A 232,444-nucleotide genomic window follows, 5' to 3' on the forward strand; every position below is an offset into this window, starting at 1 on the left:
GCCGATTCACGCACTACTACATCCCTCCAGTTCTTCCTGAACTGCTAATGTAAAAGTCCTGGTCTTTTACATAATGTTGGATTGCTGGTCTTGGCCCGGCAGTCCAACAACCCCTGAGTGATCCTGGATTGTGAGAGGGTGCAGGCTAAGGGACCCCACCAGTGCACGAATGCGTGCACTGGGCCTCTAGTAGTTCATACAATAGAATTACATCTTATCGGTCACGTCACATGATGAGGTTACACCTAATTGATTAATTAATTCTTGGTACCAGAAATCCTCATATATGATTTTAAAAAAAAGTCCTTTGGAGCAAAAAGGGTAGGTAATTACTATTACTAATTTTTATGTGAATCAATAAAAATTATACCTATTTTTTTCAGATTGGCAAAAATACATTTTTTGGTGTGCCACGGAATTTTAGTTTGTGTGTGCCATGAAGTGAAAAAGGTTGAAAATCACTGGTCTTGTTTACTAATGTCAAATGGGCAATCTCATAGAGTTAAAAAAAAAAACTGTACTGGGAGTCAGGACATCAGCATTCTACACTAATCAGTTGTATGATCTTAATCCTAATAAAACAAAAAAGTTAGAGTAGTTGATCTCCAATTAGGTCTACAGCTCTAATTAAAAAACAAAATAAAATACTTATTGTGGGTTTACTGAATTTTAGGTGTTATGGTTGGTCTAAGAGGTGTCGGTAGCTTGTAACTCCTTCCCTAAGTCTGGTAGGAAAGACAGCCTATATTCAAAGGGAATAAACAAATGTTCTGTTGGAATGAGGATGGAAGATAACTGTTCTTCTCATGGTTGTGAAGAGATACTCAGGCAACATCAGAATGTGTTGCTTTAAAATTCTGACCCAACAATCCTCCTGAATCTGGAGGTAAGTAAGAGAGCAACATCTATGGACCTCCTCGTACTCAACTGCTCTCTAATTGCTCCTCATTCAGTGTTACTAAACTGTCCTTGTTATCAGTAAGCTTCAGTTACACTGTCTTTCCATTCCTGGAAAGAGCCAGGCCTTTTCCTAGTTCAGGACTTTTACATTAGCAGTTCAGGAAGAACTGGACTTCTTCCTTCAGTTCTTCTAATAGGTGACTCATCCTTTCAGATTTGTTTAAATGTCACTTTCCTACCACCTACCTAAAAATAGCTCTTTCAACCCATCATGTCCCCAGGTCTATTTCTTTTTAGTGCTTCCCCCCAACTGAATACATTTATTTAATTACCTGTCTCTTGACCATTTCCTAGACTAAAATTTAAGTTCCTTGGGGGCAAGAACATTATTATTATTATTTTTATCATCATCACCACTAAATGGCTCTATCAGCACAGCCTACAACACCCGACATTTAATGTGCACTCAATAAATGTATGTTTAATGAATGAATGTCAGGATCCCTGAATGCAAATACAGTGGGGCCTTGACTTATGAGTTTAATTCGTTCAGAGACCGAGCTCGTTAAGGAGCTCGTTAACTCAAATTACTCTATCAACTCAATGCAAAAAATCGGCCGAGACACAGCTGGTATCTCAAAAAACTCGTTAGTCGGGACACTCATAAGTCAAGGCCCCACTGTATCTGGCTCCAGCAAATACCCTCAGTTACTTGACAGAGACTGCTATAACAAACACAATCTAAGAAGGGGAAAACACGAAACATTCTTTCTCCTTTGATTTATCCTTGTTTCCTTTACAGTCTTAGATGAAAGGGCTCTGTGCTTGTTTCATTTCACATTTTATCTACTTATTATATACTAGAGGCCTGGTGCATGAAATTTGTGCACGGGTAGGGTCCCTAGGCCTGGCCAGCAATCAGGGCTGATCTGTGGGGGACCAGTGAGGTGATCTAGGAGCCCCTGCTAGCACCCATCTTGACCGGCCTGGCACCGCCTGCTCGCTTGCCCCACTCTCTGCCGCCACCACCAGTCTCCTCCATCTGCAGGGCAACCAGCGGGGTAATTGGGGGGTGGGTGGGTGGGTGCTGGCAACCGCCTTGGCTGGCCTGGGGCCTGTGGGCAGCTCCTGCATTGAGCGTCTGCCCCCTGGTGGTCAGTGTGCATCATAGTGACCAGTCATTCCAATGGTTGTTCTGCCGTTCGGTTGATTTGCATATTAGGCTTTTATTATATAGGATATAACACTTTTTAAAAATATATATTTTTTATTAATTTTTTACAGAAAGGAAGGGAAAGGGATAGAGAGTTAGAAACATTGATGAGAGAGGAACATCGACCAGCTGCCTCCTGCACACCTCCTACTGGGGGTATACCTGCAGCCAAGGTACATGCCCTTGACCCGAATCGAACCCAGGACCCTTCAGTCCGCAGGCCGACGTTCTATCCACTGAGCCAAACTGGTCAGGGCGGATATAACACTTTTTAAAAAATAGTAATCAATCTAATTGGTGTGAGGTGATATCTTGTGGGTTTTATTTGCATTTCTCTGATGATTAGTGATGTTGAAAATCTTTCCAGGTGTTTGTTGGACATTTGTGTATAATCTTTGGCAAAATGCCTATCCAAGTTCTTTGTTTTGTCAGATTATTTGATGTGTTGTTATTGAATTGTAGGAGTTCTTTATATATTCTGAATACCTCATCAGATATATGATTTACAAATATTTTCTCCCACTCCATAGGTTACCTTTTCACTCTGTTTACCCTTTGATGCACACATTATATGATGTAGTTCCATTTGTCTATCTTTGGCTTTGTTGCCTGGGTTTTTAGTTTCATATTCAAGAGATCACTGCCAAGTCCAATGTGGTGAAGATTTCCCTCATGTTTTCTTCTAGGTGGTTTATAGTTTTAGGGCTTATGTTTAGGTCTTTACTCTATTTTGGGGTACTTTTGTATATGGTGTAAGAGAAGGGTCCACATTCATTCTTCTGCATGTGGATATCCAGTTTTCCCAGCACTATTTGTTTTGAAATATGTTTTTATTGATTTGAGAGAGAGAGGAAGGGAGAGATAGAAACATCGATGAGAGACATCGATGGGCTGCCTCCTGCACGCCCCCCTACTGGGGACTGAGCCTGCGAACCAGGCATTTGCCCTCACTGGTGACTGAACTGATGAACTCTTGGTCCACGCTGACCCACTGAGCCATACCCGCCCCGCCCCAACACTATTTGTAGAAGAGACCGCCCTTTCTCATTGAGTCACCTTGGCACCTTTATCGAAGATCATTTGATCATATTTGTGAGGGCTTTTTATTTAATAGACTTTATTTTTTACAGCAGTTTTAAGTTCACAGCAAAATTAAGCAGAAAGTGCAGTTCCCATATACCCCTTGCTCCCTCCACACGCTAATATGCTTTTTAAAAGCTTCCTCATGTGAACTTACATTGCTGACTTTAAATCTTTCTTCTTTACAACTATGCTCATTTAAAGCTATGGATCTCCCTCTAATACTACTTCAACTGCATCCCATAAATTATGTTGTACTTGCATTTAGTTGAAACTATTTTTAAACTTATGTCTTCTTGACACAGGGGTTTAGAATTAATTACTTGCTGAGTTTCCAAGTATTTGTGGATTTTCTGGCTATATCTTTTATTTCTAGTTTAATTCTATCGTGGCTAGTGGTCATACTCTAATTTCAAGCCTCTTAAATTTAGACTTGCTTTATGGACCTGCTTCACAAACTTGATTTTGTTTTGTTATGATGGATTCCTGCGGTGCATGCAGACTCTTCCTGCTTTGGTAACGTATAGAGCGCATTGCGGTGGCTAAAGGCGAAGTTTTGAAATCCTACAACAGGACTCCATCGTCTGCAGGTCCATCATCGGACTTTTAAAGTACATATATCTTTTTAGTGATTCCAGGGAGGAAGGAAGAGAGAAAGAAACATCAATGATGAGAGCCATTGATTGGCTGACTCCTGCACGCCCCGGGACCGGACCGAACCTGGGACCCTTGGGTCCGCAGGGCTGCGCTCTAGCCGCTGAGCAGCCAGCGGGGCACCGTCGGGCTTCCCGGGAAGCCTTCCCACCCACGGGATGGCCGGGGCGGCGCCCCTGGCGAGAGCCCCCTACAGTTCACGGTCCGTGTCCGTCAGGAAGCAACCTATATGGTACTCTTTTTTCCACTGGTCGTCTTTTCAGAGGCAACAAAGTTAACAAGTTCGCAAAACCAAGAAGTTTCCGGAGGGAGAGCGAGCTGGAGAAAGTTGGAAGAATGCCTCATCTCTGGATTAGCGAGCACGGCTCTTGCGAGGCCCGAGGAAGCAGGACCTCGAGTAACAGCTTCCCTTCCCCTCGGGGGCCCGTGACCCCCCGGCGGACAGCGCCTCCCGAACAAACCCTCCCACCCTCCCTCCTTCCCAGCTACTCAAACAGGGAGGAGGAACCGGCTGGGGCAAAGCAGCGGGTCAGCAACTGACCGTCACGTGACGGAAAGGAGCGCGAGGGGGAACCCGGGGAGCCTCGGGCCGCCCAGGCCCCGCCCAGTTTACGACAACTCAGGCCCCGCCCCCTCCGCCGTAGGGTGGAGCGCGAAGCCCCGCCCCCAGCGGCCTTTCTCGCACCACACACGCCGGCCGGTAGGGCGGGGCGAGAGACCAGTAGGAAGTCGGTGCCGAGGGAGGGGAGGAAGGAAGGGGTCACGTGCAGTCGGCGGCCCGGGGTCACGTGACGGAGTGCGGGTCTGGGAGTTCTCCCGAGGGAGGAAGAGTGGAGCGCGGGGGACGCGGCGGGCGGCGCTGACAATGGTGAGTGCGCGGCGCCCCGCGCGCTTGCCTCCAGCCCTCGCTCGGGAGTGCGCGGTGGGACGGCCAACCGCGGGCCCGGCGTCGCGGGAGGAGCCGCGGGGGACGGCAGGCTAGCGGGGCGGGAAGCCGGGTTAGGCCCGTCGGGCCACGGCGGGGTCTGGGAAGGGCGGGCGACGCGGTCTCTTCCCACCCTCGGCGTGGCCCGAGCACCTGCGGGCGGCGGCGCGCTCTCCCGGCCATGGCTGAGCCTCAGCCCTCGTTCCTCGGTCGGCTGTGGGGGCCCTGGCTGGGTCCTCGGACCCCGCCTCTGCGGGGACTCGCCGCCGCCTCCCCTTCCAAGGTAGCCGGTCCCTCCGCTCTTCCCTGGCAGCTTCGGTCTCTTTCACGTGGGGGGACCCTTGAGTCCCCCGGTTCTGGACTCGGGGGGGGAGGACGTGGTCCACCTTCCCCAGAGGGTCACTGGTTCGATGACTCTGACTCCGTGGTCTTTCGAAACCTGGGTCTGGTGACATTCCGCGATTCCTTGCCCCTCGTTGTGGTTGATGCTGACACTTGTAGAATGAGAGAGGCAGAGAGAAGGGCGTGGGAAGGGGGCGTCCCTAACGCGGAGGACGTTGGAGCGCTGGTTGAGCGCCGGCTTTCGTTTTCTTCCCGGAGCCGTTCCTGGACGCTTAGCGCTGGGATGCTGAACCGGCCTCGGGAGCAGAGGGAGGAAGACCGAGGACTCCGGACACAGGGGGAAGCGGCGTTAGCGTGGGCACGATGGCGGCTAACTCCGTGTGTGCCGGCAGTCTCCGGATTTGACCTCGTTTGGCTCATGGGATGGTCGTATTTATTCGTTTCACGTCGCAAGCATATTGTTGAGCGCCTACTGTGTGTTCTCCTAAATACTACCTGCTTTCCCGAAGCTCAGCGGTTCACTACACTGCATGACACTTGGGCAAAAGACCAACCTCGGTTTATTTTTATGTTTTATTTTTTAAATGGTTAGGGCTCTTTTTAAAAATATACTTCTTTATTGATTTCAGAGAGGACAGAGAGGAAGAGAGAAGCACAGAGAGAGAGAAATATCAATGATGAGAGAGAATCATTGATTGACTGCCTCCTGCACTCTCCACACTGGGAATCGAGCCTGCAACCCAGGCATGTGCCCTTGGTCGGAATTGAACCTGGAACCTTTCAGTCCCCAGGCTGACGGTCTATCCACTGAGCCAAGCCGGCCAGGGCTCGGTTTATTTTTAAAAGTTACTTTGAATAAATACAAGTGAAGACGGACATGTTCATTCTTAAGCTTGGAACCTTTCCCCCTTTCATTCAGCAAATAATTAGGTGAGCCCAGGAGCCGTGAGCAAGACTGAGCCAGCCCGTGCTCTCGTGAGGCTTACGGTCCAGAGGGGAACACACGTTTGTGTAATGACTTGTTTAACGTGGGCATTACAGTTGTGATAAATACTAAGAAGGAGGTGTTGGGGGACCTTGCCTCGTCAGGTGTTAGGGGAGTCTTCTTTAGTTGAACATTATTTGCAAAGAAAACTTAAAAGGCCCTCCTACTTTTTGCTTACATTTAAAATGGTTACTTCTAATAAGCTTTTGAGTTATGTTCATGAGCAGTTTATTTTTATTTTCAACTTAGTCGTCAAACTAAATTCTAAGGTTTTATAACCGTGAATGGGCACATATGTGTGAAAATTTGCTGTTTCATTGCTGTGTATGGGCTAATGAATAAATTTTGAGAGCCTCCTTTCCACTCACCTTGAGTTGCATTTCTTTACATCCACTGGACCTAGTGAAATTCCTTCAGTGAGAGCTAGAAAGTTTGGTTTTTAATGTAGCTACATGTAATTTTGCTAGATGGTAAAAATATTGGATTTACAAATTATATGAACAATCTTAAAGTCAGTGATATGAGGTTTAGGCCTAGAAACAAAACAATTTAGAAATGTTTTAATTGTCATATATTGCAGTCTAGTTATTTAAAGGCTATCTATGAGTTTTCACTTGTATATTAAGTGCCTAGTATTGCTCCTGAAATTCTCATATTCTAAATGTTTACTTGAAGATAACTTTTCCAGAAGAATTGAGTAGTCTTTCACTTTAAAGATCTCAAAACTGCCTTCTATAATTTCAGCAGAAGTCTGTATTAATGTATCCTAACCTTTTATTTTTTTTAAATTTTTATTCCCGTTTCTTCTTCAAGTCTTCACCATTCTGACAATTCTGTAGTTTGTTTCCTTTTTATATATTGGGAGAAGTATTTTTTAATTTGATTTTGCGTGAATAAAATATTTATTTTTTAGATATTTTTAAATCTTAACCTGAGGATATGTTTTTATTGATTTGAGAGAGAGAGAGAGAGAGAGAGAGAGATGATGGGAGAGAGAAAGAGAAAGAGAAACATCAATAGGTTGTCCCTGTACTCACCCTGACCAGGGATCGAACACAGAACCTTTTGGTGTATGGGATGGTGACCCTCCAACCAACCAAGCCACCATCCAAGGCTGAAATATTTTAATTTTGTGACTTTTTGTTTGAAATAACAGAAGATGCACACCTTGAAATAAAAACTTCAAAAGCAAAACTTTGGGTAGAGAATCCTTTCTTTCAACTCCTTTTAGAAAAAAAGACGATTTTTTCTCAGATATTTTTTCTCCCTGTTGTCTACTTGTTAAATGTAAGACATCCACAATTTTCTGGAGGCTTTTAGTAAGACTAATTAATTTTTGATATATCCTAGTGTAAAAAAACTGGGTGTTAACCCAGTGCTAAATTCTCATGGCATCATTAATTAAACATTGTTAAAAGTGTTGTAGTTTTATTTTTCAACCTGTTATTTTGCAAATGCAATACTGGGTTTTTAAAATATCTTCTGCTCTCTCCCAATCTTAGTTTTTTGATTGTGTTGAAAATTAAGTCTACATTTTAATTTTTAATTATGAAATACTTAATGCATTACAGGAAATAAAGGATGACATAGTTTATACATATTTTTAATTTTTATGTATTGTGTAAAAATAATAGTTATTGTTTAATTATAATGTTGTTAGTTAATTGGGAAGTTTTATAAGACTCAAGTTTATTTTGCATTTTAATTAGTGGCAATTTTGATATTTTATTTTTGATTACTTGATCTTTTAATATCAGCCTTCAAATTCAGTGTTCAGGTCTATGTGCTAAATATATGTATGTGGAAAAAATGTTACCATTGTATTTCCTTTTTATCTATAAGATAATTTTTATAGTTTTCAAATTCATTTTTTCTGGAAGCAGCTCTGGGGAAATATTAAGGGGGAATAAGAAAATTAAATGTTATGTCCTGCTTCTATTTTATAACTCAAATGAAGCCATTGTCTTCTACCCTTTCATAATTGCTACACATACATACACACACACACACACACACACACACTCTTGGCTCAGTGCTTTACACATTGTTGATAATTAGTAAATATCAGTCATCTGAGCTGTTGAACATTCTCATATCTGTAGCGCTTTGGAGAAAATACACTATTTTGAGCACGTTTTGAAAACTTCGGGTATAAAAGCTAACTAGGAGCCCTAGCTGGTTTGGCTCAGTAGATAGAGCATTGGCCTGTGGACTGAAGGGTCCCAGGTTTGATTCCGGCCAAGGGCACATGCCTGGGTTGCGGGCTCAATCCCCAGTAGGGGGCGTGCAGGAGGCAGCTGATCAATGGTTCTCTCTCCTCATTGATGTTTCTATCTCTCTCTCCCTCTCTGAAATCAATAAAAGAAATATATATAAAAGCTAACGAGGAGCCCTGGCCAGTGTGGTTCAGTTGGTTGGGTGTCGTCGCCTCAGTTCCCTGTCAGGGCACATGCCTGGGTTTCATGCTGGATCCCCAGTAGGGGGCCTGCGGGGAGCAGCCGATCCATGTTTATCTCTCACACCCATGTTTCTCTTCCTCTCCCTTCTCTCTCTAAAAATCAATAAAACATATATATTTTCTCTAAAAGAAAGCAGATAAGAATCTCAGTTCACATTAGCTAACAATATGGCATTGGGGGATACAGCGTGAAGAAAGTAGATAAAAACCCCCTCTCACATGAGCTAACAACACAGTAAGAAAAAGTACAGAATAATCAAAAGTAGGTGTTGTGAGATCTAAATTTGGAGAATCCAATTTTGATTAGGAAGTTAGGGAAAGTCTCTTTATGGACATGAGTCAAACAGACTCAAAAGATGAATTAGTTAGGTGAAGGATACTTGGTCTAGATCAAGAAGGAGAGTGGCAAATTTGATGAACTTGGATTGTTTGAGGCATGTGTGGCTGGAGAGATGGATAGAGCCAAATAATATGTAGGCCATGTTAGGAAATAGTGTGTGTGTTTAAAATAACATTTTAGTCCAGCCAGTGTGTCTCAGTGGTTGAGCATGGACCTATGAACCAGGAGGTCATGATTCGATTCCCTGGTCACGGCACATGCCCAGATTCCGGGCTTGATCCCCGGGGGGGGGGGGGGGGGGGTGCGTGCAGGAGGCAGTCAATGAATGATTCTCATCATTGATGTTTCAACGAAACTCTCCTTCTCCCTTCCTATCAAATCAATAAAAATATATTAAAAAGATAAAATAACATTTCACTGAAGTAAACATTAGCTATATAAAAGTGCACAAATATGTGTATAGCTGGATGAATTTTCACAAAGTGGACATACCTGTGTATAAAGCACTCAGCTAAAAACAAACAGAACACGACTAGCAGCACCCAGAAGTTCTCTTTATGCTTTCTCCAACCAGTTCCTGACTTGTAGAACTATAATGTATGTTGCATGTTTTTTACTTAATAAATGGAATCATACAGTGTGTATTTTTGTGTCTGGCCTCTTTCACTTGACGTTATATGTGTGAGATTCATGCTTGTTTGTGGCTGTATCTCATTCCATTGCTCATTGTATGAATATAGACTAAAATTTATCCATTCTCTTGATGTATATTTGGATTGTTAACTATTTGGCGCTATTGTGAACAGTGATGATTGTGAACATTCTTACACAGTCTCCTGGTTCATGTGTTTAAGAGTTTCTGTTTGGGTAGATACCTTAGGGGTGTAATTGGTGGGTCATGGGATATGTTTAGCTTTTCCACACAATGTCATCTATTTTTTTAAATAGGTGTTCCCATTTATACTATCACCAGCACACTAAAGGATTTTAAACAGAATGATGATCAGATTTATGTTTTTAAGAGATGATTCTGGTTGTTAGGGCAGAGTTAAAAGGGATATAGGACAACAGGATAGGAGATTGTTCTCTGTAAATTTTTTAAAAGAACAGAAAACTGGCTTTTGTAAATGACAAAAATAATCCACAACTAAATCTGATATTGGAGTTACTAATGGATTTTGTATTACTAGTATGCTTTGACAGTCAAAAGCAATTGATCTTTGTCTCTTACAGTCTGTCATATTCAGGATTTACAGAACAAGGCTTATACATTTTCTTTGGAAAAATTCACAGAAATTTAATTTCTCTCTTCCATTAGACCCAGTTTTATTCCAAGGGCTTACACAGTGTAACACTTCTTGTTCAGTCTTATATAGCAGTAGATTTTACTGAAAGTAGTTAGTACACCATAATAACTCATCTGGATTTGTACAAGTAATTTGGATTTATGGGTTCTGCTATAATGAAAGAACCTTATAGAAGTATAACTACGAAAAGGTAACTTTTCAATCCAGATTTTTAGATTTCTGGTATATGTATTTGATTATTTATAGTGGTTCTGTATGTAAATGATTGAAATTATAGCATGTTTAAATTTGTAGTTTTTGTCTTTTTATTGTAAAAAATTTAACATGAATTTATCCTCAAATTATTTAGTGTACAGTATTAACTATTTACATTGTTGTATTAAATTTAAATTATTTCCTAGAAATTCACAGATTTACAGTCTCTTTAACTGTAGGTCATAGGTAATTAAATTTGAATTATAAAACATAGCAACTGACAAAACATGATCATTATGAGCATTTTTCTTTTATTTCAGAGTTTTCTTGGCGGCTTTTTTGGTCCCATTTGTGAGATTGATGTTATCCTTAATGATGGGGAAACCAGGAAAATGGCGGAAATGAAAACTGAAGATGGCAAAGTAGAAAAACACTATCTTTTCTATGATGGGGAATCTGTTTCAGGAAAGGTAAATCATTTGTTTGTAGGATGCTAGAATTAGTCATCAAAGTGGTATCTGCTGTTTCTAAATGTGAATGATCTTTTTTTCGGAAGGATCAGCTTAAAACCTTGCTTATTAGAACATTTACAGGAAAGATTCTTAAACTAAAAGAGTTACAGGGTCAGAGTTTAAATTAAATTGTGTGCAAAATTTTGTGTTTGTGACTATCTGCTTTTGACAGTTTCTCTAATGGGGCTGCAATCCATGCAAAATTTGTTGAGTTATAGAGATTAAGGATAATTCCCTAGTATACCTTTCTAAACGTTACTTTCTCATTCTTTGTAGTTTATCTCTCTGTACTACTACTATTGTATCTCTCATTTCTTGGTACCCTGTGAAGGAGTATGTTTGGAATGTGTCTCTGCATGGTCAGAAACGTTTATGATACCTTTTGTAAGGTTTCACTTTCTCTCCTTTTCCTTATCAAGTGATATATAAGATTCTTTTTTTTTTATGTATAGGATTCTTATACCTTAGGGAATCAATAATAGTCATTAGTCTGTGATACTTAGGAATGGTGGTAATACTATAGACAAAGTCAAGCCATAAAACATTTGAAATAGTTTTTTTTAGTATAAAATGAGAGTTTTTCTTCCCTGCTTATTAAAGTAATATAGACACATATTAAACAATTTGGAAAATAAAATAACTATAATGCCATCATCTGGAAAGAATTCACTGTTAAAATTTGAGTGTGCTTCTTCCTAGTCTCTGCATTAATTAATGTTTATGTATACATAGTATATTAAGCATACTTTTTTTTTTAATATGTTTCTATTGATTTCAGAGAGGAAAGGAGAGGGAGAAAGAGATGGAAACATAAATGATGAGAGATAATCATTGATTGGCTGCCTCTGCATGCCCCACACTGGGGATCCAGCCCACAACCTGGGGATGTGCCCTGACCAGGAATTGATCCATGACCTCCTGGTTCATAGGTTGATACTCAACCACTGAGCCATGCCAGCCGGGCACTTTTTTCCTATTTTTGAATATTTAAGTAGTTTTTCTTTTTTTTTCTTATTTTATTTTTTCATATGGCTTGTAATGTGTTACCATATCTTTGCTAATACAGACGTCTATATACATAAATTTTTCTCCAAAATTTTGTAGGATAAGATTATTTCCTTTTTTAAAAAAAAATATTTTTAAAATTGATTTTAGAGAGAGAGAAACATCAATCTGAGGAAGAAACATTGGTTGTCTCCTGCACCCCGACCGGGGACTTAACCATCAACCTGGGCATATGCCCTGACTGGGAATCCAACCAGCAGGGGACGAGGCACAACCAACTGAGCCACAATGGCCAGGGCAAGATTGTTTCTTTAGAATGAATTCCTGGAAGTGAATTGTTGGACCAGAATACATGAATATTTGAAGGGTGTTGATACATATTAATCTGAAATATTTGCATCAAATCACATGTCTCCTTATAATGCCTTGTTTCACCCAGAGTAGCATTGAATATGATCACTTTAATCTTCGCTATTTTATAATTAGCATTTCTTTGATTACTAGATAGGTTGAACTTAGGCTTATTAGCCATTTTACTGCATTGTCTATTCTGATCTTTGACAAATTACTTTTATTGCTGTCTTAGGGTTATATCTGAAATAAATGTTTTGGCTTTCAACTTTACTTTTCTGGTCTTCTTCCTTTAAAAATATGGAGAAGGCCCTAGCCAGTTTGGCTCAGTGGATAGAGCATTGGTCCGCAGACTGAAGGGTCTTGGGTTTGATTCCGGTGAAGGGCACATGTCACCGTTGTAGGCTTGATTCCTGGCCCTGGTTGGGGTCTGTGGGGGAAGAAACCAATTGATGTGTCTCTCACATCAATTTTCTCTCTCTCTTTTTCTCTCTCTTTCTCTCCTTCTCTCTCTCTCTTTCTCTCTCTCCTTCCCTCTCTCTCTCTCTCTTCCCCTCTCTCCCTCTCCTAAACACTTTCTCTAAAAATCAATGGAAAAATATCCTCTGGTGAGGATTAACAACAACAAAAATATTGTTGGAGAAGAAGAGAAAAGGCCCTAAAAAAGAGCAGACAAAATTGAAAAGGATGGGACATATCAAATGAAAGAAAAGTAAAGGAGATAGTGTTCAGCCTATAGGAAAGGAGATAATATGGTGGTGTTGGAGAGGTAGGGATACCAATCTAGTCTTTCTAAGGGGAGATTGAACCCACTAATATCTCAGATATTTAATTTATAGGTATGACAAGTAAATAAATATCTCTCTTGCTAGGTTAAAAGCTTTTTCAGATCCAGGGAATCAGTGTGTGCTTCTGTATTTTCTATAAGGTACATTATAGTTTACTTATATAATAGGCCCTCACTAAATATTTATTTGGTTTGTTTATTTACTGTTTTTAAATCTAGTAGGGAACATTCCCTGTCAGGTTTAAAGTAACCTTATGTTATCTGGGCCAATTAGACTAATGTTTATAGGATAAATAAAGGAAAAAGGGAATAAATATTTAAGGAAATAAAGCTACCACAGTGTGATTAAAAAAAAAAAATAGCTGGCATTCGGATTACATTTTTGGAATTGCTATGGATCATATGTAGGCCTAATCAATAGCTATAGAGTACATTTTTAAAAATGCTAAACCCCAGTGAGGGCATGTGCTTGCGGGGGAGGGGGTAAGGGAGACTGGGGGAAGGTTAATGGGGGAAAAAAGAAGACATATGTACTATTTGTAATACTTTAAATGATAAAATAACATTTAAAAAATGCTAAACCTCTTACAGGTAAATATTTTGGTCAAAGAATATTATATCTGGAATCTGATTATTAATTTACCTGAGCTTTTAAATTTTTAACCTTTTTATTATGAAATACAACATGTTTACAAACCACATAAAACAAAAATAAATTATTATAAGGCATATTTTCTTGTAATCACCATTCAAGTCAAGAAGAACTTTGCCAACAACCCTATATGTTCCATCCCAAACACAATCTTTTTCCCTCAAAAGTAACCCTATGCCAGCGGTTCTCAACCTGTGGGTCTCGACCCCTTTGGCGGTCGAACGACCCTTTCACAGGGGTTGCCTAAGACCATCCTGCATATCAGATATTTACATTGAGATTCATAACAGTAGCAACATTACAGTTATGAAGTAGCAACGAAAATAATTTTATGGTTGGGTCACAACATGAGGAACTGTATTTAAAGGACCAGAAGGTTGAGAACCACTGCCCTATGCTGACTTTTAAAATGATAAACTGTGCTCGGCTGGCATGGCTCAGTGAACCAAGAGGTCACTGGTTCGATTCCCGGTCAGGGCATGTACCCGAGTTGTGGGCTCCATCCTCAGTAGGGGGCGTGCAGAAAGCAGCCAGTCAATGATTCTTTCTTATCATTGATGTTTCTCTCCTTTCCTCCTGAAATTAATAAAAATATATTTAATAAATTAAAATAAAAAACTGTGTTTCTTAATTGTTTAGTCTTGCTCTTTAAAAAAAATTGATAGGATGTTTAAATCTCTTAATCTCAGATTCTGTTAATGCCTTTCTTTCCCTTATAATTTATCTGTTGAAGAATCTGGGCCATTTGAACTGTAAAGTTCTCTCTGCATACTCATGATAACAGTTATTGTCTGTTAATTGCCAGCTGGATCAAAAGGTTTGATCAAATTCAAGTTTGATTCTTTTGGCAAGAATACAGGTGATTGGTGTGTTTTTTCATCAGGGAGGACATATGCCTGGTTTTCTCTTTCTTTTTTACAACTCTTGTAATAATTGTTAATACTTATTCCTGGCATACTCTAGAACAGGTTACTAAATATGATTTATGAGCACTTTGAAAAGAAAGTTTAATGGAAAAAGAAGAAAATAAGCATTGGTCACTAAGAACATGTCTTACCACACCAATCTAGGCTTTCTTAAATGTCAATATAATAAAAAGATCATTGGGGTAGAGTTGGGAGATCTAACCTTGACTTTACCACTGTCTTAGTAGATAACTCTTAAGTCATTTAACTTTCTGGATCTCCCTTGTAAATTGAGAATGTTGGACTGATCATTGGTTTCCAAACTTGACTTTGCATTGCAGGATTCTCTGCATAAAAATCCTTCATATCTCTACATATAAAAGCCTAAGTGACTGTTTGACCTTCCAACCAGTAGCTATGATGCGCAATGACCACCAGGGGGCAGACTGTTTGACTGGTAGCTATGATGCACACTGACCACCATGGGGCAGATGCTCAATGCCTGAGCTGCTGAGCTGCGGTGACTTGGCAGCTGCAGTTCTTGGGTGATGTACCTGGAATCAGAGAGGAGAGAGCCCCATTCCGGGGAGCATCACCTGAGAACTGCCCTCTCGCAATCCAGGGCCCCTTGGGGGATGTTGGAGAGCTGGTTTCTGCCCAATCCCCACAGGCTAGGCCGAGGGACCCCGCTGGTGCACGGGCCTCTAGTATTAGATATAATGTTGGAGACCTGGGAGGTCTGACATCCCACCCAAAGCACGAATAAATTCCTGTTATGATATTTCTGGGATATGAGCTTCTGTAAGCCCAATTTTTCCCCAGGTTTTTAAAAAGACTTATTTATTTATTTTTTTAGAACAGTTTTAGGTTTACATCAAAACTGAGAGGGAGGTACAGAGATTTCCCATTTACCCCCTACTTCCACACATGCAAGGTCTCCCCACACGTCAATTCCCAGAATAGTATATATTTTTTTATCAAGGATGAACCTACACTGACACATCATAATCATTTGTTCTTGGTGTTGTATCTGTGGGTTTGGACATGTATAACATACTTCCATCATTATAATATCATACAGGGTACTTTCATTCTAAAAATCCTTTCTTCTGCCTATTTGTCTCTCTCCTGGCCACAAATCCGCTGATCTTTTTTATTATCATCATAGTTTTGCCTTTTCCAGAATGTCATATAGTTGGAATCATATAGCATATGCCCTTTACAGATTGTCTTCTTTCAAAAACATAATTTAAGGTTCCTTTATGTCCGTTCGTGGCTTATTAGCTCATATCTTTACAGTGCTGAATAGTATTCCATTGTCTGGATGTACCACATTTTATTCATTCACCTACTGAAGGACATCTTGGTTGCTTCCAAGTTTTGGCAGTTGTGAATAAAGCTACTGTGAACATCTCTGTGCCGGTTTTTGTATGGATAAAACTTTTCAACTCATTTGGATAAATAACCACCCTCAAATGCACTATAACACATTTGCTGTCATATGTTAAAGCCTGTTTAGCTGTGTAAAAAACTGTCAAACTGTCTTCCAAAGTAGTGTTACCATTTTGCCTTTCTACCAGTAATTTATGAGAGTTCCTGTTGTTCCATGTTCTTGTTAGCATTTAGTGTTGTCATTGTTTTAGAATTTGTCTAATAGGTGTATAGTGGCATCTTATTGTTCAATTTGCAATTCCCTAATAATGTTGATCATCTTTTTAAAAAAATTATTATTATTTTTATTGATTTCAGAGAGGAAGGGAGAGGAAGAGAGAGAGAGAAATATACATGATGAGAGAGTAATTAATTGGCTGCCTCCTGCACACCCCACACTGGGGATTGAGCCTGTAACTCAGGCATGTGTCCCCATCCAGGAATCCAACCATGATCTCCTGGTTCATAGGTCGATCCTCAACCACTGAGCCACGCTGGCTGGTTGTTGGCCATCTTTTTATATATATTTGCCAAACATATCTTTGGTAAGATGCCTGTTCAAATCTTCTGCCTAATATTTAATTGGGTTGTTTGTTTTTTTCTTGTTGAGTCTTAAGAGTTCTGAGACTATTTTGGATAAAAATCCTTTATCAGATGTGTTGTATGCAAATATTTTTTCCCCCATCTGTGGCTTGTCTTATCATCATCTCCCCCGCCCCCTTTTTTTAAATCCTCACTCGAGGATATTTTTTTCATCGATTTTAGAGAGAGTGGAAGGGAGGAAGGAAGGGGGAGAGAAGGAAAGAGAATCATCAGTGTAAGAGAGATACATCAATTGGTTGCCTCCTGCACAGGCCCCAAGTGGGGCCTGGGATTGAACCCATGACCCTTTGGTGCTCGGGCCAACACTCCAACCATGGAGCCACACTAGTCGGGCATCTTTTTACTTTCTTGATGGTGTCTTTTGAAGCACTACAGTTTTAAATTTTGAAGAAATCCAGTTATTTTTTTCTTTTGCTGTCATCTAAGATATGCTTTTGGTGTCATCTAAAAAAGCATTGCCTATATAAGGTTAATGAAAATTTACACCTAAATTTTCTTCTAAGACTTTCGTAATTGTAGCTTGTACATGCAGGTCTTTGATCCATTTTGAGTTAACATTTGTATATGGTGTGAGGTAGGGATCCAACTGCATTCTTTTGCATGTTGATATTTAGTTGTTTCAGCACTATTTCCTGAAAAGAATATTCTTTCCACATTGAATTGTCTTGGGACTGTTGTAACATATCCTTTTTAGAGTTAAAATTAATTGCTGTCTGTCAAATGTTTTGGGGAGTTTTTGAGGTATTCCTTAAGACAACTGGAAATAATTATTACAATATAGGTAGGGAGATTCTTTTTTTTTTAAATATATTTTTATTGATTTCAGAGAGGAAGGGAGAGGGAGAGAGATAGGAAACATCAGTGATGAGAGAGAATCATTGATCGGCTTCCTCCTGCACGCCTCCCACTGGAGATCGAGCCTGTAACCCGGGCATGTGCCCTTGACTGGAATCAAACCTGGGACCCTTCAGTCCGCAGGCTGATGCTCCATCCACTGAGCCAAACCAGCCAGGGCCAAATAGGGAAATTATTAAAAGCTACTCACTCAGGTTCTTTTTATCCTTAGTTAGAATATATACTGCTTTGGCTCAGGTGACAACTCTTAAATCTAGAATAGTTGGACTGTATTACTGTACCTACTAATTTGAGAGTTTTGCTGTGTATTTAAATTATTGAAGTTCTCTCTCTCTTTTTTTAATTGTGAAAAGTTTGACTAGTAATTTATCTGGTGATTTTTGGGAAGGGAGAGAACATAAGTTATAATTTCTTTTTTTTTTTAAAAATATATTTTATTGATTTTTTACAGAGAAGAAGGGAGAGGGATAGAGAGTGAGAAACATCGATGAGAGAGATCGATCAGCTGCCTCCTGCATGCCTCCCAGTGGGGATGTGCCTGCAACCAAGGTACATGCCCTTGACCGGAATCGAACCTGGGACCCCTGAGTCCGCAGGCCGATGCTCTATCCACTGAGCCAAACCGGTTCGGCAAGTTATAATTTCTTAACTGGGATGTTCTTCTAGATTTTTTAAAAAAAATTGCTCCTTATAGTTTCTGTCTGTTGGGTCCTGCCATGCCCTTTGAGGCAAGAGAATAAGAAAGATTTTTTTCCCCTCTTTGACAAACTGTTCATTGAATTTTGTGTCAGTATGGGATGTCTCTTATTGTATCCTAGAATCCCAGGATTCAGGGGGGTGGTAAAGTGGAGTGGTGATGAGTAAATTGTCTTTTTTTTTTTTTTTAATATATTTTATTGATTTTTTTTTACAGAGAGGAAGGGAGAGAGATAGAGAGTTAGAAACATCGATGAGAGAGAAACATCGATCAGCTGCCTCCTGCACATCTCCTACCGGGGATGTGCCCGCAACCCAGGTACATGCCCTTGACCAGAATCGAACCTGGGACCCTTGAGTCCGCAGGCCGACGCTCTCCACTGGGCCAAACCGGTTTTGGCAGTAAATTGTCTTGAAGAAGTGATACCAGGGCTAAGACACATGCAGTGAACTCTGTATCTAAAAATGAACAGTGTCTGAGATTATAGAAGTTTATATTTTAGATCTCCCAGCAAGGAATATTATTGTAGTATCTCATGTCAACATGACATGGACCATGTTCTTCTAGCAGCAGTTGGAAACTAATCTTAGATAACCACAATCTCCAGCATTTACTATAAATGACCCTATAAATGGAATATAGTAAGTACACTGATATATATTTGTCTTAAATACAATATAGATGAATTTCACTCCTGAAATAGATCCTGAAGACAGCATTATTTGAGACATCTGTAGAATATTATATGCTGAAGAATGAGTTTTGAGATTGGCTTGTTAGAGTAATGAATGTGTTGTATGTATAGTTTCCCTACATCTTGTTTTCATGACCTTTTAAACATATATACACTAGAGGCCCAGATTTGTGCACCAGTGGGGTCCCTTGGCCTGGCCTGCGGGGATTGGGCCGAAACTGGCTCTCCGACATCCCCTGAGGGGTCCCGGATTGTGAGAGGGCTCAGGTCAGGCCGAGGGACCCCACGATGGGGGCCGGGGAGGGATCACGGGAGGGCTCCAGGGCATGTCCGGCCTGTCTCGCACTGTCCCGATCAGCCAGATCCCAGCAGCAAGCTAACCTATCGATTGGAGTGTCTGCCCCCTGGTGGTCAGTGCATGTCATAGCTACTGGTCGAACAGTCGCTTAGGCTTTTATATATATATACTAGAGGCCCGGTGCACAAAAATTTGTGCACTGGGGGGGGGGGGCAGGGGGGTCCCCCAGCCCGGCCTGTGCCCTCTCGCAGTCTGGGACCCCTCGGGAGATAACGACCTGCTGGCTTAGGCCTGCTCCCGGGTGGCAGAGGGCAGGCCCAATCCCTAAGTGCAGCCCCTGGTCAGGCTCAGAGCAGGGCCAATTGGGGAGTTGGGGCGCCGCCCCGTCATGCACAGAGCAGGGCGGATCGGGAGGTTGCGATGCCACCCTCAGTCATGCTCAAGGTAGGGCCGATTGGGGGGTTGGGGCACCGCCCCCTGTCACACTCAAGGCAGGGTCGATGGGGAGGTTGCGGCGCCACCCCCTGTCATGCACAGAGCAGGGCTGATCAGGGGGTTGAGGAGCTCCCCCCTGTCACTCACAGAGCAGGGCCCATCAGGGGGGTTGGGGCTCCGTACCCTGTCACACACAGAGCAGGGCCGATCAGGGGGTTGAGGAGCTCCCCCCTGTCACTCACAGAGTAGGGCCGATAGGGGAGTTGGGGCACCGCCCCCTGTCACACACAGAGCAGGATGGATCAGGGGGTTGGGGCGCTGCACCCTGTCACACTCAGGGCAGGGCCAATGGGGAGGTTATGGCTCTACCCTGTCACACACAGAGGAGGGCCCGTGGGAGGGGGAGGGTTGGGGCGCCGCACCCTGTCACACACAGAGCAGGGCCGATCAGGGGGTTGGTGCGCTGCACCCTGTCAGACACAGAGCCGCAGGGCAATCTGGGGATTGGGGAGCTCCCCCCATCAGGCACAGAGCAGGGCTGATCAGGGGGTTGGGGCGCCTTCCCCTGTCACGAACAGAGCAGGGTGGATAGGGAGGTTGTGGCCCCGCCCCCTGTCACACACACAGCCGCAGGGCGATCAGGGGGTTTGGGCGCTGCCCCCTGTCACGCTGATCCCGGTGCCGGGAGCCTCGCTGCTCCGCTGATCCTGGTGCCGGGAGGCATATTACCCTTTTACTATATAGAATAGAGGCCTGGTGCACGGGGGGGGGCTGGCTGGTTTGCCCTGAAGGGTATCCTGGATCAGGGTGGGGGTCCCCACTGGGGTGCCTGGCCAGTCTGGGTGAGGGGCTGAGGGCTGTTTTCCGGGTGGCGAGTGACTGAAGCTCCCAACCGCTCCTTGTTTTCTTTTTTTTTTTTTTTATTCTGGGCCAGCTTTAGCTCTGAGGCCTTGCCGCTGAAAACATCGATACAAAGTTTTGGTCCGCCTGGCTTTCAGTCCCACTGATTTCTGGGGTTTTGTTTAGCTTCTTATTTGCAACATAGTACATAATTGCTTACAGTTGCAGCTGAGAGGCCGGCCGGCAAGTGAGGCGGGGAACGTTGGAGTCCGCAGCAAGCAAGCCTCATGCTTGCTTCAGTGCCTGGCTGCCGGCCGCCATCTTGGCTGACAGTTAATTTGCATATAGTCACTGATTAGCCAATGAAAAGGGTAGCGGTCGTACGCTAATTACCATGTTTCTCTTTTATTAGTGTAGATAGATATATATATAGATAGTCTTAAGTTTCTCTACTGTGATTACTTACTCATAGCAAAAGGAAAAATAGTAACTTTAAATTGGAGAAACTCGCTAAAACCGGTTTGGCTCAGTGGATAGAGCGTCGGCCTGCGGACTGAAAGGTCCCGGGTTCGATTCCGGTCAAGGGCATGTACCTGGGTTGCGGGCACATCCCCCGTGGGAGATGTGCAGGAGGCAGCTGGTCGATGTTTCTCTCCCATCGATGTTTCTAACTATCTATCTCTCTCCCTTCCTCTCTGTAAAAAATCAATAAAAAAATATATTAAAAAATAAATAAATAAATAAATTGGAGAAACTTAGAGGGTTACCTTGACCAAGTGATCATAGTTAGCATCACCAGTATTAGAACAAACTGGCATTATGTGCTTCCTAATAAGATACACTGAGAAGGACACAACTTCACTTCTGTGGTGTTCTTGCCAAAAATGCAAAAGCTGTGTCTGTGATAAAACATCAAACAAGCCTAAATTGAGGGACATTCTATACGGTAACTGACCTGTATTCTTAAAAAACATGAAGGTCAGGAAAGGCAATGACTGAGGAATGTTTTAGATTAAGGGAGACTGAAGAGACATAGCTATATGTAATGTGTGAAACTGGATTGGAGCCTGGGCAGCAGGAAAAAAGGATATAAAGTACATTATTGGGATAGTTGATGGAATTTGAATATAGAATATGGAATGTTAAACTTTCCTGGTTTTGATAATTGCACTGTAATTATGTAAGAGAAAGTTCATTTTCTTAGCAGGTGCACATGAAGCTTTTTGGGATAGAGGGGCATGATGTCTCCAATTCTTGGTTATAAAGAAAAGTATGTATGTATGCATGCATATGTGTACACATAGGGAAGATGATAAAGCATATGGGACCAAACATAACCACATCTGATGGGTCTGAGTAAAGGTTGTGTGAGATTTCCTGGTGCTGTTCTTGCAACTTTTCTGTCAGTTTGAAATTATAATAAACGTTACAAAAGTATCACTGAGTTGGTGTTAAAATTCTTTAGGCAAGTTCACCATCATAATTTCACTTATTTTTCTATGCTCCATTGCAGAATAGCTTTTAAACCAGTATACATAATTATGCCTTCCTATTCTGGGATTCTTCAGATTCCCCGGTAGCTTGAATTAGGCTTAAAATCCTATATAATAAAAGCGTAATATGCAAATTGACTGAACGGCGGAATGACCTACAGAATGACGGGTTTCTATGATGTGCACTGACCACCAGGAGGCAGATGCTCCATGCTGGAGCTGCCCCCTGGTGGTCAGTGGGCTCCCACAGGGGGAGCGCTGCTAAGCCAGAAGCCAGGCTCATGGCTGGCGAGCACAGTGGCAGTGGTGGGAGCCTCACCTGCCTCCACTGCCTGCACTGCAGGTGGGCGGTAAGGAGCGAGGGGTCCTGGACTGGGAGAGCCCCGGACTGCGAGAGGGATGTCTTTGACTGCCAGGACATCCAGCAGGTGGACATCCCCCCCAGGAGTCCCGGACTGGGAGAGGGCACAGACTGGGCTGAGGCCCGCCGCCCCCCCCCCCCCCCCCCCCCCCGTGCACAGATTTCATGCACTGGACCTCTAGTCAACTATATTTTAACATCAGTGGGAATCAAGGACAATTTCAGAGGTTAGGCAGTTTGGTGGGAAAATGAAACATTTGCATTTCTACCTTAATGTGGTTTCAAAGTGTTTTTTGAAGAACTGTAAATTTTAAAATATCAGATACAGCCATGTTCAAACAAAGACATTATTATGGATTGTTGCCAAGTAGACATTGTTTAAAATATACTGTTTTCTATGTGCTTTATTAGTGCAAATTAGAGAATAGCTCTAATGACTGCTTGGCATATGAAACAGCTTGTTTTATTTGTAATTCAAACATAAAATTTAACTTGTTAGTAGTGTATGTGAAGCATCTTTAAGTACTACCATTCTGTGATTTCTTAATAAGTATTTTTCTGATTTTGAAAATATTTGCCTATTATGTATATATGTATCTATGTATACACTAGTATACATAGATATATATATATATATATGTATATATATATATATATATATACACACACACACATATACATGGGAAAAGACTCTTGAGAACTAACAAGAAGAAAACAAAATTACTCATAATCCAAAAGTAGCTGCTGTTAAGAGAATTTATTTTCTGTAGTTTTAAAAAATATAATTGGCATTATAATTGTATACAGTTTGACCATGCTTCCTTCATGTAACATATCATGCACATCTTCCCACATCATTAAAAATTCTTTGACCATATTATTTTTAAACTTTAATAATATTCCATTATATGATGTACCACAATTTAATTATTCTTTTTCTAAGATATTAATTTGGAAGGCAAGTAACTAACTCATCCTGGTTACAAATATGAAAGATACAGAAGAGTGATTAATTTATATAGTTTATAATAAGTAATTGGACCTCTTTTTTTTTTATTGGTCCTCGATTTCAATTATTTTTTGAGAAGCATTGTTGAGAGAAAAGCATTTAAGAGTCACATTACCAATATTTTCTATAGTAAAGAATATGTTGTTTTTATTAGCTAATCCTTAAACATTTGGAATTTTATTTTAATATGCGTGTACTTTACAGATATTTTTATCAAATTAAAATTTTATAAAATTAAGATTTTTAATAGAATGAAAGGTATAACTAACCTGTGTCAGAATTGGGCATGTGTTGGTATGAACTTAGGCTAGTGATATATAGCAAATAATAAAACTATTAAAAATGTGTTTCAATTGTGAAAAAAAATTAAGATTTTCATTGGCAGATATGAATTCAGGGATTTTGAGATTATATATTTTACCTCATAAGTATGTAAGATAAATCATATTCAAAATTTAAATCTTTAGACATTATGTTTTTAGGATGAGTAGCACACACAGAACAGTAAGCATTGCTTTTAAGGTTAGGGATTATAACAAGATAATCTTGGTTACAAAAAGCTGAAAGTGATATGTTCTGTAGTCATCATGATTTAGGTATTTGGTGGTGTCTCAAAATTCAGAAATAAATACCTGAAATTCTTACACATTGCTTTCATCTGGAAGGAATCAACTGGTAGGCCCACTCAAAGGATTAACATCTCTTACAATTTCATGTTTTGGCAGGTAAACCTAGCCTTTAAGCAACCTGGAAAGAGGCTAGAACATCAAGGAATTAGAATTGAATTTGTAGGTCAAATTGGTGAGTTGTAAAATAGTATTACTTTTTTTCTTTGATAACTGAGTTTGAAGAGGATTGGATTTAGCACTTAAATAATTGAATTAGAATTTAGCTTTGTAGAAGGAATTGATTTTGTATAATAAAAGGAATTATTGTATAAACATTAAATCATGTTTCTTTGAATTGTTTGACTCATCCTGCTTTTATTGTTAAAATTAATTACTAAACATGAAAGGAGTTATGTAAGCTACCAGCCTTGAAAAATAATTCAGGTAAATTATTTGACTCATTGAAATTTCCATCTGCCTCAATTTTTTTCACCAGCTTTACTCACAATTATATGTCACCTTCATCCATCACTTTCTAATTACCCATGCCATTTGTCTTCCTAATCTAATGTGTGCCTGTAGCCACTCATCTGTCAACAGAAAATTCGGTGTGAAAAGGAAAGATGTAGTTTCTTACTGACCTAGATCAACTTGTGTACATTTCCATACATGTATTTTAGAGACATTCTTGATTTAGCAGTATAACTGTATAAATTTTTGGTGCTGCAGATTCAGAAAAGAGGAAATAGGTCTTTATAATACTGTATACATAGCTAGATTTTAAATCTAAGTTTTGTATATTTTTAAAGTATCAAAATTGGAATGGATGGGTGCTTATTCACATTATCTATTCTAGATGAGATTATATTGAGCAAATTATAATAATTAACTGATAGTTGATTTTAGTTTTATCAATTTGCCTAACAAAGCAAAGGAATAAAACACTTTTTGCCTCGAAGGGAGGAAGTTCAAATAATTGCTGGAAATGTGTCTTAAATTAGCTTCATATTGGGCAAACCCTCACTACATTAAAGGAATGAATTTATTTTTACTTGCTTTGGAGGTAGAAGTGTGGGTTTTAATGAAATGATATTAAATATAATTGGTCTTTTTGCTTTTTAAAATTTCTTAGAACTTTTCAATGACAAGAGTAATACTCACGAATTTGTAAACCTAGTGAAAGAACTAGCCTTACCTGGAGAATTGACCCAAAGCAGAAGTTATGATTTTGAATTTATGCAAGTTGAAAAGCCATATGAATCTTACATCGGTGCCAATGTCCGCTTGAGGTATGAATTAGGTGTATTAGAAACTGGAGATAGAGTCAAAACTACAGAATAATGGTTGCTGCTGAATGTCTTAATAGAACTTCTGTTATAATTCTGGACTGGAAGACTTAAGGTTTTTAGGAATTTTGTCAAATACTTTGTTTTGTGTGGCTAATGCTGATCTGAGATAATAAGAGCCTTCTATCATAGATTTAGAGAACCCCATTATGAGAAGTTTTAGTCATATGATTCCTTTGTATGAATTGTTCCTTAGGTACTTTATTTGCTGTGTAAGTGGATTACCCTCTAAATACATTAGTTTCCCAACAGATCTCATTTACTATATGATTAAGGAGTGGTCTAGAGAGATTTCCTTCAGTGGGCCTGATGCTAGCTCTCAAATTTATCTAGAAGTATGTACACTGGTCTTAAAATTGAACTGTTGTGGTTTTTTTTTTCATGGTGGGGGAATTTATTTAAAAATTAGAACTCCTTCATGAAATAAATGAAGTTCATCCCAAAAGAGTTCTAGCAAGGAGAAAGCTGAGTAAACAGTTAGTTTGTTTTTTTAAAACACTGGAACTTATCATAAGAGATTTAACTTGATTCTTCTATTAACTTTATAGGTATTTTCTTAAAGTGACAATAGTAAGAAGACTGACAGACTTGGTAAAAGAATATGATCTTATTGTTCACCAGCTTGCTACCTACCCTGATGTTAACAACTCTATTAAGATGGAAGTGGGCATTGAAGATTGTTTACACATAGAATTTGAATATAATAAATCAAAGTAAGTACCTTTCACAAACAGATAGCTTAAATGTTCAGGGAAGATTAAGAAGTAAGCTTTTCAGGTTTTTGTAAATTGGTCAAAATGAGGGTAGAATTGACATTAACCTGCTGTTAACAGACCAACAGAAACTCTGAGCTGAAATAAACTTTAGTAGGAGTTTGTTCTGGCTTCTGACTCAGTGCAAGTGTCTTTCATATTCTATTCCTAATAAATTTCCACTTGGTCATTTTTTATTGAGCATTTTACGATCTCAGAAGGCAGCTAAACCTTATGTCTAAAAATTTATTTTACCGGCCCAACATCACTTTAGCCTGGTCATCTTTTTAAAACTAAACAAAAATACATTTTTTTGACAACATAAACAATAAATATTTTCATTATTGAAAATTTTGATAATGTGGGAAAGTCAAAGGAAATAAAAATATCACAAATTTTCACTTTTACCATTTAACCACAATATATTCTCATATTTTTCCATGTAGAAGAGGTGCATATGTTTATATATGTTGTATTTTTATTGAAATGGGCTCTTTAAAAAAAAAACTTTTTATTGATTTCAGAGAGGGAGGGAGAGGGAGAAATAGAAATATCAATGATGAGAATCATTGATTGGCTGCCTACTAGGGATGGAGCCCTCAAGCTAGACATGTGCCCTTGATCAGAATCGAACCCAGGACCCTTGAGTCTGCAGGCTGACGCTCTATCCACTGAGCCAAACCGGCTAGGGCTGGGCACTTATAGATTAATGCTGTTTTAAGCTTTATTTTTTTTAAGTCAACTTTTAAATTTTGGAAATTTTCAAACACATACTAAAGTATCTGAGCAGTATAATGAATCCTCATGTACCCATTGCCCAGCTCCAACTATTCAGATTTGTTTTGTCTGTATTCAGTCCCACACTCCCATTAGATTATATAGGGGGGGTATCCAGACGTAAAATTTCATCCATAAAAATTATGTATCGCCCTGGCTGGTTTTGCTTAATGGATAGAGCGTTGGCCTGTGGATTGAAGGGTCCCAGGTTCGATTTTGGTCAAGGGCACATGCCCAGGGTTGCTGGCTAGATCCCCAGTAGGGGGCGTGCAGGAGGCAGCTTATCAATGATTCTCTCTCATCATTGATGTTTCTATCTCTCTCCCTCTGCCTCTCTGAAATCAATAAAAAAATAAAGTAAGAAAAGGTTTTCCATGCTTAAGTTCTTTGGAAACTAAGTTAACCTCTGGGTAAGGAACAATAATCAGGTTAATTCTTCCTTTTGAGATGTATTGAAGTCAAGTAAAAGTTTGATTTCTTATTTTTATAGTACAGTTATGTGCTGCATAACATTTCGGTCAGCAACACACCTCATATACAACAGTGGTATACCATAAACCTCAGTGTGTAGTAGGCTATACCATCGAGGTTTGTGTAGCGCACACTATGATGTTTGCACAACAGAATTCCCTAACGATGCATTTCTTAGAACATTTGCCCATCATTAAGCAGCGCACACTGTAAAATGATTAATGCTTTTTTGAAAAAGAGGAACATTAAACAATATGAATAGTCAAAATGGTATTCTTACATAGCTATTAATCTAAAGATGTCTAATAAAGCCTTCAAGACTTATTTTACTCTTTTTCTTTGTTTTTTAAATATTTGGTATAAGTGAGATATATTCTTTCTCCAAAGGTATCATTTAAAGGATGTGATTGTTGGAAAAATTTACTTCTTATTAGTAAGAATAAAAATCCAACACATGGAGTTACAACTGATCAAAAAAGAGATCACAGGAATTGGTAAGTTGAAAAAGTATTTGAATGAAAATTCCTGTTTAGTTGAAATTTTAAAATCTTAAAATCTTATTTGAACATAAAATTTATATTAGATATTAACTTTGATACTTAATATTGCTGGCAGTAAGTCGTTTGTTTTTTTAAAATTTGATTTTTGAATACAGTACCCCCTTATCCATGGGTGATACATTTTAACTAATTAATTAACTAGTTAATTATTGTTAATCCTTGCCTGAGGATATTTTCCATTGATTTTTAGAGAGAGTGGAAAGGAGGAAGGGGGGAAAGAGAGGGAGAGAGAAAGAGACATCAGTGGGAGAGAAACAAATTGATTGGTTGCCTCCTGAACATACCCTCGCTGGGGCTGGGGATTGAACCAGCAACCCAGGCATGTACCCTTGACCGGGAATTGAACCCACCACACTCCTTTGGTGCAGGAGTTGACGCTCTAACCAGTGACCAACACTGGCCAGTGGCTAGGGCAGTGATGGCGAACCTATGACATGCGTGTCAGAGGTGACACACGAACTCATTTTTTTGGTTGATTTTTCTTTGTTAAATGGCATTTAAATATATAAAATAAATATCAAAAATATAAGTCTTTGTTTTCCTGTGGTTGCAAATATCAAAAGATTTCTCTATGTGACACGGCACCAGAGTTAAATTAGGGTTTTTCAAAATGCTGACACTCCAAGCTCAAAAGGTTCTCCATCACTGGGCTAGGGGATACATTTGAAGACCGAAGTGGATGCCTGAAACTACAGATAGTACTGAATCCTATATATACTTTGTTTTTTTTTCTATGTGTACAGATTTATGGTAAAGTTTAATTTGTAAGTTAGGCATAGTAAGAGATGAACGATAAAAAAGAACAATTATAACATTATACTAGTACTATATAATAAAGTTATGTGAATGTGTCTCTCTTAGAATGTCTTACTGGACTGTATTTACCTTTCTTGTGATCTTGTGAGATGCTGCAGTGCCTGTGTGATGGGATGAAGTGAGCTGAATGTTGTAGGCATGGTGACATAGTGTTAGGTACTGTAAGGGTTACTTGAATACAAGCACTGCAACACCAGGCACTACCTGTGTGTGTGTGTATGTGTACTAAGTGCCGAACAGGCAGCTTACATAGCGTGGATACAGTGGACAAAAGAATGATTCATGTCCCAGGCAGAATGGAGCGGGACTGCACGAGATTTCATCACGTTACTCAGAACAGCGAGCAATTGAAAACATGAATTGTTTATTTCTGGAATTGTCCATTTAATATTTTTGGACCATGGTTGGCTGCAGGTAACTAAAAACAAATTCACATGGTTCAAAAATAAAGTATAAGACACTATACAGTAAAAAATGTCCTATTTTTGTACTTTAGCTGCTCATAGGTAATACATTTATAAGTTTTTAAATCCTTCTAGACTTCCTTTTTGCCCAGCATTTTATCGTAGCAGCAGTGGTAGCAGCTGCTCTTCTGGTTTTGCTATGCAGCCCAAGGACAAGAAAAAGAAGAAAGATGCTAGAGAGTAGGCCAAGAAAGACAAATCTGGGGGCAAGGCCAAAAGAAATGGTCCAAAGGCAAAGTTCGGGCCAAGCTCAATAACCTAGTCTTGTTGACAAAGCGACATATGACAAATTCTGTAAGGAAGTTATAAGCCCACTGTTATCTCTTAAAAGACTGAAGATCCAGGGTTCCTTGGCCAGGGCAGCCCTTAAGGAGCTCCTTAGTAAAGGACTTATTAAACTAGTTTCCCGCCCTGGCCAGGCACTCAGAGCATCATCATCCCAATAAGCAAAGGTTGCAGGTTTGATGTCCCGTCAGGGCACATACAAAGAGCAATCAATGAATGCATAAATAAGTAGAACAGCAAATCGATGTCTCAGTCTCCTCCCTCCCTCCCACCCCCCTCCCTCCCTTCCTCCTCTCCCTCCCCCATCTCCTCTTTATAAAAATCAATAGCACAAACAATGAACTAGTTTCAGATCACAGCTCAAGTAGTTTACACCAGAAACACCAAAGTTGGGGATGTCCCAGCTGCTGGAAAAGATGCATGAACAACAGGTCCGTCTCACCAGGTGCGAGTTTTGAAAAATAAAACTTAATAAATAATTCCTTCTATTTATGCATATATATGTAAGTTCCTCTGTATTATAGCCCCCCTTTTCAGTTAAATGGTTACATACAGTATAGACTTGCTTTTTCACTTAGTAATGTATCTTTGAGATCTTTCATATCAATACATAAGAAAGAACACTTCATCTTTTTTTATAGTATTCCATTTGATGTATGTACTAGTATTTAACCACTCTGCTATTGGTATGCATACAGGTGGTTTCCAGTCTTATGTTATTACAAAAAGTGCTTCAGTTAATAATGTCATTTTGCCTGTATGTGTATATGTGTGTGTAAGATAAAATCCTAGAAGTGGGATTGCTATTTCAAAGATTATATTCATTTTTAATTTTGATACACAATACCAGTTTGTCCTCTTTAGGGTTTGTAACAATTTGCATCTACCAGCAATGAATGTAGGGAGTGGCTCTTTTTCCTCTATTCTTACCAGCACAAGGTTATAACATTTTTAGCTGATCTGATGGCTAGGGGGAAGAAGTTTTCCACTGTTATTTGAATTTAACTTTCTCATTCTGGGTGAGGGTGAGCATCTTTTCATGTGTATAAAAGCCTTTTGTATTTGTTCTATAAACTGCCTATCCATATCCTTTGCCCCATCTCCATTGGATTACTAGTCTTTTTGTATTTATAGAAACTATATATTAGGGAAATCAATATCTTTTTCTGTTAAGAGCAGAAAAAAAAAATTTCTCCAGATTGTCTTGCTATGGTGCTTTATGCCATGTAGAAGTTCTTGATATTTATTTAGTTTATTAGTTTTTCTTCTTATGGACTCTGGGTTTTGTGACAGTTTGTCCTTTTTCACACTGAGGTTCTAAGAATAATTTTCTTAGCTTGATTTTACTAAAATAATACATTATAGTTTAGGGATTTTGTTTAAATTTTTAAATCATTTGGAATTTGTCTTGATGTAAGATATGAAGTATGGATCCAACTTTACTTTTTCTAGATGGCTGACCAGTTGTCCCCATATCATTTATTGGTTCATAAATTGCCTTTTAATTTTGTTTAGTATATAGATTTAGTTTGTCCCCTATAGCTCTGTTGGTTTTTTAGCTGAAAATAATTTTAGGTAACACTTTTTAAGAATGTATAATTGGTAATCATAATGATAAACATTTATGATTTCTTAATCTCTATGTTTCACTTGCTCATAAAAGTTACAGTGATTTAAAGACATTAAAACTAAACTTCAGGTTCCCATTTGTTGTTTCAAAAATTGTTTATTGAAACATTTTTTCTGAGTATAAAAATTGTTTGATTCATAGTCATAATCCAGAACAGACTTTAGTCTTTGCATGTGTGGCTCAGTGGTTGAGGGTCGACCTATGAGCCAGGAGGTCAAGGTTCGATCCTGGGTTTGATTCCTGTCAGGCTACATGCCCGGGTTGCAGGTTGTGGGCTCGATCCCCTGGTGGGAAACGTGCTGGGGGTCACGTAAGAGGCAGCCGATGGATGATTCTCACCATTGATGTTTCTATCCCTCTCCCTTCCTCTCTTTCTAAACAATAAAAAAAACCATATAATTTCAAAACATAAAAGAACTATATGTCAATCAGGTATTCAGTATATTTTGTTTATGTTAAAGTTAACTTTAACTGCAAGGGAAAGACAGTTTGGGTGTTGCAGAGAAAACTAGCAAGTCAATGGTTAGTTCTGATGTGGGTTGCTAGTTTCCAATTTATCAGGTTTTGGAACCTATAGAAGGAACTCTGTGAAGAAGATTCTTGCACTGTATATTAGGGAAGAAGGGAGTGAAACATTCAGTTGAGTGTTAAGTATGTTACATGTAGAGCAGAAAATAGAAAAGAATGGTCAAGCCTGGCTGGCATGGCTCAGTGGTTGAGCATCAACTTATGAACCAGGAAGTCACGGTTTGATTCCTGGTCAGGGCACATGTCCCGGGTTGTGGGCTCAATCCCTAGTGTAGTGTGTGCAGGAGGCTGCCGATCAATGACTCTCTCTTATCGTTTTTTTTTTTTTTTTTAAATTTTTATTTTTCGCTAAAAGTATTACAAAGGGTATTACGTAAGTGTCCTTTTTCCCCCCCGCCCTTGACAAGCCCCTGCCCTCCCTTACCCCCCAGTGTCTTATGTCCATTAGTTATGGTTATTCTCTCTTATCATTGATGTTTCTGTCTCTCTCTTCCTCCTTTCCTCTCCTCTGAAATCAATTTTTAAAAAAAAAGAATGGTCAACATTTTCACAAAATAGAAAGATAAATTAGTACTAAAATAATGTAGTAGGAAAATGAGAAGAACTGGAAATTATATTATGAAAATATTTAATACCATTTACATTATTGCACTAGGACCCAGTACCACAACAGAAACAGAAACAATTGCTAAATATGAAATAATGGATGGTGCACCAGTCAAAGGTAACACTTTACATTTGTTTCTTTTGTGTTATAGGTAGTGCAAACAGCAGTGTTCATGACAGTTTTGTTTGAAAGTATTTATGTAGTATAAGAATCTTTGTGAATTCTTAAAATGATTTTCTTTAATGATGGTTTTTAAGATCATCTTTGTATATATACTGAGAAGACTATAATAGTACTTTGTAGTCTGAAATAAGGTTTAATTTTTTTACTGTTTAAATTTAGAATTTAGAAGGCATGTATATCTTCTCTATTTCTGAATTTGTAAATTTTTATTGTATTCTGTTATAATAGTTCATCTCTGTAAATCTTTTTTATTCTTGCTGAACATAAGGTGAAATATAGGTGAGCATTAATTCCTGTGGGATTCTAGAGTCCTTATAGCCCCCAAGAAAATAAGCAGTTCCATTACTAGATAATCTTCAGTGTGTAAAATAATAAAGCCAATGTTTATCATTTTAAATGTATGCCTTTGGCTTTTTCTAACTCTGTTAGTAATTACTTAAAAAAGTAGCTATTGTGCCAACCACTCCCAGGTGCTCTAAAGTTCCATGCCACCTTTGAGTTGGGTGGTGGTATTCCTTATGTCACAGATGAAACCAAGATGCAGAGAGGTTAAAAAAACCTGTTACAGGTGATATAGTGTAGGGGAGGCAGAACTTTACTTCTACCCATCTTAGATTTTTAGCTGGGACTGTTGAACAAAAAGATTACTAAGAGAAGAACAGAGAGTTTGTTTAATGTATGCAGTGCACATTGTGCAGGAGAAACCTCAGCAAAAGGTAACTCAAAGCGGTGGCTTAGAATTTCAGTGTATATAGCATCTTCAGAAGGACAGTAAATTTGGACAGCAATGACTAGACAAAGAAAAGTAAGTTTCAGGCTTCTAAGGGTGGCAAACTGTGGGAGTGTAAATACATGGGAGGAAACTGATGATTCCTTTGGTGCCACCCCTGGGCTGATGAATCTGTCTCCAGTAAAAGGAAAATTTGTATCCTGCCTTTAGGCAGAAAAAGGGGGAGGCATTTCTGCTTTTGCTGCTTCTTAGCCTTTGGCTCAAAATAACGTCAGAGGCATATTTTGTGGTGACATATTCTGGTTTCCTTCAGTAGCTAATCATTGTAGAGTTGGAGTTTGAGCCCAGTCCTTTCTGACTCCAAGCCCCATGTGTGTGTGCTGTTATATTATGCAATATTCCTTTGTAAAATTTCAGAAGCCACACATTTTTATGTAAAATGATGGGTTTTATATCTCAGGAAATAGATGTGTACAAGAAATGTATTATATAAAAAGATTCCAAACAATATGCAAACAGTTACCCTAGGAAGAGAGAAGCCATGAGAATCTGAATAGCAACCTTTTTTTTTGTTTGTTTTTGGTAGTGAAGGAATGTCATCATTCTGAACATATATGTTGCTTTGGATAAATTAGTAATAAGTATGCAAGAATTTACACACATGACTAGAAATTACGGTAAACTTCGTGAAAGCAGAAGATAACAAAACCACTAAAGCAGCACTTACCTGCTGGCACTGTTCTAAGCCTTTTACATCTAGTGTTAACCCATACAGTCCTAACAAATTCTCTATAAGATGGGTGTTATTTGGTTCCCCATTTCACATATGAGGAACTCAAAACAGAATTGTTAAGTAATTTGATGAAGGTCATGCAGCCAGTAGACTGTAGAGTTGGGATTAGAATTCAGGCATTCTGGCTTCAGAACAGTGGTTCTCACCTAGGGGCAGTTTTACCACTATCACCCCTCCCTACTCATTACCCCCACCCCTAGGAGATTTGCCAATACTTGGAGACAGTTTTGGTTGTCACACTTGGGAAATGCTGCTGGAATCTTGTGGGTAGAGGCCAGGGATGCTGCTAAACCTCTTACAGTGCATAGGACCTTACCCACACCAAAGACTTAACAAGCTCAAAATGTTAATAGTGCCAAGGCTGAGAAACCCTGGTTTAAAGTTTTACTTAGGCTGCCCATTCAGGAATGGAAGCATTGGTATCTTCTCTATAAAGATTAGTTTTAGTTATGTGACTATATTTAATAATCTTTTAGAATTTAATGGAAATTGCTTTTCTTTCAGGTGAATCAATTCCAATAAGACTATTTTTAGCGGGATATGACCCAACTCCAACAATGAGAGATGTGAACAAAAAATTTTCAGTAAGGTACTTTTTGAATCTGGTCCTTGTTGATGAGGAAGACAGAAGGTACTTCAAGCAGCAGGTATGGTGCTACCAAGGCTGGTATTTTGTTCACTGGCAGTTATAAAAACACCTGGACTAACTCATTTTTCTAAGTTATTTTATACTGAGCAAGTGGGTTAATAATAAGTAAGTGAAAACCTGAGAGTATAAGGAAGTAGCGTGAATGGAATTGTATTGTGGAGAATAGATCTCGTCCCAGTCGTTCTGCAAGCCTCTGGAATGGGCTACAGTTTAGCAGGACTTTTATTTTTCTCAGGAGTTTTGTTTTTTATAAAAGCAATACCTGCTATTTGTAAAAATAAAATAAAACAGGCAATAAAGAACAAATTGAAGTAAAGGTCATCAAAAATTCCACATTTGTTGTGATTAATATTCCAGACAAAATTGTGCATGTGTTTAGATCACATAAAGCATGTTCTTTACTTTTTCACTCAGCAGTGTCTTGAATATTTTTTATTAACATTTTTAATGACTGAATTAACTTGATGGATTTTTGGGGTTTCCCTTACTTTCTTATTAATTCTATTATAAATGTCCATGAGATGACCCAAATGTAATACTTTTTTATATAAAATGTTTATCACAAAACTTGTTCTCATTTCAAAATCAAAGCCTTTGGTGGATTTTGAATGAAGATTATGATTAGAATTTTTAAAAAATATATTTTTATTGATTTCAGAGAGGAAGGGAAAGGGAGAGAGAGATAGAAACATCAATGATGAGAGAGAATCATTGATTGGCTGCCTCCTTCACATCCCCCTTACTGGGGATTGAGCCCACAACCCGGGCACGTACCTTGACCAGAATCGAACCTGGGACCCTTCATTCTGAAGGCCGATGATCTATCCACTGAGCCAAACCAGCTAGGACTGTAATTAGAATTTTAAAAAATATATATTTTTATTGATTTCAGAGAGGAAGAGAGAGGAAGACAGATAGAGAAACATCAATGATGAGAATCACTGATCAGCTGCCTCCTGCATGCCCCCACTGGGGATCAAGCCTGCAATCCCGGCTTGTTCTCTGACTGGGAGTTGAAGAATGACCTCCTGGTTCATAGGTTCAACCACTGAACCACACAGGCCAGGCTTGAATTTTTTTTTTTGTATTCTGAACCAGATTAATAAGTATTTGCATGTCAGTTGAGTGTTCAAAACTAATTAGAAATTATTTTGTGCTGAGTACTATGAAGAATACAAAAACTACCTTTTATATAAACATGCATTAGCCTCAAGGTTCTTACATTGCACATATGTGGGAAAACAAATTATGTAAGTTAAATAACAGAAAACTTAATAGTTTGACAGTAATTTAGAAGACAAAATTTATTCCATTCCACATACTGTGTAATTAAACATAGGTAATTTAAATTTTAAAATAGATTACATGAAATTTACAATTTCCAAATCAGTTGTGGCTCTGCTGAGTAAGTATATTGCTTCCCATGGACCTTCATTTGGATGTTTAAATTCTGATGTTGGTTAAAAAAACCCCAAAACAGCCTGTCATGGCTTTATGCAGAAAACAATTTTAGGAATTCAGAAGAGAAGAGCTCTCAGGATAGATTGGTTAGGGTATGATTTAGATAGGCTGAGGCATAGAGTGTTAAAGAATATATAGGGGAAGATAAAGGCAAGCTTATTTGGAGTGTGTTGGAGGCAGAGAGTAACTCAGTTTGGCTGGTGGGGGATGGGGATCTAGAGAGGAAGGGAGTGATGTTGGTACATTGGATAAAGGTTTTGGAGGACCTTGAAAGCCTGCTTGGAGGTTGTCCTGTAGGCACTGAGAACTATTGAAGAGCAATCCAAGCACTGTTTTAGATTAATCTGATAGTGATAGGAAGGATGAGTTAGAAAGGAGCCTCAGGCAAGTGAGGCATTGATCTACCAAAAGGTATTTTAGTATCTAAGATTGAAATGACAGGGCTTGAACTTGGATAAGGACTGTGGAACAGCAAACCAAAGAACAGATTTATTCTTTAAATCAGTAGTAGCTAGAATTTTGTGCCAGATTGGATTGGTGGTGGTGGTGTGCATGCGTGCTGGTGGGGGCAGAGTTGGCAGAAAGGACATTCCAAGATTAGAACTATAAGAAAGTAGGTCAATCAGGGCTTTAGTAGGGACAGATTTCATTTTGTTTTGGTTAAAATAGAAATGGCAGCATTTTCATGATGAAAATTTAAGGCATAATATGAGAACATTGATTTGTTGGCATCTTGTATTTCTTTTACTAGGAGATCATTTTGTGGAGAAAAGCTCCTGAAAAACTGAGGAAACAGAGAACAAACTTTCACCAGCGATTTGAATCACCAGAATCACAGGCATCTCCTGAACAGCCTGAAATGTGAACTGAATAGGAGAAAAAAATAAAAATAAAAACTCTTAGAACCGTTGAGATTAAGTTCAGTTGATTAAAGATGGTTGCAGCATGAAGCGGGGGAAGGCCAAAAGTCCATGTATAATAGTCTTCCTTTATCTTACAGCGCTGCATTTATTTTATGATATAACTAAATATTCTTACATGTACTACATTTAAAAAAGCGCTTTCTTTGAAACACTGGAACTTTCTTAAGCTGCCGTTTTGTTTTTTTTTTACTGCACACTTTGATGGTAAGCACTCATATATGCATCAGTATAAACATTAAAGATTTTCATGAGTAGGCTGGTATTTGTAATTTTGCTTTCTTTATGCATAATGTTGATTGTAAACCAATTTCTTCTCCTTTTTCATGCCAATAATTACCTCTTATACATGCAAAATTAAATATTTTGTGTTCAAATAAAATTGGAAAACCTGAGTGGCCCTTACATCCTACAGAGATTTAAAACATGGCATCTTAATATTTTTGAGTACTACATTTATGTTCTTATATGTGTATTTGAGAAATGCAAATGGAATGTTTCACTGTAGGTGCTTCTGAGTCTACCATTCCAAAGCTTCCTGAATTTTATTCTTTGAAGTCTTCTGTGGTAAGCATTAATTTTTTCCTTGCAGAAATTATGCGGCATGTCATTACAGCCTTTTCTTTTTTCTGTCCTGCGAAGTAACCATTCTGCTACTACTATCCAGCAGGTACGCTGTGTGTTTTCTGCAATGTGGAGTTGAGTCTATGTTGGCATTTAGAATTTGTTAAAACTCTATAATTTTTCTGTTAATACTTTGAAAAAAAATTTTTTTAATTTAAGGAATCTTTTTACCACATATATGCAAATATAATTTTCTTGAATTCATTAATATTCTCTTCCCTTTGAAGGGGAGAATTTGAGGATGGGGGTGATTCAGGTGGACCTGTTAATAAGCATATAGTTATCCAGATCTGGGACAATATCATTTTTGTTAAATTGGAACTTGGGCTCGTTCAAACTCAATTTTAAATTTCACCCACTCTGTCTGAATTCAAGTAATTTGTTCAAAGTCTGTAAAAAAGCTGCAGTCATGTGCCTAAGGTCTGATCTCAGACACACTAAATGTGGGGTGTAGGAACTAAAACAACGAAGCCTGTTGTGTGAAACTACTCCACATATGATTCATTGGTTTTTGTACCAATATATTTTATACACTTCAGTGCAAGTCTTGTGAGTTAACCTTACTTTATGAGTAAGCTAATTAATCCAAATTACATTTCTTTAAACTTGTTTTACTACAATGGCACTTTGATAAAATGGTCAGTAACCAGCTTCTTTTCTGGCAAAAGGTTCCATGTACCATGCGCTGGAGCATCTGTTTTAACTGTGGATATATGTAAATGGTCATATTTCCCTTTCATGTAAGTGCCTGTTCAGAGTTTCAAAATTTAAAAATGCCAAATATTCTCATGGTCACTTGCATGAAGTAATCTAGAAAATATTCACAGAAAATTTGAAAACCAATTGTATTTATCCAGCCTCAAATCATGTGACCATGATGTATAATAAAGAATTTGAAACAGATACTGAACTTGCTTTAAATGATTAAAATAATTATTTTCTCAGATCTCTTCTCATTGTCAGATTGCTCAACAGTTCAGGAAGCTATAATTATGAAAATTTAAATTTTTCATAAATACTGCCGGTTTCCATTTTAAATAGCTACATAAAGTTGTTAATTAGGTGGCTTAAAACACTGTCAAATGGAGAAATTGGATAACCAATGGGTCCGGGCTGCCTCCACTACTTGAGCCAATTAAGCAGAGACAGGGTTGAATCATATATGAGCGTTTATTCCAATACTGCTGGCAGTATGGGAGAGCAGCAGGTCACGTACAAAAGTCTCCTCTGCCCCTCCCCATAAGCCAGCTACTTATATTGGGTAGAAGGACAAAGATTACTTGGGAAAGTAGAAATCACAGGATGGGAAGTAGGCAAGGTATAATGGTTACAGGTTGTGCAACTTTCAGCCAGGTTAGAATGTGCTTTCTTTAATCAAAACAGGACAATCACAGTTAACAGCATGATTAACATTTCTTACAGCTAGTCTCCACTATTCTGTTTCTGCCCCTAACAATAGGATGCTTACTCACTTTGCTTGACTTTGTAGCAGAACCAATTTGAAAAATAAAAATTTGAATTTAGGACTTGGTGAATTGAGTAAAAAGCTTGCCAGTTAATCTGAGGTAAACTGGAAAAGAAATTTGTGTTTTCATAGAGTACAATTTCTAATCCAGAGGTTCTCAATCCTGGCTGCATGTTTGTTTTTAAATATATTTTCATTGATTTTAGAGAGGAAGGGAGAGGAAGAAATAGAAACATCAATGATGCACACCGGCTACTGGGGATCGAGTCTGCAAACTGGCCATGTGCCCTGACTGGAATGGAACCCGGGCAGGCCGATGGACTATCCACTGACCCAAACCGGCTAGGGCCTGACTGCATGTTTCAATCACTTAAGTAGTTTTTGAAAATAACCATGCCAGATCCTACCCAGACCACTAAAATCAGAATTTCAGGGGCCTGGACGTAAGCATTAAAAAGAGCTACCCAGACCATTGTCTGAACCATTTAAATAGTTATTTTTCTCACAAGTGAAGAGTTTTCATTGTTTTGAATTGGGGAGGAAAACCTTTAACATCTGTTTGGGAGCCTGCTAATGAAACTGACAGACAAATTAGCAGGGGAAAAAAACAGATTTGAGTATAAGGGAATTTATGAAAATGTGACTTAAAAGGTTGGTTAAATTTGGGGCTTAAATATCTAATTGATAAGGGAAAAGGGGGGTAAAGGACACTTACAAATAATTTCTTAGTATTTGGGGGGAGAAAGGACATGGAAAAGCAAATGACTTTAGGAAAAATACAGGGGTTCTTAGGAAAATGATGGTAGATAGGATAGTTTTGTGCCAGATTCTATTTAGGTCTGTCTGGTGCTGAGTTAATCTCCCCTGCTTGCTCCCCAAAGAGATTTATGATAAGAGTCTTTTGGGAGGCTCTGCTTTTAGGCAGATAGGGACTTCAGAAACTCAAATATTTAAAACTTTTATGCTACAGTGGCATATTCTGGAACCCTTTAGTATGGATGAAGTAGTTGGAATACTCAATTCTAATTACTATGTGAGTCAGTAGTCTTCTATTATGTTCCTTTTATATTCAGCTGAATCTGTTGACTATAGTATATAAAGGAAATCTTCAGGGGCTTTTACTAGTCTGGATTGGAATGTAACATTTTTTAAGTTTCCAATTACACAAAAGCATAGTGAAGAAAATGCATCATTAAATATGTATAATGCATCCTTTCTTAGGCTCGCCAATGAGCATAATTCTTAGGTCACTCCCCTACCTAAAATCATAGTGATTTGATTCCAGGATGAAGTTTAAATTCCCTATTACAAACACCTTCAGCTCCAGTTTTGCCAGACTCTAGAGAATTACCCACCTTCCGTGCACTCCCGCTAACTTCTAGTAAGGCTCTCTTGCCAAGCGGGCTTGACCATCTCCATCCATCAGGCAAAGATGTCCGTCTGTTGTGCGGCCAGGGCGTGCTGTGCACACCTCCAGGACTCTGCTTTACCGCACTTAAAAGACTTGAACTTGATGGATTTAAGCCTCTTAAGGGCTCAGTCTGTTTTGTTTGGTATACTTTGTGCCTATCATAAACACTCAATATCTGAATAAACTGCTAAACCTATTTTCTCCTAGTGATTATAAAATTAAAGATGTCCTTTATAAAAATGTATGGGTCCAAATGTAATACTCGTGTCACACTGTTTAAAAAGTATTCTGTGAATCAAAGGCACATAACCAGTTATTGGAATTTTACCTGACACAATATTCACATATTACACGACACATTCCTTCAAGTTGCAAGATCCTAATTTTTTAAGTATAATTGAAAGGTGGAAAACCTAACAGCATATTTTGAATTTAATATGTTGCCACCTCATATGACAGTATCCAGCCAATGCAAATGAAACTAAACTTTGGCCGGGGTGCAGAGGACATATTTTGCTACGCAGTTGTGACATACCGGCTGCGTGGACGATGTACACAAACCGCCCGCATTAATATGTAAGCGCTTACACACGTGCCACACAAGGGGTTTACCTAAGAAACTGTACGCCGGAGAAGTACCTTGGCAGCATTCCTGTAGGGCAGATCAAGTTATGTTCTCTAATGCTACTCTCTCAGGAAACGTGCAAATACAAGAAACCCGGGGAAATGCTCTGTAAGAGCGTTGCGGTTCGCAAGCTGCGCTCACAGCACAGGGAGCTGCCCCTCCGTCCACCCAGACCGCGCTGCTCACGGCGCTGCCCACGTGCTTCTCAAAGCAGCCCGGCCAGCCGCGTCACGTGACACCCCGCAGGCCCCTCCTCGCATCTGTGACCTCCGCAAAGGTGCCTGATCCTTTTCTTTCTTTTTCTTCTTAGAGAAAGCTGGCCCCAATATCTAATGAGAGAGAGAACAAGAACGTATCTTTCCTAGTTTTCATGCCTAATCTTTTCCTCCCAGTTCTGAGCAATCTGACTGCAGGCACTCTTTCTTTTTGATCGAGCGTTTCCCTGGGCAGCTCCGTGCTGGGTCTGGGTCCTCCCGGGGAACAGGCGCCGGCCGTGTGCGTCACCGGCAACCGCCGTGTCCCTTCGCCGCGGCACCGCGCTCCTAAGGGCCTGCGCTCTAATGTCCTTTCCCCGGTGTGCCCTGCTGTGGGCTCGGCTCCCGGCGGGGCGCCGCGCCGGACACCGGGCGGCCGTCTGCTCCGCCCTCCGCGCTCACCGCGGGCCCGTCCCCGGGCCTCTGGGGCGCACTCCCGCCGTTGCCTCCGCCTCCTCTTCTGCGTCCGGAGGTTCCAAAGCCCCCAACACGTCCCTGTTTGTGCCGCTGACGGTGAAACCTCAGGGCCCCAGCGCGGATGGCGACGTGGGGGCCGAGCTCACCCGGCCCCTGGACAAGAGTGAGTGCCGGGCGGCGGGGGTGTCTGTCCTGCAAGGTCCCCAGAGTCGCCAAAGGCCCCCTCAGTCCTTTGTTGCTTGTCCCAGGGGGGTCCACCGAATGACCAGGATACGAAAGGCCAGGGGGTCGGGGCTTCATGGCCAGGGTTAAGAAAGGGCCGGGGGGTTTGAACCTCCTGACCAGCCATATGCCGGAGAGGAAAGGTCACTGGGGCTGAGGTCCTGTCTTCCCGGCTGTGCCCAGCATCCTTATGGGTTCATGGCTGTCGGCTTGCCTACCACCCTCCCAGGAATGCAGTGTGTGGCTGGATCAGTAAAATGTTTCTCTCTCCAGAATCATGCGGTGATATTTTAATATGTCCAAAGACAGTACAATCTCAGCTTGATTCATATGAAATATTTTTATAAAATATTTAGGATGTTATTGATTCATAGTGGCATGTTGCTTGGCAGGCATCTAATTTGACCTCCCCCGCAGCACAGTGATTTCTCCGCCATCGCCTTGGAAAAGCGGTCATTTCAGTCTTGAGTACTTTTCATGGACAAGGAGCCGGCACTCCCGTGAGCCAGTCCCTTTTCGCTGTTCTGGTTGTTAGGAGGCTCTTGTATAAATTCCACTGGAATCTGCTTCCCTCATTTCCCGTTGACTTTAGTTATGCCATCTAGGACAAAATGAGTATCACCTGTTCTCCCTAAAGCCATCTTCTTCAAGTTAAAGATCATCCCTGGGTGCTTTATTTTCTTTCTTTTTTATTGATTGACACACACGTTGTTATTGATTTGAGAGAGCGAAAGGGAGGGGGGTAGAGAGAGAGAAACATGGATGAGAGAGAAGCTTCATTGATTGGCTGCCTCCTGCACGCCCCCCATTGGGGACCGAGCCCAACCCAGGCATGTGCCCTGACCGGGAATGGAACCGTGGTCTCCTGGTTCATGGGTGGACACTCGACCACTGAGCCACATAGGCTGGGCATCCTGGCTCCTCTAGTTGTTTGCATAAAAGCATATTGGTCTGGTCCTTGTAGTGTTGGTTGTCTTTCTAGATACCTTTTAGCTGCTCACTATTAGATGTTCATAGTAGTTGTAAGTAGACAGAATAGAACACGGTATGTACAAGTGGCCTGATGGAGGCTGGAGGCAGTGTCCAACCCTGTAGCACCTTGCTTACTCCTCTGCAGTGGAACAGGAATGTTGCATGGTTTGACTTTATAATTTTTTAGGCGTTCCATCTCACTATTAAGTCAAAAAGAGCTTGTGACCAAATAAAACCTTTAAGTTCTTGCAACATTCAGTAGACTGCCGCCTTGAGTGTTAGGACTTCAGGTTTCTTTTGTTTTTTTAGGCATTTCTCTATTTGGGAAACAAATTTTAAATTTTGATATGTTTCTTCCAGATGAAGTAAAGAAGATCTTAGACCAGTTTTACAAGAGGAAAGAAATTCAGAAACTGGGTGCTGATTATGGACTCGATGGTAATGCTAATGACATTCCATTTGAGATATTTTATTACTTTTTAGATTATAGCTTTGTGAGTATGGTGTTGCACCTGTGTGTCCTGGACATCCTGTCCTGTATAATAAAAGGCTAATATGCAAATCAGCCAAAATGGTGGAACGACTGGTTGCCATGATGCGCACTGACCACCAGGGGGCAGACACTCAACGCAGGAGCTACCCCCTGGTGGTCAATGCACTCCTACAGGCGGAGTGCTGCTCAGCCAGAAGCCCTTAGCCGGGCTCATGGCTGTCGAGTGCAGCGGTGGTGGCGGTAGCCTCTCCAGCCTCTGGGGCAGAGCTAAGGATGTCTGACTGCCTGCAGGGAGCGGGCTTAAGCCATCAGTCGGACATCCCCCGAGGGCTCCTGGACTGCAAGAGGGCGCAGCCCGGGCTGAGGTCCCCCCCCCATGCACCAATTTCGTGCTTTGGGCCTCTAGTAAGTACATAGTTGTGATTGGAGGATGTCCCTGATCTCTGCTTCTATCTGTACGTGGTGAGCCAGACATATAGCAAAGAGCTGTGTGTTCAGCTTTCCTTCATATGCTAGGATTTCAATTTTGGCCCAGATCTGATAAACTAAAAAAAAAAAAAGGACACTTTGATTAATTAGGTGTGATGTGTATATGTACTTTTTAAAATGGCAAATGAGATGAAAACTAAGCCCTGCCTATTTTGATTTTGTATTTCCTGCAGCTCGTCTCTTCCACCAAGCTTTCATAAGCTTTAGAAATTATATCCTGCAGTCTCATTCCTTGGATGTGGACATTCACATTATTTTGAATGATATTTGCTTCAGTGCAGGCAAGTGTTTATAGAGATTTTTTAAAATCCTGTTGAACATACTTTCTGTTTCCTTCATGTTTATTTCTGTAGTCGGGGTTTATTTGTGTAAAATAGGCCCTATTAACATTTTCTGTAAATAATTTAGTGCTTGCATAGGAGGCTGTTTGGGTCCTGTTGCTTTTTTTTTTTTTTAAATATATTTTATTGAATTTTTACAGAGAGGAAGGGAGAGAGATAGAGAGTCAGAAACATCGATGAGAGAGAAACATCGATCAGCTGCCTCCTGCACATCTCCCACTGGGGATGTGCCCGCAACCAAGGTACATGGCCTTGACTGGAATCGAACCTGGGACCTTTCAGTCTGCAGGCCGACGCTCTATCCACTGAGCCAAACCGGTTTCAGCCTGTTGCTTTTATATTGGGTCCCTGAGCTAGTTATTAAATCCCCCATATGTCTTAGACTGGAGGCAGGTTTGATCAGTTACCATCTGCTTTTCACTATGTGCTAATATAGGCCCCAGTGGGATGAACTCTCATACAAGGTAGAATTAATGCATAGCAGATTCCATCTGTTTCTGCCTCTGTTTCTTTACTGCATCAGGACAGAGTTCTTGCCGTAAAAGAAAAAAGTAAGACCATCATTATTTTGTTCCCATAGGCAGCTTGGTTTTGATTATATATTTTAAATGTATTTGATTATTAGACCTTTACTCTGTGCCAGGAACTGAGGTAGAACCTGGATACAAAGCAGAATGGGCCACAGCCTCACCCTCAGAGCCACTAAGGTGTGGAGACTTCTTGCTGAGAAATCAGTTCACATTCATGTTTTACAGTGGTCTCTGTAGTTTAACAAGTGTTTGCACCTGCATTTCTTGAACCACAGGCCTTCTTTCTAATGTATATTTCCAGGTTCTTTATTTTTTAATTTAACTTTTACCAATGCTGACCTTTACCTCCTTGCATTGGATGAGTAGAACATGGTGGATAGCAACCAATTTTCTCTTTTCCTAGAAAGTATAAGTGAAATTGGGAGGAACATGTAAGACAAAGCAGATCTCAGAAAAGGGTAGAGTTCCTCGCTCCAAGGTTTTTCTTTTTATCCTGGTAATGTCCCTGAAACTTAGCTCATTACGAAAAAACTGTAGTTATGGCTAACATGTAGATTGCACCTGTTAATGCAGTGTTTTGTTTTCCAGCTCATGTGGATGATTTATTTCCATTTTTCTTGAGACATGCAAAACAGATATTTCCCGTGTTGGAATGTAAGGATGATCTACGTAAAATCAGTGACTTAAGAATACCACCTAATTGGTTAGTTTCTTCATTTGTGGATTTGAAATTTTCAGTTTCTAATCTTGGGAGATTATTATTTTTTTAAATTATATTCTGGATGGTAAGATATGAGGAGTCTAGATTGTGTTTTCCCTAGGAAAAGGCTGTTAATTCTGGCAGGCAATCAACTGCTGTCTCCCCTTATCCTGCCAGCTCGGTTTTAAGACTTATTACTGCATATCTACAGTAGCCCTCACCTTAGGGTGTTGTCTTGTCATTCAGGTGTGGCTTTCTGGTGTCTCTGCTGAGTGCCTGGGGTGGTACTGAGCTCTCTCACAACCACTGTTGCAGAGCTCCAGTGTCTCCTAGTACTTTGCCACCTCATTGAGACTGTCTGCTCAGACCCTTAGCAAGCTATTCTCTGCTAGGTGCTGCCCATGTCCAGCCCAGCCCTGGGCCAAGGACCCACAGGGAGCTCCCACACAGGCTCCAACTCTCCCTCTTTACTGCACCCTTTTTCCTTCCACACTCTGTTCTTTAACTTTCAGCTGCTTCAGCCACGGAAAATTTGATCTCGGCTGCTCAGCTCAGTGGGACCATCATACTCTGCTTGGGTTCTACCTCCTTATTTCCTACTGGGTGCAGTAGGGCTCATCTCAAGTGTTCCCTTCTTCTAGGGCCTGCCGTCCTGCACTGCCTGTTGTCCATGTCCCCAAGCAGCTGCTGCATATATTTTGTCCAGTTTTGTACTTGTTTATGGTGGGAGGGCAAGTCCAGTGCCACTCATCATGGCCAGAAACAGAAGACTCAGTCATTATATTGTATACATTGAAATTCAGAAGCCTGGGAATATTTGCTTATAACGTCACGTGTTGAGAGCTGTGGAAGTGATGTGAACATACCTATGGAGCTAATAGTAGTTTACATTTATTTTAAGTAACTACAGAGGGAAAAGGATTTGTACAGTGGTAAAACTATCCAATAAATTAATTTGCATTTGGATTTTTCCTCTAGTTAGTAAATGTCATTCTTAGAAAGCAGTCATTATTTTAGTGTCGATATGACACGTGTCATTTAGTTAATTTTTTAAAAAATGTTACCTTGTAAATGTTAAGAGAATGTTTCATTGGAATTTTTTTCAATTGGGAACTTTGCCAAGATGGATTTTGAAATTAATAAGGTTAAGCTGTTTGCCTACTCATGTTTTAGGTACCCAGAAGCCAGAGCCATACAGCGGAAGGTAATATTCCATTCAGGCCCCACAAACAGTGGAAAGACTTACCATGCAATCCAGAAATACTTGTCAGCAAAATCTGGAGTGTATTGTGGTCCTTTAAAATTACTGGCACATGAGATCTTCGAAAAGAGTAATGCTGAGGTCAGTATATTACCAAGTATTTGCTCCTTGTTAATTTTGTGTGTGGTGGTTGGGTAACAAGATGGGAGGGTGGGGTGCATATGTAGTATGCCCTTCATTAACAAAAATTGCCATATTTCATTGCACCTTAGAAGCCATCAGTTGTAAGATGTGCCATTATTTTATGTACAGTTGAGAAATAAGAAGTATTGCCAAGTGAACTCTGACATGCCATCAGTTGTTAAGATGTATCCTATAATAATGTGCGTATTAGAATGAATGAATTATGTTGTTACAGAATAATTCACATATTCAGAGATATGCTGAGAATAACGCAAATAATCTGAACTCACTATCCAATTCCCGTCAGATTCTAACATTTTGCCATACTTGTTTTATTTACTTTTTTTCAGAAATAAAATATTGATATAGTTGAAACTCTGTGAACCCCTCCTTTGCCCCTCAGAGTTAACCACTACTCTGTTATGATGTTTAGTTTACCCTTTGTTAGACTAGCCCTCTGATACTGTCAACTAGAACCAATGACAAAGACTGAAGCCACCTTTTCAAACCTGAAGAGGACTGAATGCCCTGTGGTCTAAGGCATTGTTTTACTAAATGGGCTAAAATTTGGTTCATTGTTTTATTATGACTGTAATGTGGGATAAACCAGTTTTGGTAGGTAATTTGTATTCTCTATTTTTTTGTTCTGAATAATTTATGTAATTTTCATACATAATTATCTCTTTATCCATAAATACTTAAGAAGTATTTCCTCAGACCAAAGACTTTCTTTATATAACCGCAGGATATTTATCCAAAGCGGGTCATTTGGTATTGATAGACTACTGTTATTAAATCCATACTCTATGTTCAAGTTTTGCCAATTGTCCAATAACACTACTCCCCCTTGCCCTCACTGCCCCCACCTCCAGGTTCTGTTCAGGGACTCACACTTTTTTCGTTCTCATATCTCTAGTTTCTATTAATCTGAGGCAATTTCTTGGTCTTCCTTTGTCTTTCGTAACCTTTATATTTTGGAAGACGACTACAGGTCAGTTGTGTTGTAAACCGTCACTCAGTTTGGATATGTCTGATGTTGCCTCATGATTAGTTTCAGGCCACTGGGGAGACCAGCCGTCCAGTTGGCCTGGAGTTTCCCAGATTTAGCACCAGAAGTCCTTCACCCTTGGGAACACCTCAGTCCTGGGCGAACCAGGGTAGTTGATCACTCTGATACACCATAGCATTGATATTGGTCTTTCTCAAGGAATTATATTGGGAAGACTGTACAGTTTTAAATTTTATTTATAATATTTTTGAATATAGAAATAATTCATGTTCATTTTAAATTACTAAACTGAAATAGTATAGAAACATACAAAGTTAAAAAGTGAAACTCCTATAATTTCTCATGCTTTTGTTACCGGAGAATTTAGCTGCCTTGAGGTGTTTCCAAGTTTTATGTAGGTTTTGTAATAAAATGCTGTCACAAACAATAAGATTTCAGCTTTTATTTTTTATTAAAAATATTTGTTAAAGGATTGAGAATATTTTGTTTCAGGTATTTGACAAATAAATTTGATCATAATGGTGAGAATACTTTATTAAACATTCAAAATTTCTTTTCAAAGTGAGAGTAATTCCAGGTTTCTTTGTCATCCTAGGGTGTGCCATGTGACTTGGTAACAGGTGAAGAGCGCGTGTCAGTAGAGCCAAATGGGAAACAGGCTGCCCATGTTGCTTGTACTGTTGAGATGTGCAGTGTTACAACTCCTTGTAAGTACACGCTATTTAAAACAGCATTTTTGAAAAATTTTAAACAGTGATGAACATATGAAATGTTTTCTATTGTGAAAAAATTTAAGTTGAGACAAAGAAGAGAATAATACAACAAAAAGTATCTACTATCACTAATGAATGCCTAAAACTTTCTGTCATGTTTGCTTTTTTTAAAAATTTTTTTTATTTCAGAGAGGAAGGAAAAGGGAGAGAGAGATAGAAACATCAGTGATGAGAGAGAATCATTGATCAGCTGCCTCCTGCACGGCTCCTTTTGGGAATGGAGCCTGCAATCCAGGCATGTGCTCTGACTGGGAATCGAACCCGGGACCCTTCAGTCCGCAGGCCGATGCTCTGTCCACTGAGCCAAACTGAATAGGGCTGTCATGTTGGCTTTTTTTTTTTTTTTTTTAATATATTTTTATTTACAGAGGAAGGGAAAGGGAGAGAGAAGTGGAAACATCAATGATGAGAGAGAATCATTGATCGGCTGCCTCCCCTACTGGGGACTGAGCCTGCAACCCAGGCATGTGCCCTTGACCGGAATCAAACCTGGGACCCTTCAGTCCGCAGGCTGATGCTCTATCCACTAAGCCAAACCAGCTAGGGCTCATGTTCGCTTTTTTTTTTTTTTAAATATATATTTTATTGACTTTTTTATAGAGAGGAAGGGAGAGGGATAGAGAGTTAGAAACATCGATGAGAGAAACATCGATCAGCTGCCTCCTGCACACTCCCTACTGGGTATTTGCCCGCAACCCAGGTACATGCCCTTGACCAGAATCAGACCTGGGACCCTTCAGTCTGCAGGCCGACGCTCTATCCACTGAGCCAGACTGGTTAAGGCTCATGTTTGCTTTTTAATATTTTCCTTTTTCTCTTGAAAGAACAAAAATGTTAATAGCTATGAAGTTATCTTTGTACTAATCCTCAGTTCAATTCTTCCCCTTCTTTTTGTTTTCAGTATTATTTGTATTAGTTTTAGGTGTCCAGCATAGTAGTTAGGCAGTCATATACTTTCTTTAAAATATATTTTTATTGATTGTTAGAAAGAGAGGAAGGAAGAGGGAGAGAAACATCTATGAGCAACGGCATTGATCGGCTGCCTCCTGCACACCCCCTACTGGGGTCAAGCCCGCAACTTGAGCATGCACCCTGACCAGGAATTGAACAGGTGATCTCTTGGTGCATGGGTTGGCGCTCAACCACACCTGCTGGGCAGCAGTCATATACTTTATATAGTGTTCTCCCTGATATTTTCAGTACCCAACTGATACCAATTAATTACACTATTATTGACTCTATTTCTGTGCTGTACTTCATATCCCCGTGACTATTTTGTAACTACCCATCTGTAGTTCTCAATCCCTTCACTTTTTTTGACCCGGTCCCCTGATCGCCCTCTCCTCTGCCAGTCATAGTCTGTTCCCTGTATCTATGAGTCTGTTTCTGTTTTGTTTGTTCTTTAGATTCCACATATATGTGAAATCATATGGTATTTGTCTTTCTCTAACTGACTTATTTCACTTAGCATAACACCAATGCTGTCACAAACAGTAAGATTTCATTTTTTTTTTTTTATGGGCATTATTCATATTTTGATCTTTTTTCTTTCTTCTTAAAATAGACCCTTTAGCATTTCTTGTAATACTTGTTTGGTAGTGTTGAACTCTAGTTTTTTCTTGTTTGTATATGCCCAGATGCAATAAGTACATTTTAATCTGATGGTTTTTCAGTATAAAAATAACTTTCTTTTGTTTCTTAAATGTCTTTGCAGGCATATTACATTTTTAAAAATTTTAATGTGCTCTTAACTCCTTGGTATTTTGAGAAGAAAATTAATATAATTAATATGACTTAAAAAATAATAAAGTAATATCGTTGGAAGCATTAAAATAAAATTTGGCACTAATTTTTGCTGTAGTGATGAGCTTAAGTTCCCTAAGAATGAGCATTGCTGGAACTTTCCACTCCACTTTCTGCTCCTCACACCTGTCTGGGCTCCTGTGGCAGAGATGCTTCATTTACTGTGGGCTATCTGCTCCTGGTTCCTGGGAGCATAGATACTTTTTCCTCTTACTGCTGTGCAGGTGTGTTAGTCTCATTGCCCCTGAGATTGCAGAAATAGGACAAAGAACCTGCTTAATGTGTGAGGCAGTGCAGTAGAGTGGTTAACAGTCTGGACTTTGGAGCTGGATGGCCTGGGTTGGAATTCCATGTTTTTTTGATCTTACACTTACCTGTACACACTGTATCCTTGGGCCATGACTTAACTTCTCTGGGCCTCAGTTTATTCTTCTGTAAAATGAAGAAGATGATGACTTTCCTTTTATATTTGTTGTGAAGATTAAATGAGTTATAATTGTAAAGCCCTGAGAATAAGACTGCCAGGAAAGAAGCACTGAGTGACCAGTGGGGATGATGACTGGTGTGATGAAAGCTTGAATGTTGGTGTTGTAATTTGTTTGCAATACTATTTAAGTACTTATGTTGCTCATGATAACTTTTTATTTTAAGATGAAGTGGCTGTGATTGACGAAATTCAAATGATTAAAGACCCAGCTAGAGGATGGGCCTGGACCAGAGCACTTCTAGGTTGGTGGTCTTAATGCTTAAAACCTGTGCTTTGTGACATCTGCACCGAGATGCATTATCTGCTGGACGTTGCCAAGTAGAGCCAGCTAGATTCTTTCTTTTTGACACAAATCAAACAAAAAGTCAGCTAAATGTTCAGTTTTATTTTCTAAATATTATTTAAATAATGGGGAGTCTTTTTCCTCTTATGAAATTAGCATATCCACTTAATTAAAGTTAAAATATTCAAATCTCACCATATGTACAACCATTATTAAGATTTGGTGTGTTTCATGCCAGTTTTGTGACTATATAATTTTGTATCTTTTTTCAGCTCTGTGTTTTCCAAAATTTTTTTGGAATAACATTATTATGTTATTAATAATGCTGCAGTAAAAATCCTTGTGGCCATAGCTTTTTATTCATATATTTTATTATTTCTTTAGGATAGGCTCCTGGAAGTGGAGTTTTTGAGGTCCGTGGACATGAATGAATATTTCTAATGCTTGATATTGGAGTGAATTAAAATTTTTAAAAAAATTATTGATGGGGCAGGGAGATAGAAAGAGAAACTTTAATTTGTTGTTCCACTTATTTATGTACTCATTGGTTGATTCTTTGTAGGTGCCCTGACCAGAGATCGAACCTACAACATTGGTGTATTGGTACGATGCTCTAACTAAACTGAGCTATCTGGCCAGAGCTGGAGTGAATTTTTGATCAGCATATTGTAGGACAGGTGTTCTCAGATTTAAAAACAGACGGCTGAACTCTTCCAGATGAAGAGTATTCATTGAAACCTTAATGTAAAATGGATGAAAGCGGATCTGCTAAGGGGTAAGGAGATTGGAGTTCCTTCTACCCTCCAGCCCCAGCCTCTGAGGCACCTCAGTGATTCCATGGAGGCCAATGTTCAGTACTAATCACAAAATGCCAGGTACCAGTCCTGGCTGACATCACCCTCTAGACTCAACACCTTGGCCAAAGCAATTTAAAAGCCCTGATGTTTATAAAATGTAGTTAATCTTTGCCCAGTATATTACTGTTTTGAGGTTTGAATCAAAGAGATAATATTTATGAAAACATTTGGTAATGTTGTGAAGCAATAGAAACAAACTTAAAATATTTTGGTAGCCCTGCCTGGTGGCTCAGTTGGTTGGAGTGTCGTCCCATACACCAAAAGGTTATGGTTTGATTCCTGGTCAGGGCACATACCTAGGTGGGGGGTTCCCTCCCCAGTCAGTGAGCGAAGGGGAGGCAACAGATTGATTTTTTTCTACATCAATGTTTCTCTCTCTCAAAATCAATTTAAAAAATGTTCTCGGGTGAGGATTAAAAATACATATATTGTTTGCTGTGTAAAGTGTTGCATATTTACTTTTATGTCTTTAAAATTTTTTAACTTGTGATTTGCTTTTAACAGGACTGTGTGCTGAAGAGGTTCATTTATGTGGAGAAGCTGCTGCTATTGACCTGGTTACTGAGCTTTTGTACACGACTGGGGAGGAGGTGGAGGTACTCAATTATATGCTTTGTTCTCAAGATGGCATAGCAAATAGCCCAGAGCACCCAGGCAGTGGCTTCATGGGCCCCAGGTAGTGGTAAATCAGAACTTAACTAGAAAGAAAGCTTTATTTCCTTGTAGTTGACTAGGTAATACTAATTGATTTAAACTCATATTTGGAGTTCTGACAGAGTGGCCATCTTACCCTAAGTCTTCTAAAAGTACAGGAGATTCTTCATATTCTCTTGACAAAACCTTTTGGAGTTTCATCAGATCTCTTTAGAATTAAATAAGTCAGGAATATTGGAAGTTTGAGGTTCAGCAAAAGTTTGTGCTTTTTCTTTTTCTTTATTTTTATTGATTTTAGAGAGAGGAATGGGGGGGAGGGAGAGAAAGAAACACCCATGTGAGAGTGAAACATCTATCAGTTGCCTCTGCCTGAACAGGAGTCGAACCTGCAACCTGGGTGTATGCCCTGGCGGAATCAAACCTGCCACCTTTCGGTGTACGGGGACATTGCTCCAACCAACTGAGCCACACTGGCCAGGGCAAAAGCTTGTGGTTTTTAAAGTCTCGGATGTCAGGTATTTGGGGCCTTTGATATACATCTAATTGCTAGAAATAGTTTGTATCCCTTTTCAAATTCCTAGAGTAAGAAGTAATTGGTTTTCTTTTCATCCTACTTTTTGTTTTCTTTAGCAGAGTTCTATAATAAGATGAAGAAATATTTAAAAATTGGTCCATTACTTTAGTTTTGTGTTCAGCTTTCAGGGAAAGAAATGTAGTAGAAGAAATTCTGGGTTCTAATCTTGGCTTTGCTGTTACTAGTTTTGTATTCTTAGGCAAATTGTAGACGGCTAGAACTGGGAAAATCCTCTTCAGACCTGATAGGGCTCTCTCTTACTTTTTCATAAAAGAAAAGAACAGTGAGTAACCCTTCTGAACTTACCAAGTTGCCATGAGAATCAAATGTAGCCCTAGCCAGTTGCCTAGTGGTTAGTGTTCTCCCTTGGACTGAGGAGTTGTGGGTTCAATTCCTGTCAAGGGCACACACCTTGATTGCAGGCTCGATTCCTGGCCCCGATCAAAGCATGTGCGGGAGGCAACCAATTGATGTGTCTCTCTCACATCGATGTTTCTCTCTAAAATCAAATGTATGTGAAAGTGCTTTGAAAAATTTATGAAACACTGTTTAGAATTTAGTTAATTTAGAAATAGCAATGAATATTAAAATAAATGCTTTTCTGTATTTCCCTTTGAAAAACAATGGACCTTGTTTTTAGCTCTTAGCAAATTTTTCACTTAATTGTTAGTCACGTGAAATTGAGTTTGGTGTGTTATTTTACAATATCATATCTTTATTCAAGGTTCGAAACTATACAAGGCTTACACCCATTTCTGTGCTGGATCATGCATTAGAATCTTTAGACAACCTTCGGCCTGGGGACTGCATTGTCTGTTTTAGCAAGAATGATATTTATTCTGTGAGTCGACAGATTGAAATTCGGGGATTGGAATCAGCTGTTATATATGGCAGTCTCCCACCTGGTAATTACTGGCTTTCATCGTGAGAGAATTGTAAATCTTATTTTTGCCATTTATGTTGAATATGTATAGAAAACACAGTAAAAGATATTGAATTAAGATGCTTGATATATTAGTTATTTGTTATAGGTCATATAAAATAAGTATTTCTCTAGTTTATCTTGATGGGGATAGAAATATTTTAATTATTTCTAGCTCTTATTATTTGCTATTATTTTAAATTTTGAATTAAAGAGTTTTTTTACAGAAATGTCATTACCCATGAACTTGAGTAATATTCCTCAAATTGTAGTCCTGAAATCTGTTACTACATGTCTTCAGAAGTGAGAAGGCTAGTGTGGTGTGGGATTGTGTTGCTGTATGTGGGGATATTTAAAAGAGTGGAAATAAAGGATAAGTAGCTCTTTGAGGATATAAAGAAATAACCTTGAAACAATAAGAATTTTATCCATAAAAATAGAAAGTAGGGGGTGAGGGTTTTTAAAATATACTTAGTGTGATACAGTAAACGATTGAGAACACTGATTTAACATAAACTTCTTATTTTAGGGACCAAACTTGCTCAAGCAAAAAAGTTTAACGATCCTGATGATCCATGCAAAATCCTGGTTGCTACAGATGCAATTGGCATGGGACTTAATTTGTAAGTGATTTTTTTTTAAACAATCATGGATATTCAGTGGTTAGATGGCAATTAAAAATGTTCTAATTGGCATTAGAATGACCACTTTGGAGAATGGGTATTACCGTATAGATCTGAGATTTACCTTGCTTACATCTGGTAAGGGAGTAAAAAGAAAGTATCACATAGCTCGGACTTTGAGTGCTGCTCCCTACCACTGCTATCCTGTTATATTACCTTACTTTACTTTTAGTTTCTCAGTTGACAAGGTGTGTGAGTGCCTACTGTGCTTGTAGGGCTAGCTATTATCTGTAAGGATAACAGTACTAAGCCTAAATATTCCTCTCTGGGGAATGAATAAAAAAACCTATTCAAACTGTTAATATCCAACTTTTTTTAAAAAAAAATTTTATTGATTTTTCACAGAGAGGAAGGGAGAGGGATAGAGAGTTAGAAACATCGATGAGAGAGAAACATCAATCAGCTGCCTCCTGCACACCCCCCACTGGGGATGTGCCCTTGACTGGAATCGAACCCTGGACCCTTCAGTCCACAGGCCGACGCTCTATCCACTGAGCCAAGCCGGCCAGGGCAATATCCAACTTTTAAAAGCAGCTTGAGCCCTAGCTGGTTTGGCTCAGTGGATAGAACGTTGGCCTTCGGACTAAAGGGTCCCGGGTTCAATTCCCGTCAAGGGCACATGCCCGGGTTGCAGGCTTCATCCCCAGTAGGCATGCAGGAGGCAGCCAATCAATGATTCTCTTTCATCATTGATGTTTCTATCTCTCTGTCTTCCTCTCTGAAGTATAAAAATATATTTTAAAAAAAAGGCAACACTATGAGAACACTATGTGGTTTATTTGTAAAAAAAAAAAAAGTTATCTTCTGTAGCCTTATTGAGGTATAATTTACATACTATACAGTTCACCCATTGTAAAAGTACAAGTTGATAAATTCTAGTAAATTTACACAGTTGTTGAAAAATACTATTTAAAGGGAAGAAAGAATTACCAGCAAACCTCTTTTTCTTATTTTGAAAACAGTGGGCAAGGTTGCAAGTAGTCTAACCTAGAATTGAGTGAGCGTTTCTGCAGGACCCAGTCATGGAGAGTTTTTCGTCTGTGAGATCACTTTTATTTCTATTTCAGGAGCATAAGAAGAATTATTTTTTATTCCCTTATAAAGCCCAGTATCAATGAAAAGGGAGAGAAGGAACTAGAACCAATCACCACTTCTCAAGCCTTGCAGATTGCTGGCAGAGCTGGTAGATTCAGTTCGAAATATAAAGAAGGAGAGGTTACAACAATGAATCGAGAAGACCTCCGTTTATTAAAGGAGATTTTGAATAAGCCTGTCGATCCTATAAAGGTAAGGTTAATTACTCCCCTTTGGAGGACAGTCATGCCATCCTTCACCCTCCCTCCAGACTCTTGCATCAGACACACGGTAACAAAAGAGAAATTTTATACCATGAAAATTAAGTCAAGAAAGCCCTACTTGCCCTAGCTGGTTTGGCTCAGTGGATGGAGCATCGGCCTGTGGACTGAAGGGTCCTGGGTTTGATTCCGGTCAAGGGCACATGCCTGGGTTGCAGGCTCGATCCCTAGTGGGGGGCATGCAGGAGGCAGCCGGTCAATGATTCTCTCTCATCATTGGTGTTCTTACCCCTCTCTCTCCCTCTCCCTTCCTCTCTGAAATCAATAAAAATATATTAAAAGAAAGAAAGAAAGACCTACTTTATTGCTTTGGAGAAGAATAGGGACTCCTGGTTGAGAATGGTGTGCAGGTGAAAAATCCAGATTGAAAAGTTTAGTGAACCTAACTTCCTTTCATTCTTCTTATAACCAAGCAGAAGGTGGGGGTAGGGGCACAGTTGCTTCAGGTGGGCACTCAGCTATGTAAGCAGACTGAAAACTTGTCAGGAGCTTGAATGTAGAAGAAACCCTTAGTGTGGGGCAAAAACAGCACTAAGCAACACAATTGGTAGCCAATAAGGACAAATGTAGTTAATGAGACAGAAGTGTACATATTTTCAACAAACTAACTGTTACAGTTTTTTAAAAAATATGTTTTTATTGATTTCAGAGAGAGGAAGGGAGAGGGAGAGAGATAGAAACATCAATGATGAGAGAGAAACATCAATTGGATGCCTCCCTTGCTCCCCCTACTGGGGATGGACCCTGAAACCCAGGCATGTTCCCTGACCATAATCAACTGTGACCTCCTGGTTGATGCTCAACCAACTGTGCCACACCAGCTGGGCCTAACTGTTACAATTTAAAGTTGCCTGGAAATCTTTGTAAATGTGGCTCTTTTCATTTTTCAGTGGCCCTGGGTAAGGGGGAATGTAAGTGAGATAACACAGGAAAGGTTTTTAGAGGGAAGCTGAGGTTGAAATAATTTCTGTAGCTTTTGTTGAGTGCAGTTGGTAATGACACACCATTTCCCTCGTGTGCACAGAACCTCATTTCTTGTGCTCATTCTCTTCCTCCGACCGTGATTGACATCGCTCTCCTATCCTCTTTCCCATTCCCTTTCCCCCCCAGCTTATACTCACCTGTAGGCATCCGGGAACACTGCAGTATACAGTTAAAGAGATACCTGACCTCCAGTTTAGACATTTTTCATGTATTTATGTGTCAGACACTGTATAACTAAAATGTGAATAAAAGATTGACTACTCAGTGGGTATAATTGGTTAGTTTTATTAAATCATCTCATTAGCTTTTTAAATTGGTAATAAATGGGAAAATGATGATGCTTTTCTCTATTTTACTCAAATTCTTTACTCAAGACTTTATTTTGAATTAACTTAGGAAAACTTCTCCTTTAAAAAAAATAAGCTTGCCCTAGCTGGTTTGGCTCAGTGGATAGAGTGTCGGCCTGCGGACCAAAGGGTTCCAGGTTCGATTCTGGTCAAGGGCACATGCCCGGGGTTGTGGGCTTGATCCCCGGTAGGGGGCATGCAGGAGGCAACCAATCAATGATTCTCTCTCATCATTGATGTTTCTATCTCTCTCTCCCTCTCCCTTCCTCTCTGAAATCAATAAAAATATATTTTTTAAAAATAAGCTTATGATTGTTTTTTCTTTTACTAAAGGCAGCTGGTCTTCATCCAACTGCTGAACAGATTGAAATGTTTGCCTACCATCTGCCTGATACAACACTGTCTAATCTCATTGTAAGTAGGAAATCACCTTAAATCCCTTTCCAAAAGTATTGATATGTTGGCTATTGTAAACAATACTGCAATGAATATGTTTGCACATGGCTGCACATGTCTTTTTTGATTTAGTGTTTTAGGTTTCTTCAGATAAATACAGTACCCTGAATGGCATTGCTGGGTCTTTTTGTGTCTCTTGTTATAACCTTTGTTTTAAAGTCTATTTTGTCTGGTATAAGTATTGCTTCCCCAGCTTTTTGTTTGTTTCCATTTTTGTGAAATGCCTTTTCCCATCTCTTTGCTTTGAGTATATGTGTCCTTCTCTCTGAAGTGAGTCTCTTGTAGGCAGCATACGTGAGGGTCTTTTGTTATCCATTCAGCTACCATGCATCTTTTGATTGGAGCATTTAATCCATTTGTATTTATGTTTTTGATATTTTCTTTTTTCCCCTCTTTCTCTTTTCCCTCTTCTTTCTTTTTCTTCTTCTTCTTGACTCTAACATTTCTTGTAATACTGGTCTAGTGATGATGAACTCCTTTAGCTTTTTCTTGTCTGGGAAGCTCTTTATCTGTCCTTTGATTCTAAGTGTCAATCAAGAAGTGGATGAGTGGATGAAGTGGATGAAGTGGATGAAGAAGTGGTGCATGTGCACAATGAAATATGACGCAGGCATATGGAATGAAATCTTGCCATCTGCAACAACATGGATGGGCCTAGAGGGTATTTTGCTGAGTGAAATAAGTCAGAAAGAGAAAGGCAAATGCCATAGACTTCACTTATTTGTGGAATTTAAAAATAAAATAAATGAACAAGTAGAACAGAAACAGACTCATAGATATAGAGAATATTTTGACAGTTGCCTGATGGGAGTGGGGTTGGGGGAATTGGTGAAAAAGATAAAGGGATTAAGAAGTACAAATTGGCCCTAACCGATTTGGCTCTGGATAGAGCGTCAGCCTGAGGACTGAAGGGTCTCAGGTTCGATTCCGGTCAAGGGCATGTACCTTGGTTGCGGGTGCATCCCCAGTAGGGGGTGTGCAGGAGGCAGCTGATTGATGTTTCTCTCTCATCGATGTTTCTAACTCTCTATCCCTCTCCCTTCCTCTCTGTAAGGGAGGATATTGATTTTATTAAAAATCAATAAAATATTTTTTAAAAAAAGAAGTACAAATTGGTAATTATGGTCATGGGAATATATAGTACAGCAAGGGGAATTTAATCAATTTTTAATAACCATGTATGGTGTCAGATGGGTACTAGGTTTATCAGGGTGATCACTTCATAAGTTATTAGATGTCTAATCCCTGGGTTGTATACTAATATAATATTGTACATCTATAATTGAAAAATAAAAAATTGGAGCATTTGAAACCTTGCTTCCCTGCAACTGTCATCAGTTTTGGCTCAAATAAACTCATAAAAATGCTCAAAAAGAAAATAAAAAACAAAAATGTTGATACGTCAGATAATTACTAGTTAACTTCATGGGCATGAATGGATAGGCTGTTTTTGTGAAGTTGCTATATATGAAGTTTATGTTGAAAGTGAAAACTTTCAAAATCGTTTGGGACTTTTGTCTGAGTATTTTAGGTTGGGAAGGTTATGGAGGAATTATTAGCTTGAGGGGGCAATGAATAAAGCAGGCCTTTCTAGAAGTCTGTTATGGGTTAAAGAGGTTGTCGTTTGTAGATGTGAGTACTTTATTCATGCCCAGTTAGGCAGTCCAGTAATTTAATATGTCTTTTTCCCCTCTAGGATATTTTTGTAGACTTTTCACAAGTTGATGGGCAGTATTTTGTCTGCAACCTGGATGATTTTAAGTTTTCTGCGGAGTTGATCCAGCATATTCCATTAAGCCTGCGAGTAAGGTATGTGTTCTGCACAGCCCCTATCAACAAGAAGCAGCCTTTCGTCTGCTCTTCACTGTTACAGGTAAGCCTGCATCTTTAGGATATTTTGAGTTGTTTTTGGTTGAGGTATTTTCCCCAAACAGTACTTTGTTACTCAAAACAGTTGGAGACTGTCCTTTAATATGCGATAATATGTAAGAACTTAAATATAAAGTGACTCTCTTTTTCTTACAAATAATTTTTTGCTTTGTATTTGGGCTTCTGTGGTAGCCTTTGTGAAGAAGCTAAAACAAAAATAATTAAATACAATTTTTTTCAAGGGAAGGGGTTCTTTGCCTGATGATACACTTTTTCCTTATTGGTGATGGGTAATATTTTTGGAAGGGAGGGGCCAGGGGTTTAGTAGTGGCAATAGTATTCAGTTTTCTTAACCACAAGACACTGAGCCAGGGAATGTTGTCTTGCATGAGTTTGGTGCCAGAGTTCTGGTTCCTTTTATTTTCACTCATGTGAGTAGGGATACAATTCTGAGGAGCACAGAAGTCACCATAACAGAGGCCCGGGGAGGGCAGTGGACGCTGTGTCCTCACCTCTCTGGCCCTTGCTCTCCCTTGCCAGCACACTAAACCCAAAGGTCTCCTCTCTGAATCTCTTCCTGACTCATGGTTGTAGTTCCGCTGCCATTTCTTTATAGACCTTAGCATTCTGCATATTAGCTCTGTTTTTATCAACTTTATTTCTAAATTCAAAATTATTTTTAAATTACATAAATAATACAGAAATACTTTCTCTTTGCACAAAATTAAAACATTACGATAGGATAAATTGGGCTACCTCCTCCAATCTTAGTTCTATGGCATAACTATTATCAGTTTGTATGTAATCTTGCAGACCTTTCCAGTTGCATTTGCCTACATAGGTATACATGTAGGAATTCTAGTTTTGTTGTGGGGGTGTTTTCCCGTAAATGCTATAATGAATTTTTCTGCAACTTGCTGTTTTCTTTTTCCCTTATTATGTCTTAGAGGTCTTCCCTGTCCAGGTATTTACCTAAGAAATATGTTTCTTAGAGCTGGCATTTGTTAGAGAGTTAGCTAGCGTAAGGTTGATGTTTATGGAACAGAGGTCTTAAATGCTGCAGACTGACGTAGATGGAGTTTGAGCCCACGTCTGAACCCATTTACACCATTCTTCAAATTATTCTAATGAAGCAGAAGCATTTCCTAAGGAGAAAGGACAGTTTAACAGTTGCTTATGTGTTCTGTTTAATGATGAGAATGTGAAATCTAGAGATTTTTCCTTGATCTCCATTATTGCTGAACTTCAAAAGAGCTGTTGATGGCCTCTGAGGATTGATTTTGTAAAAAGAAGGATGTCATTCCCCCACCTTTTAAAAAGTTACCTTTATAAAATATTAAATGTTCTTTAAAATACAGAAAAGTATAAAGAAGGAAAGAAAGCATCCTGCCTATTGAAACACAATCACAGTTAACATTTCTTGTGCTTCCTTTTTTTTCTAATCACAGGCTTAAGTGAGTCTGATTCCTTTTCTTCTGCTTCTCTCAGTTTGCCAGGCAGTATAGCAGGAACGAGCCCTTGACCTTTGCATGGTTACGCCGATATATTAAATGGCCATTACATCCACCTAATAATATTAAAGACCTCATGGATCTTGAAGCTGTCCACGATGTCTTGGATCTTTACCTGTGGCTAAGGTATCAAATATTTCCTTTATGTGCTCTCATTTTTTAAAGTAATAGGGCAAATCAAAGGTTTTATGAAGGGTCTTTTGCTCTTTCATATTAGGCACATATTTGCAGGGTGCTCTATATTATGTTTATTGTCCATAAAGGCAGTTGAGCCTGGTTAATCCCCATTCCAAAAATGACTTAAAGCATTCTTAGGATTCTAGTTAAGATGGGTGGGTGAGAAAGTCCGCTAGATCCTTGCTACTCAATGGGTGGAAGCTTATTAGAGGTAGAGAATATCACACTTAATCAAATTCTGCATTTTAACTATATTCCCCAGGTGATTCATTTATATGTTAACATTTGAGAGGTTAATTAAAATCCTCAATTAATGGTCCTGCGACTTTAAGCAAAAGAATGTATAACAAAACCAATTTTATCAGAGGCTAATCGATATAAACCAGAGTTAAGTTCCTGTGGCATCTCATCAGTGTTATGATGAGACAGTGTTATACAAAGCGTCGTTATTGGAGGGCCTGCTGTACCATTCTAGCTCAGTAACTCAAGGGGGCGGGGGCATGTCCCACGAGGGGCCATATTGGAATCAGGTCGGGGGGAGTGGTGACCCATCCTCATAATGATGTACTCCTCAGATGTGTTGGGGCAGAAGTAAAAGTTAGCAAAGACAAAACAAATTTTGCATAAACAACATTTAGAATTAATCAGTGTCACGATGTAGTTTCGTCATTGATATTATTGTAGTAGTTCAGCGACTGTGATAAGAGCTGTTGCTATAATGTAATGTCTTTTTCCCAGCTATCGGTTTATAGATATGTTTCCAGATGCCAGCCTTGTTCGAGACCTGCAGAAAGAGCTAGATGGCATTATCCAAGAGGGTGTACACAACATCACCAAACTGATTAAAATTTCAGAGGCACAAAGGCTGTTGAATTTGGAGAATGTGTCAGCAGACAGCCGGTCTCGTTTGCCAGGAACATTGAAGAGCCAAGCAAGAAGGATGCGCGGTACCAAAACTTTAGGGTATAAAGCTGCTGAGCCACCCAGCCCCAGTGCGGAAGAGAAATCCCTTGCTTCCAGGTTGGTGCAGCAAGGACTCCTCACTGCAGACATGCTGAAACAGCTGGAGAAGGAGTGGCTGACACAGCGGACTGAGCATGGCAAAGACAGGACAGCGCCTGGGACTTCCTCCAAAGGGTCAAGAAGAAAGAAGAAAGAACCTGATTCAGATTAGGTTTATTTTATTTTATTTTTATTTTGCAAATAAATATTTTAAAATTCTTTTTTTTTCTCATCTGCATTTACTGCCTTATATATAGTATTCTAGGTATCTCACTGGGGTGTGTTTTTTTTTTTTTACCCAGAAAAATTAACTCTTAAAGATGAGTAAACTTGGTTTGTTTCTACATTTTAAAAATATGGAATGTCTTAAAGATTTTATTTAAAATTTTATAGAACTTTATAGTATAGCACTAAGACAATGCACTATAAAGAACTCTGCATGGCAATCAAGCCCGTTTGGTGAATTGTTTGATCAGTTTTCTACACCATTGCTGAGGATGTCATGGATGGAATTGCTGTCTGTTGAACCCACGTACCAGAAGCTGTTCTAGGTGCTGGAAACGTATAGTAAGCAAGATGTATTATATGGAGATTTTGATATGGAGACAAATAGGAGTAAGTTAAGTAAATGTCAGCTCTGAGGGTAGAGATGGTTGTGTGTCTGGTTCACTGCTGTGTTTTCAGTGCCTAGAATACAGTAGAAGCAAAATCAGTCTTTGTTCAATGAATGAGTACTTTTGGAGATAACTGTTAGGATAAAGTAGAATAAGGAAAGAGAGTAACAAGCGGTAGCAGTGGACTATTCTACATAGAGTGGGTGGTCTTCCCATGTCAGAGGTCAGTCTGATGCATAGTGGCCTCTATTGCCCAACACAGTTTTCAGCCCTGATTAGTGATACAGCTTAAAAGGAGCTTAAGGGCTTTGACATTGGACAGGCCTGAGTTCAGCTTCTCTCATCATTACCTGCTCGGTGACCTTGCCCTCTCTGAAGATGGACACAGTAATGCTACTCAGAGTTGTTCAGGAGGTTAAATGTGATGAGGTGCCATTTAGCACAGCGCCTGGTATATATGAAGTGTTTTACAAATGAAATTGAAGGTTTGGGTTCACTCTGGGCTGTGAATTGACCACTTAAGTCATTCCAAGAACTGAACTAATTTCTTGAGCGACTGCTAAGCAGGCTGACTTGGTTGAAAGTGGGTCAAGAACAGTTTGGCAAGCTAGTTACCTTTTTCTGGCTTTTTCTTTGGTAGTTCTGGAGTTCAGATGATGTTTCATTCTATCGGTACAGATCTGGCAGTCTTTATTCTAATCTTTGTCTTTCTGGAAATAAAGGCTGAGTAGATGGCACTGAGTGTATTTCTCCCTTGTTTGTGGGTAAACAGTAGTAAAATGTCCAGAAGGGCAGATATTCTTCATTGGACAACTTTAGCTTCTAGAATTTGCCTTCCCCTGTGACTTACACCATAGCAGACATAGTCCCTTCTTGCCCATTTGGTCTCATTGTATTTAAGAGATGAGGCACATCGCTTAGAGCAGCGGTTCTCAACCTGTGGGTCGCCAACCTGTGGGTCGCGACCCCTTTGGGGGTCGAATGACCCTTTCATAGGGGTCGCCTAAGACCATCGGAAAACACATATATAATTACATATTGTTTTTGTGATTATCATTATGCTTTAATTATGTTCAATTTGTAACAATGAAAATACATCCTGCATATCAGATATTTACATTACGATTCATAACAGTAGCAAAATTACAGTTATGAAGTAGCAACAAAAATAATTTTATGGTTGGGGGTCACCACACCTTGAGGAACTGTATTAAAGGGTCGCCGCATAGGAAGGTTGAGAGCCACTGACTTAGAGGGTTAGTTCAAGTTAGTTCTCCCACTTGGCCAGAGTTGGTAATTCACAGAAGACACTTAAGCAAGACCCTTGCAAACTTCGTAAGTTAAATGTTAGTGAAGTCTCAGATAAGAGGAGTGAAGGTGGGGATACTGTAAGGAAAGGGCTGCTTTAACACTGAGCTAAAGAGTAGAAATAGTGATAAATAGTTCACCTTTCCCTGTGTGGGGGAGGGAGAGTCTTCTGCCTGTGGTTAGGCAGAAGAGACTAAAGAAAGATAAAATCAGGTGAAACAAATAGAAATAATATAAGTGAGTGGCTCTGAGTAATTAACTGCAAAGTGCTTAAAATTTGAAAACAACCTGGTCTCTGCACCAAGCTGACATGTCATTTATTTTTCTTTGAGGGCTTCTGGGCCAGCTAAGTCCCAGGCATATGTTTCACTCAGGTCATGTTCTTAACCTTTTTTTTTTTCTAAAGGCCTTTTTTTCTTTTTAAAAAAATACGTATTTATTGATTTCAGAGAGGAAGGGAGAGGGAGAGATAGAAACATCAATGATGAGAGAATCATTGATCGGCTGCCTACTGCAGGCCCCCAACTGGGGATCGAGCCTGCAACCTGGGCATGTGCCTGGACCAGGAATCGAACCATGAGCTCCTGGTCACGCTCAACCATCAACCCATACCAGCCAGACCACAGCCTTTCTAAAACACAACTCTTTTTTTTTTTTGCAGTTTTCTCACAGGTTTTGAAGCCCTCTTTGGATTATTGTGAATTCAGTTGAACATCAACACGGAGCATGGACTGAGACTTAGATGCTAACCTCAGTTCCATCGGTACAGATCTGGCTAATTTAATAAGATGTGGTTAGTACAGATCTGGTTAGGAATAAAATCAATGACTTGTCATGCTTTGTGCATTTTATTTGTGGATGAGTGTAAATCTACAAAATGAAATTGGGTCTTTTGAAAAATGCCTATTGTGAATCATCACAAATCACCAAAGTCTGTTACAGCTCAGAACTGGGAGTCTGAAATTAAGATGCAGTCATTCTATGTGTATCCAACACAAATCAACCTGTTAGGATATGATGAAAAGTTGTGGTTTGCTGAAAGACAAGCAAATGATAAATGAATTAGGTTATTTTACTTCTCGATTTTAAAGCTATAAAATACATAAACTTGAACAGAGATAGCAGTTATCAACATGCTTCTGAGTTGTCGCTGTTCTCTAAAAGCCTGTCACTTAACATAGTGGGAAAGTCCCACACACATGATAAACGGAAGTTGTCTTTATGTGCCAAAAAATGCTAGAGAAGAAACTAACGTTCTTGAAGTAGGATTGACCTTTGAAGACTTGACTTCATAAAGTTACTTTTGGCAAATTTTGGTAGAGGAGATGATTTTGAACTTGTTCCTTTAACAAGTTCTATCTATCCAAAAGTTTTTATTAGGCGCTCTCACCCAGTCCACACCCTAGAGAGGCCCTGGAGCTTGTGAGGCGTGGGAAAGGCTTGTGACCCAGTGACTACTTTGACCCGCCATTCGACACCTGTGAAGTGCAGTGAACTTGAGGATCCCCTGCTGGAAAATGTTCTTTCTTGGGTGCTTGTAATTGGGTCGAAATAATTTTTTTAAAAATTCCTTAAGTAATTATAAATGTTCATAATTCTTTTAATAGCCACACTTTAATTTTCTTAACATGTTCATCACTCATTGTTATCCTTTAAAAATTGATAAATCAATAGATGTTGCTCACATTCTATCTATAAAAGCCCATCTGCATATGATTAAAGTAATGCATAATATAAATTCAAAACAAAGCTCACTTGGAAGTAAGAACTCTCCTATAACCTATACTTCTGCACATTAATTTATCTCTAATCTATATACATAAGCCAAATAGACTTGTCATTAAAAAATATGTATATGTATATATATATGATTAAAAATATATATATTTTTTATCCTCACCCAAGGACATAGTCACTGATTTTTAGACAAGACAGAAACATCGATGTGAGGGAGAAACATTTGACTGGTTGCCTCTTGTACACTCCCCGACTGGGGATTGAACCCACAACCTAGGTATGTGCCCTGACTGGGAATCTGGTCTACAACTTTTTAGTGTACAGGATGACGCTCCAACCAACCAAGCTACACTGGCTAGGGCAAGTTTAAATCACTTTTTAAAAACTGACTTTTGTCAAATGAATATATGTACCCCTTTAAAAACCAGAGACAAACACTTCCAACTCTGTTATTAATTTTTTTATTTTTTTTCTAGTATTTACCTCATTGACTACATATTATGCATCTCCTCTGTCCCGAGTCATCATTTTAAGACATTAGCTACTGATTTCCTACTATATATCAGGTGAGGATTTAGCGCTTTTTAAAAAAAACAAAACTTTTATTGATTTCAGAGAGGAAAAGAGAGGGGGAGAGAGAGAGAAACATCAATGATAAGAGAGATTCATTGGTTGGCTGCCTCCTGCGTGCCCCTACTAGGGATCGAGTCTGCAACCTGGGCATGTGCCCTCACTGGGAATCATACCATGACTTCCTGGTTCATAGGTTGACCAACCTGGGCATGTGCCCTGACTAGGAATTGAACTGTAACTTCCTGGTTCATAGGTTGGTGCTCAACCACTGAGTCACACCGGCCGGGCAGGATTTAGCTTTCTTAAGTCACTCCTTTTCTCCACTTCCCTTTTGGTATAGCTATTATTCCTTTTTGTTGTTGTTAAATCAGTATTTAGAAATTACATTCATGACTATCATACTACTTTCTTGGCAATTTCTCTAACTTCGTTATTTAATCTATTGAAATTTTTGTTTTCTCTATCATAGTTTTTTGTTTCATAGACTTTATTATTATTTGATAGTTCCTTTTTTCACTTTGAAAATAAGAGGGGTAACAATAAACAAACATCTGAGAAGAGATTCAGAAACACATTTATTTTTTTATTTTTGTTGTTAATCCTCATCTGAGGATATTTCCCCCCATTGCTTTTCAGAGAGTGGAAGGGAGGGAGGGAGAAGGGGCAGGGAAGAGGAAGGGAGGGAGGGAGAGGGCAGTGGGCCGAGGACAGAGAGGAGAGAGAAACTGGGCTGTGAAAGAAACACATTGATTGGATGCCTCTGGACAGCAGGGAGCAAGCCACAACCCAGGTACATGCTCTTGACTGGGAATCGAACCTGAGACCCTTTGGTGCTCAGGTCGGTGCTTAACCATTGAGCACACTAGCCAGAGTGGAGTCATAGACTTTATTTTATTTTTTTATTATTGTCTAAAGTTTTACATATGTCTTCTTTTTCCCCAATTGACTCCCCTCTCCCCCTGCCAGCCATTCCCACCCCAGGCAAGCCCCCACCGCCCCAGTGCCTGTGTCCATTGGTTATGCTAATACGCATGCATACAAGTCCTTTGGTTGCTCTCTAATCCTTCCCCCGCTCCTACCATTTGTCTCTGGATCTAGTTCATCAAATTATGTTGATCATTATATTCCACATATGAGTGAGATCATGTGATATTTATCTTGAGTCATAGACTTTAGAAGCAAAGGAAGCATGTGCCTTAGGAAAGAAGGGAAGGGTGGTGTTGCTTCTGGTGAGACTGTTGGCATTCCCTCAGCTGACAGTCCTGAGCTCTTGGTAAAGTGGAAGCTTTCAGTCTGGCTTTTCTTAGAGGCCGTCAGCCCTTAGGAGAGTCTCTACCTTGACATGATGGAGTGAAAACCTCCCATGACTTAGTCTCTGAGATTCCGCACAGTAAACTCCTTACCATCCAGTTTATTACTATGGCTTCTTACTTCATGTAAGTGATTTTCAGCTGAATTATCAATTCTGCCTCCTATTACTTAATTGTTAGTAATAGTAGAACTCATTCTATTTTCATACATTTTAAAACTAAATCTTGCCTTGATCTTAAAACTTTTTATCTGATTTTGCTTGTTTTCCTAGGCTAATACTCTTCTTCCCTTACCAACTTAATTCATTATGTCTTGTTATAGCAAAATTTATAATGTATTTGTGTGTGTTATCCTTACCTCAATTACTGACAACCCTAGTATAGTTTTCTTAGAGGTGGTTATCTTATTAGCTGAGTTTAAACTGCTCAGAACTAGTTAATAATCTGTAAAGTGGGTTGTTTTTTAAAAATTTTTATTTTAGCATTTCCTTGCTTTCTGGCACCACAAGATATTTCAAGTTCATCTTGTAGTTATACCCTGTCCCATCTCCAGAATCAGCCATTTCTGCCAAGGGCACTTTTTTTAAAAAAAAAAATATTTTATTGATTTTTTTACAGAGAGGAAGGAAGAGAGATATAGAGAGTTAGAAACATTGATCAGCTGCCTCCTGCACACCCCCTACTGGGGATGTGCCACAACCATGGTACATGCCCTTGACCGGAATTGAACCTGGGGCCCTTCAGTCCGCAGGCTGAAGCTCTGTCCACTGAGCCAGACTTTTTAAAGAGTGATATTAGAAACCACCGTCTGAGCACTAGGTGTGCTCATTGCTATTGGATGTCATTGCCTCTGGGGTTTCTCAGCCGACAGCAGGAAATATATGTGAATATATTAATCTATATATGTATACATATCTACAAATATATGTATAAAAGGCTAATATGCTAAGTGTCCATCCATTCGACTGTTGGACCATTTTGACCGGTAACTATGATACGCACTGACCACCAGGGGGCAGACACTCAACCCACAGGCGTGGAAACCTGGAACAGACTGATGAATCTCAGGGGGGAGGGGGGAGGGGGGAGGGTGGGAAGAGATTAACACATTAAGCATCCTGTCAGTCACCGGTGACTGACTATACTTTCCTTCTGGAAGACAAAATAGGCTGGGCGCTTAATGTCTTAACCAAAGATCTTATATGCATACTAGGGGCCTGCTGCATGGATTCATGCACCAGTGGGGTCCCTCGGCCTGGCCTGCGGAGATCGGGCCGAATCCATGTACTGGGCCTCTGACATCCCCCGGAGTCCTGGATTGTGAAAGGGCACAGGCCAGGCCGAGGGACCCCACCGGTGAACGAATCCGTGCACTGGGCCTCTAGTTTATATATAATACATGTATATAAAAAACATATACATCTCTATATTAAGCTCAACATGAGTGTATACTGATGTTCTCAACTCTAATCCAGTAATACAGATCATTCTAGCCTTTCGCCTTGCTTGTATATAACTTCCCACTCCAACAGTGAGGAACCTACCTCTCACCATCCACCCCCTGTTTCATTGTTCAGTTCCAGTATCCGTGTATGGTGCTTGCAGATTCGTAAAGCCATGCCCCTGGGGAAACGGCTTTACCAGCCAGGGTACAACGCTATGTGTAGTTCCTTCTGCCTTTAATCTTGTGCGCTCCCTCATTTCCAAGATTGTTAGGTCTGCATCTTCCCATCCTCTTCAACGAGGCTTTTTCATACATTTATAGTACAGTTAGGTTCTTTTGTCAGTCTGTATTACATCTCTGATCTAAATAACTTTTATAAAAGTTCACATACATAAAAGTTCATTTTTTTGCTGTAAAGTTCTATGGGTTTTTAGACAGGTATTTTTATTGATTTATTTTTTGTTTTTTTTTTGTTTTTTGTGTGTTTTTAAAAATATATATTTTATTGATTTTTTTACAGAGAGGAAGGGAGAGGGATAGAGAGCTAGAAACATCAATGAGAGAGAAACATCGATCAGCCGCCCCCTGCACACTCCCCACTGGGGATGTGCCTGCAACCTAGGTACATGCCCTTGACCGGAATCGAACCTGGGACCCTTGAGTCCGCAGGCCGAGGCTCTATCCACTGAGCCAAACCGGTTAGGGCGATTTATTGTTTTGACAAAGTATTGTGTCATGTATGCACGGTTACAGCACCATACAGAATAGTTTCACTGCCCTAAAACTCCCCCGTGCTTCGCTTATTCAGCCTCCCTCTCCCCCCAACCCCCTGGCAACCACTGATCTGTTTACCACCTCTGTAATTTTGCCTTTTCCATATCTGAGGCCATTTTGTTTTACCAGAGGAAAATGGGTCCCCTAACTCCTCCAAGTGGGTGATGTACACAGATGTCTGCTGGTGGAAACCAGACAGAAAAAAGTGGTTTGGGGTCTCATTGTTCAGCTTGAAGGTTTCACTTTGTGACCCTATGTGCAGTCTTGTGCCTCACTCCACTTCCCACGGTCCCAATGGTCCCAAGTCCAGAGGCTGTTGGGTTCAATCTCCCCAGAGAATAAACACAGTCTCCTGTAGGGGTGGGAGTGGTGGTCACTCATTGGTCTAGGTTGAGGGGCACGCTTGGGGCCTACCTGCTTTTTTAGAGACTTTTGGCCAATCTCCTCTTTTTGCTCCGTGTTGCCTCTCGCTTTTCAGCAGTAGCTGGGCCTCCAGTTCCTGAGCCGTTCTAGAGTTACAGACATCGCTGCTCGCTCCTCAGCAGGTCACCGTCTGCAGGCACGCAGGCTTCCGTGCTTCCTCTGCTGCGCCACTCCTTTCCTGTTGGCTTTCTGTCTTCCAAAATTACGTTCAGATCTCTTAACCCCTGTTTCATTTCTCTTTGTCTCAGTGGGGTTATGCCACGTTTAACCAGAAGTTTCATTTGCTTTTAGAAATTTGCTATTTTGTGCAATTGTGATTACTCTGAAAAAGGTTAAAAAGCCACATTTCCTGGTATGATTTGTCTTTCCTTGATATGTATTTTGGCAATACAGCTCTTGATATACAACAGAGTTGAGATTTTTTAAAAAAGTGTGCAATTGACTTCCCCATGAGTATTCCCTGTCTTTTCATGGGCCAGGAATAAACCTATTAAAAAAATGATCAGGCCCTGACTGGTTTGGCTCAGTGGATAGAGCGTCGGCCTGCGGACTGAAGAGTCCTGGTTCAATTCCAGTCAAGGGCATGTACCTTGGTTGCGGACACATCCCCAGTGGGGGCTGTGCAGGAGGCAGCTGATCAATGTTTCTCTCTCATAGATGTTTCTAGCTCTCTATCCCTCTCCCTTCCTCTCTGTAAAAAATCAATAAAATATTTAAAAAAAATGATCAGTACCATTCTTTTGAAACTTGCTGAGGTTAACATTTTTGCTTCATATGTGGTTGCTCCTATGGAGACATAATAGTGACTGTTACTGTTGGCAGGATTTGCAAGTTTCTACATTGACGTTTATGGAAGTTTGCTTTCTGACAATGTGTTTCTCATTCTTTTTTTTTTTTTTTTTAAATATTTTTATTGATTTCAGAGAGGGAGAGAGAGAAATATCAGTGATGAAAAAGAATCATTGATCAGCTGCCTCCTGCACGCCCCCTACTGGGTACCGAGCCCATAACCTGGGCATGTGCCCTGACGGGGAACTGAACCATTACCTCCTGGTTCATAGGTGAACACTCAACCACTGAGCCACGCCGGCCAGGTTGTGTTTCTCATTCTTTTGCAGCAAGTGGAATACCAGCGGGTCAGACTGACTTCTGGACAACTTAACTTTGGACTTATCCTTAAAAAGAATATGGGGCAGAACCCAAGCTCTATTTTCTTTAGTAAAGGAAAATAATATTGATAAAATTCCTAACTGTTCCAAAATACCAGTAAATGGAACCGGTACCTCTAATGGTTTATGGTTATGTTTTACTGAATGCACTAAAGGGCTGCATGCATTCTCTTATCCTAAAGGACCAAATGGGATGAGAAGAAGTAGCAATTTTAATAAGGGGTCCCTAGCCCACCATGGACCATATGCCTTCCCTTATGTGGTCTCATTTACTCATTCTCCCACTGAGGTCGCTGTGAACCCTGTACAGGTATGAACTTGGGCCTTCTACTTCAAGGATGGCAGAGCCAAAGTGGGAGCCAAGGCCTGTGCTCTTGCCACTGTGCTGCCAGCTTTGGGCTGGGTGTCCAGCTTAGGTCCCATGGTTCCCCTGGCTTTGCATCCAGGTCAGTGAGAGTCAGCAGCATGGTGATTAAGCCAGGCCTCTGGAGCCAGACCACCCACATTTAAGTATCTATTCCACCATGTTGGGCTCTGTGCCTTAGTTCCTCCATTTGTGAAATGGAGAGAATGATAATTGCTGTGGGAATTAATATTAGAAACCACCTAGTAAACACTGTCCAAGTGTTTGCTAAATAGGTAAATTCTATTGGACTTTTCGTCCTCTCACCTGCTCAGTGTTTAAAAGAAAGCAAATATTTTCTTTAGGCCTTGCCAAAGGCGGGGCTGCACGGACACAGACATGTGTAGAGGTGAGAGCATTTCCGTTCTTACAGGGAAGATTTGGGCAGATGGGTAACACACTTTAACTAAAATGTCACAGTGCCACCATCTGAATCCAAGATATGCTTACACCCAGATATCCTTGAATAGCTACATAGAGCTTCAATAAGGGTGAGGATAATCAGACAAGAAATGGTAAAATAATTGAATTAGTTTTGTCTTTATAAAATGAGGGGGCAGAGCTGGATGACTCCAAATGCATGTGACCGTTATAATCACTATGCGTCCTGATTTAGTAGGCTACCTCGGACCTATATAATGTAGATGCCGAAGATGCCAATCTGCTTAGAAAAAAAGCGAAATGAGGTAACAGATAAAATCAGCTGTATTGTTTGCCACTAAAATTCCAAAGGCTACCCACCTGGCGCACACACGCCGCCAGGAGATGGCAGATACCTTTGGTTATGGCTCTGTTTCCTTTTGTCCACTGGCCAGTGTAACCTGTTGTCCCTGTATTGAATAAATCAATGGCAGTTGGTGCCGTACTTAAAAAAATAAGTATTTATTGGTTTTAGAGAGAGGGAGAGAGAGAGAAAAACATCAATGTGAGAGAGTAACCGATCAGTTGCCTCCTGCATGCACCCCAACTGGGGATCCAACCTGCAACCTTGGCCTGTTTCTTCCCTTCTTTTTTTTTTTCTTGTAGTTTTTTTTTCTTTATTGATTAAGGTATTACATATGTGTCCTTATCCCCCCTAATGCCCCCCCACCCCATCCCCACTCATGCCCTCACCCCCCTGGTGTCTGTGTTCATTGGTTAGGCTTCTATGCATGCACACAAGTCCTTTGGCTGATCTTCTTCCCTTCTCTTGAGGAGGAGAGGTGAGGTAGGATTGAGGTGGAGGTGCCCAGCTGATCTTCATTAATATCTGGTCAGTTGCTAATTTTAGGAAGCGGTTCATTAGTATTTGGGAAGTATGGTCAAGAATTTCTTCATTTGCCTTTTCCCCCACTGGAAAGACCCTGTTGAAATGACATGTCTGTACTTAGTTTCCCAAGTCGTCGGAATTCTGCTGCTACTAATAGTTATCAGTGGAACATTTATTGCCAGGAGAAAGAACAGAGGCAATATTACGTATTAGTTAAGAGTTGAGCCCTGGTATCGAACTCCTGGGTTTAAGTCCTCACTGTATCATTTACAGGCTTTGCGATTTTGAGTAAGTCACTTAACCTTTTGGGGCCTCAGTGTTCCCATCTAAAAAATGTGAATAGTGAGTGCTCCATCCATGTTAGCTGCTGTTAACACCATTGTTGTTGCTAATGATTTTGTTAGCTGACCAATGGCTGGGACCAGTGCAAGGCCCCTTTCTGGGTCTTCCTCAAGTATGATGAGTGAGATGACCAAATAGCTTCATGCTTGAGACGCTTCCCATCTCTAACTTCGGTTTTTCTCTCTGGCAGCAGCTTCCCAGTGAGTACTGATGACTTCAGTTCATTCTTTCTCTTGCACATTTTTTTCTGGGTCACTACCTGTGAAATCAAGGTTTTCTGGCTTAACATTGAGAATAGATAAACCTTAATCGATTATTTTCTATTGCCATGGACCATTAGCTAAGAGATCTGATCTATCACAAATGGAAGAATTTGTTCCAACATTCTTGAGATCTCCCTGCCAGGACAATGTTTAATATAAATATTTTATTGTTGATGAAGGTAGTGCTACAAAGGAGCAGAGAGTCACAGAGTTATACTGCGGGGTTGAGGAGAAAAGGGCTGAAGAAGAAAGCCTGAGCGTGGACATTTGCAGAGCAGTTCAGCTGTTGAAAGTTGGTATTAACACCCAACTTCTCAGAAGCTTTTCCTCGGCGGGGTGGGGGTGGGGGTGGGGGTGGGGGCTTGGTGGAGCACTGGCTTGAGAGTGTTGCTTAGCAACGAGATGTCAGAGTCAAGCAACCCATCCCCTGCTTTGCCTCCACCAGCCCTCAGCTGCCACCCTGAGGCTCCTATTAGACAATAAAGTGTGCTGGGAGGGAGGGACCAGAGAGAGGGGGCAAAGTTTAGTCATTGAACGAAGCAGCCTGGAAGTATTTAATCTGTAGACCCAGTTCCCCAGCGCCTCCAGCCTGAACTGGAAGTGGGCAGCACTCTGGAGACCAGCGAGCCAACTGCACAGAAGTCTCTGACCACCTCAGGAGAAACCACACTTGGGGAAAATGTTTGCGGTGCACTTGGTGGCGTTTTACTTCAGCAAGCTGAAGGAGGATCAGATCAAGAAGGTAAGGACTCAGGAGGCTGAGAGCGGTCTCATTCTGCACCGACAACACGGATCCCTGCCTACACTTGCGGGGATTGAGAGCTTATTAGAAAACGGGGAGCACAGGACCAGTGAAACACTCATGGAGGGGCAAGAGGACATTGCCTGTTGTCTGGAGCCTGGATCTCACTCAGAGCTTCCTGGTGGATATTGGATGGGAAGGGGATGAGGAGAGAGTCTTCAGAACCCGTCTAAGTGGTTTGGGGTAAGGGGTGTATGAGAGACGAGGGTAAAAGGAAAGGAGAGTCGCTCTTAAAGAAACGTTGAGAACTTGTCATTTATGTTACTTTTCTTGTGCTTGAAAGAATAGGAGGAAGGCACCAGAGGGATGGGAGGGTTAATGTACAGTCATTGAAATACTTATTTGCATGTGCTGTTTGCCAGTGGTAGACTACTAACGGCGTGCATTGTTTTGCCACTTTGTCCAAGAAACTGCCTACAAAATTCATTCCAAGGTGACTGGTTGAAAGTTGCCCAGGCTCACCTGGGGGCCATCAGCATTTTCCCAGCTGGCAGGAACTCAGCCTGTCACTCTGGCCACGCCAGCCACCAGCTCAAGGAAGTCCTCCCCGCAGGTGGACTTAGCCAAGGTCACCCAGGTATTTAAGGTGGTGCTGGGGACGAAGCCGAAGTGCTGGCTCCTCCTCCTGCATCCTTTCCCTGGTGCCCGGATGCCTCTGGGCTTTTCCAACAGACTCTCACTACATCCTGCTCATTAGAGAGTTGGGTTTGAGGTTATAGCAAATGTTAGAATATGATAAACTCACCAAGTTTAACTTGTCCTAGGTTTCACTCGTTGCTTAGATTCATGAAGCCCTTTATGGCTCCTGAAGGAGGTGGGATGCGCTAGGCAGCCCTGCTCAGGACTTCACTTTCTGCTCTTACCTGCTCAGTAATGATGAAACGGGCCCCAAGGGGAGTCTTTGGACCTTGACACCTGTGGTTCTGCAAATGCGTTTCCTTTCCTTGGGCCTCTGTGGTGGTTCATCTTTCATTACAGCCTCGAATCAGGCGGGTCTGACTGTCCACAGCCCCGTGCAGGCTCAGGAGGCCCCTCTGAGTGGAAACGCAGCCTCCACTGGGTGGTCCCAGTTCTGGCTGGAGGGTCAGCCTCTGTCAAGGCCCGGAGCTGACCTTCCCCGCCCTGTGGGAGGCAAGAGAGCTTTCGAGAGTGACTGAGAAGGGAGAGCCGGGAACACTCTGTAGCCACCTTAAGCTCGTGACTCCCCAGGTGTCAGGAGTCCTGTGGGAGGCTGGTTTATGGGTTGCCAGGATGAGTCACAGCTCCGAGAACACTGCTCCATGCGGGAAACACACCTGGGCAAAAGGCACCAGCTCTCTCACTCCCGGCAGGTAGCCCGGCCCCTCTTTCGTTCCCGTGCTTCCTGCCTCTGGAGCTGCCAAGATCCTGAGCCCCACTTGCTGCTAGGGTTTCTATTCAGACCCTGGAACAATTTTTTTAAAACTCCCTATACCAACATTAAAACAGAAACAAAACACAACCTAATGGATGGGAGAGAAGGAAGGAGGGAAGGGAAGGGAAGGGAAGGGAAGGGAAGGGAAGGGAAGGGAAGGGAAGGGAAGGGAAGGGTAGGAAGGAAGGAAGGGAGGGAGGGAGGGAGGGAAGGAAGGAAGGAAGGAAGGAAGGAGGGAGGGAGGGAAGGGAAGGAAGGAAGGCTACTCTGATAGCTTCAATATATTGACATTTTTTTTTAGAAATTTTCTTTTTTTAAAAATACATTTTTTATTAATTTCAGAGAGGAAGGGAGAGGGAGAGAGAGAGAGAGAGAGAGATAGAAACATCAATGATGAGAGAGAATCATTGATCGGCTGCCTCCTGTATGCCCCCTACTGGGAATGGAGCCTGCAACCCAGGCATGTGCCCTTGACCGGAATCGAACCCGGGACCTTCAGTCCGCAGGCTGACACTCTATCCACTGAGCCAAACCAGCTAGGGCTATATTGACATTATTTGACCTACAGATAACATTGGGCTGGGCCTGGTCCCTGACCCATAAATTGCTCACTCAAAGAAAAGGACTGGTTAGATTTTCAAAGTGTTCTTTTTACAGTTTAGAAAGTCAACATTACGAAAAGTGGAGATGTCACCTTTAATCCCACCGCCCTCACAGCTGTATTTGTGTGTGGAAGCCCGAGTAGTCTTTTCTCACAGCAGATGTTTTTACATTTATATTGTACATACAATTCTGGTCGTGTGTCCTTCGCTTACTGTTAGATTGTAACCACTTATGTAGATTTCTCCATTTCTTTATGATTATTTTAATATCTAACATTTAATCAAGTTGGCTATGCCATAACTTTCCCCTTTTGCTGGACAGGCTATTTTCAAAAACATTTTTTTAACAGTTAGAAACTGACTGGCCATAATAAACATCGGTTTGTATTTAATGTGCCCCACCTTTGGGATTATTTCCTAAGGATGGATTCCCAGAAGTGAAATCACTGAGTCAAAGAGTTGAACCTTTTTATGACTTTTTTATTATTGTTAATATATTTTTATTGATTTCAGAAAGGAAGGGGGGGGGGGAGAGAAGCATCAATGATGAGAGAGAATCCTTGATCGGCTGTCTCCTACACGCCCCCTACTGGGGATCGAGCCCACACCCCTGGCATGTGTCCTTGACTGGAATCAAACCTGGTACCCTTCAGTCCACAGGCTGACGCTCTATCCACTGAGCCAAACCAGCTAGGGCTTTTTATGACTCTTGATTCTTAATATGGGACCTTTGGACTATGTGGTCACTAAAGTCCCCTGCAGCTCCCCCATCTGTCATGCCCTAAGCTCTGAGCTTACATTTTAAGTTTGCTCTTCCTCCGTGCTGCTTGCTGGCTCTTTCGTTTAGAAGATATCCCACGTCTAGTTTGTGAGTCACTCCAAAGTGGGCCTGGTTGCTGCCACCCAAGCACCTCCCTCAGTGCCTGAAACATGTATGCCTGGTCACACAGGCCCAACGTCTCCTATCTGAGTCTAAAATATAAGTTTTCTCTCCCCCCACCCCCATGTATGTTTCATTCTTTCCTTCTGGATAAATTAGAAACTGTTCTTAGTTGACACTCTTTCTGTCTGTCCTAACTTTAACTTATAGGAGTAGCAGGAGCAGTAAGTAGCCCAGAGCCCTCAGTGATGGTTAAACAGTAGCTCGCAAATGGCCCAAACAGCCTCAAAACGATTGCTTACACGGAGGGATGGCCTGGGGATGCCCAGAGAAGTTCTCTGAGGTTGAGCAAAAATGAGCAGTAGGCTTAGGGGCACTGTCTGAGGGGCCCTGGGCGATAAAGGGGCAATGTGGTTCTTGTGCACGTCGCACCCTTCCCAAGCCCCAATTACTCGGGTCGCGTCCCTTTTGTTGGTTTCCCCGTGTGCGTGGCAGTGCCAACCAATTAGTCATGAACAGACTCCGGGCGAACGGAAGTCCTTAATGAAGCGTGACCTGGTTCTGTCCTGTGTTCTCAACACGCTGAAAGCCCGATTGTCCTGTTCTGGTAACGGCCCCTGAGGGTTTTCTGGCCGCTCTCTGGCCCCAAGTCCCTGGAGCCGTGGTTTGTTTCACTGGCTTGGTGTCCGTATTGGCTCCGACTGAGCTGGCATGCCGGCCTCGAGGCCTGTCTGATGGTTGGGCACCTGTCCTGCGGTGAAGGTTCATGTGGCCCTTGTACTCTTGATATAATTAGTCTGTTGGCTTGTGGTCCTGCACGAAATTGTGAAGCAAAACCAGGCCATGTGGTGAGGACGTGGGGACTGCACTGTAGTCCCAGCGCTGCCAAGGACCTGCAGCTGCTCAGGGGCTCTGAGCCTGCGAGGCCTCCTCCCAATAGGGGCAAGGATTCCTGCCTCACCGGGCGCCTCAAGGAGCCATGGAGAGCAGGTGAGGGACATACGTGAAAGCACTTCCTCACAGGGACGCCATGGAGAGCCGGTGAGGGACATACGTGAAAGCACTCTGTAGGCTGCAAGCATGTACTTAGCCTTAGGTGAAAGTGTGGGAGGGCAATTCCTGCCCCGGTCAGTAATCCACCCCAGTGAGCCCTGGGGACCCAGGTTGCCCCCACCACATGGTGCGCACGAGGGAGGAGGCTGTTCTGCCGTTCTTGTTTCTTGATAAATATGTTTTTATTGATTTTAGAGAGAGACAAAGAGAGAAGGATAGATAAAAACATCATTGATGGGCTGCCTCCTGCACGTCCCCTACTGGGGATTAAGCCTGCAACCCGGGCATGTGTCCTACCTGGGAATCAAACCAGTGACCTCTTGGTTCATGGGTGAATGCTCAACCACTGAGCTGCACCAGCTGAGCTGTTCTGCCATTCTTTTTCTTTTTTTAAAATATATTTTATTGATTTTTTACAGAGAGGAAGGGAGAGGGATAGAGAGTTAGAAACATCGATGAGGGAGAAACATCGATTGGCTGCCTCCTGCACACTCCTTACTGGGGATGTGCCCACAACCAAGGTACATGCCCTTGACTGGAATCGAACCTGGGACCCTTGAGTCTGCAGGCTGACGCTCTATCCACTGAGCCAAACCGGTTTTGGCTGTTCTGCCATTCTTGATGGGACATTGTTACCTTCAAGTGGACGGAGCAGAACCAGTGATTTTTATAACTTCCCTCCATTGGGGGATCCTGGTTACCTGAGTGGTATCATGAACAGACTCAGGGCAATTTGAGCTGGCTTTAGAAATTAAACATCTTAATTAGAATAACCTCAGTTAAAAACAATGGGGTGGGGACTGTTTCCCCGCCCCCACCACGGGAGTCCGTTCTGTGGGACTCTTCCCCCTCCCTATGTGGGAGTCTGTACTTGTTCTCCAATAAATTTCCACCTTTGCGATACCAAAAAACCAAAAAACACCCCCCTTCCCCTCCTTACCCCCTCAAAAAACCCCAACAACAACAATGGAGATGTGAAGGACTAGATTTTAGAAAGTGCGGCTGGAAACTGAATTTAGCTCTGAGCTTCCTGGCAGCCCGTAAACAAAGGGAAACATGTTTGGATATATAGTGTCATCATTGGCTGAAAGCAAGCTCCCACGTGCAGGAGTCCCAGGTTCTAGCTATAGCTAGTCTTTTCCAGAGGAGAGACAATGGGACAGTGGTGAGGGCGCGGAACTGGGAATTAGGAACCCTGAACCTTGCTTAGTTTTTGCGCCTGCACTGTCCCATCAGAAAAATGGGGGAATCGTTTCTTCCTCAAAGCTTGCCCTTTGGAGGAATAAGGCCCACCTCCCCCAGCCTTCCATTCCGTTCTGTTCTCCCAGCTCCCTTCCTTGTCCCCAGCTTGAGGGTCCGCATCACTAAGTGGTCCCCTTGGGACGTGGGCGTGGGCGTGGGAATGTGCAGCAGCCAACCCTGGCCACCCCTGTCCTTCCAGGTGGACAGGTTCCTGTATCACATGCGGCTCTCCGACGAGACCCTTCTGGACATCATGGCGCGGTTCCAGGCTGAGATGCAGAGGGGTCTGGGGAAGGACACCAACCCCACAGCCTCCGTGAAGATGCTGCCCACCTTTGTCAGGGCCATTCCGGACAGATCAGGTGAGGGGCTGGGGCTGCCAGGGATCTGATCCCGCTGGGTCCTTCCTGGCCGATGGACCTGAAGTTTGCTCCTGTGCCTTTACTTGCCTCTTCAGCCCTCTCCACAGCACCCCCACCTCCGACGCTCTTTGCTTAGTCACACTCAATACCAAAAGTTTTGAACCAAGGTTCAAACGTGCCTCACTTTCTCTCTGCCCCCTTAGCCCCACACACTCTGCTCCCTCTCCTGCCGGGACATCTCAGCATTCTTCCCCTGGTCGATGGAGAGTTCCCTGCCTGCGTCTGGGAAGCACCCCCATGCTGGGCTCGGTGCCTGCCACCTGCTGCGTGTGTGAGTCTTCCCAGTGTCCTGAGCACCTCGCACAGTGCCTGGTGCATACTGGGCCCCGAAATGTTTGTTGACTGCATATAAATGGCATTTCCTTCCTCAGTATTACTTCACTCCAAAGCATCGAGAGTCTAGGCTAATAGTAAGTATTAGAAGATGCCATGACGTAGTAGAAAGAATATTAAATGATGATATTCAAGAAACCTGGGTTCTAGGCCCAGCTCTGCCATTCCTCAGTGACCGTTGACAAAAGGTATAGTCTCAGTTTCTCTATCTGTAAAATGAGGGAGGTGGCCTCTGTATAAATTTTCTGTTGTTGCTGTAATAAGTTACCACACATTTAACAGCTTGAAACAACACACATTTATCCTCTTTCAGCTGTGGAGGTCAGAGTGGGAGTGGGTCCAAGGGCCATAACCAGGGTGTGGGAAGGGCTGAGTGCCCTCCGGGGCTCAGCGGGAGCCTGTCCCTTACCTTCTCAGCTGCAGGAGGCTCCTGCATTCCCCGCTCCAGCCTCTCTCCACCTCCCAGCCAGCAGCGCAGCATCTTCCAATATGTCTCTGACTCACCCTTGTGCCTCTTCCTCACTTAAAGACCCTGTGATTTACCTGATGCCCTTCAGATCATCCATGATCTCCCAACCTCGAGGTCAACCAATGAGCAACTTTGATTCTGTCTGTAACCTAAATCTCCTCTTGCCATGCTAACGTATCCACAGGATCCAGGGATTAGGATGTGGGCCTCTCTTTGCTTACCACAGTCTAGAGACCTCTAGAAGGAATCTTTGAGGTTCCACACACTCCTCCGTTCTCAGCCTCTGGGAGGCCATAGGAGGAAGGAACTGGTGTCTGCCAGGCACCTCCTGTGGTCCTCACTGTCTCACACAGTCCCTACAAGAACCCCGTGGTCAGATGAGAATACCGAGGACCAAAGGGGTTCCCCAGGGTCAGGGTCCCGGTGCTCCAGCCAAGCTCCAGCGGGGGCTTTGGGCTCTTGAAGAAGCCGGGATTAAAGTTTGGGGGCCTTCAGGGCCTGTGATTGGATTAGCCAGGTTCTAGGCCCCTTTGGGACAATGCCTGGGTCAAAGTCGTTAGGCTCTGCCGTTTGAGGGGCCCTGGGAGCTGTGATGAGAGAGACCTGTTCCCTGGCAGGCGGGTGGGTGCGTAGGGTGGGCAGTGTACGGCCCGGAGGAGCATAAGCTTTGGAGAGAGACTGTGCTGCTTTGACATCTTGCCCGGTTCCTGGTACTTTTGCTCTGAGAGTGACGAGGGGACTGTGGTCCTTGACGGGTCACCCAGCTGCTCAGAGAAGCACCTGAGTCATGGGGTGTGTGTGTGGGGGAGGCACCAGGGCAAAGTCCCCCTGGCTTCCTGTGCTGGGCTCCTCCTGCAGAGGTGTGTCCCCAGAGGCATCGGAAAGTGGCCTTTGATGATCTGGAGCCTGCCGCCGGATGTGCCTTCCAGAAGGTTTGGAAGTGAAACTGACCAAGTTTCATACACCCCCTCCTCCTCAGGCCAGGAGACACACTCACTGGGGCTGCAGAAGTGCAGCCACTGATCTGAGCCCTCCCAGTAAGGGGCACAGTGACACCCAGCTCACACCTGGGGTGGTTGTGAGACTCAGTGACATTTCTTACCCATCCAACTTCTCATGCACATCTTGCCATGTAGCAGACCCTCCATATCTGAAACTTTTTTGTTTGTTTTTTTAATAGAAAATGGGGAGTTTCTTTCCCTGGATCTTGGAGGATCTAAGTTTCGAGTGTTGAAGGTGCAAGTCTCTGAAGAGGGGAAACAAAAGGTCCAGATGGAGAGTCAGTTCTACCCAACACCCAATGAAATTATCCGAGGGAACGGCGCAGAGGTACGGCGCGGGGCTCTGTGGAGTGCGGGGGGGCCTTGTCTGTGAGCGGCTGCACTGTAGCCCAGGGCCCTGTGCTTTCTCTCCTCTGCAGCTGTTTGAATACGTGGCTGACTGTCTGGCAGATTTCATGAAGACCAAAGGGCTGACGCATAAGAAATTGCCCCTGGGCATGACCTTTTCTTTTCCCTGCTGGCAGACTAAATTGGAAGAGGTAAGGCCTGGCTGGGGAGGGGAGAAGCTGTGCAGGGTTTGGAGTTTGGGGCTGGAGAATGTGTAGGAGTCAGGTCGGGAACAGGAGGCATCAGCAGGAATTCTCTTGCTTGTTATTTTCTTTTTATTCCTGTAAACGATAAAGTGAAAATGTGAGACAGAGCACTGGTTAACGTGCTGCCTTCATTTTACATCCATATGGGCACAGCACAGGAATGAGGTGGTTTTCACCCGTAGCTCAGTGGTTCTCAGACCTCGGTTGCATCAGAATCTGCTGGAGGGCTTGTTAAACTCGGGTTCTGGGCCCCAGCGGGGCTTCTTAATCAGTGGGGCCTTAGACTTGCATTTCCAACAGGTTCCCATGTGATCAGGATGCTGCAGGTCTGAGATAAGAGGGGCAAGGCTCAGGGAATCTCTCACCTCTGTACCCTTAGGAGGAGGGTCGAGGTAGGGTTGCCGGGGTGACAATGTTGTCGAGCAGACACCTCACCTGGGATGTGGTCTCAGCTGCACCAATAACCTGCAGTTCATCTCCATATGCCTCCAATTTTCAATTTAATAGGGAGATGTCAAACCCAATTTTATGTTCATCTGTGAAAATAAATAAGGTCCATGTAAAAGGAGAATAAACTTTCTGGGGCCAGGGGTCACGGTCAAGAGTCAGGTCTTCTCGGGCCACACCTGTCTGGGGTGGGGGCCCATGATCCCCTGTGGGACATACCGGTCGTGACCCCAGATGACCATCATTTCCTGGACCATCTAGATATCACAGACTGTCCATCCAGGGATTCGTTTGATATTGTTGACTCTGGGTGATGGAGGGTGGAAAGGAAATGGGTTTTCACGTCCCACAGATCTGGCTTTGAATCATTGTTTGGAAAGTTGTGTTGCCTGGGCCGTTCGTTCCGTGGCTTATTGAGCCCCTGGTGTTCTCATCTGTAAAACACAGTTCATGGTATTTACCTGCTGGGCCAGGTAAAGCCCAGACAAAACACCTGCAACGCCCAGCTCTGTGCCTGGTGCCCAGTGGTCGCTGCAGGTGAGGACGGCTGTCCCGGTGGGACTTTCTCTCCCCGAGTTGTATCTTGTCCCCATTTCTGCGATGCTTCTGGAGGGCAGCACTGTTTTGTGTTGTTCTTCCTCTCCGCCCCAGGCTCTGGCTCAAGCCCTGGTTTTCACGGCGCCCGATCACTATCTGACAATTGAAAGGTGTCATCAGGCATTTACTTGATTCCATTAAATGAGAAATTGCCATCATCTATCTATACCGGGCGTGGACTGAAGTTTACTTTTTTGTTATTTTATAAAGGAAGGGTGGGGGGAAATAGTATGAAGAAGGGTTCAGGGGATGTTAGAAGAGGCCAGTGGAGCTTTGCTCTGCTTCATCCCTGTCTGGCTGGAAGAGCAGAGGTGCCGGGGTCAGTAGAGGAAGTGGAAGGAGGAGCCAGGAGTCAGGAATCAGGACTGGAGACTGGATTCACCAAACAGTGCAATACCTCTGATCCAAGCTCAGGAACAGAGACCCCAGGAAGAAGGAAGAAAATTCTCAAGCTCTGTGGGAGTTCATTTGACTTTGAGAACCAAACTTGAATATTTTGTTTTTTAAAATTTATTTTTATTTTTTTATTTTTAGAGAGGAAGGGAGAGGGAGAGAGAAAGAAACATCAATGTGGGAGTGGAACATTGATCAGCTGCCTCCTGACCAAGCCCACAACCCAGGCATGTGCCCTCACTGGGAATCGAACCAGCAACCTTTTGGTACATGGGATGACACCCAACCAACTGAACCAATAGGCAAGCCAGAGCTTGCCTATTTTCTTGGTAATTAAGGGTGAATGTATGGTTTGTTCATACAGGAACTTTCTTTCTTTTTTTAAATTTTGTTTTATTGCTTAAAGTATTACAAAGAGTAGTACATATGTCTCCTCCCCCCGCCCCCTTGACCTTTCCCCCTGCCTCCCCTACCCCCCAGTGTCTTGTGTCCATTGGTTATGCTTATATGCATGCATACAAGTCCTTTGGTTGATCTCTAGGAACTTCCAATAATAATAATAATAATAATAATAAACACTGTTCCTCAGATTTTAACACTATATCTTGTACTATGTGAACTCTTTATGTGTATTATCTCATTAAAATAAAAGACAATCATCTGAGGTAGATATAATTATTTTCACTTTATATTTGAGAAAAACTGCAGCTCAGAGAGGTTAAGAGACTTGTCCGAGGCCACACAGCCAAAAGGGACTCAGCCCAAGCTCAAAACCTTCCTGATCAAATTGCCTTTCCAGAAAGACACAGCTCTAGAACTTGGTTTAAAATGCCAGGAAAGCATTTTGACCCATTTGTGTCATATTCCAATAAGGATTTTTCAAGTGACATTTAAACTAGGGAAGGGTGCTTGATTATATCAAGGAAGTGAGGACTGCTTTTTCTCATCAGAGTTAAGTTGAATTACTTGTATTTTATAAAATGTCCTCCCAACTGCCTCTCAGTGAAGTTGAAGGTCAGGGAGAAAAGCTTTACCCAGGAGATGAATGAACAGTAATAACGGAGTGGGCACAGCTTTGAGCCATGATTCTGCCGCAGCTGTCGGCTTTGTGACACTAAGACACAGGCTCTTGGGGAAGGAGGTCTGAGCGGCCATGTAAGTGCAGAGGAGGTGGGCGGGGAAGCCTTCAAGAGGAGGTCTGGCTGAGGGGGCTTCCTCGTGAAACGAAAAAATGATTAAAGATGCTAAGGGCCTGGGAATTAAAAGAGGAGGTCACCCTGTTCATTTTTTTAAAATGAGGGAACAGAAAAGTCTTAGCTGAAGAGAAGTTTCTGTGTGTTTCTAAAATAAAAGACAATAGAAATCACCTGTCATCCCAATCTTCAGAGATACCCACTACTAGATTGTGGGTTTTCCCTCCAGTCACGTCTATATTAAATATTGATGTTATGCTGTATATGTAGTTTTTTAAAATATAGTTCTATGAACTGCTTTTTCCCCACCAACTGTTATTCCCCACTCCTCCATGTACCCTCCCCCCAACAGGTCCCACGCTGTCCCAGCACCTTTTTGGTGGGGACGCCGCCCCTCAATGTCTTGGGTGAGGCAGGGATGTTACCCTAGCACAGTGATGGCGAACCTATGACATGCATGTCAGAGGTGACACGTGAACTCATTTTTTTGGTTGATTTTTCTTTGCTAAATGGCATTTAAATATATAAAATAAATATCAAAAATATGTCTTTGTTTTACTATGGTTGCAAATATCAAAAAATTTCTATATGTGACACGGCACCAGAGTTCAGTTAGGGTTTTTCAAAATGCTGACACGCCGAGCTCAAAAGGTTCGCCATCACTGCCCTGGCATGTGAAGGCAGAAGTTAGGGAGAGTGGCCACTAGGCGGCGCTGTGGAGCAGGCGGAAAGCCAGGTCGCCAGTTGGGAGTCCCGTCTGAGCTCTATCCTTCACTCCCTGTGAGACTAGAGTGATTTCCCTCCTCTAAGTCTCAGCTTCTTTATCCACAAGCTGAGGGGGGTGGGAAGATATGGTCAGGGTGTTTGTGAATTTGGGCTCAGCTATGCTCAACTGTGTGGCCTTCATCTCCACGATCTCGTCCAGCCGGAAAAATTCTATGATTTTTTTGCTAGCTTAGACATGAAACTCGTGGGAAACCCAATTTTAAGCGAATCATTGAAAATGCAAAATGAGAACCATTTTTCTAAGTTGCAATTAAGTTCCTGAAGGAGTTCTGCAAGGCAACACCATGTTAGTCCTGTTTTGTGGAGCTGGCAAACCTTACATTCTGCACACGTATGATCAGCCACACAGCAGGCATTTCCGTCAGAGCATTCCTGTGACAGGCAGGGGAGTGACCTTTCCATTTTACAGGTGAGTAAACCGAGGGTCAGAGAGTTACGGGCCTTGTCCGATGTCCCTGAGCCCGTGTCCTGACTCTTCAGCATCGTTCTTTCTGCCACTGCATGTAATGTTCCAAACTGCTCAGATGGGAATGATAAAAATCTATAATAATAAAAGAGTAATATGCTAATTAGACTGGACGTCCTTCTGGACAAAGCCGGGGCTGCAAGGGAAGCCCGGGTCCCGGGTGCCAGAGCGGGGAAGCCGGTGCCAACAGCTGGGGGGAAGGAAGGCCTACTCTTGCAGGAATTTTGTGCATTGGGCCTCTAGTGTTTTAAATATTAGCAAAGGCCTCTGAAGAAATACTGAAAGAATTGGGCGATGCAGCTTAAAGAAGAGAAGACAGGGGGTTGCACTTTAAGCATAAAATCCCTGCAGCTCATGTTCAGAACTGAACACCTTCTTTATTTTGACTGGATCTGAATTCTTCCCCCAGGGTGTCCTGCTTTCATGGACCAAGAAGTTTAAGGCCCGGGGAGTTCAGGACACAGATGTAGTGAGCCGTCTAACCAAGGCCATGAAAAACCACAAGGTAGGAATTTGCTCAGCTCCCAGTCCTAGCCGTCTCCTGAGGGCGGGTCACACGGTGCCTGCCCCTGAAGGAGGACAGGGAGAGGAACCGACCTCAGGGGAGGTCTCACTGCAATGCAGGTGCCGCACTTCGGATAAACCCATGGGGGAGCCTTGGTCTGTGGACCTTGTTCCAGTTACTGTTGAAAGTGGGCCCCACTGCCCAGGGACCTCCCCATTTGCACAGCCCCTTCAGGGGTCCTGGTTAGACCCCCTGCTGTGTGTGATGCTCCAACACCTACCTCTCGTTGAGGCTTAAAATATACAGTGGGGCCTTGACTTAGGAGTTTAATTCGTTGGAGATCGAGCTCGTTAAGGAGCTCGTTAAGAAGCTCGTTAACTGAAATTACTCTATCAACTCAATGCAAAAAATCGGCCGAGAGACAGCTGGTATCTCAAAAACTCATAAGTCAAGGCCCCACTGTACTTTCTTTCCCGTCCGGCTCTCTAGGCCACTTTCCACACTCCCTTAGTTGGACTATTTGTTGAATAAATGCTATAACCGCAAAAGCAAGGCATGCTCCTTGCCAGTGGAAAAGCACACAAGTGAACCCAGATGATTTGTCACCCCGACAGCAAGAGGACTGTTTTGATGTGAACCCTTCCGTCTTTTATTCTCTTTAAAGCTGTGATCGTATTCTCTTGAAGTCTGTTTTTCTCTTATGGTTTTCATTTTACTTTAAAACACTCCCTCGAACCTTGGGGAATGTGGTGCAGTAACCCAGGTTGACTTGGCGGAATGAGAAACCGGGCGGGGACGTGCCCACAGCTGAGGAGTCGAGTATCTCCTCCTGAGAACACCATTGCTTCCCGGACAGACATGCTCTGCTCAGGGTCCCGCAGGCGAGGGCTGGAGTCCAGGTGGTCTGTCCCTCCTCTTCCTCGGCACAGGGGCCATCGGCCACACCGCAGCAGCATGGGTTCCCCCATGAGCTCCCAACTGCTCGTTCTCTCACCGAGACCCCTGACCTTGACAAAGGCCTTGCTCCTTCCAGGCAGGCCCCATAGGCAGGATCTAGGGACTTTCCCAACAGTCACCTTCACTGCTTTTGCTTTCTCCGTGGGGACAGACAGAGGGATGGCACTCCCTTCCCACCCCTAACGCTTGTGTTCCAACAGGACATCGATGTGGATATCCTGGCCTTGGTCAATGACACCGTGGGGACCATGATGACCTGTGCCTATGATGACCCCTCCTGTGAAGTTGGAGTCATCATCGGTAACTCAGTCTGACTTGCTTTTCGGGGATGCGGGTACGGAGCTGGGTTGGAGCTTAGTTTCAGCAAACTCTGAGCAAATTCTGTGGGAAGGGGACTGGTGCTTCCTGCTTAGGAGAAACAACAGAGGACGATGAAAAATTCATTCATTCACTCAACAAGTGCTTGCTGGGTGCCTACTGTGTGTCAGGCCCGTCTCTGCACTGGGGTCTCAGGGTGAGTTAATACTCAGGCTCCCTGTGCTCATGGGGCTTTCCGTGGGGAGGTGGGTGAAGGGCCAAAGAGGCCTAAAGGAGCAAGATCATGTCAGGTGCTGCTAACTGTGAGGAAGGAAATGCAGCAGGGGGGTCACCAAGAGTGAGTGTGAGGTGGTCAGGGCAGGACGCTCTGAGGGGTACATTTGAGCAGGGACCTCAGCAACGAGGAGGAGGGAGCCAAGTAAGATCCAGAGGCGAGTCCTTGGCAAAGGAAAGAGGACACCTCTGGCCTCTGAGATGGGACTGAGTCTGGGTGCTCGGGGAAGCCCCCTGGAAGGCGGAGTGGCGGCTGCATCTGGTGAATGGAGGCTGGGAGTAGTAGGGTATTCAGGTTGGAGAGAGTGGACGGGACCGGGCATAGGTCACAGACACAGTCATGGAGGGTCTTTGGCTTTTGCCCCAAAAGAGACAGGAAGGCACTGGAGGATGCTGGGGGGATGGATAAGTGGGGTGCGCATTTTTAAAAAGCTCGTTTTGGCTGCTCTGTGAAAAGTTGACTATTGGGGGCAACAGTGGAAGCAAGGTGACCGGCCAGGAGACCATTGCACTGTGTAGGTGAGACTTGTGGAGGCCTGGGCCAGGGAGTTGGTGGGCAGTGAGGTATCCAGGGGGTGGGTCCCTGAGCTGGGAGGGGCTCTCCTGGAGGGTCCGGGAGAAGGCCGTCTGGGGGACAATTGAAGCCAAATGGATGGGATTTATAGGCTGTTCTTGGATATGCCCTTCCACCTCCCCATCCCTTTACTGCTGTTGGAAAAAGTTTTCTGCATGTTTTTTCTTACTTTCTAACTACATTCTCCTGAGCCTGACTTTCCCAAAGGGCAGGAGCTTCACCCCTGAGGGGCTTGATCCGCTTCCCCCCTCCCCCTCCCCCGTCACTGGAGCCCACACCTCAGCATGGACCGGCATGTCCATTAGCCACTGTGCTGTCTTAGTGGCTGGGTCAGGTAACCCGGCACAGTGATGGTGCAGGGTGTGGGCCATGCCTAACAGTGTCCGTGCTTTCCTGAGAAAGTGTGCCCAGATGCTGCATTACATTTTGCTTTTCTGCCTTCTTGTTTCTCGTGCTGGCTTTTAAATCTTTACACCACAGGGTTGGCCAGGAAGACGCTTACTTTTGTTTTTTTAAGTAGCTTTATTGAGGCATAAAACTTCTCATTTCAGTACAATTCAATACATTTTAGTAAGTTTACAATTTTGTAACCATCACTCCTATTTCATTTTAGAACATTTCCATCACCCCAATAAAGTCCCACACAGACGGTGCCCACCTGCAGTCACTCCCCCAATCCTTGCGTGCGAGAGGCATGTCCTGGCAGAAATTCTGTGTTGGAATAATGAAATTTTGTTTTCTTATGTGATAGCTAATCACTGTCAGCGACAAGGATGTAGAGTAGGCGGGGAACAATGCGTGGCAGGTCATGAATAGAGAATATTTTTACTACCAAATAGAGAAGAGGTTAGGTAGCTGGGGGAAGGGGGTTAAAAATTACTGTGGGCTGGTAATTTAAAATATATCAGGTTGGGTGAACTCATCCTCCTCTTTGCAAATGTGCTTTGTCAGCTCTCATACATATTCGTTAGGGACTTCTTCAGGACTGACTTCATTCATCACAGCAAACCATGAGCACACCGAGAAGGACAGGCTTGGCATGTCAGCTGGTTTCCTCACAAACTCCGGCTCGCCAGCTGCTGCCTCAGCGGGAACCAGCCCCCGATCAAAAGTGCTGTGCGGTGTATTCCTAGAGCTCTCAGGTCTAAGGGCTGTGTGGTGGATCTGAGAGCTCTCAGGTCTAAGGGCTGTGCGGTGTATTCCTAGAGCTCTCAGGTCTAAGCGCTGTGCTGTGGATCCCGAGAGCTCTCAGGTCTAAGGCGCTGTGGGGTGTATTCCTAGAGCTCTCAGGTCTAAGGCGCTGTGCGGTGGATCCCAAGAACTCTCAGGTCTAAGGGCTGTGCGGTGTATTCCTAGAGCTCTCAGGTCTAAGGGCTGTGCGGTGTATTCCTAGAGCTCTCAGGTCTAAGGGCTGTGCGGTGTGTTCCTAGAGCTCTCAGGTCTAAGGGCTGTGCGGTGTATTCCTAGAGCTCTCAGGTCTAAGCGCTGTGCGGTGTATTCCTAGAGCTCTCAGGTCTAAGGGCTGTGCGGTGGATCCCAAGAGCTCTCAGGTCTAAAGCGCTGTGTGGTGGATCCCAAGAGCTCTCAGGTCTAAGGGCTGTGCGGTGGATCTGAGAGCTCTCAGGTCTAAGGCGCTGTGCGGTGTATTCCTAGAGCTCTCAGGTCTAAGGGCTGTGCGGTGTATTCCTAGAGCTCTCAGGTCTAAGGCGCCATGCGGTGTATTCCTAGAGCTCTCAGGTCTAAGCGCTGTGGGGTGTATTCCTAGAGCTCTCAGGTCTAAGGGCTGTGCGGTGGATCCCAAGAGCTCTCAGGTCTAAAGCGCTGTGTGGTGGATCCCAAGAGCTCTCAGGTCTAAGGCGCTGTGCGGTGTATTCCTAGAGCTCTCAGGTCTAAGGGCTGTGCGGTGTATTCCTAGAGCTCTCAGGTCTAAGCGCTGTGCGGTGTATTCCTAGAGCTCTCAGGTCTAAGGGCTGTGCGGTGGATCCCAAGAGCTCTCAGGTCTAAAGCGCTGTGTGGTGGATCCCAAGAGCTCTCAGGTCTAAGGGCTGTGCGGTGGATCCTGAGAGCTCTCAGGTCTAAAGCTCAGGCAGGTCAGAGCTCTCTGCCTGCCCAGCGGGGAGCCTGCCGTCTGTGCATCTTCCCTCTTACCCCTTGTTCAGGCACCGGCACCAACGCGTGCTACATGGAGGACATGAGCAACATCGACCTGGTGGAAGGCGACGAGGGGAGGATGTGCATCAACACCGAGTGGGGGGCCTTTGGGGACGACGGGGCCCTGGAAGACATCCGCACGGAGTTCGACCGGGATCTGGACCTCGGCTCTCTCAACCCCGGGAAGCAGCTGTGAGTGTCTCCCCCGCCCCCCCCCCCCCCCCCCCCCCCCCACCGTGCTGGAGTCTGGGCATCGGTATCCGCACCAGGAAACACCCAGTCCCTCAGGGACACTTGATGCCTGGGAGGCTTTCAGTTGTGACTAGTTAACCGTCCCAGTGAGTGTGTGAGGCCAGGTCTGTATTCCAGTTTCGTGGGGCAGATGAGGGAAGTGACACCAAGGATGTGCAGTGGTTTGCCTCAGTCATAACCCTCCGCCTTATTCAGTCCGTGTGCATGGAGCATGTGTGTGCGAGGCAGGGGCGACCCCGATGGCTCCGGTCTTGACCTCTGGGTGCGTTTGGTGAGTGGCCACCAACGGACCAGTGCAGCCGAGAAAGCAGGATCAGCCAAGTGCCTCGCTGTGTTTCCCAAGCTCCCGACACGCTGCTGCCTCGGAGGCCTGGCCCACAGCACCTGGTGACTCCTCCCAGCCTTGGCCTCCTCCCAGCCTTGGCCTCCTTGGCCCAGCCTTTCTCAGCCCGCACCCCACACCTCCTGCCGTGGAGGTCCCGGGGCTGCCTCAGGCTGTCTACACGCCGTGCTCCTTGAAGGCAGGCTGCACACGCGACTTCTCCTTCCTGCCTGCACTACACATTATTGCAACTCATTAAGTGTTGAATGAAAAAAAACTAAACTTAAAAAAAAATAATTTCAGACTTATAGAAAAGTTGTGAATATCATATGAAATTCCCCTTCATTCAGATTTCCTAAGTAGTAACATTCTCTATGTTTGTGTGTATATGTCTCTATACATATAAAATACACACGTCAGTGTGAAATTACTTTTCTGAACCTTTGAGACTAAGTTGCATACATAACATCCCTTCACTCCTCAATAAGTCAGAGTGTATTGCCTGAAAACAAGTACCTTCTCTTACATAAACTAAGTATAACGATCAAAATTAGGGCATCAACACGTAATAGGTTCAATATCTAATTTACAGACCTGATTCAAAATTCACCAGCTGGCCCACGAATGTCCTTTATCAAAAAGAAACAAGTGGTCCTGGCCCAGGCCCCCACCCAGGATCGCACACTGCGTTTTCTGCCAGGTCTCAGCCTCCTTCCATCTTGAACACTTCTGTGGGATCTCTGTTTTTCACGATCTTGACACATTCAAAGCCATTTATTTTACAGAATGTCCCTCAGTTTGGGTTTGTCTGATGTTTCCTTGTGATTAGGTGCTGGTGATGGGTTGTTGGCAGGAACTTCCCACATGACGTGTGTCCTCTTCGGTGCTGTGTATCTGGAGGCACGTGTTTGTTCAGTTACCGGTGATGCCACCTGAACCACCTGGTTAAGGGGAAATGCAACAGTTTCTCCACCGTATGTTTACTATGATTCCCTCTGGAATGGGTGTCTGTTGAAGAGATATTTGGGATTATGGAAACATCCTGTTTCTCATGAAACCTTCATTTTCTAGCTTCAGCATCCATGGATGAATTCCAATGCATCATTTCCTCTGTTCATGCATTGTTATTTCACTGTGAGAAAGAGCTTTCTTATCCCCTCCATTGATCTAGTCAGACCAATATGGACACGTAGAATTGTTTTATTTCATAGGTTATAATTTCTTCCTATCATTATTTATTTTGATGTTCAAATTTTTCACACTTGGCCAGTGGCATCCCCTACAAGCTGATCCCCACATCCTTTGACATGTTCCCATCACCTCTTTTCTCCTGGCCCAGAAGAAGATGGTGTCTTTTCCCAGCCCCGGCCCTGGGATCAAACCATTTTTCCAAGAAGCCCAGTGAAAAGTACCTCCTAGAAAATATTTAAACACAGAACTGCACACCTGGAAAGGAAATTCCTGTTTTGGATGCACCTGCTCCCCAGCACACACCCCTTTCCCTGGAGATGCGGAGCAGTCCTGGCCCAAGGAGTTGACCATCCTCGCCCTCTCCCTTTCACTTAAAATAATTTCCATTCCCTCAAAGCCAACCTGGATTTCTGTTGCCTTCTGCTTCTGCAATGTTCTAAATTTTTTTAAATAATGAAATAGATTAGGAAACAGGGTGTCCTTGATTTCCTATCTTATTACATTTGGAGAATAAACATTCTAGTTAATAGTTTACCTGGGAAATGATTAGTAATTGCCCGATGGATGCGGACTCAGGTGTGGGCAGCCTGGTGGGATAGTTCACCCACTTTCTTGTGGCACCTCCCTGAGCTAGCTATCCAAGGCCAGTCACAGACACACCATCTTTCTCTCGGGGACAGAAGCATGGTGTGGGAGCTGGAAGCGTCTGAATTTGGCTTTGTCACGCCATGATTGGGACAGTGTGAGTCTCTAAAGTTGAGATTCTAATGCCCAATATGAGGATGACACCGCATGGCCAGGCGTGATTGGATCAAGTGCTTTGTGAGCAGGAAAGAATCTTAGGTCTCCTCTAGTCTAGTCCCCGCTTCTACAGGTGAGGAGAGGGCACCCCAAGCTTGGACGGGGACCAAGGCCTCCTCACCTGGGAGCAGCCCCTCCACTGCTCAGGCTCTGGCTTTGGGAAAGGATGCTACATAACCAGAGGCGTTCCTGGCACTGATCTGCTCACCAAATTGTAGGTTTGAGAAGATGATCAGCGGCCTGTACCTCGGCGAACTCGTCAGGCTCATCTTGGTGAAGATGACCAAGGCGGGACTCCTGTTTGGCGGCAAGAAGTCCTCCAGTCTCCACACTAAGGGCAAGATTGAAACACGGCACGTGGCTGCCATGGAGAAGTAAGCTCTGGAGGGTCCCTCCCACCTGGACGCGGAGGCTTCGTGCAGGGTGGGCGGCCAGGGCACGGTCTTCTCATGAGAGGGGTACAGTGGAAGGGAAGGGACCAGGTCTTCCTCCTCATCAGGGTGATTTATTTTTATTTTTTTAAATATATTTTTATTAATTTCAGAGAGGAAGGGAGAGGGAGAGAGAGTTAGAAACACTGATGATGAGAGAGAATCATTGATGGCTGCCTCCTGCATGCCCCCTACTGGGGATCGAGCCTGCAACCCAGGCATGTGTTCTTGACTGAAATCGAACCCGGGATCCTTCAGTCTGCAGGCTGACACTCTATCCACTGAGCCAAACCTGCTAGGGCCTCACCAGGCTGATTTTAGACCTGATTACAGCTGAGGAGGGTTAGCAGTGCCTACCCTCCTCATGTTTTGTTGCCTTCTGCTTCCCCTAACGCTGTGATTCATAAAATGTTTAGGGTCACAGACCCCTTTGAGGATCAGTTCTGGACCCTTTCTTCCCAAAAGGCACATTTGCACACAATTTTACTTATGATATCAGGGCATCCTTAGACCCATTAAAGCCCACGCATGGAATCCAAGTTACGAACTCCTGCCATAGCAAGAGCCTTCTCTACCTGGTCCTGCTCAGGGCTGGCTTTGGCTTTGGGGCTCTGAGGCCTCACACACTGGTCCCTGCAGTGGGCATGGCCCCAGCCAACTTATGTCCGGTTCCTCCGGCGGAGAAACCCTGGCATTGCCCTGAGCTTTGTAATCAGTTTAGATTCTGAACTCAGCGAAATGGCGTGTGACTCCCAGCGTCGGTATTTGTGCAGAGCTTGGCAGGGACTGAGCTTCGGTGAAAGGCAGTATAGCACACGGTATAGTACAAGGTGGGTAAAAGGGTAGACTCTAATCTAACTGCCTGAGTTCAAATCCCGAGCCTTGTACTTACTAGCTGTGTGACTGTGGACAAGTTACTAGCCCTCTCTGTGCCTCAGGTCCCTTCTTCTGAGCAATCGGCTAATGACAGAATTCCCCCAGGAGTGTTGTGAGCATTGAGTTAATACCTGTCAAACAAATCCTTAGACAAGTGCTGGCGCATAGTGAGTGCTCAACAAGTGGTGGCTCCTATAATCCCTCCTGATGTTGTTGTTAGTAGATTACTATGTGCCAGCCTGTTTCTTTTCACGGCCCTGAGAGGTGAGAAAGCTGCTTCTCGGAGGGGGACTCCCATGGAGGGAAAAGGGCGGGCCTCTCATTCCTGTCTCCGGCCAGGTATAAGGAAGGCCTTGCCAACACACGAGAGATCCTCACGAACCTGGGCCTGGAGCCTTCGGAGGCCGACTGCATCGCGGTCCAGCACGTCTGCACCATCGTCTCCTTCCGCTCGGCCAATCTCTGTGCTGCGGCCCTGGCGGCCATCCTGACTCGCCTCCGGGAGAACAAGAAGCTGGTGCGGCTCCGGACCACGGTGGGCGTGGACGGCACCGTCTACAAGATACACCCTCAGTGAGTGCTGCTGCGGCCACACCCCGCGCATGAGCCTCCCCTGGAGCAGGGTCCCGTGTGCTCCAACTGTGCTGCTTCCCTGGAACCAGCCGTCTCCCATTGGTTCTGAGAATTCGGGGGAAAGGCTGAATTCAGAGGCTGCACTCGGCTAGCTGGCTGGGTTGCTTGGGTCGGGGGCGGGGGCAGGGGAGGGGGGTCACTCTTAAAGAAATACGCTGCTAAAGCCAATTGCCTGACTAGCAAGGCCAGCCATTTCTGTGTTTAGCCATCTGGCCACCCTTCTATCCATCTATTCATCTATCTGTCCATTACTATTGAATACCTACTGTGTGGGAAGACTGGAAAAATACACCCAGTTATACATGGGGAAATCAGATGACAGAGGTTGCCAAGTTCATGTGAAGGATTCTGGTAGGAAACACGTGGACACGAGAATTTCCCAGAAGGAGGGAGTGCACACGCCTCTCTGGCTAACAGGTGGTACTGGGAGGCAGGCGGGTACCCCCGGAAGGAGCTGGGAGAGCACTTCCCCTTTGGGCAGCGATGATGTTTGGCCAACATGATATGCATGGACATGCCCTACCAGTTGAAGTATTGGTGGTAAAATAGCTACTTCCTCGAGCCTCCCAAGTGTCCTCTCCACTGACCCAGCTGCCCGGCCCCCCCCATCCCTCCCTGCCCCCGCACCACCTGCGACTAAAGGGGTGAGCCCTGGCCCAGCAGGGCTCCCAGGACCCGGCGCATGCTGCCCTGCGCCTGTTCCATTGGCCGGGCCGGGCCTGTATGACTGCTCTGTATTTTGCCATCACCCCTGCCTTCAGATACCCCAAACGCCTGCACAAGGTGGTGAGGAGACTGGTCCCGAACTGTGACGTCCGCTTCTTCCTGTCGGAGAGTGGCAGCACCAAGGGGGCAGCCATGGTGACGGCGGTGGCCGCCCGAGTGCAGGCCCAGCGGAAGCAGGTGGACCAGGTGCTGGCTCTGTTCCGGCTGACCCGGGAGCACCTCGTGGGCGTGCGGGATAAGATGCGGGCTGAGCTGGAGTACGGGCTGAAGAAGGACACCCACCTGCTGGCCACCGTCAAGATGCTGCCCTCCTACGTCTGCGGGATGCCGGATGGCACAGGTGGGCCATGCACAGCTCTCTTTCCCGAGGGGCCACCCAGAACTCCCACGAGCTCCTTCAATCCGGTTAGGTGTTTTATTTGAAGAGCTTTGGGTTCATGTCTATAACGGCAGGCGGGGGCCAGGGTCGAAGGTCAGTACTCCTTCTGCATCTATTTGCCGGGTTGACCCACGGCCTTGCTCTGTGCACGCTGGTGGAGAGATCGCCTCCCGCAGGGGGCACGTGCGTCTGTGTAGCTGAGAACATGGCCTGTACCCCATGTTGTTGGCAAACAGAAGACCCAGATGCTGTCCCCGGGAGCTGCCATCTGGACACTTGGAGTCGGCTGGCTGGCCTTCCCGCGGCTTCTCTGCCTCTTCCCTCCCAAGGCGTGGCTCTCTTGCTCTCCCCTCAGCACTCTCTGCCCCTGACTTTTCCAAGCCCTGCTCCTCCTCCTGCTCCTCTGTACTCGGCTGAGAGGAGCCACTCCACAGCGGAGTCAGTCCTTTAGAGAAGTTACTTCACCTCTTTGAACCTCATGAACTGCATCCAGAAATAATGACCTTGGTCGGATGCTTTCTAGCTTGTAGTTTGCTTTTGAACATTTCATTTCATCCTCACAACCAGTTCGTGTGTTACATAGAGAGTGATTCCCATCTTATGAATGCCAAAACAGGCTCAGAGAGGTTAGTTGACATATTCACGGCCACACAGCTGTACTTTGGAACTCTCAACAGCAAAGATCTTTTCCAGGGCCAACGTTCTTGGAGTCTACATGGGGGAAAAAACTGAGAGCAGTAGAGATACTGTTCAATTATTCATTCCTTCATCCCGTTCATCCTTCTGCCTTCATCCCTCAAAGTTTTATTAAGCACCTACTATGTGTCAGGCTCTGTTCTAGTCTTGGTGATAGAGCAGTGAGGAAAGCACAGTCCCTACCCTGGTGGAGCTTACGTTCTGTTGGGCTGGCAGACAATAAACAAATGCCATATGATGCCATGTAATGACAGGTGCTGTGAAGGCAAATAGAGCAGGGTGAGGGGTAAGAGAGCCGGCTGGGAGTGATGTCTTTGGCAAATTCAAGGAACAGCAAAATGACCAGTGTGGCTGCAGCAGGGTGAGACAGAGAGCAAGGCAAAAGGCTTTCCAGAACAGTCTGTGATGCTCTGCGATGCTGGAGAAGTGAGAGGCAGTGGGTGGTATTGAAGGTTGAACTTGATTTGATTTCTTTTTGTTGTTAATTCCCACCCGATGATATTTTTCCATTGATTTTTAGAGAGAGTGGAAGGGAGGGGGAGAGACAGAGAGAGCGAGAGAAACATTGATGTGAGAGAGACACATCTATTGGTTGCTTTCTGCATGTGCCCTGACCCGGCCAGGAATCCAGCCTGCAACAGAGGTACATGCCCTTGATTGGAATCAAACCTGGGACCCTTCAGTCCACAGGCCGATGCTCTATCCACTGAGCCAAACCGGCCAGGTGGGGGTGAGGGAGCCCAGGGAAGGGGAGAGCAGGAATGGGAAGAATCATTCTATCATGTGATGAGCAGTTCCTCCAGGCCACACAGACGGATGGAGCCACCTTCCGGAGGCCATTGCACTCAGGGCAGCCTGGCCTGACTCACCCTCAGAGGCTCCTTGAGCATAAGTACCGTGTGTGGCCTTTAGCAGGTGCCAGGAAACGCAGGCTGGTCTCCGACAGCTCCGGGTGCCTGCGGGTGCTCTGGATCTGTGCCCTGGGCAGGCTCTGAGGCTGCTCCTTTCCTCATCTCCATCCCCCCACGCCTCCCGAGTCCCTGCCCTGTGCATGCTGGTGGAGCAGAGCCCCACTTTCTCCACCACAGAGAGCGGAAATTTCCTTGCCCTGGATCTGGGGGGAACCAACTTCCGCGTCCTCCTGGTGAAGATCAGAAGCGGCCGGAGGTCAGTGCGAATGTACAACAAGATCTTCGCCATCCCTCTGGAGATCATGCAGGGCACCGGCGAGGAGGTAAACGTCAGGCCGTGGGTCTGTGCGCTGAGGGGCCAGCCTCCCCCGGTCACTGCCCGCCTGGGTGACTGCCGCTCTCTCCCTGCAGCTGTTTGACCACATCGTGCAGTGCATCTCCGACTTCTTGGACTACATGGGCCTCAAGGGAGTCCCGCTGCCTTTGGGCTTCACATTCTCATTTCCCTGCAGGCAGAGAGGCATCGATAAGGTAAGCGGCCCTGCCAGACTCCCAGCCAGCCCCGTGGGGTGGGCTGCCCTCCTCCACGAGGGGGATCCCAAGGTACCTCTGAGTCACTGTTCATTTTATTTAGGGGCCTTAGGACAGGGCAGCTGGGGGGAGGGGCCGCAGGCGGTTGGGGCCACAGTGTGCGTCAAAACAACCAGTCGTTCCGGTTGTTCAGGCATTGCGGTCGCTTGGCTTTTCTATATATATATATATATATATATATATATATATATATATATATATCATTTCCTATATTGATGTACAAGGTGATAGATCCATTTTTCGGAATGATAGGATGCCTCTAGTGTTTTACTGCGGAACTATGCTTTAATAAACAGTCTGTGGCCTTATCATTTATCACATCTTAATCTGTCCTTGGCTAGATTAGAAGTGATCCAGGCCTTTGCTCTGTGCAGTCATGGCCTGGGAACATGAGTTGGTCACTGATGAATATGAATTACTGCAATTACTCCACTCAGAAGTAGACCCTGTCTGCGCATCATGCTTTGTAATGCCTCTGGGCCCAGTGTTAGGGCTGCATAGATGGAAGCAATCAAAAGCACACACACTGGACTACCTATTAGATGTTGAGGCCCCAGAAAACTACTGCTCAAGTGAATTTCTCCTCCTTTCTTTCAGGGGATACTCATTGAGTGGACCAAAGGCTTTAAGGCTACTGACTGTGAAGGGGAAGACATGGTGGATATGCTCAGGGAAGCCATCAAGAGGAGAAACGTACGATATGGTGTTGAGGCTCATGCCTGACCTAGTCCCTTCCCCCAAACCCCTTTGGCCTACCGTCCTACATCCAGCCCTGTGACTCTGACCTCCCTCACACACACCCCACCCCTACTCTGGGTCGATGTGCCCCTCCTAGTCCAGTTGGCTTGCACATTCCACCTACAGTAGAGCTGCTTCCTTTGCAGGAGTTTGACCTGGACATAGTTGCAGTTGTGAATGACACAGTGGGGACCATGATGACCTGTGGCTATGAAGATCCTAATTGTGAGATTGGCCTGATTGCGGGTAGGTGGTCAGGCATGTTCCATTGGCCTACTCCCATCTGATTCTTTGGAGGATCCTTTTTAACATAGTCAGGCAGGGGAGATTGTTCCATTATACAGAGCCTCTGGAGCTGGCTTTGTCCAAGGCAGAGATGAAGTTAAGGCTGGGATTCTAGAATTCCTAAGTGTTTACTTAGTATCTTTCTTCATTAAGGGTAGTAAGTCAAAGTTGCCCTTTCTGTTGAAGAAGAATGATATAAAAAAAAAGGGGACTTTCAGGTTAGGGCCTTGGAGCAGACTATCCTGGGAGGAAGGAGACCTCAGTTGAATCTTGTTGGCCCAAAGCTGGCTCCAATGTTCTCTGACCTTTTCTAGCTGTCTGGGTTCACAGGATGGGGAAGATTTGGAAAGAAACCTAGGGGAGGAGAAGTCTGACGGTGATTAAGGACTAGGGTGGATTCCAGTGGGATGGCTCCAGCGGGGTGAGGGAAAGGGTGGGAGTTGAACAGGTAGAGATGGGGATGAAGGGCATTCCAACTGAGAGACACAGGTTAAGTAATGACAATCTGTGAAAGTTGTTCCAGTTGGTTGTCTGGAGTTCCTGGAGGTGAGGAGTAGGTGGAACAAGCAGATGGGGATATAGTGAGAGGTCTTCAATGCCAGGTCAGGGGTTTGGTCTCACTCCAACTCTCACCCGCTTTGTGACCTTGGGCAGGTTACTCTTCTGTCTGGACTTGAATTTCCTCATCTACGGGAGGGACTGGGCTATATCTAGGTGAGCAAAGAAGTGAGACTTGTTTAATTACATATAATAGTTGCCTGGACTGTTGTGTTGAGAATAGTTCTTAGGCCAGGTCATGGGTCAAGGAGAAGAGGGTGCTAAACATAGATGCTAAACATTTGCTTGTCCAAGACTAGACGATTCCTCATGGTCCCTTCCAGGTCTGACTGCTAACTCTATGACTACTTGGAGGCTCACTTTGTGTGCCTATAGCTTAACAAGGATGATGATGGAGGTGATGCTGCTGCTGCTATCACCATTGATTGAATACTTACTATGTGGAGGAAACTTACAAACATCATCTCATTTAAAAAAAATATATATTTTTTATTGATTTCAGAGAGGTAGGGAGGAGAGAGAGATAGAAACATCAATGATGAGAATCATTGATTGGCTGCCTCCTGCACACCCCCTACTGGGGATTGCACCCGCAAATGGGGCATGTGCCCTGACTTGGAATCAAACTGTGACCTCCTAGCTCATAAGTTGATGCTCAACCATTGAACCACACCAGCCGAAGCTCATCTCATTTTTTTTTTTTTTAAATAATAAATCTATGAGGCAGGCATTGTTACCTTTTCACAGATGAAGAAATTGGGTCTCTGAAAGATGAGATACTTGTCTAAGGTCACTCAGCAGTGGTATAAAGCTGCAATTCAGATTTTGACTCCAATCCAGTTGTCTGACTCCAAGCTTAAGTCCTGTCTACTGCGCTCCGCTGCCTCTTTAAGATCTGGTGGTGTCTTTTGAAGACTAAAGTCTCTTCCTGATTCCTTCTAGGAACGGGCAGCAATATGTGCTACATGGAGGAGATGAGGAACATAGAGGTGGTGGAAGGGGACGAAGGGAAGATGTGCATTAACACAGAGTGGGGAGGGTTTGGAGATAATGGCTGCATAGATGACATCCGGACCCAATATGACAAGGAGGTGGATGAGGGGTCCCTGAATCCCGGAAAACAAAGGTGAGAAGGCAGATGTGTACATGTGTGCGGGTTGTGCATATACCACTTTACCAGATCTTGGCGGGGGGTGGGGGGGGGGTGGGGAGGGTGTGTGTGCCATTTTCTTATATTACAACTACTATTACATGTTAGTGTGCTGTCTTATTTGAACAAAAGCAAAATATTATGACAAATTTCCAATAAGTAGAACAAAGGGTTGCCTTTTTCTAACTATCATAGGACATCATAAAGGGGGTGGCTAGTGGACGCAGAGGCTGTCTGTGGGCCAGGTGTCACAGCGCAGGGGCCTGGTGACTCTGGGGGCCCTCTCAGGATGGGCCTCTGAGAGGTCCAATTTTAAGAGCTGGCTGCCAGGTTGCTGACCTCTGTTGTTCTGGGCAAGGAAGTGGCCACAGGAAGGATGGGAGTTCCGGTTCTCAACATGATGTCATGTCCCAACATGGGTCACAGTCACCTGTGAGGTGTATTCCAACTACTGACCCTACTGAAAACAGTGGATGGTTCTTTAAAAAAAAATAGAGTACATTTTTGCTTGCATCCTCATATACCAGTGGTTCTCAACCTGTGGGTTGCGACCCCTTTGGCGGTTGAACGACCCTTTCACAGGGGTCGCCTAAGACCATCCTGCATATCAGATATTTACATTATGATTCATAACAGTAGCAACATTATAGTTATGAAGTAGCAACGAAAATAATTTTATGGTTGGGGGTCACCACAACATGAGGAACTGTATTTAAAGGGCCAGAAGGTTGAGAACCACTGTCATATACCTTCTTGAGAAGGAGAGAAAGGAGTAGCTAGGGATAGAGCTATCATGCTAGGAATTGATCATTAATCTGGGCTTGCCCATTAGAACAGGAGCTGGCAAACTTTTTCTATGACGTACCAGAGAGTAAATGTTTTACTATCAGGTCACAACTAAACTCAGTGTCTTAGTATGTAAAGTAAGATGGAAATGCAGATTTGTTGTGATGGGTGATAGCCACGTGAAGAAGCTGAGCAGCTAGGAAGTGTAATGGGATGACTGGGCCACAAATGCCTTAGTAACTGTTGAACTGAGAGCACGACATAGAAGAGACCCCGTGGTCCCTCATCTTCCTTGGCACTTGCTCCAAAAAAGAAAAAAATCTGATCAATGTATTTATCTCTGAACCCCACATTGGGGCATCCAGCTATCATGGCTCTTCTTAAGGGGCGAGGCCTTCTGACTTAGTTCTGTGTCTGAATCCACTGGTGGCTTACATTTTTGGAATGAGGACTTAAGGGGGCAGCACTTTTGAATTTGCTGCCATAATCTGTCTGTTTCATCTTGGGCTCACGTTAGGGCAGTGATGGCGAACCTATGACACGCGTGTCAGAGGTGACACACAAACTCATTTTTTTGGTTGATTTTTCTTTGTTAAATGGCATTTAAATATATAAAATAAATATCAAAAATATAAGTCTTTGTTTTACTATGTTTGCAAATATCAAAAAATTTCTATATGTGACACGGCACCAGAGTTAAGTTAGGGTTTTTCAAAATGCTGACACGCCGAGCTCAAAAGGTTCGCCATCACTGCGTTAGGGCCTGAACAGAGAGGAGAACACACAAGTCTCGGCCACTCTCCGCTTCCCATTCGGAGAAGCAGGGGCAGCCCAGCCTGCGTCACGGTGGCTAATGACGGTCACACACACCCGTGCAGACACCTGTGCAGTGCCTGCTGGTCACAAGGCACGTCTCCTCTTGCTCCTTCCCTCATGCTGCTCACAGCCTGGCAGAAAGGGGACAGGGTGGTGACAGCTTTTGAGGACCCTGGTGTGTGCGGACAGTGTAAATGTATTACCTGGTGGAGCGGAGTCTCTAGTGGGACAAATTCCTTCACCTAGAAAGGAGCATCTCCAGTAGAACAGATGTGTCCTGCAAACCGAGGCGTGTTGGCTTTGGGAACAGGAGAGGGACCAGCTCTTGCTCAGCACCTGCTGAACACCGAGGCTTGCCTCCCGACAGCCTGTGCGGTCAGTGTTTGGGTCCCTGTTTTATAGATGATGGCTCAGTGCTTGCTCAGGTGCCCCTGGTATGTGGCAGAGCTGGGACCCGGCTCCCGCTCCCCGTGGCTCCAAAGCCTGGCTCTCCCACATCACTGCATTCCCCTTGGCCGCTGCTCACTCCGAAACACTCCAAACCAGGCAGCTGGCGGCGGCCAGTGGTCTGCCTTCCACACCCGACCCATGTCCTTTCGGGAACCATTCATCAGCGCTGGTTTTCCTGCTCTCACCCACCTTCTCCCTCTTCCCCAAACAGATACGAGAAAATGACCAGTGGGATGTACCTGGGGGAGATTGTGCGGCAGATCCTGATTGACCTGACCAAGCAGGGTCTCCTCTTCCGGGGGCAGATTTCAGAGCGTCTCCGCACCAGGGGCATCTTTGAAACCAAGTTCCTGTCCCAGATTGAAAGGTGACGTGCGGTCAAGTTCACTACTCAGTGTGAGAGCCCTAACTTGGATGTGCTGCTGTCATGCTGGGGGTAGGCGGGTTTGAGATTTAAGAATAGAAACAGCAAAGCCAGATGAGGAGGGGTTGCCCCCTCTCTCCAGCTGCTTCAGGACCACAGCCCCAGGGCGTGCTCACAGCTGAGGGGCCAGCAGCCTGCCTGGGCTCTGGGTTCCTAAACTGTTACCCAGGAGTTAGCTGAGGCCAGAGAATGATCCTCCTTTGTTCCTAAAAAGAAAATATATCCCTAATATGAAAGCAAAGTCATTTTAAAAAATCACCCACATGCTCACCACTAAATACAGCGGTTTTTATTTTTGCATATTATATTCCCTTTCAAGTTCTTGAATGTTTGCAAGCATATTTTCTTTTTTAAAATGGATTTTTAGAGAGAGAGGAAGGGAGAAGGATAGAGAGATAGAAACATCGATGAGAAACATCATCGGTCCACTGCCTCCTGCTTGCCCCCCACTGGGGATCGAGCCCACAACCCAGGCATGTGCCCTGACCAGGAATCGAACCAGTGACCTCTTGGTTCTTGGGTCGGTGCTCAACCACTGAGCCACGCTAGCTGGGCTGGACATACTTTTTTAAAAGGTAGTTCCAGTTCCCACTGCCACCAGCTATGCACACATGGCAGTTTCACTGCTTCTCCTTCCAGCCCTGGATGTGATCAGAGGCTTTGTGTTTGGAATTTCTCTCAATTTGACTTCCTTCATTTAATTCTCCTGGTCTTTTTTTTTAAAATATATTTTATTGATTTTTTACAGAGAGGAAGGGAAAGGGATAGAGAGTTAGAAACATCGACGAGAGCGAAACATCGATCAGCTGCCTCCTGCACACCCCCTACTGGGGATGTGCCTGCAACCAAGGTACATGACCTTGACCGGAATCGAACCTGGGGCCCTTCAGTCTGCAGGCCGATGCTCTATCCACTGAGCCAAACCGGTTAGGGCAAATTCTCCTGGTCTTTATGGCCAGGTGCCAGCAAGCCAGAAATAATCCTGGGGGAAAAAGAAAACTCTTTATAAATGAAAGCAGTGCATTTAATGAGGGAAATGCGATGGGCTGCTGCAGAGGAGTTCTGTTTAAGGAGAGGGTGGTAGAATCTGCAGCACCAGCAGCAATTTTGTGTTTTTGAAGTGATGATCAGCAAACATTCAGCTTTCTTTTTTGGGGGGCGGAGGGGTCTGGTCTTCAACTCATCCAATCCGAAAGTGCAAGTTGAAAGTCACTGCCTTTGGTGACCAGAGGGTCCTCTTTTGTGGGGGAAACAGTTGCTCCCTTGTGTGCAGGAGATAAACAGATGGACTGATCTTTGCCTTGCTTTTTTGAACACAAAGGAAAGTTGCTCCGGACAAAGCAAGCTGTCAGGACCTATATGCCTCCGGAAGTATTTGCTTCTGCCACACAAAACGTGTCTGCTTTGGATGCTTTCACTTCTGCAGGCATTTTACAAAGCACCTTTATGGGTTAAAAGAAAATCATACCATCGAGTGCCAATGGGAATATGGCAGTGGCTGTGCTGACTGTGGACCATTTCGACACGTGTTGAATGGGTGGGACAGTGACCCCAGGGGAAGCATCCTGGGTTACAGCCTCAGAGCCCGAGCTTCTGCTTCCTCTCCACCACTTCCCTCCTTCGTGCTGGGTGACCTGAAGCAGGCAGCTCCTCTCTGGACCCAGTTTCCTTCTTTATAAGATAAATAATTGCTCTGCTGCTTAACCCCAAGGATGGCTCTGAGGATAGAGTAAGGGAACATACATGAAAGAACTAGGTAAACTGTGAAGGGCTAGATCAGGGGTCCTCAAACTACGGCCCGCGGGCCACATGCAAAAACAAATATTGTATTTGTTCCTGTTTTGTTTTTTTTACTTCAAAATAAGATATGTGCAGTGTGCATAGGAATTTGTTCATAGTTTTTTTTAAACTATAGTCCGGCCCTCCAACGGTCTGAGGGACAGTGAACTGACCCCCTGTTTAAAAAGTTTGAGGACCCCTGGACTAGATCATGGAAGGAATTTTATACATACTAATGAAACCCCACTTTTTTCCTTCCTATATAAATGTTGCTTATTCATAAGCAAAAGGAAGAAAATAAGAATCACTGGCAATCCTTCCAGCTTCTGAATAGATTTCCTTCTGCTCTTTGTGTGTGTGTGAAGGACAGACATCATTTAAAAACAAAAACCAAGATCATATGGCAGCTAGTATCTTAAAATTTATGTTTTCACTTAATATATCATAAACATTTTTCATAGCATTAGATATTCTCATGCAAACTCAGTTTTAAGGTCTACAAAGGATTCTACTGTCTGGCTACACCCCCCTTACCTGTCGAATCTGCTCTACGGTCATAGAGGTTGTTTCTCAGTTGTTCTCTCTTGATAACGCTCTTCTTCCTGCAGCGACCGGCTGGCCCTCCTCCAGGTGAGGAGGATCCTGCAGCAGCTCGGCTTGGACAGCACGTGCGAGGACAGCATCGTGGTGAAGGAGGTGTGTGGAGCTGTGTCCCGCCGGGCGGCCCAGCTCTGTGGCGCAGGCATGGCCGCCATCGTGGAGAAGAGGAGGGAAGACCAGGGGCTGGAGCGCCTGAAGATCACTGTGGGCGTGGACGGCACCCTGTACAAGCTGCACCCTCAGTGAGTGCCTGAGAAGGACGGGTGGGAGGGCGCTGAGGTCGAGAGTAGACCTGGTTGAATCTGACAGGCAAGGCTGAGCCCTGTGGTATGGTGTGGGAGGATTTGCCATCCCCTCTGAACCCCAGCTTCCTCATCTGTAAAAGGCGGGCAGTAATCATCTCTACCTCCTAGAGCTACATGAAGATTGCATGGGTTATACAGGTAAAGTGCTCAGGAAATACTGGCCTCACAGGGGAGTCATTGAACTGAGTATTTTATATAACATAGAGCATTGTCTAGTATGAGCTGGTTATAATTTTCTTAGCTCAGAATAAGTGGGCAGAAGGATTAAGAGCCCTGTCAGGCAATATGAATTTGAATCCAGTTTCTTACTCCCTGTAAAATGAGGACAAAAATCAGACCTGCCTCATGGATTGCTGTGAGGATTAAGTTAAGCAGTGGCTGTAGCAGGAATGGCTCGTCACAAAACTTCCAGTGATGAAAGTTATAATTTCCATTTCATGTCGTGTTTTACATTTTGTTTTGGTGAAGAGGAAAAGTATTAACAAGCTTACACAGATTTTCAGTCATGCTGACGTGTATACATGGACTTATTATTGTAATCCTTGACCCTTAGCCCTTTCTATGATGCTAATTGTTCAGAATAACTGACTGGTATCGTCTCTTGGTTTTCCCTTTGGGTCACATATTTTTGTTGCGGTTCCTCTAAGCCTCTCCCTTGAACCAAGACTTGACCAAGGAACAAACCACATGATCATTTCAGTAGGTACAGACAAAGCATTTGGTAAAATTTAACACTTTTCAGGATAAAATTACTCAATAAACTAGGAATAAGGGAGCTTCCTCAACCTGGTATAAAAGCATCTGGGAAGAGTCTACCGCTGGCGTCATACTTTCTGGGGAGAGGAAGAGTGGATGCTCTTCCCTTAAGATCAGGAACAAGACAAGGATGCACTCTTGCCACTGCCATTCAGCACTGTACCTTCTAATGCTGCCTCAGGTGGCTGTGTGATTTTTGTCTCTCAGTCGAATCTTGATTCAAGGAGAGGTTTGTAAGAGTCAGTTCCAAGACATGTGGCCTCAAGGGGAAAGTCAGGGGTAAGTCTAGCCAGGGCAGCGAGGCAAGAAAAAGCAGTAAAAGGCATCCGACCTCACACCGTGTACAAAAATTAACTCAAAATGGATCAAAGACCTGAATTAAGATCTGAAACTATAAAACTCCTAGAAGACAACATAGGTGTAAATCTCTGTGACCTTGGATTAGGCAATTGTTTTTAAATATGACATCAAAAGAATAGGCAACAAAAGAAAGTGTAGGTAAATTGGACTCCATAAAATTAAAATATTTTATATGCCATAGGAAGTGAAAACAAAGAATGGAAGAAAATATTTGCAAATCATGTATCTGATGAGGGACTCATCTCTGGGATATATAAAGAACACTTAATGCAACTCAACAATAAAGATAAGTAACAAGTGAACAAAGGATTTAAATAGACATCTCTCCAAGAAGATCTACAATGGCCGATAAACATTCAGAAAGGTGCCGAATATCGTTAGTCACCAGGGAAATGCAAGTCAAAACCATGAACTACCATTTCACATACACTTAGGATGGCCACAATTAAAAAGAGTGGCAGTAACAAGTGTTGATCAGGATGTGACAAAATTGGAGCCCTAATGCCTGGCTGGTGGAAAACAGTTTGGCAATTCCTAAAAGGGATCAACATGGAGTTACCATGTGACCCAGCAATTTCATTGCTAGGTGTACTCAAGAGAATTGAAAACGTGTTCACTCACAAACTTGTTAGTGATGTTCATAGCAGCATTATTCATACTAGCCAAAAGGGGAAACAGCCCAAGTGCCCATCAACTTCTGGGTGGGTGAACCAAATGTAGGATAGCCATGCAATGACCTATGACTCATAAAAAGGAATGAAGTACTGACACGTGCTGTAACTTTGACGAATCTTGAAAAACATCGTGTTAAATGAAAGAAGCCAGACACAAAAGGCCACATATAACAGATTCCATTATATTAATGTTCGGAATAGGCAAATATATAAAGATAGAAAGATCAGTGATTGCTGGGGTTAGTGTGAATCGAGAGCAACTGTTATTGGGTATGGGTTTCCTTTTTAGGACGACAGAAATGTTCTGGGATTAGACAGTGGTGATAGTTGCGCAACTTTGGGAATACACTAAAAACCACTGACTAATTGTGTATTTAAAAAAAGAAAAAGAAAGGAAGACTTGATTAAGCAGTGATTGCCAAGCCATTTCCTCCTATCTCCTGGGAAGTTTGGGACTGATTACCCTTACTGTGCCTCTGATAAAATTCCCTTCTCCTCCCACGTAACCAGCAGAGCCCCGGGGAGCTTCAGGGGTTGGCCAGAGTCGCCCACTGGCTGTGCGGTAGAGTTGGGCTCAGATCCTTCGCTGGCAGGCTGGCCCTCAGAGATGACTGCCACCTGTGCCATTACAGTAACCCGCATCCCAGGCCTTTGGCAGACACACTTTGATCCCACAGACTGGCCTGGTAACTGACTCCCAGGATGTAAATTCAAATGGATTTAATATCTCAAATCATTGAGAGGCCAAGTATTGTGATTAAGACTGTGAGCTTTGGGGGGAAATCAATGGGAGGAGAGATGGGTGAACGGATGGATCAAACAGGGCAAGATTTTAACTTTGTTGAGATGAGGCAGAAGGTATAGAGGTACTCACTGAACTATGCTTTCAGCATTTGAAAAATTTGAAAATAAAAATTGGGGGAAATTTTGAACCAAAGAAGGTGGGATTTGGAAAAAGACTGGCCTGGTCCAAATCTTAATAAATGGACTAGTTTGTACAAATTTGGAAAGTTTCTTATTTATGTAGTGAAGATAGTGATAATTATTTTCAAACTACTATTGGTTACACTTTGATGTTCTGTATGTGAAACACCTTCCTAGACTACTCTCTGGCATTAGCAGTTGCTCAGTAAAAGGTAATATTAAAACAGCTCTCTAAAGAACCGTGTAAGCTGTTCTGGATCCTCAAGAAGCAAGCTAGAAGCAACAAACTAGATGGAAATAATTTATAAATACGATGAATCCCTATGTAAGTGCTGATGATGTTTTTTTTTCTTCTCTTTTTCATAGCTTTTCTTGGATATTGCAGGAAACGGTGAAAGAACTAGCCCCTAAATGTGATGTGACGTTCATGCTGTCAGAAGATGGGAGTGGGAAGGGAGCAGCTCTGATCACTGCTGTGGCCAAGAGGCTGCAGCAGGCACAGAAGGAGAACTAGGAAGGACTCGTGGGGGGGCCCAATGCACCTTGGATGCTGACAAGCCTTTCCTCTGGCCGATGACTTGATCAGGGACCAACAGGCAAGCTTCTGGCTGTCTTCACCTTCGGGATGGCTGAAAGAAAACCCCAGTTTCTCGGGCATTCTTAGCATTTTGTTACTGGTTTTCAAGGGGAGTACATGAAAGCTCTATTTGGCATATTTGGGTCCAAGATGAGCCAACTTATAAACTCAAAGCATGTGGCTGGAGAGATCCCCTTTCAGCAAAATTTTCAGTTGAGGCCTGGCCTGTCAGTTCTCTATGGCTTTGGGTCTTGTGGCTGCTGGATTTAACAGCAAATACATGATTTGCCATGTGGCCTGGCTGGCTGAGCTCCCACTGGCATGCTTTGGCCATCGCTGTAGTAGGCTGAGCCCTCTACTTGATCTCATCTAACTTGTCCTTAACTTGTCATGTTGACTCCGAACACTTTAGAGTTCAGGCCCAGGATGAAGGAGGATTGATTGCCAGGGAGCCTGTAGGAACCTTCTTTATGCTCACAGAGAGTAATGTCAGCACCGTGTAGGGTTTTTCTCAATCCCATGTGTCATTGGGAAGGGTGTCATTTGCGGGACCTGTTTTTCATTTTACATGTGGTTTGTGTTGCTATTGTTAATACTTGTTTTAAGAACTATTGGGTATATGAAATCCAGTAAATTAATAAAAAATATTTATTTCCCAAGAATCTTTGCACGAGGTGTTAATATTTCATCTGGGAGGCTTACTTGGTAACTTCATGCTCTGCTGGTGGAATAAGGGGCACAGAGTCACAAGTTGCTGAAAGCATCTCTCTAGTCTAACTTCTTACCAACAGGGGGAAATATATGGAAGATCTGCTGCAATATCTCTAACAGATTATCCACATTTCATTTGAAGGAATACTTCCAGCGACTTTATCTCAGGATCCCACAGTCGAATGAGAGAGAGGCCCCCTGGGGAGAGAGAGGCCCGCTGGGGCTGCGACACATGAGGAAGATGAGGTTCTCTGGGAAATTTTTTTTCATACATTCAGTCAACATTTCTGGCGATACTGCTGTGGGTGGGTGCTACATTAATCAAAATGGACTTTGTTGTCTTTTAAGATTATATCTCTCTGGAGACAGTCTGTATGGATTTATTAAATTTATCTTTTTGTATTTTAAGGTTAGATCTCTCTGGGGAAATGTGTTACCTGATCATATTTTGTCTTAGTGAACCCCAAACCCTGTTGTCCTCTTGTTATCTTCTTGTTATCTTCCTCCAGCTCTCCCATTCCATGGTAAGACGCGCCCACCTCCCAGTTCTGCTGGGGGTCTCTCCTTCGCCATCTGCTTAGACCGATGACCTGGCCCAGGGTCAGGTAGCTGCACCACCACGTCTCTCGCAGCCTGGTCTCTCAGCACGTGTTTGGCAAAATGAGGAGGTCGCCCAGCCTTGGTCTCTTACAAGAAAAAGAAACCCCGAGGTATCCAGGCAACCTTGCGCATTCCGACTAATTGATGGCATCACAGAATCCTTGAACCATAACGGAACCGGAACCGCAGCGAGGGCAGACATCGGCCTGCTGCCTTTGAACAGGCAGCCCCTGAAACACCTGGGGCGATGGAGGACTAACTTCCCAAAGTTTGCTAGGCAAGCCCACCACCACACAAGGTAAATGATCCCCATGGGAACCCCAGACTTTTCCTCTTGGGAAGAGCATGTTTCTAGTCCTGTGGTTACTTTCTCCCCGGAATCTTTGGCTGGAAAGAGCAGATGAACATAGATTTAAGAACTACATTTTCCCCATGACTCTGACTCCGCAGAAGGAGTGACCTCATTCCCATTTGTCTGTCTTCAGAAATCTTGTGTTCTCTTCTTCCCATTAGCTGAACGGGTGCTCCATGAGAATAAAGTCTTGGGTCTCATTTTTTCTGTTGTCCCCAGAGCCAACCACAGTGGCTGGTATTGAGTAGCTATTGGACAGTTCTCTAAATGAATAAATGATTGATTGAATGAATGAATGATTGCTCGCCTTTGAATTCTCCATTCTTTTGCCTCACCCAATGGGACTTGAGCCTTACACACAGTAGATACTCTATAAATGATGGTTCAGTGAGTGCCAATTCCTGTTCTAGGTACTAAGGACTCAAAGAAATATAAGACACCATTCCTGCTTTGTAAGAACTCAAAGCTAACAGGGGAGGAAAGACATAAATATCTACAATACAATATGGTAAAAGGAACAAGATGAATTCCTAACCATGTCCTGAGTCCTTTAGATCAGGAGCTCTCAACCTGCGTGCGCGCGCACACACACGCGCGCGCACACACACACACACACACACACACATGCACCATAAACCCCTTTGACAATGGTGCAACCTATGGATTTTTTCACAGAATGTTTTTAAATGTGTAAAATACATAGGATTACAAAGGAAGCCAATGGTCATGAATTACAGTCATTAGAATATTAAAATAGTGATATAGCAATATATGTGCTGATTTATTAATGCATTCTATAACAAGATTTAGCAGGAAACTAATCCTATATAATAAAACCCTAATGTGCAAATCAACCGAATGGTGGAATGACTGGTCACTATGAACTGACCATCAGGGGGCAGACGCTCAACACAGGAGCTGCCCCCTGGTGATCAGTGCACTCCCACAGGGGGAGCACCGCTCAGCCAGAAACCGGACTCACGGCTGGCAAGTGCAGTGGTGGTGGCGGGAGCCTTTGCGGCAGCACTAAGGAGCAGCGAGCTGAGCGGTAGGGAGCAGCAGGCAGGCAGGCGGTAGGAGCGAGGGGTCTCGGACTGCGAGAGGGCACAGGCCAGGCTGAGCCCCCCCACCCCACCCCACCCCAGTGCACGAATTTCGTGCACCGGGCCTCTAGTAGTAACCATAATTTTGACGTCCTGATGAGATTAAACCATTTCTGGAGACATTTTCACGGATATGAAATGTCTCTGATTTCTTCTGGGGCAAAGTCACAGCTGCTGCTGACACTATTGTTGACTACATTTATAATGAAAGGAAATACTAAATTTTAGTTAGAGGTGATTGAAAATAAAGTAACTTTTCCCCCCAAAAGTTTAAAGACTCCCCTTTGGGGAGGTTCTCCCCTCCCCCCCCCGCACTTGGGGCCCAGGTTAATGATCCCTGATTGACATGTCCTAGTAGACCTGCAGTTATTTAGGGATAGCGTCTTCAGAGACTGTGCGGTTTGTACTCAGGAGGACTAAGCGTGCTTCCTGAGCTTCAGTGTCCTGACGTGAGAGGGGGGTAAGTGTAGCAGCCTGGCACGGATATGTGCACTACATGAGCTGCATAGCTAGACCTGGGGATGAGCTATACGCCACTGTGCATGTGTGAGGCTGTTGTGTTAGGGTTGTCGTTGTTGTTGTGAGGGGTCCATCTTATCACTGGTATGAGCCACTTGAACATCAGCAGTAAGGACCTCCCAAGCCTATTGCCCAGGTATGTGGAGGGTGAATAATGGCAATTGGGGGAAATGAATTTCTCACCCCCACTTCCCTCCACCCCCACTGTCCTGATAATTCCTCTCTTGCCATTTCACAGTTGAAACTCCTGGTAAATCATAATTTGTTAGAGGAAGGAGGGGCCTTGGAAGAAGCTGGATAATCATAGAGGGATCTGGTAGCTCATATTAGAGGTGAACGAGGAGGGGCAATTAGGGGAGGAGAGATGAATTCATTTCTCGTCCAGCCATGGAAAGAATGAAGCTTGGGAGAAAGTGAAGATACTTCTAAAATCTTCATTTAAAACACACACACATGTTTTTATTGATTTTTAGAGAGAGAGGAAGGGAAAGGGAGAGACAGAGAGAAACTTTGATATGAGAAACATCGATTGGATGCCTCCTGCACGCCCTCTTTTAGGGATCGAGACCACAATCCAGGCATGTGCCTTGACTGGGAATAGTCCCTTTTGGTGCATGGGACTATTCTCAACCAACTGAGCCACACCAGCCAGGGCAATTTTTATTTATTTTTTTTAATATGAGAAGGAACGAGAGATAAGGAGAAAGGTAAGTCATTGATAACGGTTTGGGGTATTGGCCTAAAGAGCAGGGATGCACTAACAGTACAAGGGACACTTCCAGGGGGTGTCATTCACATCATAATCTCTATGTGGCCCGGCTCCCATTGAGTCAGCTCTCTGGTAGCTAGCATGGTCTAGGGTGGCCTTTCCCAAAGTATGTGCTAGGATTAACTGGATGTTCCCGAGCCGGCCAGTCTCTGGAGTAACCCTTCCCTTTAATTCTCAAATAAAATGGCTCCTTTCTCCATCCCACATTCTGCAGAAAGGCCCAATAGTCCAACAAATGCAGCATTCTTTCACGTACTTTGGTCTCTCCTAGGCCTTGGGCTGGGTGAGTCAGACCTTACCTGCGTTCCCAGCACTTTACCCAAGCAGGGCTTCTGCCCCGATGCTAATCCATGGGCCCTGGCCCTGGGGCCTGAGATATTCCTGCCCCTAGTGAAGGAGCAGGAAGGGAGGTCTCCAGTTGTGTGCGGGGAGAGGCAGGAGCAGATCTTCAACTGCTCTTCTCTAAGCAACAACATTTTTCACCTGCAAAAGCAGTCATCTCATATGTTACAATTGACACACACGGATATAGCTGTTTTTACTTGTGGGAATGGTAGTAAAAATGGAATCCTCTACCCATGTCTCTGTATCTAGCTTTTTTGGTTTAACAGTACATCATGGATAAACATTATGATTTATGTCATCTTTTGTTTCTTTTTGTAGCTCCTTATAAGCTAAATAAAATCCTATTCACAAGGCATCCCAATGCTGATAAAAGGTTTGTTTTATAGTGAATTGTGAGGGACCAGGGACAGGACCGGGCACAAAAATAAATACAACGGTGGGATTAGGGCTGAGGGAGCGGAGGAAAGGAGATTGACATTTCCCAGGGGAACTGACAGGTTAGCCAGCGTCCCAGGCCACAGCCATCGTCTTAGAACCACTGCACATTGGCTCTGACGCCTAAAGCACCTACTACAGAGCACCCATTGCTCACACTCTGGCTGCCTAGATCATTTATCTTGGGTACATGTGTCTAATCTATGTGTTTGTCTATCAGCTCTGCCCCCCACCCTCCTCCCACCACTCACCCACAGCCTTTGCCTCCTGTGCCTGGAACGCAGCAGGCAGCACTCGCTGGAGCACATGGGAAATCCCTCTCTCCTCTCAAACAGAACTAGAGCTAATGCAGCTGGTCTCAGGGGCGCAGATGCTAGTGTGTCTAGATTTCTGAGTCTGCTTGTGAGGTCACGGGGACTTCTGGGGCAAAAACGGGCCTTGAAGCTTGGATCTGAACTGAGGGACAGTGTCTGGAGTTCTGCACCGAAGGGAATTGACTTGTAGATCAGCTGGGAGGTTATTGCCATAGCCCTGGTGCCCTGCGCCTCCAGGGGGCCGGAGTCCTGTGGGAGTGCATAGCTGGCATTTTTGGCTTGAGATGAGGAAGTCTCTTGCTTCCTCTATGAAAAGGCTTGAATTCAATGGCCTGTTGTGGTAGGATGGAGTCGGTCTTTCTCTCTCTTTTGGTAAAAGTGAAACAGAAATTTGGCTCCAGTTGTTACAAGGTGGTGGGCAGATGAGCTCTCTGTTGGAGGAAAGCCTGTTTAAGAGCCTGTGGTCACATTTTTGTCCGACATCATCAAGAGCACAGAGAAGCCGTGTTTCCGCCTCAGAGGAGTGCGCTTTCCTCTCGAAGCGACGCTCCAAAGACCAGCAAGAAGTGTCACAGCCCCATTTCATAGTAAGTTTCTTTTGACCTTGTGTTATGGTGGATAAATTCCCTGTTCTTATTCAAGGGACGATGCCATCTCCAGACAGTGGTGCCGCTAAGCACCTTCCCGGGCCTGGGGGCACTGATTGGTGGTGAGATGACCAGGCAGAGGGGCAGGTGCCTGGGCTGTATTTCTCCCTGGGCGTTAGTCTGGCTGTCTCCGGAATGGGCTCGTCATCCCTCTGCCCTCTTCCTCCGGTGCAAAGGATGCTGGGAGAGCATGAGAACATAAGTTCAGAAGGGAATTTACGCTGCTCTTTCATTCTCTGCCACATTTTGTTTTCTCTGAGTTGGGTCTTTTGTCAGCATGTTCTTTGGAGTAGAAGTGTCTAGGGTTGACTTTGGTTTCTTGGTTGAAGAAGGAACTGGGTAGTGTGCAAATGCAGGTGGGCTGGGATCAGCTATGCAGAGTGGTGAAATGAGTGCGTGCACGACCACACAGTTGGTTGGATGTGACGAGGAACTCAGAACGGCATAGATGAGGGCTATTTCCTCCAGAAACTAAGTCGATCCTGGGCTGTGAAGGAGTTGAGGTCCATGAAAAGCATTGGCAGTTTAAATATACGATCTAAAAAATCTTCTTCCTCACCAGCCAAATCCTGAGGGCAGGATTCAATACCAACCTCAGGGGAGAGGCGTCAGTGAGCGAGGGAGGCCTGGGTCAGAGTTTGGCTCAGATCCTGTGACCTTGGTTTAACTTTCTCCAGAACATGGATCAGTCTGCACAGCCACCCTCATGTCAGCCGGCCCAGCTGAAGGGCACCCGTACTTGAAGTTTCTGTCATGTTCACCTTGCTTTAATAAAAGCATTTGTAAGTCTGAGGTCCTCTTATACTTGGGTTGGTCAGTGATTGCCTCTTCACTAAGAACCATAGATGAGCGTGGCTGTCATCCTTGGGAGCTGGGGGGAAGGAGAGGGGTTTCTCTGTAAGAATTCAGAGAAGGAAGGCCAACGGAAGGAAGTCAGAGGGAGTCTGAGGGAGGCAGCTTTTGTCTCAGACATAAGCAGCCAAGAATGGAAAAGGCTGCCCTAGCTGGTTTGGCTCAGTGGATAAAGTATTGGCCCATGGACTGAAGGGTCCCAGGTTTGATTCCGGACCAATCAATGTGTCTCTCTCACATTGATGTTTTTCTCTCTGTCCCCCCCCCCCCCCCCACACACACACACGTTCGGCTGTTTTGAAGGGTGAGGTACCACCTACTGGGTCTTGTCTTAGATGGGAGTGGGGCTGGGATCTGCTAAGCCCTTTCCAGTTCTCAGAGGATATGCCTTTAGGTCCTGGGGTCTCATCCCCTCATCCCCTGGACAATTAATCTCTGAATTGCTAAAAGCCTTCTATTTTATCCCCCACTCCACCAAATAGCTTGTCCCATTTCTCTCTGCAGCTGCAGGCTCTTATCAAGAATTTTCCTCCATGTGGAGAACAGGAGAGAGTGGGAGAGAACCAGGGCTTTTTTATTAAAATAATTTTTTAATCCTCACTCAAGGATATGTTTTTATTGATTGATTGATTGATTGATTGAGAGAGAGAGAGAGAGAGACATCAATTGGCCCCAACTGGGAATCAACCCTGCAACCTTGGCATGTGCCTTGACTAGGAATCAAACCTGTGATCCTCCTGTTTATGGGATGATGATCCAACTAAATGAGTCACACTGGACAGGGCAGAACCAGGACTATTACACTTTTTTAAAATTTATTTCAGAGATGAAGGGAAAGGGAGAGATAGAAACATCAATGATGAGAGAGAATCATTGATTGGCTGCCTCCTCTATACCCCACACTGGGGATCGAGCCCACGACCCAGGCATGTGCCCTTGACTGGAATTGAACCGGGGACCCTTCAGTCCGCAGGCTGATGCTCTGTCCACTGAGCCAAACCAGCTAGGACAGGACTACTATACTTTTAATGAATTAATCTACTGACTGTAGGCATCTAGAACATTTAGCAGGTCGCAAAATGCCAGAAGGGCTTGTTAAACACAAAATGTTGGCTCTGTCCCAGAATTTTCAGTTTGGTAGGTCTGAGGTGGGGCCTGAGAATGGGCATTTATAACACATTTCCAAGGAGGGCTGCTGCCCCTGGTCCAGGGACCACACTTGGAGAACCACTGCCCTAGAGGAGGGCGACCCAGCCAGCCCACTCTCAGTGAGGCCCAAATCTGGAAGGGGCAGATTAATAAGCATTAGGGACCATCGTCCTCCTTCTCCACTGCTTCCTCTTTCTCTTAAATTAAGGTCCATTGTCCCTGCTGAGGGGCCTCCAAAGAAAACTCTGAGCCAGGCCACTGTGTCTCAGGTCCAAGACACCTCCTCCAGGAAGCCTCCATGAGCCCCCAGGATTAGATGTCATTCATGATCGTTACCACACATAGTTCACAGTTCGTTATCGTTAATTCATAAGCTTTCTTAATTCACATCTCCCCCCCCCCCCCCCCCGCCCACCTGAGATGGTAAACTCCACAAGGGCAGGATTTAAGAAAGGTAGGAGAGAGGTGAAGAGGTTGGGTGGGGAATGGTGAGCTACTTGCTAGCTCCAAGCCTTAGCCACCACATCCATAAAATAAAGAGCTAAAGCCACAGGATGGGACAGAACCGAAATCAAAACCCAGCTCTGTTCCTGCTGCATTTCTGTGAGCACGTGGCTTAGCCTCTCTCAGCTTCAGTCCCTGGGCATAGGGAGTGGGTTCCACTTCCTGAAGTTGGGGAGCTCTGGAGTGCATCCCAGGAAGTCTCTAGCCGGGTACCTGGCAGACATGAGGGCTCAGTGAACCTCAGCTACCATTGACACCATCATCTTTATTATACTCCCCACCATTGTCACCAGTCCCGTGCACCCGCCCACTCAAGGTTCTGTGAGGTCGAGCGGGACACAGAACTTCATAACCATAAAGCACCGTCTCAATGTCAAGGGCATCCAAGGCTCCACCCCCACCAACAAGGCTGCGTAAATACTCTGCACTGGAAACCTGAGGCCTGTCTCCTCCACCTCCCCGCCCTTCCCCCCACCCCCCCTCCCCTTTTATAGGATACCGGTGCGGCTCTCCCGGTTCCAGTCCTTTGGTGGCTCTGGATATTATGACCAATGCGTCTTTGTGTTTTTTTTCTGTTCTCAGGGCTCCAACTAACCAATAATAAAGCACTATTACTAAGAGCATTGTTCCCAAGGAAGAAAAGACCCCAAACGCCCACCCACACCTGCCTGGTGCCAAGAATCTGCAGTTGGGCTGCGAGGACAGCATATGTTGGCCTTTTGGAAAAATGAGACTGACACCAAGTGACGAGACAGCAGAGGCGTCTCAAGTCATCCCAAGGCAAGTAAGTGGGTGCGAACCACAGGGGCCTCACTCCTCCCCCGGCCAGACCCTCCCTGGCCTTTGGCATCAGGCAGCGTCCTGTCCCTCGCTGTGAAGTAAGATGAACGAAGGCATACCCAAGTCTCATGATCTCAAAAGGTAGATCCTGGAGTTCAAACCCACTGACTTCACTGATGCGGCCCGGAGAGGGACAAACACTTTCTCAGGGTTACACAGTGATTTGTAACAGGCCCAAAACTCACTCCAGTTAGGTTTTTTGTTTGAAGTAACTGGGATAATGTATAGTGGCTTTTGTGTGTGTTGTTTTTTAAGGCAAATGCTGTGCTGGTATCTATCACAGCCAGGTAAGTGGTAAAAGGCTCTTTCCCTTGAGTACTCAGTTGCCCATCTCTGTTAACCTGGGTGTCTGAGTCGATGCTGTGCTGGGAGGGAGAGGGTGGTACTGTGGTGGAGAGTGCAGGAGCTGGAGCCAACCTGATTTCACACTTCAGCTCTGCTACTGACCGGCTCTATGGCTATACGACCTTGGAAAGTTACTTACCCTCTTTGAGCATCAGTTTCCTTATCTGTAAAATGGGATGCATTACGTATGAGGGGTTCTTGTGAATTAATGCCTTGAGTTATTTGTAGCAGTAATAATAAGCATAGATAATAAACACTCAACAGATCAGTGATGGCGAACCTATGACACGCGAACTCATTTTTTTGGTTGATTTTTCTTTGTTAAATGGCATTTAAATATATAAAATAAATATCAAAAATATAAGTCTGTTTTACTATGGTTGCAAATATCAAAAAATTTCTATATGTGCCACGGCACCAGAGTTAAGTTAGGGTTTTTGAAAATGCTGACACGCCGAGCTCAAAAGGTTCGCCATCACTGCAATAGATGCTAGTTATAATTACCTCCAGGCAAGTTGCTTAAGGGAAAGATGGGCAGTCAATTGCTTAGGGAGTGCACGCTCCCTGAAAAAGATGCTACACCGATACAAAGAAAGCATAGCTGGAGATGAACAAGGATTCCAGCCATTAAAGATGCAGATGAGCTGTGGGCACTTCTATTGAAACACTGGGATAGCAGGATCCCTACATTTAGGTAAATTACACAAGAAATGAAGCATCTATTTTGAAATTGTGTTATGTGGTGCCTGTGCCAGCTTTTCGGGGAAGGAGAACACTTGGTTTACATAGATGCTTTAGATTCTGAGGAGGGAGTTCCAGAGAGATCTGTGTGAGTCCCAGAGAGAGGACCCAGGGTAACAGAGAGGTGGGGGGATTGCCAGCTCCCAGCATAAAGTGGGGTGTGCATGCAGAGGGGAACCGAGGTGGGCCAGTGGAAATGCCACCAATTTCTATATGAACTCTAGACCAAGCAGTTTTTTATAAAAATATTTTTAATTGATTTTTAGAGAGAGAGGAAGGGAGAGGGAGAGAGAGAAACATTAATCAGCTGCCTCATGCAGTCTCCTATTGGGGATCAAGCCTGCAACCCAGGCATGTGCTCTGACCGGAATCAAACCGGCAACCTTTCGGTGCATGGGACAATGCCCAACCAATGGAGCCACACCGGCCAGGGCAACTACGCAGTTTTTTGACAGAAAGCAAAGTTGCTTTGAATGACCTTCGAACAGTGCTCAGAGCCAGACCCGAGGGCTCCTTATCACCTTCACTGCTGTATCGTGGGTAACAGATGGTGGGCTATGGACGAAGGGGGTGACAGCATAACGTCTCTGTCATACACCAGATCCACGGGACTTTAAGGAATACATGCCAGCGGGAGAGATGTAACATTTTTTCTGTGTGAGGTGGCTTTGGTGACCCAGAGCAGTTTGAACTAGACTTGGGAAGCTGCTCGGTATCAGGAAGGAAGGCAAGAACGCACGTGGACTTCGTTGATGAACGGCTTCACTGCTAGTGGCAGCTGGGCTTCTGCGGGCTCTCCTTGCCAATGGCCTGGAGCTGGGGGGCACACGGTTCACCCCACTCCAGCATTCAGGAGGCTGAGGCTGGAGGAGTGCATGACATGACACAGACTCTGGAGCAGAGGCAGCCTGTGCAGTAGAAAGAGAGCGGACTCTGGAGCCCATAACATCGGAGCCCAGGCTGTCTCCCATGTCCTGCTGCGCGGCCTTCGGCAAGTTCCAGTGCCCCTCTCTCTGCACGTCAGCAGCCTCATCTGTAAAATAGGATCATGTTATCCCCTTTCTCATGGTTGACCAGGATCAAATGAGAAAATGTGTAAGAAACGTGATACACAGTTAGTGCTCCGGGAACGTAACTCTCTCGCCTTGTGGCATTATTAATGACTAGAGGCCCGATGCACGAAATTCGTGCAAGAGTTGGCCTTCCTTCCCCTGGCTGCTGGCACCGGCTTCCTTCTGGCACCTGGGACCCGGGCTTCCCTCACAGCCCCGGCTTCATCCGGAAGGTCGTCTGGAAGGACATTTGGTCTAACTAGCATATTACGCTTTTATTATCATAGATTATTGGGCAACAAGGTTTCTTTACTGCCCCTTCCGTTCAGACCATGCTCACAGCTCCCTTGGAGGGAATCTTATTAACTGTGTGTGTGTGATTCTCACAATGACCCTGTGAGGTAGACAGCGAAGCAATTGTTATCAGGTGACGCTGAGGCTTGGAGGGGTTTGCATCTTCCCCATGACCGAGTAGGTGACAGGTGGGGGACCCAGGAACTAGAGGCAGCTCTCTGACCCCTAGTTCAGGGCTCTTCTCTTCCCCACAGCCTGCTCTTGGAGAGCAGGGACCGACCCCCTGGGGCTCAGTTACCTATACCAAGTACGTACTATATTGGGCTCAGCCGGGTGATTGTAAACAAGAAATACTCCACCAGGTGTCTCCTTCTCACGACTCTGAACCCTTCTGCTCACCAAATGTGTGGGGTTTCTTTTCCACGCCAAGCAGTTCTGGGTGTCCTATAACTTAAGTCAATTCAGACACTGTCTCTCTGGAGAGAACATCAGACCCCACAGGTTAAGGGCTCAGTCCTGCAAGACTGCCCCCCTCCCTCCTCAGATGCCAATCACAAGTCCAGGTTGTCACCTGTGTTTCTGACCCACTGACTATAGACTGGAGGTTCCTACAACTCCCTCCTTACATTTGATTAATTTGCTAGAGTGGTTCACAGACCTCAGGAAAATAGTGTACTTCGTAAATTACCAGTTAATTATAAAAGCATTTAACTCAGGAACAGTCATATGGAAGAGACATGTAGGGTAAGGTATATAAGAGAGGGTGTGGAGCTCCCATTCCCTCTCCAGCTGCCCTCACCACCACCTTCACGGAGTCTGTCTGAACCTCATCCCTTTGAGTTTTTGTGAAAGCTTCATTCCATAGGCTTGGTGGATTAAACCATTTGCCAGAGGCGATTAATTCAACCATATATTTAGCCATAAATACTACTCAGCCTTACAAAAGCAGGAAATCTTGCCATTTGTGACAACATGGTGAACCTTGAGTGTATTATACTAAGTGAAGTAAGTCAGACAGGGAAAGAGAAATACCATATGATTTCACTCATATGTGGAAACTAAAAAACAAGGAAAATAAAACAGAAACAAACTCATAGATACAGAGAACATATTAGTGGTTACCAGAGGGAGAGGGGAATGGGGGGACCAAATGGGTGAAGGGGCTCAATTGTATGGTAATGGATGGTAACTAGACTTTTGGTGGTGACACTTTGTAGTGTATACAATGTTGAACTATAATGTTGAAACTGATATACTGTTTTATATCAAATGTACCTAAAAGGAAGAAAGAAGGAATAGCAATACACTCCTTTCACCTTTATCACTCCGGAACTATTTTAGGAACTGGAGTTATTTGAGGACCAAATAATAATAATAATAATATGATGCATATAAATATATAACAATGATAATATAATAATATTTATTAGGACAAAAGATTCTCCCATTGCTCTGATCACTTAGGAAATCACAAGGATCTGAGGGGCTGTGGTCCAGGAAATACAGTTCAAAATACAGTTCTCCCCTCTTCTCCATCCACAATGCACTATAGCTGCTCTTTAATTATTACACACGCTCTGCAAGGCAGAAATCATGTCCATCTTCTCCACCATGGTGGTCCTAACATCCGGTACTGAGATTGGCATGTGGTTGGTGGCAAATAAATACTTGTTGAATGGACGTTTATATAATTTCTCCTTTGAGAATTACAGAGGTGTTTTTTTATGTTTTATAAAGAGGCCTGATATCATCTCACTTGGGCTTCTCGGGGTTAAATTGATGATAAGTATAGATAAAACAATTGATAAGTACAGATAAAACAAAACAAAGCAGCTGTCTTAATAATCATTATAATAGTCATTTATTTAGTACTTACTGTTGTCACTTTTTAAGAACGTACTGTGTGCCAGGCTCTCAATCTGTGGCACCCATCAGAAGTGTTCTCAGACTCTACTCAACCTTCAGGTTCAAAGACGGCCACAGGCCACACTTGGCTCCAGTCTGCAAGGCTCTAAGACAGGAACCACAGTTTGGTACTGGGTCATGTCAAGTGCTCCTTATCTGTGCAACAGTCCACACACAGAGCAGCTCAGATGGACGGAGACAAGATCTCACGGGGCAGGTGCAGGATTCCTCTTGGCTTAAAAGCCTTCTGCCCCACAAAGGCCAAATGCTCTCGTAACAGTTCCATAGGGACATCTTTAAGGGTCTCTGCAGGAGATAAGAAGAGAGTCACCTCACTCAGGGAAACCCAAAGCTATGGCCTCCCACCTAGTGTTTATAGTTCTTTCTACACATAAGCAATCTACCAACCATAGATTATTTTTATCATAAGAAATACTGCTCAGTAATATATTTGACATGCCACCATTACCAGCTAACTAGGGGAAAAGAACTAGAGAGTTAACCTAAGGCCAAATTTAATGCAAAAGGGGAAATGATAATTACTTCTTACCTATCATGACCACCATTTTGCATATAATAAAACATAGGCTCAGAGAAATTCATCAAGTGTCAGAATGAGGATTAGAACTCAGGTCCCAGGCTGCATGGCTATTTTAATTGTTAGCCTATCCAGCATAACTATGAGAACATCTTTTCATAAAAACAAAGTTCAATCATAATTTACAAAGCACAATTGTAGTATTATGTTTAGATCACATTCTGCTTTGGACTCTGCCAGCTGTTGGCATTTCATTAGCACAGGTTGATGGAGCCTGTCACCTTCACCAGTGCCTGTAGAGCAAGCTAATAGAGATGGAGACAGAACTGGGAAGGCTTTACATGCTCAGTTAGGCCCCACCCACCCCGCCAAAACCTTTTGGTCATGCACGCTATCAGTATAATATTTTTGCAAACACACTCCTCATTACTATTTTGAGATTATATATATACATTTATGATGTGTGTTTATTGCCACTTTGTTATTCATATTTTTTATTCTTTTAAAGAAGACCCTTTAACATTTCTTGTAATACTGGTTTGGTAGTGATGAACTCCTTTAGCCTTTTCTTGTCTAGGAAGCTCTATCTGTCCTTTGATTCTAAATGATAGCTTTGCTGGTTGGAGTAATCTTAGTTGCAGGTTCTTTCTTTTCATCACTTTGAATATTTCATGCCAATCTCTTCTGGCCTGCAAAGTTGCTATTGAGAAATCAGCTGACAGTTTTATGAAAGCTCCCTTGTGGTAACTAACCACTTTTCTTTTATGGCTTTTAAAATTCTCTCTTTGTCTTTAACCTTTGGCTTTTTAATTATGATGTAGTTTGGTGTGGGTCTCTTTGGATTAATTTTGTTTGAGATTCTCTGCTTCCTGGACTTGTATGTCTGTTTCCTTCACCAGGTCAATTCCTTGCTCTCTCTCTTCTCCTTTCGGCACCCCCATGTTGGTATGCTTGAAGTTGTCCCAGAGGCTCCTTATACTATTCTCATGTTTTTGTATTTTTTAAAAAAATATATATCTTTTTTATTGATTTCAGAGAATAAGGGAGAGGGAGAGAGAGCTAGAAACATCAATGATGGCCTGGCTGGCATAGCTTAGTAGTTTGAGCATTGACTTATGAACCAGGAGGTCATGGTTCGATTCCTGATCAGGGCACATGCCCAGGTTATGGGCTCAATCCCTAGTATGGGCATGCAGGATTTAATTATTCTCTCTCATTATTGATGTTTCTATCTCTCTCTCCCTCTTTCTTCCTTTCTGAAATTAATAAAAACATATTTTTTTTAAAAAAAGAAAGAAACATCAATGACGAGAGAGAATCATTGATCAGAGTCTGCAACCTGGGCATGTGCCCTGACCGGGAATTAAACTGTGACCTCCTGGTTCATAGGTCGATGCTCAACTACTGAGCCACACTGGCAAGGCTGTCCTCATTTTTTTTGGATTCTTTTTTCTTTTTACTGTTCTGATTGGGTGTTTTCTTCTTCCAAATTGCTGATTCCCTGAAATGTATTCTTCATTTCAGTTATTATATTCCTCACTTCTGACTGGTTCTTTTTATTTATGTTTTCTATATCTATTTTTATGTTTCCTATCTCTTTATTGAAGTTCTCGCTAAGTTCATCTAATCTTCCCCAAAGTTCATTGTGTATCCTTATAATTGGTATTTTGAACTCTGCATCTGATTGATTGCTTGTCTGCATTATGTTTAGTTCTTTTTCTGGAGTTTTGCTCTGTTCTTTCATTTGGGACATGTTTCTTTGTCTCATCACTATGGCTGCTTCCCTATGTTTGTTTCTATGTATCAGATAGAGCTGCTACATCTCCTGGGCTTGGTAGAGTGGCCTTAGGTAGTAGGTGTCCTGTAAGTCCAGTGGTTCAGCCACCCTGTCACCTGATCGGGGCACTCCTGGTGCACCTCATATTATGGGCTGTGTGCACCCTCATGTGGCAGTTGAGCCTGGATTGCTGTTGGCACTTCAATAGGAGGGATTTACCCTCAGGCCAATCAGTGAGGACTGGCCTTGACCACCATGGAGGATCTACTGTGCAGGGCCGACCCCAGGGAGCAGGACTCACTTTGGTGAGGCTCTGGTGCCTGCTGAGTTCACTCTTTGAGTATGTCACTTGTGGAGGTGGTTGGGTGGTGCTCTGGGGTGGTCTGAAGCTGTCCACTGAATACACTGGCTCTGGAGCCTCCTGAATAGAGCAGGCTAAGGTCATCTGCCATGCCTGGGGCCATCCAGCATGAGCTACCAGGCAATCTGCAGATGGTTGCTGTTTGTACTTGTATTTGGCCTAGGAGAGGCCAAGCTGTGCACCAAGGCTGGCTACCACTAGTGCTGGGACTAGGCCACTTAGCAAGAGGTACAGGGCACGCTGAGGCTAGATATTGCTTGTTTGAGAGATTTTAGGAAAATCTTCCACATGAGCCAAGACAGTCCATTTTTATGGAAAAGCCACTAGAAATAGCTTGAGTGGACCCACAAGTTGAGTGGGGCAGGGTCTCAGGGGAATCACAAGGGCAGTGTGAACAGTGTGAGTCAGGTTGATGGAGATTCAGATATGGTGCCTACCTGCCAGTTCCGGCACAGGTGTGTGTGTGTGTGTGTGTGTGTGTGTGTGGTGGGGGGTTGGGGGCAGAAAAGGAACAATGGCCTCGTCAGCATTCTGTTTGGAAGAAAGCTGCCTCTCCAGTCTTCACCCTGATGCCAGACAATTCATTTCCTCCCCAAATGTCCCTGGTGCCTTTAGAGCTGTTGCCCCAGCTCTAGAGCTCAGAGTCCTAGTAAGTTCATGTGTGGGCCCTTTAAGAGAAACTTCCTGGGACTCCAGCAGCTTCCATCTCACTCAACCACAATCCCTGCTGGTTTTTACAGCCAGAGGTATGGGGGCTTGCCTTCCTGGTACTGGAACCCTGGGCTGGGGAGCCTGGTGGGGGCTGGGACCCCCGACTCCTCAGGGGAACCTCTGCAGCCAAGATATCCCTCCCAATTTTTATCCACCACACATGGGCGTGGGACCAGCCTGTCCTGCGCTCTGTCCTGCCTACCTTTCTCATTGTGGCTTCTTCTGTATATCCTCAGTGATAGGACTTCTGGTCAGCTAGATTGCAGGTGGTTGTGAATGATGGTTGTTCTGTCGTTTGTTTTAGTTGTAATTTTGATGTGGTTGTGGGAGGCGGCCAGTCCCCTGGTTACCTACCCGGCCACCTTGACCGGAACTCCCCTGTAAACCCACTGTTTTGAACCACCTCTGAATAGGCTGTGCCTCCTGTCAACGCAAGAAACGTCCAAACCTGTAAGAATTTTTATGAGTTTATTTGAGCCAAACTGACGACAACTGCCAGGAAGCAAAATCTCAACGAATTGAGAAAATGCTCCAGAATATGGCAGTATCACCACTTACTTTATACATCAGAATCAAAGGGGAAGGCGAAAGGGGGTTACATAAAGATCATTGGTGATAGATTAGGGAGGCGGGAGAAACCACAGCAAGGGATCTCTGGGATTGGATAAAAAGTAAAAGGAATAGACACTAAGTCTTCAGACTGGTGGGTACAGGATTGTTAACAGTTAACAATTAACATGATAACAATAACCATAAGGGGATTTGTGGTCTCTACTGAGGTTGTGCCCTGCTGGGTCTGGGGGAAAAAGGAAATTACCCTGACATTCCAAAGGAATGTCCTTCTAGACGCAAAAAGACAATAGACAGGCTCAGGCAAGGTAAAGATTGACCTTTGTTGGGGAAGATGCTGGTCTAGGACCTGGCTACCTGCCATGACCTGCTTTTAGTTAGAAACTTTAATTTCAGGCCATCCATGTGGTTACATTCGGCCTCTGAGTTTGTGAGGCCACCATGCAGGCCACCACCCCTGAGCTTGTCAAGTTTAGAATGTGGCCCCCTTTTCGTCCACTCTCCAGTTATAGCCTCTGTCATACTTAGTAAGAGCCCTTTTTGCTTTCATAACTGTTTTGAGTTTCAGTAAAATTCCTAATCAATCAACAATAATAATTGTTAAATAACATATATTGAGTACTTACTAGGTGACAAGCACTATTCTGAGTCCTCTGTTTATGTACACACACCTCACATTCCCAGGTGGCTCTGTTATTACTGTCATTATTCCCATTTTGCAATGAAGAAAACGGAAGTTCAGGTGTGTTATGTATGTAACTTTTCCAGAGTCAAAGGTATTAAGTGGCTCAGGAGGGTTTTAAACCAAACCACCAGAGGCTGCATTCAACGCCTTCTATGTCCCTGCACCCTGGGAGCTCTTTCTGTAATTGAGGAGGGTGTGTGACTATCCTATACTAATAAAAGAGAAACATGGTAATTGGCGTACGACCGCTACCCTTCCCATTGGCTAATCAGCGTATCCTTATGCAAATTAACTGTCAGCCAAGATGGCGGCCGGCAGCCAGGCAGCTGGAAGCAAACAGGAGGCTTGCTTGCTCCAGTGACTGCAGACTGCAACGTTCCCAGCCTGCCGCTGCCAGCCTCTGAGCTGGCAGTTTGAAACATTCTAACAAATATAGGCTGGGATCTCAGAGCTGAAGTTATACATTGTTTCGATTATAGAACCGAAAGAAACCAGATACGCAGCCTCAGAGCTAGAGCCAGAGCTAAAGCTGGCCCAGAATAAAATAAAAAAAAGGAGCGGTTGGGAGCTTCAATCAATAACCACCAGCCTGAAAGCAGCCCTCAGCCCCTCACCCAGACTGGCCAGGCACCCTAGTGGGGACCCCCACCCTGAAGGGTGTGTGACCAGCTGCAAACAGCCATCATCCCCTCACCCAGGCGGCCAGGCACCCCAGTGGGGACCCCCACCCTGATCCAGGACACCCTTCAGGGCAAACCAGCCGGCCCCCAGGCCTCTGTCCTATATAGTAAAAGGGTAATATGCCTCCCAGCACCGGGATCAGTGGAGCCACGAGGCCTCCTGGCACCAGATCAGCGTGATAGGGGGCAGCGCCCAAACCCCCCCGATCGCCCTGCAGCTGTGTGTGTGACAGGGGGCGGGGCCACAACCTCCCTATCCGCCCTGCTCTGTTCGTGACAGGGGAAGGCGCCCCAACCCCCTGATCAGCCCTGCTCTGTGTGTGACAGGGTAGCACCATAACCTCCCCATCGGCCCTGCCCTGAGTGTGACAGTGGCTGCGCCCCAACACCCTGATTGGCCCTGCTCTGTGGGTGATAGAGGGCGGCGCCCCACCCCAATCCCCACGGGCCCTGCTCTGTGTGTGACAGGGTAGAGCCATAACCTCCCCATTGGCCCTGCCCTGAGTGTGACAGTGGCGGCACCCCAACCCCCCTGATGGGCCCTGCTCTGTGCGTGACAGCGGGCAGCGCCCCAACCCCCTGATTGGCCCTGCTCTGTGCATGACAGGGGGTGGCGCAGCAACCTCCCCATCGACCCTGCCTTGAGTGTGACAGGGGGCGGTGCCCCAACCCCCCAATCAGCCCTACCCTGAGCGTGACTGAGGGTGGCATCGCAACCTCCCAATCCGCCCTGCTCTGTGCATGACAGGGGGCGGCGCCCCAACTCCCCAATCGGCCCTGCTCTGAGCCCGACCAGGGGCTGCACCTAGGGATTGGGCCTGCCCTCTGCCACCCGGGAGCAGGCCTAAGCCAGCAGGTCGTTATCTCCCGAGGGGTCCCAGACTGCGAGAGGGCACAGGCCAGGCTGAGGGCCCCCCCCTTCCCAATCCCCAAGTGCACAAACTTTTGTGCACTGGGCCTCTAGTCAATTAAATAAAAGACTAGTATGGATATTTGTAAGTTCTCTGAAGAATATGTAACATCCAATTTCTGTCTTCTCTCTCCCAGAAGCCCTTGGGATTAAGTTGGAGCTTTAAATCAATTTTTTTGCTAGTGTTTTGTAAACAAGTAACAACCCTCCACACAAGTTTTGTGTATGCCTGTGAGCCGGGCCAGGGAGGGTTTGGTACGTTAGGGGTGGCAGGGATCCTGCTAAGACCAACGTTGGCAGAATTCACCAGCCCTGAGCTGTTGGGTTTCGGTGGCTGGGTGCCCAGGGTTACACCAGTGCTAGATGGCCAGACTCCTGGCTTACTTTCTTAGAGCTGGAAAGGCCTGAAATAGTAGGGAGGCGTGTGGATTTGCTGCAACATGGTCATTGTTAGGCAAATCACATGACATCTGTAAGCTGCTCAGGATATGGTAGAGGCTTAATACAAGTACAAGGAATAAAAAAAATGGACAAGGAATTTTGACTTATGACATCTGACAGTTATTGAATAGGAACTCTCGAGTTAGCCTTTCTATATATGAATTATAAAATCCCTACCTAGTGTAACCGATAAAATTGATGGGATCTACATTTTTTGACATGGAAAGATTTTCTTAATATATTATTCCATGAAAAAAGAATAGATTTAAAAAGAGATTTTTTTTTTTAAAAAAAGTAGATTTAAATAGGACATGTTTCTGTTTTTGTGTTGTTATTGCTATGTAGTTATTCAGAGAAAAATATCAGAAAAGCTATATACCAAAATGCTAATATAACTTACTTCTATAGGGGTAAAGGTGATTTTAATTTTTTATTACTTTCCTGTCTTTTCTGACTATCTTGTGGTGAGTTTGCATTGCTTTTATAATTAGAAAAGTAATTTTTACCCAGAGATCCTACCCTATTTCAATTAGACAGGGGAAGAGAATGACACTGTGATGAAGAGCATACTTCTGAAATCTGGGCTTTTGGAAGCTGTTTTGGATACGTTCTTTTAAAAAAAATTTTTATAAGAGTTTATTGGAGCCTGGCCCATGTGGCTCAATGATTGAGCATCAACCCATGAACCAGGAGGTCACAGTTCAATTCCCCGTCAGGCATGTGCCCAAGGTTTCAGGCTCGATTCCCAGTAGGGGACATGCAGGAGGCGGCAACTGGTCCATGATTCTCTCTCCTCATTGATGTTTCTATCTCTCCCTCTCCCTCCCTCTCTGTGAAATCAATGAAAACAAAACCAAACACAAAAAGAGTTCATTTGAGCCAAACTGACGACATATGCTGGGGAGCCAGATCTCAAATGCTCTGGCGAATAATAGTTTCTTATGCATTTGAAATTAAGGAGGGAACATATGGAAGTTTGGAGAAGGCGAGGTGGGGATTAGATTACAGGATAGTTAACAAGATGATGTGCTCTCTTGAGGGTTACTATCCCCTTGGAGGGGTATTACTTCTGTATTTTGTTGGGGAACATCCTGCCCACTGGCCATATAAGGCCCGAGAAATCATCTGGTCTGGCCCTGACCAGGCCTTAGGGGTGAGTAGTATGGCCCACAAATGATGTTATAAATATCCAAATGGCCCTTGGCAGATAAAAGGTTCCCCACCCCCAAATGCCCAAGAACAATGGGCAGAACTGGCTGAACCCCTTCCATTGAAGAAGTTATAGGCCTGGGCATGACTGCCCACTGTGACCTGCCCAGGTAGGACCTTAGGAGCAGACCACCTATTTTCTATTTGATTTCCTCCCCAAAGCACCCTTTTTAGACCTCATCTTAAGCAGAGGAGACTGTGGTTGGTGGCGAGGCACCCCCTGCAGACAGGCTCCAAGGAGTTTTTTCTAGAATAATATCCTCTTAGAAACCTTACGATGTTTCACTTGGGGTTGCGGATTTTTCTGGAAACGGGCCGAGAGCGGTGTTTCGGCTCCCCACTGGTGAGGATATGAATGAGACCGATGAGTCCCTGACTGCCTCCTTCGGGCTTTGCTTCCCTCCAGGTGTCCCGGCCCCTGCTGCTGAGGGCAGAAGAGGAGAAAGGCCCCGGGCACCGCAGGTGTCCTCCCACCATGGGGCAGAACTGCCAGCGGGCCTGGGTAAGGTCACCCCTCGCTCTCCTCTGACTTCATAGGGTCACAGGCACCATGGCCCCTCCGCCCACTCCCGGCAAGGTGTGACGTTGGGGTCTGCTGTATAGAAGGGAAACCCTGGACCCGGAGCACAGCAGGGACATGTGATGAAACAAGGCAGCTACCCTCCGGTCAGGCCTCTAACTCTCTGCGCAGGTTAACTCTCACCTGGGCCAGGTAGGTCCTGACCTCGGGACCGCTCACCTAACCCCTTTGGCCAATCACTTCCTAGCCGGTTATGCTGTGAAGTCACGAATGTGTGCTGAGCCCAGGGGTGTGGCTTTCTCTGAGCGAAGCCTTCGTTGGCGGGATTTTCTGCTGCCATGTGAAAGCAGAGCTCATTCTTGCCTTTTAGAGCGAGCTTCGCTTCTCCCTGGACGGCGAACACACCCTGGAGAATGCTTCTAGGACAAGTTATGTTCTGCGTGGCGGGCTCACCTTGAATGGACCTGTGCTGCACAGGGCCCTTCTGGAGCAAGAACGACAGTTGCTCCCTTTTTACAGTTTGGGGAGTTGGGGCACAGTGTGGTTTAAGCCCAGTGACACACAGGGCTGGGATTTACAGAGTGCTCTGCGGACTGAACGCAGAGCAACTGTCTCAGTCCCTGCTGTGGCCTGGCCTGTTTGCCTCGGGGTGACTCTTAGTTCCCAATTAGCATCTGAAAGTGGGGAGGGGATGCTAGCTCAAGGAGCTGCTGTCACCCTGTGAGGAGCCTGGGCAAGCCCAGAGCAGCAGGCAGCGTCCCTCCGTCCTCCAGGGCGGATGAAGAGTGCTCCTTCATCATCTCTCACAAGGGCTTTGCAAACCCAGCTTAGCCGCACCCTTCCTAGGGCACAGATGCATTCCATCCCACTTCTAACACCCAGCCGGGAGCTCCGTCCCAGTCTCATCTGCAGAATCCAAGGCTGCTGTTTGGTTGCAGTGGAGAGTGGAGGCCAGTAAAGGCACAGACCTGCAGACTCTCCTTGGCCCCAGGACCTCCTGGGCCTCGTCCCTGTCTTCTCCTTTGCTCCCCAGGCGAAAAGCTTCGCCTGCGCTGGGAAACGAAAAGCACCTCCCCAGCAGGAGGTTCGTTTGAGATGGCATTGCCAGCTCTCAGGGTCCCCAGTGCCCGCTCCTCTGCCCCTGGCTGCCCTTGCCTAGCTTTGCCAGCCCCAGGCAGGATGCCACCGAGAGTTTCAAGCAGGCCAGGCCAGCCTTGGAGAGGTGGCACAAAGCAGCCAGTGTCACAGGCGCCACGCGGCAGTCAGCAGGCTTGGACGCTGGCGCCCGGAGTTGAGTGTCGACCTGTGGGTCTAGAGCTGGTACGGGGGGGTCCAGAGAGAGGAACACAGGCTCTCGAGTCTCAGGCACAAGAGGAAACCCCGCAGGTGGAAATTGGTTTGGCCCCTTCAGTGGCCCTGGGAAGCTGCAGGTATTGCCTAGTGCCTCTATAAATCCACAATCTTTACTGTAGCTCCTGCCATGTAATGAGCAAGCCCTCCGTGCCGGCCACTCCACTTCACACACTCTCCTTTAATTTTCACAAAGGCCCAACGTCATTCCCATTTCATAGCTGGGAAAACTGAGGCTTGGGGAAGTTAAATGACCTGTCCTGGGTTGCACAGCTGATCAGGGCATAAACTCAGGTCTCTTTGACTCTAGACCTGAGCTCTTTTTACTCCCACAACAAACCCAAGGCTAAAGGTGAGGTGTTCTACTCCAATCTTAACTTTCTAAAGACAGTTTTATGTGGAGTTGTTCCAAGGTTAGAAATGTGCTCTGGATATTGGATATATCCTTCCTCTTAATCTAAGGAAGGACCCCAAACTGCATGGCCCTTTGAGTTTCTTTCTCCTTGGCTCCCTGGCTATTCCAAGCCCCAGACAACGGTGTTTTTCACCGTTGCCCGACTTCTATTTCTCACGTAGGCCTGTAAGTATCTGCAAGGCTTCATCAGAACCCCTGAAGCAGGAAGTTTGCTCTCACGGGGATAGCCGTGTACGACCGAGACTGTATGAGTCTAGGTCACGTGGAAAACTTGCCTGGTTTGTCCTGGTCACTCGGGCTGTCTGGGATGCCTTCCCTTGCTTCCCTGGGGCCAGGGTTTCTGCGAAGCTTCTTTGATGTGGGGCCTACTCAGAAGAGGGCATGGCCTTTCAGTGCATGACCAGCAAGGGCTCACCGAGCACCTACCCTATGCGAGGCAGGACCAGAAGTGCTGAAAAGGGGGTCCCCGCCCTTCAGGGAGGACACGTGGTCACCTCTGATTTTACAGGAACTGTTGGCACATCTGAGGGTTGCTCTGCAACCTCTTAGTAACTTCCTTACGAGGTAGGATGGCCTCTTGTGCTCTGCCACTCGGGTTTCATCCTCTCTCACCCACCAGGGGTGGTGGTTGCAAGAATCCCAAGAGCAGCAAGAGAGGACAGACACAGGGTTTCTCAAGCCTGTGCCGACGCGACTCACACGACCAATCCCCGAATCCCTGTGGCTGAAGACTATACCAGGACCTGGTGCAGGGAGAATGTGTGGCTGCTTTTTGCATACAATTTGCTACTACACCCTTCCCAGCCCTTCAGCTGCCACCACAAAGAAATCCACCTGGGCCTCTCTCTTGATTGGCAGCAACTTCCAAATCTGTGAGGAAGGGATGGGAGGGCCGGACACTGACTCACCCTTCCCAGACCAAGAGCCGGTTGCTACTCGACGGCCATGTTCCCGCCATGCTCATCTGGGAAGCATTGCACCCTGTCATTTTGGGGACACGTGGGGCCAGTGGTTCAGCAGGGACAGGGCCTGTGTTCCCAAAGCTCCCCACACTCCCCTGCAGCGCCCCAGCCAGCGAGTGCTGTGCCTTCGTACTGACGCATCCGTGTTCTCTGCCGGATTTGCGGGTCTCCCGGGAGCAGAGTCGCTGCTGTTTTCCATCTTTGAACCTCCTCCTCCTAGCACAGTGCCTGGCACTACCACGTTTCTGTGAACACATCCAGGAACGGGACATTTCTCAGCTCTGCTGCGTCTCACCCCGAGAACCGTTAGTTATGTTAGAACTGGCTCAGCGGCTTCAAGTGACTGGTAGTTACTTCTGCTTTCTGAGCACGATCCCTTAGTTATAAGCATCCCTAGGGTGTGAATGCACGTTTCTGAGATGCCTCTGTAACACCTGACCTTGTCCTGTCTTTCTTTAAGGATTCAGAATGTCAGAAATCAGTCCAGCCGCACCTTACTGAAAGTAAGGTAAGAAACCGAAATGTTCCTTCCGTCTCCTCCTGTAACATTTTCTGCAAAAGAGAGATGCGAAGTGGCGATGCTCTGCGGGAATTCTGATCAGGGTTTCTGTGCACCAGGCAGCCCTGCAGGCTATTCCCATGGGTGAGGAAGAGGCTTGCCTGTAACTGGCTCCTATGGGCCCAGCCTACCCCACAGGGTCAGTGCTTTCTGAGGGGCCTTGGCCTTGGTTAGGAGGCTCCCTTCTTGGCCCTTTCCTGGAAACAAAATGCCCGGTATCGGGGCTAACCATAGCCCCCCTGCCTTGGTGCTGCCGGGCAGACTGACGTCGGGAGAGGCTCTGGGAGAGACAAGGGGATGGTCCCTCCCCTCTCCTTTCCAATGTGCAGAAGGGAGAGCGGAAGGCACCCTCAGCCAGCTCAGGGGAAGAAACCAAGGCAAATGCCCCCACCCGGCCCCCCTGGGAGGGGCAGCTGCTGCCATGCCTCCCTTTGGCATGTGATCTGTCTCACTCTCTGCTTGGTTTGAGAACGCCCTTTGAAAGAGGTCTCTGCCAAGCCCGCCGGCCTGGCTCTGTGGTTGATCAGGAACCAGGAGGACTCGGTTTGATTCCCTGTCAGGGCTCATGCCCAAGTTGCGGGCTCGATCCCCAATAGGGGGCGTGCAGGAGGCAGCCCATCAATGATTCTCTCTCATCATTGATGTTTTTATCTCTCCCTCTCCCTTCCTCTCTGAAATCAATAAAATGTATATTTTTTAAAATGTTAAAAAATAAAAGAGGGCTCTGCTGAGCCAGGGCCCATGCGCCATGCCTCACCAATCTAACCAAGTACTATTCGGTCCTGGGGGACGGTCCTGGAACCCATCTGTAACTGCAGCAGCATTGGGCCTGGGTGGCATAAGAGAATTAAGGACAATATGGAAAAATTCACCTTGTTAGAGTGGCAGGGTAACCTTGTAACCTTGGAAAAGTCACTTAACTTCCTTGTGACTCAGTAGTCTCATCTATAAAATGGAGCTATAACTAGTATCTTCCTCACTGGATTGTTCTGAGGGTCAAATAAGTTATTAAGCCCTGGCCGGTGTGGCTCAGTAGGTTGAGCTTTGTCCCATGCACTGAGAGGTCGCTGGTTTGATTTCCGGTCAGGGCACATGCCTGGGTTGTGGGTAGGGGGTGTGCAGAAGGCAGCCGATAGATGTTTCTCTCTCATCAATGCATCTCTCCCCTTCTCTCTTCCTCTCTCTCTAAAAAATCAATAAAAACGTATTAAAAAATAAGTTATTAATATAAGTAAAAATTTTAGAACAATACCTGGCATGTAGTATGTTCTACCTAAGCACTAGCTGTTATCATTAAAAAGCCAAACATATTTAGTTTAAAAAGCAGCCCTATTTTTACTTCTCTAGGTTAAAACTTCTTTTCCTTTAGGAACTTAGGATGGTAGAAGATGTAAACTATACCTTTAAAAAATATCCTTTCATAGCAAAATAGAAGGTCAGTATGTAGTTCTTGCTTGTTTGTACGTTTAACTTGCTGGGCTGTGAAGCCCCACAGCCAGGAACCTGCCTGGGTGCTGGCATGAGCCTCTCCCTCTACCTGTTGGTATTGATTCTCAGGGGCAGGACTGAGGTCCTTCTGTTGGCCCCACGATGGCGGCTGTGTGTGGGCACTGGGGAGAACTATCCCAGGAAACTCAGGGTACCCAGCAGGGCCATTTGAGATTTCTCTGTTCCAACAAGATATGGGCTTCCTCGGGGGAAGGAGTGGGCCTGAGATAAGAAGCAGGGCTGGAGCCGCGGGCAGGTCTCGGCAGTCTGGTTAACCCTTCTCCCTCTAGGCTGTTGTTCTTTCTGCGGGGGAGGCTTGTCAGGTTCACAGGCGATGGAATGAGGACGAGATGTCCAGGAAGGGACACCAGACTGGCTTTCCTTGGCTCCCCTGAGACTGTGGTCCCCAGAGGGGATTAGAAGCCTTCTTGGGGACAGAAGCGGAGAAAGGTGTCTCTGGGCCAGCCCCTTTCTTAGCCAGGTAAACAGCTCAGGGTGAGCAAGAAGCAGGCAGGCAGGGGCCTGAGGAGGTTGAGACTCGGGTGAAGCAAGAGAGGTGCCTAGGACATAGGGTGCGAGATTTGGGTGCAAGATTTAAATTTTGCAAACCCAGGCACCTCCCTTGATTTATCTTTCTTTTTAAAAAAAATATGCTTTTATTGATTTTTAGAGAGGGAGGGAGAGGGATAGAGAGATAGAATTGTCGATGAGAGAAAAACATCATCGATTGACTGGCTCCTCACACTCCCCACTGGGGATCCAGCCCACAACCCAGACATGTGCCCTGACTGGAATCAAACTGGTTCCTGCGCTGATGCTCAACCATTGAGCCACACTGGCCGACTCAGCCCTGCTTTCTCTTAATCCCAGCCCTAATACCTGAGGCCTTCTTCCTATAAATTCCAGTTATCAGTTGAAAATTTAAATGCCGAGGGTGGAGGGGGTCGCGCCTGCAGTCAGCAGTGTGTATCAGTGAAGTGGGTGGGCTGGGCGGGGCCTGGGGCAAGCTGCAGCTCCCCTGCCCTGTCTGAAGGGGGCAGCAGGCCCTCATTTCTAGCCGATTGTTGCCTCAATAACCTACGCCCCCTGTGGCGAGGCCTCAAATGCCAGAAACCTGTATTTTAAAGTGACATTTCCTAATTTTCAAGTGTTGGCTCATATTTATAAAACATTGATGGGCCAAATAAAATATGTTACAGACCATGTTTCAACCTGGTGGGTGCCTGTTGAAAACCTCTGTTATGATGTTGTCAGAGGGCAGAACTATGAGCAAATGGAAGAGAAAGGAGGTGGGCTGAGAATGTCAGCATACAAACCCAGCAACACCAGGGGCTGGGCACCTGTGGCCCCCTCTTCCCCCAACAAATGCATCAGGATTCCAAGATGCTGCGTGGTTGGACACTGGCCTTAATTTTTTTTTTCACTTTCTCTTTCTTTTTGAGACTTTAAACAGCTCTATAACACCCATAATCCTAATGACTGATTAAGTGGAGATAATGGTATTTGCTCTGGTAACCTCAGCAGCCTGTTATCAGGAGAAATGAGGGAATAAGTGAGAAACTGGTCTGCTAATGCCAACGTGGATGTTACGATGTGCTCCCAGGTGCTGGGGGACAGCCCTGATCCACAGGACCAGTGGTTCTCAACCTTGGCTGCCCATGAGAATCACCTGGGAATCTTTTTAAAATCCTGATTTCTGGGGCTCACCCTCCGGAAATTCTGTTTCTTTGTTATGGTGTGGGGCCACAACATTAGTAACAAAGAAACAGAATTTCCGGAGGATGAGGCCCAGAAATCAGGATTTTAAAAAGATTCCCAGGTGATTCTAATGGGCAGCCAAGGTTGAGAACCACTGCACTGGAGGGAGTGTCTGGCTCAGATGTGACCGGTTACACTGACCTGGCTGCAGTTCGTAGTCTCTTACCAGCAGGTGGGATTTGCGGGGTGGCAGCCTGGCACGGTCTGGCCCCTCCCCGATCCTCTACCTTGTACAAGAGGAAGCCCAGTAAATGAACAAAGAAACCCAGGGGGCTCCAGGGAGAGGGGAAGGTCACCTGGAGGGTGAGGGAAGGAGCCGTCTGGAAGGAGACGTCCTGTGGTTGAGGTCTTTGCTGCTCTTCCTCAGGGCCCAGCGCGTAATCAGCAAGAGGGCTTAGTGGCAGGTGAAGAGCTATGTGACAGCAAAAAGAGACAGAATAATCAGGGAATGCGTGAGGTGATAACTGTGTGACAGAGGGGACACAGTGAGCATGGGCTCTGCCTCAGGAAGAGGTCTGATTGGGGCAGATAAGGCTGGCCCCCGAGAAGACACTCAACGGCTTCAGCAGTTTGTCATGACTCAGTGTCACTTATCTGAGGCCCAGGCTGCAGTGAGGTGGTGGGAAGGATGGACGGAGCACCGGCTGGGCGTCAGAACTGGGTTTGAGTCCCAGCTCCAAATTCTACCACAACCTGACCCTGGGCAAGATGGCCCACCGGCTGTGCCTCAGGTTCTGCGTCTGTAAGGAAGAGTCTTGTTCTAGATCTGGATGGACTCCGAGTTTGCCCAGTGGCGGTCCTAAGTCTGGGGTGAGTAGTCCTGGTCCGGGAAGGCTTTATGGGGAGGGTGGGTGGGCAGGCACTTGATCAGATGGAGGTGAGTGGAGAAGGCAGGGCAAGCAAGGAAATGTGAGCAGGGGCTCAAATGGAATGGACATGGTGCAGGCTGAGGACAGCGGGAAGTGGCTTTACTATGACCACGGGTGAAGGGAGAGATAAGTGGGGGAGAGTGGAGTCAGATTACACACAGCCTCAGACACAAGGCAGAGATGTTTAAAGTGGCTCCATCTGGAAGGAGGGGTCATTCTGGGGCAGGATTACCATGTGATTAGTCTGCTTTTTAGCAGGAAAAACGGGGCCTGGACCCCAGAATGACTTGGATGGAGGGAAGCCAGGAATCAGGGAGGCAGCTGGAAGACTCCTGTGATATTTCTGGCATAGGACGGTGAAGTGGGGGCACGCGGGGCGCGGGGCGGGGGGTTGGAAGGAGGCAGTGGGTCAGGCCTAGAAATATTGGGAAATACTGATAGGCCCTGGTAGGCCTTGAGGCCTGGCTGCATTCGCGTGGTGGGGAGGAGTGAGTCACCTTGAGTAGTTTCTCACTCAAAGACCAGGGAAGAGCCTGACTGGTGTGGCTCAGTGGTTGAGCATCGACCTGTGAACCAGGAGGTTATAGTTCGATTCCCGGTCAGGGCACATGCCCAGGTTGTAGGCTCGATCCCCAGTGGGGGTATGCAAAAGACAGCCAATCAATGATTCTTTCTCATCATTGATGTTTCTATCTCTCTCTCCCTCCCCTTCCTCTCTGAAATCAATCAATCAATAATAATAATAATAATAATAACCAGGGAAGAGAAAGCACTGGCAGCCTCCCTGCCTGCAAACATTACGTGTCAGGGCCACTGAGAGGGTCAGCTTCAGGCTGGCTCTGCTCAGAGACCTCAGCTGTACTGGGGGCGCCATGGTGGTGTGAGCAGGGGCTGGGTTAAAGGGCGTGCATGCTCTGGATCACTGGGCTCATTCCATTATGAGTGCCAGGCTCTATGTGAGGTTTGGGAGCAGCGTGTTTACATAAGAACATCCAAACTGATAGAAAATTTTTATAAGAGTTTATTTGAGCAAACTAACGACGTATGCCAGGAGCAAGATCTACAATGCTCCTGGAGAAAGCAGTTTTGAGCTTCCTTTATGCATTTAAAATTGAGAGGGTTGGAAAAAGCAAGGAAGGGGTTGGATTGGAGAATAGTTAAGATTATGTGCTCTCGCCCTAGCCAGTTTGGCTCATTGTAGAGCATTGGCCTGTGGACTCAAAGGTCCTGGGTTTGATTCTGGTCAAGGGCACATGCCTGGGTTGCCAGCTTGATCCCTAGTAGGGGGTGTGCAGGAGGCAGCCAATCCATGATTCTCTCTCATCATTGATGTTTCTATCTTTCTCTCCCTTCCTCTCTGATATCAATAAAAACATATTTTGAAAAATCTTTAAAAAGATTATGTGCTCTCTTGAGGGTTAATATTTCTTTGGAGGGATATTACTTCCGGTATTTAAAGGTGTGTTAACCTAGATGCACAAGAACAATGGACAGGGCTGGCTTAACACATCTTACTGAAGAAGTTATAGGCCTGGGTGACTACCCACCGTCAGCAGCCCTGTTAGAAATTTATGATCCGACCACCCTGTGAGGTTACTTCCCACAGAACCCCCTCTGTGGCCACAAGAGCAATTAACAAAGGGAGTTCTCAGTCCTCAAGGAGCAGCCAGCCTGTGAGTCTGGCAGAATCATATTTTCTGGACTCAAATGGCACTCGAGAGCATCCAGATTGTTCCCAGTCACCCAATTTTGCTTTCTGGCCATGTAGGTAGTGGTTTTTTGTTTGTTTGTTTTTTTAAGATGGTCTTTTATTTTATTTTGTTAATCCTCATGGGAGGGTATTTTTTCCATTGATTTTTAGTGAGGGCGGAAGATTCTCCATTGAGCCTGTACTCTGCTTTCCATAGCAAGTAAATATGCAATACCTACTTTGCACACAAAATGCCTGACTACTTGGCTGCTGGAGATTTGTACTTCAGAATATAAATGTACATCGGTTTTTATATTTGTGAATTCATCTGTGGGAGGAGTAAAGACAATCCAAGAGTATTTAATGATTAGTGTGGTTTTCCTTTCATTCTATAAAGATTTGAAATAATATATTTATATAGAGAGAGCGGAAGGAAGGGAGGGAGGGAGAGAGAGAGAGAAACATGGATGTGAAAGAGACGCATGAATTGGTTGCCTCCACCCGGGGACTGAACCTGCAATCCAGGTACATGCCCTTGATCAGAATCAAACCCAAGACCCTTCAATGCACAGGCCGATAACCACTTAGATACAGTGGCCAGGGTGGTAGTGTGTTTGGTGGATGCCAGAAAACCTCTGTGTTCCTGGTTTATAATGATACTATCAAGGGGGTAAGTCCAGGTTTTGTGGAACTTAAAGCTTAAATAATTTCAGGGAGCCTCTTTGGAAAATAATTCAAAATTACAAACATTAAATTGCTAGGTGCTCGCAGGGACTAGACTGGAGGAATTCAAGTGAGAAGTCCGAGGTTTAAACCTCATCAGCTCCCCAATCTTAATAAATCTACTATTTATTAAGCATATATTATAAGTGGGTGTTTAATTTGTAGTATTCTATGAAGACCAAGGGGGAGGGTGGGCATTAGTGTCTCCATTTTATGGATGAGGATGCAGGCTCAGAGAGGTGACGCAGGATGTCAGTCATTAGGCCAGGGGGTGGGGGCTGTGCTCTGGACTGAGAGATCTGGCCTCAAGCGCCTCCTCTGAGGTCCTTTTCAGCTGGCGATGGCAGGGGTCAGGCCCCTAAGGTTCCCGAGGAGGGCTGTCCTGGATCTAAGCCATCTCCCGATTCCCACTTCACCTTTCCTAGGCTTGGCCAGGGGCCCTCAGGATCCAAGGCTGGGGTAGAGGTAGGGGATGTCGTCTAGCCACCTCTAGCCATCTCAGGGCAGCACATGGTGCAGCCTTGGTCCCAGGATTGTGGCCTATTTAGGCGGAGAGCTACGTACAGCCGGAAGGGCTGCAAATCCCAAGGGTGAGCACCGGCCTGAAAACAGACCCGAGGTCTAAGCCTGGCTCTGCAACTTCCCGCTTGTATAAAGTCCCACAAGAGACATGGCCTCCCCGAGCCTCACATTTCTAATCTGCTGAATCAGGGTCATATTTGAGCTCATTACATGTCACCTCCTAACGCAGCAAAGATCCTGGTGGTGTCTGGCACACGGGAAGAATTAACCTAAGCATCGGACGATGGCTATCCGTCCTAGCAGCGGCATAAACGCCTGATTCCGCATCTCCCCTCCCCCATTTGAAGCTGGCTAACTTCCTCTGGGGAAGTTAAAAAGGTGGCAGCTAGGTGGGGAGCCTAAAATCCCCGCCCCGCGAAAGAGCCAGGGAGCCTAAGAGGAAGTGGAGGCCTGGTGGCTGGGGTCAGGCCGGGACCTGCGGCCCAAGTCCCGCCCAGCAGGCGTGCACCCTCGGGGACAGAACCGGTGATGCAGGGGAGAGCGTGTGGCCAGCCGTCCTGGGGTTAGCACACACACCCAGCAGCCGGAGATCAGGCCGGGCTAGCCCGAGGCGCCGAGGCCGGGCGGGCGGGGTGGTACCGCGTGATGCATTGGGCGTGGGGACGGGGGGGGGGGGGGGCGGGGGGAGCTCCGCGCTTGGCTCTGGGGCCACGAGGCCGGCGGGCGCGGGGACCGCGTGCGAGGACGGCGAAGCCGGGGGCTCAGCTTCCGCCGGCAAAGGCCCTGCGCGCTCTGCGCCTGCTTCTGCCAGCCCCCCGCCGGCGCCTCCCCGGACGCGGAACTCCCGGGGGAGCCTCATTCCGAGGAAGGGGACCGCCCCGTCTCGCAGCCAGCCCTCTCCCGCCACTCGTGCGGGCAGAGCCGGGTGATGCCTTCCCTACGCCCCGCCCCGCACGGCCACGGTGCCGCCACGCGTGACGGGCAGCGCCGGGAAGGGCCTAACGCTCCGACGTGGGGGACGTGCAGAGCGATGCCCGCCCGGGGGGATCTCGCAGCGCTGCCCGCCTCCTTTCCGGCGCAGGAGGGAGTGGCCGCCCGGCCCGCCCCCGCGCCCCCGCCCAGGTCCGGACGCCGCCGCGCGGCGCTGCAGAGGCGCACGGCAGCCAATGGGCTCCGAGGGGGTGGGACTGCGGGCGGCTGTCACCCTCCCGGGGACGGGAGCGCGGAGACCGGGAGCGCGCGAGCCGCGGCCGCGCCCGGGCCGAGGGGGAGGAGCCGCGGGAGCGGGAGGAGGAGCCGCCGAGCAGCAGCCGGAGGACCACTGCTCCCCAGGCTGCGGAGGACCGACCTGGCCCCACGCCTGGCTCCCCGCGCCCCCGACCGCCAGCATGATCGCCGCGCAGCTCCTGGCCTATTACTTCACCGAGCTGAAGGATGACCAAGTCAAGAAGGTGAGCCCCGCCCGCGCCGCCGCCCCGCGCTCTGGCCGCGCGGTGCGTTCCGGCATCCGCTTTCCGCCGCAGCCTCCATCCTCCTGCGCCCGGCCTGCCCCAGGCCAGCGCTGGCCGGGCTGTAGGCGGCGGGGAAAGGCTTCGCCCTTTGATTCTCCCAGGGAGTGTGTGTGTGTTTGTGTGTGTGTGTGTGCGCGCGCGCGCGGTGGTGGTGGGGTTTGGAGGGAAGACCCCTGTGGCTGGGCTGCTTGCTGCAGTGTCCTTGAAACGGACTGTGGATGTCAGATGGGGCCACGGGCTGTGCGGGGAGGTGGCCTGTTGGCAAGGGACTGAACGCCGTGGGCGGAGGCGTGATCACAGAGATGCTGGGGAGGTGAGCGCACAGCAGGCCGGGGTGCTGACTGGAGGCCAGACATCCCATATTTCGGGTTCCCGGCGGAGGGGGCGGAGGGCATCGGGTGCTCCTAGAAGCTGTCACCCCGGCTCTCCCAGCTGTTGCCGCCGCTGCTTAATCTGAGGACGGAGTGACCCGCCTGGCTTCCCGGAACGCGGAGGAAGCCACCGGAAACTTTGCTCATAGGCCTCAGGACTGGATTGGCATGTCTGAATGGAATTTTTTATTCCTCTACGTGACTGCTCTCTTAAAGCTGTAATTTCCAGCCAGTCCAGGGAGCACAAATAAGAGACCGGGCTTTTGAGTTGGATGGAGGCTTTGACAAGTATGCTTGACACATGTGCACTTGCACATGGTTGCATCTCCCAGGTGTTGCTGCCTTTGGCGTATAAAATACTGTCTGCTGGCAGGTCTTCACGGTGCTGCTTCCTATGGTGGGAGATTCTTACGCTGCTCCCTTCTGCCAGCTTTGCCACCACGTTCTTAAGAAACAGTCCAGGCTGTAGGGAAAGGCCCATTTTATTAGTGCCAGGCCTACCACAGCCTCCTGACCCACCCACACCCTGAGTGGGTGACATTCTTGCCAGGAAAAGCTGGGATGGACTAGCAAAGTCAGCCTCACTTTAAAGTTCAAACAAGGGGCGTGTTAGCCACAGGTGAGAGGCATGAGCCACAGGCCTGGATTTTCTGCTCTACAAGCCACAGGATGTTCAATTTCTTTCTATCCACCACCTAAGACAACCCCTTCCTCTGGCACAATAGGAAACAGGCCTGATGAGGGTGACCTCATCAAGGTCACAGTGAGTTAGAGGCAGAGCCTGGGTGGGACCCAGGTCTCCGCCTTTCTTCACAGGGAACTTGACCAGCCTCCTCTTATAAATTAGCTGAAGGGGAGGTGCTGAGACCAAGGTCTTGGGGATGCTGCTTGGACCCTGGATCAGTGCTGAGTGGGGATCAGAGTGGGGCAGTTAGGACACAATCCTGGGACTCTGCCACGGTCCCTCATGGCTGTAAGTCACTGACTCTGAAGTGATATTCAATTTCACAGTGGGAATGTAAGGCCTGGATGAGTTCACTGCTCTCTCCCTGCACATGGTACCCTCTGTAGCTCAAGACAGCAGGCAGACCAACTGGGGTGGGGACTCATGACCTTGTAAGCCAACAGCGTCCACACCCACCACCACCACCAATTGTGGTCTCCAGGGCTGAATTGGGTTGAGTCAGGACTGCACTCAGTGGGACCTGTTTTATCAGGCACACAGCATCTAGTGGCCCTGCTATTCCCCCAGGCTCCTGTAGACATCTGAGTATGAGACTTGTAAATCGATCGATCCTCAAATCCCTCCTCCTCTGAGACTGGGAGTCTGACATCCCCTCCCTGCCCTCCTCTGGCCTCAGAACCTTGCCCACCACCACCACCAATTGTGGTCTCCAGGGATGAATTGGGTTGAGTCAGGACTGCACTCAGTGGGACCTGTTTTATCAGGCACACAGCATCTAGTGGCCTTGCTATCCCCCAGGCTCCTGTAGACATCTGAGTATGAGACTTGTAAATCGATCGATCCTCAAATCCCTCCTCCTCTGAGACTGGGAGTCTGACATCCCCTCCCCGCCCTCCTCTGGCCTCAGAACCTTGCTGGAGGACAGTCTTGAGGCCAAAGCTTCTACCAGATAATATTATTGGTCAACAAGAGTCTTCAAAACAAATGGCCTTCTTGCACCGATGGCTTCTTAGGCTGCTTCCTATGGTGGGAGTGTGGTTTCCTGCCAGGGGATCGATCACCTTGGCCTGCATCATGGGCTGAGTGGGAGGGCCATCGTGGGTGTGGTCCCCAGAAGCTGCCTGCTTGGGCTCCTGAGCACACTTGTTCTGATGGCCTAGTCAGCTTATTAGAGGCCAGCCCTTCCTACCCACACGATTGCAGGGAAAGCCGGGTGAGGGTGAAGGACTCCAAGCCTCACCCTGGGCTTTGCCTATGACCTGACGGGGACATAGAACAGTGGTGGGCAGCCATGATGATTCAGCCCTTCAGCTCTAGGTGGCCTTTGGGGCTCCGCAGATAGCATGGCACCAGCTTTTAACCCCTTTCCGTTTTCTTGCCTCTGGCCTAGGTGTAGGTGGAGGGAAGGTGGGGGTGACACCAGCGAAGGTTTACTGGGATTGCTCCGGACACAGAAGTCGTCATGACAAGGGTATTATTTCTCTCCCTCTGAGACATGTCAGTAATTCAACTTCATAAATCTGTCCTGGTTTGAAACAGGCCGAATGCCTGGCTTCCTGGCATGGAGCCCCATTTTCCAGACTGTGTCTGCATATTATTGATTAATAGAGCCCAGTGCAAAGAGTGTCCCGTCATTAGGCAGAACTAAGCCAAAAACATAATTTCCTTTCACTCTTCTAGTGCTTTTAGGAGGCACAGGTGCGCTTGTGAAAGATTCCATTCATCAGAACCCCAGACATCTGCTAATCTGCAGCCAGAGACTGGGTCCTTTGACCTCCAAGTAACTTTTAACATGCCTCTCATCTCACCAGCGTCTCCCACTCGGTTTAGCCATTAGGAACGTGCAGGAGGGTGAAGTATCGCATAGTCCTCTGCTTGTTTAGGAAAGGAAGAGGAGTCCAGCAAGGTCCGGAACTTGGCCTTTAAAGAAATACGACTTTCTTTTCTCCAGGGTTGTCAGAATGGTGAGCAAACGCCAGTGGGTTTTCTCTGGGTGGGATCCCCCTGACCTAAGTAATCCCCATTTGCCAGTGTGATTCGTCCCAAAGGCCAGGACCCAGGAGTCTTCAGAGTGCTTGGCCAAGGAAGGTGGGGGAGAGTGTGCTTCGCAGTTAAAGGGCTATTTACTCAGAAACCCATGTGTCCCAGCTGCAAAAGCAAGCATTAAAAAAATGCCCCTTCTTGTTCCTGGGTGAGAGGGATGAGTGTTAGAAAATGATGAAAAATGGCTCATGCATCTTTTGGTTCGGCGTCATACGCATATCCTGGAAGTGCCTCTCACTCCTTGGCGAACATTCATTGCGCAGTCCCTGTCCTCTGTACCTTGGATGTGCCTAGGACAGCGATTCTCAACCTGTGGGTTGCGACCCCTTTGGCGGTCGAACGACCCTTTCACAGGGGTTGTCTAAGACCATCCTGCATATCAGATATTTACATTACGATTCGTAACAGTAGCAACATTACAGTTATGAAGTAGCAACGAAAATAATTTTATGGTTGGGTCACAACATGAGAAACTGTATTTAAAGGGCCAGAAGGTTGAGAACCACTGGCCTAGGAGTTCTCCTCTGAGAGAAGCCCCAACACTTGATTTGGTTTGGTAATTTGGGGCTGTCGTGAGGGAATAAACTTGGAAAGTGGGTAGATAGGAGGGACTTTCACATCTGGCCAAGCTGTGCTGTCCTCCCACACTCCTGCTGTTCGCTGGAGAAGGCCTGGGCAGCTTTCTCCTACAAGGACTGGTTTGGCACGACTAGTCCCGACTCCCGTCAGGGATTCCTGCCTGACAGAATTAGCCGCTGGAGTGGGCTCTGAGCGTGCCTGAGGAGGCAGTGTACACCTCTGCGTCCAGGAAGCAGTCGTGGCGGCCGCTGGCACCTGCTCATTGGTTTGAGGACCTTTACAATCACATCTGATCGTGGGAACTCGGTGGTTTCTGCAGAAAATGTTGAAGTCCTTTATCATGTGCAGAGAACTGTGCTAGGCTGGGGGACAGCTATGAACCTGGTTGAAATGGTCGCTATTCTCATGGAGTATCAATAATTATTTGCTGTCTTATGGTGAGTGCAAAGCATAGAATGCCAGGAGAGCAGAGAGGAGCCAGAGGCCCAATCTTGGGTGGGAAATCACCAGCTTAGGAATTGCTTAAAGCCAGGCTGTCGATGTACAAAAGGAAATATTATACTTAGAAACTTTGTAAAGGAGAGGAAATGGTTACCAAATTGCAGTATTTCTTTCTCTCTTTTTAGTGGTTTGAGCATCCCAAAACACTCCATGGCTGTCTTATCAGATACCACGTATGTGTGTGTGTGCGCACGCGCGCGTGTATGTCTATATGTCAGGACCGGAGGCATTGACCCCGTGTGTCCCAGGGCACCCCCTCCCCCTCACAGCTCCCCAGGGCGTCCTGCTAGCTCCCTGGTGTGCAGCACCCAGAAGGCAGAGATTTTTATCCCCCCTTTAGAAACGGGGACTGGAGCGCCAGAGGAGATGAGTGACTTTCTCAAGGCCTTAAGAAAATCTGGAATGGGATTCAGAGGGTATTCTAGCTCCCTCTGCTTCTTTCCTCCAGAAAAACCCACCTTTGTTGATTTTAATGATTTACTTTGGAATGTGTATTAATGTGTGTACGGAGGAGTTAATTTTATATTATGAAACAGTTGAGGTGCATAAAAAAATACTGAAGTTGACATAACAGACACCCGTGTATCTGCTCCTCATTTGAGAAATAAAACACAATTATTACGTTACAGGCACAACTGAAGCCCCTTGTATCCCCATCGCCAGTTCCATCCATTTCTCCGTCCAGAGGTGACCTCTCTCCTGAATTTGGTGTGCATCGTTTCCATGCGTGATTTTATACTTTTATTACATACCATGTATCTATACGCAGCACATAGTGTTGCTTTATGGGATTTTAACCTTTGGAAATGGTGCTGTACTGTATGTATCCTTCTGCAGCTTGCTTTTGTTAGCTCAACAATCTGTATCTGGGATTTTTTTCCATGTAGCTCTATTTCATCGATTTAAGCTGCTGTGTGCTCTTACTTTGTGTGACTACAGTGCAATTAGTGTATCTATTCTTCCAATGGGCTTTGGGGTTTTCAAATTTTCGAGTTACAGTGTCATGCGCATCTCCAGTTCACGTGCAAGTTTCTCTAGGCTCTAGGCTGAGTCTGGGGTCGGAACTGGTGGGTGGAGGAGTGTGTGCATTTTCTCATTTTCAGGGTTTTGCCAAGTTGCCATCCTCCATGGTCGCACCGCAGTCAGAACTTTGTATGGGTTCCTGTTGCTCCATGCCACCCTTGGTGCAGTCACACCTTTAAAGATGTTTGACATTTTTAAAGACTCTGCTTTTTTTTTTAAGACGCTGCTTCTTGTCAGTTATTACCATTCACAATATAGCACTCAAGCTTGGTTTAAAATTAGCCCTTTCTTAGTGCATCCTATCGGGAAGTAGAGCCCTCCTTGCAAAGTATTGCTGAATGAAGTTGACAGCGCTCATTGTGAGCAGTGCCAGCCCCTTTGACTGAATGGTTTGCTGCTGAAATGTTTGCACTGAACCGAGGTGTTGGGGGGTGGGGGGTGGGGGGGAGGTAGATGCGAGAAAGGCTTATGAGGACTCTGTGGCTCCTTGTGATCTGGCATGAATCGGTTAAACTTTTCTGGGAATTAAAACACACACGTGGGCATTTGGCCACACACCCTCTCTCTTCCTGGGTGGATCCCAGCCGGGCAGGGCTGGTGGCTTATCAGTCCCTTACGCGTGCCCAGCTCTGTTAGAGAAAACTCAAGCCAGCAGCCTCTCCCAGACTGTCTTCCGTAAAAGGAGAGGGTGGCTGTGCCCCCGCAGGCACCGGGGAAGCTGAAATGTGGAGCCCGCGGCTCAGCCCTTCGCAGACAGAAGCTGAGGGAGAGGCCCGCTACTGCACGAGGCAGAAAATGTCGGATCACGTTCATCTGATTGCAAACCTGATTACAGGCTCGCAGACGCCGGGACCTGGAGGGAACCTCAGAGCGAAGGGCGCACTGAATGCCTACGGGGGTCTGTGTTTTCCCTATGAGGGGCCTTATTTCATCATTAATATAACAACACCAATCGAAACCAACCGAATGCCCGGCACATCTACTGCCAGGTTGATGCTAAAGGCATTACATCCCCACAGCGCCCCTGTGAGTGGGCCCTGTCATCATCTCCACTTTTGGGTGAGGCCTCAGATCATACACAGAAAGCCAGCCAGCATTCGGACCCACGTCAGATGGCAGTCCCTGCTTTTATTTTTTAATCGAGATAGAATTCACACACCAAAAAATTGACCATTTTCAAGTGTACCATTCAGTGGTTTCTAGTACAAGATTGTGCAACCATCACCACCATCTAATTCCAGAACGTTTTCATCAGCCCCCAAAGAAACCCCATATCCATTAAGCAGTGACTCCCCCTTCCTCCCTCCATCCAGCCCCTGGCATCTACGGATGTACTTTTTAAAAATGGATTTGCTTCTTCTGGACATTTCACATAAATGGAATCATACAATCCGTGGCCTTTGTATCTGGCTCCGTTCACTAAGCATGTTTTCGAGGTGCCGGGAGCCGGTCCATCCTTGCTGTTTCAAGGGACCTGGCATATATGGCATACTGTTCTTAATATGTTTGCTCCCTTTAGCGCCATGTGTTTTAACCAAGGTCACCTCTCCGAGAAAGGTTGTTTCCCCAGGTGGGGATCTTTCCCTGAGGTTAGGGAGGGGATACAACCCCTTAATTAAGTGCCAGGCGGGTAGTTAAGCTACATAATCTTTACTCCCTGGAATGGAGATAAGAAACGCCCTAACCTTTGTAATAGAAATTGACAGGATTAAAATCGGCTGGTATAAATACGGATGTAACAAGACAATAATCATCAGATCCACATCAGATCATCGTCAGATCCTAACCAGAACCTAGCCAGAGAACATGGCAAAAGATCCTGGACAGAACCTGGCTACAGAACTTCACTGGAGAACCTAGACAGAACATGGCAACCGAACCTGGCTGGAAAACCAGAACCTGACTACAGAACTTGGCTAAAGAACCTACACAGAACCTGGCTACAGAACCTGGCGGGAGACCCTGACAAGAGAACCCGACTATGCTGATCAACTGAACGCTGACCCCGTGCCATTCCTTCTTCGCCGACTCCGTCCACACCTTTGGGGATCCCTGGACCCGTTGGGGTTGGACCCCAGCATCGAGGTTCATCCATGCTGTAGCAAGTACCATCACACCATTCTTTTTTATTGCTGACTAATACTTAGCTGTATCAATATACCACATTTTGCTTATGCGTTTGTCAGTTGATGGACATTTGCATTGCTTCTGCTTAGGGGCTGTGAACAAATATCTGTGTACACAGTTTTTCTGCGTGGATATATGCTTTCATTTTTCTTGGGTGTATGCATAGCAATGGAAGGAAGGGCATCCTCTCCATCTAGAAATGGGGACCTGGAGGCCCCCACATGGTGAAGTGACTTGTCAACTTGACCACACAGCTCATGAGTGGTCGTGACAGGAACACTACCGGGTCCCCTGGCTCAGAACCCTGCTCTGTCATTTTGCTGGCTAGGGAAACAGATCTAGGAAGAGAAAGAGCTCTGGGGAGGGGCAGACCCTCCAGGGGCCCTGACTCCCATCTCTCCTTCCTCCCCAACCTCCACTCCACCAGCACACTGGCTGGTGGCTGCCAACCCCACCTCTCCACCCTCCACCACTCAGCTCCTCAGTGTTGACCAGCTCCCTCTGCTTGGGAAGGAAATTGGCCCAATAAAGTCACTTACAGTGAAATGTTAGGGATTTTTCCTGGTTTTCAAATTTTCTCCTTTCCCTTTCCATTTGCCCCCTCCCCCCATCCTTGTTTGCATTGAAAAGAGGACCTCCAGGGAGGGCACTGCTTACCCTGGAAGAAGACGCCCTGATGCTCTCTGTATGCCACTCCTAGCATTCTCTCCCAGCTCTGCCTGGACGTGCAGATTGACACTGGGGTTTGCTTGCAGCCTTTATTCAATCTGACTTATTTCTCTGATGTCCCCAGGTGCCTTCCGGGACCCTCTCGGGTGGATGGGGTGAGTGGAGTAGGATAACCGGGCCACCGTTGTAACGAAGGCACCATCTCACCTTTGCAGAGTTCTCCATTTACAAAATATTTTCACATGCTTTATTTAGTTGAGTCCTTACAGCAAGCTTGGATATATGTATTTCTTCCTGCATCTTATTTTTTTAAGATTTAAAAAAATTGATTTTTAGAGACAGAGGGAGCGGTAGAGAGAGGAACATTGATGTGAGAGCAGAGCATCGATCGGCTGCTTCCTGCACCCCCTACCAGGGATCGAGCCCATACCCGGGCATGTGCTCTGACCAGGAATTATACCAGCAACCTCTTGGTGCACAGGGCAATGCCCAACCGACTGAGCCTCCCCGGCCTGGGCTCTTCCTGCACCGGACATGTGGGGCAGGCAGGCTTCAGGAAGTGGAATTGACATGATCTTGATGGCCAGAACGCAGTAGGGCTGGGGTGGGATGCAGGCCACTCTGACACTAGTGGGTAGCTCTTGCCATGCGTGCAGAACTAGGACTGTTGTTCAGGGCTTGAGATGCCCAAGAGGTGCATTGTGGTGGTCTCCCAGAGAAGCCATCCCCCAAGGCTGCCAGGATGATGATGTGACTGGAGTGAGAGAGCAGTGCTGCCCAGAACCGTAGTCACCAGCCACGTGTGGCTACCGAGCACTTGGCGGGTCGGTTTGAGGTGTACTGTTAAATATAAAATACACACAGGATTCTGAAGACTTTGTATGACAAAAAGATAAAGTAGCTCATTCATAATTTTTAAAATATTGATTACACGGAATAATATTTTGAATATTGGGTTAAATAAAATATTATTAAAATTAATTTCACATGTTTTTTAAAAATGGGTACTAGAACGTTCACAATGACACATGCGGCTTGCATTATGTCCCCGTTGGACAGTGCTCTGCTAGACATGCTCTGCAATGGCTCAGAAGTTTGGACAGAAGCACTCTGCACTGGAAGCAGGGGGTTCCTGGGGTCCTTGGGCCCCTGTTTCCTCTTCTGTAAGACCTGGAGGCTGGAATCCATTACCTCTGAAGGATCCCTCCAGCTGGAGCAGTGTTGTTCCGTGGGCATCAAGTTCTCTGTGCCTCGGTTTACTTACCTGTCGGATGGGGTAAATGAGTCCTGCCTTACTACCTGCTCATGTATCAGATTAGAGAAGGGACGTAGGAACGCTTGGACAGTGTACAGAACATTGCACATGCTGGATGTTACCGTGGTGCTTCACCCAGAGCACACCTGGAGGCCTTTTGAGAGGTGTGGGTGGGGGTGGGGAGTGAAGCTTTCGGGTCACAGTGGGGAGGCAGCGGGGTCCCGAGTGGGGCAGTGGCCCTGGGTACAGACCTGCCTCGGCCACCGTGGGTTTCTGGAAAGCCTGCGTTCTGAGGAATCCAGGGTCATGGAGCTCCTGTGCGTAGGTGAGGGCAGTTTTCACTGTTGCTGTTTACTGGTGGGAAAGCAGAGCTGGACGGACTTGCTCAAGGTTAGAGAGGGAGACAGTGTCGCTGGCGGAAGCCAGGTCTGCTCCCACCCTGTGGTATTGGCGACTTAACGGTGTGAGCGTCTGGTTGTGTCCTAGTGAAAGGAAAACTGTCTGCACTTCAGAGCCTCCCTTCCCTTTTGTCTGGAGGTACCTGGGTCGCTGGGACTGTGAGTCTGGAGGCTGGCCCCAGGCCAAGCCATCCCGGCTCAGAATGAAGCCTGTTGTTCTTGCAGCGCCACATTCCAGGGCTGTTCTGTTCCCCTGGCGGGGCGGCGCCTCCTGTATTTTTAGCCAGGTCAGTATGACAGCTCTGTCTCTCTCCCCGGCAGGAAACACTTATTAGTGGGTGCCAAGGTCAAGGTCACTGAGGACCTTGGGCATGACCACGAGGCCTCCCATGGCCCTCTGGCAAGAGGAATCTGGGATAAGGGAAGGAGCACTGAGTTTGGAGCCTTAAGCTGGAGCCGCCCTGGTGGCTGGGTGCTCGGGGCCTTATGACTATACGGCCTCAGGCTCCTGCTGTGAAATGAGGTCAGTCACTCCCACCCTGCAAGTGTGCAGACTGGATCGGGGCAGGTCGAGGTGCCCAGCACGGGCCCTTTAAGCTTGCTGTTTCATCGTGGTTCCTGGAAGCTCGGTTTCTGGAGGTTATTCCTCCTGGCTTTTTGAGAGTAAAAAGAAGTGTGGTACGAGCAATCCCTGGTGCTTCATAGTGAAACAGAACTAACAGTTCAGAAGCATAAATACAGTGAAAGAGAAGGCCCCGAGAGCTGAGTCCGGACCTTGAATAGGAGCCTGGGAGAGGGAGCCGCCCGCACACGGCTCATTCAGCGCGTGGGAGGGACCTCTTGTTTGGTGATGCTCCCACCCATTTTCACTGGAGCCTCTGAAGTGGAATATTTTCCCAAACACATTTCCTCTGGTGACTTTCAGGTATTCGCAGGCTCTGGGAGGCTTGAATAGCCGCCTGGGAATCCTCATGGGGCTCTGTGTCCCTCAGGGCCTCTGTCTTGAAATGCAGATGTGGTGAGGAAGAGGGTGGGTTCGAGGCCGCCTGGAACACTGTCCCTCAGGGAGAGGCCGTTGGCCCCTCACAGGTCACCATGAGGCCAAAGTGAGGGCTGGGGCTGGAGAAGGGCTGGGCTGTTCAGGGAAGAGGAGCCTCGGCCTTATCTGAGCCAGCAAACCTGAGACTCCCGGGCGAGGTGTCCCCAGGGCCCTCCCGCCCAGCAGAGCAGCCACCCAGCCCAGCGGAGAAGCCACGCCGAGGGCTTTGGGGGGACACAAAAGGCCTGGAAGGCATGGCCCCTGCAACCCTGGGTCTAGCTGGAGACACAGACCATGCGTGTGTGGCTGAGGTCTGAGAAAGACTCATACTCTGTGATGTGTCCACCAGGGAGATGAATTCCTACGTAGTGACCGACAGCGAGGGGATGCGGTGGAGGGGAGCAGCCGGTGTTGGGCGGGCGGATTGTGGCATCCCTCCGAGAGGGGGTGAGTTTGGAGATGGGCTTTGGGAGACAGAGGAGCGGGGCGAGGAGAGGCCTTGTACAGGTCCAGCAATCAGTGGACAGTGGACCCGTGAGCACCTTTGTGGGTAAAGAGCCACTGTCAGGGCCCGGGGCTACGTGAGGGAGGGCAGCGGTGAGCTGGTTCCTGTAGGGAACCCACTAGAGCAAAGCATCTCCCCTTATGGCCAACTTCCTCCCTGTGACCAGCTGCTAAGAGCAGTACAGAAACTTGGGTTCCTCTGGCTACCACCCACAGCTGTGAGGTGGGGCTGGGCAGCCAGGTAGCCATGGGTAGGCAGGAAAAGGGGTGGGACCCTGCCGGGCGGCACACCCCCCAGCAGAGGGTCTCACTGGGCCAGGACCGATCAGAACAGATAATTCGTAGCTGGTGTGGGGTGAAGGAGGCTTCCTAAAACACACATTGCAGTGGCGTGCTATCTGCAAGGAGTGGACGGAGCTGTGGCTTTCATGCTGCCCGCATTCCCATGTCTCCTTGCTCCTGAAAGCCGTCGGCCTGGGTTCTCCCTGCGCTGAGCAAGCCAGGTACAGAGGAGCACAGGGCCAGGGATGGGGAACCCGTGTCCTCTCTGGTTCTCTTCTGACTAGTGAGTCACCTTGGCCAACTGGAGAACCTCTCTGGCCCCTGTTTTTTCCCTGGGGTGTCGCAAGCGAGGACATCGGCCCTACTTCTCTGGACAGGATAGTTCAAGGCCCACCACGTGAAAGTGCGTGCAACGTAGAGAGGCCTTTGTCGATCAAAGTCACAGACACGCCTGCATGGTGGATGGCAAGCCTGGGATGCCCACAGGATGGCAAAGCCAGTCAGACGCAGGTGTCTCCATTGCCTCGTCCGTGCCCCATCCTAGAAGCAGAGGGTCCCGAGAGGCAGTTCCCAGAGGAAATAGGGAGGTGGAATTAAGGTTTCAAAAGAAAAAAAATGTTTATGATTCCATTGTTGTAAAATGAAATAAGCCAGGCTCTGTATGCGTGAGAGTTTGTTTAGGTAGGAAAACCAACCTACAACATAAAGCTATTATTGTCCCTGGGACAGTTGGGGGAAGAACTCCCTCTTTTCACTTGTCTGCATTTATGTGTTGCTTGAATATCTCTTAATAATAAATGGGTATTGCTATTCTTACTGTAACTTACTGTTACTTGTTTTGAGAAATCAATAAAACATTGCAAATGTTTCAGAGCAGTTTTTCCAGAATCTTCCATTTGCTGTGGTTTCTGGTGTAGTGCCACGCACCTTTAGCTTTCTCTTCTACAACATGGACCAATAACATTCGGCGACCAGGGCATTTTTCTGGGTATTCGGGTAGAAGGAGTTGGGACACGGGCTCATGTCTGTTAGAGAGGAGAGGCAGGGAGATGTCTCCCTTCTCGTCATTTAGATGGGAGGGTGGGAAATGATGGTGGATGCTTATTTTACAAATTCTCCCAGAAGCTGTCTGGGGTGAAAGTATTATTATCCTCACGTTAAAAGTGAAGAAAGCCAAACTCAGAGAGGTTATGTAACTTGTCCAGAGTCGCAGGAGCTAATAAATGGCAGATCTCGGAGTCGAACCCAGCCCCCTTTGTCCATAGCTTCCTATTCTCCCCTCCACATGAGAGAGAATGGGAGTGTTAGGGAGAAGCCCAACACGAGGGGTTAGGAGAGGAACGTAGACCCAGCTGCCCGTTACAAACTGTGTGACTCCTTGTGAATTATGGGTCTCAGTTTTCTCTGGTGTAAAATGTAGAGATCTTTCCTTCCTGTTGTGCTGGGAGAAAGGGAACTAACATATCAAGCACCTGCTTCATCCCTAGCACCTGGCATCTCTGAGCTTATCTCCTCTCTTATTATGACATGCACATGGGCTAATGTCTGAGCAGTCCTGTGTAAAGGGGAAAAGCCCTCTGCAAATGTGAGCTGTTATTAAAATAACACGAACCGCACCCCCCCGGGACCAGTTTTCTCCCGAGTCAGTCCAGGAAAGAGAAGTGAACCCGATGTTGAAATCACTGGCCTTTTCTTAAGCAAGAGTCCTCAGCCTTTCGCTGCCAGCTCCCCAGTTTCCTTTTTTGAAAGTTCATTCTGAAAGCGTGCACGGAGCACCTTCAGGCCCAACTGTTGCTCTGCCTCATTCTTTTTGTTACTCCTCAGCTGAGGCTATTTTTCCATTGATGTTTAGATAGAGAGGGAGGGAGGGAGGGAGACAGAGAGAGAAACATTGATGTGAGTGACACATCCACTGGTTGCCTCCCGCACATGCCCCAATCGGAGCTGGGATTGAGCCTGCAACTGAGGCACGTGCCCTTGCCTGGAATCGAACCCATGACCCTTCAGTCCGCAGGCTGGTGCTCTATCCACAGAGCTAAACCTGCCAGGGCGATCTCTGCCTCATTCCTGATCCTCACAGGAGAGGACGAGAGAGGGGGTGAAAATTTTCCATGGTTTCGCCCCCCCTCCACAGAAGGTCAAAATGCCCGGGTCACCAGTGGTCACACCTCCTGCCATGACTGGCCTGTTCACTTGGGCACGTCCGGTCTTGAATTGATATTTTGTGCGTGTTCTGTTGGGAGCAGGGGGGCACTGGGGTCCAGCACAGAAATGGTGGCGTTTAGCACAGTGCGTGGCCCCTGTGTGTGCTCATTAGCTGACGGCTCTGGGCCAGGCACTCGACCAGGCTACGTTCTCCCCTCTGACATCACCTGAGCTGCCTCTGGAGCTGCTGAGAGCTCAGGCCCTCCTGGTCTGCAGGAAGGACAGTCCAGGACAAGTACTTGCTTAGTATCTGGGCGAGAGTGTCCATCCTGTGCAGCCGACCTGGCTCTCGCCCTCAGGAGAAGGGCTTGTCCCTTCAGGTGAAAGGTGCTCTGGAGGCTGCCCAGGGTCCTTGTCAGTCTCGGCCAAGTGTCTGCAGGACTCGGCAGGGCTTGTGGTGTCTGGCCCTGGCACCTCCCATTTCCTCCCCAGCCTGGCCAGGGTCCTGTGTGCCAGGGTCGGCCCTCGGGGGCCCGGACGCCTGGGAAGCTCCATCCTAGGACAGATGTCCCCAAGACTGGCCTGGCTGCGTGAAGCCTCTAGAAGGGGTGCTGTGCCCTCTGGTCACCCAAATGCAGGGCTGGGGTCGGAGGCACAGGAGGGGTGGCTGGGGCACAGTGTTTGGCCAGAGCAGTGAAGGGCGAGTCCTGAGGGGAGCGGAAGGGCTGTGGAGGTAGAAGTGTGAGAAGGGTAGGGGAGGAAGAGACCTGCAGATGCGGTGGAGAGGGGATGGAAGTAGAAAAGTTGAAGGGGCCACAGGCTTTGCCAAACGTCCCAAGACCAGAAGCTGTCCTTTTCCAGGTCTGAACCCTCTGCCATCTGACCCCTCCTGGGCTTCTGGCCCCACCTTCTGTAGAAAGAAATAGCAGTTCTGTTACGGGGTTTCCTGCAGAGCACAGCCTCACCAAGATCTGGAGAAAATGCCAGGGGCAGCTTCCCTGACACCCTTCTCTCCCACCTCCTTCCACCACCACCCATCCTCAGTCCCCACCCCAGGTGGACAGCAGCGCCCAGCCCGAGGCAGCCCACAGCTGGTCTGCATGAGGGGAAAGAGGCCCCTTGTTTGGAGAGGTGCCCAGGGTGGTGGGTACCTGGCCGGCCCCAGCCCCAGGGTCTCCACTGTTTGGAGGCCCCACCTGAGCTCCCTCGGACCAGTGGGAAGGGCTCCCCTTGGTTTATCCTCATTCACATGACATCCAGGAGGCCTCAAGTTCAGGGGCAGCTCTGCCCCAGCTTGTGTCCTTTTTAGCCTCATTTCCCACATCTCCTTGGGGAGGAGGGTTGTGCCACGTGATGATTCATGAACCTGAACCAGAGGAGGCAGATTCTCTCTGTTCCCAGCCGGCTTTCTGATTTGAGCTTCTAGGCTCTGTTTGGGTTTGGCTTGGCTGTCCTACAACGTCAGGATTCTCAGATCCGTGTTCTTGTGCCGAGCTGCACCTGGAGCTAGGAGACAGGATGGAGTAACGGAGAGCCCTGCCTTTTCTAGAAGCTTCTCCCTGTCCAGCTGGAAAACCTCAGCAGCTTTCCTTGGTCTGCCCTCCACAGAGTAGGGGACAGGCCTTCCCTTGGGGACGGGCATGATTGTTAAAGACAGCATTAGACCTGCAGGTATGAGACCTGACTTCCGGTCGTGTGCTTTGAACTAATCACTTAGCTTCTTGGAGCCTCAGTTTCTGCGACAGTGAAGTGGCTCTCATTTCCAAAGAGATGTGAAAAAGGAGGCCAAAAGGAGGGTACAAGTCTCGCTGACAGGGTCGTTTTGAAGGTTAAATGACATACTGGATGTGAAATCATTTGTAAACCACAAACCTATATAATAAAGAGGTAATATGGGATAGGGCCTAAACCGGCAGTTGGACATCCCCCGAGGGGTCCCAGATTGGAGAGGGTGCAGCCTGGGCTGAGGGGACCCCCCCCTCCACCCCCCACCCCCGCATGAAATTTGTGCACGGGGCCTCTAGTATATTGATAAAGTATTATTCCAACATCTGATATTAATTGAATTCTTATTGTGTACAAGGCAACTGGGTGAGTTCCAAAGGTCTATTTGATCTTTCCTTTCCCTGGGGGACTCGCACATTATCAGATGAGATGGACAAGTCAATAAATAGATCATCATATTGTGGGGTGCGGGGTGCGGCAGTTGAAGCATGCCCGAAATGCTAGAGTAGCCATGTGACTATTATTGCACGGACTTGCTCCTGCTCGTCCGTTCTCTACCCCATACACAGCTTTATCTATTCTGAACACAGATCTCATTGGCGGATACTCATCCGAGTCACTCCAAGGCTGCCTGCTTTGGGGTTAATCTAAATGTGTTTATGTGGCTTATAAAGCCCTGCACGGTTTAGGTCTTTCCAGTTGCCCCATTTACACTGTGTGCTGGATGCACGTGGAGTTTATTTCTGTTCATTGCACAAACCACCCTCCCTTGCCTTCAGCCTTCCCACACGCTCTTGCTGTTCCTGGATGCACCCTGCCATCACCCTTCCCGGAAGCCTTCTCTGGCGTGCACTCAGTACACCCCCGTGTGCTCCTGTGGGTGCCATGTGGCAAGGACTGCTGATCCGGTGCTGCTGACCTTGGGGGCAGAACAGAGCATGTCTCTTCGTAGGGCTGTGGTTCTGGTCATTTCTAGCTCAGCTCTCGGTGGTTTCTGATTGCCCTCTTTTGCAATGCTTTGCCACAAAGGGGAAAGGAAAGGTGGGGGTGTGGTAGAAGAGATTGGCGGTGGGGCCAGGATTGTCTCTGGCCACAGAGGACCCTGGGGGACTTTGGCCAATGCCTTGATTGTCAGGGAGGCAGGAGCAGGCAGGGCCTGGGAGAGCACAGGCGTAGAGACCAAAGCAAGAAGGCTGCCCAGGAGCAAAATAGGCAGAGGTGACCTGGGACTGGAGACTCTGTGTCCTTGAATCAGGACATTTCCAGTCACCCTGAAAAGTGAGCGTGAGATGCCATTTGCAGAAGCAAATCAGAGTCAAGGTCTTTTCAGCCTCACTGGGTCATAAATCTGTCTCTCTGTGCACCAGGAGCCTTCTGTGTGCAAGGCTGCCTGCCAGGCACTGGGATACATGCAGAAAGCTGTGATCCAGGCTAGAGCTTGGGCAGGCATCAGTGCTGAGGGAGGGGTTATCTCTAGCCTGAGGGACTCGGGCATCCGCAGGGGGAGGTGACATTTGATCTGAACGTGGAAGGGTACGTGAGATTTGGGAAGAGAAGAAAGGGCATTTTAGTCGGGAAGCCCAGCACCTACCCGGAATGGCAGAGGTAGTTGGGCTGGAGTTCACGGAGCACGGAGCCACACCTACAGAGCACAGGTGCCTCGGACATGGGAGGCATTGCAGGGCTTTGAGCAGGGGAAGGAATTGACCAGTGTTGCAGTTTAAGAAGGTGAGTGTGGCAGGGTCTAAGAGGTTTCATTGGAAGGTTGAGGGATTGAAAATGGAAAACTATTACAGTGAATGAATGAGTAATCAATCAGAAATCAGTAATCCATGCATGCAGTTACCAAGGAGTGGCAAAAACATGAATGATGGCTCAAAATGACTTCTGGTGAACTCCATGCAGACAGGCACCATGAGGATAGGTATCTAGCCCAGGGCTAGGCACATAGTATGTGCCCAATAAATGCTTTTTGAGAGAATAAATGGGAAGAGACTATGAAGAAAGAACAACCAATGACAATCCAGGGAGCCTGAGGTGAGGAGCCTGGGAACCTTGAGGAACAGGGGGAACCAGGAGGAGGAGCAGGTTGGGTCAGTATATGGAATAACTTGGAAGCTTGATCACATCGGCCCTGGTACACGGGCATGGAAGCCTGGGGGGCTGTTTCTATATCTTCTGGGGATGGTGGGGTTAAGGTCTCTGCTCTGGGCCTGCTGCCCCAGGTTCTGAAGGATTCCAGCCCTTTGGCCCTGTTTCTACCTACTTAGAAATCACACCCAAGGAAAGCCGTCAATACCACTGTCTTATCCTATATAATAAAAGCCTAATATGCTAAGTGTCTGGTCGTCTGGTCATCCACTCAACCAATCAAAGTGTAATATGCTAATGATATGCTAAGACCGCTCTTCTGCTCACCATGACGTGCACTGACTACCAGAGGGCAGACTGTCAACTGGTCAACCAGTTGCTATGACATGCACTGACCACCAGGGGGTAGATGCTCCAACTGGTAGGTTAGCTTGCTGCTGGGGTCCAGCCAGAGCCAGATGGGCCAGACACGCCCTGGAGCCCTCCTGCGGTCCCTCCCCAGCTGGCCAACCTCCCGTGTCTCTCCCCAGCCCCAATTGTGCACCGGTGGGGTCCCTCGGCCTGGCCTGCGCCCTCTTGCAATCCGGGACCCCTCAGGGGATGTCAGAGAGCCAGTTTCGGTCTGATCCTGCAGGCCAGGCCGAGGGACCCCACTGGTGCACGAATTTGTGCACCAGGCCTCTAGTGTTAGTAATAATAGGTGATATTTATCAAACACTTTCTGTGTCTTTGGTGCTTTTCCATCTCATTTGATCGTACAACATTCTGTGAGTTAGGTCCTATTTATTGTCTTACTTTTTCAGCTGAGGTACCTGAAATTCACACACCTGCTAAGCAATCGGGCTGGGATTTGAACTCCAGGTTTCTGGTCCTGGAGCTCTCATTCCTAACCTCTGTAGCACTTCCATTCACATGAGGATGAGCCAGCCACTTGTCAAAGAGGGAAGGGGTTGTGTGGAGGCTTAAGGCGCCTCTGACATGTCTTGTGGGAGGGGGGCTGTCAAAGGGCAGCTTCCATGTAATATTTGAGGCTTGAAAGGGACCTTGGAGATATCTGGCTCATTTTACAGGGGAGGAATTAGGGCTCAGAGCATTTGCAAGCATGCTCCGGTGACCTGGTTGATGGTATTTGATGACTTCCCATCTTGTGGTGTGCCAGCATGGTTGGTCAAGTGCCCGTGGGAGCTGGATTATCTTGGACAGGTGGGCACCTCACCTGCCCTGTCCTCCCTCAGTCAAACCTGAACTGGAATGCCCTTCCTCAGCCTTGGCCTCACTCTCCTTCCTTCTCATCCTTCCCCCAGATTGACAAGTATCTCTATGCCATGCGGCTCTCCGACGAAACTCTGATAGATATCATGACTCGTTTCAAGAAGGAGATGAGGCATGGTCTTTCCCGGGATTTTAATCCGACAGCCACAGTCAAGATGTTGCCAACGTTTGTAAGGTCCATTCCTGATGGTTCAGGTGAGTCTCTCATCCAGAGATCGGCTCCAAGGGCTGAATGCTCTGTGAGACATCTTTCCAACTTTCATTTATTTGTTCGCTCATTTACTCATTCATTCATTTACCATTTCATCCATCTGTCTGTCCATCCATCCATCCATCTTCCCTCCATACATTACCAATCCATCCATCCAGCATAGGTCTACGGAGCATCTACCATGTGTCAGGCACTAGGGAGACCATGGTTGGACAAGGCTGACCTGCCCTCATTGGTCTGACTGTCTAGTAGCTTGTGATAAGAAAGGGTCATATTTGTGGATCTTACAGATGCTGTGTAAGATCTTAGAGATGCTTGTCTCCAGAACATGAAAGGCTCCAGAAGAAAGAAAGAGTTCATTTTAGGAGCATCTCTCCATCAGGGCATCAAGGCCTCTCTTCAAATAAGTAGCAATCCTAGTGACTGGTGGGCCTCAGACTCAGAGGGGAGATTCTAGTCCCCATCTGAACAAAGTCTATAGATGCTAAATCAAGGTAGCCCCCAAGCAGAGAAAGGGCAGGGGAGAGAGAATGGAAGAAAAAGTTATCCTGTTGGTGTGTCTGTATGGCTCATGCCCCACAGTGGGGAGTGGGGGGAGGGAGGGTTCAGCCCCTGCACTTGGCAGGGTGGAGGCTGAGAGGGCACAGCCTGGCCTGTTCACGGAGCTCTTCTGTCCAGCCAACCTGTCGTTACTAGTTTGCAGGGGCGGGTGCTGTTCCTACCTCGCTCTGAGCTGTGTTCTGTGCTCTAGGCTGGGACTCACCTGTATGCGAGAAAAGGAAGAAGGAAGTCAAGTTTCTCCTGGGGTTGTGAGTACACACCCTGAGAGTACGGCCCTCATTCCCTGCTCTGGAGCTTCCTGTAAAGCTGGGATTTGGGGCAGCTGGCATGCAGCCTGCAGAATGGATGTCAGGAGAACTGCAGCTGTTGCAGCTGATGTGCACAAAGGATGGGCAAGGGCAGGGCTGTGGGGAAGTCCTGCTCTGCCTGCAGCGGCCGTTAGAAGTCTGGATGGCTCCCATGCTGAGGGAGAGCGTGTGCCCTGTGGCCCCGGTGGGCTGTGCTCCATGCACACACGTTGGCATTTGTATCCCTGATGGCTCTTGACTATTTAAAATCTCCTCCACCTCCATCCTTTGGTTTTCCCTGAGGTCTTGGTTACCAGCAGTTTCGGGTTTTATTAACTACCAAAGAGATTCTGGCCGCAGAGTGGCTGGACGGTAGTGTGCCCTGGGTTTTGTTCTGATGTCTCTGGCTTTGTAGCTCACTTCTGCTTTTCCCAGCCCTGGATGGTACTCACATCTGGGAGCATTGAGCCTTTCCCAGATTAGCTAGTGGAGCTCTGGAGTTCTGTAGGAGAGGTGCGGCTGTGTCTCCTGCAGCTGAGAGAGGAGGGGCGGGGAATGGGTGGCCATGGCCCCTCTTTACTTGGAAGAGCTCAGAAGGCTACCTGATGTCTTCAGGGACCTGATTCTGTGTTATTGGCCCAAGACTAACACATCCAAGGAGCAGATGCATGCCCTTCCTCCTGCCCCCGCCCCTCAGCCAGCTCCCCATCCTCAGACCGGATGTCAGCAGGGGTTCTCTCCCTCACCCTTTCCCAGATCATTCCCAAGCTGAGGGGCTCAGAGTGTGATCTAAGTACACTAGTAACCTAGCCATTTGCCCCATCAACTGCCCTTCAAAACAAGGCTCAGAATTCAGACTCATTGGGGAAAATCCACATTCTGCAGCCCCGTCGTAGAGGTGAATTCATAACAGACACCAAATAATACAGACCGTGACAGTCCTGTGGGAAAGAAACCAGCTTAACCTGGCTTACTTGCCTTTCCCCGCACCTCTTGGATCTTTCCCCCCGTATTTCATCTATTTTTGGATAATTTTTTATTGGAATATCTCTGAAATCATTAATGTATTGTACAATAATCGCATCTTATAGTTATTATTGGCAGCATTTTTTCTTCATCTTATGTGAAACAGCGATGTGTCTCACAATCAGTGGTGTCTTCAGTGTGATGACAGACGTGGTACTAAGCCATGCTGGGGGTCACTGGCCTAGGGTTTGTGGGATGGGAGCCAGGAGCCTGGGCCCCAAGACTCCTTTGGAGCCTCTTTCTTCTCCAGTGTGGATGGGGCCAGATGTTTCGGGCAGTTTCTTAGGAGCACAGAGCGGTGTTAGGAACAGGGGAGCCCCGGCTGGTTTGGCTCGGTGGTTAGAGTGTCCGCCCGCCCACTGAAGGATCAAGGATTCCATTCCTGGTCAGGGTTCCCCAGCCCTGGTAGGGGCTCATGCGGGAGGCAACCAGTCGATGTGTCTCTCTCACATTGATGTTTCTATGTTTCTCTCTCTCTCTCTCTCTCTCCCCCTCCCACCTCTCTCCCTTCCACTCTTTCTAAAAAAACCAATGGGAAAAACATCCTTAGGTGAGGATTAAAAAACAAACAAACAAACAAAAAACAGGAGGAGAAGGAGGAGGCGAAACCAAACCCTGAAGTGCAAGGACCACCGTCCTGTGCCGAGGGCCTGGGTCTGCTCCCTGCCCTCAGTGCTCTTCTCCTCCCACCCCACCCCTCACCCTACTGCCTGTCTTTTGCCCCTGTTTTAGTGTCCAAGGCTGCCATAGGAAGTGCTGGTGGCTTTTCATAACAAGAACACACTGTTCCACAGTTCTGGAAGCTAGAAGTCCAAAATCAAGGTGTCAGCAGGGCCAGGCTCCCTCTGAGACTCCCGATCAGCTCGTCCTGGCCTCTTCTAGCTGCTGGTGCTGTTCTGGGTGTTTCTTGATTTGCACGGTGCCCCCCAGTCTGCCTCGGCCATCACATGGTGCTCTCCCTGCGTGCCTGTCTTCACATGGCATTTTCCTCTTCTGAGGATACCGGTCAGATGAGACCCACACTAATGACCTCATCTTAACCTGATTACTTCTGCAAAGACCCTGCTTCCACATAAGGTCATATTTCTAGGTGTAAGAGTTAGGACTTGAACAGTGCAACCACAGCACACCCTGTAGACTTTCTCCTATGGCTGTTCCTGATATTCATGGGTGGGTTCAGTTCAGGTGCCCTGGGGCCCACACTCTTCTTGGAATGGCCCTTACAGCCCCACCCTGACATTGACATTGATGCCAAGGCCTCAGAGACCTGCCCCACGTCCAGGCCCTGCCCTTAGTGACAGATGTGCCTTCCCCTTCCCCTCCCCTGCTCACTTAGCAACCAAGAACCAGCAGGTCCCTTGGAGCCGTCAGAATGCTGGTCTCCTTTGTAGTAAACCTTGGTGCTGTTCCCCTTTTGGAGTATTAATTACTGCTTCAGCGGTGTAATTAGTCAGCAGCAGAATTAGCGGGAGTCCCAAACCACGAAGGACAGATTGGACTCACCCCGGGGAGGTTTGTCCCTGCCCCTCCGGGGGTGATGTGACTTCCACGGAGAGGGAGACACAAACCTTCCTTTCCTGCCGACCTTTCCCCCGGTGGACTGGGCTCAGAGTTTGGAAAATCTACTTTTTTTTATAACTGTATCAGCCCATTACTATTATTACTTTTTTTAACCTTTGGACATTGTTTTATGGGTAGTGGTTTTTCTTTAATTGATCGTCAATAATCTATACATTAAAAAATTGTAAACCCTAAGGTGGCATTTAGCGGCTGCATATCCTTCTTGGAATAGGAAAGGTACGGGTCATAAATGAAAGAAGGAAGCTGTTAAAGCCTTTTTACTCTGGTGCCGTGGCTGAGCAGAAGTCTCTTTTCAAAGCTGCCCTGTCTCTCTCCAAAGACCCTGGTCACTCAGTTTTATTTGTAAAACCTTTTCTTTTTCTCTCTCTTCTCATCTATCCTTAAGAATATTATAAATACCAATTGTAATTGAGGGTAAATTGAGTTGAATATTTCTTTGTTTTTGCTTCATGGTTCCTAGCACGCTCTATCCAAAAGGGTAATTTAAAAAATATTTGATTTGTGGTGCGGTCACTGTTAATGCTTGTTCTTTCACTGTTCATTTTTTGAGCTCTCTATATGCATAGTACTACTTTGTAGCCAGAGGGAGGAAAATATTTCCTTTCTTTTCATTTGGGCTGGACACTGATCTGTCTCTGACTCATTTTCCTTATTTGAGTTTCCTTATCTTTCAATTTGTGAAATCTCTGGAATGTCCAGAGTCCTAGTTGGTTTTTTACTCACCAAGCGTCTGGATTGCACACAGGAGGGAAAGGAGGCCTTCGTATCTCAGGTGCAGAATTAATTCAGTGAGCGAGGCAGAGGCAGGCATTTCATGAAAGCGCGGTTTTTGTTTGCCCTGATCCCAGCGCAGGCCTGGGCTCAAGAGCGACATCTGTCCCCTGTTTGTTTTCTATTATTCGCTGGTCATAATGGCTGTCATTAGAGAGTGGAGAGCTGCCAGGGCCCTTCAGATGCGTTGTTTAACAAGCCTCCTCCAGAAGAGCCGTCCTCTGAGCTCCGGTGGAGATGGGAAATGGGGGAAGCAGTCGTAAGTAGGAGGCACCAGCAGCAGGAAGGAAGGCTGAGGCCCAAGACGTGAAGAGGAAGTTGGAGGAAAGCCCACCACTACAAAAAGAGGCTGAAATGGAAAGAAAAATAAATAAAACAAAAGCCGGGAGCACTGGATTCATCTCTGGCTCTGCTGCTCCTCAACAGTGTGACCTCGGAGAAGTCAGCTACCTTTTCTAAGCCTCCATTTCCTCATCTGTAAAATGGGCATGAGAATCCTTGCCCTGCCTGCCTCAGGCTGTCAAGAGGATCAAGTAAAAGTGCTTTGGAAACTGCAAACCACCATAAGAGTTACAGTGGGCCGTTGTCCTCCTCTTCATTATTCTAATGTAAGAACTGACCGTGTAAGAGTTTTGCGAGGCCCTACCAAGCTAGGGGACTACTCAGAGGCTCCCTTCCCCCCACCAAGTGTGTATGTCTAACCTTGGAGGAAAGATTCAGAGGTTTTCAGGATTCACTGGCATCCTTGCGATGTTGTGGGCAGGAGAGGTGGATAAAGGGGGGCTGTCTCACCCGATCCCGATCCCCCGCAAAATGTGGCTGAGCCCATAGATGGAACTCTGGTGCCTCTGCAGTGGGCTGACTGGACACCACGGGTCTGAATCAGGGTGCCAACCTGAGGGAAAAGGGGGTGATAGCCCCCTTTGTTATGAGGCAAGTATTTGGTGGACTCGTTCCCTAATAAAGAATATTGAACTTGGGCCTGGGCCGGGTGGCTCACTTGGTTGGAACATTGTCCCAGACACCAAAAAGGTTGCAGGTCTGATCCCTGGTCAGGACACATACCTAGGTTGCGGGTTCAATCCCCAGTCAGGGTGTGTAGGGGAGGCAACCGGTGAATATTTCTCTCTCACATTGATGTTCCTTTCTCTCTCTCTCTCCCTCTCTCCCTCTCCCTCTTTCTCTCTTTCTCTCTCAAAAATCAATAAACATATCCTTGGTGAGGATTTAAACAAAATGGAAAGAACTCTAACTCCAGTTTCTATAAGCAAAAGAGACCCTTTTCTGGTTCATATACCTGGGCAATCTCCTCATAAGTTGGCTTCTGCCTAATATTCTTTCAGTCTCTGTTGGCTTCTTGCGCAGGCCACCTCTCCCTCAGGTGGAGACAGCCCTGCAGCCCCAGCCGACACCTCCCCTCATAGCCTGCCATCCCAGGGATGGTCTTGCAGAGGGTGACGACTGGCAGGCATGGGTCATGTGCCCACCCTGAACCAATCCTTGTGGCAAGATGGGTGACTCTGGATGCTCCTGGGTCACACATTGGTCCCCTGGAGCTGAAGTGGGGCGGGGGGGCAGCGCTACCCCAACTTCAGCTATAAGACAGGAAGGGAGTTACCTAAAGAGATGCTAGACAGGCAACAAAGTTGACCCGATATCATGTTGCCCTTACCGGAAGTCATTCCTTGTCCTTTGCGTGGCCAGGAATGGGGCCAAGCAGACAGTGTCTGACCCGGCCTGTTCTTACTGAACCAGCAGCAAACCTTGCTGATGGCCTGCTGTGTGCAGGACTCAGAACGGGGGGAGGGAGGGAAGCATGTTACATTGGCCTTTCTTTCAGGTTGCTTATCATCCAACTAAGGAAAATAGGACATACACCCATAAAAAACAATGAGCATCACAGCATTTACAAGAATACGAGTGACTGAGAAAAGGGAGGGGCCCTGGCCTTGCCACAGGTGTGACCACGAGCAGGTCATTCGGCTGGTTTGGTTGGAGCTTCCTAACCCATAAACTGAGAAAGGGAGTTAATGTTTGTCCTGTTTCCTGAGCTGCAAATGTGATTTATAGAAGAGGTGCCAACTGCCATTTCTTTGAGCACAAACACGCCCGGGAACGAGGGTCGCTGCTCAGGGAAGGACAGGAGCTGCGCTGGGCTGACTGACCCTTTGTGAACTGCCTCCAGGGAAAGCCCCCGCACGTCATCCATCCTCACCTCCAGGGGCGTGGAGTGTCCAGTGTTTGGCCTTGTCCTGACATCTCAAGGCCACCCTTTCTGACCCAGCTCCCCAGGACCCCGCTGACCTGTGCTGGTGGGAACACAGAGCAGCAGAGAGCTGGGGTGGACAGGCCATCGGCTGGGACGCACGGGGAGGGGTCTGCAGAGCTGCAGACGTGCAGGCCAGCTCCACGCACCCCAAGGCCAGTTCCTCCTGGGTCGTAGGTGGCTACGGTCATGTTCACTCACCTGCGGTCATTTTTACTCACCTTCGTGAAAACCTTTAGGCCTGGGTCCTGGAAAGGTACTGCGTGAAACCCGACCCCTTCCTGCCTGAAGGGCGGAAAGCTCTTACCTGCTGTCGACACTGGCACCATTAAGCAGGTTCCACCTCCATCATCTGGGACTTGAGCACAAGAACTTGTGTTTCCTTAGGCCTTTGAGTCGACTGAAAATGAGACTTTCCACCAGGCTGGCAACCAAAAAATTCCCGATGCTATTTTTTTTAAAGTTATGATGACGAGCCAGTGTAAAACATGAAAAAAATATTTATATAAACATTAAAGCAGTGAATTGATTTTAAAAATATTGAAACAAAATGAAAACATTCATAATTTTATCCTAGCATGGTGTTCACTTTTGTGCCTATGACTTCCCTATGCACAAGTGGTTTATAGTTGTTCACCAGACCGAATTGTCATGATCCGCACTAGAGAACAAAGACAATGATGCTGGGATATCTATCCACATACAAAAGAATGAAGTGGGACCTTTACCTCATATCATATAAAAAATTAACTTAAAAGTTATGATGAGCTAAAACTGTAAAACTCTTAGAAGGAAATAGAGGTGTGAATCTTTGTGACCTTGGCTTTGGCAATGGCTTCATAGAGAATGACACCCACATCACAAACAGCAAAAGAAAAAATAAGTTGTATTTCATCAAAATTAAAACCTTTTAGGCTGTAAAAGTTCGTGCCCTGACCAGGAATTGAACTGTGACTTGGTTCATAGGTCGATGCTCCACCACTGAACCACGCTGGCTAGGGAAATTAACAGATTTTAACTGATTTTTGGGGAGCATGTGTGGGGGTAACGAATGAGAAATAAGGTCATGTTTGGTGGTGGCTTACTGTTTGGAATCCTGCCCACGGCCACCACCCTGGGTGCTGTATGGTGGTCTCGGCATGCAGTCCCATCTCGTTCTCTGTCCTGCTGAGGCCACCCCAGTTCTTGCACACATTGGCCCTGAGGAATGCCACGATGTCAGGCCAGTTTACTCTTAGGAGATCAACAGGGACTTCTGTTAAAAACATCCGTTGGTGGAAACAACCCAAGTGACCACCGACAGGTGAATGGATGAACAAAATGCGTTATGTACATAACAGTAGAATATCAGCCAGCCTCAAAAGGACTGAAGTACTGACACATGCTACAACATGGACGAGCCTTTGGGTTCTTATACAGAATGAAATAAGCTAGACTCCAAAGGACAAATATTATGATTTTACTTATATGAAATATCTAGAATAGGCAAGTTTATAGAGACAGAGAGTAGAATAGAGGCTACCAGGGACTAGAGGGAGGGGAAATGGAGAGTTATTGCTTAGTGGTTATAGAGTTTCTGTTTGGGGTGATAAAAAGTTTTGGAAATAGATAGTGGTGATGATTGCAGAACATTGGGAGTATACTGAATTGTACACTTAAAAATGGCTGCAAAATGGTAAATTTTATGTATACATCTATATATGTTTTTTAAAGATATTTTTATTGATTTCAGAGAGGAAGAGGGGGGAGAGAGAGAGAGAGATCAATGATGAGAGTGAATCATGGATCCGCTGCCTCCTGCACGCCCCACTCTGGGGATCAAGTCCACAACTTGGCATTGTATCCTGACCGGGAATTGAACCATGACCTCCTGATTCATAGGTCCATGCTCAACCACTGAGCCACACTGGCCAAGCCAAATTTTATGTATATTTTACCACAATAATAATTTTTTAAAAAATCCCCTGGGGAATAAATGGAGCTCTGGCCTCGCTGTAATCCAGTCTGAGCTGACATGGGAGGAACCCAAGTTATGGGATGACCTCAGAGGTAGGTTATCACTGAGTTGAAATGCTAGTTTTATTTTTCATGTAGGCCAGGAGTTAGAGAAAGACGGGGTGGGACTTGGTGCTTAGTGGGTATTTTCAGGGTGCCTGGCCGGAAGTGCTGTGCCTCCGGGAGTGGATGGTCGGACCCGAGGAGAAGTGGCAAAGTGTGGGGCCTTCGTAAAACCTGAATCTGACTCAATACCTGCTTTCTCCCCAACAGAAAAGGGAGATTTCATTGCCCTGGACCTTGGTGGGTCTTACTTTCGAATTCTGCGGGTGCAAGTGAGCCTAGAGAAGAACCAGAATGTTCACATGGAGTCCGAGGTGTATGACACGCCGGAGAACATCATGCACGGCAGCGGAAGCCAGGTGGGTCCCCCAGGAACCAGACCCCACAGCACTGGTGTCCTGACCTCCAGGAAGGAGCCCGTCATCGATGCTTGTGGAGGGGGACTCCTGGGGGAAGCTGTGACCTCCCGAAGAGACCCGCTGCCTGGGGACCCTGGTGGCTGGGGCTCCAGGGACTGTCACAGGCGGTGGGTGTGAAGAGGGAGACCCAGCAGCTCTGTTGGATAAAGGCATTCATTCCCCAAGGATCCTGGGGTTCGTTCCTCAGCACAGGTTTAGCAGAGCCCTTGGGTCAAAACACCCCTTCCAAGTCACTGGCCTCCTCACCCACCTCACCACCGAGGGTGTGGCTGGCACCTATGAGGCAGCAGGAATTTTAGTTTGCAGCCCCGGGACTAATCAAGGGATCCTGGCCACCTGATTTAATAGCCTCCTGGGAGTCCTGGGCACAAAGAGCAAATCGGGCAGGGCCTTAAGTGGAAAATCACCGTCCCCTCCTCTCTCACTTGGTACCAGAGCCCTACCCCCTTCCGGGCTCCCCCCTCCCCGGTCCGGCCCTCCCCGCCCCTTGCAAGGGCTACCTGCCTTTGCTGGCTGGGGGGCCATGGCCATGCTTGTGCTCATGCTCAGAAGGACCCATCCACCCCTCTCCTGCCCGTCTGGTTGCAGTGAGTGGCGGGTCCCTGGCTGAGGACCAGGGTTCAGGCCGTCCCTGGTCAGGTTTTCAGCCACGTCTGCGTCCTATAAGCCCCTACCCCTGTGGATGTTCTGGCTCCTCCAGTTTGTAGCTTGCCTCCTGGGTCATGGCTGCCATCCAAGGTACGGACTCAGAGATCGCCAAATATTTGCTTGAGGGAGGGTGTGTTCACACTAAGGTCCATGACTAATTTCTCCAGAAAACCCATTTGCTCTGGGCTAGACTCTGACATGAGGCCCAGCAGCCACCTCCTCTTGGCTCCACTCTGTTCCTAAGTTAACATGAGTGGGACTGGAGCTACTCTGCCTTTCTGAGTAAAGGGGTAAGCCTGGCCTTTAATGTGCTTCTGAGGGTTTTGGTTAAGAGCTTTGCAGGCCGTGACACTGTCATTGGAGCAGATGAACCGCCAGCCAGTGGTTCAGGCAGCCACTGACACGGGTTGTCTCGCTCATCCATGGCCCTGCCTCGAGGTGTCCCTCTTAGAAACTGGCCCATTCATCCGGCGTGTGTGCGTGAACCCTGCCAGCTGGTAGGGCTCTTAGCCCTGCCCCGTGGTTGCTGCATTGCTCCTCCTCGCAGTGGCTAGCGGGCTTGGGCTGGCATCCTTGCTCTTTCCATTTAGCAACAAGTAATGACCTGGCACACTCTATTCTCATGGTCCTTGGGTTGAGCCACCTCTGCCTGCTGCCTTCACCCCTGGGACTGTCCCCCTGTGCTACGACATTCCTGTGTGCTTTGGCAGGGTTTGCAAATTAAGGGGTGTCTGTCCCACAGGTACATACTGGCCATGTTCACTTCCTTCTTTTTTAAAAAAATATTTTTTCTTTATTTTAGAGAGGAAGGAAGGGGGATAGAGAGAAATATCAATGATAGAGAAACATTGATCAGCTGCCTTCTGTATGCCCCCTACTGGGGATTGAGCCCACAACCTGGGCATGTGCCCTGACTGGGAATTGAACCGTTGACCTTTTGGTTCATGGGTTGATGCTCAACCACTGAGCCACACCAGCTGGGCCATAGTGACTTCCTTCTAACTGCTGCCTCTGGGACCTCATTTCTGCCAGCCTCTTTCCCCATCTTCTCAGCCCCAGGTTCACTTTCTTTCCTGCTGTCTTTTTTCTCCTCTACCCTTTTGAACTGGTCTGCAAAGAAGGAAGATGATGATGATGATAATGATGATGATGTAGTATTATAGTAAATACATAGCATTTGTTATATATAAGTCACTAATGTAAGCACTTAATATGGATTAACTAAGTTAATCATCACAACAACCCTCTTGGGTAGGTATTACTATTCCCATTTCACAGATGAGAAAATTGAGGCTTGATGTTAAGTAACCAGCCCTTTGGGTCTCACAGCTGATAAGTGATAGAGCTGGGATTTGAACCCAGGCAGTCTGGCTCGAGATGTGACACTTTTACCAACATGGAACACTCTTAGTCCGGGCTTTGCCTTTGTCTTGTTTTTATTTATTTAAAAGTTTTTTGGTGGTGAGGAAATGTGAGGGCTGTGGGCAAGGCAGTGAAGTCCAAGGGATGAGGGAGAAGGTTGCCAGCTGAAAAATAGGGATGACACAGGAACCTCTGTTGCAGAAGTTTGGTGTGAAGTTAGAAATAACTACTGGGTGGCCCATTTTCCTGAGATCTCGTATGGACCTGTAGAGTATTCTGGAAAACTAAGGGCTTTGTTTTGCCCACGAAGCAACTCAGACTCACGGACTCTGAACAGTGCCGAATTCTGAGCGTTGTGATAACATCTTTTGAAATGTGTTGGGAATTCTTAATAGATTTGTAAACCATTTGCTTGAAATAATATTGAACGTACAGAAAAGTTTTCAGATAAGCACAAAGAATTCCCATATAGCCCTTGGTCCAGACTTCCCAATTGCTAACCATTTGATTTAACCTCCCCTTTCTCTTTCTACACACACACGGTATCTCTAATTTTGATGCAATTGTAAGCTTTAATTTTGGAAGCATAAATGCAATCATAAAGCATCACTTAATCTAGGGAATTTTGAATAAGAAGTGTTTAGGTGTTTTTAGTGATTGTTTGCCATCTTTGTCAGAGGAACTGAGTCTGTGTGTGGGGACTTTTAAAATAACTAGCATGTTGTCAGAAAAGAGAAAAATGTTTTTCGGACTCTGAGTGCAGAGAAGCCTTCCCTGGTTGGTCCCAGACATAGTTCGCCTGGGCTGGGGGTGGCTTCCTGTCTCCTGGAGCCCCTGGATTGTGGATAGTTCACAAATACGGCATTTCCTTCGTAACAGAGCACTTTGGGTGGTTATATTTGGCTCGGTTGTGGGGGGGCTGGTTAGTGCACCCCACTCATGTGAATCTGCTCTGCAGCCTGCCGGCCTTCTCTGTGCGTGCGGATGACGGGGGGAGGGAGGGTGGACTTAGCAGTGGGCTTATATCTCTTGGATGTAGGTCACAGGGAGCTTAGCCGAGCCTCGGGGGAAGGTGGCCACGTGTCTCCTCGTCGGGGCTGCCGGCGGCAGGCGTAGCCTGAGTCCCAGTGACTCAAGGGACAGGGGCTCCTGCATCCAAGCTGATAGGCTTTTCTTTACCCTGGCAGATAAGTCAGACCTGAGGCTGGGTCTGGGACATCTGGAGAAAGATAGAGGTGGGAATAGTGACTTCTGGTCCCCTCTCAAGGGTACCCCACAGGGAAAGCCTTCAGGCAGACGGCCTTGTCTGGGAGCAGGCCTGGTCTGCTGCCTGTGCCCTTGTGGCGTGGCCTTGCCTTCTTCTGGGCTTCAAGAAGCTCCGTAGTTGTGTCAATTCCATTCAGAAGGGAGGCCTGGTGCTATGACAGCATGTGAAGAAGAGGGGGTGGGGGTTATACCTGGACTGTGGAGTATAGAGTTAAGGAAGAGGGGAGTTCTTAGTTCAACTAAGAACTCGGCCAGAACAAATGAAACTACATTCGGTTCTGGGTACATTTTAGAGAGGAAGGGAGGTATTAGATCCAAAAAGATTGCCTCAATGGTGGTGAGCCGCCATCACTGACAGTCTCTGTTCAGAGGCTAGGGCAGTGATGGCGAACCTATGACATGCGTGTCAGAGGTGACACGCGAACTCATTTTTTTGGTTGATTTTTCTTTGTTAAATGGCATTTAAATATATAAAATAAATATCAAAAATATAAGTCTTTGTTTTCCTATGGTTGCAAATATCAAACAATTTCTATATGTGGCACGGCACCGGAGTTAAGTTAGGGTTTTTCAAAATGCTGACACGCCGAGCTCAAAAGGTTCGCCATCACTGGGCTAGGGAAACAGTGCTCAGGCCTCTTTTAGTCTCTCCTACGATGTGTGTGCACATCCCAGGCAGCGTGTGGTGGAGCAGGTGAGCTTAAACCGCAATCCACTAAATATGGTCTATTCACCCCTTAGAATACTATGCAGCCATGAGAATGAACAGTTTGCAAAGACACACAGCAGGTGGCTGACTCTCACACGTAACAGAGCGAAAGAGACATCCCTGGGAGGGCAGTGTCGTTCCGTTCACGCGTGGCGGACAGGCAGGACCTGTGGGAGTCAGGGTGGCTGGCGGTTGCCCTCGTGGGGCTGGTGGTGGCAGCTGCCCCTGGAGGGGACCCCAGGGGGTGTCTGTGTGCTGATAGCTTGTGTTTCTTGATCTTTTTGGATCTAATACCTCGCGACACAGGTGGATACAGCTTGTGAGAACCTGGTGAACTCTGCACTTAGGGCGTGGGCACTCTTTTTGGCATGTCCATTACACTTCAGGAAAAAGTAAAAATACGGCAGTCCGCCCTAACCGGTTTGGCTCAGTGGATAGAGCGTCGGCCTGCAGACTCAAGGGTCCCAGGTTCCATTCTGGTCAAGGGCATGTACCTTGGTTGCAGGCATATACCCAGTAGGGGGTGTGCAGGAGGCAGCTGATCGATGTTTCTCTCTCATTGATGTTTCTAACTCTCTATCCCTCTCCCTTCCTCTCTGTAAAAAATCAATAAAATATATTTTTAAAAAAAAGACCTGGAACTTTAAAAAAAGAAAATACGGCAGTCTGAAGATTGCTAAACCACTCAAGTGCGCTAGCAACCGTGGATCTGCTCGTGGAGCTTCTGGAATTTGCAGATTGAGGTAGACAGAGAGAGGCATCTGGGGAAATGGCGATAGAGTAATGACTTCTGAGAGGGGCCAGGCGGCCACTCCACTGGGGTGGCTGATGGAGACTGTGTGACATGGAGGGATGAGCTGATTTTCTATTATTTTTAATTAAAAAAAAAATTAAATTATGAGTTTTAATATTTAAAATATTTTTCCTATTTTAAATGTCCTCAATACCCTGATAATACCTTTTAGGGATTTCTAAGAGGGCAGTTCTGTTTGAAGGGTTTGAAATGCTCCCTCAGCCGTGCTGGCCGCCAGGGCAGGCTGTGTTAAGGGACTTGTCTCTACCGTTCACACTCACTGTGGCTTTTCAAGCAGCCTCAGGGTGCCGTGTCGTTCACGTTTTTCCTGAACTGCTTTTCTCCCTCCTGACTGCTCTCATGCTTTCTCCAGCTTTTTGACCATGTCGCTGAGTGCCTGGGAGACTTCATGGAGAAAAAAAAAATCAAGGACAAGAAATTACCTGTGGGACTCACATTTTCTTTCCCTTGTCGGCAATCCAGAATAGATGAGGTAAGTTCATTCTGGGATTCCCAGGCTCGATGGAAGCCCCAGAGGGCAAAAGCTCACGAACCCCTTTTCTTGACTACCTTTCCCTTTTGTTTATGGGATGGTCTGCGTGCCACATATACATGTGTGTGTGTGTGTGTGTGTGTATGTGTGTGTGTGTGTATACAGACAGATCTCAGGTTACATTGGACTCAACGTATGTTGTTTCGTGGTTACGTCACCATCTCCCATTTATTTATAAAAAAAAAGTTCCATCATTTCGACGTGTGTACATATGTGCTTTGTTTTTTATTATTTATTTACCACAAGTAAAGGTCAGGAATTGTTATCTTTCTTTTAAATTGTTTTTACTGTTTCACTTCGTTACTGCTGTGTCTGTGCTCCATGTGAGTGACGTAGGTGCTTATGTAGGTGGGTTCCGACTTACGGCGAGAATCGCGTTACGTTGCGCTGCAGGAACGGATCTCTGACGTAACCCGAGATCCTACTGCATATATATATATATATGTATTTTTAAATTGATTTTAGAGAGAGAGTAAGGGAGAGGTGGGGAGAGAGAGAAACATTGATGAGAGGCAACCATTGATCAACTGCCTCCTGCACGCCCCCTACTGCAGATTGAGCTGGTAACTCAGGCATGTGCCCTGACTGGGAATCGAGCCGTCGACCCCTTGGTGCATGGGACAGCGCTCAACCAACTGAGCCACACTGGCCAGGCTGCATGTCTTATATTTTTTTAGAAACTCTGTAGACATGATCATGAGGTGATGATATTTGTGGCCATCAGGTAGAGAACCATGTATTAAAGTCAGGCAAGTGAAGGTTAAAAAGTAGGCTCAGTGACGGAGAGAGGTTGGGAAGCACTTGGTCAGAGTTGCAGGATGTGGTGTTTATTTACCGGGAAACCATCCTCATTCGAGAGCCTCTGGTCAGGATGCCACCCCCACGGCATCTGCTGGTCGCCGGCGCGGCCCCAAGAGGCCCTTGCTTCTCCTTTGGACCTCCCGGTGCTAGGCACCCACCTTCCTATGTGTCACTTGTTCACTCACCGGTTCAGCAGGGATGCACTCAGACATTCCATGTGACAGCATTGTACTGTGGAGTGTGGCAGGAATACACATTAAATAGTTGTCACCTTGCTCCTTTTCTCCATAGAGAGACAGAAAAACCACACACACGCGCGCGCACACACACACACACAGAACCACCTGTGAATAGCCTGGTAACAGGAACTCTGACAGTTAACATTACTGGGGGTCCATCAGGTGCTGGGCTCTGTTCTAATGTGTCCTTGGCAGTTAACACACACACACACCCAGGAGCGAGGTGCTTCTGATCCCCACTTTACAGATGAGGAAATTGGGGCTCAGAGGGGTTAGGAACCTGCCCTCGGCCATCCAACCAGGAAGCAGCCGAGCCTGTGCTGGTGACCAGTCCGCTGTTCTGCAGAGCAGGCACTTTGGGCCCAGGCACCTCCACACGTCTGGGCAGCATCCCTTTTCCCTTTTCAGTCGGGTAGGCGCCCTCTCCCGGGCTCTGCTTCATGCCGCTGGGGCCCTTCCATCTGCATAGTGTGTGTAATCACGTGATGTCAGCAACAAGCGGCCTGAGAGTTCAGTAGGCCAAGCCCCTCAACAAGGTCACAGGGCTTATAACAGCAGATCTAGGACCAGAATCCGAGGCCCCACCTCCCACCCGGTGGCCTCTCAGCACACACACACTCACACGCACACTCACATGCACACACACACAGACACTCACATGCACACATACTCACACACTCACACTCGCGCACACACTCACACGCACACACACACTCACTCACATGCACACACACACACTCACATACACAGGCTCACATGCACACATACTCACACTCGCACACACATTCACACACACACTCACATACACACACACACACACTCACACATGCAAAACCCTCTGGGATGTTGCCGTCTCCTCTTCTCTCTCTCTCTGGTATCTGATATTGCTACACCTCCAAGGTGTTCAGATCACTTTGACCTCTAGGCTGTCTTTCCAAACCTTTCACAAAGCCTGTTGTCGGTATCACATGTCACTGAGACGTGACAGTCACCTCCCTGGGCAGAGACAGTGTGGGACACCCCTTCCCCACTGGGAGAGGAGGGAGTGAAGCCACTGTGCTCGATGTCGCTCATGCATTAGCAGCTACTGACCGAGCGCCATCCCTGTGCTGGTTGGGCTAGGCCCTAGGAGAGACTGCGAGCAGAGGGTTTGGCCTGCCCCCAGAAGGTACAGTCTTCCAGGAAAGAAGGCATCACGGGCCATGAGATCCTCGCAGGGTGGAGCAGATAAGCCTGGCAGAAGGGCATTGTGGGCAGAGAAGGAGCCAAAGGCGGAGGCCCCATCGGCAGGCCTGGACCCCACCTGGGAGGCTTCCTCAGCTGGGCTGCTACCTGCCAGGACCCGAGCGGATCGCAGGCTCTGATTACAAGGCTGCCTGGGACTTCGAGATGGTCCGAATCTAGACTGGCTGCCTTTCTCCACAGACAGCACAGTGACCCTCCGAGAGTCACTGCCCCCCAGGAAATGGGCAGACTTGGGGGAATAGGACCCGGTCTCCTGGTTTCCAGCCTCATGTTCTTTCCACATTACCATGTCCTCGGAGTCTGTTTTTTGGGAGGAAGGTGGGGGGGGGGGGGGGCAGTGAGGGGAAGAACACGTTGTCCAGAGGCTTTTGCAATGCCTGGTTTAGGTGCGGGCTGCTGCTGAGCAAAGAACCACAAATTATCCCAAGTCCTCGCCCTTCCGCACATCCTACGGGCCATGTGGCTTTCACAGTGAGTGGCTTTTCACAGCCCATGCCACACGCAACCCCCGCCCCGCCCCCCGCCCCCAAGCTGGAGGGCCTGAACAGCAGCTCTTCCCCACCCTGCCACGTTACTCAGTGATTTTCTCCATTCAGAGAAAAACAGTCAAATGGAACAGTCATTTTTCTTTTCTAGTATCTGATTTTTTTTTAAATACAAAAGCAATTTGTAAAACTATTGAAGTAATATGAAGAGGTAAAGCAAAAAGTAAAATTCCTACCATTCCACGTTCCCAAGGAAATAACCACTGGATGTTTATCCTTCTTAAGGTTTCTCCATGAATATACACACAGAAATGGGTCATATTGTAGAAATAGTGGGGTCGTTGCTTTCAAATGGGAGTTAAGTTCCAAAGTTGGGAAAGAGACATAAATTATATGCATAGAGTCCACATTTTCCTTAAATCTCCAGCACCTGCCTCTTCGAGCTCATTCGCCAAGAGCTATCGTAGGATTTTCTCTTCTCAGTTTGGCTCTGGCTTTCTTTCCTTGGGGCTGTGGAAGGGAGATCCAGTAATAACTGGATTTCCCTTATTCACTTTTTAAAGGACGCCTGGCTGGGCAGTTGACGTCCAGTTGTAACACCGCGTTGGCGGCTGCCACCAGAGGAATCCACCGGGTGGAAGGGTGAACAGGAAAGGGGACAGTCTGGTCCTATTACCCAGTGTGTCTGGAGCCAGCTACTTGGTCCCTCTGGGCCTCTGCTTTGTCACTGTCCTGAGCAGTCTCCCCAAGGGCCTGGGGTGCTGGGGGCCTCCCAGCCTTCTGCGTTCAACCCCATCTGCTCTCCTTTGCAGGGCATTCTGATCACCTGGACAAAGCGATTTAAAGCGAGCGGAGTGGAGGGAGCGGATGTGGTGAAGCTGCTTAACAAAGCCATCAAGAAACGCGGGGTAACTTCTCTCTAGGCCCCCTGCCTTGGCCACACGGAGGTGGGGGTGGGGTGGGGGAGAAATCTGTGTTCTAAAACAACGCTTTTGGGAGTGGGGGAGGCATAGTGCATGCTGAGGCATCACGTGAGAGGTCTTGAAGGCCCAGGAAGAAGCAGGTGGTGCGGGGCTCAGTCAGGAGGTGGGGTGGTTTGACACCGAGCTCTTTGAGGCAGGGGAGGCCGCCTCCTGACAGAGGAGGGCTGGGCCGTGCAGGGAACCGTGTGAGCAGGTGCAGCCTGTGTGGTGGGAAGCAGGGCAGCCAGCACTGGATGTAGTGGGGTGACTGGCAGAGGGCTGTGGCTCTGTGTATAAAATCCACACGGAAGAGAATCTTCAGCCAGATAATCAAGGGGATGGTACAGTTTCTATAATTTAATCACCGCACTGGGTCCAGTTAATGGGAGTGCCAGCAGGGATGAAAGTGGCCCCTCCTCCAGGAGCATCGGAGGTTATGAAAACCACTCTCTCTCTTTTTTTGTTTTTTTGTTTAATCCTCATCCAAGGATATTGTTTTCCATTTTTTTTTTTTAAGAGAATGGAAGGGACGGGGAGAGACAGAGAGAGAGAAACATGTTTGTGAGAGAGACACATCCATTGGTTGCCTCCTGCATGCACTCTAACCAGGGCCGGGATTGAACCTGCACCTGAGATATGTGCCCTTGACTGGAATCGAACCCGGGACCCTTCCGTTCGTAGGCCAATGCTCTGACCACAGGAAAAAACTGGCTAGGCCTCTTTCTCTTTCAGGTTGTGACCTCTGCCCGCATGTGTGGGTGGACGGTGACGTCCTGTTATCTGTCCCCAGGATTATGATGCCAACATCGTGGCTGTGGTGAATGACACGGTGGGGACCATGATGACCTGTGGCTACGACGACCAGCACTGTGAAGTCGGCCTCATCATCGGTAACGTCGCCCGTTTCCTCGTCCCTTCCGTCGGCCGGTGTGTCCAGAAGGCACCGCCGCCTCTCTGTGACTTGGTGTGTGGTCACAGCTTCTGCCCTTGTCTCTCTCCAAGGCACCGGCACCAACGCGTGCTACATGGAGGAGCTGAGGCACATCGACCTGGTGGAAGGCGACGAGGGGAGGATGTGCATCAACACCGAGTGGGGAGCCTTTGGGGACGACGGGGCCCTGGAAGACATCCGCACGGAGTTCGACCGCGAGATAGACCGGGGGTCTCTCAACCCCGGGAAGCAGCTGTGAGTGCCCCCACCTTTCCGTACTAGTCATCTGTGTGCCTCAGGACATTTAGCACGAGATTTGGGTGGGAGCCGAAAGGGGCAGAAAGCCCGGTGCCCACAGAGCGAAAAGCCCACCAGATTTGCACCGCCTGCCACTCCTTTGGGGAGATACCCAGCTGCGGAGCCTGCACTGGCTCCTGCAAGCTCAGGGTCGCACAGAGGCCGTTCCAATAGGTCCTTGGGGTGGCAGGCGGGCATGTAGGACTCAGAAAGGCTCTCTCCTGCCAGGGATCCTCCGCACAGCGTGGCCGGGGCGGTCCTGTCTGGTCCTGTCCGGAGCAGGAACAATGAGAACGGTGTTCTCGGTGCCCGTGTTGACGGATGAGGGCGGGCCGGGGCTCAGGTCCAGCGGCATCCTTGGCTTCCGGGCCCGCCTCTGAATGGAACAGGTTGTTTTGCTGTGTCACAGCCAGTGCTGGGCATGCCAGCTGGGCTCTCGGAGGACAGGCCAGCCGCCCGGGCATGGACCTGCCTCTCTGATCTGTTCAGCTCAGGGCTTTCTCCTGGCCCCTCGTCATGGCACTGAACCCCCATTTTCAGCAGTCTCTTCCATGCAGCACTGGGCTGCTGCAGTTACAGAGTCCACGCCTCCCAGGGGAGGCAAGACGGGGGTTCACTCTGTATCGGCCTGTGGCTGAATGTGGCCAGAGCAGTGAGATGCCCTGGAGTAGAGGGTGAGGTCAGTAGGGGAGAAGTGGATTCCTCAAAGCAGAGTCTTCTTGGTCCTTTTGGCTGGAGAGGAAGACCATGAATGCCAGAGAATGACCAGTGACAGGGGTCCCATGGGAATGGCTGCAGCTCAGCCCCGTCATCTACTCAGCATCCCCTTGGAGAAGACATTTACCCTCTGAGTGGGAAACAGAGAGAATGCTCCCTGGCCACCTCCTTCCCACAGGCCTGGGCCATCTCTCCGAGAGAGTGATGAGGATGAAAAGCCATTTAAAAGTACAGCATCAGCCTGGCTGGTGTGGCTCAGTGGTTGAGCATCGACCTATGAACCAGGAGGTCACGGTTCAATTCCCGGTCAGGGCACATGCCCAGGGTTGTGGGTTCGATCCCCAGTGTGGGGTGTGCAGGAGGCAGCCAGTCAGCGATGCTCTCTTGTCATGGATGTTTCTATCTCTCCCTCTCCCTCTCTGAAATAAATTTTAAAAAAATGTTTTTTAAGTATAGCATCAAGTTCTGTAAGAGATGAGCATATTCTGCTCATTTCTAAGTCCTAACGTTTCTGCTAAGTCCTTCTCTGCCTGCCTCTGGGATGCTTGCCTCCGGTTGACCACCCTGGGCATAGGTGTGGGGTCTAGATGACCCCCGGGCATCCCCCTGTTGCTTATTCACACGTGTATGGTCTTGCCTGTCAGCGAGGCTGCGAGCTGGTGAGGGATGGGTCCTCATCTCCCGTGTCTGTCCCACTCCCCTGAGTTGCCCAGTGGCGGGTACGTCGGAAGGGCCTAACGAGTGCCTGGGTGCTCTTCTCCTGCAGGTTTGAGAAGATGATCAGTGGCATGTACCTGGGGGAGCTGGTTCGACTGATCCTGGTCAAGATGGCCAAGGAGGGCCTTTTATTTGAAGGGCGGATCACCCCAGAGCTGCTCACCAGAGGGAAGTTTACCACCAGTGACGTGTCAGCCATTGAAAGGTAGGTGCTGTCTCTGAGGCTCTCTGGGGGCCGTGGGGGCCGAAGAGCCACAGGTCCCTTGTTACCGCGTGAGTCCTGGTTTGGTGGGCTTATTCCTCAAGAGCGCCAGGGCTTCCTGGTCCGTCTCTCCTCTCTTAGCTGTCCCACCTGGGCGGTTCTCCCTGCAGGTACCTGGTGTCAGCTCATTAAAGGATGGTAGCCCGGCCGGCGTGGCTCAGTGGTTGAGCATCGACCCGTGAACCAGGAGGTCACAGTTCGATTCCCGGTCAGGGCACATGCCCGGGTTGTGGGCTTGATCCCCAGTAGAGGGTGTGCAAGAGGCAGCTGATCAATAATTCTCTCTCATCAATTATGTTTCTATTCCTCTCTCCCTCTCCTTCCTCTCTCTGAAATCAATAAAAAGATTTTTTTAAGAAAAAGAATGTCCTACTCAGCAGCATATCCTTCATGGATGACATAGTTACAGAAGCAGCCCCCTTTTCTCTCCCCTTCCCCCACAAAAGGGTGAGATTAAAGGTGATCCTAGTGGTGAACAAGGAGCTGACCGAGCCCAGGGCCTGGATTTGGAATTCCTCCTTGGGATATCAGAACCTTCTCCAGACTATGTTCCACGGAACCGTAGCGACTCAAGATAGTAAGGTGTTCCTTGAAGAAAGGGTTCTGTGGCCAATAGGGTTGGGAAATACTGCATATTTATCCTCTCTTTAGGGATTTACAGAGTCTTAGCATATTAAAGAAAACCCAGCTCACTTTGGTTAGCAGTCAGAAGATGTGTTCCCTGGCTCAAGTTTGAGAAACATTGGTTAACACGTGAGACAGGACAGATAGGCACAGAAGAACAGAGTCCAGCCAGCACCCTGGCTGCTACCTCTTGGCCTCAACATGAGGAACCCCTGCTGTGGTCCTGGAAACGCAGAGAGCCAGTGCTTCATAGCTCCGGCTCCACGGAGGAGATGCGCGTGCGCTGTCTGTGGGAGGAGGAGGCTGATGGAAGTGGGAAGGAGTCTGTCTGGGCCTGCTGTTCTACCACAGGAAGTACTGGCGTTTGGCCGAGGCGGGATTGGTGCTGAGCTACCACAAGCAGAGAGCTTGGGACTGCTTCTAGCCAACTGTCCTTCAGGTCTCCTGGTCAGCTGCTGGGAGGGGAGGGACAGGATGCTCATGGCTTGTCTTCAGACTCACTGACAAAGTCAGGAAATGCCTGCCTTCCTCTCGGCCTGTGTCTCGTGTTGGCTTTTTGGTGACCAAGAAACAAAAACCCACTTGAACTCCAGCTCAAGAAAACCTGTATATTGTAATAAAGGCTTTCTTAAAAATGCCTATTAAAGGCATTCTGCAAGGGCAGATGTTAGAAGCATTCTCTTTAAAGTCAGGAGTAAGACAGTATCACCCGTTTTTGTTCAGCATTGCCCTGGAGTCTTGGCTAGTGTTTAAAGAATAAGAGAGAGCCCGGCCGCCGTGGCTCAGTGGATAGAGTGTTGGCCCTCAGACTGAAGGGCTGCAGGTTCAATTACAGTCAAGGGCAACATAGCTGGGTTGCAGGCTTGATCCCGGCCCATGTCTCTCTCACATCGATGTTTCTCTCTGTCTCCTCCCCTCCCTTCCACTCTCTCTAAAAATCAATGGAAAAATATCCTCAGGTGAGGATTAACACCAACAACAATAGATAAAAGAATAAGAAAGAGAAAAAGAAAAAGAAATGACAAGCATAAGAATAAAAAAAAAGAGGTAGAATTGTCATAATTTGTAGATGGTAATTGTCTGTATGAAACACTGAGACATAGTTAGGCAAGTGACTAGGAGAACCGGAGAGGTTAGGAAGGTGTCTGGAGAGAAGATACAAAAGTCAATTGTATTTCTATATATTGGCAATAATGAAAATAGGTATACCGGTATATGTTTAAAATAAATCTTTTATTTTAGAATAATTTTGGATTTACAGAAAAATTGTAAGGCTAGTCCAGAATGCTTCCACAATCCCTCACGCAGTTTTCCCATTGTTAACATCTGACTTTGCTATGGTACATTAAAGGGGGGGAAAATACACACACACACACACACACACACACACACACACACACTAGAGGCCTGATGCATGAAATTCGTGCAAGAGTAGGCCTTCCTTCCTCCAGCTGCCGGCATTGGCTTCCCTCTGGCACCCGGGACCCAGACTTCCCTCCAGCTGCCAGCAGGCACCCGGGACCCGGGCTTGCCTTGCGGCCCCGGCTTCGTCCTGAAGCACGTCCGATCTAATTAGCATATCACACTTTTATTATTATAGATATAAAAAGACACCATCTATAATGGTAACAAAACTGTCAAGTACCTTGGAATGACTTCAACAATAGCTATACAAAGCGGGTGTCCAGAAAATGACTATTTGATTGGAAAGCCTCGAGGTAGAATGTGGGAGCAGCAGCTCACAGACTGGGAGACCGGGCGACTCTCCCGGGCCCCTGACTCCGAGCCCTGGGGTGGGAGCAGCTGTCTGTCCACCTGTTCAGCGGCCCTGTGGTCTCGCCTCTCCACTTCTCCCATGTGCATGTCGTCACCCAGCAGAGCATCATTTTTCATAGCCTGACTGGTGTTTCTTGTGGAGGAACCCCTTTTCACGCTCCTTTCCGTCTTCGCACCATGCCGCACACCCCGGGGAATGGCGGACATCTTCCCAGGACCCTGGGCCCTCCGTGCTCTGTGCTGCCCGGCGAGGTCCCTCACTCACAAGAGGCCCTCTCACTTCACAGGAATAAGGAAGGCCTCAGCAATGCCAAAGACATCCTGACCCGCCTGGGCGTGGAGCCGTCCGATGTCGACTGCGTTGCCGTCCAGCACGTGTGCACCATCGTCTCGTTCCGCTCTGCCAACCTGGTGGCTGCAGCGCTGGGCGCCATCCTGAATCGCCTCCGAGATAACAAGGGCATCCCCAGGCTGCGGACCACGGTTGGTGTCGACGGGTCTCTTTACAAGATGCACCCACAGTGAGTCTGCCCTTTGCTGTCATTGGCATCAGTACCCGTCTGGGCTAAGGACCTGCTCCAGAGGTCAGGCTTTTGCACCCAGTAGGAGGGTTTTTTTGGCGGATAAGACAATGCTTGCTTCTGGCCAGAAAGGTCAGGGTCGCCCACTTGGGAAGTATCTGGCCCTCAGCCATTTCTCGTTGGTGTTGCTTCTGCCCGGCACTGTCGTCTCTCTCATTTCGTGAGCTTTGTTAGTGATTCCTGCAGCTGCCAGGGACACCGGGTGGGATGTGTCTGCATCTTCAGTTCTCCTGCTTGTCCTCATGTCATCAGGGACCTTGATCCTCACGGATGCTTGGGTCTTCGGTGCAGCGTCTACATTCCTGATGTAGAAGCTCCTGTGAAAGTCCCGCAGACGTTACCTTTTCAAACGGGCAACGTGCTGACACTTTGCCTCTGAGAGCCAGAGGGAGATGTAGGTTGGAAGCGGTCCCCACGGAGGATGAGGGCCTTGGCCCCGGGCTGCCTCCTTGTCTGTAGGACGCCTCAGCTTCCACAGCCCTCGGCGGCCACTAAGAACATGGCTTTCCCCTTTTAAAAGGCCGAAGGTGAAGTGTGAGTCTTTATGCTGAGTTTGAAAGATGACTCCCTAGCCCATGACTTCTGTGCGGAATCGCAGGTGCTTTTCCCACGGGACGTGATGTGCAGGTGAAGGGGCCCTGCAGGTAGATGCTCACCTTCACGCCCAGTTCTAGTACCAGAGAAGTGGAGGCTGGCTTACACGGAAGGAGGTACGTGGTGCCGGGGATAGGCTTTGAGCAAGTTAGATATTATCACCTGTAGGGTCATCATTTTACTTCTTTGTATTTTTCAAGTCTTTGTACATTTTTGACATTGAAACAAGCCATCTTGGTGGGAAGTTGGAGAGGATTTCTTAGCAAATTTTTTGACAAGAAAGCTTAGAGATTTGCAACGTGAGATTTAAAAAGCTTTTTAAATTGTGGTAAAAACACATATAACTCACTCTCTTAACCAGTGTTGAGTGTATAGTTCAGCAGCATGAAGAACAGGCACGCTGTGGAGCTGCTGCCACCAGCCAGCCATCTCCAGAACTCTTCACTTGCAACATCACATTTAACCAGTGAACTGCCACGTGTCTGCAATGGAGACCATCCCCGCACGCCCCACTATTTCGAATTCAATTGCGTCTATAGACGCTTATGGCGTACAGAGGGTTAAAAAATAACTGTGGTTAAGTGTTTCTTATCTTAGAAGGAACATATATTCGGTCTAGACCAGGGGTGGGCAAACTTTTTGACTCGAGGGCCACAATGGGTTCTTAAACTGGACCAGAGGGCCGGAACAAAAGCATGGATGGAGTGTTTGTGTGAACTAATATAAATTCAAAGTAAACATCATTACATAAAAGGGTACGGTCTTGTTTTTTTTTTAGTTTTATTCATTTCAAACGGGCTGGATCCTGCCCGCGGGCCGTAGTTTGCCCACGGCTGGTCTAGACACTGGAGATAATTACAAAAGTCACATAGAGCACAGAAGTCGTTTTTAACCCCGCCCCTGGAGTTGACCGCTGTTAGTGTTTGGGGTTCCCGCTTCCCTGTTTCCTTTGGCAGGCAGCCTTCCCCACTTACAACAGACAGACTCCGAGGAAGTTCTGTGTCCCAGCGAGTCCTGTCCTCAAGTCCTCTTCTAGCCACTGAAAATGCCCAGACCCTGGGGTGGGGGAAAGGACCACGTGGACATAAAAGCAGGAGTGATCATCCAGCCCTCGTTCAGTCACCGATCTAAGCGTTTCATGAACGCCTTTAGTTCCCGCACATCGCTGGCAGCCAGGCACTGTCATCCTCTGAGCTCCACGTCCGGCGCAGGCCCGAGATGGGGAAGTGCCGGGACTCACGCAGGCTCTCTCCCCGTGTGACACGCCAGCTCTGGGCTCTGAGCACTATGCTGTCTCTCCTGGAAACTCAGAGTTGTCGTGGTGGAGGACAGAATCCTCTGTGGACCCTGAATTTCCATATCCGATGCTCGTGTAATAATGAGAATCCTCTCCTTGTTGTGTGTGACTGTGAGTGATTTTGTCTTTCTTTTCCGCTTGTCCGCGTTTAACTTTTCTGCAGTGGGTGTGTATGACTTGTATAATGAGAAGAGCAAGCGTAGAAAATGGGATTAAAGCGTGAGAAAAGAAAGAGAGGGGGTACAGGAGGTTCCTGAGAGATGGCTCAGTTCAGCTCTTGTGCCCCCTCCCCGCCCCCCCTCCCCTCCAGATATTCTCGACGTTTCCACAAGACCCTGAGGCGCCTGGTGCCCGACTGCGACGTGCGTTTCCTCCTCTCGGAGAGTGGCAGCGGCAAGGGGGCAGCCATGGTGACCGCGGTGGCCTACCGCCTGGCTGAGCAGCACCGGCAGATAGAGGAGACCCTGGCGCACTTCCGCCTCACCAGGGAGATGCTGCTGGAGGTGAAGAAGAGGATGCGGACCGAGATGGAGATGGGGCTGAAGAAGAAGACCAACGATAAGGCCGTGGTGAAGATGCTGCCCTCCTTCGTCCGCAGCACTCCGGATGGGACCGGTGAGGCCTCTGCTGGGGCCCACGTGCCCTCCTGCCTCTCACACCAATGACCAGGGCACAGTGGGCAGCAGGGCGGTTGGCTTCTCCGGTGGATGCATTGGCACTGGGGTTGCACGGTTTTGGCAAGAGCCAGAAACACACTCACTCTCTTTTTCATTTTTATCGCTGACTTGCCTGTGTGTGACTCAGGGCCGTGGACTTCCCTGGTCGGGCCCCCTGGCCAGGCGCCTTCTCTAGAACCACAGCCTGCTGGGAATTACACAGTGTTCTTCCAAGAGCGGAGCTGGGAAAACCCTGCTCCCCGAGATGCTATAGGTTGTCTCACAAACACGGTAAACGGGTAGGATAAACACCCACGCAGCCCTCCTAAGCCCTGATGGTGTGCGTGAGGCAGACAGGCCCAGGGATTGTCACACCCAGGCAGATTGAGAGCAGCGGTCAGCCCTTAACGCTGACCTTGCTGGGTGTCGTCGGAGCTGACCACTGTGGGGACTCCAAAGGGCTTCTCGGGTGGGTCCATGGAGTGATGAATGTGTGTGACATGAAGATGTCCCACGTGTAAGTTATTTTATATCGTTGCATTGGAAACCACTCTGAACCTAGTGTCAACACAGCAACCATTCATTATTGCCTGTGAGTCTGTGGGTCAGCAGTTTATGGTGGCCCATCTGGGCCAGGCTCGGCTGATCTTTGCTGGACTCGCTCATGTGTCCGCAGTCACTGGTGGGTCAGCTGAGGGGCCTCCCTCACCTGTCGAGCAGTTGGTTAGCGGCAGCTGGGGTGCAGGAGAGCCTGGCCACGTGTCTCACCCTCCAGTGGGCCACAGGGCTTGTTCACGTGGTAGCAGCAGGGTCCACAAGGGAGAGGGAAGACTTTGAAACCTCTTGGAGGCCTGAGCTGGGAGTGGCTCAGCTTGTCTTCTGCCACACTGTTGGCCAAAGCAAGTCATTGGCCAGGCCAGATACCAGGGGAGGAGAAATAGACTCTACCTTTTAATGGGAAGAACTGCAGTCACTTTGCAAAGAAGCATGTGGACAGGGAGGGGAATGATGGTGGCCATGTGTGCAAGCACCGTACACACTGACAAATGTTACTAATCTTTGTATGAGGTTTCCCATAATTAGGTTGTTGCCAGGCTTTTCAGTAATCCTGGCGAAGTTTGTTGTGAAGATTGGTTCCTCTCTGGGGCCTTTTGTCCTTCTAGTGTGGCTCACAGGTTGTGGTGGTTAGTGCCACCCCTCTCTGAGCCTGAGCTGTGTCCTGGAGGAGAGACTTGTAGCTTCTCCCCTTTATTTAATACTAGAGGCCCGGTGCACAAAAATTTGTGCACTCGGGAGGGTCCCTCAGCCCGGCCTGTGCCCTCTCTCAGTCTGGGACCCCTCGGGGAATGACCACCTGCTGGCTTAGGCCCACTCCCTGGGGGATCGGGCCTAAGCTGGCAGTCAGACATCCCTCTGGCAGCCCGGGAGCCCTCGGGGGATGTCCACTTGCCAGCGGGGAGCAGGCCTAGCTGCAGTCGGACATCCTTAGCACTGCTGAGGAGGTGAGAGAGGCTCCCACCACCACCGCTGTACTGGCAGCCATCAGCCTGGCTTGTGGCTGAGCAGAGCTCCCCCTGTGGGAGCGCACTGACCACCAGGGGGCAGCTCCTGCATTGAGCATCTGCCCCCTGGTGGTCAGTGTGTGTCATAGTGACCAGTCATTCCCAGTCGCTCTGCTGTTAGGGTCAGTTTGCATATTACCCTTTTATTATATAGGATAGAGGCCTGGTGCATGGGTCGGGGGCTGGCTGGTTTGCCCTGAAGGGTGTCCCGGATCAGGGTGGGGGTCCCGCTGGGGTGCCTAGCCAGCCTGGGTGAGGGGCTGATGGGTATTTGCAGGCTGGTCACACCCCTTCAGGGTGGGGGTCCCCACTGGGGTGCCTGGCCAGCCTGGGTGAGGGGCTGATGGCTGTTTTCAGGCTGGCCACACCCTCTTTAGGGTGGGGGGTCCCCACTGGGGTGCCTGGCCAGTCTGGTTGAGGGGCTGAGGGCCGTTTTCAGGCTGGCCAAGCCCCCCCCGGCAATGGAAGCTCCCAGCCTCTCCTTTTTTTCTTCTTCTTTTTTTGATTCTGGGATTTATTTGCCTTCTATAATTGAAACTTTGTAGCCTTGAGAGGAGCTCAGAGCTGGCCAGGGTGGGCAGGAGGGAAGCTTGGCTTCCTCCATCGCCAGGGGCAACCCAAGCCTCCTGCTCACTCCAGCTCCGTGGCCACGGCCGGCTGAAAGCAGGTATCTGGGGTTTATTTACCTTCTATCATTGAAACTTTGTTGCTTTGAGTGGAGCTCAGAGCCTGACGTGGCAAGCAGGAAGCTTGGCTTCCTCCATCATTGGGGCAACCAAGCCTCCTGCTTGCTCCAGCTCTGTGGCTGCCAGCTGCCATCTTGGTTGGGTTAATTTGCATATAGCCGCTCTGATTGGCTGGTGGGCATGGCTTAAGGTGTAGCAAAGGTATGGTCAATTTGCATGTTTGTCTTTTATTAGTGTAGACTAGAGGCCCGGTGCACAAAAATTTGTGCACTGGGGTGGGGGGGTCCCCCAGCCCGGCCTGTGCCCTCTCACAGTCTGGGACCCCTCGGGAGATAATGACCTGCTGGCTTAGGCCTGCTCCCGGGTGGCAGAGGGCAGACCCAATCCCTAGGTGCAGCCCCTGGTCAGACTCAGAGCAGGGCCGATTGGGGAGTTGGGGCACCGCCCCCTGTCATGCACAGAGCAGGGTGGATCGGGAGGTTGCGATGCCACCCTCAGTCACGCTCAGGGTAGGGCCGATTGGGGGGTTGGGGCACCACCCCCTGTCACACTCAAGGCAGGGTCGATGGGGAGGTTGCGGCGCCACCCCCTGTCACGCACAGAGCAGGGCCCATCAGGGGGTTGAGGCGCTGCCCCCTGTCATGCACAGAGCAGGGCCGATCAGGGGGTTGAGGAGCTCCCCCCTGTCACTCACAGAGTAGGGCCGATAGGGGAGTTGGGGCACCGCCCCGTCACACACAGAGCAGGGCGGATCAGGGGGTTGGGGCGCTGCACCCTGTCACACTCAGGGCAGGACCAATGGGGAGGTTATGGCTCTACCCCGTCACACACAGAGCAGGGCCCGTGGCGGGGAGGGTGGGGGGGCGCCGCACCCTGTCACACACAGAGCAGGGCCGATCAGGGGGTTGGGGAGCTCCCCCCTATCAGGCACAGAGCAGGGCTGATCAGGGGGTTGGGGCGCCTTCCCCTGTCATGAACAGAGCAGGGCAGATAGGGAGGTTGTGGTCCCGCCCCCTGTCACACACAGAGCCGCAGGGCGATCAGGTGGTTTGGTCGCTGCCCCCTGTCACGCTGATCCCGGTGCCGGGAGCCTCGCTGCTCCGCTGATCCTGGTGCCAGGAGGCATATTACCCTTTGGGGGCCGGCTGGTTTGCCCTGAAGGGTGTCCTGGATCAGGGTGGGGGTCCCCACTGGGGTGCCTGGCCAGTCTGGGTGAGGGGCTGAGGGCCGTTTTCAGGCTGGCGGGTGACTGAAGCTCCCAACTGCTCCTTTTTTTCTTTTTCTTTTTCCTATTCTGGGCCAGCTTTAGCTCTGAGGCCTCACTGCTGAAAGCAGGTTTCTGGCCTTTACCTTCTGTATTTGATACAATGTTGCGGTCCGGCTGGCTGAAGCCCGGCTGACTGAAAGCCGGTTTCTGGGGTTTTGTTTAGCTTCCATATTTGCAACATAGTTGCTTAGAGTTGCAGCTGAGAGGCCGGCAAGTCAGGCGGGGAACGTTGGAGTCTGCAGTCACTGGAGCAAGCAAGCCTCCCTGTTTGCTTCAGTGCATGGCTGCCGGCCGCCATCTTGGCTGACAGTTAATTTGCATAAGGATATGCTGATTAGCCAATGGGAAGGGTAGCAGTCGTACGCTAATTACCATGTTTCTCTTTTATTAGTGTAGATGGGGGTTTCCCCCTTGAAAGCCTGGAGTCTTAGGGTCACTGGCTGCCAGGAGGCACTTGGCTGTTTCCTGAGATTCTTTCTGTTCTTGACTACGACAGAGAATGGTGACTTCTTGGCCCTGGATCTTGGAGGAACGAATTTCCGCGTCCTGCTGGTGAAAATCCGTAGTGGGAAAAAGAGGACGGTGGAGATGCACAACAAGATCTATGCCATTCCCATCGAAATCATGCAGGGCACTGGGGAGGAGGTGAGGCGGTTTTGCTTTCTACACCACCATGGTGTGTATGTGTCACACAGCTGGTGGCAGTGGTGGTCCCCAACACCTGCCATGTGATGCCTGCAGCCGGGCAGGTGTCCTTGTGGCCCGAAAGCAGCAGGCACTTTCAGCCACACTGGGCTTACGATGCTCAGGGGATCCCGGAGAGGGGGGCCTGCTCTGATGTGTCAGGGTGAATGTCTGTGTGTGCGTCCGTGTACATTTGTACGAGTGCATTGAAAGTATGAAACCAGAGAACGCACATGTGATCCGCTCTTTCCTCCTCAAGCTGTTTGACCACATCGTCTCCTGCATCTCCGACTTCCTGGACTACATGGGGATCAAAGGCCCCCGAATGCCTCTGGGCTTCACCTTCTCGTTTCCTTGCAAGCAGATGAGCTTGGATGCGGTGAGTCAGGCACGGGGCAGCGCTGACCGTCCGGTGGCCAGTGCGAGCTGGCTCTGGGGGCCTCCTCTGGACTCACTGTCATTCCTTAAATGTCCGCACGGCCCCGATGGCACAGTCGGTGGGTGACCCAGGCTTTATGCCACACCCTCCAGGACATCTTCAGACTCATCATTTAAAGCATTTACCTCCGCGGGGAAGTATTTTGTCCTTCAGACAAAAAGAACCGCGCCCTCCTCCTTGTTCCCTGTTCCTCCTAGCGTTGTCCGACTGTAGCACTTCCTACAGTTATCAGTGTTTGTGTCTTTCTGCTGTGTTTATGCTTCTTGCGTGAGGACCTCTGTTTCCCACATGCCTAGCACAGAGAGCTCTCAGAAGAAATACTTGATGAATGTTCAGTAAGTGGGATGGAAAGGGGTTTAAGGCCACCGACTGCGTGGGTCAGTGCTGAGCACCTGCTGAGTACTAATGACTGGGTGGAGCTGAAGAGGACAGTGTCTGTCCTCAGGGAGCCTGCAGTCCCGAGCAGCCGGCCTCCCAGAGCCCAGCACTGTGCTAGGGGCGGTCAGTAGGTTGGCCATGTTCTGTGCAGAGGGAACCTATTTGGCAGCGTCACGGAGGCAAGACCAAGCCTGCCTTGCAGAAGGAGCCACAGGGCCTCTGTGTGTCACAGGTGATGCGTGGCCAGGGTGGAGGCCCTGGAGGGGACCTTACATCACTCTTGGCCTTGGGTCAGGCTTGGAAGCGTATGGTTGGCAGAACCAGGGAAGCTGGGTCGGGCACCTGCCTCTGGGAGCCAGTTAATGCAGTGACAGTGCTGACTTGGGGTTTTTCTCCTCTTAAGGCCTGTTAGGTGCCAGCAGTTGGATCCGTGTAAGCTTGTTTTTTGCAGTCCACTTACACACCCACCAGCTGCATCGCTGCAGTCCAGTCGGTTTTACTTTAGGTAGTAATAGTGCTACTAAAAACGTGCATTTCTCCACTTAGGTTGTTGGCAGACTGTTCTTCAGGGGAACTAGTTGGTTAATATTCTATCCCTCAGTTTCTCCATCTGTGAAATGGGGATTGTAAACTGACCGCTGTGAGGATGGTGAGGAGGAGTCGGGCCTGTGCAGGACTATTAGTATTTTATTGGTTTGTGCCTCCATTTTTTCAGCATAGTCTCGCGGTACATTCTCAGCAGATGTTTTCTCAGGAAGGAATGGGGTTTTGTGCTGTAAATTCTCAGCACATAGTGACTCAGGAAGGAAAGGAATTGTGTGTTCGGCCCATAGAGGCTGATTTCACGGACTCTCCCTGTGCCTTTCCTGTTTCAGGGAATCTTGATGACCTGGACGAAGGGGTTTAAGGCCACCGACTGCGTGGGGCACGACGTAGCCACCTTACTGCGGGAAGCAGTAAAAAGGAGAGAGGTAACTATTGCAAAGATGTGTGTAAACATTTTTACTGTGCTTTTGGGTTATAAGAATCCTACTTGCTGATCATAAAGAATTCAAACAACCCAGAGGCACATGACCTGGGTAGAAGGTTCCCCCAACAGTCGGCAGTAAAACAGAGGTGAACAGTTTTGAGTTGTTAAAGGATAGTTTGCTTAAAAAGGTAAAATCACAACTCTCCTACAAAGAGCCTGGCACTGTTGTCAGACCTGGTGTCCTCCTGTTGGACACAACAGCCTCACAGAACACAAGCATCGTCGCAGCCCCTGGTGACCGCCACGGGACCGGGCAGCATGGGCGTGTACCTCCGTCACGGCAAGCTCAGCACACACGCAGAGAGCTGCCTTGCTTCCCCCACAGCATCCAGCCCAGACCAAAGCCCCCTCCTCTGACCCCTCCCTGAGGCCATCCACCGAGGCTCAGATCCTAGAAGAAGGGCTAACGCGCTGAGACGCCCCACGGTCGGTGTTCTCCCGGGTCGCAACCAGCCAGGAGTGTAGCTCTGTTCCACCACAGCTGTGTTTCTGTTGGCCTCTGGCTGGAGAACATTGACACAATAGAAAATGAAAAATTCCAGAGATTTTTTTTAACTCGTTAATTAATCAGGGAATCAGTAAGGTGTTAAAAAACTCACACACCAGTTTAAACATTTCCAGCTTAAAAGAGCAGACAAATAAATACCTAGATGACCAGGAAGACTGAAGTGAATAGGTTTGAAGGAGGGACCGGTTGCACCTGAAGGGTATGCTAGCCAGCAGCTGGTATGTCACTGAAAAGAAACCCAGTGATCTATTTTTGCCCATTTCACAACTCCATGTTAGTGTTCCCCCAACTTACTATCCATGCATACACCAACACACATTTTTTTAAAGTTGTAATCACGCCATATAGGCTACATAACAAGTTGCTTTTCTAAATTTAACAGGAAGCAGGCATCTTTTCATGTCACTACATGTAGACCAGCCTCACTCCTTTTCTTGGCTGCATCGGGCCTATTTTCTTGACCACTGTGGGGACTCTGAGGGCCTTCTCGTGTGGGTCCTTGGAGGGATGAATGTGTGTGACGTGACCATGTCCCACGTGTAAGTGACTTTATATTGTAGCCTTGGAAACCACTCTAAACCTAGTGGCTTAACACAGCAAGTCCCAGTTCTTCGAGACCATGGTTCCCACAGCTCCTTTTGATCTGTTTCTGGGTTGTTTCTCGTTCTGGCTCATGCAAGTCATGCAGTAAATACCCTTGTCCATGTACCTTTGTGTACCTGCATGGCTATTTCTGAAAGGCAGATTCTGAGAAGTGGGTTTGGTCTTTGCATTTTGCCCTCTGAAAGGCTATAAGGCTTTAGACTCCAAGAGCAAGAGCTTTTGGGCGAAGTCTCTGGCAGCCTTTTATCCGTTCAACAATTCCGCCTAGGCCGCCTCTCTAATAATACTTCCTTTCTGTAGATCTTAAACTGTAGCTACATCATTAATAGGAGGCGTTTAGTCAGGGAAGGAGCATTAGAGTGCCTTTTATGGGCTGGCGAGAAAACTGTTCCAGATGATGCCCCAGGAGCGTTCGGACTGTGGTGCAGCCCAGTGAGCCTGGGAATTCCGGCCAGGCAGGGCGTCCCTCCCTAAAGCTCACGCCCTGTCCGTTTCTCTCCCCAGGAATTTGATCTGGACGTGGTGGCTGTGGTCAACGACACGGTGGGCACCATGATGACTTGTGCTTATGAGGAGCCCACCTGTGAGATTGGACTCATCGTAGGTGGGTGTCCTGGAAGGTCTCTCTCCTCGGGGCAAGGAAGGCTGGTTTTCCTGTTTAGTGAGGCCTTGAACCGCAGCTCAGCCCTCTGTGGGAGACAGTACCTGTCAGTCCTGTCCCCTTACCACCTCCAGAGTTGTATCCTTGACCGAGGCTACAGAGCCCTGCAGGGGCTCCCTCCCCAGCACCTACCATGTTGATAGTGACCAGACGGTCAAGAGCAGAGCTTTCCAGGGATGAGGCCTCACGTGGCTCACGTGGCCGGGAGCACGGGAGCCGGTATGGAGAAGCTCCAGGCAGGTGTTGCCAGTCTGTGGCTGGGAAGGAAGAGGCTGGCTCCTCAGGCCTGACCGTGGGAAAGAGCTGGAGAGTAGTCTTGGGTGCCAGCAGCCCCTGTTTGTGAGCAGTCCCAGCCCCTGAAGCGGGTTGAGAAGGGTCATCTGCTGGCTTTGCAGGTTGTCCCCTTATAGCCCAAGCACATTAGGGGCTTGGGCCTCAAGAGCACTGGTTCCGGGAGCATACTGACTTGGGCTGTGGGAAAACCACTTGTCTAATTGGACCTGCTCCTGGTGTCGGGGGGCTGCTGGGAAAAGAACCCTGTTTCTTAGGTGCACCTGGCTGCGTGGGCCTTTCACTGAGTGCTGGGATAAAGCTGGGATAAAGCCCAGCTGGCGGCCGTGTGGTGCCAGGAAGGCCTTTTTATTTGCTAAACCACGTTGGGCTCCTATGGAAAATCAAAGAAGTAGGGAGCAGCTCCAGGTGAAAGTTTCTAGGGCCTAACTTTGGGGCTCAGTTGTTGTTTCTTCCTTTCTTTTGTAAAGCTCTCTCCACCCAACCCCTCCCTCTCTTCTCTTTATGAATGGACTTGGGCGTGAAATGCAAAGCCAGAGTGACACAGCACATTCTCCACTTCCTGGTCAGGCCTCACCTTCCTGCCTCACCTTCCTGCCAGAGTGTCAGGGCAGCCCAGTTAGCCGTTCCTGGCACGAGAGGCGAGTGGAGTGGGGGTGAGGGTTCTCCACAGCCCCAGCTGCCTGCAAAGCCACATTTTACATTTTACTTCCCTGCTCATCGATCTCTCTGCTCAGAACTCCCAGGGGCAGAAAGTATGATTTTCATGCTCTGGTTTTCTTTGCACCCACTTCCATTTCTCAGTTTTACATTTTAGGTGAAAGGAAGCTGAGAAAACAAAAACAATCCCGTTACACAGCCAGAGGCTTGTGAATTCTGCTTCAGCTTCTTTAACGGGTTTGGCAACGACCAAAGCCCTTTTGGTCTAGCCCAGTGGTCGGCAAACTGCGGCTCGAGAGCCACATGCGGCTCTTTGGCCCCTTGAATGTGGCTCTTCCTAAGCCTTAGGAGTACCCTAATTAAGTTAATAACAATGTACCTACCTGTACAGTTTAAGTTTAAAAAATTTGGCTCTCAAAAGAAATTTCAGTCGTTGTACTGTTGATATTTGGCTCTGACTAATGAGTTTGCCGACCACTGGCCTAGGCAGTGGGGACGCCCTTGCGTTCCCTCATGTTGAAAGCCTGTCTGTGTCTGCATTCTGCCTGGTTGATGGTGCGCCAGGGCCTTGCTACTGAAAGTGTGGTCCATGGGCCAGCAGCCTAGGCACCACCTGCGGGTGTGTCAGAAATGCGGAGTCTCAGGCCCCACCCCAGACCTGAATCGAAATCTCCATCCCACTAGCAGGCTTTCCAGGCGATTCAGGAGCATATTTAAAATGTCTTCACGAAGGCCTCCTTGGTTAGTTGGTTGGGTTTTGTTTGTTTAATCCTCACCGAGGACATGCGTAGAGAGAGGAAGGCAGAGTGAGAGAAAAATAAACATCGGTCCATTGTCTTCCGTATGCACCCCAGTCAGGGATTGAACCAAAACCCAGGTTTGTGTCCTGCCTGGGAATCAAACCGGCAACCTTTTGGTGCAAAGGACGATGCTCAACCAACTGAGCCAGTCCAGTTGGTTGGTTTTTAAATTTCCAGTCCATTCACTGAGACAAGGCCAGTGACCACAAGCTTGGATATCATGGCAGTTAAAACTCTGTGAAAGTTTTCAATGACTTCCTCTCAATTTCTCTAACTCCTCATGGATGAGAACAGCAAACAGTTTGTGTCCCACTGGGTCCTTGGGGGGGCCACAGTCTGAGTCGCCTGCTCTGGGGCAGTTCAGGGATGGATATCAGGCTCCTGAGCCCCTGGAATCTTCAGGTCGTATCGTGTGTGTCCAGTGTGTGGTGCACCCAGGGACAAGGTCCTCAGGAGAATCGTCAGGTTTTCAAAAAGGTCTGTGATACCAAAAGGGTGAGGAATCATCACGTTAGAAAGACACCTTGAAATGCTCAGGACAGTGTCCTTCAGTGCCTCCCTGTGGGCTTCATTCTGGAACATGTAGGAGAGGTTATTGAGCAGCTGTGGTCCATGACCATCCTTGATAAGAAAAGATAAGTGGCCCTAGCCGATTTGGCTCTGGATAGAGCATTGGTCTTCTGGTTGAAGGGTCCCGGGTTCAGTTCTGGTCAAGGACATGTACCTCGGTTGTAGGCTCAATCCTGGCCGGGTCAGAGCACATGCCGGCGGTAACCAGTCAATGTGTCTCTCTCACATTGATGTCTCTCTCTCTCTGCCTCTCCCCCTTCCTTCCACTCTCTCTAAAAGTCTATGGAAAAATATCCTCAGATGAGGATTAACAACAACAAAACAGCAAAAGAAGAAAAGATAAGTGGACATCTATGGTATAATAGTAGACAACCCCCTAATATTGTGTGTGTGCGTGCACGCGCGTGCGTGTGTGTGTGTGTGTGTGTGTGTGTAAAAAGAGGAAGAGGGAGCAGGAGTGGGAGAGAGAAATATCCTTCCATTCTAAATAAAGCCTAAATGTCCACCATTGAAGATACATCCCTTTATTGTATCCCTTCATCTTCTATTAAAATGAATACCGCCCTGCCTGGACAGGAAACAGAGGAGGCTCCTGGCATTGATGTCCTCATACAAAGCGAGTTGATCAAATGCTCTCTGGGTGGCTTGGATCTGACTCTCCTTTTATATTGTGAGATTTTTCCGGAAAACTTTGGGAAAGTGACGCTATTACTTTGCTCATCTCAAAAACTCACTCCTGTCTGGAACCCCAGGCCCCGGGCCTAGTTGCCTGGCCAATTACCTCCCCCTGGTGTGTTGCAGGGACTGGCAGCAATGCCTGCTACATGGAAGAGATGAAGAACGTGGAGATGCTGGAGGGAAACGTGGGGCGGATGTGTATCAACATGGAGTGGGGCGCTTTTGGGGACAACGGGTGTCTGGATGATATCAGAACAGAATACGACGTCCTGGTGGATGAAAACTCCCTGAACGCTGGCAAACAGAGGTAATTCTGCTTGTGGGAGGAGACGCATAAGGGGGTCGGGACAGGGAGGACGTTCTGCCTGTTACAGTCAAAGGTGCTTCTAGGAAGAGTGGGGTCTACGCAGAGGCTTGGAGACCGGTCCCTCCCTCGGGTGTCCTGACCTTGGCTTTTGGCCCAAGGAGAGCAGGAATGGGGGATGGGCCCCCAACATGGTACAAGAGGGCCCTGGTTGATGTCCTCTCCAGGTGCCACTTCCCATTAGTGACTGTGTTCATCCTGGAGCGTTCTAGCCTTCCTCTTGGTCAGTAGGTTTTGTCTTGTTCAGTGGAAGTAGAGCACACTGGACCTGCAGCTGTCAAAGGGCAAGGGAAGTTCAGACCTGCCAGTGGGGTGGGGGTGGGTGGAGTGGGGGCCTTCTGGTCAGGGGTGAGGCCGAGGCGCAGTGCAGTTCATTCTTCCCGTAGGGGACCTCCTGCACCTCCTAGTGGCTGTTTGGAGCTTTTCAGCTTGGCTCTCAGGAGCCCTCCCTGAGATGGCAGTGCCCCTAGCGTAGAGACCAGTGACTTATGTCTCAGTTCCCAGGATTCAGGCCACCCTCTGCCATCAGCAGGATGTATGGGTCTAAGCTGTGTCCGCAGGAGCAGACAGAAGGGCTGGGTAGTACCTCCCAAATATAAGTTGTTCTCTAGGCCACCCTCAGATTTCTGCCTTTTCCAAAGACCACCTATGCTATTATTGTTTTTCTGTAATTCAGCCTTTAATTAAACATAATGAGGGAGGGGGAAAAAATCCCAGAAAACTCAATATTACCATAAACAGATGGTAATCATAAAGTGAAAAACGTTATTTAATTCTAGCTGCTGCTGCCTACCAAAGGCTCTAAACGAAGACCCCTTTGCTAAAAAGAGAGGTCAGCAGGGGTTGGAAGGGGTGGAAGCCATATCGGCCCCTAAAGGGGCTGAGAAGGTCTCCTTGATGGAATGAAAGGACTGGATGGGACCTGGTCATAACAGCACCAGTGCATGGTTTTTGTGTGTGTTTTTCCCTGTGGACCACCTGAAATCTGGGGTACGCAGATTACTCTTCCCAGAGTATCCAGACTTCCCAGCTTGGACATGCTGGGGTTGGGTGCGTGTCACGGACGCATTTAAATCCTCTGTCATTTCTTGAGGCCCTTGAGCGTGGAGAAGGCAGGAAATAAAACCCCAGGAGCAGCCGTAGGGAGTGCTGTGCCGCCTGAGTCCTCCAGCCAGCATGGTGTCATCGGGTCTGCCGGTGCTTGACCAGGCACTCTGGGTGTTTGCAGAACCTTCCCACACTCTAGGAGGAAGTTTCCCCTTATTGTCTTCTTGTCCCTTTAAGACTCAGCCGTTTGCTTATTGTGCAGATGTTCGTTGAGCACTTGACAGAGAGCCTAGCGCTGTGCTGTGTTAGGCGCTTGGAGTCAGAGCTGAACAAGGCACACATTGTCCACCTCCTCAAGGCTCTGGCTGCAGGGATGATGAGCGGCAGCGGACCTGTGTGCCTTGTGAAGGACAAGGGAGGGGCACGGGGGTCCGAGATCTGCAGGTACAACCTGGTCTGGGGAGGCAGTCAGGCCTCTGGAGAAGTGACGTTGGAGCTGAGAGCTGGAATGGGATTTTCCAGGCAGAGGCAGGAAGTCAGGTGAGGGGGGAAACGGTCCAGCACTTAGACATGTGTGCTGGTGGTTTCATTTCTGATCTTGGGGAGGGTTAAGGATGCCTCAGTCCTTCCTGGCGTCACGCTCTGCCTCTGCTGGGGGCACAGGGCTCGGGGTGCGGATTGGTGATGCCCTTGATGGGCAGTCAGACACCCAGGGTGACTGTGAGACCGAAGGCTTCGCATAGACACCCTCCTCCTGTTGCAGGTATGAGAAGATGATCAGCGGCATGTACCTGGGTGAAATTGTTCGCAACATCTTGCTTGACTTCACCAAGAAGGGATTCCTCTTCCGAGGGAAGATCTCTGAGCCACTGAAGACTCAGGGCATCTTTCAGACCAAGTATCTCTCTCAGATTGAGAGGTGAGTGGGAACGGGCTTTCCTGAAGGGCCTGTTCGAGGTCGACCTGGCCACGGGGTCACCAGGCACCATTTGTGAGATTTCTTTTCTCCTGCCATTTTATTATAAATGACTTTCCTTTTATTTGTCCTTTATGTTGGGGCATGATATTTGTTTGAAATTATGTGTGTGAATAGGTTATATGGACTCAATTTCAGGATAGTGAAGATGCATTACAGATATCTGTGTTGCAGGGACGTTGAGTCCTATAGAGCACAGCACCACTGGTCCAGCCCCACCCTCATGCCATCTGAGTGGCAGCTGGGATTGAATAGCTTGCCCACCCCATGTGCATGCCCCACAGCAAGCTGCCTCTGCCTTCCTCCCATTTTTCTCATATAAGCATTTCATCTCTGCTTTGCCGTCTTTCATGGTGAGAGAAGGTGAAAGTGGTCTGCAAAAGCAAAAAAACAAAAACAACAACAAAACAAAACAGGTGTGCAAAAACTACCTGTTTTTACAGTGGTCACAATAGCAACACTAGTATTGGCTCTGCCGGGGCCTGCTCACTGCTTTCCCCCACGCCTGCGTAGCGGGGGAGGAAACTTTCCCCTACCCTCCTCAGTTCTCTTAGCTTGTCTAATAATTAAATCTACATGACACAGATAAACAAGACAACTTAAACTTCACTACGTATATATGAATGGGAACTCCACATACATGAGAAGGTCAGGAACAAAAAGTTACAATGAGGTATATGAGAAATCATAAAGAAAAAATTGCCAGATTTTACTAATAGCTTCTATAAGTTAAAAAAAGAATCAGTAATCAAACTCATAAGGCAAACAACAAACATTTGAACAAAGGAAACCATTTGCATTGTATGTGATAAGATGCAGAGTGTGGCACCGTTAACAAGAGCTCGATCTGATCTGGTCTTGAGATCTGCTCTGTCCCCTGGCTGTGTGCTCTGAGTGAGTTACTCAGTTTCTCCCAGGCTGTTTCCTCATCTCTAAAATGGGAATGATGTTACATGTATTGGTTGGTCTGTATGAAGAGGAAACGTGGTAATGTATGTAAAGCACCTGTCACACAGTAAGTCTTCACACAGGGCTGGCTGCTCATATCACCGTCATTGTCATCATCATCTCTTTTAATTTAATAAGAATGAGACAAATATCCCAGGAGAGTAAGTCTTGACATAATAGTTAGTTCATATGACCAATAAACAAATGAAAAAATAAAATAAAAAAGGTCATCTTCACTAATAGAGAAGAAGGCACATGAAACCACAGAGTGATGCCATTCTTACCAAATTGTCAGAGGTTTTAAAAAGTGATCCTTTCCCTGGGGGACAAGGACAGGCAAGTACTGTGCGGCAGAGGGAGTAAAGTGATGCAACTTTCTGAAAGGCACTTGGCCATATATAGCAAAGATTTATAAATAGGAAACGTCATTAGAATGTTACTTCCGTCCTGGCTGGTGGCTCAGTGGTTAGAGCGCCGGCCCATGCACCAAAAGGTCTCAGGTTTGCTTCTCAGTCAGGGGCACGTGCTGCCTGGGTTGCAGATTCTATGCCTGGTCCCTGGGGTGCATGCTGAAGGCATCCATTCGATGTGTCTCTCTCACATCGATATTTCTCTCTCTGTCTCCCACCCTTCCTCCCTCCCCCTCTCTCTAAAAAAAATCAATGGAAAAAATATCCTTGGATAGAATTAACAAACAGACAAACAAACAAAAAGTATGCTACTTCATAATAGCAGAAATTTAGAAAATAATAAAAAACTTAAATTTCTTTAAACTGGCTAAATAAGTTTGGTGTATCCCAGAATGGAATGCTTAGGTAAGGAGGTGGGGAATTGCTCAGACGTGTGAAGTAGGAAAAAAAGCAATAAAGAAAACCACGTGTAAAGGACAAGCCCGTGGTGCATAAGAACAAAGACATTGTTTAAAGATAATTCAGAAAAAAATAGGTTGGGAATGTTCATAGCATTTCCCCCAGTGTTGGGATTGTGGATGGCTTTCATTTTCCAATATTTATTTCTCTACATTTGCCAGATTTTCTACAATTTAACAGGTAGTACTTTGGGGGAATCATTTAAAAATTTACAAATAAATGTTACTTAGATGGGGAAAAGCCCCCATGACCTATTCACGGGTAAGTACAGTGAGTGGGCTCCCGGGCTGCTCCCGTGGGTCCTGCTTCATGCAGCCTCCTGCTCTTGTTCCCACAGTGACCGCTTGGCGCTGCTCCAGGTCCGGGCCATCCTGCAGCAGCTGGGCCTGAACAGCACCTGCGACGACAGTATCCTCGTCAAGACCGTGTGCGGCGTGGTGTCCAAGAGGGCCGCGCAGCTGTGTGGTGCAGGCATGGCTGCCGTGGTGGATAAGATCCGAGAAAACAGAGGGCTGGACCATCTCGACGTGACCGTGGGGGTGGATGGAACTCTCTACAAGCTTCATCCGCAGTGAGTGGGGCTTCCGGTTGGGATGGGCGGAGCTCCCTGGGCTGCAAGGTCCTTTGATGGTTATGGGGCATCGGGAGGTGAGTCCCACCAGGACAATGCCTCACCTGACAGCTGTGCGCTCAGGGACTGGGGCTGAGCTGGGATGAGGTCGTGGACTGCTCTGAAGTTTAACCGAGAGAGGCAGATTCGAGCTTTACCTGGCCAGCTTACACCAGGGCCATGGCGTGTCCCTCTCCCCGCTCCTCCTGGGCCCATTTAGGTCGGGCAGAGTCCAGGTGGGGAGCAGGAAAGGAGGGAGAGAGGGGTGTGGGCCGCCCCATCAGCCTGGGTAGCTGCAGCCTGGCCAGGAGGCTATTTGGTAAGTGGGGAGAGGGAGTGAAGGAAAGGGGGAGGAGGGCTCATTGTCTTGTTCATCTGCTAAATCAGCTTGCCAGGAGACACAGGAGTAGTGTTGGCTCTGGGCTTGTAGCAGGGAGGGGCCTGGAGAGGAACTTCTTTCGGTCAAGTGCCCGACACCGCATCTGCTGTTTGTGCCAAGCGCGTCCCAAAACCTGGCTCTTACGAATAGTGACCATATAATTTACTGTCTGAACTCTTGGATACTTTTGTCAGCGAAGAGAGTGCTATTAATAATTACACTGGGACCATCCCAGCTACACCAGGCCATAATGTCACCCTACTTAACAGCAACGTTACCCAACTCATCGTAGGCACTTCCTGCTTACCTCATGGCTATGGCTGGGGATGGACCCGTCTGTCTGGCTCCACCTTAATAGCCACCCTCTTCCTCACCTGAGGTAGCACCCAGGTGTGGTTTAGAGCTAGGCTTTGGAGCCATACACACCTGGATTTAATCCTGGCACCATCATTTGGAAGCCGTGTTCAGTTGCTCAGTCTTGCCAAGTCTCACCTTCCTCATGGGAAAATGGCTGCTGGCGGTACTGGAAATTATGTCTATAAAGTGTAGGTATATGGTAGGTGTTCCGCAAAGGGCAGTCCACGTGACCTCTGAGAGCCCCCATGTCCTGAGCATCCTCAGTCTGGTCTGTCTCATTTTCAACAAAAAATGCAAGAACCTCGAGTCACCTCTCATTTAGAGATTCTCCTTCACTAGCAGGCCTCCCCCTGTTGGCTTCTGGTGCTGGGCTGTAGCTGGTGATGGGCTGGGGGGTCCGAGGACTGCAGCTGTGGGCAGATGATTTCCTGCCCATGGAGGCCCTCGCACAGCTCTTGGTTTTTGGTCCTCTAGGAACCTCAAGGTGTGTCTTTGAGGACAGGCGTGTCTCAGTGTATTATTCATGCCCTGGCCCTTATATGCTGTACAGGGTAGTTTGGTTTTGATTCTCAGCTGAGAATTGTAATCATAGGATTGTAAATCCACCTGCCATTCTCAATAAGCCACAGCTGCTGCTAAGCAGCCCCTCCTGTCTTGTTTGCCCTCCTTATTATTAGAGTCCTTTAACATCTTCAGGTGGGTCCAGCGGCTCTTTTCATCTTACCCTACCTGCTCTTTTCTTCTCTTTTTCAGCTTCTCCAGAATCATGCACCAAACCGTGAAGGAACTGTCACCAAAGTGTAACGTGTCCTTCCTCCTGTCCGAAGATGGCAGTGGCAAGGGAGCTGCCCTCATCACGGCAGTGGGCGTCCGGCTCCGGGACGAACGGGGCAGCTAAGAGCCCCGGACCCCAGCCTGCTGCCCTTCCAACACTTACTTCTCTCTCCAAGCAGTGACCCCCCCAATCTCCCAGCGAGTGGAGCTGGGAGACGCCAGCACCAGAGCCCGCCACTGCCACAGCGGGAGGAGAGCAAACGCCGACCACTGGCGCCTAACGTAGGGTACAGAATTGAGTGTGTGCTGTTGATAATACCTCTCACCTCCGGGCCCTCCTCACCTCCCTGCCACTCTGCATGAGTTGATTTCACCCTGGCCGTCTGTTCCCCACGTGTGAAGTGTCCTGGCGTCCATTCTAATTTATGCATTCGTCCAACATTATTTATTGGCCTGAGATGACAAGTCACACCATCCGACAGGCCTCATGGGCGTCTGCAGCCCGTCCTTGGGGACGAACCCCAGTGTGAAATGTATTATCACCAGCAGACACTGCCTGCGCTCCGCCCAGGGGCGCTCGCCTCCTCCTCCCGTCCCAGCACCCACTGCTGGCCTCCCAAGGTTCCCGTCCGGGCGTGTCCATGCCACTGGGTTGTGTGTCTGTGGACCTGGTCGTAGCCATGTTGTGACTGTCTTGCATTCTGTCTTGGGGGGGGAGGTGCGTGGTCCTGTGGCAAAGTGTCTTGTCTCCTGTGTAAAAGGAACCAACAACAAAACAGTGCCCTCATTGGAATGTCCCTTCGCTTCTGTGAGCCATGTCGTATGACCTAGTAAACTTTGTACCAGTTCAAAGACCTGAGTGATGCTTGATGGCCGGGGACCGGGGAGGACATGGAGCGGCGAAAACCAAACCCTGGGGATTTTTGTGGCCGCCTGGTCAAGGGGGGAATTGAGGTGAAGATCGCGTGCTTTAGCCCCCGCCTTCCTCTGGGCTCCTGTGGTGTCTCCCTGCTGCGTCAGGGCGAGCCTCTCCCCGGGTCTTCCAGCACCTGCTCCAGCCCCAGGGTCCTGTCCTGGGGAGAGGCTCCTGCAGCCCCCGCCCCAGGTAAAGGGGTGCCCTCTGTCCTGCAGCCCCTGTCCCAGGTAAAGGGGTGCCCTCTGTCCTCCTGCAGCCTGGCCTCCTCACTTGCTGTGGGAACAAGGAAAAAAGTCCACTTGTCTGGGTTTAATGAGAGGCCGGGCCACATCCACCTCCCCTGCCACCCCAAGCAGATCTGCCCTCGGCACCTTCTCTGCCAACTCTGACATCCAGGGGATGGCGGACCGAGGCCCAACGCTGATGAAGTCCTGCAGCAGCCTGGGCACAGGGTGGCTGCACTCTCCACTCCCCCGCCTGACATTAACCGTTCCGCAGGAGCCTGGCCCTTGGCTGACCCTTGCGTCCCTACCCCTCCTCAGCCTTGAGGCCGCTGTTCCACTTTGGATCCTCCCACAGCCCGTCCCTGCGGAGGAGCCCACATCAGTCTGCATTCCGGTGCCTGTGACGGGGGGCACGTGAGCCTCCCAAGCCATGGCTACAGCTCTGGGTGCCCCCCCCGGACGGGTGCCCCCCCCAGGACTGACCGCATGCTCCCTTGGTGTGGTGAGACCAGTCCCTTTATTGGGCAGTGCCGATGCCTGTGCACAGTGATCTTTGTGGAGAACACAACATTAATCTTGGTTCTTCTGCAGGGACCCTGTGGTGTGTGTGTGTGCGGGGGGGGGGGTGGGGGGGGTGGGGGGGTGGGCTTTGGGCCAGGCCTGGAGCTGTCCGGGCGTCGGGACAGTTGGTGGCTTCTGGCTGCCACCTTCTTGTTGTGGAAGTGGGGGTAAGAGTTGTGTTGCTGATTGCAGGCGCCATTCTGTAAGACGGCCGGCATGCTAGTAACAAAGGCCATGGCTGCTGTCTATTAAGCGCTTAACCTGTGCTTGGCCTGGTAGTTCATAGGCACCACTTCCGCCATCCTCACCACACACCGCCGCGGGGAGACCGCCACGGGGGGAGGAAGAGCCGAGGGTCAGAGTGACTTGTCTGAGGCAGCACAGCTGGGGCTCCCTTTGCCTCATTTTCTTCCCAGTTTTCAATTCCTTTGACTCTTAACCACCATCTCTACTGGGCTGGATCTGAGTTCTTAGATGCTGAGCAGAGAGGCCTTGGATTGACTCACAGGTGATGCTTTGCAAAACAAGAACCTTCTGACCTTTTCACCGGAGAAGAATCAGTGTCTTGTTGGGTGCTGCCCACAGGTGAGTTTTGTTTTGTGTACCCAACATTTATAAACATGTGAGCCAAATGCAGCAAGTCCGGAAGCCTCACACGTTTTGGATTTCTGGCTTCTCTGGATTTAGATCTGGCAACAATGAGTTCCCATTACCGCATGGCAGCATTTGTCCAGAGCTGATCAGCTACTGTCCTCTGTGGATACCTATGTCCTCTCATTTGCCACAGTCCCCACTGTTCCCTGTTACCCCAACACTGGAAACCAATGGCCTTTTATCATCATATTGGCAGTTCTCCTTTTATACTGGGTCCAATTTACACATGATGTATGCCCAGGAAGGCGTCTGAGCTTGCAACTCCTGGATTAGATGTGTTCGCTCAGACTGTCGTCTTTGACTCCTATTGGATCCCCCGAAGCACTGAGAGGGAAGGCTAGGTCCCCTTAAAGTCAGCATCCGCTGTAGAGTTCCCAGACCCGTCTTGTTTTTCCATCCACGTATTGAAGGGTGAGGCATGGGCCAGATTTTCACATCTGGTCTCTTGACCTGCTGCTTCTCAGAGGGTGTCAGCCTCACCCTGCAGCCAGGCACAAGGCTTCAGGATTCAGTAGGCACCCCATCTGGGGGACCCCCAGCCTGCCCACTGGTAGCCTCAGATGGGGCCACATCCCCACTAATGAATAAAGTCTCTTTAGTGTGACACCTGTTGACCCTCCTGGAGAGAGAGGGCGTGTGAGTCAGCTCCATCTTATCCTCCGCGGTTGGCGTGACCCATGGGCAGCAACGGAAAGCGATCCGGAATCCAGAGCGAAACCTGGGGGGATGGAGGGCAGCTGGAGCAGGGGGTGAGGGGACAGTGACAGGAGCTGTCGTGTGGCTGCCCCCACCTCCAGGAGCCCAGCTCCCCTTGAGGAAAGTCACTGCCTCACTCCCAGGAGCTCCCACTGCTCAGGGGCCCTATCTTTAGGAGACACTGTCCTTGGTAGATTTGATTTTTTGAAATAGCCAGGAGTAATCGGAAGCTAAGTCTAGTGATGGAAGTGGGTGACCGAGCCGAAGTACACCACTTGTTATAACCAACAGACAAAAAGAAACCAAGTATAAACTATATAGTAACAACAGGTTTTCTTGTTTGGCTTGTTCACTGACTTGTAAAGGAATGTTCATAGGAGTCTTAAAAAATTGGGGCTTTGGCAATGTTGGGTGGAAAAAGGGTGCTCTCCCAAGAAAACATACACTTGGAACTATGAAGTTTGGGTACGTTTGCATAAAAAATGACTCTCTCCTCGGCATCACTGAGATGTAACTAGAGATCCACATACAACTTAGGGATAGAGGAAGCCGGTCGGGAGTGGAGGAAATGGGCTGGCGTATAGCGAGCACCGGCCCGTCGGGGAGGAAGAGAAATAGCTGAGACCCTGCGTGACTGCCGAGAGGGGGAGAGAACTACTGACTGTTCCCAGGAACCACACGGTTCTGTGGTCCAGAAGAGCAGGTCTGACTTTAGCTCCTTGCCTTGTGGCGCTACAAGACTCCACGGTGTGGCCCAAAAATGCCTTTACTGAGGGAGCTTAGTGGCCTCTGCCCCTCGCACCCACGCTCAGCACGTCCCCGCCTGAGCTAACCATCACCCTCCCCACACCCCTTCCTCATTGTCCTCCGCATCTCAGTTCCTGACAGCTGACGACTCCATCCTTGTCCTTCCGGTTATTCAGGCCCAGAACCTGGGAGTCATCCTTGATCTCTCGCGTGCCACCTCCCCTCCATCCACTCTGTTGGCTTTGCCTTAGCAATATCCAGACTCACCACGCCTCACCCCAGTCTAAACCCACCGTCTCTTGCCTGGATTCCTGCGCTAGCCTAACCATCGTCTCCCTCTTCCCCCTTGCCGCGCTGTGGTCCACTTCCGGCACAGCTGCCAGACTGATTCTTTTCAAAGGCGTCAGAGCGTGTCCCCTGGGCTCAGCCCCACAGGGCGCCCCAGGTCAGAGTACCAGCCAAGGCCTTCCCTTGGCCCCAAGGCCTTTGCCTTGGCTGTTCCCTCTGCCTAGAACTCTTCCCAGATGGTCCACTCAACCCTCAAGTCTTTGCTCAAAAGACTCCTCCAGAAGGCCTACCCTGACCACGCTGTAAAATTGTACCCCATGCCCACTACCTCCCCAGCCCTTCCTGTCCTCCCTCACCCAGCTCTCGTGTTTTCTCTTTTCCGTAGGACTTACCACCTCATGCCTCATGCACTCACTATGTCTGCTTGTTGTCTGGCCCCCTCACTAGAATGTCAGCTCCCGGAGGGAAGGAGCGTTGTTTCTGTTCACCGGTGTCTCCCATGTGCCTGGAACAGTGCCAGGCACACACAGCCCCTTGGTGGTCATAGTCCCCACAAAGGTCCCTGCCGGGAGCACCAGTGTCATCAAACACTGAATGACTCAGAACTTGTCTCAGGGGAGGTGGCACGCGAGAGGAGATCAAGGATGATTCCCAGGTTCTTGGCCTGAATAACCGGAAGGACAAGGATGGAGTCCCTTGGGGAAGCAGAGCCCTGGCGACTGTCTCCTTGGGTAGCAGACAGTGCGTGCTGGTGGCCCCTCGTGTGACAGTCCCTGTCCCCAAGTTCTGCAAGCTGCATGCAAGAGAGATGTGTGGTGTGGGGACAGGATTACAGGTCTTGGAGAGACATGGATGCTGGCTCCACTGCTTGCTGTGTGAGTTTAGGAAAAAAGTCATCTTTTCTGAGACTCAGTTTCCTCATCTGTAAAATGGGAATGAACACCTCCCTCCCTCGATTATCTGCTTACCTTGTAGGAGACAATTGAGGGTTCTGGCACCCGTTAAACACTCAATACACTATAGTTTTCTCACGTCCTTCTGGCCTTCCCCAGGTGGGCAGGATGTCTGAGCAACAAAGACCCTAATGGCATGAGCGGCTTGGACATGTGGGCAGGGAGGTGACAAAAAGGCATGAGCGGCTTGGACACGTGGGCAGGGAGGTGACAAGAAGGCGTGAGCAAAGAGGCCCAGGGCTAACCTTGCCCATATCACTCTCAGCTAAGGTCAGACTCGGTGTCCACCTCTCAGCTCCTCTGGCCTGACCCCACCTTCGGGGTTTCTGAGGCTGCATGGCCTGCTCTGCAAGCAGGGCTCCTGGGTGCTGGGGTTTCTGCCTGGCCCCGCTCCTCCCACCTCTCCAAGTGCCCAGAGCAAATGCCAGCCCGTCTCTGGGACTCTGCTTCCCCAGCAGCACACAGTGGGGAGAACCAGGTGGTGTCAGGGAGGACTGAGGCCGTGGCTCCATCCTCCCTGGCTGTCTCTGCCAAAGTCACATCCCAGCTGCCCCGAACGCCCCTCGAGGGCAGGAAATGCACCGTGATCTTCCCAGGGAGCAGGCTGCCCCTCCGCCAGGCTTGGCTCTGGGTCTCTGATCACGTGCTTCCCACTGCTTGGTGCTCTCCTCGCCCAAGGACAGTCCTTGGTTCTTCTCATTGCAGGAGCTCTTAAAAGTGTCAGAGCAGCCCTCCCGGCATGGCTCAGTGGTTGAGCACGACCTAGTCACGGTTTGATTCCTGGTCAGGGCTCATGCCCAGGTTGTGGGCTCAATCCCCCGTGTGGGGTGTGCAGGAAGCAGCCAATCAATGATTCTCTCTCATTGTTGATGTTTCTATTTCTCTTTCTCCCTCTCTCTACCTCTCTGAAAACAATAAAAATATATTTTTACAAAATGTCAGAACAGATGAAGTCTTTTACTGGGCTCCTTCCATCCTCCCTCTCTGTCTGTCCTTCTGCCTCTCTCTGCCTCTCCCCTCCCTCCATCTCTCGGTCCCTCTCTCTCCTTGTTCCAGAGGTAACCTCAGAAGAGAGAGCAGGAGCAGGTACATGGTGAGAACAATGGGGCAAGGCTTTGGGGAGGAGGTGGGCTCACACCAGGAGGAGGGTGCTGTGGGCTCACTGTGAGGATGGCAATCCCATGTGGGATTAGGGGGCACAAGGGGACAGGGGCACAGGCTCAAGCTGCTCAGGGAAGGCCAGGCAGGGCCCGGCCTTGGGGCCCTGAGGGCTGAGGAGAGGGGCAGGATGAGGACTCACCTGCGGTTGAGGCAGCAGTAGATGATGGGATTGTACATGGTGGAGCTCATGGCCAGCCAGAAGAGCGCCAGGTAGACCTGCTGAATGAACTTGTGGCAGTAGATGTCCTCCTGGAAGTTGCCCAGGATGAAGTAGAGGTGGTAGGGCAGCCAGCAGATGGCAAACGTCACCACCACCACTACCATGGTCTTCACAAACTGCGGGGAAAGGCTTAGGTCACCCCTCACCTGGAAGCCCCGAGCCCCTGTCCTCCCCGGGGTGGGGTGGGGTGCCCTCTTGCCAGTCTGGGAAGCCCTCAACAAGCAGGTCCTGTCTACCTCTATGGCCTCAGTCCCCTGGGGCATCCGCTGCTCAGACATTCCTGGGCCCTCCGTGTAGGGGCTTCTGCTCAGCCTGGTCCCTCTGCCCACCCTGCTGTCTTTCCTTTGAAGTCCTCACTCCTTGAATCCCAACTCAGTGGCCACTTCCTTTAACAGGTGCCCTGGATCCCTTGTGGATGAGGCTCACTCATAACCCCATCCTTTGGGGAGTCCCTATGCCAGCTATGGGTCTCCAGTCCTGCTGCCCTCCCTGGGGACTGTATCTGCCACAGCCCTTCTATCCATAGGTATGAGGCTCCAACCTGGGACCCCAGCCTGTGCCCAGGGCCCAGCTGACCCCCCTCCCCCCCCCAACATGGCTGGTTTCAGCAGGCGCCCTTGAGCATGGCACAGTACCCCATGAGGGATGGAAGACAGGCCTGGGCTGGCAAATGGAGACCAGCTCTCCATGTGGAGGAACACCCACATGGTGTCCTATATCCAACCATCTCCCCGAATTGCCCTGAAAATGTCCAAATAGTAGATGAGAAGTCGAGACTTCGACCTGATGCATGATGTGATTAACCTATCACCTCCCTGCTTGCCTCACAGGAAGCGGGCAAGGCAAGGATGAGCTCTGCGCCTGCACCAGGATCTTTGGGGGCCTGCGTGGGAGGGAGGAGGGGGAACACTGGCCCTTCCTTTGGATACTGAAGGCGGATGATGTTGCCGGGAGGCAGCCCAACCTCCATGATCTCTGAGGTCTGCAGTTCCAGCATCAGAGAATTCTCCTGTGATCCTAGCAAGGAGCCTCCTGTAGTTCTGCGGGACTTCTTAAATTCAACATTCTGATTACTCAACGGTGTAAGATTTTACTGTCATTCTAAGGTGCTTGGAGGTCTCTGAAATTCTGTGGGGCTTTAGGATTTCCCGATTTTCCTAACATTCTGGGAAGTTCCTTTAACGTTGTGTTTAGCTAAAGACCAAGGGCAAGTCGGCCTGTCCTGGAAGAAGAATTCAGGCTCCGGCCAGGACTTGTGGCTCCTGTGCTCCGCGGCGCCCCCCTGAGGGCGGGCCTGGAGCCCAGAAGAGCGGCTTCGGCTCCGCCCCTCCCTGTCCAGACCCCCCCACAACCAGCCCACCTTCTTCTTGGCCTGCAGGTACTGGGAGTTGGCGCCGTGAGCATGGTACCCGGGCACCCCACGTCTCCACAGCGTGAAGCCGATGACGCTGTAGGCGAAGAACATCACCGAGAGGGGCAGGAAGTAGATGAGGGCGATCACGGCGAGGTGGTACCTGGAGGGAGAGCCAAGGGCCTGGGCACCTGCAGTACGGGGGCGACTTCGGCCTCTGCCAGCGCTCGGTCCCCAGGACCCCGCGGGCGCCCCTGAGCTGCCCTCGGGTCGCCCCTGGCGCCCCCCCCACCCCCCCAGGCCTTAGTTTGAATTAAGGAAGATAAATAAATAAATAAATGAAGGCAACGTCAGCCAGCACCTGCCCACAGAGGCTCTCCGGCTGCAGGAGGGAACCAGTGCTAGCCCTGCGTCCGCTCTGATAGACAAGCACCAAAAAGGGAGTAAGTAGGAAGGAAGAAGTTACCCAAGTCATACATTTGTTTAAAACTTAAAATGTCATTCAGCACAAAGGAGGAAGTAAAATTACTTCTCCGCCCCCATCGCTACTCACAATTCGGAATCTCTCCTTCCAGAATCACGTGTGTGCACAAGTGTTGCCTGAATCGTGGGTGTGCACCAGCCCCAGGAGCAGGTGCTCAGACCCTGCCTTCCCACTGGCCCTTCTCAGGGCGGGGAGGCCTGGGATAACGTGGGGAACACCGCCTCCCAGTGGCCAGTCCCAGAATAGTCTGCTCTCCATCCCTCCCTGAGCCATAAAATGGGAACCGGTCACTACGGGACCGGCTTTGCAGCAGGGACTCCTTCTGAGAAGGTGGGGTGCAGGGTAGGGACGAGACCCTGGGCAGGGCCTGCCCTCAAACTCAACAGTCCCCAGGAACAGGCTTCTCAGAGGAATGGCGCCTTCACCAATACTGAGGCCACAGCGCCGCCCTCTTCTGGCGGGTGCCCAGGACAGATGGGGACCAGGAAGGGGTGGTGTTGGAGCTGCTTGTTTTCCTGGGGAAACAAGCCAGGTTGGAGCCTCATACCTATGGATAGAAGGAATGTGGCAGGCCGCATTCTCCTCCAGGACGTCCTGGGGCTGTGTTGCTTGGTGACCTGGCAGCCCTCGGCCCAGATCCTCATGCTTGGGGCAGCTGGGTCCTTGTTGGACTAAACCTGCCACCTCCAGGTTTGTGGTCGTTTGTCCCCTATTTATGCCGCCACGTACTGAGGCGCCACTTCCGTGACAGGCATGGTGCTAGGGCTTCTGGGCATTTTCTCCTGTGTGCTCACAGCAGCCCTTGGACAAGGTCCTTCCACTAATAACCCCCATTTGAGAGAGAGGTTAAGAGTCTACGAAGGGTCTTCCAGCAGCAGGGACAGAGTAGGACTCCAAGTCCCCAACCAGTTCTTTATCCTCTACAACCGACCATGCCACGCTTGGGCGTCAGGAAGCCACGCCATGAGGACTAGACATATGGAGGCCCAGAAGGGGAAGGGCTTACCCGGGACACACAGCAGCTGGACCACGCTGAGGTTGGTTTACCCACCCCCTCAGAGCCCTTGGCGCCCACCTCAGCACAGGCAGGCACCTGACACCCCCAAAACATCCAGGCTGCATCCCCTCCCTGCCCTTCCTTCCTGCCTCAATACCCTGATCCGTGTGGCCCGAGCTTTTACAGTGCCCTCCCCTGAACACAGACCTACACACACATTCCCACAAGCACACCCACATACTTATACACACACAAATGCTCACAGACATGAGTGGGGCAGCGCACCTGCACACACAGTGTCACATGCACATGTGCACGCATCCATATTCTCATTTAAGGGCACACATCCTGATTGAAGGGGCAGATTGGGGCCGGGCGGGGAGACTGGGCTCTGAGGCAGGACTGCCTGTGTTTAGCTCCTTCCTTCACCACTTACTAGCTGAATGGTCTTGGGCACATCACTTAGTTTATTAGCTCCTCAGTGTCCTCATCTGAAAAATGGGAATAATAATAATACATATCCCATAATATTAAGAGAAGTAGATGAGTTCATATATGTAATATACTTAGAACAAGCCTGACACTTAGTACTTGATGTTACTTGTAGTATACACGTGTACTCACATAATCCCAAGTACACTCACCGACACATGTGTGTACCCACATGCACACCCTACACATATGTACATGCATGGATGTACAAACACACAAGCACACACATTGGCAGGTATATGCACATGTACACACACCCATGCTCCCCCCACCCCCAGGCCTTACCAAAGGAGCACCTTGCCACCGTTGTCTTTGGGCCAGGCCACTACGCACTTGGTGGCTCCCTGGTCCATGATGATGGTGGAGTAGAAACACTGGGGAAAGGCGAGGGCCAGGGCCACCAGCCAGATGCCAGCAATAACTGCTCTGGTGCCAGGGGCTGAGAGCCGTGGCTGGAAGGGGTGGACGATGGCTATATACCTGTGAGCAAGGGACAGTATAAGCAGTGGGTGCCTTCCTGTCACATCAGCCCCTCCTGCTCCCCCACTGCAGGTCCACACCTTCTACCCTGTTCCCCACATGCTGCTGGTGACCTGCAGAGAGCCAGCGGGGCTGGTGGCTTTCCCACAGCCACATGGCACACTGTGGCCTAAACTCCAGCCCAGACCCCCAGTACACCCCTCCCTTTGAGAATGGACTTGCTCTCCGTGGCCACAAGAGAGCAGTGTGGCCATATTGGAAGTCCATCTCTGGACATTTGTCTGAAGCTCAGCCCTAGGCCAGTCCCTCTTCTGTTCAGAAACCTGAGCAGAGCCCAGCAGTCCCCTGGACAGAGCCCACAGTAGTGCTGCCGCCAGCCTTCTGCAATGGTGGAAACGCTCTCTGTATGCACTGTCCTGTTCGGGCAGTTTTAATTAATTAGAACTTAAATAGGCACATACGGCCACAGCTCCGTTATCGGACAGCACAGGCCCAAACCTTTAAACGCGGCATTCAATGCCCTCTGCATGTGGCCAGTGCACTGCCAGCACCTTCCCTGGCTCCCTCTGGTGATGGAACAGCCTGCCTGTGTGACCCTTTGCGGTATAGCACACAGGATTATGAAGACAATCAGTTACACTGAAATACCATCATTAAAATATAAAATAAAGTTGGGGCATTATAGTAATATGTCCGCTTCTTTATCCATCCACTAAGCAACAAGATCTACCAGCAGGTCTGGAAACTATGGTGATTTTGAAGTAGTGATTGATGAGTGTAGGCGATGCTTTGAGATTTCTGCACAACAGAAGTACCTGTGATACCGGTATCTATTGGTGACAGTCCCAGGCCCTGCTGGAGTCCCAGCGAACCTACATTGGTAATTGCGACCCCCCTCCAAATTCATGACCCCTCATTTCGCTCACAGTCCACGGCCATAGCTGGTGCACCTCTGGACTAGATGACTATTGACCCAGCCCTGCCCACCCTGTGACACTGACCTTCTCCCTTGACTATGGTCTGGCCGGGGGCCACAGCCCGGACCCAGGTGTGTGCACAAGTGTTGCCTGAATCGTGGGTGTGCACCAGCCCGGACCCAGGCCGAGTACCCGAGCAGGAGAAGTAGGCCATGTTCCTCAAGGTTCATCTTTTTTTTTTTTTTTTTTTTTTTAACCCTTCTGTCTTTTAAAAAGTAAATATATTATTTTTTTATTTCAGAGAGGAAGGGAGAGGGAGAGAGAGATAGAAACATCAATGATGGCAGTGCCCTCGGCGGTCCCGGATCTGTCTTTTGCTTCCACAGTGTTTGGACAGAACAGACCCAGGGACGCCCCTTCTTCCAGCCTCCGGTCACCCTCCTGCGTCTTACCAGTCACCACCTTCAGAAGCACCTCCGAGATCAGCCAGCACACCGTTTTGTTTGTCTGTTTGTTTGTTTGTTTTTCCACCTTAACTCCTTATTTCCGAACAACCACGAGCTCCCAAATTCATCAGAATTATTCCACTGAGGAGGAGGCTGTGGTCCACCGGCCCGGCCAGCCTGCCTCTGTGGGCCCCACAGCTCCCTCTCTCTGGGCTTCTACTTTGACCACAAGGGTGTAGCTTTTGGGGGCGGGGGCCGCTTCTTCCCCGAGTTGGCAGAGGAGAAGCACGAGGGCCCTGAGCGTCTCTTAAAGCTGCAAAACAAGCGCGGAGGCCGCCTTCTCCTCCAGGATGCACTGAAGCCTCCCAAAGTGAGCGGGCAAAACTCAGGACGCCATGGAGCTGCCCTGGCCTTGGAGAGGAACCGGAACCAGGCCCTTTGGACCTGCAGGCCCTGGTTCTACCCGCACAGACCTCTGTGACTTCCTGCAAGAAGCACTTCCAGGGTGAGGAGGTGAAGCTCATCAAGAAGATGGGTGACACCTGACTCACCTCCGCAGGCTGCTGCCCCCAGGCTGGGCGGGGGGCTGGGCGGGGGGCTGGGCTGGGTGAGAGTCTCTTCCAACGGCTCACCCTCAAGCACAACTAGGAGCCTTTGGAGCCCAGAGGCCTTTGAGGGGCCCCTCTGCATCCCCTGGTGTCTGGCTTTAACCTGAGCCTCTCCCCAAAACTATTAGCCATTCTTTTAATACCCTGAAGCCCTCTCCCGTGCATTGGACCAAATAAAACTATAAAGTTTTTTGAAGCCAAAAAAAGAAAGAAAGAAAGAGAGAAAGAAAGAAAGAAAGAAAGAAAGAAAGAAAGAAAGAAAAAGAAAAAGAAAAAGAAATCAATGATGAGAATCATTAGTCGGCTGCCTCCTGCATGCCCCCTACTGGGTGTCGAGCCCACAATCCAGGCATGGGCCTCAAACAAGAATTGAACTGTGACCTCCTGGTTCATGAGTTGATGCTCAACCAAGGAGCCACACTGGCTGGGTCCTCAAGGTTCTTGAGGATTCTGCACCCCCATCGATGATGTAGGCGGCCAGAGTCAACGGGTGGGCTTAGGTGTCCTTCCTGCTCTAGGAGGTGGGGTGGGAGAGGAGAGCTTTTCTTCGTGGTCTATTACAGAGGAGCGGCCTGGGACAGTAGGACCGGCCTCACGTGTTATTTATTACTTATTTATTTGTTATTTATTATTTACTTGGCCCTTGCCCTGAGCTGTATGCCTTGAGGTCTGGGGCATGAAGTGAGCAACCGACTGTGCTCAAGAGCATTTCCGCCCCGTCTTGGTCTTGGTGAGGACGCCTCCTTGCTGCTCCTCACGCCCCCCAGGCATGCTCCTGCCGCGGGCCGTGGCTGCTGCTGCGCCTGCTGCCTGGAACATTCCTTCCCCAGAGCCCGGGAGGCTCATCCTCTCCCCTCCCTTCTGTCTGCTCAAATCCTACCCTCACAACGAGTCCAGTTCTGATGCCCTGTCTAACACTACAACCTGCCCCCACCCCAACACACACCCCCTAGCACCTCGGGTTCCCTTCCCCTTCCTAACATTCCCCATAGCACTGCTGGAGCCTGGCGAACTGGGACTCCACATGCCATGGATAATTTATTTATGCATGCATTTATTATTTAACTTCTCACCAGGGCAGGCATTTTTCTCTGTTCTTCCCGCCCCCTCCAATGCCCAGAACAGCATCTCTACACAGTAGGCATTGAACATATGAATGAATGAAGAAATGAATGGACAAGTCTCCACTTTACCACCCTGACCGGAGCCACCCTCCTCTCTCACCTGGATTACTATTCAACAGCCTCCTGCCTGGTCTCCTGGAAGTTTTAAAAAGGAAGCTTTTATGAGGTCATGATTTGGGGACTATTGTCTCCTATGGCTGTATATTCCCAATGCCTGAAATAGACGACACACTCAAAATACTTGTTGAGTGAAAGGAAGAAAATCTTAGTGGGACTTTCAGTTATATCCGGGGGGTGTTAAAGGTCTTTTTTGTGGTGGCAGTGGTGTGTGTGTCTGGGTTCCGGTCACCCGGTCCTGCCCTTGATTTGCTGGCTGACCGCAGGGGATCCTGCACATCTCTCTAGCCTCAGTTTCCCTGGATGCAAAATTAGAACGTGTGTCTAGATCAGCAGTTCTCAACCTGAGGGTCGCGACCCCTTTGGGAGTCGAACGACCCTTTCACAGGGGTCGCCTAAGACCATCGGAAAACACATATATAATTACATATTGTTTTTGTGATTAATCACTATGCTTTAATTATGTTCAATTTGTAACAATGAAAATACATCCTGCATATCAGATATTTACATTACGATTCATAACAGTAGCAAAATTACAGTTTTGAAGTAGCAACAAAAATAATTTTATGGTTGGGGGGGTCACCACAACATGAGGAACTGTATTAAAGGGTCATGGCATTAGGAAGGTTGAGAACCACTGGTCTAGATGAATGGTCTTAAACTTTCTTTTTGTTGTTAATTAGTAGAAACAAATTTCTCAAATGAAATCTTCAGAGAAACTATAATAAAACAGCCCAGAGCAGAGAAGTGAGCTGCTGTAGGTGAGAGGTTGCCGGGGTATTTGGGTTGGGCTGGGGGACCGTGAGCCACATCAAACCATCCTGACAAGGCATCTGATTCTCCGAGGGTGCGGGCTCCCTCCCTGCCTCCCACATGTCTGGTGTCTTTCCTCTGTTTCCTTTTGTTTGTCTCAACCACACTCCCCCAGGGGCACACAGTCCCCCTCTGCATTCACCCTGGGCCCTGCTTGCCCCAGCACCCGCTTTACAAGGACCTCGTATCTGCCCACTGACCACTCCTGCATCCCTCCCCGACCCCTTCAGCAGAAGTCAGTCTGCAGCCCCTGACAGCAGCCACAGGAAAATAATGGTCTCCGTGTAATGATATGCTAACTGCATGCAATATTAAATCCCCCCTCGTCTAATCTCTCTAGGAGTAGGAAAACCGTATGAGCAATTTCCTTGTAGCAAAAGACAGACCCCACAGCGAAGAGCAACTTCAGAACAGAACACTCCAGAAAGTTCCTTAAACACTGCCACTCTTGCCCTGCCTTGAACAACCATCTGGTGTGAAGTTCTCCCTGAGTCTAGCCTCCACCGCACCTGCTTCAGCCCCACAGTCCCCTGCCTTCCGGATGCGTAGGTTTGGATCATGACCAGGTTGGGAGGCAACTCCCTGGGTTCAGTCACCAGCCCCATCTGAGCCCCAGCAACGTGAGCTGGCTCCCCCCAGCTTCTCCCAACCCCCTCCGCCTCTTGCCTGTCTGCGGCGATGGCGGTCATGGAGTAGATGCTGACGAACATGACCGTGACGGGGAAGAGGTTCTGGAAATAGCAGAAGGCGCGGCCGAAGTACCAGATGTTGTGGCTGGCGTAGACGAAGTTGAAGACAGCGTTGAAGGCGGCCATGCAGAGGTCGGCCAGGGCCAGGTTGACAATGAAGTAGTTGGTGACCGTGCGCATCCTCTGATGGGCCAGGATGATCCAGATGACCGTGGCGTTGCCCGTCACGGCCACCAGCACGAGGACCAGGTAGGCCGCAGCCCACAGTGCCAGCTGCCAGCCGGGCATGGAGAAGGCGGTGATGCCCGTGGTGTTGCTCTCAAGGCCAGAGGAGATGTTGGCATCAGTCTCCACAGTACAGGTCCCCATGGCTGCCTCTGGGTCTGGCTCCTCAGCTCCTTCCGCACCCTGGTGCCCTGCCCGGATATGCCAGAGGAGAGAAATCCTCTGGGCGTGAGTATATGGGGGAGAGGGAAGTAGGTGCAAACCCAGGCACGTCAGGGAAAGCAGGGGTCACTCCCAAGTCTCAAGCAGAGATGAGTCCGGCTGAGGGAGAGCTGGTTCCAGATCCATTGGCATTTCAGCTCCCCAGGTCCTGGCCAGACTTCTGCAATGGCACCTGGAACTCTAGCGTCCGAGACACGGCTTCAGAGCAGGCGATGTCCTTGCAAATGATCAGTCAGTCACCGCTTCACCGCAGAGATGAAAAAACAGATTCCAAGGGGAGGTGACCATGTGACCAGCCCAAGTCACTCCGTACATTGGGGACAAGCCAGGACGCAAACCCAGGTCCCCCCTAATATTATTCAGGAACCGGCCTGAGTCAGATGAGCACACAGCAGCAGTCTTCGATTCCACAGGTCAGCCGCTGTCTCCCCAGGCTTCGGGGCGCAGGCCGGGCTGCCAGCCCGCGGACCGCTGCCTTCCCCGCTGCTCCCCCGTGCGGGGCCGCCGAGGGCCTTGGCAGAGGTGCTGCCTGCTCATGAGACGGGGCTCTGGCTCCTGCCCCTCGTCCCAACCCTGCGTGGATGGCCCAGCCCTGTCTCTTGAGGAAACATTCAGGACTGGTTGCCAGGCAGGGAGAAGTGGGGGTGGCGGGGTGGGGGCTGGCATGAAGGGCACGGGCCTCGGTGGGGTGTTTATATTCAGCCCAGGCGAGGAGCTACATGTCGAACGTGCTTAGGAGCACGTACTTGGGAGCCAGACTGGGTGAGAGTCGGCCCCAGTGATGCCAGGCAAGTCTCTTAACTTCTTGGAACTTTGGCTTTCCCAGCTGAAAAGGATCGGGGGAAAGCGTCCACCTCGCGACATACAGCCGGTCCCTGAATAACGTTATTTTGTTCCGTGTTGTTTCATCATAACATTAATGAGATGCCGCAGGAATTTAATTCTGTTTATATCAGTTAGCTTATGGTAAAGCTGGTTTTATCATGCATCGTTTTGCTTAAAGTCGCAGAAACTATCCATGATGTTAAATGAAGACTATTGTCTTTGTGAGTTTTAAATGAGATACTGTGTGTAAAGTCTGTTTAGCATAGGGGCCACCCCCCTACTCCCACCTCAAAAGCTCGGGGCTCTGCAGGAAGGAGAAGACAGAACTCAAAGCATTTCTGACCAGTTCCTAGGTGACGCTAGTGCTGCTGGCCCCACGACCTCGGTTAACCCCTCTCAGAGGACAGAGGATAAGGTCAGGGCTTGCTGCCTCTCCCGTGAGCCCCGGAAGGACTGGCTGGGGCTGCTCTGGGTTTGCCAACAGGAATCAGCTCTTGGTTGTTGACTGTGTGCACGTGTGAGCGCTGAGCAGAGCAGCTAACTCCCAGGCAGCCGGAATTTGTCTGCTCACATACACCTGAGAGGCGGGGGAGCGTGTCCCTCATTACGCAGAGGCGGGCTCTCACTCACTAGCACCGATGGCCGTGCTGTGCTGAGTGTGCGCTTGTGTCCTGGAATCCAGCCCTGTGCCTTGGGGAGGGTCTGCTCCCTGGAAGTCATGGGGCTCTTGGGACTCCTGCCCTCCCCGGGTCAGCTCCAGGCACACCTGGCCCAGTCCTGGCCAGGCCAACGGGGCAGAAGCCTGTTCCCTCTCTGAAGAAAGCCACCAGCCTGTTTGGACGTCTGTCCTGGCCGAAGGGCCTCTGCCTTTGATCTCCTCATTTGGCGGCAGCAGCAGCATCCACAGCCCTGGGGCTTATCTGTGTCTCCTGCTCTGCGGCCAGGGCTCAGAGGCAGACCGGTGTGGAAGCAGGATGTAGCAAAGGCAACCTCTCTCTTCGCTGGTCCGCCGCCTGCTCCCAGGTAGCTGAATTTGTTGAGCTTCAGGTGCCAGCACAGTGCAGGGCTGGCACCCTTGCGAGCGTGTTACCAGTCACAGAAGCCCATAATAGTACAAATCCCCCATCATCCTGCCACCGCCATTGCATATGTCATAGGGGTTCTATTTTGGAACCATTAAACCTAAGAGCTATTATCCCCCCTTAAACTATGTGTGCTGGCAGCTTTCCAGCTGTGTGCTGGTAGCTTCATGGAAGGTGAGGGTGGGGGGGCGCCCTGGACAAAGGGGTTACTTACTGACCAGCCTTGCTGTTTGGGGTGGACCTGCTGAGCCCATCGCTATACGACACTCTTGAAGGCTAGTCTTTGTTAAAAGAGAGAAAAAGTCTGAATTCCTTTAGCTCCTGTGGGCACATGAAGACGCTGGTTTGCTCATGGAGGTTTGTGTGTGGGATGGCCCTTCCACCAGGAAGTGGAGGGGGAAGGGGCTGGCCCTCGGTTCTGGCCAGGATTGGATGAGCTGATGGCGCACAGGGAGCGTCTAGGGCAGTGGTTCTCTACCTTGGCTGCACATTAGAATCACCTGGGAATCTTTTTAAAATCCTGATTTCTGGGCCTCATCCTCCGGAAATTCTGTTTCTTTGTTACTAATGTTGTGGCCTCACCCCATAACAAAGAAACAATTTCCGGAGGGTGAGGCCCAGAAATCAGGATTTTAAAAAGATTCCCAGATGATTTTAATGTGCAGCCAAGGTTGAGAACCACTGCTAGGAAGTGCCCTTGATTCAGAGTTTAGTGTGCAGGCTGTTTGTCAGGGATCCTCACCTGGGGAAGGGAGGCGGAAGCAGGAGTGGGCGGAGGAGGAAGTTGAGTTATGATGCGGTAAAGGGAGCCTTAGACAGCCCATGGGCCGCACTCGACTAGAATTTTCCTTTAGTGTCACCTGGTGTTGGGCAAAGGCGGCCAGGCCTTACACTTCCACATGGATCACTGGGTGTGGGCTGCCCCGAGAAGGGGTGTGGCCTTGCACAGGGCAGCTCTCTGAGCTGAGACAATGGCTGAAGGAGGGGAGAGCCGAGCATTGTCTGCCTCCGGCTCTCCAGCATCCTGTAGGGAGCCCGGGGAGCACAGGTCAGTGTGCACCGGGCCGAGCAGCAGCCTCCGGGACATGGGTGTGAGCTCGCCCATGCTCCTCGTGACCTCTGTACTTGTGGCTCTTGGGCTGGAGGCCTGAAGACTGGAGTTGAGAGTGGAGCTGTCTTTTTCAGGGGTTTGGAGGAGGAGAAGGTGGAGCAGCTGCAGGGGTGAGGGAAGGAGACGGAGAGCAGAGGGGCTCCAGGAAGGCGTGTAGACTGCGTGCTTCTGCAGCGGTGTCTGAGGGAGGGCACTGCGGGGCCTGGGCCACTCGGTCGTGACTTCAGTGAGTCACACAGCATCACGGGCACTAGGCTGGGAAGGTCTGTGGGTCTCTTAGCCACCACATGGTTGCCTTGGACTGGGCAGCATGAGGACCACGACAACACCGTGAGCTTGTTATTCAGCTAAATGGATTGGGTGGAAGGATCAGTCTTCATTCCTGCTTTTTAAAGGGTTAAAATGTCATTTCCTTCATGAAATAATGGTGATGGCAGGTGGGAGTTAGCCTGGGTTTCCTTTTTCTCTAAAATTGCTTATTTACTGGAATAAAAAGTTGGTGACGCACAGGGTACCCTCCGTTAGGTTTTTGATATGTGATTGGTCCATGAAATTCAAGGACCCAGGAGCCCCAATCTAGTTCCTCATTTGGAGAAGAGAAGGGGGAGCCCTGAGGATGAAATGCCTGCCTGCCCAGGAGGTGAGGCCGTGCCCCTGATCGCTTCCCTCTGTCCTCCGCGGCCTTACTGGTCTGCCTGCCTCCTCTCTCTTGGGACCCATCAAAGCCACCTCCCTGGATAGGGAGCTCCTCAGGGCCTGGACTGTGTCTTGTTTATGTCTGGTGCCTAGGAGAGCTGCCAGCACACCACGAGTGCCCTATAAATGTGGGTTGATTGAAAATGAATAACATTTAAAATATGACTCAGGGGAGAGGGACAGGGAATCTTATACATAGAATAGATATTATAGATCTGCATAGCTACTTATGTCTATATCTGACACAGATAGATAAGGAAGCCTTAAACTAATGAGACCAGCATTAACGATGGGATTTCAGGCAACTCTGAGTAGGCAGGGCAGTATAATGCCTGCACATTGGCACATAGTAGATGCTCAATAAATGTCAGGAGAATAAGTGAATAACAAATGATAAAATGAAGTTTAAAATATCACCCTGTCGCCGAAACCGGTTTGGCTCAGTGGATAGAGCGTCGGCCTGCGGACTGAAAGGTCCCGGGTTCGATTCCGGTCAAGGGCATGTACCTGGGTTGCGGGCACATCCCCAGTAGGAGATGTGCAGGAGGCAGCTAATCGATGTTTCTCTCTCATCGATATTTCTAACTCTCTATCTCTCCCCCTTCCTCTCTGTAAAAAATCAGTAAAATATATTTAAAAAATAAAATAAAATAAAATATCACCCTGTCAGGGGTGAAGGGAGTAGATCCTTATTTTCACAGGATCTGAAGCTTAAACTGAAATCACATGTCTTCCTAGGAAGGGTGGGGCTTTTGGCGGACACGGGGTCTCTGGAGCATTCCAGAACTTATTCCTCATGGATAGCCCCCTTTGCCTCTAAGCTAGAGGGTTCCAGGCGGCCCCTTTAGGAGATGAGCCCTGCGCCCCCTGCCCGCTGGCCTGAGCGTCTGGGGCCCCGGATCTGGGACTTCAGAGGGAGGAGAGAACTGGCCTCAGCCCAGAGCAAGGGCTGCAGCTGACACCGCTGTTAAACACTGAGTGTGCTGGGCCGCGCCGCCCTGAAAGCCTGAAGTTTATCTGGCTGGACAAGAGAGGCGGAGTGTTTACATCTGCTGTGGTCCTGGTGTACACAGAGCTCAGAAGCGCGGAACACAAAACAAATCCATTTCTCAGCATCAGGCTCCAGCAAAACCTGCCCATTTATGGCAGGCGGAGGAGGAAGTAGGCGAGGCCGTCCTAGGAGGGGGCACCCCAACACCCGCTGCCTGGTTGGATAACTGGGGGTCATCCCAGAGACAGCCTGGGTGCAGACAGAGGGGCCTTGGTGTCTGCCCAGGCCATTGGCAAATGTGGCAGCAAGCTCTGTGGGCGGATGAGGTGAGGCCAAGGGGGTTGGCGAAGGGTCTGCCAAGCCCTGGGCCCGGCGGCAGGTCTGTGGACTGTGCAGGTGCTCCAATGATCAGCCCAGAGTTAGGAGAAAAGATCACGTCTCTGCCTTCAGGAAGTTCCCTTCCTTCCACTGGGGTTGGCACATAGTATATGCTCACTTATTATTTGCTAATTAAATAAATAGCAACGAACACACTGAAACAACTTGGATGTAATATTAGGGATGCTTTTTTACTGTGGGTAATAATGACTTAAACACATAGGTTCTTTTTAAAAATATATATTTTTATTGATTTAAGAGAGGAAGGGAGAGGGAAATAGAAACATCAATGATGAGAGAGAATCTTTGATTGGCTGCCTCCTGCACACCCTCTATTGGGGATTGAGCCTGCAACCTGGGCATGTGCCCTTCACCGGAATCGAACCCAGGACTCTTGAGTCCACAGGCCAATGCTCTATCCACTGAGCCAAACCGGCTAGGGCAAAACAAATAGGTTCTTATTTTTTCTCATACAACAGGAAGTCTGGATGTAGGTGATTCCATGCTAAACACCTCAACAATATCAAAATTTCTATGAGAATTTTTTTTCATGGCCTTCCAAATACCACGTTCCTACATGAGAGCATTCCCACTCCAGGAAGGGATTGGGAGGAAAAGAACTCTCCTTCTAGGCCTCTCTCTTCTGTCAGGGAGGAAAACCTTTCCCAGGACCCTCCCAGCAGATGTCCTTTACATCTGCTTGGCCAGATGGGGTCACATGGCCACCCTTAGCTGCAAGGGAAGCTGGGAGAGGGAATGTCTTCCTTCTTCAAGACCCACTTGGTTTTTGGCACAGTGGTACTCACTGGGGCTGGAGGGAAGAAGCCAATTCTAAGAGCCCCTACTCCTCCTTGCCCACACGGTCCCTTTTTGGGAAGTCCCAGGAACCATCAGAGCATCACAATGTGACAATGAACAGACGATCATGCGCTGTGCTCGGTGCTTGCTGGGGAATGTCACTTTCTGTCTCTTGAAACTCTCTCCCTAACTCTGACCCACCCAGGAGGCCGAGCTCTGACAGTGAGCTCACCTGTTTCAGTACAATCAGGCGACTGTCATTACTGTGGTCACAGCAGCGGTTACTGAGAGCCAACCCTGTGCCTGGTGATCGAATAAGTTACATAACCTCTTTGTGCCTCCTTTTCCTCATCTGTAATACGAGGCTAGTTGTACCACCTTATAGACTCGTTGTGAAGATTAAATTAGTTATACATGCAAATTGCTCCGAATAGTACCTGGCACATAGGGCTGAATAAGTGTTTGCTGTTGTTACCTTATTATATCCCCATTTCTCGAATGGGAATGTAAGCTCATAAAGGTTAAATAACATGTCCAAGGTCACACAGTTGGAGGAGCCAACAGGGAACGCCGGTCTGACTCCACAGCCCACACCCTTTTTATTTTAACACAGGGCGTAGCTTCTCTGTGATGACAAGCGTTTCCAGAATGTCCAAAGGGCGAAGTGTTTGGCAATAGACACTATTTACTAATCCCTTTAGGGCCCAGGTGGGATGCCACCTCCTCCTGAGAGCCCCCCAGGTCATTGCTCTCTGTTCTCCACTGGCACCTGACAGGCCCTTCTGGAGAACACAAGCCTGCCCCTTGTCTCTTCTCTGGAGGGCAGAGGATGTCAGTCTTACCCACTGTTGTGGCCATTACACGGACACAGTCTTAGGGCACCTCCTCCCCCCCGCCCCCCGCCAGAGGCACCTGGTCCTGATAAGGACAGTGATGCCCAGACACAGCACTCACTGGAGGTCAGCCAGCCAGTACTAGCAGAGCTGTGCCTGGAGCTCGGGCCTCCAGACTCCTGTCCAGCGACCTCTTCTCTGCTCAGGCATCCTCCATGATGTGAGCACTTTGCAGAGAGAGTGGCTCATCCAAAGGAGACCCTTACAGTTGGGTTGAACAGGGGGCTGCTCACGAAGAGGAGAGCTGGCCTGAGCACGAAGAGGAGAGCATGTTGCCCGGCCAGTGTGGCTCAGTGGTTGAGATCAACCCATGCACAGGAGTCACTGGTTCGATTCCCGGTCAGGGCACATGCCCGGGTTGTGGGCTCATTCCCTAGTACCAGGTGTGCAGGAGGCAGCCAATCCATGTTCTCTCTCATCGATGTTTCTGTCTATCTTTCCCTCTCCCTTCCTCTCTCTCTAAAATCAATAAAACATTTTTTTTAAAGAGGAGAGTATGTTTTACTCATCTCTAATCTCCCACTTCTGCCCGCACTGGGCCCAACTCAATTGCTGCGTGCCTACAGACTGCTGCATGCATGCGGGTTGCTGCCTGAGTGTCTGTAATATACAGATGACAACAGTAGAGGGCGACCTCACTGCTTTAATCCTTGTGACCACAGGGCTTTAAGCACCTGTCAATCATATGATGATGATAATTATGATAATGATGACCACAGCAAGAGCTATTTATTGAACGAAGCTTCCTGTAATAAGCACACACCATCTCTAATCAGCAGGTCTTCTTACACACACCCCTTTCTCCTGCATTTCAAAAAAATGGACCACTTCCACCCAATTAGAAACCTGGGCATTAAATCGCCATCATGCATTTAGATTTAACTGTATATATTGCTCACCATTGTGTTCTGTCTTCCCTCCATCTCAACATCTCTGTTCTGATTTAAATTGCCATTTGGTTAGAGTACTTCCTGGAAGTTTCTATTCGTGTATGATAGGAACATGGATAGGTACATGTATTTTCTTTTTTAAAAATTATCTTTATTATTGAAATTATTACAGATGTCCCCTTTTTTCCCCATTGACTCTCCCCACCCCACTCATGCACCCCCAGGCCTTCACTGCACTATTGTCTGTGTGCATGGGTTATGCATGTATGTATACAAATTCTTTGGTTAATCTCTTCCTGTCCCCTACAAGTATTTTCTCTGAGAATTTGCATGTTCAAAAAATATTTTTCTTTTTTCTTTTCAGTGAATGATAATTTTGACAGGATATAGAGATTCTTAGATTGTGGTTATTTCCTCTCAATAATCTATGATATTGTTTCCCTATATTCCAGATTCAGGAGTTAAAAATGAAAAATCTAATGTTTGTCTGATACTCTTTTAAGGAACCCACTCTTTCTACTGAAATATTGTAGCTTTATCTCTTTTCTCATTGAAATTCAGGAATTTACCAATTTATACCATATGTGTAAAAGAGTATGAATTTTATTTATTTTTAAACATGTTTTTATTGATTTGAGAGAGAGAGAGGAAGGGAGAAGGATAGAGAAATAGAAACATAGATGAGAGAGAAACATTGATCAGCTGCCTCCTGGGCATGTGCCCTGACCGAGAATCGAACTAGGGACCTCTTGGTTCATGGGTTGATGCTCAACCACTGAGACACACTAGCCAGGCAAGGAGTATGAGTATTTTTTTAAATATATTTTATTGATTTTTTACAGAGAGGAAGGGAGAGAGATAGAGAGTTAGAAACATCGATGAGAGAGAAACATCGACCAGCTGCCTCCTACACACCCCCCACCGGGGATGTGCCCGCAACCCAGGCACATGCCCTTGACCGGAATCGAACCTGGGACCCTTCAGTCCGCAGGCCGACGCTCTATCCACGGAGCCAAACCGGTTTTGGCAAGGAGTATGAGTTTTAAATATGGTCCTTGGTGAGTCCTTTCAATTTGGAAATAAATTTTCTTCATGGGGAATTTTTCTTTCATAATTTCTTCTCATGTCACTTAGGAATGTTTTCAGGTGCAAGTAGCAGAAACTGATAAAGAATGACTTGAATAAGTGACTGCTTATTTTTCTCATTTAACAAGAAGGGTCTGGGTAGGCAGGGTTGCTGGCTTTGGTTCAGTTGTTCAACTCTAGAGTCTGCATTGACATCTTTTTCAATTTTCTTGGCCTCTGCCTTGTGGTCATAGGATGGCTACGGTAGCTCCTGGTGCTATGCACACACTCAAGGTACAGAGGATGAAGAAAAAAAAGCATTGTACTAATTGCATATGCATCTATATTAGAAAAAATGATCTTTCTGGACACTGATGTCATGGGCTGGAACCATGTCACATAGCACAGGAAACTGGTAAGACGTGTATTTCACGTGTCAAACCTCCATATGGAGTCTGGGAAGGGAGGAGGAGGTCAGGAATGGGGTTGAGTTAGTCAGCCCACGGCATTTGCCACATTTCTTCATCTCGGATCTGGCCTCCACATGTCTTATCTTTCTCTTCTGGTTTCCACCTCTTTGTGTTTCTGCTCTGTATTGTGAGATATTTCTCTCACTTTATCTTCCAGACTCAATCCTCAGCACTGACCTCTATTGAATTGTTATATTTGAAACTCATACTTTCTAGTTTGCAAGAATCTTTTGCATTTCTCCAATTACATCTTCTTCAGAGTTCCCATAACCTTTTCCACGAAATCTGTGCACTGGTAGGGTCCCTAGTGGCTGCCGGCCACCAGCTGGGGCCTCCCTCCCTTCCCCCGCAGGCCCCACCCCCTGGTTGAACTCCTGGAAGACCTCCTGGTGGAGGGGACAATTTACATACTACACTTTTATTATATAGGATCCCCTTCTGTCTTTCCTGCTAGTTCTACTTTGTGTGTTCAACAAGCAATTACCTTCTACCTGATCCCCAAAGAAAGACGTGCCTTCTCTCCCATCACTGTCCTCCTGCTCTAGCTCAGGAGAGTGGACCCTGCACCTGCACCTTGCCCGCTCTGTGGCCTCTGATGCCCCCCCGCCCCGCCCCGCCGGCCCCCCAAGACTTCCTGGTTATGTGACACAGACAGTGAGTGGCAGGGGGAGGGGTAAGGGATGTGCAATGCTCAGTCAAAAAACCTTTAGGATTTACCTGAGTCAATTTTATAAAAGTTCTGCTATAGTTGAATATCTGGGCATTGTGCAAACAAACGTTGGGAATCCAGGTGTGACTTACCTGTTTGATAAAACAGGTCTAGTAGGGCTCTGCTAGAGGTATTTATCAGGAATTTGAATTCTATTAGTGATTTCAAACAGTGGGTTATGACTAGTGTTAAGACAAAGGGGATAGTATAGAAAATGTGAGAGTGTATCACATGGTAAAGCGAGTTT

The 232,444-nt window shown here is 47.4% G+C and overlaps 5 protein-coding genes across 8 annotated transcripts; 4 read left to right on the forward strand and 1 right to left on the reverse strand.

Annotated features, from left to right (window-relative positions):
• Positions 1-4,590: 4,590 nt before the first annotated feature.
• VPS26A (VPS26 retromer complex component A) lies at positions 4,591-38,432 on the forward strand. Of its 2 annotated transcripts, XM_070432888.1 has the most exons (9): positions 4,591-4,715; positions 10,720-10,869; positions 24,053-24,128; positions 25,068-25,224; positions 25,830-25,994; positions 27,669-27,775; positions 32,220-32,288; positions 34,382-34,524; positions 36,739-38,432. In XM_070432888.1, exons 1-9 carry the CDS (start codon positions 4,713-4,715, stop codon positions 36,850-36,852), a joined length of 984 nt encoding a protein of 327 aa, XP_070288989.1. In that variant the 5' UTR covers positions 4,591-4,712; the 3' UTR covers positions 36,853-38,432. The 2 variants fall into 2 exon arrangements, with proteins under 2 accessions (XP_070288989.1, XP_070288990.1); XM_070432889.1 differs by lacking the exons at positions 4,591-4,715; positions 24,053-24,128 and having other exon boundaries at positions 10,782-10,869.
• A 3,133-nt stretch (positions 38,433-41,565) lies between these two features.
• On the forward strand, positions 41,566-62,804 carry SUPV3L1 (Suv3 like RNA helicase). The gene is made up of 15 exons (XM_070432890.1): positions 41,566-41,866; positions 43,258-43,335; positions 44,053-44,160; positions 45,339-45,453; positions 46,624-46,792; positions 48,439-48,550; positions 51,071-51,148; positions 52,551-52,642; positions 53,999-54,179; positions 54,726-54,819; positions 55,947-56,166; positions 57,899-57,979; positions 59,718-59,894; positions 61,379-61,527; positions 62,317-62,804. The coding sequence occupies exons 1-15, from the start codon at positions 41,593-41,595 to the stop codon at positions 62,750-62,752; spliced, it is 2,364 nt and encodes a 787-aa protein (XP_070288991.1). The 5' UTR covers positions 41,566-41,592; the 3' UTR covers positions 62,753-62,804.
• An 11,920-nt stretch (positions 62,805-74,724) lies between these two features.
• HKDC1 (hexokinase domain containing 1) lies at positions 74,725-119,569 on the forward strand. 2 transcript variants are annotated; one of them, XR_011473581.1, is made up of 19 exons: positions 74,725-74,931; positions 80,361-80,523; positions 82,566-82,714; positions 82,806-82,925; positions 87,271-87,366; positions 88,524-88,623; positions 91,648-91,831; positions 94,424-94,579; positions 95,852-96,085; positions 96,907-97,211; positions 99,035-99,180; positions 99,269-99,388; positions 100,046-100,141; positions 100,333-100,432; positions 101,972-102,155; positions 104,443-104,598; positions 107,043-107,276; positions 110,420-112,239; positions 119,513-119,569. XR_011473581.1 is itself a non-coding variant. In XM_070432891.1 (18 exons), exons 1-18 carry the CDS (start codon positions 74,869-74,871, stop codon positions 110,565-110,567), a joined length of 2,754 nt encoding a protein of 917 aa, XP_070288992.1. In that variant the 5' UTR covers positions 74,725-74,868; the 3' UTR covers positions 110,568-112,544. The 2 variants fall into 2 exon arrangements, 1 of the variants encoding a protein (XP_070288992.1); XM_070432891.1 differs by lacking the exon at positions 119,513-119,569 and having other exon boundaries at positions 110,420-112,544.
• Positions 119,570-144,135: 24,566 nt separating this feature from the next.
• HK1 (hexokinase 1) lies at positions 144,136-207,753 on the forward strand. The gene is made up of 18 exons (XM_070432892.1): positions 144,136-144,296; positions 163,098-163,260; positions 172,037-172,185; positions 177,397-177,516; positions 181,159-181,254; positions 182,099-182,198; positions 182,311-182,494; positions 184,020-184,175; positions 186,920-187,153; positions 189,415-189,719; positions 193,772-193,920; positions 194,219-194,338; positions 195,652-195,747; positions 197,422-197,521; positions 200,701-200,884; positions 202,752-202,907; positions 205,119-205,352; positions 206,881-207,753. Exons 1-18 carry the CDS (start codon positions 144,234-144,236, stop codon positions 207,023-207,025), a joined length of 2,754 nt encoding a protein of 917 aa, XP_070288993.1. The 5' UTR covers positions 144,136-144,233; the 3' UTR covers positions 207,026-207,753.
• Positions 207,754-208,539: 786 nt separating this feature from the next.
• TACR2 (tachykinin receptor 2) lies at positions 208,540-222,850 on the reverse strand. Of its 2 annotated transcripts, none has more exons than XM_070432895.1 (5): positions 221,820-222,850; positions 216,931-217,125; positions 214,682-214,835; positions 213,241-213,350; positions 208,540-209,974 (listed from the first exon to the last, which is right to left on the reverse strand). In XM_070432895.1, exons 1-5 carry the CDS (start codon positions 222,209-222,211, stop codon positions 209,758-209,760), a joined length of 1,068 nt encoding a protein of 355 aa, XP_070288996.1. In that variant the 5' UTR covers positions 222,212-222,850; the 3' UTR covers positions 208,540-209,757. The 2 variants fall into 2 exon arrangements, with proteins under 2 accessions (XP_070288996.1, XP_070288995.1); XM_070432894.1 differs by having other exon boundaries at positions 213,241-213,437.
• Between the last annotated feature and the right edge of the window lie 9,594 nt (positions 222,851-232,444).

Source organism: Myotis yumanensis, unplaced genomic scaffold, assembly GCF_028538775.1.
Source record: "Myotis yumanensis isolate MYYU_CA2020_CCGP unplaced genomic scaffold, mMyoYum1.0.hap1 SCAF_13, whole genome shotgun sequence".
NCBI classification, from domain to species: Eukaryota; Metazoa; Chordata; class Mammalia; order Chiroptera; family Vespertilionidae; genus Myotis; species Myotis yumanensis.

Excerpts from the sequence above, each read along its gene's own strand:
- SUPV3L1 (XM_070432890.1), top strand. The coding sequence starts at position 41,593 with ATGTCCTTTCCCCGGTGTGCCCTGCTGTGGGCTCGGCTCCCGGCGGGG. Across the intron at positions 54,180-54,725 it reads ATATGGCAGTCTCCCACCTG|GGACCAAACTTGCTCAAGCA; the intron begins GTAATTACTGGC and ends TTCTTATTTTAG. Across the intron at positions 56,167-57,898 it reads AGCCTGTCGATCCTATAAAG|GCAGCTGGTCTTCATCCAAC; the intron begins GTAAGGTTAATT and ends CTTTTACTAAAG.
- VPS26A (XM_070432888.1), top strand. Across the intron at positions 25,225-25,829 it reads GGTGCCAATGTCCGCTTGAG|GTATTTTCTTAAAGTGACAA; the intron begins GTATGAATTAGG and ends TTAACTTTATAG. Across the intron at positions 25,995-27,668 it reads TTTGAATATAATAAATCAAA|GTATCATTTAAAGGATGTGA; the intron begins GTAAGTACCTTT and ends CTTTCTCCAAAG.
- HK1 (XM_070432892.1), top strand. The coding sequence starts at position 144,234 with ATGATCGCCGCGCAGCTCCTGGCCTATTACTTCACCGAGCTGAAGGAT. Across the intron at positions 184,176-186,919 it reads GACGTGTCAGCCATTGAAAG|GAATAAGGAAGGCCTCAGCA; the intron begins GTAGGTGCTGTC and ends CTCACTTCACAG. Across the intron at positions 194,339-195,651 it reads AGCAGATGAGCTTGGATGCG|GGAATCTTGATGACCTGGAC; the intron begins GTGAGTCAGGCA and ends TTCCTGTTTCAG.
- TACR2 (XM_070432894.1), bottom strand. The coding sequence starts at position 222,211 with ATGGGGACCTGTACTGTGGAGACTGATGCCAACATCTCCTCTGGCCTT. Across the intron at positions 217,126-221,819 it reads ACCGCCATCGCCGCAGACAG|GTATATAGCCATCGTCCACC; the intron begins GCAAGAGGCGGA and ends CCTTGCTCACAG. Across the intron at positions 213,438-214,681 it reads ACCTGCAGGCCAAGAAGAAG|TTTGTGAAGACCATGGTAGT; the intron begins GTGGGCTGGTTG and ends CTTTCCCCGCAG.
- HKDC1 (XM_070432891.1), top strand. The coding sequence starts at position 74,869 with ATGTTTGCGGTGCACTTGGTGGCGTTTTACTTCAGCAAGCTGAAGGAG. Across the intron at positions 82,926-87,270 it reads GGCAGACTAAATTGGAAGAG|GGTGTCCTGCTTTCATGGAC; the intron begins GTAAGGCCTGGC and ends TTCTTCCCCCAG. Across the intron at positions 97,212-99,034 it reads CGGGATGCCGGATGGCACAG|AGAGCGGAAATTTCCTTGCC; the intron begins GTGGGCCATGCA and ends TCTCCACCACAG.